The sequence below is a fragment of the Staurois parvus genome, unplaced genomic scaffold, assembly GCF_062004578.1.
Source record: "Staurois parvus isolate SC_StPar_1 unplaced genomic scaffold, SC_StPar_1.0 ptg000151l, whole genome shotgun sequence".
In the NCBI taxonomy this organism is placed as follows: domain Eukaryota; kingdom Metazoa; phylum Chordata; class Amphibia; order Anura; family Ranidae; genus Staurois; species Staurois parvus.
Genome location: NW_028317947.1, coordinates 17,554,514 through 17,801,104, shown reverse-complemented (window position 1 = coordinate 17,801,104; position 246,591 = coordinate 17,554,514). Strand labels below are relative to the sequence as shown.

The 246,591-nt window shown below is 43.8% G+C and overlaps 4 protein-coding genes and 1 pseudogene across 9 annotated transcripts; 3 read left to right on the top strand and 2 right to left on the bottom strand.

Annotated features, from left to right (window-relative positions):
* Positions 1-16,339: 16,339 nt before the first annotated feature.
* LOC149464558 (integrin alpha-IIb-like) lies at positions 16,340-71,580 on the top strand. Its single transcript, XM_089674557.1, has 30 exons — positions 16,340-16,579; positions 18,928-19,058; positions 20,418-20,512; positions 21,244-21,418; positions 25,766-25,815; positions 28,613-28,658; positions 30,527-30,643; positions 33,323-33,367; positions 34,760-34,800; positions 38,423-38,473; positions 41,460-41,512; positions 42,121-42,329; positions 44,045-44,227; positions 44,370-44,415; positions 45,973-46,077; positions 47,479-47,534; positions 50,165-50,316; positions 53,086-53,211; positions 53,329-53,396; positions 57,461-57,608; positions 57,911-57,997; positions 58,855-58,934; positions 59,221-59,301; positions 59,990-60,095; positions 60,258-60,404; positions 61,732-61,899; positions 64,166-64,279; positions 65,728-65,829; positions 71,165-71,287; positions 71,397-71,580. Exons 1-30 carry the CDS (start codon positions 16,440-16,442, stop codon positions 71,460-71,462), a joined length of 3,111 nt encoding a protein of 1,036 aa, XP_089530683.1. The 5' UTR covers positions 16,340-16,439; the 3' UTR covers positions 71,463-71,580.
* Positions 71,581-75,432: 3,852 nt separating this feature from the next.
* LOC149464557 (integrin alpha-IIb-like) lies at positions 75,433-133,265 on the top strand. Of its 2 annotated transcripts, XM_089674555.1 has the most exons (30): positions 75,433-75,578; positions 78,927-79,057; positions 83,226-83,320; positions 85,442-85,613; positions 86,879-86,928; positions 87,646-87,691; positions 90,140-90,253; positions 90,358-90,402; positions 92,407-92,447; positions 93,825-93,875; positions 96,301-96,353; positions 97,692-97,900; positions 98,717-98,899; positions 99,756-99,801; positions 100,132-100,233; positions 101,367-101,422; positions 101,766-101,917; positions 101,991-102,116; positions 110,912-110,979; positions 111,081-111,228; positions 111,487-111,573; positions 118,366-118,445; positions 119,364-119,444; positions 120,368-120,473; positions 122,719-122,868; positions 123,347-123,514; positions 125,306-125,419; positions 126,902-127,003; positions 132,885-133,007; positions 133,117-133,265. In XM_089674555.1, exons 1-30 carry the CDS (start codon positions 75,439-75,441, stop codon positions 133,180-133,182), a joined length of 3,105 nt encoding a protein of 1,034 aa, XP_089530681.1. In that variant the 5' UTR covers positions 75,433-75,438; the 3' UTR covers positions 133,183-133,265. The 2 variants fall into 2 exon arrangements, with proteins under 2 accessions (XP_089530681.1, XP_089530682.1); XM_089674556.1 differs by lacking the exon at positions 98,717-98,899.
* Positions 133,266-143,064: 9,799 nt separating this feature from the next.
* On the top strand, positions 143,065-197,365 carry FAM171A2 (family with sequence similarity 171 member A2). Of its 4 annotated transcripts, none has more exons than XM_089674551.1 (8): positions 143,065-143,282; positions 166,456-166,695; positions 173,258-173,350; positions 175,336-175,500; positions 186,695-186,871; positions 187,031-187,147; positions 187,907-188,030; positions 194,748-197,365. In XM_089674551.1, the coding sequence occupies exons 1-8, from the start codon at positions 143,159-143,161 to the stop codon at positions 196,204-196,206; spliced, it is 2,499 nt and encodes an 832-aa protein (XP_089530677.1). In that variant the 5' UTR covers positions 143,065-143,158; the 3' UTR covers positions 196,207-197,365. The 4 variants fall into 4 exon arrangements, with proteins under 4 accessions (XP_089530677.1, XP_089530680.1, XP_089530678.1 ...); XM_089674554.1 differs by having other exon boundaries at positions 143,066-143,282; positions 166,459-166,686; XM_089674552.1 differs by having other exon boundaries at positions 143,066-143,282; positions 166,459-166,695.
* Positions 197,366-200,251: 2,886 nt separating this feature from the next.
* On the bottom strand, positions 200,252-200,411 carry LOC149464555 (U2 spliceosomal RNA; annotated as a pseudogene).
* A 16,592-nt stretch (positions 200,412-217,003) lies between these two features.
* GRN (granulin precursor) lies at positions 217,004-244,936 on the bottom strand. 2 transcript variants are annotated; one of them, XM_089674549.1, is made up of 16 exons: positions 244,796-244,936; positions 235,990-236,083; positions 235,764-235,886; positions 232,748-232,826; positions 232,556-232,665; positions 231,241-231,379; positions 229,734-229,837; positions 229,511-229,640; positions 227,139-227,233; positions 226,931-227,054; positions 226,502-226,596; positions 226,290-226,413; positions 225,291-225,388; positions 224,980-225,192; positions 220,471-220,698; positions 217,004-217,258 (listed from the first exon to the last, which is right to left on the bottom strand). In XM_089674549.1, the coding sequence occupies exons 2-16, from the start codon at positions 236,080-236,082 to the stop codon at positions 217,124-217,126; spliced, it is 1,890 nt and encodes a 629-aa protein (XP_089530675.1). In that variant the 5' UTR covers position 236,083; positions 244,796-244,936; the 3' UTR covers positions 217,004-217,123. The 2 variants fall into 2 exon arrangements, with proteins under 2 accessions (XP_089530675.1, XP_089530676.1); XM_089674550.1 differs by lacking the exon at positions 224,980-225,192 and having other exon boundaries at positions 244,796-244,931.
* Between the last annotated feature and the right edge of the window lie 1,655 nt (positions 244,937-246,591).

The window sequence follows — 246,591 nt, the reverse complement described above, 5'->3', positions numbered from 1 at the left end:
TCATGCATATGGTCTCAAGGATTGATTTCCACCCTTTCCTGTCAATGCACACTCAACTAGGTCTATGTATTCTTTTTGAGATCAGGTATTGGTTTCTGAGATATGAAAGGGTGCCACTTGGTCTTCTCTTAATTTTCTAATTCATATTAGGTGGACATTTTATCCTCATCTGATGCTAGCAGAGGGGGCTTTCTTGAGCTGCTGGCAGTTTTTTTTTTTTGGGGGGGGGGGGGGGCGGCTGTTAGTGCTCGTTTGCTTTGTTTTCATCCCTCATTTGGACAGCTTTTGGATGTCCCGAAGCTTTAAAGCCAAGTTTACCTTTAACGTGTTGCTATGGACCAGTCTCTGTACTCCCTGATTTCCTTCTCCCTCTCCCATGACAGCGGGAAGGGGTGCCTCTCCCTGAGTCACAATTTAAAAACAGTGGGGCTGTGTGATTTATTCACTGGAATCTGAATGAATAAACTACAAGTTCTATCTGCCACCACAGCAGACATCTTGTAGTTATCTGTGAACTACCAGGGTGCTGATTAGCACTTTTGTAGTTTACTGACTAGTTTCTGTAGCTGAGTAACTGTCTGCCTGTATGGATATGTCTCAGGTGTGCAGGAGCCTGGCATTGCATCCGCAATCCACTGATCGCCGATGCAATGCTGTGCAGGATTAATTGTAAAGAAAAATAATTGCACTTTTTTTACCTGCAAAAATGCAGGTAAATGTATCCTTTACGGTGGTAGTAAACTCACTATTTTTATTTTTCCCTACAAGTGAGCTTATAATAAAGTTTACTTGTAGGTAAAATAAACCTCCTAAACGTGCACCCTTTAGGAGATATTCCTCTGAGCAGCAGCTGGTGACGTCAATGGTGAATCCGCTCTGAAGGAGTGGCATACCCTTGCTGTTCCATCAGGGCTTTGTGCGGAGGCCGCAAATCTGGCAAGAAGGCCGGGCAAAGGTGAAAATACTGTCTGCGTTTACAGCATTCCGCTGGAGGTCTTTGTTTTCAGAAAAGTCTTTAATGGTGTGCTAGTATGCGATAAATACTAGCACATTATATTACCTTGCAGGGGCAATTTAAAAAAAAAAAAAAAAACTTTACTACCCCTTTAGGATTGCCTGTGGCCCTTAGTAGATGAGAAAATATAGGATTCGTATACTTGCCATAAACGTATTGAAGTCCATTAAAGGACAGATTCCACCCACTCTTCTATATTTATGATCATGCTCTACAAAGCTGAGGCATGCTTGTAGTCAGAGTGGTTATCTTGGTCCAATCCCCGTTGTAGGTGACAGTATTTATTTCAGGTACTTATATAGCGCCATCAATTTATGCACTTTACATACATATATTGTACATTCACATCAGTCCCTAACCCTCAAGGGGCGTACAATCTAAGGTGATGGATTAAAGCTGACGTTTAGGTATGATTTTTATAGCATAGTTTCATTGTTCGGCTTGGACCAAGTAAGTATGCCTATCTCATACCTGCCCAATCCCTCTGTAGTTGTCGCTACTACGGTGATGGCAGCATTTTAGATGCTGTGCTAGCATTTAGACAAAGTCTTTAACTTTCTGAATGAATTCAGCACATTCTCTGATTTGGGAAAAGTGGAAATTGTGATGTCACCACCCCACCTCACTAGAGATCATCTTATATTCATTGAAAAAAAAAAAAATGCAGTTTCCGTACAGCAGTGCCCCTTGTGGCTACTATGCAGAACAGCAGCCACTCAGCCTGGAAGACTACTACAGTGCTTTGTAGCTTATACAGGGATTTATTATTTTTATTTATTTCAGGTACTTATATAGCGCCGTCAATTTACGTAGCACTTTACATATTGTACATTCACATCAGTCTCTAACCCTCAAGGGGTGTACAATCTAAGGTCCCTAACTTACATTCATACATACACAGGACACTTTAGACAGAATCCACTTAACCTACCAGCATGTCTTTGGAGTGTGGGAGGAAACAGGAGTACCCAGTGGAAACTCACGCAGGCACAGGGAGAACATGCAAACTCCAGGCAGGTGGTGCCATGGTTGGGATTTGAACCAATGACCCTAGAACTGCCAGGCAGAAGTGCTAACCATTTAGCCACTGTGCTGTCCACGATTGGTTGAGTATGAGATTTGCACACTTTGGTCACAGTTGAATTAATAGAACTATGCTCTTAAAAATCATACCTAAACTTCAGTTTTAAGACTTCCTTCTTAACATCTCTGTAATACATGCACATATCCCCATGTTTTATCTCCTAAAAGACCCTGTATGTACAGACAAGTACCTCTTACTGTGCCAAAAAAAAAATGCAATCTTCTAGGTCCTCTTGTGGGCTGACTACATATAAAATGTTTGTGAACCGGTTGTGTTAGGCTGGCTATAGAGGGTTCGAATTGTGGCCAATCCAGCAGAAATCAGCCGAGATTCAAACAATGTGTGGGCAGGCTCGTTGTACCCAAGTTGCTTGATCAATCAACTTGAGTACAACCAGCCTGCCAGATTTGATTATTGCTAGTGGTTGTTGCAACCGCTGGCCATAATCACTGTTCTCATTGCTGGAGAACACAATGGCTCCATGGGAGGGATTCCTCCATCAACACTGGTCAGTGGTTGCAGGAAAGAAATTTGCTCTGTGTATGGCCAGCCTTAGTCCTGCCCAGTTTGTCTTGCTAAACCACTCAGGCCTTCCACCTAATGTTTTCTCCACAACAATGACTCAAATTATTCTGTAGTCCAAGATGAGAACTAGGAGGCATAGCTAGACTCCATGAGATAAAACAAACCAGTGTCCAAAAAGACACAGGACAGCTCTGAAATTCTTTTGGTTAAAGCGGTTGTAAAGGCTCAAGGTTTTTTTTTTTTTTTTTTTTAAACCTTCATGAGTTCTATGCATGAAGGTAAATAATTAACCTTCTGTGTGCAATAGTGGCCTCAGCCCCCCCCCCATCCCCACTATACTTACCTGAGCCCCATTGTGATGTAAATGAGATCCTCAGCTCTCCAGGGCCTCTCCCTTCATTGGCTGAGACAGTAGTTGGAGCCATTGGCTTCCGCTGATGTCAATCACAGCATACACCGTACAGAGGGCAGAAGTATGTTACAGCCAAACATGAAGTGCAGCAGTCATAACTATGTAATATAGCACACAGCTTACAGAGTATGATTAATGTAATCATCTATACTATGGGTACATAGTGGAATCTTTAACACAGTTCACCGTTCATTAATTCCCAGCAACTATTCAGCCACCTCTAAGCAACGATTATTGCCTTTGGCGTGCTTCAAAGCAAAACTTCACCAGACCTAAGAAGAAAGAAGCGGAGCAATGCTCGGCTCCTAATTAAAGCAAGTCCTCTTAGGCTGTCCCTGGCCTTTGACCCAATCAGAGCTGAAGAGGAGCATGGGAGAGCTTGCCGCAGCTCTGCCGCTGGGGTCTATACAGGGCAGACATATTTCCCTTCGAGTAGATCTTTGAAACCTTGTCAAAGCCTTCATTGAATTTAAAAAATGTTACAGACATTGGACTGAAAAAGCATAATCTATGGATGTGTCCTAAAGTTTGTTGTGCTTCAATCTTGGAGAAAAACATCAGTGAGATGTGCCTGAAGGTGCTCATTTTCCAGGTCATGGTAAGTCTAGTTAGTCATATTCAACAGGACTTGTTCTGTAAAGTTGCAGGTATTTGGCAGCGTACCAAGCCACGTCTTAAGTGTCTGGAAGATACCCCAGTATTTATATTTGCACCTTAGGACACCTTAACCCCTACATGTTTATAAATGTCCTGGTAGTAGAGGTTTCACTGTGAACATCAGAGCGAGAGCCATAATTCATGGTTAATTGTTATGGGTAAAGTTCTGCTTTAATGCTCTTTAATAAAAGAACAGGAATTCTACATTAATATTTATTCTACCAAAATTAGTGTGTGCTGTATATTGCCTGTGGCATTGCTCCCATTTTTTTCTTGCTGGAGGCCACCACTTTGTTGAATCCCAGAGCAGTCACTTACTTATTGGAAACTTTCCCCCTCTCCTTGATCTCAAAATCTCTTTGTCACTTTCTTCAATTAAAATATGTACATTTCCAGCCTTGATTATATGCCTTGGCTCAGCTAGAGAGAGAGGCTGACAGAAGCTTTACAATGCTGATGTTCAAATGCTGCCTAGGAGGTAGAAATGAGAGAGAATCCAGGAGATAAGACCTTATCCTTGTAAGTTTCATACTATATCACCTTAAGATGTGTGAATGGTTATTATCAACGCACATCATGGGAGATGTGAACATTTTGCTATCCTGACCTAGTTACACAACCCCATTGTTGGTCTCAGGAGGCCTGTATAGCTGTTCCTCCATCAAAGTGGAACCACCTCACCCCTTCGTCACCATCTTTCTTCCACATCTCCTTATACATCTCTTCCCTGGCAATTAGACAATTCACACCTTTAGCCATGTAAATCAAGAAACCAACACCTATACATGCTTCCTGATACCAATAGTGGGTTTGTATAGCTGGGACAGGCTGCCACTATAACTTCCACACCTCCTACTAAACAATCAATATTTTCACATTCCATGGTGATTGGAATAAGGTATCCTAAGGTCTGAATGTAAATGGTGAGGTATCTTCCTGGCACTCTAGGAACTGAAGAAATGGCTCGCTAAGCTACAAAATTTCTTCAACATAGCAAGTCCAGATAAATGTGAATAAGTACTACTAGATGTGTGAATGATATGTAAAACAAAAGTATGGTGAGGTACTTGGTGCCATTGGTTACTGTACATCATGCCATCCCCTGTGCTCAGTGCTTGATTGGTGCAAATTTCATCATACACCAGGACAGCTATCTGAACCGCGCTTGTAAGCTACACCAACCGTGTTTCGTGAAGAACCAGTATTTGATATACTAGCCACAAATTTGTGCAGGAGGAATCTCTTCATAGTGTCTGAAAAAAATCTACAAGCCAGTTACACCATTGGGAAGAGCTACAGAAGGGATGTGTAGAGTTTTCACCAAATGCCTTAAACAAAATGACAGCTTTAGTGCCAAAGGTCTGCAATGCTGTAACTGTTAATAGTGGCTTCTTCCGTGAATGTACAATTTGCTGAATGGGACAGTTACATGCAGGGGCGGACTGACAACTCATGGGCCCCCCGGGCAATAAGGGATCATGGGGCCCCTGTGTCCTTGCCCAAACTCAAAAAAGCCTATGAAAAAGGTACCAGGGGCATCTCATGGGGCCCCCTACTGACCCCGGGCCCTCGGGCAGTGCCCGAGTTTCCAAATGGTCAGTCCGCCCCTGGTTACATGCATTAAAACTAATGTTATGACATTATCAATATATTGACTTCAGTTTCCTTTAAGTATAATGCTACATGGGTAAATACCCATATCAATTGACATTAAAAACAACAACATTTTAGGCAGAATATCATATATACTATATATTTTTTGTTCTTTTCTTCCTTTACTTTTTACACTTATCATTCTGTGTCCATTCATTTCCGTACATTAACCACAGACTATTATCTCCTTCAAAACAGGGCTCAGGAAAAGGATTTTTTTTTAATGTTATAAATAGCTGATTGGTGACTACTAAACAGGAATGAACTCAAAGATGATCAGGCAGTATATGAGCTATATTTATGAAAAAAAAATATTAAAGGCAAGGCCCATTGCATTTGCTTTCATTTCTTTAGCCCTGAGAACAAAAACTAAAGGTTCCTATGGGCTATATGCACTTTTAATAAAAGAAACATAGAGGGTACCACTGTTGACCCCCTGTATCTGAAAATGGAGGTGCCTGTCCGTCATATTTCCCCTTGCGTCAATATTTTAGGGTTGAATTACTAAAAGCAAATATACTGTGCTCTGCAAGTGCAGTTGTTCCAGAGCTTAGTAAATGAGGTAAAGCTTCACTTTGCAAAGAATACCCAATCACATGCAAGGAAAATAAAAAAATAAAAATTTTTGCTTGCACATGATTGGATGATAGAAATCAACTGAGCTTTCCCTCAGATCTAGAGTAACTGCATTTGAAGTGCACAGACTATTTGCCTTTAGTAAATCAACCCCTTTACATCTGCCCATGCAGAGAAGTGCTTTCCTGATCTACCTTCTTATTGTAGGTCAGTAACTCAACGTATTTAACCAGTTGGTCAGCGTAACAGCCAAGCAGCTAGCTAGTTTAAATGATTTATCAGTTGGAGACTTCAGGGCTCGTTCACATTTCTCCACTACACGGTGCTGCATTAATGTGTGCATTGCAGTGACATTCATTTTCATTTTAACCCCAACGGACGGAGGCAACATTGGTTTGAAGAATATGTGTTGTAGCGTACCACTGCACAAGGTACTGCACTACAATGTGTTGTGGTGTGCTGTGTCGGAAAATAATGCTGCATGTACTTTTTTTTTTGTCTGTTCGGGTGCATTGGCAGGCCATTCAAAAGGAATGAGCTGCCTTAACGGAACACATATTGACACATGACATAACATGCGGGTTTAAAGCAATGGACAAGAATGGAGCCATACAAGTAGATCCTAGAAGACTCTGAATGCTCACCTCCTCATTGAGCACTGCTTCCTTCAACTATGTCAGGCTAGTGAGCCAGCGAGAGGAACCATTGTAGGGTACCAGGCACACCCAGAAGTACGTCAGATGTGAAGATTGTGTCAGAGGCTTTCGTTCTTCAACTGTTCCAAAAATTATCTTCAAAAAAGATCGTGGGATGCAAGCAGGGCTACTGTTAGAAACCACGGGGCCCCATACATAGCCAACCTGACAGGGCCCCTCCCCCCCAAAAAAAAACACAGCTTACTATACTTAGGAACTATAGTTATGAATGAACACAGCGAATGATCGGTACTGATCGCTCATTGTGTTAATTCAGGAAAGGAAGGGGCTGGTAAATGTGACATATTTACTGGAACCTTCCCCCACTCTCCATCCTGAAGGATCCTATTATCTTAGTGCCTGCAGCTGCCGGTAGGAGGCAAAGGAGGTTAGTCGGCAGCACTGTGGAGATGGGGGCACACAGGGGGGCCTGGGCAGCAGGGAGAAACATATGGTGCACAAGGAGGGTGATGTGGGGCAATTACTGGAACCTATCCCCTGTATGGCTCTCTCTGCAGCAGCTGAAAGTGGACAGGAGGGAGAGTAGAAGAAGTCAGCCTTCAGCTGCTACAGAAAGAGCCATACAGGGGATCGGTTCCAGTTATCACCCCTCCGCTGTTCTGATCACCCTCCATGCCTACATCTTATTCACCCAGCTGCCTGGGACCCCTACAGGAGGACAGGTGCTACCCCCTTATCCACGGCTCTGGATGCAAGTGTGCTGTGTTCATTACATTTACTTCTGTGCTGTTCTTTTCAAGTTACAGCCCCCTGAAAACTCTATTAGGAGTGCAATGGTTCAGTTGACGTACTGCTCCCGCCGCCTGCTAATTCTGCTTCCAGTCCTTTTAATTGCAAAATTACAGTAGTTTCCACAATAGAAGTCCATAGGGCCACCGTTGTGGTGAATATTTTCACTGGAAGGACGAGCAAGGTGTTGAGTTAATGGTACCACTACACTCCCCATGATTTTTGGAAAAGCCAGCAGAATAAAACATTCCTGGGGTTTTCTTTTAACTCCAGTGTTTTTTGTACAGTAAGCCTATCGGTGTCTTCAGCATGGCCCAGGGATGTGTTTGTCACCTAATTTCAAACTTTCAATCTCATCTAAAGCAATTCTTTTTTAAACAGATACATTTCGCATTATAGTGTAAGTTCGATTATTTATGCTTATTGACAATCTGCAGAGCTTCACAAAACAAGCCACATTAATGAAATCCAAAAAAGGGAGGAGAGAGCAGAGAGATGAACTAATCAGTATTCTGCTTCTCCTTTCACTATCTAGTCACAGGCTGTGGGAAAGACAACACCTGTAAATGCAAATTCTACATTGCACTTGACTCAGAGGCTCTACCAGTACCAATAACAATTACAATTACAGCAAGACGTAAATGGCTACCTATATGACAATGAGACAGGGCTGGCTTTCAGGGGATGTGCTTTTTCCTTCTCTGGCTGCATCTGCTGATGATGGCAACCACCCCAATTTATAACTAGCCTTTGCAGTAAGGTGCATATGGAAGAGCGATGCACATCACAAGCAAAAATTTCCCAGCACACTAACCAACTAGCCTGCAAACAAACCAAATTGACCATCTAACAATTCACATTAAAAACAGAGGGTTTTGTTATTTATTTATTTCAGGTACTTATATAGCGCCATCAATTTACGCAGCGCTTTACATATATATTGTACATTCACATCAGTCCCTAACCCTCAAGGGGCGTACAATCTAAGGTCTCTAACTCACATTCATACATACACATACTAGGGACAATTTAGACAGGATCCAATTCACCTACCAGCATGTCTTGGGAGTGTGGGAGGAAACCGGAGTACCCGGAGGAAACCCATGCAGGCACAGGAAGAACATGCAAACTCCAGGCAGGTGGTACCGTGGTTGGGATTCGAACAAACGACCCGAGTACTGCCAGGCAGAAGTGCTAACCATTTAGTTTTGCTGCACACATTTGAAAATATATGTGGAAGCCACAGTGCCCACTCCAAGGCTTCTATGTTTACTGCGGTCCTAATTCTATATTCTTGAGAGTCTCCAGTTCACAGCATACAGAAGAGCCTCATGGAAGTTGTCCACTCTTTGTTTGCTCCAAGCTGGGAGCTGGGATTACGAGGAGGAGATCAGTGGATTTATAGTGATATCTGCCGTGTAGGAGGGAAAGGGACAAGTTGGCGAAGAAGGGGATATCTCTGCACACAGGACAGGAGGCCCTTGTCAATGGATGTCTGAATTTCAGGAATAGATTTTTGCTGTCTGGTTGACAAGCAGAGCAAAAAGTCAAGAAAGGGGCATGAATAAAATGCAAAAAAAAAAACCCTGCACTACCTGAATAAAGTGAAAAAGCAAAAATTGTGAGAATGAAAGCTGCTAGCATTAAACTTGTGTTTCCACAACCAAACCATAAATCGTGAATAAAAAACAAACGAAGAGCAAAAGCGGAATACTAAAGAGTGTCCCTTGAGTGACAGCTCTGAATCTGCTAAGGCTGGTGACCTCACATCCAAGATCACACTCAGGGCTTTTAGATGCCTATACAAGAGAGACTCTTACAGGATAGAAATCTGTGACCTCCAACCTCCTTAAAGGGACCGGTCCCTAGTTCTGGCTTGATGCTTTACTGAAGGTGTCTGACCACTCTCTTATGGTTGATGAGCGGGAAAGTGAAGAACCTTTTGCCTATTTGGTATTACAAAGCGCATTTCTATTGCTCTGAGGTGAGAGTTTTGAAAGCACTGAGGTGACACTGCATGTATGATCTATAGCACTTCATCTGATGGCGTTGGGATATCAGAACATGAAGAAGCTGTTAATCTGTGAAGAATTGCATTATTGAATCATTACTGATGATTTCACATTTATGGACTTGTTTTCATGGACACTTTATCTCAGATGTGCTTTATTTCTTTTCATTTCATTTTTGATTAATTTAAATTTCATTTAATGTGCAGCGCTTCATTGTTTTTAATTCTAGAAAGGGACGTGTTATTGGAATGTTGGTTTTGCAAGCTCAAGGAGAAACAGCAGGGAGCAAGAAACTATGTTTTATGCACCATCCTGAGGACATGGCCAGTGTAGTGCCGTGAAATGTGTTGATTGTATTTTTATACTATTCTGTGAGTATTAAATATCGAATTTATGAAGAATCCACTTCTCAGCTTCTCTTTCGCGTTCGGGCTTCTCTGCTGACACCACTTTCCATTTTTTGGGGTTCAAAGACCTCTTACAGAGAAGCCTTTGCATGGGCACTGCAGCTTCCACATATATCTGCAACTGTGTGCAATTAAACACACCAATTTAGGTTACCTGCTCAATTTTGTTTCCCTTTGAGAAGGCCACACAAATGTTGAGTCATATTCAGGCAGGGAGAAGTGACATTGGAGCCTTACTCTCTCTATGTGGCCCCATAGACAATGCATTGAAGATACAGTATTAAGGGGGCTCCAGGAGGAGAATGACTTGATGCTGTTCTATCACAGCCACCAGCTGTCCACCATTGGACAATGCAGGGGGAGGGCCAAGCCACAAAAAAATGGAGGAGGAGCAAGTTAAGCAAGTTACTGTTTTTTCCACTGGTTCTACTTCTGGGCAAATCAGTGGTAGGGGCTAAGGAGGAGGAATGTGTTTTGAGGACTTTTCCAACCATTGCAAGCCCCAGCAATTATACTTGGGTGGTGTGAGCAGACAGAAGACCTTGTTGGGTTTAGTGACACAGAGGACACTGGGTAACAGAAATATTGTCATATACTTTTCATAAAAGAGAGGTATCCCTAGGCCACTCTCTTGGATGAACATTTATTCCAGCTACAGTAAACAGTAGGTTTAGTTCATTGAGTCCTGTGCAGCATTTGTTAGTCTTCATGAGCATTTCCTCCATCACAAACAATAATTGAAGTTTTTTCAACTAGAAACAGCGCAAAACACATCAGAAAACAATTTATAAAATCCCCACCCTATAAGCAATATTAATGCACATTAATACAATTTATATATAAGTGTAAAAAAAAACAAAATATTTTGTGGCACATACAAAAAACAAAAAATAGTAAAGTCCAGTGATAAATCCAAAAAAACGTCCCGTGATAGAAACCAAGCTACAAATTCTTCAGTGCCATTAGTAATCCTTCCACCATCCACCAGTGCAAAACCAACATGAACCGCACTCACCAGATATTAGGTGAGTATAACACCTTTCAGGATTATTAAGGGCTCCTGGACCCCCTTTTTTATTAGCCTCCAGATATTGTCTCCTCTAGAAAATAGATAACCTCCTCCGATTCCTCCCCTCACCGACTCCACCAAAATTCAGGAAGAAAAAAAGCCAAATAGCGTGATACCGTTATGACTTTCAATCCCAATACCCTTAAACCAGACCACTCACATTTATAAGGATAATAACCAGCATTTTATTGTTAAGATAACGATTTTCCATAAATCTTCCAATAAGACCCCACAGTCAGGTAACCCAGCAGGATGACAGACCTCAGAATCAGCTTCCTCCACTTGGCAAGATGGCCCCTGGAACGCACCGCTTGGCGTGCGTTCCTCTTCACCGGAAATGACGTCGGACGCCGGGACGGCCAGCCGGAAATACGTCAACACGTTTCGCCCCACCCAAAGGGCGTTCTCAAGACCTCGACCTGTGGGGTCTTATTGGAAGATTTATGGAAAATCGTTATCTTAACAATAAAATGCTGGTTATTATCCTTATAAATGTGAGTGGTCTGGTTTAAGGGTATTGGGATTGAAAGTCATAACGGTATCACGCTATTTGGCTTTTTTTCTTCCTGAATTTTGGTGGAGTCGGTGAGGGGAGGAATCGGAGGAGGTTATCTATTTTCTAGAGGAGGCAATATCTGGAGGCTAATAAAAAAGGGGGTCCAGGAGCCCTTACTAATCCTGAAAGGTGTTATACTCACCTAATATCTGGTGAGTGCGGTTCATGTTGGTTTTGCACTGGTGGATGGTGGAAGGATTACTAATGGCACTGAAGAATTTGTAGCTTGGTTTCTATCACGGGACTTTTTTTGGATTTATCACTGGACTTTACTATTTTTTGTTTTTTGTATGTGCCACAAAATATTTTGTTTTTTTTGACACTTATATATAAATTGTATTAATGTGCATTAATATTGCTTATAGGGTGGGGATTTTATAAATTGATTTCTGATGTGTTTTGCGCTGTTTCTAGTTGAAAATATTTTTTGGTTTTATACTTATGCACAGCAGCATCTCACGTGGTTAAATGTGTGGGGAAGGAGGTCCTGGGCGCTGAGGTTTTTTTCTTTTTAATAATTGAAGTATCTCTAAAGCCCCAATAGAGTAGGGAATAGTCTGAATCCATATCAGGTTTTTTTATTGCTATTTGTGAGACATTTGACTCCCACGTCCTGTCCTGGAAGTAAGAGGAAATCTCTCCAAAGTTAGGGGTCATCCACTCTTAGACAGCTATCAAAGGAACATATGTCCCCACTGTCCCCCATCAATGGTCACCAGGACAAATAGAAATAGTGACTCTCCCAGTGGGGGGAGTTCCCAGCATTCTCCACTCAAAAACTAAGAAAAACATTTTGGCAATAGATATACTTTAATAATATACACTTTAATGGGCAGCACAGTGGCTAAATGGTTAGCACTTATGACTGGCAGTACTAGGGTTGTTGGTTCAAATCCCAGCCACAGCACCTACTGCCTGGAGTTTGCATGTTCTCCCTGTGCCACACTCCAAAGACATGCTGGTAGGTTATCTGGATCCTGTCTAAATTGGCCCTAGTATGTGTATGTATGAATGTGAGTTAGTAACTTTAGATTGTACGCCCCTTGAGGGTTAGGGACTGATGTGAATGTACAATATATGTATAAAGCTCTGTGTAAATTGACAGCACTATAGAAGTACCTGAAATATTAATATAATTAGTTGATATACTACTTACATTGTGACATCATTTCTGAAATATTGCATAGCGCTATTATTCACACAATGCACTCTTTATAAACAGTACAATGTCTCTGTTATTTTTATGAACTGTCCATAGAATATCTTCAGTTGGCAATCTAGCTGCTACTTTTTAAAAGTTGGAGAGGCAGAACTTGTTAGGTGACTCGAAAAAAAGTTTAGGGAACATTTCTTGAACAGTTCCTATATAATTTGAACATTGATTGCGTGACAAACAAATAGTTTGCTCCCTGAAAGTGGAATATTTGGGTTCCAAAGTCAAATAGGCTTTATTTGCTTACTGACTCCAAATCATAAGATACCATATTATCCACTCATCGCTGCTAATGGCTTGTTTCCAGCATATATAGATGCTGGCGTTGAGTGATAATAATGTGTACTTCCTGTGGTTTTGCATAGAGACGGGGAGGAAGTTTTTGTTGAAAAATAAAGGTTCCTAAACGAGGTCCAATGACTCCCTTCCCAATTTAGATTGAAGCCATTTAATTACATTGGTACACAGTCACTTGTGAAACTACCTTCCAAACCTGCTTCAAGATTATTATTATTATTATACAGTATTTATAAAGCGCCAATAGTTTGCTCAGCGCTGTACATTACAAAGGGGGACAGAACATGTGACAGAACAATAACAATACAATACAATGCAAAACATGAGGGGATCGAGGGCCCTGCTCTTTCGAGCTTACAATCTAGGAGGGAGGGGATAGTGGTACAGGAGGAGATAGCTGTGGGGGATGGAGTGGTAGGAAGAGTGGAGGAGGTTGACAAGTTAGCAGGGGGTGGGGTAGGCTTCCCTGAAGAGATGGGTTTTCAGGGTGCGCCTAAAGGAGAGGAGAGTAGGTGATAATCTGATGGGTTGGGGCAGGGAGTTCCAGAGGATGGGTGACACCCTGGAGAAGTCCTGGAGGTGGGCATGGGAGGAAGAGACCAGGGAACTAGAGAGAAGGAGGTCTTGTGAGGAGCGGAGTGTGCATGCTGGGCGGTACTTGGATATTAGGTCAGTGATGTAGTTCGGGGCAGTATGGTGGACAGCTTTGTACGTCAGTGTTAGGATTTTGAATTTGATCCGTTGCGCAATCGGAAGCCAGTGGAGGGATTGGCAGAGGGGGGTGGCGGAAATGGTGCGGTTGGAAAGGTGAATGAGTCTGGCAGCCGTATTAAGGATCGATTGAAGCGGGGATAGCCAGCGGCGAGGCAGGCCAATACGGAGGGAGTTGCAGTAGTCGAGTCGTGATATGATGAGGGAGTGGATGAGCTGTTTAGTGGTTTCTGGGGTTAGGAACGTGCGTATTTTGGCGATGTTGCGGAGTTGGAGTCTGCACGAGTTTGTTAAAGATTGGACTTGGGGCTGGAAGGATAGGTTGGAGTCCAGAATGACACCAAGTACTCTGGCCTGCGGGGCGGGTTTGATGGTGGCGTTGTTGGATGTGACGGAGTAGTCAACGGGGGGTGGTGTCTGGGATATAAGGTTGTTGGTGTATCCTTGCCAAGACAAACTCGGCAAAATAACTTTGATTCCCAAAAGTATGACAATGCGATCTCATATCTCCGTACAAAAGATTCTTGAGTTACTGTCAACTGAATAACTATTTTTAATTTAAAAAATTATTTAGAAAAAACACCAGTGAGAATGAAGTTACAATATACTGTATGTGAACCCAATCACTAAAATCTCATATTCTGTTAAAGATGTTAAGATCGTTTCTAAAGTCATATTCATATCGTAAATCTAAAGATTTAATTGAATTAATAAGTGGTGATCCTGCCATAGAAGTCCTTGTTTGGGCACTTCCTGTTTTAGGGTAACAATGCTCTGTCCCTGCCTCCCAGTTGTTCTCCAACATTAAGATGGAGATTAGAAGTGGACTTTTTATGCATTACTTATGGTTTGCAAGCCTTTTCCAGCACAAAGAGTGGTACAACTTAGTGCATGTTATCCAATGTACAGTGACTGTATATGAATAATGTACAAAATCATATCCTCTGGTCCAAGGTTAGGGCTTAAAGAATATTCAGGTACTTGGTGGTGCCTTTGGGTCACTTGATCATTTGCATGGTGTTTAATTGAGGTGGGGAGAGCACTGAGAGTAGGAAGAGAAACTACAAGATGACATGAAGCGTAGATGGGTAACACTACCTCCGTGCTCCCCTCCTTGTTGGGCACCAAATGTGGGTAATGTAGGAGGCATACCCCAGGGTGGGTTTTTCAGGGCTATTCTGGGCACCTGCAACAGGGTTACTCTTCTTGCACATGGGGTACTTTTACTTGTGCTGATTCTATCAATATCCAGGGACAAGGCTGAGACTGCCGCCAGGGAATACTCACCCTTAAGGCGGGCCTCTGACATTAGAGATGGCTCTGCACTATGAACACTTACACAATAACTGTCCTCCAGTAACTCTCGGGTTCCCGCGTCAAAGTACATTCTGACTGTAATTTGCAATTAGGAGGAATACCTTGAGATAGGCTAAGCTTATGTCCACATCCACCTGTTCAGTGTCCTCCACTACCTCTCTCATGGTAGCAGAACGGAACCCTGTCGTGCACCTAGCGCAGGCTCTGCATGTGCACTTGACTTAACTCTTAACCCCCCGTAGCTCTGCACAGGAGAGGGACCTCTGCAGTGCGAGTCTGCTCCCATTGCTATGGGAGATGGACCACTGGCAGAAGGAGTGCCGACAACATCTCCCTTGCTGCTAGAAGCTATCCTGCCTGACACAAGTATACACCTATACTATGTATAAAACATCTGGGTGTAGTTGTTGGTAATTGCTGAGAGAAGGCTGTAGATAGCTAGAAGTTGAAGAAGAGGTTGAGGGTAGCTAATAATGGTAGTTGTGGAGAAGGTTAGGTGTAGCTAATGACAGGAGCTGTGGAGAAGGCTGGGTATAACTTTTGGCAGCAGTTGTGGAGAAGACTGGCTGTAGCTAATGACAGGAGTTATGGAGAAGGTTGGGTGTAGCTAGTGCCAAGAGGTAGGGAGACGTTTGAGCATAACTAGTGATTGTGAAAAAGACTGGGTATCTAGTGACAGCAGTTGTGGAGAAGGCTGATGTATCTCTTGACAAGACTTGTGGAGAAGCATGGTTGTAGCTAGCGGCAGAAGTGGTGGAGAGGGCTGCTTGTAGCTAATGATGGGAGCTGTGGAGAAGGATGTATGTAGTTAATGACAGGAATTATGGAAATTCTTTGTAGCTAGTGACAGAAGTTGTGGAGAAGGCTGGTTGTAACTAGTGACATGAGTTTTGAGGTAAGCTGGCTGTAGCTAGTAACAGGAGTTGTGGAAATTCGTTGTAGTTAGTGACAGAATTTGTGGAGAAGGATGGTTGCAGCTAGTGACAGTAGTTGTAGAGAAGGCTGAGGTAGTTAGTGACAGTAGATGTGAAGAAGGATGGATGTAGCTAGTGAAAATAATTGTGTAAAAAGACGGGTGTAACTAGAGACAATAGCTAAGGGTATATTTGGGTGCTGCTAGTGACTGTATTGGTGTGGTAGTTGTGGGGAAGGTTAGGTGTTGCCAGTGATGGCAGAGGTGGAAAAGGCTTGGTCTTCATAGTGACAATGACTGTAGAAATGCTTAGGTATAGACAGGTGTTAATTGACAAGAGTCAGGGCAGGGAGTGAACATATTGGTACAGAGGGGGTATCTAGTTGTGAAGTGTGAATTTACATAGTAACACTAGTAGGGAAGATGCTGTAATTATTGCGGAAATTGTGGAGCTTGTATTCTAGGAGTAAGACACTGGCTGAGTCATATGTGAGGGAGGGTGTCACAGAGAAGGAATACACATAGCAAAAGAAGAGAAGTCAGTTGCTGCTTTATTTGTAGCTGGACTGATAGCATCATGCTGCTGTGCCTGCTGCCTCTCATTCTCCCCTATACTCACTCCTTGAATCTGGATAAGCTGAACCCCCAAAACTTTTCTGGACCCCAAGGCAGTTACTTTGGATTTTCCTTTGATTTCTATCAGCCAGCAGATAGCAGGTAAGTGCACAGGATGGGCTGGGTCTGTATAATGCGTACAAGACAGAAGAGACCTGATTGGGAATTAAACAAACCTGTCATAGCAGGTTATGCCCAACATTTTCTAGGCCAATAAAGTCTCATCTTCAGTCTGAAGGCTGCAGGTAAGAACACCTTGCACCCGTCTGTAGAAATGAACTAAATGTACAAAGTTACTGTTTAGTTATACATTATTAGTATAACAATGATTTCTATTTTCACTGTTTTATATGACTATGTTAGTGAGTACAGTGTCAGTCCACCCAAAGCTGATATTTTAACTTTGGGAGAGCATTGACTGAGGAACCCACTATCCACCTACTTTCTTGTAGACCAAGATGTAATATCTGTGCCTCCAATTTTCCAACATATTCCACCATTCACAACCTTTATAGGGATTTCTTGCCCTACTCTGGTTTTCCTTTTATGTACTCTTGCAGAGAATGCAGCAAGAAGAGTAAGGCTACCAAGGAGTCTGAGCTGGGAACTTTGACAAGAAGATTTTATCAGTATATTCCCTTAGAGACAACCACCAGCATTTATCTATAATGCCAATATCACCCTTTAAAAGTTTTCTTCCATGTAAGGAAGTTTTATCTGTGTTTGAAATGTTTTATTCGTAATAGCATGTTAGGCTGATTTCTGAGATCTGGTCACCTTCTTTGCTTTGATCTCTCTTACCTCTTAAAAGCTTTTGTTACGCATCCCTGAATTGAATGTACTATATACTAAAAGAAAGACTTGTCTAGTGCTATTATCAAATTAAAAATTCCCCGAGGTCGGTTTGTAACAAAAATAGCTGTACTGTATAAACAGACTAATTTTAGACAAAGGGCCGCCCTCTTTTTGAAAAAAAATCCAGTGACGGCTCAACATCTTGCAACTAAATGCCATGACTTTTACTACTTTATAGAATCAGGCAAAGTCTGAAAGATAATGGAAAATATTAAAAACATCAGGAACAGGAAGGCTTTATATAAGTGCAGCAAATAACAATTCTCCAGGATGCAGAAAATCAATCGCAATAGCACAATTACTTGAAATGTCAATTTGGTGAGGCCTCTCCATGGCACTGGCCTTTGTGGAGACTGCAAATCCCCGAAATGGATTTCCCACCCTATCTAAAACTAATTTTGGTTAAAAACATTTCGGATTCACTCCCATCTTCCTCTTTGGCAGCCAGTGACACTATCAAGCACTCCTGGGTATGGGAGGTCATGTGACCCACTCCCCTGTGACAGTACCTGGGCCGAGTTACTGTCACATGACTAAATTAAATCAACGCTCTTTCATGTCTCTGAATTTGGCACCAGGAGCAATAAAAAAGAAGTGGAGAGGGGTTCCAGCTAAGGTGAGTATCACTGGGTCAAGGGGTCCCTTTTCATTTTTCCTTGTGTGGGCTAGGTGACAGTATCACTTTAAGCTGAACCTGGGAAGCCCACGGAAGTGTCACTTGACTTCTTTTGATAGTTGCCTGGCTGCCAGCCATATGCATTTGCTGATTTTGAGTCATTAGTATAAAAGAAGGGAAATATGACATGTTGCCATTCAATTACTATTTTCTTTCCAGGGTTTGTAGAGGAAAAGTATTGAATTCAGACACAGCCTGACACTTAGCATTTTCAGAAGCAGGCCAACAATGGCAGCTTTTATATTTCATATTTCTGTCTTGACATAAAATATGGAAACGTGAAGAACTGATGTTTTGCCTAAAAAAAGCATAGCCACAATGCAATAGAAAATCTATTGTGACAGTACCTGGGCCTTCTATAGAAACTGACGAAATACAGGACAGGTGTCGGCATATAATTGACCCCGTGTCTAATGTTGGAGGAGAGATGCAGACAATAATAATAAATGCATTATAAGAAAAAGAGAGGAAGGCGCCTCTAAGTGCAGTATTGACAATTTATTTAGTAAACAATGGATAAATTGCACTTACAAAATAAACGGTTAAAAAGACTCATCGTGTAGTAATTAGATCCAGGTGGGACATCCAGCCGTCCAGCAGTAAACTATGTCTATAGGATCAGGAAGTAGAGTCCAGGATGTACCTATGCATCAAAAATGAAGCTTGGAGAGCAGAGTCAGATGTAGCAGGTGAAGGGGGCGGTAATGCATTTCGGAGCATGCTCAATAGGCTCCTTCTTCAGACCTCAATAAATGATACTTGCTGTATAACATACATTACACTCCAATATCTTCATTTGATTATGAACACATAACATTTCTGTGTATAATGCACATTGAAAGAACATTTGTAGTTAATTTTACCAAGTGCATGATACATGTCTGAGTGACACATAAAACTTCTTCCTTTTTTCTCATAGCATGCACATAGTTGTGGGGGCTCCCAAACTGAACACAATGGTTCAGAATGTCAGCAGTGGTGGAGGTGTGTTCTTATGTCCATGGGGTTCACAGACCAGCAGCTGCTCCGTTATACCCTTTGATCAATCAGGTAACGTTGAACATGGGTTGAATAAAGTGTATAATAATACTATATGGCACTAGTGTAATGTTTAGTTCTCTATAAGGATGAGGATCCATTGGCTGCAGAATGGGGCCCTAATGACAATTCTAACCCCTGGTTAACACCCCCACTGCTTGTGCAAGCAATAGGAAAGGATTAAAGCAGAATGGACATTTAGGCAAGGTAGCAACTTTGTCCTCTCCACCTCTTCGAATGACATTGATAAGGATTGCAATAAACATATAGAATCCATCCCATTTGCGCAGTCTATACTGGTGTGGTCTCACCAGACATCAACTGCCTACTACTGCATCCACCCTTGTGAAGTGACCAATAGCACTATCTCCCTGATTTACTGCAGGAGCAAAAACGTTGTAGGTGGACTCCCTGGACGTTCACCAGGCGCAAGGCTCCTGATTGGTTATCTTCATGGATGATCCGGTCCTTGCAAAAACAGAGACAATCTTGAAATTGTAACTGTTTAAACAACTAGGTCCCTGCCTATTTTGGATACCTGCTGTTTGTTTTAGGACTAGTGTACACTGCAGCTGAGAAACTGACGTTCAGGAGCAGCCCCTGAACTCTCCTTAATGTTTTCCTATGTCGTTTACAGTCCTTTACAGGCAGTTGAGTTTACAGTCGGTTTTTTGAACGCACCAAACTTGCGCTCAGGAGTAGATTTTTCCGCTGTTCCAAACGCTTGTAAACACAGTTAACTGCGTTTATAAGCGTTTGCGTTTAGAAGCGTTTTTTAACTGTTCCATGTCCAGATGCTGTCCAGAGCCTTTTTTCATCATCAGAAATGCATGCAAAGTGTTTTCCAGGTACTCAAATGGACCCGGTACACCAGCGCAGTCAGTTGCAGGTTTTGCGTGAAGGAAAAAATGGTAGAACGCACCACATTATGCTCATGATGGGATCCATAGTGAATACAACCAGAAAAGACAGGTCATCTCAACACATACTGCTCTCTCTCTGCTACTGCTCTCTCAATCTCTCTCAAAATGTCTGAAATAGTTGTTTTTCAGTGCATTCTGGGCATTTGGTAGGGTCTCCTGAGGCTAGCTTTTAAAAACGCTTCTAAATGCAAATGCTCATAAACGCGTTATGCAAACGCGGCTAAACAGACGTTTTTTAACCAACGTTTTCCAGCAGTCAGTTTCCATCGTTCAGAAGAGTTTTCCAAACGCTCCGTGTACATGAGCCCTTACCAGTTTATTGAGATTTTCCTTTTTGGGTGCTCTTGTCGGTCCTCCTTATGCTCTTAAGCCATTGGAGCACTCATACCATATTCTGTTGCATCTGGTGTTTGTTCCTTCTATTGTTCACAGTGTTGCCCTTCCGCAGGAGACACATTTCAAACCAATGAAGGGAGAATGACCATTTATAAGTCCAACCAGTGGCTTGGAGCAACTGTTAGAACTTGGAAGTCCAGCATTGTGGTATGATTACATTTTTTTCTCTGTGTTATGATACATATAGATCATTTAGACAAGTGTGGAAGTAACATTTCTGATCACAGGGAACCAAAGTTATAAACTGGATATGTTTAATTTGGGACTGTAGAGTGGTATTGTATGTATTTAATTTTTTTTATCATGGACTCAAAAATTAAAATGTTATACGTGTTTTTAGGTTAGGTAAATGTGGCGTATTGTGTAGTAACATTAGATAGTGTTCTATCCAGCTAACAGGTGGTGCTCTAGTCTTATTTCTCAAAGCAAGGCAATGTATCGCTCTCAGCAGTGTTTTGTCTTATGTGCTGCCTCTATAGTTAACCCATTGTGTTTTGTGCTCTGGGAATCCTTTGTCATGTAATGTACAGCGCTGAACGAACTGTTGGCGCTTTATAAATACTGTATAATAATAATAATAATATTATACATTTTTTGTTGCAAAAACTCTGTGTGTGTGTGCATTAATTATGCAGTACAATCTGCAGTCATAACATGTGAGCCCAGCATTGCACAGCATTAAAACCTAGTTAAAAAAACAAAACTTTTGAAAGTGTACAATGCCATTAAAGGAGAATTTCAGTGCATACTGTGTTGTTTTCAAACAATATAAAACTAAGGAATCTACCATTTTCTCACCTTTGTGCTATTTGAGGGGAATTAATGAATGTGGAGGTAGAGTTCAAAATCTATTTGACTTTGTTCTGCTGTCCTTCCAGGCCTGTGCTCCTCTTCAGCAATATAACTATGAGGACCTAACTGTTAGCAAGACTGGACATTCGGGGAAGACTCCAACGGGGGCCTGCTACTTCACCGAAGACCGGAAAAATTTCTACGAGTTTGCTCCTTGTCGACAACCCGTGACTGAGAGACTTCTCAAGTGGAGTCGTTATAGTGTGTAACATTCCGCAACTGGCCATAACTTAATAGATACAAAAATAAGTTTCCAGAATAATGGTCCTTGACTAGCACAACCTTAACCACTTGCCGTCCGCCTGCTGTTTATAAACGGCAGGACGGTGGCACTCCAGGGGCGGGTTGCCGTTCATAAACGGCACCCGCCATTTCTAGCTGTGCGCGCTCCCTGGGAGCGCGCAGCACCACGATCCGGTGCCCGCTGTGTCCTCCGGGCACAGTAAAACACCGATCATCGGACGGGAACTCTGTACGAGGTCCTGATCATGTGATCGCTGATTCGCCAATCAGTGATCACATGCAAAGTAGTAAGCAAGATGTCACTTGTGACATCATTGCTTACTACGTGTGAAATCTGTGAATGATCACAGAGGTCACATGGTACAAGACTATTCACAACAGCCTTGTACCATGTGACAAGCTGTGACCAATCACAGCTCACTCAGAAGTTCTCAATGGCTGCAAAAAGCAGACAGAGAGAAAGAGAGATGATTGCTTTTACATCCTATATGGGTGTAAAAGCAATTACTGTAAAAAAAAAATATCTTCATCACTCCTCACAAGTAGTACAGTGTCACCATGGTGACACTGTACTGCTAGGGTGACAGTATGTAAAAAAAACCCAAAAAAACATACATAATAATATAAAAAATAAAATAAAAATGTAAAAAAAAGTTTAAAAATTATAATTTTTAGTTATAAACTAATTTGGCTTATTTTTTTTTTTACTAAAAATATAACTGAATACATTGCTGCCAAGATTTATGATGAAAGATTATTTATTTGCAAAATTTTATAAGAAAAACACTTTTTTTCTAAATTTTTGGACGTTGTCATTTACATGGCAAAAAAAATAAAAATCCCAGCGGTGAATAAATACCACCAAAATAAAGCTTTATCTGTCTAAAAAAAATGGTAAAAAATTCATATTGGTACAGTGTTGCATGACCGCTCAGTTGTCATTCAAAATGTGATAGCACTGAAAGCTGAAAATTGGCCTGGACGGGAAGGGGGTAAAAGTGTCCGGACTGGAAGTGGTTAAAGAGGAAAAAACCTTGGTATCTTGCCAAATGCATTCCTGCAAGTTCTGCCTCTGTTTCCAGCCTCTACAATGGTGTCACTCACCCCTCTCCTACTATCCTTTACTGTTGATCTGTGCAGAGGAGTAGGCTGCAAGGCAGAATTGCAGACCTTTGCATGATCTTCCATGTCCTTGCATCTTCACATGGAAGAACATACATATCTAGTCCCTAGGATAAAACTCCCACCCAAATGCTTTCTTACCTAGTGCGTTGGAAACAGCTTCCCTCTTTGTTTATATCCCCTACAGCTAAATCTAGAGCATCACTGTCCACACCTGGATAATATCATCCCGTAGCTTTGAATGGGACATTGGCCCAACAGCACAAGCGCATCCCATTCAAGTCTATAGGACAGCTATTTTCAACAAGAGGATCCTAGGGTTTCTCCAGAGTTTGCTAGGGTTCCTTGACCTGTAACTGATATCTCTCCTATCTGATGTTACCTGGATAGCTCTGTGTCCAATACCTCTTGGCAGAGCCAACAGCATGACACTAATGATCTTTTCAGCTGTCAGTAAGAGTGGGATTGTGACCACCATTCCCACTTGGTGTGACAATTAATCCCACTATTCCCTGATTAACTGATTTAGCAGGGGTTCCCTGAGACCTAACAAAAATGTCAAAAGTCCCTCTGAGGTGTAAAGGTTGAGAAAGGCTGCTATAGGATGTTACTGACTGTGTGCCAAACAGGATATAGATAATGCAGGAGGCTGCTTTCCGTCAGCTTGTGGTTGGGGATGGGTGGTCAGCTTAGGATAGCTCTTATTACTTCTAACAAAACTTCTATAAAAATATTAAAATATACCTGCTGCCATTTCTATTGATTGTGTTAATGAACGGAAGGGTCAGAATATCTGTTAAGTCTGTCTGTGTCACCCTCTCTGGTGTGGTGACAAACTTTACAAGGACAGACAGTGATGGGAAATCTAAAATTCCATACTTGTCATCTGAGCAGAAAGTGGAATCCCCACAACTGGACACAGGCTGCAAAAAAGCCTCACGGGGTCAAATATTTCTCTACTCAATCCAAAAGTTTTTTTGAAAAGTTCTGGCTTTATTATCTATCAGTAGCTCGGCTTTAGATATATAGTATTTAAATAAATCTGAACTCCAGCATAGGCAAATATTGTCTAACTACAAAAGTCATGTGCATTGTAATGTGACTCTTGGTGTGCTTTGCATGTTCCTTCCATATGTGTGCAGCAATCCAGTGTGAAACCTGTGTGCAGAAGCCTCCTGTAATAAAGACCTGTCACCGTTGCTCTCTCTCCTTGTGCAGGGGGACTGGTCTTGTCTATGCCCCCTCTTGTAGTTTTCTGCAGGCTGCCTGTAGTGGGTGAAGCCTACAGGGCCCCTCCCACAGTTCTGCACAGTAGTGATATCATTTCTACTTTTACAAAATAATAGCTGGGTTTACAAAATGCATTTAATGCACACACATTGGATGTACTGTATGTCCTTTTGTGGCGGTTGAGGAATATATTTAAACATTTTGTGCCTGGAATTCAGGTTTAACATTAAAACGTAGTACAATTTCAGAAAGTTTTGATTGTTACCTTTTTGTAAGGTCATTTTTTTAAAGTAGAATTTCATATTTTGTAAGACTATACTTGCATACAGAGCTTCCACTAGGCAAACTAGGCAGCCACCTAGGGGCACCTGGGAGTAGCACAAGCCGGCAATCTCTCTGTGCTGGATGCTGCCAAGTAATGAATGATCCTTCAGCTAATGAGAGGGGCAGCAGAGGGGAGAAAGAAAGGAGAGAGGAATATGCTGGGTGTCTGGGGCCAGTGTAGTAGCTGTGCTGCGGGTCCTTCCAGTGTTCCTCTCAGACACAGTCCTTTACTGCAAGCTGGCTGGCGGCTGCAGATCACTGTGGAGTTTCAGCTCTTCTCTTCCCATTCATCAGCGGAGGCGGAGCCGCCCCTGCGGAGGAAGGTAATGTCTGACTCTGATGTCTTGTCTCTGTGTGAATGTGACCTGTCTGGCCGGCCGGCAATCCATCGCATGTGCAATATGTCAGTGATGACATTATCATGATCCCACTGCTTGCTCTTCTAGTGCCTGCTGGACCTGCTGCTCTGTGTCAGTGTGTTGTGTCAGATCTGTCACTGTGTGGAATCGCTCAGCTCAGGTGTTCTCTGTGTGTGTGTGGGCTGGGTTGTCTGCTGTCACAGCATTTTACCTCCCCCCATTGCCTGGGGAATTCCAGCCTGGGATCTGTGAAAGTGTGAATCTATAATCCTCCACTCACTGCAACTGTCACCCTGCCCCTGCCAGCAACAGATACAGTCCATCAGTGACACTGATTTTGTCTTTAATTTTGGTGCTAGTGGCATCTTATGGCGCTTATTTTTGCAAATTAAAAAAAAAATTGCAGTTTCATGTTTTGTTGATTTAATATTTTTTACTGTTTTTAAATGTATTTATTTATTTGGAGGGGATGTGCAAGTAGCTGGTCTTGCCTAGGGCGCAAAAAAAGCACCATCCCTGCTTGTATAGTGTCAATAGTATTGACTGTTCAATAGAAATAAACTCATTTGGCCTTAATCACATACTGTATATGAATACATAGAGTATATTTATAAATCATACACACCAGGGGCAGACTGACCATTTGGAAACTCGGGCACTGCCCGAGAGACCGGGGTCAGTAGGGGGCCCCATGAGATGCCCCTGGTACCTTTTTCATAGGCTTTTTTGAGTTTGGGCAAGGACACAGGGGCCCCATGATCCCCTATTGCCTGGGGGCCCCATGAGTTGTTAGTCCACCCCTGATACACACGCATAATACTGTATGTTTAAAGCCCAGCTCCGGGCTTCCCCCCTGGACACCCACCACGACTATATTATTGCTTTTTCTAAAAATACTTTTTTCAGGTCAATCACATATGGAGTGGGGACCTCTTTGTATTTTCTCTGCAGAGCTCTCTTCATCATGACACAGAATGGCACGTTAATGCCTTCTAAAAAGGTGGATCCATGATGCTCTGCTCTCAGTTTTTCCTCGGGTTAAATGACGCTAGGAGTTTTTTTTTACTTAAAGTTTTTCACAGAGTTTGACAAAACTATTTACACAAAACGAATTATGTTAGCACAAAAACTCTAGAAGAAGACTAAATCATCACCCCCCCCCCCACCCCCGTAATTATATTTTGGCCTACTGATGGCTGGCTGTTCTGTGTTACTGCCCTGTATATAAGAACTGAAATGTGGAAATGTCTTTGTGTCTCCTATTATGCAGCACAAGATAACCGTTACTGTGAGATTGGATTCAGCACAGAAATAAGCAAGGTAAGTCCACAGCCTCTAGTTATTAAAAAATAAAAAGAATAATGAATAGTATACTATATACCTGCTTCTTTCTTGCATATTTGAATATATGCAAAGTTAACCCCCGGGCAGGTATGAAAACACAAATTAATGCAGCTCTCTCTTCATTAATACTTAACTAAATACAGTATGTATTGTGTTAAATGTAAAAAGACATTTATTCTCGAAATCTATCAGTAATCCTACTGAAGAATGCTACAGGCAGTATAAGGTATCTTCTTAGCCTGCAATGTCTATAGTACAGGTGAATGAGTTTAAAGTGTACCTGTGGTCTTGTAGAACATAACACAATGCAAAGGGAAGTGGTCAGGGAAGAAATTACCAACCATGTTTCTTTTCACTATAAAGGTTTTGGTGAATGTTGGAAGAATGATGCCTTTTACCAGTAAGGCTCACCCTCTTAATATATTTATGCTATTGCTTTTAGAGACTAGGTTGGAATTAGGCACGTTGGATATTTTTAAGGGCAAGCTCCAGGGAGGAAACAAACTGAAGGTGAAAATGGGTTTTAGAACCAGATGGCAAATTACATGTCCTTCCCTAGTGCATTCTCCTGAATATGAGATGACCCTGACACACAAACATATTTCATAGCAGTACACAATTAATAACAATAGTACTTTCTGAATGATAGCTTATCCCAGTGCCAAATGGTAATTTTTTTGGTTGGTTTCAATGATGTTTGATGATTTAGAGGACTGTAGAGCACTGCATTGTTGTAGAGTACTTCCAGGTAGATTGGATCCATTTGGTTCTCTGAGAATGAACATTACCCTTTGGCTTTTCAGTATCATGCGGAATTGCTTAGCAATGGCCAAGGAGTTATAGATGGACTGTATAGGAGTGTCTATAAATTTAGTTCTGTATGGCTGTAGACAGCCAATTCTAATTTGTAGTCTGAGGTTTGTAGAGCTTTGCCCTACATTCAGCCTGGCTCTGAGTTCTCCCTTCTGTTAGTAGGTGGCACTGTCACTTATGGTATTAGTGTGAGATCTTAAAGTAAGCCTGGGTTATGAATATGTATATCTTTTCCCAGCCCGCCACTAGAAGTTTCCTTTGCATGTGGTGCATTATGGGAGAGGGTATAAATACATGGGTCTGGCTGATGCAAGCTTTCTTCCCCCAGGCTCTGGCCTAGGGAGAATGCATGTGATGAAGCTACTATTTTAGGCCTGCCCGCCTGATAGGGCCTGGGGTGTGATGAGGCCTTTAGCTCAGGCCTGGTGCTGCTGATCTTCATTGGAGGCAAGATGGAGCTCCATGGAGGCTGGTTGATTCTCTTGCAGAAGTTTAGGAACAGGTTGGAGTCCCATGGAGGCTGGTTGATTCTCTTGCAGAAGTTTAGGAACAGGTTGGAGTCCCATGGAGGCTGGTTCCATGGAGGCTGGTTGATTCTCCTGCAGAAGATTAGGAATAGGAACACAATGGAATTCCATGGAGGTTAGTTGACTCTCCTGGAGATAAATTGTTGCTGATCATCTTGTTCACAGAAGGATGCTAAAACGAAGGTGGTTCACATTTGACTTAAAGGCCCTTTTTTGTTTCATCTAAAAGTGACTGGTATCCTTCTGTCTATATGTCCCACTATGCCTACATGATCTACCCCTGAAGTGTAATGTCAGCCCACCATTTCTCTGAGGGTACTACCCACTCCTGGTGGTCAGGTGGCTGCTACAACGGTCCACCTCTGGTGGACATCTGCATTTGGCACCAGTGTTTGGATCTATGGCAGAAGATGCAATACTGACTACTTGTATTGGGTGTCATTTCGAAATCTACGATGGTATTTCTTCATCTAAGGACCCTTCTGCTGTGTTGCTATACTGAGCTTTTTCTTTACCTTCCTGATTGTATTAAATATTTATTTTAATCTAGATCTTTTGTACTACATCACTTATACCAGATTAGAACCATGAATGGCTTTCTTATCTTGGATTAGAACCAAGCTGTCCTTTTCAGTAGAGACAATGAGAAGCTTTGCATAAAGAACATGAGGCCCCACTTATAATTTTATCTCCAGGAAGAATTAGATTGTAATGCCCATAGCAACCAGTTTCTCTAGTACCTTCACATTTAAGGCACTGGCAGGGGGGGGGGGGCTATAGGAGTTGTAAACCCTATGTACATGGGTTTTTTTGGTGTCAGAATCACTTTTCTCCCAATTCCATGTCATTAGGAATGCAGAAGCAGCTTGATAAAGGTTAGGACAGGGTTTAGGTGCATCTATAAAGGATCCCAGATGAAATATTAGCTGGTCATGCATCATGCAAATTTTATCTGTGTACTGAGGAACAGGCCCAAATTCACTCAGGTGGTGACTCTGCTGGTCTTGCTCTGTTCAACAAAAGTTTATAGTTTGATCAACCTTTGTTAAAGGAGTCTGCTGGTAAATTTTCAGCAAGCCAGCAGCTGCATCTGATCAGATATCGCTGCTATTTCAGCATTTTGATGTTATCTGTCAAAGTACAATAGCCTCAGCAGGAGATTTGTCCATCAGCCCTGTATAGTGTGCATGGAGGAATCTGTTCATTTTTTTTAAATTTTTCCTTCAGCCTAGAGGCTGAAAAAAAAGATCATTGCATAGCAGGTTTTAGAGGCATTTGAAACTGAATGCCTTTGAAAGCATGCTACATTTACCTATCTACACAAGCCTCTACTGTATGTACAACCATATAAAAGATCATTTTCTTCAAGCATTTTTCAGCTACTGTTGATAATGCAACTGTACAAAGTTCTCTTTTTCTTCCTTTTTTTACAGAAAGGTGTTTTGCTAGCTGGAGGACCTGGCGGGTATTCTTTTGAAGGTAGATATTCCACTGTAGCTTTATAAAAAGCTCATTTTAAGTCTCTGTATTTCTTTTTGTGCCCACAGATATATATTCAGAATAAAAAGACCAATACGCAGAAGTCAGTCAGTTAGCCATTATAAATAATGCAACCAAAAGATATGTTTTTCCCTTGATAGTTGTATAGATATGCAAGCCTCTGTTCCATGAGAACCTTGAACTGTGGCTCTAGTGCTTTTTTATATACTTAAACTACATCTAAACCCAAAAATGTACTATATTGCAGCTTTACAGTCTGTATTAGTTTTCTCTTGTCAAGCCTTTTTCTTTATTTTCACTTTGAGATCCTGCCATTAACACACTTAATGTCGTATGTTAACAACACTCACTCACTGTATTGCATCAGGGTAACAGGCTCATAGGCTAGACTTACTTTACCAGGAAAAGCTTCATACTACTCCTTGTTTGTGAAGGTCTCGTGCAATAACTGTCTTATGTCTAGTTTTGGCTAAGATCAAGTGTAGTATCTGTTCTTATCAGTGTCCAGTAGGGGTGCTCCACGGTCATTCTAGCTTTGCGGGGATGACTGTTTGTATAGTACCCCTGCTGGTATGATGGGGGTCCTGATGGCTATTATGGGGGGAACAGAAACCGGGAGCCTACGAGTAGTAGCTGGGGCCTGGGAGTAAGTCCCCTTTGGAACGTCAGAGGGACCCAGTACCTTCTGATTTGGACAGATCTACCTGGTCTGGCCAGGGGTCGGGAAGGCAGAAAGTCCGCAAACCAGTGCCCCCTGAGTAGTCGCCTAGGGGTGCCCTTAGTAGCACCTGGGTGTGGGACCCCACAGTGTGAAAATGGCACATGGTCACTGTGTTTACCACTTTTCCTGCACAGCGCCCTTAGGACCAGGCCTTTTGGCTAGGACCAGGGCAATTTTTGCTACAGGCCTCTGCACTATTTGGCACGACCACTTTTTTATTTTCTATTTATTTAATTTATTACACCTCCCACGTTTTGTCACTTTTTCTTACTTATGTGTGTGTTTTTCTCACAGGATGGAGGGTGTGGGTCCTCGGGCCTGCCCTGAAGTCTAGGGGGAGGATGTGTGGCCTTTTGGTTCCTTCCTCCCCTGTCCCTAGGGGGTTTTCTCTTCGGGAGAGCCCCCTGACCAAGTACTGGGTGTCTGGCTTCGGCTGGACACAAGGAACGGTGGTCCACCAGGCCTTTTGGCCAGGAAGACTAAATGGGAACTTTGTCCCTGTCAGGAGCTTCGTGCCCCGGGGGATCAGGGTAGTGGTCCATCCCCTTCGGGGGAAGGACAAAGCACACCCCTAAGTGCACTTTTTCGTGTGGTGTTTTACACTTGCACTTTTTTTGTGATTCACTTACGGTTTTTTCGCTATCTGCATGTTTGCGGACTTAAAAAGAAAAAAAAAAAAAGACTGTCTTATGTCTAGTAAAAGGTTACAATCATCCTTCATCCAAAAAGTATGTTTTTTGTGTTTGATGGATATTGCCAGGCAAGTTCACTCTTTGGCTTATTGCATTTTTTGGGCCTCCAGCGAAAAACAAAGAGCAAAAGTAAAGTAGTGTGATTTTATCACCAGTCCAGAAAGTGAATAAACATTGATTGAACCAGTTGGCAACATTATTTTTGGATTTGCTGTTTCACGTAAATCTGCCTTTTCAGCAATGGCTATATTTGGTTTACATTCTAAAATATAAAGATTTTATAGCAATGCTCAGGTTGCATCCCTATAATTCAAGCTTTGTCATAGTGATATTCTAGTAGAAACCACTATTGGTGGGTTAGATGTTTACCCAACCAATAAGCATCTTTCATTTTATTTTGGTGTAAGTACCTCATTTTTTTTTCTGTCATCCAGGACTCTACGTTACAATCCCTCTTTCCAGTATCCCGGTAAATTCTGCAGCCATGATAACGGAATTTCCTGACCTCTACATGTCAGAGGAAAATTCTCGTGTGTCTAACGCCTATAAAGGTATAAAAATTTGATTGCATTCATAGGGTATAGAAAAAGTTTTATTCAGTATTTCTTGCAATATATCTGATATATATCTCAGCCAAGCTACAGTATTGATGAGACTAACCAAGTGTTTGATTGATCTGATCCATCCTGTAGGTATAAATTAACCACCTAACTTCCGGCCAATGTTTACATATATGGCCAGACAGGAGCATGCATCAGCGCGTTCTGTGACCACTGTGTCCACCAGACAGGGGAACACAGATCAGGGTAAAGGGTCGCTGTGACTGGCCCTGTACTATGTGATCATTGTGACCAAACACAGCATTCACAGTAAGAAGCAGTAATCAATGTCTGTCATTCGTGATGCCACTGTTTACTACTGTGATCCCTGTGACTGGTCATAGCAATCACATGGTGCAGGGTCAGGCACAGTGGCCCTATACCATGTGATAGCTGTGGCCAATCACAGTTATCATAGTAGTTCTCAATGGCTGCATGAATGCAGATGAACACTGTCAGAAATCATTGCTTATACAGCCAGAGTATCATGGGGCCACTTCAAGGACACAAGAGATATGGTAGGTAGTCTGGAAATTAGATGCATAATTTATGCCCCTAGAAAGGTGCTCCTTGGATTTTTGGCCCCGCTATGCATCTAGGCTGTGAAAAAGTATCACACTTGTGGTATCTCCATACTCAGGAGACAGCAGACTGTGGGGTGTAATTGTCAGTATGTCTATGCTGTGTGAGAAATAACTTATTAAAATGACAACTGTGTGAAAAAAAAAATAATAATTTCTTAATTTTACAATAAATTATGACAAAAAAATTACAACTTCAAAAAGTTCACCATGCCTCTTACAAAATATCCTGGACTGTCTACTTTCCAAAAAGTTGCCATTTGGGGGGTGTATTTGTTCTCTCCTAGCATTTTAGGGACTCAAGAAATTAGATAAGGCAGTCAGTACATCAAGACTCATCAACTTTCAAATATATATATATATATGTAGCCACGCTGTCTTAAACAGGGGCTGTTGGCTAAATTTAGCTTTTAACAACTGGGTGATAGTTAGCTCAGACTGACTGCGTAGTTTTCACTTGGTCTTTCCCTAAGCTCAAGGTGGGTTGTGATTTCTCATTGCTGCCAGTAGGTGTCAATGGTACCTCTGGCAATAGTATGAGATTTTATACCAAGACGGAGTTATGAATATTCATATTTCCTTCAGCTAACCCAGTAGGAGGGTTAAGGCATTGGTGCATGCTGGGGGAGGATATAAATACTTTGGAAAATCCTGGTGATCTCTCTCTACCCTCAGGCTGAGGCCTGGGGAGGTGGTGCCAGACTGGGTTCTGCTATTAGGCCCCATAGCCAATGTGGGACCTAACATGTGCTGAATATGGGCTGAGGCCTGAAGTGGTCCCGTAGCTGTCCTGCCTGGTGATGGAAGAAGCTGTGCCAAAGAGGAGACCCAGGAGAGGAGCCTTGCTGGAGAAAGTCAGGAAAAGGGCTGGTTTCTTTCAGGGCCTATTGACTTGCTTGGAAGAAACACTGAGCCTAAGAAACAGAGTGAGAATTCTGTGCACCAATTAGGATGCTATTTATAGTTGGCATAGAGGTTCTGGCACTTTGAACCTGGACATGGATCTGAAGAGTCTGTAAGTGATCTTCTATAGTAGTGGTGCTCTGCCTTAACCCTCACCTTCTTGATTGTTCTGCAATAAATCTTTAAAAAGGCTAAAGTGACTGGTGCCCATTGTATTTTCTGGTTCCCCATCTTAGCCATGGACTCAGCCCTGCGGTGAAATGTTGGTCCACCCCCTGCCTCTGGAGGTGCCACCACCACCATACCTCTGGGTTGTCAGGGAGGTGCTGCCTGGGCTGGGACAAGGGGTGGGCAGAAAAGGGCACATGTCCTGGGGGGCAGAGGCGCTATATGGAGAAGGGGCACTGAGAGCTGATGAGCACTCTGATCTCTAGCTACCTGAATGAAAGAAGTGATGCTGCCATGACACCCTCATTGTTATGGTACTTAGCGGTCTGCCCAGAGTATGAATGCACTGTAGGATCAAACATAATGGCACTCAAATCAGAAATGGTTACCGAATGAAACCCTTATAGAACATAAACCGTTAATCTATATAAATCTAAATTATACTACTCTGGTTACTCTTAGAGGAGCCCCTGTTTCTGTTTCTGTCTAATACTGCACAATTCAGTCTGGTAAATCCACCATGGAGACAGCCTTGGAAGACTCAGTGAGATACATGGAATACAATCTAATATGGAGGCATGCATTGTTCACCTTTATACACAGGGCTTTTTATATACTGTATATATTGACAAGTTTGTATTGTCATCTGTGTGCCTGCTGGTGAGATTCACCCTCTTTTGTTGACCATTTATCACCAAGACAAGAAAGTGATGAGGAAAACAATGTTTTACAGACAAGAAATGAGATCAGTTCTTCCAATGGGGCCACCTGTTTCAGTGACAGCTGCCTTAAAGCAAATTTCCTCTCACTTCCTGTTGCATCCCTGAGACAGGAAGTGAAATGAACTAAGCAGAAAGTAAACTGACAGGGACTTCAAAACTTCCCTGCTCAAAAAAACTGAAAACAAAATGGCTGTACATACATTTAAATGCCAATCATGTGATTAAAGATTTTAATTTGGATTATCTTACTTCTTTAGGTTTTGCAGTTGCGTATGGTGAATTTACAGGGGATGACTCTCCAGGTAGGATGAAGGAGATTGGTAATGAGTAGCGAGTTTTGTGATACAAGTTCATTTTCTACACTAGGGTATTGTTACCATGCACTACACCACATAGAAATAGAAATTTCAGTTTTGATGGAGTAGGTTGAGCAGTGCTTATTACCTGTCCATAGCTCTCCCACAGCCTAGAGTTGCCTTGGCAGTACCCGTGTGGTATGCCTGTGTGTGTGTGGGGAGATGCAGTGTGGTGCGGGCAGTAAATACAGAGTCCGGTTGCAGTAAAACTTGGAACTTGTATTAAACAAAATGCCAAGGTTACAAACACCCAGGAGAGCACTGCTAGGGGAATAACTCAAGTTCAATGTATTCAGATGTAGAGGAGAGTAGGTGCCGACAGCGTCTGTTTCATAGGGTGAAGCATGGCAGGGAAGGGAAACTTCTTTCCAGGATAGCGAGTCCCTAATCTTTCCCTCCTCATCAGAAACCTTTACCTACCACTAGTTACTTTCCTCAGCAAGTGGGGTCTCTCTCCCTACACTAGCCACACACCACAAGTGATTCAAAACCCAAGTACAGGGACTTAAATAGACTCTGCAGACCCAAGATGGCCACCAAGGGTCACATCGTAGCCAACCAAAACGCTTCTGCATTGAAACAGAGAGAAACGTTTCTCTTGAACTTCCTCTACCGGCTGAGATTTGAGCACCACCTGCAATGGAGAAAAACCACACTTGCCTACATGTGGATTCACTGATGTGAGTTAGAGACTTCATAAGGGAGGAGGGAATTACATCGCCCTTCCCAGTAGGTTAATATTTTCAAGACTTTAAATCTGAACTCTATGCAGATATAAAAGGCACAAATTAATGTAGTTTTGTAATCATTATTACATCATTAAATGTATTTTCTTTTAATGAACAAATTGTAGGTACCTGTATTTAACTACATCATAGTCTTGCAGATTAGTGTACAGCTGAGTTTGGGAGGGAAGGGCAACAAAAGAAGCCAATTAGGTATGCTGCAACAGAAGGAGAATGCTGATAGGAGGAGAGTTACAGAGATTTGCTCTTTGGTGTTCTGTTTCTTCTTTCACTGTCCAGTCACAGGCAAGGGTGGTACATCTGTTTGTGAAAGTGAAACTGCAGCTGGGAAAGATCAGTTGCTCTCCCCTATCAAACATAACTGTGCTGTATGGCAGAGCTGTGTAAATCTTGGGGCTGGATGAAAAGAAATGCACATTTTTGGGAGGTAAAAGTGTTCCCTTATATGTGTTTCATCTTTGTATTTAGCCATTTGCCTTGAGTTCAGCTTTAACCAAAACAGTGTTGTCTACCTTCCTTACCTATAGAACATATTATTTTCAGCAGAACAACAGTTGCACTTTAACATAGGTAACTATTTGCTTTATTTCAGAAATTGTTCTTGGCTCTCCAATCATCTTAAGCAAGGGAATGGTAAGTACTAAATGTGGAACATATCCGTTGGAAAGTCTTACATCTCGATGTGCAGCAATGCACTGACCTACTTTTAAAGGTGTGAAGATAGACAGTTTTCGTACAATTATGTTGACTACGCATGCCACCATTTTTCATATCATCAATCATTCAATCTGATTTTGTACTCATTTGGATATCTGTAGTTCACTTGTATCCAGTCCAGCCGCATTTAAGATAGCTTATTGGAAAAAAAAAAAAACACAAGTACTAATTTCCCAATGAATCAATAGCACCACATGATACACAATTTCTGTTAGTGCATTTGGAATTTACCAATACATCTCTTTCCTTTGAAATTTGGATAAAACTGATCAACATGGTAATGAAATAATAAACCGTAATTTATATTTTCAGTCGAAATATTGAAATGATTGTTTCATCAAAATATGGCTACTGGTATAGTTCTTAGTAAAACAAAAAGAGTATTGACATTCAACAAAATGACGCAAAGAAGCCAATTAGGTTTTCATTTTATGGACTTTTGATTCATTGCTATAGTCTACAGCAGTGGTTTCCAAATTGCAGCCCGGGAGCCTGTTGTGGCCCTTTGCTTGCCTTATCCAGCCCTACTATTCATCCTACTGATACGAGGCAATATTCCTCCCACTGACCCCAACAAAAGGGCTTTATTCTGACCACTGACACCAGTGATGAGGAACTATTTCTCCCACTGACACCAACGATGAGGAACTATTTCTCCCACTGACACCAACGATGAGGAACTATTTCTCCCACTGACACCAACGATGAGGAACTATTTCTCCCACTGACACCAATGATGAGGAACTATTTCTCCCACTGACACCAACGATGAGGAACTATTTCTCCCACTGACACCAGTGATGAGGAACTATTTCTCCCACTGACACCAACGATGAGGAACTATTTCTCCCACTGACACCAACGATGAGGAACTATTTCTCCCACTGACACCAACGATGAGGAACTATTTCTCCCACTGACACCAATGATGAGGAACTATTTCTCCCAGTGACACCAACGATGAGGAACTATTTCTCCCACTGACACCAACGATGAGGAACTATTTCTCCCACTGACACCAACGATGAGGAACTAACATAACCAATGAGGCAATATTCATTCTCCTAAAACAAAAGATGGGGCATTGCTAAAGAGTATGTAAACCCAACATTTCATATTCGCGATAGGTGTCTGCTGTACTATGTACTTGTATGAAAAAGTATCCTGTTCTCTTTGCTTCTTATGTGTAAAATGGTGATCCTGTCAGTCCCTCTGCTTTACTAATAAAACGCACCATAGTTCTCTAGCTATGCTAGGAACTCAGCCTGCTCTCCTCCAATGATCAGACATGTCCTGACACGGGTCCACCACACACAATCAGAGCCATTGACTGGGAAGTTCATTGTACTGCGGTTTCTCCTTCCCCAGCTCTTTTGCAGCTGAGAACAGAGGGGACGAGATCACTTATTAAAAAGGGAAACAAGTGTTTATCATTTTTTTTATACCTATACACAAATGTTTTGCCTTTCATTTCTATTACGGAATGGATTGTTTTCAGGGGCGGACTGACAACTCATGGGGCCCCCGGGCAATAGGGGATCATGGGGCCCCTGTGTCCTTACCCAAACTCAAAAAAGCCTATGAAAAAGGTACTAGGGGCATCTCATGGGGCCCCCTATATGACCCCGGGCCCTCGGGCAGTGCCCGAGTTTCCAGATGGTCAGTCCACCCCTGATTGTTTTACATGGGTTACATGGGTTTGCATATACTTCAATCCCACTGATGCAGGACATTTTTTTACTCACACTGGCCACAGTTCAGCTCTGCTAAAGTTTGAAGGACAGTAAACTGACCCTTTGTTTAGAAAGTTTGGAGACCACTGATCTACAGTATATTACAATCTTTTTTCTTTGATTTGATCATAAAGCAGATATATTATTTTATCCAATATAATTCTATAGGTACAGAATTTATGACAGCACTGCCAGTCATTTTCAAATGACTTGTTGGGGCTTAAGCTTTTGACTGATATGAAGTTATTGGCGAGAATTGATATACGCCCAGCTTAAAGTATAAAATCACTTTCAATCATGCTGAGAGATGCATATTCTGTAGGGTACACTATATTGCCAAAAGTATTGGGTCAGCCCTCCAAATCATTGGTCTCAGGTGTTCCAATCACCTTTATGGCCATAGGTGCATAAGACTGCTTCTACAAACATTTGTGAAAGAATGGGTCGCTCTCAGGAGCTCAGTGACTCCAAGCGTGGTCCTGTGATAGGTTGTCACCTGTGCAATAAGTCCATCCGTGACATTTCCTGGCTACTAAATATTCCACGCTCAGCTGTTAGTGGGATTATAACAAAGCGGAAGCAACTGGGAACAACAGCAACTCAGCCACCAAGTGGTAGGCCATAAAGAATGACAGGGAGGTCTGCGCATGCTGAAGCGCACAGTGCACAGAAATCACCAAATGTCTGCAGAGTCAATAGCTAAAGACCTCCAAACTTGGTGTGGCCTTCAGATTAACACAACAGTGTGTAGAGAGCTTCATGGAATGGGTTTCCATGGCTGAGCAGCTACATCCAAGCCTTACATCACAAAGTGCAATGCAAATCGTTGGATGCAGTGGTGTAAAGCACACCGCCACTGGACGCTAGAGCAGTGGAGACGTGTTCTCTGGAGTGACAAATCACGCCTCTCGGTATGGCAATCCGATGGTTGTATCTGGGTTTGGCAGTTGCCTGGAGAATGGTACTTGCCTGACTGCATTGTACCAAGTGTAAACTTTGATGGAGGGGGATTATGGTGTGGGGTTGTCTTTCAGGGGTTGGGCTTGGCCCCTTAGTTCCAGTGAAGGGAACTCTTAAGGCGTCAGCAAGACATTTTGGACAATTTCATGCTCCCAACTTTGTGGGAACAGTTTGGGGATGGTCCTTTCCTGTTCCAACATGACTGCGCTCCAGTTCACAAACCAAGGTCCATAAAGACATGGATGGGTGAGTTTGGGGTGGAGGAACTTGACTGGCCTGCACAGAGTCCTGACCTCAACCCGATAAAACATCTTTGGGATGAATTAGAGTGGAGACTGTAATCCAGGCCTCCTCCCCCGACATCAGTGCCTGACCTCACAAATGCGCTTCTGAAAGAATGGTCACACCAGTGCACAAAGCAAGATCCATAAAGACATGGATTAGCGAGTTTGGGGTGGAGGAACTTTACTGGCCTGCACAGAGTCCTGACCTCAACCTTTGGGATGAATCAGAGCGGAGACTGTGATCCAGGCCTTCTCGTCTGACATCAGTACCTGACCTCACAAATGTGCTTCTGTAAGAATGGTCCAACCTTCCCATAGACACCCTCCTAAACCTTGTGGACAGCCTTCTTAGAAGAGAAGCTGTTATAGCTGCAAAGGGCGGGGCCATCTCAATATTGAACCCTACGGACTAAGACTGGGAGGCCATTAAAGTTCATGTGCGTGTAAGCAGGCATCCCAATACTTTTGTCAATATAGTGTATATGTCAAGCCTCTTTACAGCCAGCATGAATTATTGAATAATCTGTGTGTAGACTAAAATCAATGTCTTATCTATCACAGGTTGAAATTTATTCAAACGGGAATAAAATAATTACCATCAAAGGAGAACAGGTGAGCATAACGACAAGTAGGTTTGTGGTTCCATTACAGATGTATCTAATCTGTAAACCATCAGCTGCTTTAGACAAAATTGCTTCAAGCAGAAAGATTACTTAAAATATTGCCAGATTTATTGGCATGAAAAAGTGGACCTTTAATGTATCAAGAAAGAAAAGAAGAGGTGTACTGGTGAACCAATATGTAACGAGAGAACCGCTATGTTAGAGCTATTAACATTTAAAACCAAATTAAAAAGACAAAAAAAATGAAACAATAACAAATTAAAAATCTCCATATACAGAACCCTATACCAGAGGAAGGCAAACAAATGCACAGGAAGGCAACAAAAACCTTAAAAATAGAGACCGATGATCCAGGGAATATCTGATTGCCTTTGGGTGTCAGACTCCATTTCATGGCAGGCCGTATCAGCATCATGGTTGCCCTCAAAGGGCTGGTTGTATCTGTAAGACTAAATGTCCAGAGCACCCCCCCCCCCCCACATCAGATGTCAAGAATCCCACACCCTCTCTAACATCACCGTGCACCCCCTTTGGGGGCAGAGCTAGAAAGCAGAAAGTGCAGAGTCTGGAGGAGGACCAAAGGAGGAGTGGAGTCAGTTACCAGAGTCTGCTGAGACCAGGGGAGGCAGAGATGGGGGGGTGCTGCAGCTGCACTGAGAGGTGCAAGATTTGGCAGAGGAGTTCTTTTCTCCTCTCTGCTGAGACAAGGGGGTACCTGCAGGAGAGGTGCAGGGCTACTTGAAATGGCCTGGAGGGCCGGATTTGGCCCGTGGGCCTTGTGTTTGACACCTGTGCCTTAGAGGATCAGGAAAGATTTATTTTTCCTATTGGAGCAAGTTGTGCCATGTTTTATTGGAATTATTTTTTGCCTTTCTCTGGATAAACTGTGGGTATAGGGTTCTGTGTGTGCTCTTTTACAATTTATTTATACAGTATTTATTCATTTTTTATTATGGCTCAACAAAATAGACTTGCGCCTTTTACCTAACTATGTAACTATGTAAGAAATTGGTAAGTAATAATGAAATTGGTTATGTTGGCTGGTTTGCCTTTTGGCTAGAGCAATGGTTTCAGTTGTTCTTTTTTAAATATTTTTAAGTGGTAAGTGGGAAGAAATGTTAATGACTCATTCTTTCATAAAATGTTTTGCTATTTATATATAATATATAATAATAGTTCTCTTACTCTTTTTTACTTATTGGGTTATAGCTATTTAGAAGGGGACTTTTTGTTTTCTGTTGGTCTTTACTTGGTTGCTGTGTAGTCCACCCATTCTGCTCTTTTTGCCTCTTTACTGACCCCTTCATACTCTAAGGCCAAGGGAAGAGAATTGTACCTATGGGGTCACAAATGAGCATATAACCTGACAGAGCTTCTCATCCACCATCTAAAAACTAATACACTAAGAGATTTGCTGCTGGTGTTGGGTTGCAAAAAAGCGTAATCCAAAGCTGAACCTCTTAAAACCATCTTATGAGGCTGGGGCATGACTAGATTTGGATAGCATAGAAAGGTCCAACATTGTTGAGACCCTCTAGAGCAGTGATATTGAATTCAAATTCATGGAGGTCTGGTCATTGAAACTTTCATGCGGCAGAGGTCTGAGTCTCATGCTTGTGCTATGACTTGGGTTCTTCATATCACAGCCCCACCCCCTTCTATTACAATTTCCCCTTTACATCACAGCCCTCTTCGCATCATAGTGCCCCCCTTTATACCACAGTACTACCATTAAAATTGCTGAACCCCCTCTTTACATCACAGCACCTCCCTTTACAATACAGCCCTTTCTTTACATTACAGTGCCTGCTTTTCATCACAGCCCCCCTTTGCATTCAAATCCCCCCATATTACATCACAGTGCCTCCTTTACTTAATTGTCCTTTGTCTCCCCTTCACATCACAACCCTCCCACCTTTACATCATTGTCCTCAGCCCCCACCTCACATCACAGTCCCCCTCCCTTTCACATCAGTGTCCTCTGTCACCCCTTTACATCACAGCCCCCTTACCTAAATCCCAGTCCCCTTCACAGCCCCCCCATCCTTGTATCCCAGTCCCCTTCACAGCCACCCTTTTTTGCACCCTAGTCCCCTTTACAGCCCCCCCCCTTACTTACATTTCCGTCCCCTTCACAGCCCCCCCTTCCTTGCACCCCAGTCCTCTTTACGACCTTACTTGCATCTCAGTCCCCTTCATAGCCCGCCCTTACTTGCATCCAAGTCCCTTTCACAGCCCCCCTTTCTTGCACCCCAGTCCCTTTTACAGCCCCCCCCCCTTACTTACATCTCAGCCACCTTCACACCCCCCCCTTCCTTGCACTTCAGTCCTCACAACCCCCCTTCCTTGCTCCCCAGTCCACTTCACAGCCCCACTCCGTTGCACCACAGTTCCCTTCACAGCCACCCTTCCTTTCCGCCCATTGACTGGACATGCTTTGCCTTCTGCCTTCTGCCTTCTATAAAGATGAATGCTGTGGCAGCAGCGGCAACCCGGCTGTGGGGGGGGGGGGGGGGGTGAGGGGGGTAGGAAGATATCAGCTGCAGAGGACATCCAGGCTGCTAAGGGTCGGAGCCACGGTCCATATAGGATTGTCATTTGGTCCATTTGCAAACCGTGGTCCGCCATTTAGTGATGCCTGCTCTAGAGAATTAATTTCAGGAATAGAAAATGAAAAACGCCTTTACCATTCAGAGAGACATGCGGCACTAACAAAGCCAAAAACGATAAAAAGTAGGAGGGATTTTACAGATAAGTAGTGGATTTTATGATACACCACAACTCCTGGGCCATAGTGTATAAGTGGACAGCTAGCCTACCTAGTGGCTGCAGTGATTTGATTAAAAGGAAGGTTACATAAGACATTAAAACTGCCTAAAAATAACATGTTCTCTTTATTTGAGTGGAACTACCTCTTTTAATGGCACATCCAACAAATGATACGGTGTCAAGTCTTTATGTTGTGTTTTCTGCAGACTGCCTCCTATTTTGGCCATTCAGTAGCAGTTACAGACATCAATGGAGATAGGTATGTCTTGAAACAAGAACTCATTTGTTGCAGAATATAATTTCACATGGATGTAGAGCCATCTAGTGTTATAATCTGATTTACCACAGATTCAGAATCAAGCAAACCTTTCTGTTCTATAATATATCATATATATAAAAACAGGCTATGAGTATTTGTGAGACGATAATGTGTTTTGAATTGTTTTATTGGATTATATAATTACTTAGTTAGACAGTCCTACTTAATTTCACATTTGTGAGAATAGGGATTTAGTCATGCCAATACTGAGCACCTTCTAACAGGGTGCCATGAGCAAACTCAAAGGCAATTGCTGATTACATCTGGGTAATGAACCATTGGTTGAGGATTAATTAGAGTATGACATTCAAATGGATGTCGAGCCAAGGTCTTGGCTTTGATATATCAATAATTGTTTTCATTTGGAATTGGTGTTGTTTTCAGCCAACAGGCAGGTGTAATGTTATTTGAATAGTAGGTGAGTAAGAGTTTGAACTTGAATGGTAGCGGAGTAAGAATATGTTGATATATCTGTCCAATCAGGATGATAGCTGTTCTACAAAAGCTCTTCGCTCTTGTTGACAACCATTCTATATGTTTACTTGCAGTATTGATGATCTGCTGGTGGGAGCTCCCCTTTTCATGGAGCGCCGGGCAGGTGGAAAGCTTCTGGAAGTTGGGCAAGTCTACGTATATCTGCAGAAGAGACCCAGGGCCCTGGACAGGAACCCTCAGATCCTCAGGGGGAATCATGTGTATGGACATTTTGGTGCATCTATTGCTCCTCTAGGAGACTTGGATCAAGATGGGTACAATGGTATCAGCCAACACTTATTTGTGTGTAATCTCAGAAAAAAATAACACACTTTCTTCCAAAAATAATTATAAAGCTAGGCCAGAAACAGACACACCCATTAAATCCAACCATAAGAAAATATAAATCTTTAGATAAAGATCAAAATCTTGTATCCTAACCCCTAACCTTTAGCTGATCAAGAAGAAGTTAAAAAAAACTAGAAAGTTAGTGTTTAATTGACTGTCCTTGGTTTTCTTATATCTAAATCAGAGATTATCTCTGCTTCATTCTCCATAATAGTTTATAGTCAAATGAATATACAGAAGCAGAGTGAAGCCCCTTGTGATGGCTACAGTGGGTTGTTTGAGTTTGAAATCTCCATTCCATAGCTGCCTAGTGATATAAGAAGCTGACAGTTCAGTTTGGACGAAAAGGAGGAATAGTGCAGGGAGCCTAGGGTTATCCTATTGCTAAAGAAGATAAAGTGGTAGTTGCACAAAGTATCTGGATTCTGGGCTGGTAGCTTCTTTACGACCAAGGAATTTTTACTTTTTCTTTAGTGTGTAATTTGAGTCAATCTAAGACTGAAGCACCACCCTGGACGTTAAATGTGTAGATATTGAATTATTAAAAACTCAGAAAATGCCCCCTGCATCAGGGCTACAAAAGATACAACAATGGAACAAAATACATCTAAAACTTCTACATTATAGATGCAAAACATTGAGACATAATTTTATAATCGTTTCAAATTTATATAAAAATTATAAAAAGCCTATTTATATAAAAAGTAGAAAAAAATCTCTGTGGGTGGGGATGTTTATCAGGGGTTGAGCTTGGCCCCCTAGTTCCAGTGAAAGGAACTCTTAAGGCATCAGCATACCAAGATTTTGGACAATTTCATGCTCCCAACTTTGTGGGAAGAGTTTGGGGATGGCCCCTTCCTGTTCCAACATGACTGCGCAACAGTGCACAAAGCAAAGTCCATAAAGACATGGATGAGCCAGTTTGGGGTGGAGGAACTTGACTGGCCTGACCCCAACCCGATCTTCGAAATTAATATAGAGCACAGACTGTGAGCCAGGCCTTCTCGTCCGACATCAGTGCCTGACCTCACAAATGCTCTTCTAGAAGAATGGTCAAACCTTCCCATAGACACCCTCCTAAACCTTGTAGACAGCCTTCCCAGAAGAGTTGAAGCTGTTACAGCTGCAAAGGGTGGGACAGCCAGGGGCAGACTGACCATTTGGAAACTCTGGCACTGCCCCGAGGGCCCGGGGTCAGTAGGGGGCCCCATGAGATGCCCCTGGTACCTTTTTCATAGGCTTTTTTGAGTTTGGGCAAGGACACAGGGGCCCCATGATCCCCTATTGCCCGGGGGCCCCATGAGTTGTCAGTCCGCCCAAGGCCAACTCAATATTTAACCCTACAGATTAAGACTGGGATACCATTAAAGTTCATGTGCTTGTAAAGGCAGGTGTCCCAACACTTTAGGCAATATAGTGTATGTATATATAATTTTTTCTTGTATCTTTTGTAGCTTTGATAAAGCAGGTGTTTTCTGAACCCCAAAATGCTTTTGCTGTATACTAGTCTATGATAAATCCATATCTGGAAACGTAACTTCTGTTATGGCAAATCCAATCTTAGAATACTCAGGTGGTTAAGTATGTCATTGTCATTTCCTGAAACCTGAACTATTACATTTGGGTCTGTCCTCTGCAATCTTTCTTTAGATGTGGCTGTAGGTTCTCCTTTTGGAGGTCAGTCTGGAGCTGGCTGTGTTTACATTTACAAGGGTGAGAAGTCTGGGCTGTCTACACATCCATCACAGATCTTAGAGAGTCCCCACGCGGCACCATCCAGATTTGGCTTTTCATTGAGAGGAGGGGAAGACATTGATCAGAATGGATATCCAGGTAATGAACAAAAAACAATTACAAAACTCCAAATGGAATTTTAGAGAGCCTACCAGCCTTTTTACCATTCAGTGTGATGCATCCAAGTGCTGTGCTTCCCCTTTCTCCATCACCGCTAAAAGCTGAACTCTTTGCCTTGCAGATCTGCTAGTCGGAGCTTTTGAAGCAGACAAAGTCTATATCTTCAGGTATGAGACTTTACATGGATCTCCTTGTAAAATATTACATAGGATTTTCATAGGATGTATTATGAACCATTTAGGGATTTTTTGCATACCTGGAAGTGGCACACACTCCCTTTCCATTTTTCAAGGTGAATATATCTTTTCCTAGCTATAGATAATCATGAGATCACAGAGATGGAAATAATTTCACCAATGCAAGTTTATTTCTTTAAAGCCTTGTTTGTATGCATAATTTTCGATTATATGTGTACATTGAGGTAGCCATATATTTTTTTTATTTTACTTTTATTTAAAATTTATAGTCAGATATGGGGGGGGGGGGGGGGGGAGCAGCCTTTTTTAAAGATCCTATATAGTGCTGTGCAAATGTACTTGTGAAAATGTTGTAAATGCGAGGATGCTTTAAAAAATATGCAAATATATATATATATACATATACACACTGTATATATTTTTAATCGATTAACCTGCAAAACAGGACAACCTAATTCAAAATAATATTTGATGTGTCTTCCTTTTGCCTTTACAACGTCATCAGTTCTACTATTTAGAGTTGCACACCGTTCTTTAAGGTATTTGACAGCAACAGAGACAGGCTACATCTACTGTTTTTGGACATAGCCTGTCTCTGTTGCTTCAGTCTCTTTATGTAATCTCAGGGAGACTCAATGGTATTGAGAATAGGGATGTGTGGGGACAGTACCATCTCTTTCACGGCTTCTTGCTCCTCTTTTCACTAAAGATAGTTCTCAATGCTTTTGGCTGTATGTTCTGAGTCATTGTCCTGCTGCAGAATAAATTTGGGACTGTTCAGACACCTCCCTTATAGTAGTATATGATGAATAAATATCTGCTGGTTCATTTCAGCATTGAGGAGACCATTAATGCTAGCCAAATCCCCAACTCCATGTGTAGAAATGCAACCTTAAACCTGCAAAAAACTTCCGCTGTGCTTCATGTTGCCTGCACACACCCATCCTTGTCCTACCTTACACAGGGCAAGATTTAGACTTTGGGGGGACCAGGGCACTTTAGATTCGGGGGGTCCTCATACACAGTATTTGTGTTTGTATTATTATATATTTTATTATAATTCATTTTTTATTATTTTATATAATTATTTTATATTATTTTTTTATAGGGGGCCCTTCTGTCAGGCGGCCCAGGGTAGCTGCCCCTTTTGCCCCCTTATAAATCTGGCACTGAACGTACAGGCCTTTGGAAAACTGCCTTCTGGTAGACAAACATTTCAATTAGGACTCATCAGTCCAGATTACCTGCTGCTATTTTGCTGCATATCCGTGTCAAAGCCTGTCTTCATCCTGCTCCTTGGACAGAGGCATATGTTGGTCCCCTCTATAAGTCATGAGGCTTATACATTTAGAGTACTCAAACCTGATGTAATCAGTTATATACACATACAGTATACGATATTCTATGTATACAGTATATTATATATATATATATATATATAGTTTTAAAGATAACTTTATAGAAAGGTATGATTTTGGTACTATACTCTCTAGCTTTTGTCCTAATTTTTTGTATTCTTTATTCCAGGGCCCAGCCAGTAGTTCTTCTCCATACTTCCTTGGTATTCACTCCAGATTCCTTGAACCCAGACCAGAAGAAGTGTAAACAGCCTGGTATTGGTGATGTCAGCTGGTGAGGCAGCTGTTATAGCAACTTAATTTTTCTAAAAAATGTTTTACTAGTTGGATTAGAAAAATATATAAATAAAATAAAATTGTGATCCACCAGTTCAGAAAAGGTGGCAAGATCATGTATTTGGAAACCCAGATTTGCTAATGCTGTGTATATAACAAAGCAGGACCTGGTTCTTGCTGAGACTGTGATCACTATAACCTCACTTTCAAACAATAAGTCAGTCACATGCTCTCCGGCAGAGAGGACTCACCTCATTTAATGAGTATGTTAGAATACATTATTGTAAGTCATATACCCACACGTTGGGAATATCTGAATCATCTTCTGGAGAAAATGATGGTTACAAGCAGGGGCGGACTGACCATTTGGAAACTCGGGCACTGCCCGAGGGCCCGGGGTCAGTAGGGGGCCCCATGAGATGCCCCTGGTACTTTTTTCATAGGCTTTTTTGAGTTTGGGCAAGGACATAGGGGCCCCATGATCCCCTATCGCCCAGGGGCCCCATGAGTTGTCAGTCCACCCCTGGTTACAAGAGAGGACATGATATATACAGTAAATGTGGAATTTAAAAAGATTGGATGTTTTTGGAAATTCTAAATGTCTGTGGCTATGTAACTATTAGATATAGGGGATCTTTCATCTTTAAAGTGGTAGTTTTTACCATATTAAATAAATGAAGCTGTAGGAGGTTATGAAATGAAATATACACATGGTAGTTTTGTTATTGCTATCAGCATCTGTAAAGCTGTCCCTGCTTGCTGCTTTCAAAATCTCCCCCATGTAACCTGTTATGGCATCATTACAGATTCTAAATCTATAACAAGGCCTTGATTGTGTTGAATGAGTTCTGTGATATATGGCATTACAGATGTGATATGTCTCAGTTCCATAGCATCCATGAAAGCCCTTAAGAAGCAGGGAGGGGTAGGCCTGAATGGCCATCATCTATGCTATACTGGGCTCAAGTTGTTTGCCCACCACTATACTTTGGGATGCAAGAAAAGTAATAACATGAAAGCCTGAACCCTGCAGGAACTAGCACCTTCACCTTTCCTTACTATGGGGTTCAAGAGGCATGGGTTGAATCCAGGGGCGGACTGACAACTCATGGGGCCCCTGGGCAATAGGGGATCATGGGGCCCCTGTGTCCTTGCCCAAACTCAAAAAAGCCTATGAAAAAGGAACTAGGGGCATTTCATGGGGCCCCCTACTGACCCCGGGCCCTCAGGCAGTGCCCGAGTTTCCAAATGGTCAGTCCGCCCCTGGTTGAATCTATAAGTAAAGTGGGAGGGCCAGTTACTTCCCAGACCAGGGATCACTACTACATTAGTAACAATTGTAGATAATAACATTTCTGTGTGTTCATTAAAATGATTGAGATGTCTGCGATTTCTCTAGTTTCACTGTGAGTGTCTGTGTCCGGACCTCGGGGAAAAGTCTACCCAAGACATTGAGTGAGAATATTTTCCTTACCCATCTTCTACTGTATTTATATTCACATACTGTGAGTTGGTGTAGCAGGTAAATCATCCCCTTGCTGGCTTATTATGTGTAAAGCTGCCTATATACTTTACAACCTGATTGTACAATATATTTAGATGTAGCAAAGCTATATAGCATGAGGGCCTGCCTTAAAGTGATATGAAAGGCTATTTTTTTAAATTAAAATAAAAAAGATGTTATACTTACCTGCTCTGTGCAAAGATATTGCATAGAGCAGTCCCTTACCTCCTCTTTTTCGTTCACCTGTGTCTTATGGGGTCACCTGTGTGGGCGTTTCCGCTCCAGGCTGTGTGTGTCCATAGACGCACACAACACCAGAAAGCCACACCCCTGCACCCTCCTGACAGGATTTTGACTGACAACAGTGGGAGCTTATGGCTTCCTCTGCTGCCTGTGTCTCCTGTTTAATCAGGAAGAGGAGGAGCAGTGCTGTAGCCAGGATGGTTTAGGTAGGCCCCTGCACTATATGTATGCATTATATGCATTTCTGGGCATCATGTCAGATACACTTTTCCAAAAAGTTTTTTTTATGAGGTAGGTCGCCACAGCCTAACGCTTTCCAGTTGCTCTGTCTTGGGACCAGCATGCAGAATGTGATAACACGTGGGCATAGTCAAACTGTAAACACTTGGGTTACACATTGTACATACTAGGGCCAATTTAGACAGAAGCCAGTCAACCTACTAGTATGTCTTTGGAGTGTGGGGGAAACCCATGCAAGTACAGCAGACTCCTGCTACAGAGCACTTGCACTATACATCTGTTGATAAATCTAAAAATTTACAGGGATTGTACAAAAAGATTGCAATGTATGGAAAGTAGAAACATAATTTGTGGGAAAGATTTTTTTGATGCTGGCCATAAACTATACAATGTGAGTTTGCAATTGTAACAATTTGGCGCAATAGAGACATGGAAGCTGTGTGCCACAGCCATCTTGTTAAGGTCTCAGCATTTTGTTTTTCATGAGCAATAATCTTCCTCCCCTCCTCCCTCCTCCTGAAAACTGGAATTTGTAGCTGTAAGTTGTAACGAACTTCAAAAGAGCCTCTTATCCTAATTAAAACACAAATAGATGCCAGCTCCAGGGCTGTAAAAAGCTAATTAGTCTTGGCAGGGTGTCTGTTTTCCACAAACCATGGAAAACACTTTCCTCTGCCCTATCGTAAAACAATAATAACTCAGTCAAGCAATCACACATGACCTGTGAGGCCATTAGAGCGCTAGGAATGTAGAGTGTGCCATAAAACGTCTATTCAACATGTAACAATTCCACATACAATTCATAGAATTTAACAAGAACAGGGCACATTAATATTAGGTATATATTAGAATAAGGAATATCATACCGAACAAATCAAGGTCATACATGACTATGTTAGCACATAGGAAAAGGGAGAACGCAGTCTCCTCCCTCCTGGGTGACCAAGGTACGCTGTGTTTGGTATCCCTGGGTTCGAAATACAAGTCTGAATATTAATCTACCAGTTATCAGAATACCACCTTTACGTATTGGAGGTTATTAATATTACTGTAAAACTGTAGTTGGGACTTGGTCATAAGTTTGGTGACCTCCCAACACCCATCCCTTAAATTGGATTATTGGTCAGTTGGTCTCTGTCCACACCCCCTTGATATCATAGAAAAGGACTGACAGGCCTAGTGAAGGAGAGCGCTAATTTAACATCAACCAAGGAACATCTTAACGGACTTGAGAGCCAAGGCAATGTTTTTGCTCGGACAATTGGACAATCAGGACTTGTATTATGCCTTCTTAGCTCCTTTCTTTTATTTCTCTGTTGCTTTATTGTTTTGATATCTTTGTAACATCCATTTCTGTAAATATTTAAATTGCACCATTTTGACCTTTTTATTGATAAAACCTAATTTGAAAAGTGTTCAAACTGTCTCTAAAGACAGTACTAAAGTAGTGCATACTAAAGAATCTCTGTCTCTTGAAGGCTACTGTATATAATAATTCTCTGACTATACCTGTCTGTGGTGACAGTGTGTGTTGCAGACGTCTATGCTAAAATCACAGTGTTATTACTAGGATTTGTGAGCTTCCTCCTTCTCTGTAAAAAGGCGGTGGTGGCAGTTTGAAGGGTTAATTGCGTAATTAACCTAACCCAGTGACAATCGCTCTCAGGGTGCTGGCACATAGATTGTGGTCCTACTAGCTGGAAAATCTTTATGCAGGGTGAAGCTGAGAGTGGCATTGTTACGCAAGTGACAGCGCGGTGTGAGATTGGCTGGTCCTTTGTCTTTGATGAGAAGGGCAGAGGTTGGGCACAGCGTTGCGTCACAGCAATCTGTAACATTAATCTGCCCTAAATTTTCACGTTCCCTTACTTTCTGCCCAGAGGCAATTCCACGTAGCAGCAAGTAAGCTTCAAGCAGGAGATTACAATTGACAAGGGTATAAATCTAATTCATGGCTAGGTTGATTGGGGACAATTGTGGGTAAACCTAGGTAAGTTTGTTAGTTTAATAAAGTTTGTTAGTTTAATACAGAGATGTACAGTAGGTGTCATTTTTACCGAGCTTAATACCCGTTACGGCTTTGTGTCTCTTTATGAAGGCCTGTCCGCTGACATCCAGCTGGACAGCCAGAAGAGCAAATTTCTCCGCAGAACTCTTTTCACTGACTCTTCACAGCCCAGCAAAAGAATCACTATGGACATCCAGAGCAACTCACAGAGGACCTGCAACGATGTTAGTGCCTATCTGCGGGTATGTACTCTGCCTCTATAGGTGGACCTGTTGTTGAATTTCACATGACATCTCAATCAGCTCAGCTCTTGTTATCATTACCAAATCATGTTTTTTTTTTTTAAAGTAAAGAAGTACCATTTTCTTGGTCCCATTGGCTCTGGTTTACCATTTAGCGTTATGGTCAGAGCTATGTGATTTTCTCAGTGGTTGTAAAATTGTTCTCTTTTGTTGGCAAACCATTAGGCTATATATATATACACATATACACAGTACATACATTGCTCCAAAAAATGTAAGGAACACTTTGAAAACTCATCAGATCTCAATGGGGAAAAATATCATGCTGGATATCTATACTGATATGGACTGGGTAATGTGTTAGGAATGATGCCCCATTATTTGATGGAAATTAAAATTATCAACCTACAGAGGACTGAATTCAAAGACACCCCGAAAATCAAAGTGAAAAAATGATGTAGCAGGCTAGTCCATTTTATTGAAATTTAATTACAGAAACTCAGAATGATATTCAGTAGTTTGTATGGCCCCCACGTGCTTGTATGCATGCCTGACAACATTGGGGCATGCTCTTAATGAGATGACGGATGGTGTCCTGGGGTATTTCCTCCCAGATCTGGACCAGGGCATTACTGAGCTCCTGGACAGTCTGAGGTGCAACCTGGCGGCATCGGATGGATCGAAACATGATATCCCAGAGGTGTTCTAATGGATTTAGGACAGGAGAGCACGGGGGCCATTCAATGGTATCAATTCCTTCATCCTCCAGGAACTGCCTGCATACTCTGCCACATGACGCCAGGCATTGTCGTGCACCAGGAGAAACCCAAGACCCACTGCACCAGCATAGAGTCTGACAATGGGTTCAAGGATTTCATCCCGATACCTAATGGCAGTCAGGGTGCCATTGTCTAACCTGTAGGTCTGTGTGTCTCTCCATGGGTATGCCTCCCCACGCCATCATTGACCCACCACCAAAACGGTGATGCTGAAAAATGTTAAAGGCAGCATAACATTCTCCACAGCTTCTCCAGACCCTTTCAAGTTAGTCACATGTGCTCAGGGGGAACCTGCTCTCATCTGTGAAAAGCACAGGGCACCAGCGGCGGACCTGCCAACTATGGTGTTCAGTGGCAAATGCCAATTGAGCTCGATGTGCTGGGCAGTGAACACAGGGCCCACTAGAGGACATCGGGCCCTCAGGCTACCCTCATGAGGTCTGTTTCTGATTTCTTGCTCAGAGACATTCGTACAGGTGGCCTGCTGGAGGTCATATTGTAGGGCTCTGGCAGTGCTCCTCCTGTTCCTCCTTGCACAAAGGAGCAGATACCGGTCCTGCTGATGGGTTAAGGACCTTCTACAGCCCTATCCAGCTCTCCTAGAGTAACTGTCTGTCTCTTGGAATCTCCTCCATGCTCTTGAGACTGTGCTGGGAGACACAGCAAACCTTCTGGCAATGGCACGTATAGATGTGTCATCCCGGAGGAGTTGGACTGCCTGTGCAACCTCTGTAGGGTCCAGGTATCGCCTCCTGCTACCAGTAGTGACACTGACCCTAGCCAGATGCAAAACCAGTGAAAAGATGAGTAAGGAAAAAAAGGTCAGTGACCTCCACCTGTAAAACCATTCCTATTTTTGGGGTTGTCTGAAACTGACTAACAGCCCCCTCTGCTACTTAACTGACCAGATCAATATCCCACAAGTTTAATTGACTTGATGCTATACTCTGATTAAAAAGTGTTCCTTTAATTTTTTTGAGTATATGCATACACACACACACATATATATATGAGGGGCATTCACACATATACAAGGGGCATTCAAGTCAAACCAGGACTTTTGAGTTTATAGAATAAAAGAATACATTTCAAGGAATGGAAACTGCATTTATATTTTGGCATACTCCCCATCTACATTTATACACTTATTCTAGCATTTAACTAATGAAAGATAAAAAAATTTGTCAGTACTCCATAACCATTCTAGGACAGCTGGCTTCACTTCATCATGATTGTGTTCACTGTTCCCACAGAAAGATTCATCTCTTGTGCAATCTCATAACAGGTTTAAACATCAATTTTCCAGGAACAGGCGTCCCATGAGCTGAATGTTCACAGGGATGACTGCTGTGGGCTGGGAACCACCACGGACGGGATCTTCACTGATGGACAGACAGTCATTTCTGAAACGCTTACACTATTCAAATGTCTTACTGCGGCTGAGCGTCTCATTACCGTACTGTGCCTGAAATGCCCCTTGTGTGTGTGTGTGTGTGTGTGTATATATATATATATATATATATATATATATACACACACACACAAGGGGCGTTCAAGTCAAACCCAGACTTTTAATTTTACAGGTATGAAAAGGGCTGCTAGCATGGCAGTACTACATGACATAGAAAGTGGCAAGTGTGTCCCATTACTGATAGGAGGCGCACTTATCGTGGGCCAGTCCAGAGACCATTAATCAAGATGGCAGACAACAGTGTTAGGGTGTGCATGGAACAGCGTGTGGTGATGAAGTTTCTTGTGAACCAAGGCGTAAAACCTGCGGATATATATATATATATATATATATATATATATATATATATATATATAAACACAAGTTAAATAACCCAACAACAAGGAGATGTATTGGTGCTTAATTTGTATATGGCTTCCAGTGGGATTTCTACTCCACCAATTGCCTCTGCACAATGTGCAGATCCTACGTTGTATAACTAACCTGAGCCTATTAATTCTATCCTGTAATTTATTTCAGAGTGAAAATGAGTTTAAGGATAAGCTAAGCCCAATAGTTGTCAGTGTAAACTTCAGTCTGAATACTGCACCATCTTCTAGTGCCTTGCCACCTATAATACATGGGAACACCTTCCTACAAGAGCAGGTGAGCTATGGATAATGTAGCCTCAGAGCCAGGTACACTTATAAGTATTTGTGTCAGCTCCCATACTGCAATTAAATCAATTTTGTGAAAATTGTATTTCCTGGCCTTGTGTTCTAGATACATATCTTACTGGATTGTGGAGAAGACAATATCTGCATTCCTGACCTGCAGCTGAGAGCCAGCTGGTGAGTTCCCCTCCGACATATCATCAATCCTCACAGCCTTGAGTCCCCCTGTCTTAAATGAGACTTTTCAGTAACTTTACAGTTCTGCATGAATACATTCTTTGAATGTCATAATATACAGAAACAAAAACAGTTTCCAAAAGGATCTACCTTTATCATTAAAAATATGTCTTTGAGTTTCAGTCTAGTGACTTTGTCTAGGTTAAAATGATGTCATCAGTCTGCTGCAGTCGGAAGGGTGTATCTGATGCTGGCGATGGTCCATGTTAAGTAATATTTTAAACAACGATCATATCATTATAAGACAGTGGTTCTCAACCTGGGGGTCGCGACCCCTTTGGGGGTCGAACGACCATTTCCCAGGGGTCGCCTAAGACCATCGGAAAACACATATTTCCGATGGTCTTAGGAACCGAGACACCGCTCCTCTGACTCAGTTGATGTGTGGGCGGGATGACACGCTGCCCTGTCACCTGGCCACACCTCCGGGATCCCTCAACAACTCCGCCTCCTCGCCGCTGATTGGCCACCGGAACTGTAGCTCAGGAGAGGCACACAGGCGGCCAATCACCGGCGAGGAGGTGGAGCTTGGAGAGGAGGAGCCGAGCGGCAGTGCGCGTAGATCTAAGAAGATCGAGGGAACTGCCGGAGTAAGTGAAGAGGAGAGCGGCCAAAGAAGGAAGACAGCTGACAGGTAAGTGAGAGAGCGAGCCCAGGCTGGAGCAGGGGTCAGCAAGGTAAGTATCATTGGTGTCAGTGGGAGGAATAGTGCCCCATCATTTGTGTGACTAATACCAACAATGGGGCACTATTTCTCCCACTGACACCAATGATGGGGCACTATTTCCTCCCCCCCCGCACTGACACCAATGATGGGGCACTATTCCTCCCCCCCACTGACACCAAGGATGGGGCACTATTCCTCCCCCCCACTGACACCAACGATGGGGCACTATTCCTCCCCCCCCACTGACACCAACGATGGGGCACTATTCCTCCCCCCACTGACACCAAGAATGGGGCACTATTCCTCCCCCCACCGACACCAACAATGGGGCACTATTCCCCCCCCGACCCCAAAGATGGGGCACTATTTCCCCCTCCACCACACTGACATCAATGATGGGGCACTATTCCTCCCACTGACACCAATGATGGGGCACTATTCCTCCCACTGACACCAATGATGGGGCACTATTCCCCCCACTGACACCAATGATGGGGCACTATTCCCCCCACTGACACCAATGATGGGGCACTATTCCCCCCACTGACACCAATGATGGGGCACTATTCCCCCCACTGACTCCAATGATGGGGCACTATTCCCCCCACTGACACCAATGATGGGGCACTATTCCCCCCACTGACACCAATGATGGGGCACTATTCCCCCCACTGACACCAATGATGGGGCACTATTCCCCCCACTGACACCAATGATGGGGCTCTATTCCCCCCACTGACACCAATGATGGGGCACTATTCCCCCCACTGACACCAATGATGGGGCACTATTCCCCCCACTGACACCAATGATGGGGCACTATTCCCCCCACTGACACCAATGATGGGGCACTATTCCCCCCACTGACACCAATGATGGGGCACTATTCCCCCCACTGACACCAATGATGGGGCACTATTCCTCCCACTGACACCAATGATGGGGCACTATTCCTCCCACTGACACCAATGATGGGGCACTATTCCTCCCACTGACACCAATGATGGGGCACTATTCCTCCCACTGACACCAATGATGGGGCACTATTCCTCCCACTGACACCAATGATGGGGCACTATTCCTCCCACTGACACCAATGATGGGGCACTATTCCTCCCACTGACACCAATGATGGGGCACTATTCCTCCCACTGACACCAATGATGGGGCACTATTCCCCCCACTGACACCAATGATGGGGCACTATTCCCCCACTGACACCAATGATGGGGCACTATTCCCCCACTGACACCAATGATGGGGCACTATTCCCCCCACTGACACCAATGTTGGGGCACTATTCCCCCCACTGACACCAATGTTGGGGCTCTATTCCTCCTACTGACACCAACGATGGGGCACTATTCCCCCCACTGACACCAACGATGGGGCACTATTCCCCCCACTGACACCAACGATGGGGCACTATTCCCCCCAATGACACCAACGATGGGGCACTATTCCCCCCACTGACACCAACGATGGGGCACTATTCCCCCCACTGACACCAACGATGGGGCACTATTCCCCCCACTGACACCAACGATGGGGCACTATTCCCCCCACTGACACCAACGATGGGGCACTATTCCCCCCACTGACACCAACGATGGGGCACTATTCCCCCCACTGACACCAGCGATGGGGCACTATTCCCCCCACTGACACCAACGATGGGGCACTATTCCCCCCACTGACACCAACGATGGGGCACTATTCCCCCCACTGACACCAACGATGGGGCACTATTCCCCCCACTGACACCAACGATGGGGCACTATTCCCCCCACTGACACCAACGATGGGGCACTATTCCCCCCACTGACACCAACGATGGGGCACTATTCCTCCCACTGACACCAACGATGGGGCACTATTCCTCCCACTGACACCAACGATGGGGCACTATTCCTCCCACTGACACCAACGATGGGGCACTATTCCTCCCACTGACACCAACGATGGGGCACTATTCATCCCACTGACATCAGTGATGGGGCACTACTCCTTCCACTGACACCAATGATGTGGCACTAGTCCTCCCACTGCAAAATTACAGTTATGAAGTAGCAACGAAAATAATTTTATGGTTGGGGGTCACCACAACATGAGGAACTGTATTAAGGGGTCGCGGCATTAGAAAGGTTGAGAACCACTGTTATAAGACATTACTGATTTATGTTTGGTACAGAATTTGGGGGGGAATATGTATTCTCACACAATGTATTATCAGAATATTATATCACCCAGTCAATTAACCGTTGAGGCATTGGATCTATTGCTGTTAGATTATACATGTAGCTGAGTGCTTAGCTGGAAGGGTAAAAGCCACTGCAGAACTACAGTTGCTACATGTGCTGGTCTTGCCAGTGCTGTTTTGCTTCCATCCAGTAGAGGAAGTCTGCAGGACACAACGCAACATAGAGACTTGGATCCATAACAGTGATGAATTATGGGAAACTGGGATCACTGGAGGGACTTGGCTATTGTAGCAGATGGGGGAAGGTTTTCAATTCCCAGGCAGAAACCAGAGTTAGTTTTTCCCAGGCAGAATAAAGAAGGAATAGCTCTTTCTGGGGGAGGACCAAGGCAGAATTTACCTCAGCTGAGCCGTGTTTAGTAAAGCAGAGGCCCATCAACCTTGGGCCTGAAACTGAAACCTAGTCTGTTGAGAGCCAATTACACAGACACACACTGATGATATTACCATAGGAGTCCCAGTTTGCTAAGCTTCTGGACTGGAGTTTGCTGTGCACACAGGACTGGTGAACGGCCGCAGTTTGGCTTTACATTACCTATGCCTTCAGAGTGAGACCAGCTGTCATATAGGAACACTGTACCACTGTATTCTGAATTCTTAATGAGGAAGTATTTTAAGTGCACCAACACAAAGTTTGGCCCCACCAAATAGCTGGCAGAAGGTTGAAAAAAAAGGAGTCTACTAACTACTGACTGTTGTCACGGTGATCACCCATAGGTATTTCCCTAGCTAAGGACACCCTTTACAGGTTAAATGCAAAAAGTGCACCTTTGGAACATTTACAGAGCCAAACAGGTCAACTGTTTAGCCATTGCTCTATCATCATTTGCTGCTGATATTTCTATTTGATGTATCCCTGTGCATAACTGCCAATTGTGAGTTACTATCACCTAATGCTGTCTAACATTTAATGAACTTAGAGCAATAATAGTATCCCACTGATTGATTCATTATTGCACAGTTTCTTACATCAAGTGGCCCCTTTGGGAGTAAGCGCTGCATATATGTGGAAATTCTCTAGATATTTGGTAATATTGCACCCAAACTACTCTTCTATTTGTTTGCCTTCTTTTTTAGGGGTGAAGATCCACTTGTTATTGGCGCTGACAATCTTGTAAAAATATACTTTGATGCAGAAAACCTCGGAGAAGGGGCTTACGAATCAGAATTACACGCCACACTTCCCACTGGGGCTCACTACATGCAGGTTTTGGGAGACACTGAAGTGAGTATACTTATGGGCCTTATCACTAAAGAAACCTGGGACAAATCCTTGATGGTGATATTGGTTTATCTCACAAAACGTCCAACTCCAGGAGAGTTGAACATGATGAAAATAACACCAGCGGACCTTACTCTGTAACTCAACAGTTCTTTCCCTGACCTCTCTCATTACTCCCTTACCTGTTGGCTATTTGGGTGGTGTTATGCCTTCTTCTTTAACATTACTTCCATATATGATGATAGGATGATGATGACAACAAATTTCTGTCTCCGTAAATATTTTATGTTGCTATGGATTTCTAGGAGAAGATTCTGTGCACTCCAAGAAAAGCAAATGACACAGAACTTGTGGTGTGTGAATTGGGTAACCCCATGAAGAACGGAGCAAAGGTGAGATATACATGGGTGAGGATGGAAAAAAGAAAAGTACACTGAGAAAATAAAATTAGGTAAGGTTACCGAGTCAAATTCAGTAAGAAATAAAGAAAATGGTTTGGATCTGACCCAAAAATGCTAATCTGCTTGGAACTACAGAGTAGAGCAGTGGTGGTTGTAGGGGGCCTTAACTGCAGCCCTTAGCACAACCAAATGGCCACACATAATATTCAGTATATGTAATGCTACAGAAGACTAATAGAGACTGAAGACATACTACAGGAAATGCTCAATGTCCGTAGACAGGGGAGGTTGAAGACAGGTAACACAAGACTGCCAGAGATCACTCCCACTACAACCTCTTTAAAATTCAATGCTCTCACTCCTACTAAGGACTGCTGAGCTCTAGGGGCCGCACAACAAGTACAATAGTGCCTCACATGGCCAAGGGGCTGCAGGCTGGGCCCTATAGGAGTAGAGGCTCTGAAGAACCAGAAGATGTGATACTTCAAGGAACCATTTTTGAGACTCCAAAAAATATTATTTGGAACTCGAAAATGTGTCCTTATGTTGAGTTTAACTTATGAGACTATGAATTTTGATTTGAGTTCCCAACTAGACAAGTAACCAAATAACCAAAGCAACCAAACGCTTTACTGTATAGAGGTGAGCACTGAAGTTCTTTGATATGTTGGCCTTCTATAGACCGAATTAGCTTTTGTTTTGCGTTATCCAACACATTCTTTCTCTGCCTCGGCCAAGTTAAAGCATTAAAGCAATTTGGACCTGTGTGGACATGGCATTACATTTTGGCTGCAGTTTGCGAGCTTCCTTAACCATATACTGCTTGTCCTCTTCTTTTCCATGTATAGATCCATGCAGGGCTTCTGCTGAGTATCAGTGACCTGGAAGACAGTGAAGGCAATTTCTCCTTCCCAATGCAGATCAAAAGGTGAGACCTCCAATCTGTCAGATGGCCTTTGATATTCATATTGTGATTTTTAATGATGTACTCTACATGATCAAAATTATTTGTCTGATGTAATGTAATGCACATCAACGTATGAAATAACACATGAATGAGTGTGCAGTAAAACACAATGAAAGGCTTTAAAGAGGCCCCTAAATTTAGGGCTGTAAATTAACAAGCATAGAACTGTTTTAACTTAGTACTGTACATGAGTTAGTGGTTGCATGGTTTTCATGTGATGGTTAAATGCTTTTCTTGTTTGTTTCAGCCGAAATAGTCAGAATTCAAGTAGTCTGGTTGTATGGGTGCATTTGAAAGTGACAGTTAAAATATCACTAGACCTTCTGGGGTAAGTGCAATAAGATGTTACTGCTGAACTACATTACTGTTGAGGTTGTATTATTGCAACAATACATGGCTAATGTACAGGTTGCCTTAGATCACAAGTGGGAAAGGACCACTTTGGCACTTTTACCTTCTTCACAGTTTCTTGATCTAAAATTGTATGCATTTATTGCATGCATTTAGAGGAATATTGATGAATAATTTTAAGTGGTTGTAAACTTCAGACAAGAAATATGAACAAAGCATATCCCTCTATAGTGTTTCAATTAAGAGCTCTAAGTGTCATTTCTGTCTGCTGCTTATTTCCTCTGTTAACAGAATGAATCCTTTCTGGCAAGTTTTCCTGACACCAAGAGAAAAATGTTCACAGGGGACAGAGTTCCAGCTGATTGACGGCCTCAGCTCTGCTCTTGTGCTCTGTGTGGAGGGTGGTGTGTCTCTTCCATCCAATCAGCTCTCAGAGCTCTCCTCACTGAGCTCTGCAGTGTGTAATTTCAGCTCCCTGTCCCATTTTTTTTTAACTGTCAGACAAGCATTATAAATTCAGCACTTTGAATAAATGTAGGGGACAGACAAACAGGTACAACTTATGTAGGAGGATTTGTGTCACATCTGTGTATGACCTGAGGCCAGTCACTTCACTGGATATATATAAGGGATTACAACCACTTTATTACTCCATCATTCCCCAGGAATTCGCACCCATCTGATGTTGTACTCCCCTTATCCAACTGGAAGCCTAAAGAAGAATCTAATAAGCCACTGGACAAAGGGGAAATAGCGACACATGTTTATGAGGTAATCATTTAAAGGGTTTTTTTGATATTTTACGACCCATACATTCCAATTGTCCCTCATTCAGAGGGACTGTTTTTCTGGGTATGACAGTGTCAAATCAAAGTGAAGCATCAAAATGACAAAGCAATCCCAATAATAACGCCATTTTATTTTTATCAATAGCTGCACAATGCTGGTCCAGGCACTGTCCACGTCAAGTTGGTCATTGAGAGTCCTGAACACTATGAAGGAGACATTTTCCTGTATCCACTGCGTCTGAAGCCTGATGAACAACTGAACTGTACCTTTGCTGATCTCAACATTCTACAGGTCAGGAAAGTAATGTTCACAATCCTAAGGCCCCTTTCACATGGGAGTTCCATTTATATTCATCAGTTCAGTTATAATTTGTTTTTAAGAAAAAACCTCAGTTTACATCCGTTTTTATCAGTTTACATCCATTTTTCATCAGTTCACATCAGTTTTTCTTCAGTTTACAGCAGTTTACATCCGTTTTTCATCTGTTTTTTTCATTCGTTTTTCATGCATTTTTCATCCATTTACATCTGCTTTTCATCCAGTTGCATCCATCTTTCGTCCATTTCTGTTTTTTTTTTATGGAATTAAAATAGGGGTTTCTTGTGTTCACAAAAAAATTTATGTTAACAGATGTTTGTTTACATCCACTAGTCCATAGAAATACATGGGTATCCATTTTTGATCTCTAAACGGACAGATGAAAAATGGACATACGGAACGCCTGTGTGAAAGGGGCCTAAGACTAAAGAGTGGTGTTATCAACTTTATAGCTTTGGTTAAAACGTGGATTTTAGGTGTTTAATCACCTAGAGAAAGAGATACAAAAATAAAAATAAGGTAGTAAAAGTCTTGCATGACTAGGACAGAATGTTGTCACCCACTAGCAGGAAGTGCTTGAACAAGGACCTTCATGGCTGGATCACCAGCGAATATTTTAAGGTGAGGTAAAGATTTTATGGGATTTTAACCACTTAAATAAGATAACATTGAGCTGCTTCTACAGACAAAGTGCAAAACTCCTGTAGAAGCAGCGATTTTTAAACCAGTGTGCATGGAACTCAGGGGCGGACTGACAACTCATGGGGCCCCCAGGCAATAGGGGATCATGGGGCCCCTGTGTCCTTGCCCAAACTCAAAAAAGCCTATGATAAAGGTACCAGGGGCATCTCATGGGGCCCCCTACTGACCCCGGGCCCTCGGGCAGTGCCCGAGCAGGGGCGGACTGACCATTTGAAACTCGGGCATTGCCTGAGGGCCCAGGGTCAGTAGGGGGCCCCATGAGATGCCCCTGGTACCTTTTTCATAAGCTTTTTTGAGTGTGGGCAAGGACACAGGGGCCCCATGATCCCCTATTGCCCGGGGGCCCCATGAGTTGTCAGTCCGCCCCTGTGCCCGAGTTTCCAAATGGTCAGTCCGCCCCTGATGGAACCTAAAAATAACGGCTATTTCTCTTTGCTCTAGACAGGTTGGAAGCAAACAAACAACTAAGTGAACCCCTTGGGCAAAGCACATTCTTAAATATTTAACATTTTGTGCTATAGTGATTGTTTTGATAATGTTACCATTCTGAAAGTAGTTCGCTGCCATTGGCTAAATCTTAATTTTTTTTGCTTCTCAGCTGGACGTTGTAGAACCAACTAAAACACCTTCAAACTTCAGCAAAGGAGGTGATCATAGCCTGAAGAAGAGAGAGGTGTCAGGCATGGATCAAGATGGTGGGAATACAGGGACCGACAACAGTACAAGCAATAAAGATGGACCCCAGCAAAAACAGCCTACTACACTGGTAACAATCACTACTATATCATCTCCACTGTGTGGTTTGGTAGGACAGCAAACCGTATGGAATCAGAAAGAAACAATATGTGTCAATGTAATTGTAACCTGCTAACTTTATGCATCGATCTGCTGCAGATGTAGTTGATGCTTACACGTCCTTCCAGTCATCAGTCAGACATGACTGGACAGGAGTGGACTTAGGAGTCTATGCATAAAAAAACTGCTGTGTGAATATGTCAATTATTCGGACAGATGCAAAGGATATTCACCATAATTTGTCAAATATGTTTATTTCCTAGAATTCTCAGCACCATCTGCTGGTAATAATGTGGTATTGTTCCTGAAATATCTAAATCAGGAAAAAAAAAACAGCATTATTGCTACTAGATGGCACTAATGGTCCTAGGAAATAAATGTATGAAGCAAATTATAGTAAAAATTAATTGTGCCCGTGTGAAAGACTGACACAAGTGTTTTTTTTTTTTTATACATAGACCCCAAAGTGAATTTCCACTTTTGCAGCCAAATTTGGATAACATCTGCTTTATATTTGTTACATGTTCCCATTCACATAGCATGACTTAAAAAAATGAATGAATGACAGCACTGAAACCGAAGTAACTAACTCCTCGTTACTTCCAGGACCGATCGTCACAGAGTAGATTAGTGAATGAATGTTCCTCCATCTTCCCTTTGGGCAGCTATCCTGACTGCTTACTGTGGGTGGGTGCTTACCTTCCAAGCACTGTAAAGCCGGCCTGATCACTCTCACAAGAAAGCTTTAAAAAGCTTTAAAATAAACTTTAGTGCCAGTGCACATATATGCGGATTGTGCGTTTTGAACTGCATCCAATCTACATGACATTGCTTCCTATGGTGCCTGTTCACATATGTCCAGAGCACTGGCACTGCAAAATCTGTGCAGATTGAAAAAGAGTCCTGTCCGTCCCATTTTTGCAACTTATTGTTTTCTCCCCTTTTTTTTTTTTCCTCTTTCTGTACTCGGCACTTAGGTATGCTGTTTATTTCTATGTCTCTCCATCAGTACGTATTTTGTAATATTCATCGAATACCTTGTATGTTTTATTCCTGTTGGTCAATGTATCTGTTTTTGACTGATTCGCTGCTCCTATCTATTCTATAATTAAATTCTTTGTAAAAGAAAAAGAGTCCTGTCCGATTTCTGAGCAGTGCGGTCCAGTTCAGGTATGGATTACAGGCTGTTGACTTCTATGGGAACCGTTTCTAAACCGCACATGTCATCAGTTGTGAACAGGATAACATCCTGATCCAAACCTGATCTAAACCTGTCCTGAACCTAAAGTAAACAAAAAACAACACCTCCTGCGCTCTGTTACCCAGAACAAGGGTGTATGGATGGACCTGGAACTTTAAGAAGTTCACCACTAAAGCATCAAAGGTTGTGCGGCTCTAAACAAGGCTGGGGATGCCCGGCCAATACTGTAAAGCGAAACAAAAAGAAAGCACACCAACCTTGAGCATTATCTCAGTAAAATGTGATTTTATTGAATTTGAAAATATACTCACAAACAGAAAAGTAAAACAAGTATGTAAAGTCCTTAGGGAGACTTAAACAGTCAGAGACCAGCTCGAGTCTAACCACGAGTTTTTAATGCCGTTGATGCGTTTAATGTTTTGAATGTTTTTAAATGTCTTTTACCATACCTCATGATGTTTCGTTCTATTGTTGCTTGTGCAAGCATGTTTTAATTACACCTTTGTCCTTCCTCCTTCCCCGGGACTGCCCAACCCAAGTGGGAGGGTCCAACCTCTGTCCCAGGGTTCTCATTGTCAAGTCAGCTCTAAGGAAGAAGGGACTCCCTTCGAAACGCGTCAGCCTGACTCTGAGAATCTTCCCTCGTGGTTAGACTTGCACTGGTCTCTGACTGTTTAAGTCTCGCTAAGAACTTTACACGCTTGTTTTACTTCTCTGTTTGTAACTATATTTTTAAATTCAATAAAATCACATTTTACTGAGGTAATGTGCAAGGCTGGTGCGCTTTCTTTTTGTTTTGCTGAACCTGAAGTGAACCTGACCTGAAGCACTGAACAACTACTGTATCAATTAGCTGTGAAAGCTGAGCTTCAATCCGTACTGCACATGTGGGAATCAGCTCTTACCAGGATCATGGTCCTGATATAACCACTTGCTGTCTAGGACGTTTATATATGTACACTAAACGGCAAGTGGTTACATTTTTCTTTTTTTTTTCATGTACTATACATACAGGATGAATATATTTTTGTTACAGAGCTGCAGTGACTCAGGTTGCTGGAAGGCCGAGTGTCTCATAGAGAATCTGGGTAAGGGAAAGAGGGTGACGGTAACACTTGAGTCCATCCTATGGATTTCCAGCTTCATGAAGGTAAGGTAATCATTTGGCATAGTGGTGATTGCCAACCAGGGGCTGCCTAAAGCAGACCTAATGTTTCTCCGATGCTTCTAAGTAAAATATATTTGTTACCTCCCTGGAGGTATTCCCTAGTGTAGCTCGGGGTAAAGTTTCAGTACCAAAAGCGGTAACCCCGAGCTACACTTGGGCTTACCATGTGGAGCTGCTTTGGGATCTGTTCTTTTCTTACCTTGTCCTGTGCTCCCGCGATGTCCCTCCTGCAGTGTCCCCGGCAATGTCCTCCGGTGGATGCAGGCATCTGTCTTCTGGGTTCCATCCCCTGAGAGCGCTGAGATGTACAGGGGATGGAACTGGCGGGAAATTTGAAAATGACAAAAAGTGACATTCACTAAATACACTAAAATCACATAGTAAAACATTGCTGTATCAAACCATTTCACATACATTTTGTCCCGAGTGCTTTGTCCGGCGCCCTGCCTGCATTTTTACTGTTCTTTCTGCCTGGAAACTGAGAAATGTCCATGGCGTCCAAAAAGCGTCCCTTTAGGTCAAAATCGGTTTTAGACCAGCTAGAGAACAGCGATAGTAAATTAGAACCACTTGCAGAATTGAGCGATAATGATCGTGGGGAAATTCGTCATCAAACACTGAAAATGATTTTGCGACTTTGCTCAGTGATGTGCGAACTTGGCGCTATATTTCAAATTTGTGTTTTTGGTTTTATTATATTATTGAATTAAATTTTTTATTATTATTATATTATTATTTTTTATGATTATTTATTAAATTATAATTTATGATTTCGTGTTTCCAATTTTATCCTACCCGGGATGTTTACTAGATTCTTGTTCGGACAGATTTCCATGCAAAAAAATGTACCGCTTTGAGCACAGAAATATGGACATAATCAGACCGCTAGGGAGGTTAAAGAAATTTGTACTAAGAAAAACACAGCATCTGCCACTGCTGATCTCTGCCAGTCGCCTGTTTGTCAAATTAATCCTCTCTGATATCTGCTGAGGCACTGCTGAGGAACAGCATGCAGGTCAAGAGATCAGGATCAGTGGCAAAGCTGGCATACTAGGTTCAGATTTATACTTAGTAAATTGTGACCCACTGAGGGAGCTGGGAACCATGTGGAAAGCCTTAAAATGAACCTGTGCTTTGTCCATGCGAGGTAGAAAAGCATTCTGGGCTCTGTTACTGCTGGACCCTGTAGCGACCATGTGAGCTCAGCCTTTGGTGTGTAAGAGGCTCCATTTGTTAAGTAGAGGTCTAAATAGATTGTAATATTTTGATTATTTACTGAATGTTAATTAATTGGATTTGGCTTCAGATTTTTTTTTAAATTAAATATTACTTTTGAAATGACACTAACATATTGAAGCTAATATGTGAATTTTGGTGATTACATTTACTTATAATTTAAGTTTTCTCCTAAATTTTTTTTTCTCCAACAGAGACCCCAGCAGACCTTCAAACTGACTTCCCGAGGTTACTTCCAGGTGACCGGTGTCCCCTACAGGATAAAACCAGTCGCTGTTAAGGACACAGAAAAGCAAGTACGTTCTCTGGGACCTCTAGCAGTGAGAACTTTTGGAGGTCCATTAAACACAATTGTCAATAAATTGTTTGCCAACTAAGGACCTGTCCACCTATACACCGAATGTGCAGCCCCTTGAGAAAAGACACTCTGAATTATATTGTAAAGCGTTGAGCAAACTGTTGGCGCTATATAAATCCTGTATAATAATAATAATAATTTACAAGTCATGAATGAATTCTCTTGTGCTGTAAAATTAAGCTACAAGAGCTCTCATGTTGAATGATGAGCAACAATGAAAGAACGTCTTATTGTCATAACTAACCCACTATTTAATATTTTACCAAACTTTATCAGTGTTTGCTTTTTGGTACATACTGTACCAGGGGCGGACTGATAACTCATGGGGCCCCTGGGCAATAGGGGATCATGGGGCCCCTCTGTCCTCGCCCACACTCAAACCACACCCAAAAAAGCCTATGAAAGGTACCAGGGGCATCTCATGGGGCCCCCTACTGACCTCGGGCCCTCGGGCAGTGCCTGAGTGCCCAAATGGTCAGTCCGCCCTTGTACTGTACTTGTTCTTGATGACCTACATAGTTTTTCTGTGTTAGAAAATACCTACAATCAATAATGAGCTGCTTGTTAACCCCTAATCTTGGTTATATCCTAGTCCATACATCCATTCAAACATTTATTATGACAATTCTGCAGTAGTAGCAGGTGTGGTGGGCAAATGCCAGTTAGTGCAAATTGAAATTTTAGGTTTATAATGCACACTTGCTCTGTATTTAAAGCTGAACTGAAGTTCCGCTGTAAGAAAAAGTGAGCAGGCAGGCTTTTATTGTAGGAGAGACAAGCACTGTCTCTTCTGCAATAAAATGCCCCTACCTGCCTGCTCGCTGTATTCTCCGGTGCTGTACACTGAGCTGCACATGCACAGCTCAGCTTACAGCACCAGGTCGGACTGTGAGTGCCAGGATGAGAACAGCCAATGAAGAGACACAAAGACCACCACTCAGAACAAGATGCCGTTGCTAGGACAGGACCAGGACAGAACCATAAGGTGAGTATTAATGTGGTTGTAAACCTCAGACATGAATTAATAATAAAGCATATCACTCTATAGTTTGTATTGAATCCCTTCTGATGAGGTTTCCTGATGCCAAGAGAAAAATAGTGACAGGGAGGGTACAACTTGTGATTGACAGCCTCAGCTCTGTTCCTGTGTGAAGCTCTCAGAGCTCTCCTCGCTGATGTAACTTCACTCCCTGCTTTTCAGAGCTGAGACATCCTGTGTAGATTCTGCACTTTGAATGGATGTAGGGGGAAACAGATACCTTTAGATACACAGGTACAACTTATGTAGGGTGAATTGTTTCATCTCTATGTATCACCTGAGATGGTCACTTTGCTGGGTATATGTAATGGTAGACAACCACTTGAAGCCTTTACGTCTGCTTTATTAAACAGTGAATAATTGTGATGAAGAACAAGAGGGAGTAAATAACATAAATTCACTTTTACAAAGAGTTTTTCTATTCTTTATATTTTGGCATATAGAAAAGGCATTTAGAAAGTACAGTAAATACAATAATTAAAGAATAATTCCAGGTATTGGTATGTTATACATAGTTACATTGGTGCAGCTTGGACCACTGTACCGATGTACAGTATATGAATTACCTGGCCAATGCCGCTGGAAGTTGGAAATAACTGAAGTAGACACCGCCACTCCAATAATCTCCACTTAATTCTGGGAATTATTTGCATTTTTTGAATGAATGCAAAGCATTCTCTGATTGGAAAATGTGGAGAGGCACGGCGGTGATGTCACAATCTCACCTCATCCAATCATGGAATACTTTGCATCCTTTCAGGAAATGCAAATCATTCTCTAAATGGTCGACTGACCACCTGTATTCACAATGCATCAGGCCAGCTGCTCAATACGGGACTTAGGGCTCGTTCACACTAGGCTGTTTTGCCAACGCTTGCCAAACGCCCCTATAGCGTTTGGCAAGCGTTGGTCCGGCGTTTGCGGAGCGTTTTTTAACGCTCGGCAAACGCTCCGCAAACGCCGCATGCGCGGTTTAGCGGCGGTTGCTAGGCATTTGCCGAGCGTTAATAACACCCCACAAACGCCTATAATGCAGTTTGAGTGGTGTTACCGCTCCGCAAACGCCCCGCAACCGCGTCGCAACCGCACCGCAAACGCCGGCCGGGCGTTTGCGGAGCGGCACCATAGACGAGAATAGGAGGCTTCAAAGCCTCCTGACTCGTCCAGAGGCGTCCGTTTTGCCGCGACGCGACGCGATGCAAACGCTCCTGTTAGAACAGCACCATGTGCTGTAATGTGCAGAATTGGCAGAGGCGTTTGGGAAGCGGTAAAAACGCTTCCCAAACGCCTCTCTGCCGCCTGCACACAAGGCTAGTGTGAACGTAGCCTTAGAAGCAAGTGGCATTTACTGGAGTAGCGATGTATGCTTCAGTGATTTCCAGCTTCCAGCAGCATCAGCCAGGTATGTCATATATATAATTACATTGGTCCATGATGGAACAATAACAATGCATAAAATGCAGATGCCTGCAATTATTATTAAAACATCACAGGGGTACAAAGAGACAGTACTGGGATTGTTGAGCATCAATTTAAAAGAAAAAAAGGGGAGGAGGATTAAATTTCACAGAAAATATGGGTTTGTGAAAGTATTGGCTGGTCAGTTAACCCTTTGAGGACCGTAAGATTTTGGAACGCCAAAAGAATCAATTTTTTTGTTTTTAAAGTTCGTACACTTCAGTTGCTGTAACTAAGCCATTTCATGAAATAATTGGCAAAAAGCTAGATCCATTTGTTGTTTGTTGATATGAACTAATATTTTGACTCAAACCAAAAAAAAAAAAAGAGTTTTAAGTTCTTAATCAGATGATACAGGCAATTAAAAACATGGGACAAATACGTCCCTTGGTCCTCAAAGGGTTTTTAAGAGGACAACTGGCAATGGTGGTTTAGGTTAAAGTGGTACAATATGCTGGGATCATATGTGTTGAAGGTCATAGTGATGGAGGATGATCACTATGTTGCAGGATTGTACATCATATGGCATTTATCCCTATTGTTAGAAGCAAGAGAAAGGAGAATAGGAAAACACATAGATCAAGAAGAATCCAGCCGAAGGATGGAGAAAAGGAGTAGTGGAAAAGAAGAGTAAATGAATAAGGGAGAGATAGAAAGGAAAATAATTATGTTAGATGAAGGAAAAGAATTATGAGTGGGGAGCAGGGAGATCACTGGGGTCCAGCAAGGCATATTGCAGCCTTTGTTTTGTGGGGGGTGGGACCGTTTCAGAGCAAGCGAAGGGAATGATCTAGGTTCATATGATTTTGAGAAATGTAGGATGGATATCATTAGGAATCGCAGTAAATTTCCCGTCTACCATAGTACCTGTTTCACCTCCAAAGTGAAGAATCAGTTGCTTCCAAGCTTCGGCCAGTGTTCACCTAGCAACAAAAACTACATACAGTCATGGCCGAAATTGTTGGCACCCTTGATATTTCTCCAGGAAATCATGTATTTCTCACGAAACGTATTGCATTAACACATGTTTTGCTATACACATGTTTATTCCCTTTGTGTGTATTGGGACAAAACAAAAAAAGGGAGGAAAGAAAGCAAATTCGACATAATGTCACACAAACCTCCAAAAATGGGCTGGACAAAAGTATTGGCACCCTTTCACAACTGCGGATAAATAAGAATGTTACAAGCATGTGATGCTCCTGTAAACTCACCTGGGGCAAGTAACAGGTGTGGGCAATATAGAAATCACACCTGAAAGCAGATAAAAAGGAGAGACGTTCACTTAACCTTTGCATTGTGTGTCTGTCTGTGCCACACTAAGCATGGACAACAGAAAGAGGAGACGAGAACTGTCTGAGGACCTGAGAACCAAAATTGTGGCAAAATATCAACAATCTCAAGGTTACAAGTCCATCTCCAGAGAACTAGATTTGCCTTTGTCCACAGTGCGCAACATTATCAAGAAGTTTGCAACCCATGGCACTGTAGCTAATCTCCCTGGTCGTGGACGGATGAGGAAAATTGATGAAAGATTGCAACGCAGAATAGTCCGGATGGTGGATAAGCAGCCCCAAACATGTTCCAAAGACATTCAAGCTGTCCTGCAGGCTCAGGGAGCATCAGTGTCAGCGCGAACTATCCGTCGACATTTAAATGAAATGAAACGCTATGGCAGGAGACCCAGGAGGACCCCACTGCTGACACAGAGACATAAAAAAGCAAGACTACAGTTTGCCAAAATGTACTTGAGTAAGCCAAAAGCCTTCTGGGAAAACGTCTTGTGGACAGATGAGACCAAGATAGAGCTTTTCGGTAAAGCACATCATTCTACTGTTTACCGAAAACGGAATGAGGCCTACAAAGAACAAAACACAGTACCTACGGTAAAATATGGTGGAGGTTCAATGATGTTTTGGGGTTGTTTTGCTGCCTCTGGCACTGGGTGCCTTGACTGTGTGCAAGGCATCATGAAATCTGAGGATTACCAAAGGATTTTGGGTCGCACTGTAGGGCCCAGTGTCAGAAAGCTGGGTTTGCGTCCAAGATCCTGGGTCTTCCAGCAGGACAATGACCCCAAACATACGTCAAAAAGCACTCAGAAATGGATGGCAAAGAAGCGCTGGAGAGTTCTGAAGTGGCCAGCAATGAGCCCAGATCTAAATCCCATTGAACACCTGTGGAGAGATCTTAAAATTGCTGTTGGGAAAAGGTGTCCTTCCAATAAGAGAGACCTGGAGCTGTTTGCAAAGGAAGAGTGGTCCAAAATTCCGGGTGAGAGGTGTCAGAAGCTTATTGATGGTTATAGGAAGCGACTGATTTCAGTTATGTTTTCCAAAGGGTGTGCAACCAAATATTAAGTTAAGGGTGCCAATACTTTTGTCCAGCCCATTTTTGGGGTTTTGTGTGACATTATGTCATATTTGCTTTTCTGCCTCTGTTTTATATTTGTTCCAATACATACAAAGGGAATAAACATGTGTATAGCAAAACATGTGTTAATGCAATACCTTTTTTGTGTGAAATACTTGATTTTCAGGAAAAATATCAAGGGTGCCAACAATTTCGGCCATGACTGTACATAGATAATTCAAGGAAGTAAATGCACAAAGTTTACCAACTTCAAGATTGTTCAGATTAACAGGGAGAGACTAGGAGTCATTGAAATACAATGTGGAAATTAATAGAATGATTTGAAAATGTGTCCCTATATACAACATAAGAAATGATTTCTTACTGTATTTTTCCTCTCTGATATCTCTTCCTCTTACCCCAGGCTGTCACAGTGGTTCAGTGGGTGACTCCGGATGGACAAAAAGAGATTCCTATGTGGTGGATAATCCTAGGAGTTCTTGGGGGGCTGCTTATCTTGGCATTGTTTGTATTTGTCATGTGGAAGGTGAGCTGCAAAATGTCCGCCATCATGTCAACTGGTTTCCCATAAAAGTCGATCTAAGAAAGATTTTATTTAATCTAAATAAATATTGTTTTATCAATTTATTTTTTAGCTGGGATTCTTCAGAAGGACACGACCCCCATCAGATGATCAAGAAGATTTAGCCGAAGACAGATAATAGACTACTCACATTTTGCCTACGCTTTTTTTTTTTATAAAAATTAAACACAAATGCGTTACAGTTTTGTACATTATTGTATACATTTGCCAACTTCCTATTAAAACACTGAGTATTAGCCTTTGTGGCGTTTTTTATGTACGTACTTGTAGATTTTCTATAGTTAAAGTGGAACTAAATTCCTTGATTTAACTGTTTCCCAAAACTTTTACTTTCAAAACATGATATCTGTCACAGTTGCTTGTGCTCCTAACCAAACTGTTTAGCCATCAAATGTCTGGTGTCATAACAGAATACATATGCAACACCATGGCAGCTGCAGATCAAACAGAGGCTAAGATGGCAGCTTCCTTGGCTGTAAAGGAGAGGATGGTTTACTTCTGATTGAACTAATTAAAATTAATGGGAAAGAAAAAGGATTTGTACTTCATAGCGGTCAATCAGGTGCCTCTTTATTTTTTAGACTGCACTAGATAAATGATAGGTAGGTTATGAGAGCTCTTCCTTCCTGCTGGCCACAGGGCTGAGTCTAACCAATAACAGATGAACAGTTTGGAGATTGGAATTAATGTAAACAATAATGGAAGTACACTTTGGAGTTGATTTACCAAAACTGGAGAGTGCAAAATCTTATGCAGCCATGCATGGTAGCCAATCAGCTTCTAGCTTGTTCAATTAAACTTTGACCAAAAAAAAAACTGAAAGTGGATTGCTTTCTATGCAGAGCTGCACTGGATTTTGCACTCTCTGGCTTTAGTAAATCAACCCCTTTGCTGGATATAGGAAAAAATAGCTCAACCATCCTACCTATACTCAGAATTATGGTGATTCTAAGAAAAGTGGAATAAATAATATAAAGATTTGATATTGCTGAGGTTTTTGTGTGAAAACGTTAAAGCTGAACTCCAGGCAAACCGCTAAGAGCACACATGAAATACATATAAGGGAAATGTTTACTAGCTATACTTTAGTGTAGAAAAACATGGACCGAAGGTGCCTCTAAGTGTTGTATTGGCAGTTTTATTCACATACAATGTTAAAATTTCACTTACAAGAAGTCAAAGCATGACAGGCTCATCATAGTATTGTCGACCGATGTTCCTGGTGGTGTGGGATAGGGGCTGTCCAGCCATTCAGCGACAGCGTGATGGCCCCTATCCCACACCATCAGGAACATCGGTTGACAATACTATGATGAGCCTGTCACGCTTGGCTTCTTGTAAGTGAAATTTTAACTTTGTATGTGAATAAAACTGCCAATACAACACTTAGAGGCACCTTCGGTCCATGCTTTTCTACACTAGAGCTTTGCTTCCAACTCTATGAAGAGCTGCCATAGTGTCTTTCTGGATTTCCAATCCCTGATGTCCATTCAGATACTACCTTAGTGGCAACAGAGGTCTGGTTCCAGCCAGTATGACCAGGGTTGTACTGGGTAAACAGGGGGGTGGGAGTTAGCTATGATAGGGGTAGTCCCAGAATATGATGAAGGGAGGCTTGGGATAACAAGGTTGTCCTGTGTTATAAGAGAAAGTATTGGTGATGATGAGGGTTGTCCCAGGAGGGGTGTTAGTGTTGACAAGCGTTGTCTTGGGTTATCAGTTTTCGTAATGATGAGGGTTGTACCTGGTTATGGGGGGAGCTTAGTAATGGTGGAGCTTGTCCCGGTTATAAGGGGTACAGTAGAAAAGCCCCAGTGCTAAGTCACTATCTTTAAACCAATTAAAATCAACTCACTCAAATGCTACCTATGCATTGATTAGCCAGTATAAATCTTTTTTGTACCAATAACTTGTATGGCGGTTATTTTTTTTCTACACTTGTTAACCGCTTCCCAACCGCGCTATAGCTGAAAGACAGCTACAGCGCAGTTCTGGGAGAGCGTCCATGGATGTCCTTCTAGGAAGCGCCCCCTGCGCAAACCCAGCGGCACGCACCCAGCGCTGTCGGTGATCGCTATGTCCTACAGACACAGCTGATCACGTGATGGGGTAAAAGGCCATTCATAGCGGCCTTTTACCACGTGATCACACAGCAGATCACAAAGTAAATACAGTTGCTGGTTATCGGCAGCACTTTCCTCACGCTGTCACAGTGTGAGGAAAGTACTGCTGATAACCGGCAAATGTGACAGGGGAGATCTGCACTGATAATCAGGGCACTGATTATCAGTGCTGCACAGCAGTGTCCCCCATCAGTGTCCAGCAGTGCCGCCAGTCAGTGCTGTCAGTGCTGCCCATCAGTGTCGCCCATCAGTACCTATCAGTGCCCATCAGTGTCACCTATCCGTGCCCATCATTGCTGCATATCAGTGCATCATCAGTGCAAAAACAGTGAAAAAAATAAAACACCCAGCGGTAATTAAATACCACCAAAAGAAAGCTCTATTTGTGTGAAAAAAAATGAAACAAATTTCATATGGGTACAGTGTAACCACACAATTGTCATTCAATGTGCGACAGCACCAGGGGCGGACTGACCATTTGGAAACTCGGGCACTGCCCGAGGGCCCGGGGTCAGTAGGGGGCCCCATGAGATGCCCCTGGTACCTTTTTCATAGGCTTTTTGGGCAAGGACACAGGGCCCCATGATCCCCTATTGCCCGGGGGCCCCTGGCCTCAGTCCGCCCCTGGACAGCACTAAAAGCTGCAAGTTGGCCTGGGCAGGACGGGGGTGAAAGTGCCCGGTAGGCAAGTTTAAAGAATTTTTCTTGTTGAATGACTATGAGTTCTGACTTTTCCCTCTTGCATTAAAGTAAACAATGTTTTTGTTTTTTTTTAAATCAGCCTCCCTGTACCAAGTAACAGATCTCCCTGTCTTCCTGCAGTATCTGTACGTTTCACTGGGTTCCCCCTGTGGAATTTCACTAAGGTATGGCAGGAATGCTAGTTTAAGGACCAGCACTTCTTTAGCTGGTATCTAGCACTAAATTCCAGTCTTATCCTAACACCTGCTAAATGCCAATAAATCTCCACAGTCCATTTGCATTAATAGTTCAGCAGGAATGGAGGTTTCTGTACAGTTTCAAGGTGTGTTCCTATTAGTCCAGTTTGGTTGTCCTCAGGCTTAATAAAAAACACAGTACAGTAAGACTGATGAGGTTTGTAATGCATTAATCCATATCAACCAAACAAATAAGTAATAAAACAGTGAAAGAGAGTTTGTTTCCTTCTGTTCTCTTTCCCTTTCTTCCTTCTTCCCCGTTCTTCCTTCAACCATCCCTTCCCATGCATCCTTTCTTTGACCCTTCCTTTCACTTCTGTTCTTCTCTTCCTAGTTCCCTTCCTTCCTTCACCCCTTCCCTTTCTTCCGCCATCCCTTCCTGCGCTTGCTTACTTTAACTCTTCCTTCATATTTAGTTCTTTTCTTCCTCTTTCCCTTCCCCTCCCTTCTCTTCATCCCCCAACACCCTTCCCGATGGGGAATAATATAGTGTCACTTCATTGACAGCTCTGAGTCAGCTTGGCCTGCTGACACCACATCCAAGATGGCGGCCCCCCAGCAGCAGTGTCAGGGCTTTTAAATACCTACGCTAGGCAGGTTTTTATCGAAAATAATACATAAAATATGCTAAATGCACAAATTATAGAAATGACGGCTGAAATGGATGGTCTGTCAGATGGGTCTCTTTGGGCAAAGCATGATTGAATTCAAACACAACTTGCAGTAATTCTTATAACTACAGACTTCAAGGGTGAAAGGTGATGGTCTCCAGAGAATTAAACTGGCACACAGCTGGGTAAAGAAAATGCCGATAGTAGAGGAAATAGTGTAAAAATACAAATGAGAACTTGCTGTGATAAGGATCAGTGATGGGAAGATGTGGCATGGTACAGTGGTGTTCTAGGAAGTTACCGAGAAGCAGCATAGACGTGGGAGCTGTAGAGAAGATATGTGCTGATATATGTGTTTAGATTATAGGAGGAGGTAGAGAGGTCGGAGTGTGGTTTACTCATATGTAACAGGACTGAACACCATGCAGCTGTGTCTGCTACCTCTGATGCTTTTCTATACTCATGCCCTAAATCTGGATATGCACAAGCCACAGATCTTTTATGGACCTAAAGGAAGCTACTTTGGATTTTCCTTTGACTTCTACCAAACTGCAGACAACCGGTATGTATCAAAAATAAGAATGGATCTACATGCTTTACAGTAGAGAATGATGGCTTCTTTTTAGGAGTCATTCCATCCAACATGAATACTTCTGATAAATTATAAGCTGTCATTGAGCGATATAAGTTCCCAGCTCCACCCAGCTACCTACGCCATTAAAATGAGTGTCACCTGACATGTTGGCTTTTTCGCTCATGTTTTGGTTACTTAGACTGCAGAAGAAGGACTACTCCCGTCATTGTTAACATCTCCCTTATAGCCATGAACAATCCCTGTTAATTCCCGTCATCACTAGTCACCCCCCTTGAATCCCATAATAATCCCTGCCATTACTAACCGCCACCTATAACCTGGCACAACCTCAATCACTAAGACCCCCTTGTAACTTGGGACTACTCCCACCATCACTAGCATTCTCCTTTAAAACCTTACTCATCCCTTGTCAATCCCCATCATCACTAACCCTCCCCCTTATTTCCAGGAGCAACCCCCATCATCACTAATATAACCCTCTTATAACCTGGCATAACCCTTGTCAACCCTTTTTATCACTAACACCTAATTCTTTACAACTTGGAGTAACCCCATCATCACTAATACTTCCACCACTTATAACCTGGTTGGGACAATCCTCCCCCACCCCCATAACACAGGACAACACCCATCACCACTAACTGCCCCATTCACACTTGTGTGGTCTGATGCAGCATGTTAACCATAGTTCAGTTGCATGACAACGTGCTCTGCACACAATGAGTAATAATACATTACTGTGTGTTGTCACCTGCATGCTGTTGGTTTAGTGCATTTGGGTGCCATTCAAAAAGGCTATGTTGTGCATCGCAGTAGTGTGTATAATGCAGCATATCAACAGGCTAATTTGATTTTTTGACCTAGTGATTTTGTCACCTAAGTCACTGCTTTTCTAAGCAATGCAGGCATATAATGGCTGACTGGAGGAGCCAGAAGGTTGCTTTACATAGCTTCCTAAAAAAAAATCAGAGCACCCTACCTCAGTACACCTCTCAAGAGTTCTCAGCCCTGATTCATACCTCCCAACTTTCTAAAATAGGAAAGAGGGACACTTTATATCAAAAGCTTTGTAAGTAAATGGTTTTCCTTCGCTTTCTTTCTCGGGGACAATGGTCACAGTACAAATAGAAAGCGTGAATCTCCCCAATTGGGACACAGACACCAAACAAATTGGACAGAAGGTCTAACCCTTCTCCACTCAAAAACTAAAAATAAAGGTTGTTTTCTAGGGATACACTAATGTTTTTTTATGTCCCTCAAAACACCAGTCCAAGACTGGAGCAAACTAGGTTCTTCCCACAAAGCAATGCCAAGACATCAGTGACTTGGTCCTGGGATTATGAAGGGGAGGGTTGGGAGTCCTGTGTCCCAATTGGGGAGATTCAAGCTTTCTATTTGTACTGTGACCATTGTCCCCGAGAAAGAAAGCGAAGGAAAACCATTTACTTACAGTGTAGCAAACAGAAAATACTTATTGGTACCTGTTGGTGCTTGCCAACCAAGGGTTAGATTTTAGCATTTTGTTAGATGACAAAGTTGCTTTTAAAGGATATGCAAACCCAAAATGCCATATTCTGATATGTGCCTGTTGTATCACGTCCTAGTATGAAAAAGTATCCAGTTTTCTGTGTATTGCTTCCTTTGTGTGAAATCCCTGGTGTTCCTGCCATTCCCTTTGCTATTAAAAACTGACCACACTAAGCAGAAGAGCGCAGCGTGGTCAGTTATCTAGCTTTGCTGGGCTCTCCGCCAATAATCAGACTTGTCCTGACACACCACCCAGGCACAGCCTTTCAATCAGAAGATCTGCCCTGGTTCACACTGATGTCATTTGGGCTGCATTCAAGAACGCATTGATTCGCATGACAAGTGAATTTGTTTTTCTATGGAAAGTGTCCACATATATGCAGTCAGAATGCTATGCAATTTAAAAGAGGGTCCTGTGCGTGTTTGATGTGATTTTTAGATGCATATAGATGAATGGAAACTGATTGGAAAACACATTGGTTTTGTAAGAGAGAGAAGGAAAGCGGGGGGGAGAGAGAGAGGGAGAGAGGCAAAGAGAGCAATAGAGGGAAAGAGAGAGAATGGCGGAAGAAGAGAGAGAGGAGGGAGGAGAGAGAGAGATTAAATTAAAATCGCAGATGAAAAAAATTGCACTTGCAAATGCAGTGGAACACAAGAGAAGTCACACTGGCTGTAATCCTTCTAATCGCACTACAGAATTTATTCAAAAGGAACCACATCAGTGTGAACCTAGCCTCAGTATGCTGCCATTTCTCCTCCCCAAGCTCCTATGCAGCTGAGAACAGAGGGAATGTGATCACTTATAAAAAAGGGGAAAAAAAGGTATTTATAATGTTTTTTATATGTATACATAAATGTTTTTCCTTTTCTGTTTTATGCTTGGTTCACATCTGTACGGGTGGTGTCGCTGCGGGAATGCCTGCAGCCGCACTACCCACACAGAGGAATGCGGGACCCGCAGGCGAGTGCCATTAACTTTACTGGCATGTCACCAACTCTGAAAATCGCAACCGTACTGGAAACCTCGGTTCCTGTGCAGGCTGCGATTTCCAAAGTAGTGCAGGGACGTCTTCCCTGCGTGTCCCGGGGCATGGGAGTCCGTTCAAATGAATGGGCTCTCGTGGCCATGCAAATCTCAGCCCGCACGGCCGCACATATGTGAACCAGGAGTTAAACTGAATGGGTTGTTTTACAAGGTGAGAGTTTACAATCCCTTTAATGATGCTTGTGTTCATCTTTTGTTTGATGACATTTTTTCTTATCTGTTCTTGCATTTTCATTAGGTCCTAAAAGTTTAAAGCGGGACTAAACCCATCAATTTCAATTTTTCCCAAAAAGTTACATTTAAGGGATGTCATGAATGAGAACAGCCACAGTTGCTTGAGGTCTTAACTGAACTGCCAAGCCATCACATGTCTGGTATCATACCAGGGGTGGACTGACCATTTGGAAACTCAAGCACTGCCCGAGGGCCCGGGGTCAGTAGGGGGCCCCATGAGATGCTCCTGGTACCTTTTTCATAGGCTTTTTTGAGTTTGGGCAAGGACACAGGGGCCCCATGATCCCCTATTGCCCGGGGGACCCATGAGTTGTCAGTCCGCTCCTGTGTCATACGGATCACATGTGCAGCACCATGGCCACTGCAGATCAAACAGAGGCCAAGATGTCAGCCTCCTTGGCTATAAACGATTGGAGGGTTTAGTTCAGCTTTAACTTGTTCCTACATAGCCTAAATAATTACACTGCACAGCATGGATTATACACCCTGATCCACCATTTTTATTTTAGGATGAACATTATTGTTGGGGCTCCCAGGCTGAACACATCAGAAGAGGATGTCAGTAATACTGGCGGCGTATTCCTGTGTCCATGGGGGTCAGAGGTCACAAATTGCTCCACGATACCCTTTGATCAAACAGGTGAAAGCCATTATTTCAGATATGTGTGTTTGCTGGCAAGCTGGATCACATGCTAACAAATTCTTTCTCTTGAATGCACCCCAGTGCTGGGATCCCACCACCACAATTTTCATCTACACCTACCTTCTGCAGCCATTACAAGGTCAAATGAGGGTGCCATGCATCCCTCATGGTTTCTGTAAACTGCCCTTGTATTAACCAGGACAAAGCAAAACTGCAGATTCCAGAATGTAAGAGTATTATTTAACCCGTTATGTGTCCATCCTTCTGTTTATTATATATGTCTAAATGGCACATCCTGATATTAAAATGGCCATTTTCATAGTTTGAATACAAATGTGCACATAGGTGTAGCCACTGAGTTTAATTTGGATCCATTTAATGATATCTCATGTTAAAACAGATAAAGGGCACATTGCTGTGGTTAACTCCCAAATCTGTTGAGGGACCTGAGAATAATCGTTAAACAGGAACTTAACCCATAGCAACGTAATAAAAAATTATGTTCTTTAGCAACCTACATACATTCCACATTAAAGGAAAAGTTCACCTTTTAACAAAAAAATTATAAATGCACATTTTTTTGCAGGTAAAAAAAAAATCAGATCAGTGGTGCCATGCTAATCTCCTGCAGACCTGTCAGAATATCTGTGTACATCTTAGATTTTAAGTTCCAAGGATCAGGCCCTCCTAACCCTCTTGTATTGAACTGTATTGTTGCTGTATTGTCTCTCGTTATATTGTAAAGTGCTGAGCAAACTGCTGGCGCTATATAAATCCTGTATAATAATAATAATAATCTTCCATCATAAAGGCAAGCAGATACTCACTGACAGGAAGACTCAGTGAAGTACACATGTCTCAAAAAAACTGGGTCATGGCGACAAAAAGTTAGTGAAGAACTGGAAGAACAATTTATCAATAACTAAGTTACTTGACAACAGGACAGTAACATGACTGGGTATAAAAAGAGCATCTTAGAGAGTCAGAGTATCTCAAAGTAAAGATGGGCAGAGGTTAACCAATCTGTGAAAAGCTGTATCTAAAAACTGTTGAACAATTTTAGAATAATGTTTCTCAACGTCAAATTGCCAAGACTTTAAATATATCATTATCTGTAATACATAATATCATCAAAAGATTCCAAGAATCTGGAGAAATCTCTGTGGGCAAGGGACAAGGTCAAAACACAATCTTGGATGCCAGTGATCTTCAGGCCCTCAGACTGCACTGCATTATAAACAGGCATGATTGCGTGATGGACATCACTGCATGGGCTCAGGAATACTTCCAGAAATCACTGTCTGTGAACACAGTTCGTTGTGCTATCCAAAAAAGTAAAGCTCTATCGCACAAAGAAGACATATCTGAACATGATCTAGAAACGCTGCTGTCCTCTCTGGGCCAAAGCCCATTTAAAATGGTCTGTTGCAAAGTGGAAAACTGTTCTGTAGGTAGATGAATTGAAATTGGACATACGTCCTCCACACTAAAGAAGAGAGGGACCTTCCGGCTTGTTATCAGCGCTGAGTTCAAAAGCTGGCATCTCTGATGGTATGGGGTACATTAGTGTGTAAGGAATGGGCAGCTCTCACATCTGGAAAGGCACCATCAATGCTGAAAGATATATCCAGGTTTTGGAGCAGCATACAGTTGTGCTCAAAAGTTTGCATACCCTGGCAGAAATTGTGAAATTTTGGCATTGATATTGAAAATATGACTGATCATGCCACAAAATGCTCTTTTATTAAAGGATGATGATCATATGAAGCCATTTATTATCAAATCATCCTCTAGATGTCTATGCAAGTCACACCTAAAGTAGAGCATGCACTGCTTTAGAAATTGGTGCGGCTCTGACCAAGTTGAAATCGCACCGATATGACCGCTTTAATTGTGTCAGTGGGAATAAAATAAGTCTCATCATTGGTGTCAGTGAGAATAATATAAATCCCATCATTGGTGTCAGTGAGAACAAAATTAGTTACATAATTGGTGTCAGTGAAAATAAAATACGTCCTATCATTGGTGTCATATGAAATTAAATTAATTCCATCATTGGTGTCAGTGGGATAAATCCCATTGTTGTGTCAGTGGGAATAAAATAAGTCCCATCATTAGCGTCGGTGATATTGAAATAAATTCATTCACTGATGTCAGTGGCAAAAAATAAATCCCATCACTAGTGTCAGTTGAAATAAACTTAATCCAATTGTTGTGTCAGTGGGAATAAAATAAGCTCCTTTGTTGGAGAGAGAGCAGAGGGGGAACAAGAGTGGAAAGGGATAAACAGAGGGAGGAGAGAACTGAAGAGATGGGGGTCACCCACAAGAAGACAAGCTATGACTGGGAGCTGGGATGTAAAGATGAGACCACACATACCCTCTGATGCAATGACTTCTGTGGTTGGGACCGCTGATCCAACTGGTAAAACACAGTGCGCTAGTCACAGTCGCACAGTCACATTCTTTTGCTGGTGTCAGGCTCACCTCCCCCTATGTGATATGGATATGGAGCAGTGGTGGGCATCGGGGCCCCTAGTTCTTCTATAGGGCTAGCTTTTTAATCCAATATGATAGTTAGGGAAGAGGGGGGGTTCCGGGGCAACTCACAGCACGTTATTGGCTGAGGAAGGAGGCGGAGCAGCTGCTTGAACACAGGTATAGGCTGCACTGCACTGTGAAGGTGTTTGGAAACTCAGGGAGATGCCCAATGGATGGGGTGCTCAACTAGTTCAGCTCTTTATACGTACTACCCACATCCAAGGAGTGTACCATTGATCACAGCTTGTGCCGGTTTTGTTCAACCAGCTCCTGGCCTGAAAATGAAAGTGATGCTGTGGCTGTATAGCCTCTGATCAGTTTCACAAAGCAGGCAGCGCAGTGCTACACCCCCCCCCCTACCACCACAGCTACCACCCCCCTCCTCCATCCACCCCTCGATCTCCCCTGTTGTGAAAAAATAATGAAAGTGATAATGATGTAGTCACTACTGATTTCAGATCATCCATTATCTGAGCAGTAAAGCCAAGGCGAACTTTAACCCCGCAGATTTCTGTTGGATTATGTAAACCCGGTCGCACCACACATGTGACATACAGAGGTGGACTTACCATTTGGAAACTCGGGCACAGCCTGAGGGCCCGGGGTCAGTAGGGGGCCCCATGAGATGCCCCTGGTACCTTTTTCATAGGCTTTTTTGAGTTTGGGCAAGGACACAGGGGCCCCATGATCCCCTATTGCCCGGGGGCCCCATGAGTTGTCAGTCCGCCCCTGCATGTGACATATCGCTGCAAATGTCAGAGTGAGAGCAATAATTCTAGCACATGAGCTCCTGGTTAACTCTACACTGATGAGCTGTAAAGACTTTTACAGCGCCACCTATGGAGATTTGTGGGTAACGTAGTTTTTTGCGATATCACGGGCGCACACAATTTTAACACTTGACATGCTTTGAATCTTTTTACTTGACGCAACCTCATCTTTTATATTATACCAAACAAATGGGTATAACATTGTGTGTGTTTGTACTCAAATTCATTTTATTATATTTTTCCTAAAAAGTTGCATTTGATAAACATCATACCAACGTTCAAACATGGTGGTGGTAGCGTGATGATCTGGGGCTGCTGTGCAGCTTCAGGACCTGGATGACTTGCCATAATTGATGGAACCGTGAATTCTGCGCTCTCCTAGAAAATCCTGAAGAAGAATGTCCAGCCATCAGTTTTTGACCTCACGCTCGAGAGCAATTGCGTTATGCAGCAGGGGGTTTAGGGGGCAATTATTTTTTCACATGGGGCCAGGTAGGCTTGGACAGCTTTTTCCCTTAATAAATTAAATCATCATTTAAAAACTACATTTTTGTATTTACTTGGGTTATCTTTCTGTAATATTAAAATGTGTTTGATGATCTGAATTGTTTAAGTGTGAGAAATAGGCAAAAAAAATAAAAAATCAGGAAGGGGGCAAATACTTTTTCACAGCACGGTAAAGGTGGAACGCTTAGAAAGTTAGATTTTAGCTGTCACGTCACTAATATGGATTAGCAATTACCACAAGTATCTCATTGGCTACTTGTCTCTAGTTTCTTTTAATTCAGTTTCGATATATAAAACCACGGGTCACAAGAAGTAAACAAATAATCTATCAAGTGTTTTCCTGAATAGGTGACCAGGAAGAAACAGAAGATGGGATAATGAGCATCGATAGGTCTGATCAATGGCTTGGAGCAACTGTTAGATCTTGGAACACCAGCATTGTGGTAGGCATTATTTTGGGTCTATTAATATATGTGGGCAGCACAGTGACCAAATGGTTAGCACTTCCGCCTGGCAGTGCTCGGGTCGTTGGTTCGAATCCCAACCACGGCACCACCTGCCTGGAGTTTGTATGTTCTCCCTGTGCCTGTGTGGGTTTCCTCTAAGTACTCTGGTTTACTCCCACCCTCCAAGGACATGCTGGTAGGTTAATTGGATCCTGTCTAAATTGTCCCTAGTATGTGTATGTATGAATGTGAGTTAGGGACCTTAGATTGTACACCCCTTGAGGGTTAGGGACTGATGTGAATGTACAATATATATGTAAAGCGCTGCATGAATTGATGGTGCTATATAAGTACCTGTAAGAATATTAAGCTAGCCATAGACTTTGGATGGCAAGTGGACATTTCATTTAAGAAGCAGTTGTTCCATTAACACAGATGCTGGGATTAATCTGTTCTATAGAATGTGTGAAGGAAAGAGACGAACATCCACATGCAGGTTTATTCTCATGGGAAGCAATAGCAATGGACCAAACACAAAAACACTGTTGCTGTTTAGGTCCCCCAAGGACTGGCTGGAGTATTACTACTAACAAGGCAAGACCATCAACACCCTAACCAGCCAGCTTTTTCATATTTAGATGGCAGCATTGTTTTTAGCAGCTTACCAACCAGTCATTTACCTGGTACGTCACTGGTCTTCAAATGGTTGTACCAGGATGTTGCTTGGTTTTTGTAGAACCAGCAGTCGGCTCTCTTGTAACAGCAATCAGAGCAGCTGACTAGCTGCTCGATTGCTATTGCAAGCAGCTGGATGGGAGCCCCCCCCCCTTTACCATCTGCGGCTTGCTCTGGATCCCTGTACACCAACCTGATCCACCAACCAGCGCATCTGCCAGCTGGTCAGGGAGACAAACAAAACCAGAATTGGCTCTCCGCTATGGTAACCCAAAAGTGATGACCAGTCATCACTTCTGGTTTACATGGATATCATTTTTAAAAACTCAAAAGCGTTCAAAAACACCCATCTTGGTGTTTTGATAGCTTTTAAGTGCAGAGGAGGGATTTTGAGTTTTACAGACCCCAGATCTCCCCATAAAGAGTACCTGTCACATGCCTATTGCTGTCACAGGGATATATACATTCCTTGTGACAGCAATAAAAGTGATTTAAAAAAAATAAAGCAACAGTGTAAAATAAAAATAATTAATTAATTAAATGTAATAAATTAAAAAAAGTTGATAATTTTCTTATATGAGATTACCACACAGGAAGCCCACTGTGTTTGCGGAAAACATGTCCCACTACACTGTACCTCCTGAGGATAGTTTTTCTTAGGGTTATGGATCAAAATATACTATCTTAAACATGTAGCATTTATCCTCCCAAAGGAGACACTGTTTTTTGAGGTTCCCTGTTCCCAGTGCCCATGCTCTGCAAGCTGCACCATGCTATCCTACACACCAATGCTGAAGGGTGGATAATCATTGCAACAATGTACAATAATTCAGCAATCAAACAATGGAAAATGGCAATGAACACTTCAACAACAGCAGCCTTTTACACATTGAGTCTTCCACCACATCCTCTCTGTGATTGTCCAAGTTCCAAAACAGTTCTAGTAATGCTGGGATATACTGTATAGTTTCAGAGCCAATCTTTAATACAGGATCCCTGGGGACTACATTCCACAGGGATCCTCGTCCTTGATCCTTGTCGTTGCTCCTAGCAAGTTCTGTCCTTCCCAAAATCCACAGCTCAGCATCTCTATGATCCCGGGTGATGGCAGGGCTTTCCTCCAAATTTAGTTTTTTCCCAAAATGGTCATTACAGCTCAGCATTGCATGTAATTCATCTAACCGCCCCCCCCTTATGTTCCAGGTAAAGCTGGCTACATATAAATCAGTTTATGAAATCAATAAATATGAAGCATACATTGTTTATTATAGTGGAAGGTATCTTACAATACAGCTAGAGTGTTTTTACATTTTCAGGTCCAGAAGATCAACCACAACCTGAACTGATTAGATATATACCAGGTTTTGGTGGAATTTCACTTTTTTGTTACTATATCCCGTGTTATTTTCTGTGACCACTCCTATCCTTTGGTACCACCCCCAGGCCTGTGCTCCATTCCAGCGGTATAACTTTGTGAACCGCAAGGATATTTCTGATGAATCGGGGAAAACACCCACTGGGGCCTGTTACTTCACTGGTGACCTGAAGAACTTCCATGAGTTTGCTCCTTGCCGTGACACTAAGACAGAAAGATATCACTTCTTTGAGGATTCAGGTCTGTATGTCACCCCATGTGGTTTCTTTAGATCGCTAATAACGCAGGAGGCAGGGTCGAAGGTACATTTCATGTGAAGTCATTAAATTATCAGCAGTCCAGGAAACGGGAATGGCAAACTCCATATGATGTCACTCAATCACTAGTACTCCAGGATGTGGTGCAAAAGTATACTCCATGGTTTTTCGTTAGATCTCTAGTAGTCGAGGAGGTGGAGCAATGGTATACTCCATGTGATGGTATGAGATCACTAGTAGTCCAGGAGGTGGGTCTTTGGTACACTTCATGTGATGTCATTAGATCACTAGCATTATAGGTTGCAGGTCAATGGTACCTTCCATATGATGTCATTAGACTTCTAGTATTCCAGGTGGCAGGGCAATGGTACCCTCTATGTGATGTCCTTAGACCTCTGGTGTTCCAGGTTGTAGAGCAATGGCACCTTCTATGTGATGTCATTAGACCACTAATATTCCAGATGGCAGGGCAATGGTACCTTCCATATGATGTCATTAGACTTCTAGTATTCCAGGTGGCAGGGCAATGGTACCCTCTATGTGATGTCATTAGACCTCTGATGTTCCAGGTTGTAAAGCAATGGCACCTTCTATGTGATGTCATTAGACCACTAATATTCCAGATGGCATGGCAATGGTACCGTCCATATGATGTCATTAGACTTCTAGTATTCCAGGTGGCAGGGCAATGGTACCCTCTATGTGATGTCATTAGACCTCTGGTGTTCCAGGTTGTAGAGCAATGGCACCTTCTATGTGATGTCATTAGACCACTAATATTCCAGATGGCATGGCAATGGTATCTACTGTGAAATGTGGATTACCAGTAATCAGGACACAGGGCAATAATACACACTTCAAAAATATGCCAAAAAGGCCAAAAAAACAAAAATGAATGTGAAGAGCAATAACCCGTAGCAAACGATCACAAACCATCTAACATCAGTTTGACTTGCAAACTCACAAAAAAACTAATTGCTGCTTACAGGTAATCTGTATCAGCAAACTCTCACTGTACACTAAAACAACATCATAAAAAAGGCAATGGCATCATCACTGTGCTAATACTACCCGTATTGTTCTGCAAACTGCTAGGACAATATGTCACTATTACACAACAATTGAGAGCAATGAAGCTCGGATTTTCCCGAAAACTTCCTTGTAGGTATATCATGGGAATGTTATTACTGAGTGAGTAACCAGGACCTGAATTAAACATTGTCTATTCGTTTCTCATTTAATTTTCAGCACAAGATAACCGGTTCTGTGAGATTGGATTCAGCACAGATATAAGCAAGGTGATTTTTTGACAAGGATCAGATTGGGATTGGGGCTGGTTGAGGGTTTTCAGGTCTTCAATCAAAGATCCCAAAGGAGGCCTGGCTTTACTGGTGAGGGGGGTCGGGGTAATTAATCTGAGTGTAGGAACATCAAATGTACACAATCTGGTCAGAGGCTGTTTATCATTTTTTCCCTTTCTTTGTCCTAAAATTCATAAAACATGCCAATGTGTATTGAGAGCAGTTTTTCGGATTGAATCCTCTATGTCCTACAATACCAACCGTAGGACTGCTCTGATAATTGCTGGATGAGATGTTCATAACAACACACTGATTCCACCAAGTAGTTCTTTGCATGTTTCCAGTCTTATAAACCCTGAGAAAGTGGGTATGCTAAGACCCCTAAAACACATATAGGTGTTTTATGGATTTTTGAGCAAACAAAAAGAACAACCTAAAAATCTGAACTTCAGTTTGTCTTTCCCTTTTTCTGGGAATGTTGGTGACTATGGATCAGGAGGCACTACTTCATGTTTCCCACATACAGTATAACTTTTATTCCACTTGTTTTTGGAGTTTTAGCTATTGGATCAATGGGTCTCACTGGCATTGGGAGCCACTCAGCTGTAAAAACATCCGCTTAAAGAAAACAAAATAATGAAGTGGACCATAAACCATTATAATTTCCCTTTAATATTTGAATTTTTTTTATATATATACATATTTCTTCTGCAGAAGGGTGTGCTACTAGCAGGAGCACCTGGAGGCTACTATTTTGAAGGTAGGTATTCTGAAAGAAAATGTAGCTGACTGAGTTTTATTATTCTTGTAGGTCTCTGGTAGTCTAGAGAAGTAAAAAGCCAGACCCTTTGTGTATGTAATATGTGTAGAGCTACCCTCTTGAAGGCCGCTGAGTTTTTGGGTCCCCCCTAAGCTCTACACAGCCAGGCAGCATGCATTTTCCATCACTCTCAACCAAAGTCAGTAAAACAGTCCTTGAGCTTGGTTTTGTTTTTTTTTTTAGGGTTTAACAATTTGGATGGGGTCTAGGGGTATATGGGATGACCAAGGAACTGTACAACTTTGAGGACGAACTTCTCCACAATAATATACAAAAATAATCAGAAACCAGTCTACTAAGGAGCACTAAGTCCCCTTTGATGAACCTTTTCAGACCCCAGATGAAAATCTCTTCAACCACCCAGGTGTTTTAAGAATGTCCCTGAGCATGGGATTCCATGATCTACAGTGAAGTAGTCCCAGTGAGAACTAGTTGGATATTGCACCTGACCGCGCCCTCTCCCTTCTTTGGTCCAGGGGGTGTAGAAGTACTCACACTGTCCTTTTCCTGTAGCTTAGTGGGTTGCAGCTGCTTTCAGGCCTTGCCCTGGGCTGGCTCATTCCCTGCTGACAGGCTGTCTTTCCCAGTAGACTGTGGGACAGTGGAGATTCTTCTGCCCCCTCCCAGGCTCCATACACCAGCACCTTCCTTCCACTTGACTCCCCCTACTGTTCAGGCTCTCTCACATTTAAAGGCTGACCTAGCCACCATGCCAGGCCTCCTGCTTGGGGATAGGCCAAGTTCCCTCCAGCATACAAATCCATGCCTCCTCCCCTCCTCCATCCCTCTTCTACAAAGTTCCAGCAGTTTCTAGAAGGGTGTGAGGGCTCCAGAAGACCTGTAGAGCCTCCCAGTGTGACCTGAGGTAACCTCACTGCCTCACTCCCATGCTGACTCATCCCAGGCTTCTAGCAAACCTCTGATTCACAGACAAAAATCTTATGTAGCTAGAGGGCGCTACATATGTATTTGATTTTTTATTTCCGTATGTGACTTTCCTGAATGTGCAGAATATATTGTCAGTATAGCAGCAAGTACCTAGCATCATTGTTCTGTTTCAAATGGTGCTTCATGCATTGACATACCTCCTTAGACCAAGTCTGTCACCCTAAAAATTAATTATAACTTATATTCTGCGCGCGGCCAAGAACTGTATATATGGACTGCTGCAACCTAGATATCCTGAATATTGGACACAATAACAACATACTATAAAAAGTGTGCTGCCCCTTTAAATCATAAATGTACACATAATTGAACAATCAGTGCAAAAAACCTGCAGAAAATATAATATAACTCATGCGCAATAGAAATCACCCCAATGAAAACATCCAATACAAAAAATTCTTATACATAAAAAGTCCAAAACATGACAAAAGTGCTCCATGCTTGTATACTTCACATAAAGTACTTCTGTGCGCCAAACTGCTCCATGGAGAAAAGAGGGGCCTCTTACCAAAGAGAAATGATCTCAAATTATAGAGATCAAAAGCGCATAATCCGAAATCCAGGCCGGCACTCACACTGTCAGACCTTCAAACGATTGTATGACCTCATCGATAGAGTGTCTGGACAAATAAATTATCAACCTTAGCTTCAAATGTCCCTCACCGTAATGATATATACAAATCATAAACAGGAGAAGCTTCATAGTGCAGTAAATTCAAACTTGCTTTTATTAAAAAGTATTGCACTTACATTTTAGGTGCATAAATTCAAGCAGTGAATAGTAAAAAGCGTTCAGCCGCAGTGTCAGGCAGCACGCCGGTACGCAATGACGTCACACTCAGACTCCCTCTGATGCCTTTCCCCAAAAATGGCATGCTCTTGGATTGGAGATCAGTGTGCGATGTCAGCAAGCTCCATTCAAAGGGAAAAAGACAACAGAAGGACTCGGCAACCGCTTGCAAGCACAAGGCAGGCAAATCAAAAATAAACAAAACCCCAACACCATCCCAACCAACAGATTATAAAGGATACATATATATATATATAAATATATATATATATATGCATACATACATACATACAAATTACTTATTATCCTTAAAAATCGAAATATTCCCAGACCAGTCTATCACCTGCTGACTTGGCACCATCTACAGGCAGCGTAACTCTTCAATAAGACACAGAAGTTGAATCCAACACAATTTTATTTCAGCTAATTACTAAACCAGATAATAAGAGTGTCACCCGCCTGGCAGGTGCCTGTCTACATAGTGCGTGAATCGCAAGACTTGCTGAATAGAGTTATGAATCCTTTCATAAGTAAACAGTAAACATACACGTGTTTCAACTATGTTTTTACCAGTTTGCCGTATGTTTAGGTTTAGTTTCTATTATCAGCATTTGCCTCTGGTTCTTAATTTCTTTTATCCCATCCTCTAGGACTATATGCAGCAATGCCTCTCTCCAACATCCCACAAGCATCAGACTCCATAATACAGAAATATCCCAGCTTGCGCATATCAAGAGAAATATTTGTGAATGACTCGTACAAAGGTACATAGAGATAACGTCTTCTATTATCAGAAATGTAGGAATCCTGTACTAAAATACAAAAGGAAGAAGCCTCAAGAGTGGTCTTGATTTTCTTTCTCTTTCAGGTTTTGCAGTCGCTTACGGTGAATTTACGGAGGATAATTTTCCAGGTGCAGTATGGAAATATGATTCTTGCATGCTGAATCAGCCTTTACATTGCACAATGGTCCTCGGACTCATAAGGCTTGCATTAGATTGGACTTCATTATTCTTTTCTAAAGAAACATAACTGGATATTTCATTTCTGAACAGGCATTAGTAGGTTGATTCGCCTGTTGGCTCGTCATACCTCTTGGAAAGTCCTATGGTAGATTCCTCCAATGCACACAAGGTTCTTCTGTGTTCCACAAGACACCATAGAAATGCAGTCCAGATACGTTCCAGATGCCCTTCTGCATGTGTATTTTTGGCATGTTTTACCGCGTTCCAGTACAGTTCTGTGCAGGAAAAATGGAGCCTGTTCTACTTTTTTTCTGCAATCAGAACATACTGGAACTGCAAGCACTAGGACATTGACAACCATATAACCTACTTTCTGTGCATTTTGGATGCAGAAAAAAGTACACTGAAACGCATGTGTGAACTGACCCTAGAAGCTGTTTTTTCCCACACTTCCTGTCCTTCCCCACCAATTCTCTATATTGGTATAGAGGAGTGTTAAAGGGCTCACCAGTGTCTGAGTTTTTAAGCCAGTTTCCAGGCAGGTAACCTCAGTACAGATTTACATGGGGGTCGAGCCAAGGCTCCAACTATACCCTGCTGGTTATTTACACACCAAGGCCTTGGGTTTGATCAGTAGTAAAAATTGCATTTTGTTCCCAAGGCCTCAAAATGCTCAGTGGTTCATAGAGGATGACATGCAAAACCTGAGACCTATAGGAGGCCCATTAGATGCATGCACCCATGGGGAATCTTCCCAGCTATGACCTCTGGTGGACCCTCCGTCACTAAACCATCACTAACTCCCAACCCAAACAGGCTGCTAAAGTTCATTCTCCCCATATATTGGCTGTGCACTGTGTTTCACAGAGTCTCATTTCATATGTTCATATGCTGTCTGTCTTCCCTAAACACATTAACGAGACATGGCTTGCTTTTTTTGTTTACTTACTGAACGCAAATAAATCAGTTTTCAATTAACCAGTACAACGAATGCCTGAGGTATAGTCCATAAACATGGTAGAAGCAAATCCAAAAGTTATGGCAAAGTTCCAAAAGTATGGCTACTAACCCACTTGTCCCATTATTTTGGAGTCTTAAGAGGGGTGTTACGGTGCTGTACAATAACAAATGCTGCTACCAACAAAGAGGAATGAATCCTGGGGACTCTACTACATGCCTTCACTGGTGAGATTCTTTATTCAGCTCTTTTTCTATCTTGAATATCATATGGGTGGTCTTTTCATAGAAGCTAGGAGCCTACTTACCCTCTGGGGTGGATGTAGCCAACGGGACAATAACCTACTGTTAATGACCAAACCCTTCATCAGGGTACCAAACCATATCATATGGGTGATCTTTTCATAGAAGCTAGGAGCCTACATACCCTCTGGGGTGGGTCTAGCCAATGGGACAATAACCTCCTGTTAATGACCCTTCATCGGGGTACCAAACCCTTCATCATATCATATGGGTGATCTTTTCATAGAAGCTAGGAGCCTACATACCCTCTGGGGTGGGTCTAGCCAATGGGACAATAACCTCCTGTTAATGACCCTTTATTGGGGTACCAAACCCTTCATCATATCATATGGGTGGTCTTTTCATAGAAGCTAGGAGCCTACATACCCTCTGGGGCGGATCCAGCTAACAGGACAGTAACCTCATGTTAATGACCAAACCCTTCATCAGGCAAACTGGTAGTGCCATGGAAGAGAGGGGTTGTGTTTGAACAAAAAGGGAGGTGTGTTTGGCTCGGCTGCTAGATTATAGAGTGAGCTGTGGTGTCTATTAGTGACTCTTAGGTTTACTCAAGGTAAGTGTTCAGCAGCAAGGTAGCATAATGCCCTACAGCTGGATGTACCGGAGAAGGTTGAGTCCAACGCTTTCCACCCTAAGCATTTCAGGACCTATACAGGAGGCTAAACTATAATAAAATGATTTTTGTTTTCCAGAAATCATCATCAGTGCTCCGAACTTTGAAAACAAAGGATTGGTTAGTACAGTAAATTATCATTATGAAGACATCTTACAGCGTAAAGCAATGTGGAAAACTTGAATGCTAAATGCAATAGTTAAATCATGTGTGAATTAAAGAGCACTGAGAGGGTAAGGGTTAGAATATCTTTCAGTTATTGCTGTTTGTGTCTCCATTGACTAAATGTAAGGTCAGATACCGATGTTAGATGAGAAGATCTGGCTTGCAATCATCATCCTAAAAGATGTCCAGTAGAGGTTGAGCAGGCCATTCACGTTTCTTCACGCCAATCTTTTTACACCATGGGCCAAATAAACTATATATTGTGCAGTGCCCCGTCCTGTGGCATGTATATTTGTGGAAACAGTGTCCCTATTAAACAGAGGTCCCTCAGTCCATGTTTATTAAGCACATATTGCACAGTGACAGCGCACACCCAGGATGCGGTCATTGAACAGGGATTAATACAGTGGACATAATGCTACTTCTCACTCTTCTGTGATCAGAAACGATCACCAGTCGGAGAAGAGAAGTGCAGACTCCTGAGTAGAACAGAGCTGTCCACTGCCTGCTCCCTCTGGTGATTGTCTATGGTTCAGTCTCCCTCTGGTAAGAGTCTATACCAGCTTTTTCTTTTCCAATATGTCTATTAAAGTTTTGACAATGCAAGAAAGATGCATCTCAGTATTTGGGAAGGCATCAACACATGATGCCATGTAAATCGTAGAGTGGTTCACAGAAATAAAACATCACATTCAAAGGAAAATCGTATAGGAGATGTGTTCCCTGATATCAGCTGTATTCATAACAAACACAGAACTGCTCATTTCTAACCCCAGGAGAGTTGTATCTTTGGATCTGTGCTATACCAGCTTTTTCAACAAATGTTTTTCCCAAGTGGAACCCCTAATATAATTTAGAGGTCCCAGGGAACCCTTAATGAAATAATATGGAGCAAATGGAAAAAATGCCTTATACATTGGTAGTCAGTAGGAAGAATACAACCCTTACAGTGGTGGTCACAATGCCACCCTTACAGATAACTAAAATGATGATTGGTAATGCTGCTGGCTCGGCCAAGTGATGATGGTCCTGGAATTATGGAGGCACGATCAGAAGGGAGGTCAATCAGCCACAAGGCAAGGAACTTCTAGCAATCTGCGTATGTCAAGTGCGCCAAAAAATGTGGGACACACAATAGTTTATTGGGCACCACGTCTTTATGGAGTAAATGAAGAAAAGCAGTAAAGGAAAAAATGTTTTGTATACACACCCTGTTCGTGCCCAATACTAGACTAATCCTCACTGCAAAAAAAGAGAGAAAAATAACAAACTGCCTCTTCTTGGCACCATTCCATTAACCCACAAAGTCAACTCAGTTCTGATCTTTTCCAGGTGGAAATATACAGTGGTCCCGTTAAACTGTTCAGAATCCTAGGAAATCAGGTGGGTTTATCTCTGTCATTATCAGGATAGCAAGTGATGGTAATGTTCTCCAATAGGGACAAGGAGGAAAACGAATGCCTGGTAAAGACGCTAAGTTTTTTGTTGTTCAACCCAGTGTACTGGACCAGAAAAACTGAGGAGGTCTCTGTATTAATTATGCAATGTTAGTACAGCGATCTCCCCGCTGAGCTATTGTGTTCTGACAAGGGAACCACCCCCCACCCACCAGAACTCACAGGTCAGCTCTCGCAGCCATTGGCTGAGAGCGCAGATCATATGACAATCGGCTGCTGGATTTCCAGCATGCTCATTTGACAGAAGCTGGTCATGAGATCAGCTTCTGTCGGACAAGGACTGTACACGTGGGCCGAATGTAGGCTAATATCTACTGTACCAGCTGATTTTGGCTGATATTTGGCCCGTATATATGGGGCTTAAAACATTTAATTATATACATTATAATTTCTGACAAAGTTTTAATTGCTGTTCATGTATTTAAAGCTGAACTCCGGGATTAGCAAATGTTGTCTAAATACAAGAGCCGTGTTTATTCTTCCTTGAACCTTGGTGTGCTTTGTGTATTTCTTCCAAATCTGTGCAGTAATCCAGTGTGAACCTTTGTCTTTCTGTAATAAAGACAAGTTGCTGATGCTCTCTCTCCTTGTGCAGGGTGACTGGTCTTGTCTCTGCCCCCTCCTGTAGTTTCCTGCTGCCAGCCTGTAGTGGGAGGAGCCTTCTGGGCCCCTCCCACAGTTCTGCTCTCTGCACAGGTTATGTAGAGCACAGTAATGATGTCACCACTACTTTTAAAAGGTAATAGCTGGGTTTTCAAAGGCATTTGGTGCACACAAAGCTAATTTATATCTCTTTATGGCAACTGAGGAATATATGGATAAGATATCGTATGGTTCAAAAAGAGATATTGTTTTTCTTAATTAAGGAAGTTCAGCTTCAAAGTGTTACTAAACTAACAATAGCAAAATCAGTCTGTATGTGCAGTAAAGCATGCTTGATATACTCACTGTAGAACCTAAAGGGGTGACTTCTCTGATCCTTCCGTTCTTCCAGTGCTCCCCTCTAGTCTGCTGATAGGACATATCGTGCTGAGACATTCCGCACATGCTCAGTTTGGCGTGTATTGCTGCAGAATGTTTTTTTTTTCTTGGGAGAGTGCATGTGATCAGCACAGGGCCAATCAGCACTGTCCAGAGGTCAGGGGTTCTGCATCCTCCTAAAGCAAACTCCCCCTACAAGCTTAACCAGTGCTAAGCTGGACACTAATAGAAGTCACAAGACTGCTGTAACTGCTGATGAGAAAAGGTATTTAGCAGTTTATATTTACTAAAATAATTGCACTTCCATGTTGTGTGTACTGTGGGAGACCAGATATAGTGAATGCAGGGTCTGGGGAGACCAGATATAATGAATGCAGGTTCCGGGGAGACCGGATATAATGAATGCAGGGTCCGGGGAGACCAGATATAATGAATGCGGGGTCCGGGAAGACCAGATATAGTGAATGCAGGGTTCTGGGGAGACCAGATATAGTGAATGCGGGGTCCGGGGAGACCAGATATAGTGAATGCAGGGTCCTGGGGAGACCAGATATAGTGAATGCAGTGTCCGAGGAGACCAGATATAGTGAATGCAGGGTCCAGGGAGACCAGATATAGTGAATGCAGGGTCCGGGGAGACCGGATATAATGAATGCGGGGTCCGGGAAGACCAGATATAGTGAATGCAGGGTTCTGGGGAGACCAGATATAGTGAATGCAGGGTCCGGGGAGACCAGATATAGTGAATGCAGGGTCCTGGGGAGACCAGATATAGTGAATGCAGTGTCCGAGGAGAACAGATATAGTGAATGCAGGGTCCAGGGAGACCAGATATAGTGAATGCAGGGTCCGGGGAGACCAGATATAGTGAATGCAGGGTCCTGGGGAGACCAGATATAGTGAATGCAGTGTCCGGGGAGACCAGATATAGTGAATGCAGAGTCCTGGGCAGACCAGATATAGTGAATGCAGTGTCCGGGGAGACCAGATTTAGTGAATGCAGGGTCCAGGGAGACCGGATATAGTGAATGTAGGGTCCGGGGTTTAGTAACATTTTAAGTCTCAGGGACAATTGCATCCTGCTCTTCATGAACAGATGTCACAATGATAGGAAGAGGGGAAATATCTCTCCAATGGGGGTCATAGATAGAAATAAAAAGCTGTCCGAATAGGTAATAATATGTAAAAATCAATAAGTAATAAATGTGCAGTAAATTCAGGTGAAGTAATACATTTAGGGAACTGGGAGAAAAAAAATACATTTTGGGTTGTATAACAAAATAGTAAATGGCACATTGTAATGAACATCCTCTATGCAATGTGCTTTTGTGAATAGCGTCTAATGCCTGTTTGCGTCTTTTCACCTTCAGATTGCTGCATATTTTGGTCACTCGGTGGCTGTCACAGATATCAATGGTGATAAGTGAGTGTTCCAATCAAGAATATGGTATTCTACTACTGTAGTTTCTTTAGGTTGAATCAAGAGTCCTCTAGTGTTTGTTTTGGGGTACTGCAGTCATAGTATAAAAATCTTTGTATTGTTACTATCAGTGTGTCAGTGGTCTTCAAACTGCTGCCTGGAGTCCAGATGTGGCCCTTTGTTTGCCTTTATCTGGCCCTTTGGACACTTCTCCTCCCACTTCTTTCCACTGACACCAACAATGGGACATAAATCCTGCCACTGAAATCCAACGATGGGGCAGCGTTTCCTTATTGGACACCAAAAATGGAGCACTATTCATTCCCCTGATACCCACAACAGGGAACTATTCCTCCTAATACCAATGATGGGGTATTGTTTACTCCCATTATTTCCAGGAATTTTTCTGCTCACACTGGCCCACAGTCTGCTCCTCACCCCCACTCCAAAGTCACGTGTACCAGAACACCCCCAACAAAAGGATAGGGGGTTCTGAGGGCATTACAAGAGTGTATGAAGCAATAAGGGTGTCACACTGGGTCGTAGAGTCCAGAATAGGTTTTAATTAAAAATTGATAATAAAAATAAGAAACCAATGCCTTTCAGGAATTCAACCCCCTCCCCCCTTTTCCTCAGGATTTATACATGTGACCTCAAAATGTACTGAAATCAACAGAATATTTATATTATTTGTAAATGTAGAACTGGTTAATTCTACCTGCAGGTTGTACAACACAGAGCTCTCTTTTTCTGTCAATTTTTGGTAAAAATTTATTCTGGACTCTCTGGCCATTGGTGTAGCTCTCTTGCTGCTTTTACAGATTTTTATTTGTGTCTGTGTCCCTGTTGCAGATTTTTCCCTCAATTCTTGTACATGGGTCACAGGCACAAAAGGTGAGAAAAACAAATCTTCCAATGGGGTCTGATAGAAGTTAAACACCTAGAACAAAATGTAGCTCTTCCTAACCCTAGCCAAAAAAATGTGTATAGCTAGCCTGTAACTAATATTATGATATTATTGTCATGTTTGGTGTACTTTGCTATTTGCATGTGATTGAGAACTAGAGACCAGGGGCGGACTGACAACTCATGGGGCCCCGGGCAATAGGGGATCATGGGGCCCCTGTGTCCTTGCCCAAACTCAAAAAAGCCTATGAAAAAGGTACCAGGGGCATCTCATGGGGTCCCCTACTGACCCCGGGCCCTCGGGCAGTGCCCGAGTTTCCAAATGGTCAGTCCGCCCCTGCTAGAGACTAGTTGGAGATCAGTGTATCAAGAGCTTCATAGTCTATAGTTGGCTAGTCACATCTGTATTACAGCTTTTCTGTATATTTCATTCAGCCTTGATGATTTGCTGGTGGGAGCTCCTCTTTTCATTGAGCGCAAGGCAGGAGGAAAGCTCCTGGAAGTTGGACAAGTCTACGTTTATAAACAGAACAGCCCTGAAATTCTTGACAAAGACCCTCAGATCCTCAGTGGGACATATGTTTATGGACAGTTCGGTGCATCCATTGCTTCCCTGGGAGACCTGGATCAAGATGGATACAATGGTATGAGAAGAGACATTTCTATGTGACTATCAAATCATCTTTCCCTATATATAAAGTTTAGTGGTTGTGTGGCAGCACCCAGATATTGCAGAGTTCCCCTTTAAACTTTAACATTTCTAACAGCCTCTGTTTGCAAGGTCATCAGCTCACTTCCCCCTTCCCTTATTTCCTGTGAAGGGATGTCAGTGATACCAAGTCAGTTCCCCCCCAGTGTCAGAATGTCCACTGCCGTCCCGCAGTCCTGCTATAAGTCGCTGATCACCGCCATTACTAGTAAAAATACAAAATCCCAGTATCTATACCGCCATTTGTAGACACTATAACGTTCACGTAAACCAATTAATGTATTGGGATTTTTTTTAGCAAAGACGTGTCGCAGAATACATTTTGGCGTAAATTTCTGGCAAAATTAGATTTTTTTATTTTTTTTACTGGACATGTTTAATGGCAAAAATTCAAAAATATTGTTTTGTTCTCAAAATTGTCGGCCTTTTTTTCATAGAGCAAAAAAAAAAAAAACAGGTGATCAAATAGCAATGAGAGAAAGCTCAATTTGTGGGAAAAAAGGACATAAATTTCATTTGGGTGAAATTTAGCGTTGCATGACCGCGCAATTGTCAGTTAAAGTAACGCAGCGCCGTAACGCAAAAAATGGCCTGCACAGGAAGGGGGGGGGGGGTAAATCCTCAGGAGAGCAAGTGGTTAACTTGTACATTCATTTGGCTGGTGGGCTACATGATACATCCTTTATAATTTCCCTTTTAGCGAATCATGATGTACTCAGAAATCACTCACTAGCCACTTGTCTTTCCCTAGATGTGGCTGTAGGCTCTCCTTTTGGAGGACAGTCTGGAGCAGGCTGTGTGTACATATACAAGGGTGAGAAGTCCGGTTTGTCCACACAGCCATCACAGATTCTGGAGGGCCAACCAGAGACCTCATCCAGGTTTGGCTTTTCTCTGAGAGGAGGGGAAGACATTGATCAGAATGGATATCCAGGTAATAAGCTGTAATTAAGCAGAAATACAACCCAATCCCATCTTCAAGCTTCTTTTATTCAAAAGGGTTTAGATTTGTTCCCCTTAACATTGAAAATGTAAAGTCATGTAGAGGCAATAGCTAAAGTTTACAGAGTGTGGGTTCATCTGTTGCTGTGTATGTCCCCTGATTTAAAACCTACCAAGTGGCACCTTCAATGAGATCAGAAAAGGCAGGGTGTATGGTGGATTGATTTTCATGGAATAATGTCAGTCCTGATATGGACTATATCTCCTTGCATACCTACTGCAGATTAGCTGAGGACACCACTAAGAAAAAGTGAAGTCATAGGAAACAAACAATGCCAACTAGACCCTACACATCTGCTGGCTTTAACCCAGTTTCTGCAAAAAAATTCTTCAGCCTAGGGGAGGACTGACTTGGGGGGGGGGGGGCATTTTCAGAGGGCCACAGCCATCTTGTTTGGCTTTGTCTTTTACAATGGATCCCTATCCCTTACAAGCCCTCTTTTTAGCATATGTACCGGTATGTTAAAAGGTGTTTTACAATAAACCATGTTCTCACAGACAGCTCCCAGCTTTCACCATGGCCACCTATCATTGTGACACCATGGAATTTTAAGTGTGATGTACTTTCTTTAGCTCACATGGAAGCCAGATCTGGAGGAATTAAATTAACAGAAAAGCTACATGACTAAGGGAGGAATATTCCCAGGAAAGGGTAAAACGTAACAAAAAGGTGCATTAAAATGGTGGTCAATGGTCAGAATGTGTAGGAACTGTTGATTGCTGGGAGGTCTTTGCAAAAAAACTGAAGTTGTCCTTATTTTATAAGCTCATTTTGTTATTATTTATAGATCTAATCGTTGGAGCATTTGAAGCTGATGCAGTCTATGTGTACAGGTATGAGGACATAAATATAACAGGAACGTACCAAAATGTATTTCAGTTTTTCATTTCAATCTGATCCCGTTTGAGAGAAAATGTCCCTTATTTCCTGTCCCGGTGGCACCCATATAAGAAATAGAGTGTGCCTGTCACAGAGACAGGAAGGTACAGACAACAATGAAAACTATGTCTCACGTTCTATCCCTTCTCATTTTACTAGAAATGCAACTTTGTTTTTGTCGACTTTCCCATTGGTGAGTTTTTCCACCAATAGCTTATTGTACATAGAATGTTTTATCCAATTGCTAATCAGTTTACTTTTCTTTTTTTGTATCCTTCTTTCAGGGCCCAGCCGGTACTCCTTCTCCATACCTCTATGTTTTTACCAGACTCCCTGAACCCAAGTCTGAAGAGCTGTAGACAGCCTGGTTGGGGTCATGTCACCTGGTGAGTATGTAGCTATATAAAGACCTAACAAAGTTATGAGGACATTAAAGTAAAAACTCTCAACACCCCCCACATTCTCCCTAACCTAATCTAATGCTGACCATACATATATCAATTTTCGATCTAAAATTTTTGTTTAAAAGAACATTTGTTCGATTTTCTAATCTTTAGTGGGGTTAAATCGACTTTCGCTTTCAACCACAGTAAAGAGAAAATTGAAAGGAGCAGGATGGAATATTTTTCTTAAACAAACAAATTTCAAACAGTGCACATAGTTTTTGTTCGGAAATTACATTCATTCTATAATCGAATGTTAAACGCAAGTGAAATTTTCAAACAACATTCATCCAGTCATCGAATATACAAAGAACTTTCATGCAAATGTTTGTACAAATATTCTTGTTAAAAAATCTATACGTGTACGAGCAGCATTAGCCTTAACCTCCTCACCCGGGTATCTGCTAACCTTTTTCCTATGGTGGTGGTCTCCTGCTGTGTTTATAGCCTCATTGCAGAAATCTTGACTGGCGCTGTCTGTGCCTTCAAAAGTAGCTCTCCATAGACTTCAATGGGGCCTTACTCCAGCGGTATGCACATTCAAGTCCATGGTGAGCTACTGAGGCATGGACAGTGCCAGGAAGAAAGAAGAGGGCTTTAAAAAAAACCGAAGTAGGTTATTATCTAAGTTGGGTCTTTTACTTTGGATTCAAGTCCATGTGTCCCTGAAACACACCTCCCAAAGAATAAAGCCCCCTTAGACGCCAGGGCCCATGGTCAGTAGGCAAGAGGCTAGCCTACATTCCCCTCCAAAAACCTCTGTCCCGGTTGGGTCTGTCACAGTCACTGTCATAAAGAACAAAGTAGGGTCCTAATTGTGGGTTAAATCGAGAATATGTTGGGGGTCAGGGAGGGGGGTGGAGAGTTTTTATTTTAAAAACTGTTCGTATAAGAACTACTAATACCACTCATTATCCTCTATGTGAAAAATCTGTGGCTCCATAATTGTATTTCAAGGCCACCAAAAGGAGCCATCAGACTTCCGGAAAGATATAACGTAATGTCAGTTGATTTTATTCTCTACCTTTGGGTGGACTGTCCATTTAACCAATTTTTGCTCTTTCTGTTCTTTCTAGTTTCACAGTGAGAGTCTGTATCCAGGCCTTGGGGAAAAGTCTTCCTGAGACACTAAGTGAGAATGATTCAGTTGTACGCCTGTTGGGTAGAATCACCCTCTGGATTCTTTTTTTTTCTCAAGGAATCAGCAAAATATCTGGGCTTCAGCTCCCTGCTCCACCCACTATCTGGGCAGGTCTCTATCACTATTTCTTTTACATTATGAGTGAAGGGACAGGAAATCTAAGAGTCTGTAAGGCTCAAGGCTGAAAGGATTTTCCAGATCTTCAGAGATGTGAAATCAATGGGTGATTCCTCCCATCAACATCTACTTGTACTCATAATGTTTTGGATGGGCTAAAGCCACTTTCTATTTTGCTCTTCTATTATTTCTTCCTCTATTTCTTTTTTTTTTTTAGCTTTTTCTATGGAAATCCAGCTGGACAGTCAGAAAAGCAGATTTCTACGCAGATCCCTCTTCTTGGACCCACCCCAACCAAACAATACAATAACTGCAGATGTTCAAAGCAACTCACAACTGACCTGCACTGACAATATAGCATATCTAAAGGTGTGTACCCAGCCTCTATTGCAGATTCTGCTGTACCTCTGGCAGACTGAACCCATTTTGTTATTTCCAATAGGATGACACTGAGTTTAAAGATAAGCTGAGCCCCATAGCTGTAAGTGTGAATGTCAGCATGGAGAATGGACAATCATCTAGCGTTTTACCACCTCTAATACAAGGGAACACCTTCTTGCAGCAACAGGTGAGATCTGATCAGGAGTGAAGCCAAGTTTGGTTAGATGTGGACATCTCCAGGAGGTCAAAATTCTTTAAAAGTATACCCTAAAACTGAAAGTAAGACCTTAAACTTTAAACAAGAAACACAACCTATATATAAAGGGGTTTTGTTGTTTCTTTTTCTTCTTTCAAGCCTGCCATATGCAAAAACAAAACACCAAAAGGAAACCAAAAAAGTGTATTTGAACACACAAAAAAGATGTTCTTAAGGTGACCTCCTAAAGTGGAAGGAGCCTTTCTTGTGCAAGGCTCCTGAGAGGGGCAAGGCACACTTAGGTACATCTTGCCAAAAGGCCTGAGGGACCCAGCTCCTCATGGTAAGCTTAAGCCAACCAACAAGTACTAGGTAAGGGGTTTGCCTCGAAGACAGACCTCCCCTAGGCAGGAAAGGGCATAAGGACAACACATCTTCCCCCTAGACTTCAGGGTAGGCCCAAATACCCACACCCTAGATTTTCAGATCAGAGGGCCCCACACAAGGGAAATACTCCTGACTCCCACCTTACCCAGTGGGCACTTAATTTGCTTTCTTTCTCACCAGGAAGATCCCTTAGAACCCCCATCATACCACCAGGAATACTATACACCAAGTCATCCCAGCCAAAGGCCAAAATGATGGCTGAGCACCCCTAATGGACATTTATAAGAACAGATACTACACTTGATCTTAGCCAAAAGGCAGTGTATCCAAAGCAGTTAGGACATCCTTCAAGGCATGGCTGCAGTGCACCAGTCAACTACCGTCCCTTTTGTCTATAATTTGCTGATCCTGGAGCATACCTGCTGGTGATGTTGGAATACACTCCTTATTGTCTTTTACATACAGAAAACCTATTACAAAAAGAAGCCAGAAGTAAGGATGTTTCTCAGCCACCTAAAGAGGGACAGGCTCAACTATAGTCAATGGTAAACCTTGCACAAGACAGGACTAGTTAAAGCTGATTTGTCCTGCACTTTTATTCAGCAAGGCAACAATCAACAGTTCAGGACAGCTTTGTAAGGCAAGCTCAAAGCATAGCATAACTGAAACAAAACAAGTTTATTGTTTACATCAGACATATAGCCTGGAGCCCCTGTCCATGAGTATGCGAGAAACCTAGGGGACACATATACACCCTCAACCATTTGCCAATTCTTTGTTTTAGGGCTTAGTTGAACACTTTAATGTAAACAAAATAGATTTTCAACATCTCCACAGCAAATACTTCATAGCAGCCTCCTGACTTTCTCTGGCCTCATAGATTACAAGCCCTTGTTTGTCTCTCTTGTAGACAATTCTCAAATACGCACTGGTGCACACATGGATCCTTTTTAGTTGCCCTGGCTCCCACCCTCTCCTCAGTGGTGCCATCCTGCCTCCCGGGTTGGAGCCTTCCCAAAACTAACTCCCAAAGTAAAAGGGATTGTGTACAGCTCAATCAGTGGGAGCTAGTTGCTCAGAAAACATGGACCCAGGATAAAATACTTCGTCCCTCCCAAGTCTTTACGAAGCCTCTGGGCTCCAGAACCCATACTAGAACTTTTTATTCCACGGACAACCTCCACACAAACACACACCCTGGAGTCCCTCAACCTGTACGGATTAGCACACTGAGTACTGCAAAGCGAAACAAAACAGAAAGCGCACCAACCTTGCGCATTACCTCAGTAAACCAAAATTTTATTGAATACAAAATGATACTCACAAACAGCGAAGTAAATCAAGCATGTAAGTCCTCAAAGGAACTTAAAAATTAGGAAGCCTGCGCGAGTCCATCATAGGGGTAGACACTCAGAGTACAGCTGATGCGTTTCAAAGGGCACCCCTTCTTCATTAGAGCTTACGTTGGGACACTGAGTGCCATTTAACCTTTCACACAGTGACAGGCAGTTGTAATTTTACATATTTCACCCCTCTGTTTTGACCTGGAAGGTGGAACACACAGGCCTTAACCCCTCGCCTTGGCACCTCTGCACCAGCTATGCCTATATAGACATATTCCTTCCTATCATCACTTTTCTTCTTCCTAAAGGGGACTCATCTCCATGGCTCAATTGGTGACTCTCTTTGTACTCCACTGTCATTCTGCTATGGGCTCTGCCAAGACATTCCCATATTTTTTTCCAGGTGCACTTCCATAGACACCCTTACTTGTATGGATGCTCTCTTACTCTCAATCTTATCAATGGAATCTTGTGAACTGCTGAACAAAGTGTCAAATCTTCCTTTGTTTCCCAGTGTCTGGTGAACATTTCATTCTGTCGGTCTCATCACTAAAATTCCCACATCACTGAAGGAACAGATGTATTTGAGTCATATGACACTTTTAAATATTCTAACTCTTTATTCAAGACTTCTTTTTGGGCAAATAAGGTATTTAGTAATGTTTCTCTTCTCTGGCCCTTCCTAATTTGTGCAAAAAATATTTTCCCAAACCACCCTCCTGAACCTGTAGGGAACCTAGTCTCACTACACAGTCTGTCTTTGCGTCCACCTTAAATTACTTGAGATCTTTATCCCAGACCACCCTCCTGAACCTGTAGGGGGCCTACTTCCACTGCTGTGTCTATCTCTGCTGTGACTGTTAGGCAATCACCCATCTCATTACATGTTTCAGCCCCAGACATCACATCAAATTGACCAGTTCTGCAGTCCCTGGATCTGGCACAACAGAAATACTCTCCCCCCTACTTTTGCTTACAGAGACCCCTTTTAAAAATGGTATCGAAGTTTTTGTCAGGTTATTCGAATCTAATTTTCCTATGTTTCAATTAAAAAGGTACTTCGCATCACTGACCTATCTATATAAGACACAAAAGAACAGAGTCACTGAACAATAGACATATTACACATTTCATCAACCGTATTCAATTGTAATTTGGTATTGTTAAATGCAGCGGGTTGCAATAACAAAATCACTGTGAGCATGTCACTCTTCATCAAATATAAAAGCATTTTTAAAGATGTCAGTCTGCATTAACACATTTCTCATTTTCTATTTTGGCACACAACACAGTCTAATAACACCCTGAAGACATACTCTTGCCCACCAGGGCAGCACCATAGTTGTTCTAAGTAACCTCTGGCTCAGGCACACCAAGCTTCTTGGAGTTTTCTGGGGAAATCTCTGCTGCCTTAGCCCTGCTTCACACTTTGAAATCAGCTGAAGTATTGCGATTTCAAAGCTTCCAGTCAGTGCGGCTTGCTAACATCTGTGCGACTTCTTGCACAGATGTCAATGCAAGTCACACATGAAATCGCCAAAAATAGCGCAGGATTCTCAAAAATCGGTGCAAGTCAGAGTCACACCGATTTGAACGGTTCCATAGGCACAAATAGGGTGCGATTTTCATGTGATTTTCAACTGTCAAATCACATGAAAAATCTCATTGGTGTGAATGAGGGCTTAGGCTACAGCCAGATACAAACTGGCTGATTAAAGTGTTACTAAACCCACAACAGTAAAATCAGTCTGTATATGCAGTAAAGCATGCTTGTTATACTCACTGTGGAACCTAAGGAGTTAATCCTCTGCATTGTGTAAAAACGCTTTTTGATCCTGTCTTCTCTGACCCTCCCCTTCTTCCAGCACTCCTCTCTTATCGCCTAATAAAACATATCATGTGAAGACACTCTGCACATGCTCAGTTTGGTGTGTATTGCTAGAGAGGGTTTTTTTTTTTCTTGAGAAGTCGGAATCGCACCGATATGACCGCTTCCATTGCGGACAATGGGGTGAGACTTGTCCTGTGACTTATCACATGGCAAGTAGCACTGATATGATCTGGGACTAAAACCCGGAAGCTGATTGGTTTCTATGCACAGCGGCACCTGATTTTGCACTGTCCAGTTTTAGTAAATCAGCCCCACTGTCTGAGTCAAAGGTCAATCAGAGGCTCCATTCACCTGTAACTGCCTTGATGAGTAGTAATGGCGCCAGACATTTTTTTTTCAAATACAACTGAGTTACATTGCCGGCATGGTCCATGTGTGCCAGGATGACCCATTCCTGTACATACATAGGAGTTGCGTCATCCAGTGCCGACCAATGGACAAACCCAAAGACCAGCATTTCAGGAGAGGGTGTCAGTACCAGCGAGGGATTGGATCCAGACCATTGGACTTGGTTCACACCCACGGGTGCGTTTTCGTCACATTTAGGGCAACCTATTCATTTCTATGGGTTGCCCTATGCTCAAGAAATGCAGAAAAGAAGTCCCTAACTCATCAAAAAACATGCCAAACTTCATGGTGCTTGACATATGTGTTTGCAGATGCGTGGGGATACCATTGATGGCACTGCCACACGTCTGCACACACAGATGTGAACCTAGCCTTAGAGAACAGGTAATTTTAGTTCCACTTTACCTGTCAACCATCTTAATGTCAATATAAGCAATTCCAACATTCATTTTATTAAAGATAACCTTGCCCACCTTTTCAGTAGACATCGCCATCTGCAATTGAGTGCGCTGGGACTGGAACAGCTCAGGTGCTTCCCTTGTTTCACTGTAACCTGCGATTTCACCCGTGTAAACAAACAGTAGGCTTCACATGCTTTTTTTCACCTCCTGCAGGCCCAGACGAAATTTTCCCGCCGTTTCCAGGGGCGACTGTGGATCCTTTTGCACCAGAAACTGGGTTTGTAGGTAATAACTCATACCCAGCAGCATTATCATATCCCATAAGATAGGGCAGGTCACCACACCATGTAATCACCGGCCACATGCCAAGCAAAGTACTGGCCGACTATTCATCAAGGAACGTCCCTCATGGAGCCTCCAGGCAGGCAGAAACTCACACACATCTTGTTGGGATCACTTAGTCGAATCTCTGCTGCAGCTTTTGTCTCCCAATGATATGCTATATCCGTTTGCTATGGGAGAAGGCACATTCCTTTGCCGGAATCTTTGATAGGCAACCTATTTGTTTCATGGACAGCAGGCCTGATTTCCAGCAGGCAACCGTACTTGTCCTGAGATTCTGGTCAGCCCTTTGCTCCCTCACAGCAGGCAGTAGTTTGGGGTCACTGCTGCCAACACACACTTGCACACGTCCCTGGCATTCTCCCAAACAGCGGTATTTATTTGGATGCTAGTGGAGCTTCCACAGGTGGTGACCACCCCTCCAAACACCAGACTTTTTCGGCCATCTTTGTAAAACCATACATGTAGTCCCTCTGCTGTCTCTTTAAGGCCTTGTTTTTCCCATGTAGGTTCTCCTCACTTTCTACACTGTCTGTCTCATGTACAGAATACATAGAGTACAGTTCACATATTTCTCCAATTCTATCCAATGCACCTCCATTATATGTATGAAAGTTACCTATAGGTAGAAAGTCCAAGGACTCGACTATTCGCTGGTTCTTCTTATTAGTGTTGTCTTGGCCACTTTTACTTAAAAGAAAGTTCCAAAATGTAAAGGTTTTCACACACAGGGGTTCAGCAGCAGCACATTGACACCGAACATAAATTAATCTGGCCTCCTGGCTACCTCAGTCTACTCAGACGCTTCATCTGTTTCCACAGAAACGGTCCCTCACAGGCTTCGACCTAGTCAGTACACAGGCTCACAGGCTTCAGCATAGACAGTACACAGGCTTCGGCCTAGATAGTACACAGGCTTCCGCCTTGTCAGTACGCAGGCTCACAGACTTTTGCCTAGTCAGCACACAGACACACAGGCTTTGGCCTAGTCAGCACACAGACACACAGGCTTTGGCCTAGTCAGCACACAGACTCACAGACTTTTCCCAAGTCAGTACGCAGACTCACAGACTTTTGCCTAGTCAGCACACAGACTCACAGACTTTTGCCTAGTCAGTACACAAACTTTTGCCTAGTCAGTACACAGACTCACAGACTTTTGCCTAGTAAGTACACAGACTTTTGCCTAGTTAGTACACAGACTCAGACTTTTGCCTAGTCAGTACGCAGACTCACAGCTTTTGCCTAGTTAGTATACAGGCCCACAGGCTTCGGCCTAGTCAGCACACAGACTCACAGGCTTCGGCCTACTCAGCACACAGACTCACAGGCTTCGGCCTACTCAGCACACAGACTCACAGGCTTCAGCCTAGTCAGCACACAGACTCACAGGCTTCGGCCTACTCAGCACACAGACTCACAGGCTTGGGCCTACTCTGCGCACAGACTCACAGCTTTTGCCTAGTCAGTACACAAAGTCAAAGGCTTTGGCCTAGTACACAGGCTTTGGCCCAGTCAGCAAACAATCACACACCTCTTATGTGCAGTTCCCTGTATTTTTTCCTCACAAGATGAATACAGGTAACTGCAATGACACATAGAAAACAATAGTTTTCTATATGACATAGGCACATTAGCATGCTGAGTTTACATGTGTTCCATAAATGAGCATTAAAATGCCACACGTTTGCTTTTTATCACACAGGAACACACATAAACGCAAGTAAACACATATAAACATGCTGCAACACACCTCTCAGGTACAACAATTTAGGTCAGAAGAAAGATGCCTTTGAAAAAGTAAAGTACCATACAGAAAAATGCACATGGTATGTGTAAAGGGGCACGTGAAGTGCTTTGACAAGTAGAGAAGAGTTTTTATAGATTGCCTTATGTGCTTTATGCTGTGAATGGTCCCTTAGGTGTGTGGCCCTGTGTACTGACTAGGCCAAAGCCTGTGAGTGATTGTCTGCGTGGAAACAGATGACATAGACTGAGATAGCCAGGAGGCCAAAATTGCCAACATCAGTGTGCTGCTGATGAACCTCTGTTTGGGAAAATATTAATGTTTGAATTTTCTTTTATATAAAAGTGGGCGAGAGAACCTAAAAAGAAGAATTAGCAAGTGTCTGAGTCTTTAACCACCTCCCGTCCAGCCGTTGTATTTAAACGGCCGGACGGTGGCACTGCAGGGTCGGGTGGCCATCTATAAACGGCCTCCCCGCACCCTGCTTGTGCGCGCTCCCTGGGAGCGCGCAGCACCGCGATCCGGTGTCCGCTGTGTCCTCCGGACACAGTGAAACACCGATCGTCGAACGGGACCTCTGTACGAGGTCCCGATCATGTGATCACTGATTGGCCAATCAGTGATCACATGCAAAGTAGTAAGCAAGATGTCACTTCTGACATCATTGCTTACTATGTGTGAAATCTGTGAATGATCACAGAGGTCACATGGTACAAGGCTATTCACAAAAGCCTTGTACCATGTGACAAGCTGTGACCAATCACAGCTCACTCAGTACTTCTCAATGAGTGCAAGAATGCACACAGAGAGAAAGAGAAATGATTGCTTTTACATCCTATATGGGTGTAAAAGCAATCAGTGTAAAAAAAAAAAAAAAAAATCTTCATCACCCCCCACAAGTAGTACAGTGTCACCATGGTGACACTGTACTGCTAGGGTGACAGTATGTAAAAAAAAAATAAATAAATAAAAAATAATAATATAAAAAAATAAAATAAAAATGTAAAAAAAATGTTTAAAAATTATAATTTTTGCTTATAAACTAATTTGGATTTTTTTTTTTACTAAAAAGATAACGGAATAAATTTTGGCTAAGATTTATGATGAAATATTATTTATTTGTAAAATTTTATAAAAAAAACACTTTTTTTCAAAATTTTTGGACATTTCATTTACATAGCAAAAAAAATACAAATCCCAGTGGTGAATAAATACCACCAAAATAAAGCTTTATCTGTCTCAAAAAAATGGTAAAAAATTCATTTGGGTACAGTGTTGCATGACCGCGCAATTGTCATTCAAAGTGTGATAGCGCTAAAAGCTGAAAATTGCCCTGGTCAGGAAGGGGGTAAAAGTGTCCGGTCTGGAAGTGGTTAATTGGTTTTCAATGCGTTTACTAATTTTTTTTTAATCATGTCCCTGTACAGTACTATGCCTTTTTGAAAAGTGCACTTTTTAAAGAGTTTTGAACAGAAAAATACTTTTTTTTTACTTTTTTCTGACCTCCGGAACAGATTAATTGGTTTTCAATGCATTCCTAACCGTTTCGGTTTACGAATTGTTCGCAATATGAAAAGTCCCACAGAACAAATTAAATTTGTAAACCGAGGTATGCCTGGAATTAATCTTTATATACACAGTAAAATAAGTATATATATATATATATATATATATATACTGTATATAACTCTATTACTTGTGTTGTCAGAATTATAAAGAATAAAGCCTTGCTCACATGGGTATGCTAGAGCCATGTTTGCCCGTATGGGGATGTATGGGGATGTACAAGTGTTCCGTGCATCCTCGTGCAGGCAGCCCCATTCATTCAGACCCGATCCACATATGTGCGGCGAGTGAAACGCAAAGAATCCTGAGTGTTTCCCACACCGCATTGAAATCGCACTCTGTTCATGCGATCTGCCGCCGGTGTCAATGTTAAATTAATGACACACCAAAACAGATCGCAAAACACAGTGGAATTTGAATAAGATCCCATTCCGATGCAGCAAAAAAAAGGTTCCTGAACCTTTTCCGTGCAGATGCGGTACGATTTGAGCCCATACAAATTGAATGGGTTGAAATCGCACTGCAAAGAATTGCATATGATTTGAACAGGAATGCGGTGAGATTCCTGTCGGAATCACAAGCGATTTCCCGCACTGCTATAGTGTGAATCCACACTCAAGTAGGATGCGGCGGCTGCATGGCCACAGCTGCTGCTCCCAAGTTGGCAGCCATGTGGGCCCTGAATGCTCATTATTAATATAGCCCTGTGTCACCACATCATTAGTATATTGTATGACACCGTCTCCTTTTCTGAGTTTTAGGTTCATATTTCGTTGGGTTGTGGAGAAGACAATGTCTGTGTTCCTGACCTGCAGCTGAGTGCCAGCTGGTGAGTCTACCTCTATTACCCCAGGTTGTGGGTTATTAATTCTTTGAGAAGACATCTTTATCTTGAGCTAGCTGGCTAACATTCTGTTTCTTTCGTACAAGGAGTGAAGAACCGCTCATCATTGGTATTGATAATTTTGTACAAATTAACTTCAGTGTTATGAACCTTGGAGAACGGGCCTATGAAGCTGAGCTGCATGCCTGGCTCCCCTCTGGGGCTCATTACATGCATGTCTTGGGAGAAAGTAAGGTATGTAGAAGAAGAGAAACTACATCAACAGCAGGCCTTCAGCCACCTTTGGGCAAGTTGAGGCCCTAAGCTGGGTCCTTTCCTTCCCGTCACAGTTCTAATTTTTTTACTGTGCTTTGGAGGAAGAGTTTATAATATTGGATGTATCAGCACACTTCCCGTCATACAAAACCCAGTGTGTTGTGAGAACACTTGGTCCTTAGAGCCACCACAATGATCAGGTCTTACCATCTTCGCTAACATGGTCTTCTCCACCAGGAAAAAGTTCTGTGCAGTCCAAGAAAAGAAAATGACAATGAGCATGTGGTGTGTGAGCTGGGGAATCCTATGAAAAACGGAACACAGGTGAGTCTTTAGGTCAACTCCATCAACTATACTTTGGTTCAGCTAGATTGAATCTTCCACCAACTTCGTATATCTCTCAGAGACTCTAATGATTGTTTTTTTACCTTACAAGCCACTATTGGCTAACACATACCGAGTTGGCACTGGAGTTGGAGAAAAGCACATTGCTGTAATTAAACACCAAAGTTAAAGTGAAATGCAGCCTTAATGATTTTTTTTTGTTTTGGACAGAACAGGGAAGGATTAGAACCCCTGTTGGGTTTTTCTGATAAACACATGTAAATATGAGGCACTGGATAGAGATTGTCAATGGGTCAATCAAAATATCAACCAGCTCCAGTTTAGGAGTACTCCACAAAATGAGGGCACCCCTTAAAAATGGGAAGAAAACTATTGAGCATCTACCTATATACAGTACAATGAGAGTACCAAACCAGACTTATTTATAGCAGAAGAAATCCAATGCATTTCAGTGGCCAAACAGACTCTTCCTTCATCAGGGCTCAGGAAATTTGACTGTGCCTAATTAGACTCAGATAAGCAGATACCAGGCAAATCTGTACTGTGGTTTTCTGCTTGAGACAGTTTTAGAAGGCAGGTTATGCCAGTTTTAACAAGTGCAGCTAAGAAGTACATGATTCCTGATGAAGAGGAAGTCTGGCTCCCAAAATGTGTTGTCTTTTTTCAGCTATGAACCAATTTTATAATTAAAACTCTGGACATTTGTTTGAAACTCTCATTGGACTGTGTAAAAATGGGTTTTTAGTGCTCTCTGGGACCCCGTTAGAGAGATTTCTTCTCAATTACTATCCTTGTCGCAACAGTTTTACCAAACAGGAAGTGGGGGAAAGTCTCCAACAGAGACACAGACAGCAATAAAAAGCCACTCCCTGCTCTACTAATAAAACCTTACTTATTTATTCTGGCGTTGCAGTTGGAAATATTTCCTTGCAGAGGTGACATAGTTACATAGTTAGCCTGGCTGAAAAAAGACAAAAGTCCATCCAGTTCAACCATTAAAAAAAAAAAGTTATAATCTTATACCCACAGTTGATCCAGAGGAAGGCAAAAAAAAACAGAAAAGCACGATACAATTTGCTCCTGCAGGGAAAAAAATTCCTTCCTGATCCCCCGAGAGGCAATCGGATATACCCTGGTTCAACTTTACCTATAAAATGTTAGTATGCAGGTATATTCTGTGTATCTAGGAAATAATCCAGGCCTTTTTTTTAAAGCAATCCACTGAGCTGGCCAGAACCAACTCTTGAGGGAGTCTATTCCACATTTTCACAGCTCTCACTGTGAAGAAACCTTTTCGTGTTTGGAGATTACATTTCTTTTCCTCTAGGAAAGAGTGCCCCTTGTCCTCTGTGATGACCTCAGGGTGAATAGCTCTACACCGAGTTCACTATATGAACCACTGATGTATTTATACATGTTGATCATATCCCCCTGTCAGGGCTCCCAGGTATGACCAGAGGTGTGTGACTGAAGCAGGGAAACGCAGACCTCAGATATGTTATAAACAATATAATTTATTAACACTAACAGTACAAACATAAACGCAGTGCAATACTAAACATAATACAGTGCAAACAAACCAAACCACCCACAGATAACAGTATATACAAGCAAGCGTTGTCAGGCAGGCCGGGTCAATATCAATTGGGCAGGTAGGTACAGGGGGAGCAAGCGGAGAATGGTCGGGGTCACAGGCCAGGTTCAGCAGGTAGCAAGCAGCATAGTACAGAGGGTCAGGCAGAGGGATGGTCCGGGTCACAAGCCAGGGATCAGAACAGGTAGCAAGCAGCGTAGTACAGAGGGTCAGACAGAGGGATGGTCAGGGTCACAAGCCAGGATCAGAGCAGGAGAAGTCAGCAAAGGAACAGAAACAGGATGCAGGACAGATACAGGGCCCAGGACAAACACAACACCAAGGCAGAGTCTGCAAGTCTGGCCATCCCTTAAATACACCAGTATCATCAGTTCCAGGTGTTAGCTGGCTGAAAGGTTGAGTCTCTGATTGCTGGGAGCACCCGCTGGCCAGCCCTGGTACTGCAGATCAAAAGGCAGGTGAGTCCCACCATTGCTGGCCAGTCCATTCCTAACAGTACCCCCCCCTCAAGGAGCGGCCTCAGGACGCTCCAAACAGTCCTAGCTGGGCAAAATGTTCCACCGCCCGGGTCTGGCAACTGGCGGGATATCAAAGACCGGCACACCGGGCAGGACTCCGGGCAGCGGCACACCGGGCTGGACTCCGGGCAGAGGCACATCGAGCAGAGGCACACCGGGCAGAGGCACATCGGGCAGAGGCACATCGGGCAGAGGCACATCGGGCAGGACTCCGGGCAGAGGCACATCGGGCAGAGGCACATCGGGCAGGACTCCGGGCAGAGGCACATCGGGCAGGACTCCGGGCAGAGGCACACCGGGCAGAGGCACATCGGGCAGGACTCCGGGCAGAGGCACATCGGGCAGGACTCCGGGCAGAGGCACATCGGGCAGGACTCCGGGCAGAGGCACATCGGGCAGGACTCCGGGCAGAGGCACATCGGGCAGGACTCCGGGCAGAGGCACATCGGGCAGGACTCCGGGCAGAGGCACATCGGGCAGGACTCCGGGCAGAGGCACATCGGATTACCAGGCGAAGCAGCAGGCAGCGGGCCACCAGGCGGAGCGGCAGGCACCGGGCCCCCGGGCGGAGCGGCAGGCACCGGGCCCCCGGGCGGAGCGGCAGGCACCGGGCCCCCGGGCGGAGCGGCAGGCACCGGGCCCCCGGGCGGAGCGGCAGGCACCGGGCCCCCGGGCGGAGCGGCAGGCACCGGGCCCCCGGGCGGAGCGGCGGGCGCCGGACCTCCAGATGGAGCGACAGGTCTCGGGCCCTCAGGCGGAGCGGCGGGCGCCGGACCCCCAGGTGGAGCGACAGGTCTCGGGCCCTCAGGCGGAGCGGCAGGTCTCGGGCCCTCAGGCGGAGTGGCGGGCGCCGGACCCCCAGGAGGAGCGACAGGTCTCGGGCCCTCAGGCGGAGCGGCGGGCGCCGGACCCCCAGGTGGAGCGACAGGTCTCGGGCCCTCAGGCGGAGCGGCGGGCGCCGGACCCCCAGGCGGAGCGACAGGTCTCGGGCCCTCAGGCGGAGCGGCGGGCGCCGGACCCCCAGGAGGAGCGACAGGTCTCGGGCCCTCAGGCGGAGCGGCGGGCGCCGGACCCCCAGATGGAGCGACAGGTCTCGGGCCCTCAGGCGGAGCGGCGGGCGCCGGACCCCCAGATGGAGCGACAGGTCTCGGGCCCTCAGGCGGAGCGGCGGGCGCCGGACCCCCAGGCGGAGCGACAGGTCTCGGGCCCTCAGGCGGAGCGGCGGGCGCCGGACCCCCAGGAGGAGCGACAGGTCTCGGGCCCTCAGGCGGAGCGGCGGGCGCCGGACCCCCAGGAGGAGCGACAGGTCTCGGGCCCTCAGGCGGAGCGGCGGGCGCCGGACCCCCAGATGGAGCGACAGGTCTCGGGCCCTCAGGCGGAGCGGCGGGCGCCGGACCCCCAGGTGGAGCGACAGGTCTCGGGCCCTCAGGCGGAGCGGCGGGCGCCGGACCCCCAGGTGGAGCGACAGGTCTCGGGCCCTCAGGCGGAGCGGCGGGCGCCGGACCCCCAGGAGGAGCGACAGGTCTCGGGCCCTCAAGCGGAGTGGCAGGTGCCGGACCCCCAGGCGGAGCGACAGGCGCTGGACCCCCAAGCGGAGCAACAGGTCTCGGGCCCCCAGGCGGAGCGGCGGGCACCGAGACACCAGGCACGACAGTGGGCTCCGAGTCAACTGGTATGACCGCAGGCACTGGGTCAGACATTGGATGGTCTGGCTGGACAGCGGGCATCGGGTCACCAGGCATCAGGTCATTTGGCTCGACAGCGGGCACCACGTCATCTGGCAAGGCAGTGGGCTCCGAGTCAACTGGTATGACCGCGGGCACTGGGTCAGACATTGGATCGTCTGACCGGACAGCGGGCATCGGGTCACCAGGCATCAAGTCATTTGGCTCGACAGCGAGCACCGCGTCATCTGGCAAGGCAGTGGGCTCCGAGTCAACTGGCATGACCGCGGGCACCGGGGCAGACATTGAATCGTCTGGCTGGACAGCGGGCATCGGGTCACCAGGCATCAGGTCATTTGGCTCGACCGCGGGCACCGCGTCATCTGGCAAGGCAGTGGGCTCCGAGTCAACAGGCACGACAGTGGGCACCGGGTCATCAGGTACCGGATTGTCTGGCTCGACAGCGGGCATCGGGTCATCAGGTATGACAGCGGACACTAGGTCACCAGGCATCAGGTCATTTGGCTTGCCAGCGGGCACCGCGTCATCTGGCAAGGCAGTGGGCACCGAGTCACCAGGTACGACAGCGGGCTCTGAGTCAATTGGCACGACAGCGGGCACCGGATCAGGTACCGGATCATCTGGATCAACAGCGGGCATCGAGTCAACTGGCCTAATAGGATCGTCAGGCTGGATCAGTTCATCATGCTGGGTAGAGGCATTAGGCCGAGTAGAGGCTTCAGGCCGAGTAGAGGCATCAGGCCGAGTAGAGGCTTCAGGCTGAAGAGAGGCATCAGGCCGAGTAGAGGCTTCAGGCCGAGTACAGGCATCAGGCCGAGTACAGGCATCAGGCCGAGGAGAGGCTTCAGGCCGAGGAGAGGCTTCAGGCCGAGGAGAGGCTTCAGGCCGAGGAGAGGCTTCAGGCCGAGGAGAGGCATCAGTCTGCGTAGAGGCATCAGTCTGAACCACGGAAGGCAGGCTCACCGGTTTGGATACTGGCAGGATGGTATTGGTTGGAAAGAATTTTCGCTTTTTTCTGGTTTTAACTACTGGAGCACTGCAAGTAAACGCAGGTCTGCAAACGAATGGAGCAGCTGGAGACAGAGAAGAACTGGAGGATGGAACAGGAGAGGGAGCAGTTGCTACAGAGGGCTTTTTTACAGGGTTAAAGGCAGGATAGGTGCAGCGAGTGGGAACAGGGTACTGACATGCGGTAGATAGCCAAGTATACTGGGCTGTAACTGGAGGAGCTGGTGGGAATACAGGAGTAGAGTTAGAAGCAGGACTGGGTCTTTGTAAGCTGACTGAGGCTGGGTGCAACAAATCTGTCCATGTCTGCAGTAGGGGTTGAACAAAGCTGAGCTTACACAAAGTCTGTCTGGTCAATGACTGCACTGCGTTTATACAATCTCTTAGTGTCTGTGGTGAACATGTGGAATAACGCTCCAGAAAGTAACCCACATCATCCTCTAATAACCACACCAGGGACTCTACCTGGTCTGCACTAAATGGTGGCAAAAATTCATCCCTGCATTCGGGGGAACCAGATGAAACCAACTCTGCACAAACCTCAATCAATGGCTGCACCTCAGAGAACACTGTGCCCTGATCTACTAGAACATGAGCGAGCCGTATACATTCTAGCAATTCATCCCGGGTATACTCCTTCAGAGTTTGATAAGCATACTCCCTGTCATCAAACACTAGCAGATATAAATACTCAACCTCATCCAGATCCATCCTTCCCAGCAACAAGCCAAGATGGCTTCCCTGTGCAGCCACTTCTGGTCAGGATTGGCCTTGGTGTAATGTCAGGGCTCCCAGGTATGACCAGAGGTGTGTGACTGAAGCAGGGAAACGCAGACCTCAGATATGTTATAAACAATATAATTTATTAACACTAACAGTACAAACATAAACGCAGTGCAATACTAAAACATAATACGGTGCAAACAAACCAAACCACCCACAGATAACAGTATATACAAGCAAGCGTTGTCAGGCAGGCCGGGTCAATATCAATTGGGCAGGTAGGTACAGGGGGAGCAAGCGGAGAATGGTCGGGGTCACAGGCCAGGTTCAGCAGGTAGCAAGCAGCATAGTACAGAGGGTCAGGCAGAGGGATGGTCCGGGTCACAAGCCAGGGATCAGAACAGGTAGCAAGCAGCGTAGTACAGAGGGTCAGACAGAGGGATGGTCAGGGTCACAAGCCAGGATCAGAGCAGGAGAAGTCAGCAAAGGAACAGAAACAGGATGCAGGACAGATACAGGGCCCAGGACAAACACAACACCAAGGCAGAGTCTGTGGGTCTGGCCATCCCTTAAATACCCCAGCATCATCAGTTCCAGGTGTTAGCTGGCTGAAAGGTTGAGTCTCTGATTGCTGGGAGCACCCGCTGGCCAGCCCTGGTACTGCAGATCAAAAGGCAGGTGAGTCCCACCATTGCTGGCCAGTCCATTCCTAACACCCCCCTTATGTATTATACATGGAGATCATATCCCCCCTTATGTATTATACATGGAGATCATATCCTCCCTTATGTATTATACATGGAGATCATATCCTCCCTTATGTATTATACATGTTGATTATATCCCCCCTTAATCTCCTCTTCTCAAGAGAGAATAAATTCAGTTCCTCTAATCTTTCCTCATAGCTGATCTCCTCCATGCCTCTTATCAGTTTAGTTGCCCTTCTCTGTACTTTCTCGTGTTCCCCAGTGTTATTTCTGTGAATTGGTGCCCAAAACTGAACTGCATATTCCAGATGAGGTATTACTAATGATTTGTACCGGGGGAAATTATATCTCTCTCTCTGGAGTCTATACCTCTTTTAATACAAGAAAGGATTTTGCTCGCTTTAGAACTTCACTTGGAACTTTCATACATGAAGGTCATTATGCCAACTTAGGGATAAAGCAGTATTGAAACACAAAGAAATATATTTTGTTTGCTGACTCCCATTGCTGCATATTGTTCCAACCCTTTCATCTAGATCCATGCAGGGATACAGCTGAGCATCAGCAACCTGGAGGACAGTGAGGGCATCTTCTCCTTCCTCATGCAGGTCAACAGGTGAGACTAATCCATTCAGAGGCTCTGATAGTTAAATTTTGTAGTGGCAGAATAGTTCATTTAAAATAGAATTGATGGCAAAACTTGTTTTCCCTTCACTTCCTGTCCCATAGTCACCACAGGAAGTGAAAGGAAATCCCCCCAAAGGGCGAAAAAAATCACTAATAACTACCAAACTCACCAGAACTGGTGTCCCCATTGGATGATTTCCCCATTGTTCTTGTTCTGGTAACCACTAAAAATTTGGGATTTTATTTCACTCTCACGATAATACTGATCACCAGGGCAAATAGGGTGAATCTTCCTAACAGGGGCGCAGACAGCAACGCCTCTTCACTCTACCTAAACGAAAAATAAATTTTGCCTAATGGGTCTATTTATAAAAAATTGCATCACAAATAATCCCAGTAATGTGCTCAATATGTGTATTTTCTATGATTGTCAGCTCCATCTAGTAGCCATAATACAGAATACAGATCCCCGGCAACAATAGATACCCCCCAGCAAAAATAGATCCTCCAGCAACAACAGACCCCAGGCAGCAACATCAAATCTCTAAATCCTCCAGTCCCCAGCAATAATAGACCCCCTCCTTCAGCAGTAGATCCCTCCCAGCAACAAATTACCCCCCAGAAAGATAAGACCTCCCCTAGCAACAACAGATACCCCACCAGCAACAATAGACAACCCACTCAAAATTAGATCCCCTCCAGCAACAATAGATCCCCTAGCAGCAAGTATTAATGGAACCTCCAGCACACCCCAGCACCCCTTGCCATTATATACATCCAGTGCTGGATGTGCCAGAACTCCGTTCCCCCACATTCCCACTGAAATAAAGCCCTGCTTTTAATAATGTTATTTTGGGGTAAACTGATCATGGTAAAAGCACATGTTATTTTTTTTTGTTTGTTGAAGCCATACCAGTCGTATGTCCAGCAGTCCAATGGTCTGGGTGCATTTGAATGTGTCCGTACAAGTGTCAGCAGAGCTCCATGGGTGAGTATATTTATTAGACCTATGTCTTGTTATACACTCTACCCCACTTAACAGGTTCATCAGAGAAGGATTTGTCTATCCTTAACCCCGGGCCCATGAAGATTTTCATTTGTCATCATGCAGTTAGAGGTTCACTCCTTTTTTTAAAGTCATGTGTTTGCTATAGAGATGGTCAATAACATAGACATGGGCACAGGGACGGACTGATAACTCATGGGGCCCCCGGGCAATAGGGGATCATGGGACCCCTGTGTCCTTGCCCAAACTCAAAAAAGCCTATGAAAAAGGTACCAGGGGCATCTCATGGGGCCCCCTACTGACCCCGGGCCCTTGGGCAGTGCCTGAGATTCCAAATGGTCAGTCTGACCCTGCATGGGCATGAATAAAAATGAGGCATATTTATGGAAAAAAATTAAATTGAAGGTATATCAAGATGTACAGGTTTAATTGATAACACAGGGCAAACAGCAATGGTGGGCATTAAATCCTGGCAGCCAATCAGATCTCATATATCAGAGGCATAAACAGACATACAAAAACTGAATTTTTATTGGCTGCCATAGTTTATTTTTTTGCACTACTGTTTTATACTATGGCCTACATGAGTCTGATGTTGTAGAGAACAGAAACGTGGAAGCTGACATTTATGGCTTCCCCTTGTGAAATTTCTAAGTGCATGGCTGTCATTGTGTTCCACTAGCTTCAATACTTCAAGGTTTTTGACCATTAGATAAGGAGTTTTGCTTTCTCCCACTGCATGTTTTTTTGTTGTGTGTCAGTGGCTCAGAAAGTATTGAAATCAGTGGGTCACCAAAACAGCCAGTGAGACTGCATTTTCAGAAGGTGATCAGCAATGGCAGCCCTATATTTCTCTCATGACAGCTATACTTTAAAATGTTACTGTTCTTCTTGACGTTCTCCAGGAGTGCCCAACCAGCTGAGGTCTTTCTTCCATTACCTAAGTGGAAACCACGAGTGGAATCCAGTAAACCGGAGGACAAAGGGAAGATAGTGACTCATGTGTATGAGGTAATCCTGGTAATCTGCCTTTATCACAATTTCCAGACTATCATATTGATTATATAGAATACAGACACAAGAAAGTTATGACAAAATAGATTTAACCACTTAAGGACTGCCTATATACTGCTATAGAGCGGCACCTGTGTGCAGAATCACGTATATATACGTGATTTCGCATTTCCTAGATTGTAAGCTCCAAGGAGCAGGGCCCTCAAACCCCTCGCGTATTGTTACTGTACTGTCTCATGTACTGTCTCCCACCATAATGTAAAGGGCTGAGCAAACTGTCGGCGCTATATAAATCCTGTATAATAATAAAATAATAATAATTTCCGGGTAGGGGGGGCGCACGTGCACACCCTACCTGCACCTCCATTCGCGGCCGTGGATGTCAATCACCGGGTCCCGGACGGTAATTACCCGCCGACGCCTGGTGATTACCGAGCATCTCCAAACGGGGAGGAAGATTGTTTGTTAAAAAAAACAATCTTCCTCCCTGTCAGCTCGAGCACACTGCTTGGGATGGCTGTGCACAGTACAGCCATTCCGATCAGTGTGCTTACAGTGAAGAACACACCCCCCCCCCCCCCCCAATTTGATACATATATTTTTATTTTTGTTATTGGATATGTTTTATAGCAGAAAAGAAAAAATGTTCAGTCTTTTGTCATTTATATAATGAAAACTAAAAAAAAACTGTGGTAATCAAATACCACCAAAGAAAGCTCTATTTTCTAAATTTATAAAGAAATTTGATATTTTTTTATTATGTTTGTTATTGGATATGTTTTGTAGCAGAAAAGAAAAAATATTGTTTTGTTTTTCAAAATTTTTAGTCTTTTTTCCTTTATATAATAAAAACTAAAAAAACAGTGTTGATCAAATACCACCAAAAGAAAGCTCTATTTGTCTAAATGTATAAAGAAATTTGATATTTTTTTTATTTTTGTTATTGGATATGTTTTATAGCAAAAAAGAAAAAACATTGTTTTGTTTTTCAAAATTTTCAGTCTTATTTCCTTTATATAATAAAAAATAAAAAAAACAGTGGTGATCAAATACCACCAAAAGAAAGCTCTATTTGTCTAAATTTATAAAGAAATTTGATATTTTTTTTTATTTTTGTTATTGGATATGTTTTATAGCAGAAAAGAAAAAATATTGTTTTGTTTTTCAAAATTTTCAGTCTTTCTTTATATAATAAAAACTAAAAAAAACAGTGGTGATCAAATACCACCAAAAGAAAGCTCTATTTGTCTAAATGTATAAAGAAATTTTATATTTTTTTTATTTTTGTTATTGGATATGTTTTATAGCAAAAAAGAAAAAAACATTGTTTTGTTTTTCAAAATGTTCAGTCTTTTTTCCTTTATATACCGTAATAAAAACTAAAAAAACTGTGGTGATCAAATACCACCAAAAGAAAGCTCTATTTGTGTGAAAAAAAAAACGGTAAAGTAGCTAAAATGGCCTGGCCATAAAGGGGGAAAAACCTTCTAGAGCTCAAGTGGTCAATGGTATAACTTGAATAGTACAAACTATAAAGCAGAACACTACAATTTCTGAATTTTTCTACAATTGTTCCGCATTAAGTACCCTTTCAAATTTAAAGGTTTTATATTCACAGAAAGGGTTGTTTTTTTTTTCCGAAATGGCTTGAAGTCTGTTTTATGTTCCAAATTAGATGTAAATAATGCTTACCAGTCAGTATCCATCCAATCGTGTTACACTAAAGCCTGGTACACACGAGAATACACAATGAGAATATCAGACGAATGATCGTCCGCTTTTTTTTCGCATGCTATCGAAATGAAGGGAATACTAAAGATACAAAAATTCTCATACGACAGAATACAGCTTCGGAAGTGATGTATTGTGTTGTATTGTAATGTATTCTTTTGTTTCTGAGCATGAGTGGCCTTGTTCTTCCCTTTTTTCTTTCGGGCGAATACTGCACTGATTAAACGAAAATCCTACGATCTGATATAGTATGAAAAACATTTTCTTGTTTGTCCCTTCGAATAATTTGGGACGAAAGCTGTGTACACTAACAATCATATTATCATATGAACTATTCAAAATCTGTATTTTTCTTCTGATTATCTGATCATGTGTACTAGGCTTAAGGTGGACTAAATGAAAAAATGATGTTTGTAGTTTAATTTGGTATCAATTCCTCCAGTTATGTTTAGTACATTTATCTTATGATTGCTGTTTGTGTTGAATCTCTTTCTGTTTCTTTTTTTTTTAGATATACAATGTTGGATCAGGCACACTCAATGCCAATTTAGTTGTTCAAAGCCCGGAAAATTATGAGGGAGATATCTTCCTATACCCATTACGAGTGAGGACTGACAGCTTTGTGCAATGTACTGTAGTCTCCGATCTCAATTATTTACAGGTCAGAAGGATGCCCAGTCTTTTTCTAGTTTATGTCTTGGCTTATTTCTGCAATTTGTGAAATGGAGAAAAAGTGATTGGCAGCAAGCATCGCATTGGTTGCTATAGATCAGGACTCCCCAAACTTTCTAAACAAAGGGCAAGTTTATTATCCTTCAGACTGACTGTGGCCAGTAGGAGTAGAAAATGTTCTGGTGTATGTAACAATGCCCCATCATTGGTGTCAGTGAGAGGAATAGTACCCCACTGATAATAGCACCTTACAATCTGATAATAGCACTTAAGCTACAGTGCATATACACATTCATTTGATTGTATATCGTCTATCTTATGCTAATGCTGCCTGGAGAAAACCAGCACACCATCAGGCTGTATATGGCCTCATGAGCTTCTAGACCTCATAACAACCACCTGATTTACTGTGGCTATAAACAAAGCCTTCAAAATAGCATTTGTTCTTCTATTCTGTGTTTCCTTAGCTAGACATAATGGAGGCAACTAAACCACCTGTAAGCTTCAGCAAGTCAGATGGTCGTAGACTAAATAAACGGGAAGAACCAAATAAGGACCAGGATGTTGGTAACACTGGAAGTTGCAACAGTACCAGCTCAGGAGATGGATCTCAATACAACCAATCTATTACACTGGTAACACCATGATTCTTTAATCTGACCTTTGAAAATAAAATATGTTTATTCAACAGTAAGGAGAGACATTACCCTTCCAATATAAGTTATATTTTAGCACCATGACAGCACTACCACAAATATCAGCAATTACAAGCTTGGCATTACTTTTATCAAGGTGCACAATAGGATGACATCTTGCAACTGAGGACAGACTCCATAACAACTATGTACAAGTCTCCATACAGCAGATCTCTTCTTGGAGAGCTCTCCAGCCTCTCCTGGTGTACCACCCTAGACCCCAGATGAATCCCCTTCTCATCCAGCTGCACTGAGGGAATCTTTGACCAAGGGGTGCCAGAATCTGTCACTTTAAATGCACAGTCCCAGATAGGGGCTAGTCAGGTTTCCCACCAGAATGCCCTCTCCCCTTATCTGGCCCAAGGAGTGTAGGATTACTCACTGTTCTTTGCCTGCAAGTTTGTTGGGTTGGTGGCTGCCTTCAGGCCTTCTGCTGGGCTGGCTCCTTCCCTGGCTCTACAGGTGGTCCTCTCTCTGGGGACTGGTGAGGTCAATTGATCCTTCTTTCCAACTCCAACCTGGAAGTAGGCCCCTGCTTAGCAGGCTCAGTCATATTTAAGGGCTGTCCTGCTTGGGAATTGCTCAGGATCCCTTAAGTATGCAGATCAGCCCATAATCGCCCCCACCCACTGCCTTCTAGAAACTTCTCAAGCTTCTAGAATGGGGGGAGGGTGGTATCAGGGAAATGACCTGCAGAGCTCTCATCCCTGACCCAGAGTAACCTGGCAGACTCGTCCCAGACTACTATTCAGCCTCTGTCTAAAAAAACTATCTAGCTCCCCCTAGCTAACTAGAGGGGTGCTACACTTCTGTCAAGAGTTTTCCCTTTCTTCTTTGCTGCAAGTGAATTCTTTCCAATATCTATATTTTGTTCTTACTCTCCTATCCTCTTGAATCACACTTTCTGACCACAGTATGGGAATTCCTTTTGAAAATATTCCTCAAGGCTCAGACAATACAGTTTTTGCCAGTGCTGTTTTCATGCAGTTAGCCTGTCAAGGCCTGACCACCTAAGCCTACATAGAGGATAAGATTAAACAATGTAATCCGAAGTATCTCCTCTTACTGAGACCATTCTGACTATTGACCCTTGTACTAACCTAATATCAATGGGCAACCTTGTTCAGAAGCTTCAGCCTACCTTGTGCCATAAAAGGTCCTCTTCTTAGTGGGCAGGTCCTCTTCTTGTGGGATCATGTGGTTCTGTGCATGCATGGATCTTCTCCATAGGCCTTATCAGTGAAGCTTCTACTTGCAAGCAAGCGAGTAAATGATTTTCCATAAGCCTCTACTGGGAATAGACCATGTATTTGGAGTATTGTGTGGCTCTGTCAACTGCGAACAGGAAGGTTGCTATTCCTAGATTTTTTTTTTTTTTTTTAATGTGACACTGCTGTTTCTTAGTTATTTTATACAGTGTTTTTTAAATGTGAAGTACCCTCCAAAAATGTGCCCCCATAAGGCATTGTACTCAGGGGCGAACTGACAACTCATGGGGCCCCCGGGCAATAGGGGATCATGGGGCCCCTGTGTCCTTGCCCAAACTCAAAAAAGCCTATGAAAAAGGTATCAGGGGCATCTCATGGGGCCCCCTACTGACCCCGGACCCTCGGGCAGTGCCCCAGTTTCCAAATGGTCAGTCTGCCCCTGATTGTACTACAATTATACAATAAGTAGGCTGTGTCACTACTCATCAAATTGTATTAATATACTGTACATAATTCATTGCAGAACTGTGACAATGCTAACTGCTGGGAAATGGAATGCTTTATTCACGGCATTGCTAAGGGACAAAGCGCAGTGGTGAAACTTGACTCCATACTATGGGTGTCCAGCTTCATGAAAGTAAGAACATACTTAATACTCCCATAACATATTTTTGCACCCTCTACATTAGACAGAAAATGTCAGGAGGAAATAGGCACAGTTTGGTCAGATGTGGGCATGGTGTGGACTGAAGGATAGAAACATAGAAACGTGACGGCAGAAAAAGGGCAAGTGGTCCATCGAGTCTGCATTTTTTTGTGTGTGTATGTGGTTTTTTTTTTGTGGGGGGGTTGTTTTTTTTTGTTGTTTTTTTTTTTGGGGGGGTGGTTGTTAACTTTTTTGTCTGAGTATAGATCTATGCTGTAGCTATTTACTGTTGACTGGCTGGTTGACCTTTAGCGTAACCTATACTGTCCAAAATTTGGTTAACTGCTGGTATCTATCATGGCTTTTCATTTGCTTCGTAGGACACCTCCAGGCCTTAAGGTCAGGCAATAGTCCATTGGAAGGTAGAAAAAAAGATACAACAATTACTATTTTCTGGTTTTCCAACTTCCAGTCTCCCATAAAAAGTCTTACCCCTTGCCCTTTGTTTTTTAATAAAGAGATCACATGACATTCTTAACTGGTAAATCTCTGGTCCCTTTACCAACAGGAGGTCTGTCAATGACTGGGCAGTGGAGGCTGGGTGAGATGAAAAGTACCACCATTACACTGCAGAACTATATGTAGAAACAAAGAGAAATCACCATACCTTCCTCCATCTTAACATATTCTGACTTTAAGGTCGACACTGTTGTCTCCAAAGTGTCCTGGAGTTTCAGATGCCTTTGTTCCTTGCCCGATGTGAAGTAGGGGCTGAAGGATGAACTCACAGCATGTAGATGGGGGCACAAGCATGAAAGTATTGAATGTTGAAAATTCTGATGGTAGTTCTAGTGCTTTATGTGAACAAAGATAAGTGACTTGGACCGTCGGAGATGTAAGTATAATAACTTTTGCATGCAGTTGCTTGTGGGATTTTTTTAATATATATTTTAATAACAGTGTTCTTTAGGTGAGGTTTCAGGAATGAAAACAAGGATGAATTAGAAATTCATCTACATGTGCGTTCTGCTGTCTACAGATGGCTTTTTGGAATCACATGGGACAGGGGGTATAGGTTGTACTTAGTTAAACCTCTCTTCTAGCAAGTTATGGTCCGTTTCCTTTGTGACTACATAGATGCAGTGCAGTATAGAAATAATCATTTATGGCTCCCCGCATAAATTATTATTTCTGTACTGCATTGCGTAAAGAAGATTGAATAAAACTGGTTTAAAGAGGAAATGCCTTCCTTGTTGTTCTGGTCCACAGTTTAGACTACAAACAGGTTGAATGTAAAAAAAGCAATATTTACAACTGACTGGACTTGTGATAACAGCTCTCAAAGCTCATAGAATGTAAATGTAGATGTAGGAGTCTGTACTTGTAAAGTTAGTGTCCCTTTAAATGTGTCAAAAGCTACGTTTTTAAAGTATTTCGTTATGTCCTTTCCTGACTCTTTTGTTTTTCCACCAGAGACCCCAGAAGCCGTTCATTCTGCGCTCCCGGGGTTACTTCCGTATGACTGACTCTCCGTATAGAATTCAACCTGTCATATTGTTGGCTGCAGAAACATGTGTAAGTTTCCTAGTACCTGTTTATGTAAAGCAAGCATATCAATGGACTATTACATTAGAAGTAACATAGAAATAGCATCACACAATGTAAATGCTAAAATGTGGACATTTAAAATTCCAGCCTGCCTGGAACTTTTTTATATGTAAAAAAAAAAATCTGAAGAATATATTTAAAAAAAATATATTTTTAAAAATATTTTTAATATATTTTGTAATATATAAAAAATGTACTTCAACATGCAGTATATATATATATATATATATATATAATTTTATTTTATTTTTAAATATATTGAATATGGCCAAAATTGTAGTATTTCAAATATATGTCAATGTATTTGGGAAGAATATTTTAAAATATATTTTTCTTCCACGTGGGTTGCTCCCAATGATCATCATGATAGTGTTCTGTGAGCTGTAGATACAGTAATTACTAGCAAGGGGTCCCTAAGACCAGAACATTATTTCAAGGGTTCCATCATGGTAAAAGGGTTGAGGAAGGTTGCACTAAGTGGAAGGTAGCATAGAAATACTGAAACATGCTATGGATGGACACAGATGGATGGAATGACCTGCTGCCGTGTTATAGCTGTGCAGACTGTCTCCCTGCTGGGGTTTCTGAATAAGAAGCTCCCGAAGGGTGGAGTTGGGAATTTTGGTGGGTGTGTGTAGCGCTATGAACATCAGTATATGTTGTCACTGGGCTCCCTAAGGTACAAAAGAAAGCAGTAGGCAATTTACCAGTCATCATCTACCCATCATCTTTTATCATTGGCACATACTGTAAGTATTAATCCAAAATGTACAGGAAAAAAAGAGGTGGACCAGACTAAATCTTGAGAGACCACTGAAAGTTTATTACATTATTAAACCTGCATTTTAAAATGCATTTTGGGGAACGAAGGGGGGATCAGGGTTTGGAATCAGGATGGTTCCAAGCTAGAAAAGCAGGGTCATTTGACTGGTGGAGAAACCCTCCAGCCTGGAGGGGCTTTTTGGCTATTTATTTATTTCAGGTACTTATATAGCACTGTCAATTTATACAGCACTTTACATATATAGTATACATTTATATCAGTCCCTAACCCTCAAGCTGTGTACAATCTACAGTCCCTAACTCACATCCATACATAAACATACTAGGGCCAATTTAGACAGGAGCCAATTAACTGACCAGCATGTCTTTGGAGTGTGGGAGGAAACCAGAGTATCCAGAGGAAACCCACACAGGTACAAGGAGAACATGCAAACTCTAGGCAGGTGATGCCATGGTTGGGATTCAAACCAATGACCCTAGTACTGCCAGGTGGATGTGCTAACCATTTAGCCACTGTGCTATTGCCTTCCTGGGCTATCCAGTGAGGCTTTACAAGTGGTTCAATGCTCCGGGAGAGTTGGGGGGACATTTGCTGAAGCTACAGGAACAGTTTGAAGTAAAAGTCCCTTTTTTTGCAAGAGACTGTTCCAGAGTTTGCTAGCTGAGGGCCATTTCTAGTGTGGGATGCCCCTGAAACTTTATGTCCACTTCCTCTTCTACTAATGGTCTTATTTTAGGAAGTTAGTTCTACTAGAAAGTGTCCTCAGTTCAAGTTGCAATAATTCTGGAGTATGCCAAGTCTCACCCTCTTCCCCATCCCAGTTCAACCAATAAACCCCCCAAAAAAAGAAACTTCTGTCTGGTTATTGAGTGGAGAGGCTGCTATGCACTCAATAGGGAATAGAACTCGGGCCGAAACAGCAGGACCAGTCAAGGGTCTGCACTACATGTTCATGAGCTGCCAGCCAAAGCCTTTGTATACTTCAATACAGCCTATATCTTGACTGTAAAATGAATTTACATCAGGATCCAGCGCTTCTTATCTCCATTTCCAACTTGATAACCATATTGTGGGAGGCAATGATGTGCCGGGTAGTAAGACACAGTAAGCCCTTTTAGCTGCCGTGCCTGCAGTAAACTGGAATTTGATTTCTAGGGAATATTTTGTACTGCATGACCTAGTCAGACTAGTACAATGAATTATTATTAGTTGCTACCAGTTACTGCTCTTGGTATGCTGTTTGCATCTTACAGAATGAGCTTGTATTCCTGGCTTCTGCTTTCTGCAGCTGTCTGGCCCTGTGTATATTCTGTCCACTTGTATAAAACAGTTGTCCTTTTCTTCCTTGTACATCTGTTCCTCTTCCTGACCCGACTTTCCCTTTAGATAGCATTCCACTCTCCCCAGCTGCTCAAGTTCCTTATTTGGGTGTCTACTATTTTCTTTATCTGTCGTCTGCCTCATTTGGAAAATGTGTGAAAATTCCGACACTGGGGATCACCTATAATATACATTCTTTTGCAGCTTTTCTCAGCCTTTTTAACATGGAGGAATCCTTGAAGTAACCTTCGGGTCCTAGGGGACCCCAGATAATAATTATTAGATCTACAGCTCACAATACACACTATATTGCCAAAAAGTATTGGGACAACCCTTCAAATTATTCTATAGCGCTGTCAATTTATGCAGTGCTTCATATATATTGTACATTCCCATCAGTCCCTAACCCTCAAGGGGCATACAATCTAAAGTCCCTAACTTACATTTACACACATACTAGGGCCAATTTAGAGAGGATCCAATTAACCTACTGACATGTCCTTGGAGTGTGGGAGGAAACTGGAGTAAATCCACATAGGCACAGGGAGAATATGCAAACTCCAGGCAGCTGGTGCCATGGACTCAAACCAACGACCTTGGCACTGCCAGGTGGATGTGCTAACCATTTAGCCACTGTGCTGCTCCAAATCATTGGATTCTGGTTTTCCAATCACCTCCATAGCCACGGGTGTATAAAATCATCACCTAGGCATGCAGACTGCTTCTACAAACATTTGTGAAAGAATGGGTCGCTCTCAGGAGCTCATGGAATTCAAGATTTATACTGTGATAGTTGTCACCTATGCAATAAGTCCATCCGTGACATTTCCTGGCTACTAAATATTCCACGCTCAACTGTTAGTGGTATTATAACAAAGTGGAAGCAACTGGGAACAACAGCAACTCAGCCACCAAGTGGTAGGCCACGTAACATGACAGAGCGGGGTCAGTGCATGCTGAAGCGCACAGTGCGCAGAAGTCACCAACTGTCTGCAGAGTCAATAGCTAAACACTTCCAAACTTCGTGTGGCCTTCAGATTGGCACAACAGTATGTAGAGAGCTTCATGGAATGGGTTTCCATGGCCGAGCAGCTGCATCCAAGCCTTACATCACCAAGTGCAATGCAAAGCGTTGGATGCAGTGGTGTAAAGAACGCTGCCACTGGACTCTAGAGCAGTGGAGACGTGTTCTCTGGAGTGACCAATCGCGCTTCTCTCTCTGGCAATCCGATGGACATGTCTGGGTTTGGTGCTTGCCAGGAGAATGGTACTTGCCTGACTGCATTGTGCCAAGAGTAAAGTTTGGTGGAGGGGGGATTATGGTGTGGGGTTGTTTTTCAGGGGTTGGTCTTGGCCCCCTAGTTCCAATGAAGGGAAGTCTTAAGGCGTCAGCATACCAAGACATTTTGGACAATTTCATGCTGCCGACTTTGTGAGTTTGGGGATGGCCCCTTCCTGTTCCAACATGACTGCGCACCAGTGCACAAAGCAAGGTCCATAAAGACATGGAGGAGCCAGTTTGGGGTGGAGGAACTTGACTGGCCTGCACAGAGTCCTGACCTAAACCCCATAGAACACCTTTCGGATGAATTAGAGTGGAGACTGTGAGCCAGGCCTCCTCCCCCGACATCAGAGCCTGACCTCACAAATGCACTTCTGGAAGAATGGTCAAACCTTCCCATAGACACCCTCCTAAACCTTGTGGACGGCCTTCCCAGAAGAGTTGAAGCTGTTATAGCTGCAAAGGGCGGGGCCAACTCAATATTGAACCCTACGGACTAAGACTGGGGGGCCATTAAAGTTTATGTGCGTGTAAAGGCAGGCCGACCAATACTTTTGGCAATATAGTGTATGTGGAGCCCTCTGAAGAGCGATCCACATTGGATCATTCTTCAGAGGGCGCTGACAGGCGGTCAGATGGCATTTTATTGCCTCCTCCACGTATGTTTTAACCCTAACACAAGCGCGCTGCAACTGCATGCATTGTAGACGATGTAGATGATCCAATTCAGTTGACTGCAGGGGATAATTTTTGCCTTGCCATGATGCAAAGCAGTCATGGCATATGTACACCCCTGCCCACTGCCTTTGCAGCTGGGGGAGTGGTTGAGCTGTGTTTTTACCGTCCTCCTCCAGATCACAAGTATGAACTAGGCCCTAGTGGTTGGTTGGAAGAATGACCCCCTTACAGATAAATGAAAAGACTATTGGTATCAGTGGTTGCTTATTCCAGAGACAGTTATGTGGAGAAAAACTTGGGAGAAACCCTAGTGGTCCACAGAACCCTGGTTGAGGAATACTTTGTTTTTTTAATTGTATTACCCTTTTTCTTTTAGAGTCCTATCACATACAGGAAAGTTTAGTCTTGAATAAATGCAGTAACATAAAATTGGGTGCAGCGCTACAGTAAACATAACCACATGTATATATATATATATATATATATATATAAAAATATCAATAAGAAAATCTGTTAAAGTGACCAGTGACAAGGTGTTAGCAAATTAAATGAATAAAGTGACTCAGTGGTGTCATCTAACTCTGTCACTATATAGTGACCAACAGTGCATACGATATAGTGCTGGAAATGATAATCAGCAAATTGTCCAAAATAAGTGCATGGAAGATCATGGAGATTTCCAATCACTGGTGGTGATTTGACCAAAAGTATAAAGACTGCGCACTCACCAGATGCGCAATCAATATGCGGATTTAGAGATAACACTCTCAGTGGTAAACTGGAGTCCTCTTTAAGGTGAGTATGGTCTGGTCTGATGTCCCTCACTGCTCACTCCGCTGTCAGCAATGGCTCTGCCCCTCCTCTCATGTAGCTCTGTGGGTGGTTAGAAGCTCACAGGGAGCCCCAGAAAGAGGCGGCCAATCGCGTGATATTGTTTTAAATGATGTGCGTTTATTCTAGCATCAAAAAGCAGGTAAAAGGGAAAAAACAGCATTCACCGACCAGATGACAGAATCCAAGATGGCCACTGGGACCCACGTGGTGCCAGCGGCGTGACGTCACGACACTGTAGCTCCTCCCTCAAATAAAAGCAGTACTCAGTTTAGCAGAAAAAAAAATACCATTTTATAAATTGCACCCCCCCCCAAAAGAAAAGAAAAAAAAACATTTATGTGAAATTGGTTCTGGCCAGGGGCGGACTGACCATTTGGAAACTCGGGCACTGCCCGAGGGCCCAGGGTCAGTAGGGCGCCCCATGAGATGCCCCTGGTACCTTTTTCATAGGCTTTTTTAAGTTTAGGCAAGGACACAGGGGCCCCATGATCCCCTATTGCCCGGGGCCCCATGAGTTGTCAGTCCGCCCCTGGTTCTGAACTGAAGACAAATTCCCAAATGACAATGATTCAGAGGGCAAAGATGGTATTTGAGGTTACAGAGCATTAGAAGAGAAATCAGAACTTTATATTGAAGAAAATGATATTCAATTATTCTGCACTTAGTGAAAATTTGAGGCAATACACAAAAAGAACCGAACAACTGTTTTTCAGCTTATCGCCATAAATAATTCAGTGCGGTTCGTAAAGTCAGAGCAAGTTTCGTGTTTGAGCCACAAATAGGGCCGTTTGTCATCGGTCGTGAAATTTCACAAATAACTTCAAAGAACCTCCTGACAGGCGCTCTTGTTTTGACCGCACATGACAACCCGCGTTTAGTATAATGGGAGATTTTTCTAGACTCTCACATGCTTCTCCCTTGTCTTTCATCTCGCTCTCCCCCCCCCTCAGGCTGAAACGGTGGTTCAGTGGGTGACTCCGGACCGCCAGAACGACATTCCTGTGTGGTGGATAATCCTGGGAGTCTTCGGGGGGCTGCTAATCTTGGCTTTGTTTGTACTTGTCATGTGGAAGGTGAGATGCAAAATGGCCGCCGTCACATCAATTAGGTTCCCATAGCAACCATTTAAGAAAAGAATGATTTATTCTCTTAAACCTAACATATAATTTTCTGATTTTGTAGCTGGGATTCTTCAGGAGAAGGCGACCACCGACAGACGAGGGGGAAGAGCTGGCTTCAGACAAATAATGGATGACTACTCGCTTCTAATTAACGTCTTTATTTTTTTTTAACTGCTTGCCATTAAAACAATAAATAAGTAGGGCATTGAAGAGTGGTTCTCATGTTTATTCATTTAAAAGGTAGTTGAGAACATTGCATTCTTCAAACAAGGCCTCAGATTTTGGTTGCCCAAAGCAACCTGTAATGTTCCATCTGTCTGTCAGGGACACCAGTGTTGGCCGCGATCGCACATGAGTCTGCGCATGCGCGGTGGGCCCGGCCGCACTAGCGTGTGAGCATTGGGACCAGGGCACCCGCGATTGCAGGGACGCTCGCGCATGCGCACTTGTGGACGCGAGCCCGGCACCAATCAGGGCGCAGGGCGCCCTATTTAAAACAGGTCAGGTCTGACTCTCATTGCCGTATGGTCTTACCTGTGTCCTGAGTTCCTGTATTGAAGATTGTCTTGTTGCCGACCCTGCCTGACCCTAATTTGCTGTCTGTCTCCTGTCCTGATCCCTGGCTTGTCTGACCATTCTCCTGCTTAACCCTGCACATTCTGATCTCCTGGTACCGACCCCGGCTTGTGACCTGTTTATCCTTCTGCCTACTGATTTTTTACTACGCTGCCTCCACCATTACCGACCCGGCCTGCCCGACGCTGCTCTTGTTACCTCCTCACATCAGACTCTCACCTGCTATACACCTCCAGTGGTGCTTCTACCGCAGCTGGGTGAACCCAGGGGCCGCGACCTGGTCTCGGCCTGCTCCAAGTCCATCCCCACCATCAGGGGCCCTGGTGAACAAGCAGGTTGGGACTTAGATTCCGCGCCTTGGGGGACTCCGGTCTGTGGAACACTAGAGGCTACCACCGGTAGGAACCTAACACTGTCATTTTCCACCGTGGATTAAGAACTGAGGCAGATGTTCCTGTAGGGTTTCTTGCCCCCAGGTAGTAGACCAAGGTTTTTCTCAACCAGGGTTCTGGGGAACCCTAGGATTCTTCCGGATCAGTCTTTCTCAACCTTTTTAACATAGACCAAGCTTTTTCTCAACCAGGGTTTTGGGGAACCCTAGAATTCTTCCGGATCAGTCTTTCTCAACCTTTTTAACATAGACCAAGATTTTTCTCAACCAGGGTTCTGGGGAACCCTAGAATTCTTCCGGATCAGTCTTTCTCAACCTTTTTATCATAGACCAAGCTTTTTCTCAACCTGGGTTCTGGGGAACCCTAGGATTCTTCCGGATCAGTCTTTCTCAACCTTTTTAACATAGACCAAGGTTTTTCTCAACCAGGGTTCTGGGGAGCCCTAGAATTCTTCCGGATCAGTCTTTCTCAACCTTTTTAACATAGACCAAGGTTTTTCTCAACCAGGGTTCTGGGGAACCCTAGGATTCTTTCAGATCAGTCTTTCTCAATCTTTTTAACATAGAGGAACCCTTGAAATAACTTTCTGGCATTGGGAAGAATCCCCACCAAGTTCATCAGTGTCAGTGGTTACTCATCTGAGAAGCAGAAGTCATCTAATGCCCAACGAACCCCAAGCAACCTCTGAAGGAACCCTAGTTGAGAAACCCTGCTCCACAGCATGTTAATGGTCATTGGAAAGAATTCCGCCCTTACCGAAAGCTACATTGGTGTCAGTGGTTACTCATCTGAAAATCAGAAGTCGTTTAATGCCCAACGAACCCCAAGCAACCTCTGAAGGAACCCTAGTTGAGAAACCCTGCTCCACAGCATGTTAGGGATCATTGGAAAGAATTCCGCCCTTACCGAAAGCTACATTGGTGTCAGTGGTTACTCATCTGAGAAGCAGAAGTCATTTAATGCCCAACGAACTCCAAGCAACCTCTGAAGGAACCTTAGTTGAGAAACCCTGCTCCACAGCATGTTAGGGGTCATTGGAAAGAATTCCGCCCTTACAGAAAGCTAAATTGGTGTCAGTGGTTACTCATCTGAAAATCAGAAGTCGTTTAATGCTCAACGAACCCCAAGCAATCTCTGAAGGAACCCTAGTTGAGAAATCCTGCTCCACAGCATGTTAGGAGTCATTGGAAAAAATTCCGCCCTTACCGAAAGCTAAATTGGTGTCAGTGATTACTCATCTAAAAAGCAGAAGTCGCTTATTGGCCAAGGGACCCCAAGCAACCTCTGGAGGAACCCTAGTTGAGAAACCCTGCTTCAGAGGTTTCTAGGTGTCATTAAGAAGAATACCCCCTTACTGATATCTAAAAAGTTAATTGGTGTTTGTGGTTACTCATCTGAGAAGCAGAAATCGCTTATTGCCCAAGGAACCCCTAGCAACCTCTGTAGGAATGCTAGAGTTCCATAGAACCCTAGTTGATAAACCCTGCTTCAGAGGTTTCTAGGTGTCATTGGGAAGAATTCCCCCCTTACTGATAGTTAAAATGTGTTTTGTGTCTGTGGTTACTCTTCTGAGAAACAGAAATCACTTATTTCCCAAGAAACACCTAAAAACCTCTGAAGGAACCCCAGGGTTCCACAGAACTCTGGTTTAGAAACCCTGCTTCAGAGGTTTCTAGGGGTCACTAGGAGGAATACCCCCCTTGCTGATAGCTAAAAAGTTAATTGGTGTCTGTGGTTGCTCATCTGAGAAGCAGAAATCGCTTATTGCCCAAGGAACCCCTAGCAACCTCTGTAGGAATGCTAGAGTTCCATAGAACCCTAGTTGATAAACCCTGCTTTAGAGGTTTTTAGGGGTCATTGGGAAGAACCCCCCCCCTCTTAAAGATACCAAAAAAGTTCATTGGTGTCAGCGGCTACTCATCTGAGAAGCAGAAATATCTTATTGCCCAAGCAACTCCTAGCAACCTCTGGAGGAACCCTAGGGTTCCATGGAAGCCTGACTGCTCCAGAGATTGCTAGGGGTTCCCACTGACACCAATGAACTGTTTAGCTATCAGTAAGAAGGGAATTCTTCCTAATGACCACAACTGTAAGGAGCATTCTTCACACTGATCATCACACTAATGTACTGTGAACTGTAAATATAATAATTATCAGGGATTCCCTGAAGCCAAAAAAGTTATTTCAAGGGTTCCTCCATGTTAAAAAAAAGTTGAGAAAGGCTGTAATAGAGGAAATCCTTAAAGTGAACATGTGGCCAGGCTATGGGCATGCAAGTATATACAAATTATTAATAACCATTGCATGAGTTTTAAAACAATCCCACAGTGGCCTCTGTGGCTGACAGCACTCTGGAGCAATTCATTCTCAAATTCTACAGCAGATGCACTGAAGCCCTTCAAAATGTTCCCTCGGCAGCTCAGGGAATCCCTGTTTTTGTCACCAAAACTAGTATTCTTGTTGGAAGATTTCCCCTGTATTACTTTTCTGGGGTCAACCCAAAATTCTTTTTTTCACTTTCGCTGATGACAGAACAAATAAAGAGGTTGAATCTCCCTAACGGGGACACAGACAGCAGGAAAAACCTGACAGATCTTCTAATCCCTCTATCCAAAACTAAAAAAAAAATTGCCTTTAGTTATGCTTTCAAATAGGAATGTAAGTCATATTAATGCTAATTCAGAGTATGTATGTTACATTTTATCCCTGATGAAGGGGGCCCTTCAGGATTCCCAAAAATGTGTTGGCTTTTTAATTATATTATTATTATACAGGACTTATATAGCGCCGACAGTTTGCTCAGCGCTTTACATTATTTTAATAGATACTGTATAAAAATAAGGGGACCTGGGGATATCACCCTCCTATACTCTCTCAAAAAGTTTTTGCTAGAGATACCCTTTACCCTTTTTACGGGCCGAAATCTCTCTAAAATGACTTTTTGTGTTTGCCAGATCCAGTTAATTGCTACACGTGGTTCCGGGAATATGTAAATTGCTTTCTAACATACTTTTCATACATTATTTTAAATTGATGAGCACTAATGGATGTGATATTGCTGCAAATGGCATTGTGGAGAGCCCACTGGACTGCTTGCATGTCATCTGAAATTGGATGAATTTCCAAGCAGTTTAGCCTGGGCTCCTGAGGAGTCTATTAAAGGTGATCTGGGGCCAAAATCTGCCACCCTCCATAACCGCTTTCAGAAGAGACATGCTTGCAGTCACACATTGTAAAATGAATTCCAGTCCTAGGTGTGCAGCACCTTTTTTTCAGATAAGTAACAATCAGGGGCGGACTGACCATTCAAGCACTCGGGCACTGCCCGAGGGCCCGGGGTCAGTCGGGGGCCCCATGAAATGCCTTTGTTACCTTTTTTATAGGCTTTTTTGAGTGTGGGCAAGGACACAGGGGCCCCATGATCCCTATTGCCTGGGGGCCCCATGAGTTGTCAGTCCGCCCCTGGTGACAATTGATGGGTCACATAACATGTCACAATACTCATTAACATATCTTTTCACAAAATCTTTACATTTTTATCCTGCTGCTCCAGTTCATTGACTTTGATGTCATCAGTCTGATGCCAGCAGGAGGAATCATTTCCTCATTCTTCTTTCCCCAAATGATAACCAAGTCATAAGCAGGGGCTGAGCTGTGTCAGACATTTGTGAACACAGCCAAGAACTACACAGGCAGCAGAATCTATATGATCGTGTCATCTGTTGGCCCTGGATGATGCCTGAACAAAGATGGCACCATGCTTCTGGACAGAAAAGCAAAATAAGGCATTGCATGGGAGAGTGCTGTGGTCCCTGTAGGCAATACATTTGTGCAGCGCAGGGGCTTTTTTGTGTTTTATTTTGTGTTTGTTATGTGTGTTACATTTATACATAACATAACATACTTGCACTTGAAGTATTTCTAAAGGTAGGTTACTTACCTTAATGCATTCTATGTATTAAGGTAAAAAACCTTCTGCATGCAGCATCCCCCCCCCTCCTTATATTTACCTGAGCCTGATCTGAATCCAGCAATGTGCACCAGAGCAGAGGCTCTCTCAGCTCTCCCTCTCCTCATTGGCTAAGATACAGCAGTGGGAGTCATTGGCTCCTGTCGCTGTCAATCACAGCTAGTGAGGGGGTAGCAGGTGCCTAACTTACATTCATACATACACATACTAGGGACAATTTAGACAGGAGCTGATTAGCCTACCAGCATGTCTTTGGAGTGTAGGAGGAAACCGGAGTACCCAGAGGAAACCCACGCAGGCACAGGGAGGGCATGCAAACTCCAGGCAGGTGGTATACATTAGTCCCTGCAATTAGGAAGCTTACAGTCTAAAGTCCCTAACTTACATTCATTCATACACATATTAGGGCCAATTTAGACAGGAGCCAATTAACCTCCCAGCATGTCTTTGGAGTGTGGGAGGAAACTGGAGTATCCAGAGGAAACCCACGCAGGTACAGGGAGAACATGCAAACTCCAGGCAGGTGGTACACATTAGTCCCTGCAATTAGGAAGCTTACAAGGTCCCTACCCCATATACACATACTAGGGCCAGTTTTTTTAGGAGCCAGTTAACCTAGCAGCATGTCTTTGAAGTATAAGAGCAAATCCACACAAGCACAGAGAGAGCATGCAAACTCCATGCAGATAGTGTCCTGGCTGGAATTTGAACCAAGGGCCCCTTTTTTTACCCATATAAGGTATAAAATAGCAATCCCACAAAGTTATTCAATCTGTCTCTTCACTAATACCCCCAATTAGCATCAGCCCCAGGGGGGGGAGGGGGGGCACACTGCCTTTTGTTCCCCTTTAGGTGTTATGCAGGCCATAGACAGGGAGAAAACCGGCCAATTTTTTGCCCGAAAAAAAAAATCAGCCGATTTTCGGGTCATTAGTGGGGTAATCGGTCGGCCGTTTTTCGTGATTTTGACACTTTTTTTGGTCATGTTGGGAAAAAAATCGGCCAATTTTGTTGTTCGGCCGATTTTCGCGGCAATGATGGACAAATCAGCCGATCTTATAACCGATTTTAAAAAATGCGCATGAGCAGAGACCAGCAAGAAGAAAAAGAAGAAAAAGAAGAAATAGAATATGAATAAGAAGAAGACAAGAAGGAAAAGAATATGAATAATAAGAAGAAAAAGAAGAAATAGAATATGAATAAGAAGAAGAAAAATAGAATATGAATAATAATAAGAAAAATAGAATATGAATAAGAAGAAGAAATAGAATATGAATAAGATGAAGAAAAAGAAGAAATAGAATATGAAGAAGAAGAAATAGAATATGAATAAGGAGAAGAAAAAGAAGAAATAGAATATGAATAATAAGAAGAAATAGAATATGAATAAGAAGAAGAAAAGAAGAAATAGAATATGAAGAAGAAATAGAATATGAATAATAAGAAGAAATAGAATATGAGTAAGAAGAAGAAAAAGAAGAAATAGAATATGAATAAGAAGTAGAAAAGAAGAAATAGAATATGAATAATAAGAAGAAATAGAATATGAGTAAGAAGAAGAAAAAGAAGAAATAGAATACGAATAAGGAGAAGAAAAGAAGAAATAGAATATGAATAATAAGAAGAAATATAATATGAATAAGAAGAAGAAAAAGAAGAAATAGAATATGAAGAAGAAGAAATAGAATATGAATAATAAGAAGAAATAGAATATGAATAAGAAGCAGAAAAAGAAGAAATAGAATATGAAGAGGAAGAAATAGAATATGAATAAGAAGCAGCAAAAAAAAGAGTTTCAGTCCGATATTATATTTGACATTTAAAAGTATAGCAACATTGTATCTATTTGTATCTGAATAGAAACATCTGTATCCGAAATGGATACAAATAGATACAATGTTGCAACTTTTTCTTCTTCTTCATATTCTATTTCTTCTGTGAAATATAATAGCGGATCTCTCTGCAGGGACACCGCTATAATATTTGCCGGCCGTAGATGGGGCTAAAATCAGCCGACTTTTCTTTACCAATGGTGGTAATGTCGGCCGACTGAACGACCGATTTTTCTAAAAAAGAAACGTCCAGTTTTCACCCCGTCTATGGCCTGCATTAGAGGACTTGTTCTAGCACTGCTTATGGAGTGTTTCTTTTGAAGGCCCTGGGCTATTTATAAATTGCATTTTCTCAGCTATCACCAACAGCTCAACAAATAACTGCTTTGATGGTGTTAAAGTGACACTTTTAACACCTTCTGAAGTCAGTTCTGAAGATAGCAAAACTGAATGGGCGATGTTCCAGGCTGCTGATAAATCAATGTACTGTACCTTACCAACCGATCAGTGACTGCTGCTCCTCTCTGCCAATCCCTTCCTTGGGTTCCACTAACCCAAAGTATAAAATTCAAAATAGTAACTGCAGTATAAAAAGCCATCCACAACCATGGCTGCTGTAAGAAACCACGGGGCCCCATACAGTCAACCTAAAAGGACCCCCCCCCCCCCAAAAAAAAAACACAGTTTACTATGGTTCAGTTCTGAATGAACACAGTGAGTGATCAGTACTGATCACTCATTGTGTTCATTCAGGAAAGAAAGGGGCTGGTAAATGTGACATTTTCTGAACCTATCTCGATCATGAAGCACCCTATTGTGTGCTTGCAGTGAGAAGGAGAGAAGGGAAGTCGGAAGCACTGCAGGGATGGGGGCAAAACAGGGGGGCCTGGGCAGCAGGGGGAATGTATGGTGCACAGGGAGGGTGATGGGTGCGGCAGGGGGGCAATTACTGGAACTGATCCCCTGTATGGCTCTCTCTGCAGCAGCTAAAAGCCAGTGGGAGGGAGAGGAGAAGAAGCCGGCTTTTAGCTGCTGCAGAGTGAGACAGACAGGGGATTGGTTCCAGTAATTGCTGCCCTGCCGCACCCATCACCCTCCCTGCCCAAATCTGATTCACTCAGCTGTTTGGGCCCCTCTGCTGGCCTGGGCCCTGTACAGGAAGACCGGTGACACACCCTTATCCATGGCCCTGGACACAACATTGCCCCTAGCTACATCACCAACTTCATCCACAGATATTGCCCAAATCACCCACTCCACTCCTCCCAAGACATCTTGCCCTCTAGCTCCCTCGTCACCTCCTCCCATGCTCACCTCCAGGACTTCTCCAGAGCCCCTCCCATCCTCAATATTAAAAAACACATAGAAAAAGCACTGGAATGCACCGAAACGCATCAAAACGCATCAAAAACGCACTGGAATGCACCAAAAACACATTAAAAATGCACCAAAACACATCAAACATGTACTGGAACGCACACATCCCTATTTAAATCGAAGAATAAGAGAGGGGGAAAAAATTAACTGGAACACATAAAAAACGCACTGGAACGCATCATTAAAAAACGCATAAAAATGCACTGGTATGCACCAAACGCATCGAAAACACAGTGGAACGCACCAAAAATGCATTAAAATGCACTGGAATGCACACGTCCCTATTTAAAATCAAAGAAAGAGAGGGGCGAAAAATGAACTGGAACACATTAAAAATGCATAAAAAATGCACTGGAATTCACCAAAACACATTGAAAACACACTGGAACGCACCAAAAACGAATTAAAAATGCACTGGAATGCACACACATCCATATTTAAATTGAAGAAAAAGAGAGGGGGGAAGAATGAACTAGAACACATAAAAAAGGCACTGGAACACGTCATTAAAAAACGCATAGAAAAAGCACTGGAACGCACTAAAACGCATCAAAAATGCATTAGAATGCACTGGAATGCACCAAAACGCATAAAAAATGCACTGGAATGCACACATCCCTATTTAAATAGAAGAAAAAGAGAGGGGGGGAAACAATTAACTGGAACACATAAAAAACGCACTGGAACGCGTCATCAAAAAAACGCATAAAAAATGCACTGGAATGCAGCAAAATGCTTTAAAAACGTACTGGAATGCACCAAAACGCATCAAAAACGCACTGGAATGCACCAAAACGCACTGGAATGCACCAAAATGCATTAAAAAATGCACCGGGACACACACATCCCTATTTGAATCGACGAAAAGGAGAGAGGGGAAATGAACTGGAACCAGGGGCGGACTGACCATTCGAGCACCCGGGCACTGCCTGAGGGCCCGGGGTCAGTAGGGGGCCCCATGAGATGCTCCTGGTACCTTTCATTGGCTTTTCATAGGCTTTTTTGGGTGTGGGCAATGACACAGGGGCCCCATGATCCCCTATTGTCCCAGGGGCCCCATGAGTTGTCAGTCCGCTCCTGACTGGAACACATAAAAAACGCACTGGAATGCGTCATTAAAAAATGCTAAAAAAATGTACTGGAATGCACCAGAATGCATAAAAAATGTACTGGAACGCACATGTCCCTATTTAAATCGAAGAAATGACGAGGGGGGGGGGGGGGGAATTAACTGGAACACATAAAAAATGGACACGAAAACGCATAATTAAAAAACGCATAAAAAATGCACTGGAATGCACCAAAAACGCATTAAAATGCACTGGAACGTTCCAAAGATCATCAAAAACACACTGGAACGCACCAAAACTCATAAAAAACGCACTGGAACGCACAGGTCCCTATTTAAATCGAAGAAAGAGAGGGGAAAAAATGAACTGGAACGCATCAAAAACGCATTAAAAACCGTGCATGCAGAAACGCATCCATAACGCACCTGCACTGCATTTCTATAGTGTTTAGCGGCCCTGAATGGACTGTCACACGCTTCTGCAAAGCGCAGTAAAATCGCATTGGTGTGCGGCACCTGAAGAGCCTGCTTGCTCGCTTTTCTTTTCTTTGAGTTGGTCTTCCAGGACCTGCAGCCTATAGGACAAGGGGCGGAGTCACGAGGGAGGGGGCAGGGCCACCATTGGCAGGGCCACACATCCTCTTGTATCTAGGACGCTGGCATTCCATGCTGCTGTTGGCTCACCTGAGTCTCCCCTGCACTACCCTACTGTGTCCAGCAGGTGTCGCTGGCCGTCTATGGGATTGAACAGGGGGGGAGGTGTGGCAGGCCAGAAAGACACAGGGAGGGGGGAGAGGAGAGAAGAGAAGAGGGGAGAGGAGATCCAGGAGCCTTGTCTGTGGCTGGAGAGGAGCTGGAAGAATGGAGGGGTGACCATTGGGGGAAGCATGGGCCGAGCTGTGCAGGCAGGGATGCCCGGTGGGGGGCTGCGCTGGCCCGGCCTGGTCCTGATGGGGATGTTCTGCATCTGTTGCCATGGCAAATCCCTGGGAGAGCCCCCAATGCCTCAGGGTAAGTCTATGGGATGTGAAGACAATGGGAAGGGTGGCACTGGGGGGGTCAGAGGATGAGCCGGGAGACACCACCCATGCCTGGCACCCTAGGGGGGGCATATTACAGCAGGGGGGGCTCTATTGTTTTCATTTTTTGGGGGGGGAGGGGGGCCTTCAAGTCATTCAGGGATTGGCGGGCTGATAGGAGATGGGGGAGGGGGGCACCTGATTTTTAATTGGTGGAGACAGATTTATTGTGGGATCAGATCCCCCCCCCAATTCATTTTTTGGGAAGGGGGGGGTGCCCGTACGTCCGTGTTGGCGGATCACCGTAGTAGACGGGAGGCGGAGGGGATCGGTCTCTGGGGTAAATCTGGCCTGTGATGTAATGGGTGGGGATGGATTTGGGGGTGTAAGATGCCAGGATGACTCCATCTGCCATTATTTATTATTATTATTTAAAAAAAAAAAAAATGTAAATTATTATTATTTTTTGCAATTTTTATTTTTTATTATTATTGTATTATTATTTTTTCTAAATTGTTTTTTTTTTTCAATTTATATTATTATTTTTAATTATTATTTTATTATTATTTTTTCTAAATTATTATTTTTTCAATTTATATTATTATTTTTAATTATTATTTTATTATTATTTTTTCTAAATTATTTTTTTTTTTCGATTTCAATACTTTTTAATTAGTATTTTATTTTTTTATTTTTTTTTGTAAATTAATATTATTTATTTTTTTTGGATTATTATTATATATTTTTTAATTACTATTATTATTATTTTTAATTATTATTCATTTTTCTCCTATTTTTCATTCTTTTTTTTTTCCACCTGGTGACAGTAAAGTGAGATCTGATTGGTCCCGGCGGGGCCCTGGCGTCTGCTATTTGTTGACAATTACAGCTGCTTAGCGTTTTTGTTGTTGTTTTTTTGGGGGGGTGGAGGGTGGCGGCAGGCGAAGAGTTAAGTGTTGTGACCTCATTGGGGGGGAGGTTAGAAAAAAAAAAAGGTGGTGGGGGTTCCCTAAACGGGAATGTTGCTGTGTGTGAGGTCACCCCGGGGAATACGGATAATGAGTGTCCCCGCCTCAGCTGTCCTCGGTCCCAGCTGTCCTCCCCAGCCAACGTCTGCCTGTCGGAGGAAACGCGGGTCGCTGTATCCAATCAGACGGCGGGCTGTTGCCCATAGGAACAAAGCTGGTTTCTTGTTTGCGTGTAGAGATGAAATTTGATTGGCTGCTTTTTTTGTTCCAGTTTACTTTCATTCCAGCAGTCTTCAGAAGTATCGTATTGCGGCTGGTTGGTGATCCTCGATTTGGCTGGGGTTAAGGTGACCAGAAAATATACAATCTGATTGTACAGTCACTGTAAAAGCTGGCCATACACTATGCAATCTGATTGTACAATCTCCCTGAAGTTGACCATACACCATACAATCTGATTGTACAATCTCCCTAAAGTTGACTGTACAATCTGATTGTACAATCTCCCTAAAATTGGCCATACACTACACAATCTGTACAGTCTCACTGGAGCTAGCCATACACCGTACAATTTGATTGTACAGTACAATCTCTGTACAGCTGGCCCTATACTCTACAACCTGATTGTACAATCTCCTTTGGACTGACCAGAGACGTATCAAAATCTGGCCAGTTTAGCAGGAGGCAGACTAATTTCGATTCATATATGGGCCGGCTGGTTGTATTGTACCATCGATTGGCTACAGTACAGCCAGCCTGTCGGGTTTTTTCTACCCGTAGATCTCCCAGCAATTATATATGTTAAGGGCTTGCTTGATTTCATGCAGATTGGATGAATAGTTTGGTTTATTCTCAGGTTACACGTTACCGAGTTGTGGTAAAGCTAAAGCCGATTACACAGTGAGTGTACAATCAGATTGTATAGTGTATGGCCGGCTAGAAGACAATTGTACAATCAGATTGTATAGTGTATGGCCGGCTAAAAAGACAATTGTACAATCAGATTGTATAGTATATGGCCGGCTAGAAGACAATTGTACAATCAGATTGTATAGTATATGGCCGGCTAGAAGACAATTGTACAATCAGATTGTATAGTGTACGGGCGGCTAGAAGACAATTGTACAATCAGATTGTATAGTGTATGGCCGGCTAGAAGACAATTGTACAATCAGATTGTATAGTGAAGGATCAGATAGAAGACAATTGTACAATCAGATTGTATAGTGTATGGCCGGCTAGAAGACAATTGTACAATCAGATTGTATAGTGAAGGATCGGCTTAAATGCGATTGTCCAGTGTTTAAGCCCTTTAAGGGGTTTCTGATGGTGGTGGGCGGGGTTTAGGGTCATGTGACCCCAGTGGTCACATGAACGGAAAGCTCCAGATCACAAGTAGCGGTCGGACGTTTTCCGCGAGGCGCCGGTAGCTGTCCTGGGAGTGTGCAGGGCGCGCGCTCTCGGCAGGTGCACAAATATGTGGCCCCTCGGTATCAAGGCCCAGCCGCCAAGAGGCCGCCTATTCACGTACCGTCACCGCCAAGGACTTCGGTCCTAAAGTCGATCCATGAGAGATGTGTGTATGTTTGATCCCTTTTTGCATTGCATTTATATTTTCACACATGCGTTTTTGATGCATTTTTTCTTGTTGCTAGGCAGATTTAAAACGCAAAACACGTACAAAACACGGCAAAAATGCAGCAGAACCGCACTACATGCTTTTCTGCAGCGTTTCCATTGAAGTCTGTAGAACCAAAAACACAACTTTTTACATTCAAAAAAGTCCCTGATCCTTTCCAAAAAATGCACCGGGTGAAAACGCGTTTTGCGTTGCGTTTTTGCATCTTCATTTTTTACGTGTTTTGTGTTGCTAGGCAGATTTAAAATGCAAAAACGCAGAAAAAATGCACTACATGCTTTTCTGCAGCGTTTCCATTGAAGTCTATAGAACCAAAAACAGAATTTTTTGTGTTCAAAAAAGTTCCTGACCTTTTCCAAAAAAACGCACCGGGTGAAAACGCGGAGATGTGAACGTGTCCCATCGGAAATTATGTTAAATGGACTGGACTGCGTTTCTGGAAAACGCAGCGGAAAATGCTTAGGTGTGAACCTGGGCTTAGACTGGCTCCTGCCGCCTCTTCTCCTTGATGCTGCGTCGGTCACAGCCATTGTGATGTCATCAAGTACAAGGCAGGGACAAGAGTGACCGCCCACTGACCGGGGGGTAAGATAAAGTCCTTGTTCCAGGTACCCATGGCCTAAATGATCATTTAACCCTTTCAGGGCGGGGGGGCCCCCCTGCAAGGGGACTTTTATTCCTTTTTTTTCTCCTGGAGTTCGGCTTTAATTGGATTCTCAGTTTTGGGAAGCCCCTTCTTTATGATTGGTCCGTATTCCCATTCACACAGCGTACTGAGAGATCATTTCTGCTGGGCGATCATAGAGGAGAACGCAGACCGGAACGCCTCCGATCACCTCTATGGTATAGGAAACTGGAAGCGATGAGCATACATCACTTCCGCTGGGCGATCACAGAGGAGAACGCAGACCGGAACGCCTCCGATCACCTCTGTGGTATAGGAAACTGGAAGCGATGAGCATACATCACTTCCGCTGGGCGATCACAGAGGAGAACGCAGACCGGAACGCCTCCGATCACCTCTGTGGTATAGGAAACTGGAAGCGATGAGCATACATCACTTCCGCTGGGCGATCACAGAGGAGAACGCAGACCGGAACGCCTCCGATCACCTCTGTGGTATAGGAAACTGGAAGCGATTTGCATACATCACTTCCGCTGGCCGATCACAGAGGAGAGCGCAGACCGGAACGCCTCTGATCACCTCTATGGTATAGGAAACTGGAAGCGATTTGCATACATCACTTCAGCTGGCCGATCATAGAGGAGAGCGCAGACCGGAACGCCTCTGATCACCTCTATGGTATAGGAAACTGGAAGCGATGAGCATACATCACTTCCGCTGGGCGATCACAGAGGAGAACGCAGACCGGAACGCCTCCGATCACCTCTGTGGTATAGGAAACTGGAAGCGATGAGCATACATCACTTCCGCTGGGCGATCACAGAGGAGAACGCAGACCAGAACGCCTCTGATCACCTCTATGGTATAGGAAACTGGAAGCGATGAGCATACATCACTTCCGCTGGTTGATGATAGAGGAGAACGCAGACCGGAACGCCTCTGATCACCTCTATGGTAGAGGAAACTGGAAGCGATGAGCATACATCACTTCCACTGGGCGATCATAGAGGAGAACGCAGACCGGAATGCCTCTGATTACCTCTATGGTATAGGAAACTGGAAGCGATGAGCATACATCACTTCCGCTGGGCGATCACAGAGGAGAACGCAGACCGGAACGCCTCCGATCACCTCTGTGGTATAGGAAACTGGAAGCGATGAGCATACATCACTTCCGCTGGGCGATCACAGAGGAGAACGCAGACCGGAACGCCTCCGATCACCTCTGTGGTATAGGAAACTGGAAGCGATGAGCATACATCACTTCCGCTGGGCGATCACAGAGGAGAACGCAGACCGGAACGCCTCCGATCACCTCTGTGGTATAGGAAACTGGAAGCGATTTGCATACATCACTTCCGCTGGCCGATCACAGAGGAGAGCGCAGACCGGAACGCCTCTGATCACCTCTATGGTATAGGAAACTGGAAGCGATTTGCATACATCACTTCAGCTGGCCGATCATAGAGGAGAGCGCAGACCGGAACGCCTCTGATCACCTCTATGGTATAGGAAACTGGAAGCGATGAGCATACATCACTTCCGCTGGGCGATCACAGAGGAGAACGCAGACCGGAACGCCTCCGATCACCTCTGTGGTATAGGAAACTGGAAGCGATGAGCATACATCACTTCCGCTGGGCGATCACAGAGGAGAACGCAGACCAGAACGCCTCTGATCACCTCTATGGTATAGGAAACTGGAAGCGATGAGCATACATCACTTCCGCTGGTTGATGATAGAGGAGAACGCAGACCGGAACGCCTCTGATCACCTCTATGGTAGAGGAAACTGGAAGCGATGAGCATACATCACTTCCACTGGGCGATCATAGAGGAGAACGCAGACCGGAATGCCTCTGATTACCTCTATGGTATAGGAAACTGGAAGCGATGAGCATACATCACTTCCGCTGGGCGATCACAGAGGAGAACGCAGACCGGAATGCCTCTGATTACCTCTATGGTATAGGAAACTGGAAGCGATGAGCATACATCACTTCCGCTGGGCGATCACAGAGGAGAACGCAGACCGGAACGCCTCCGATCACCTCTGTGGTATAGGAAACTGGAAGCGATGAGCATACATCACTTCCGCTGGGCGATCACAGAGGAGAACGCAGACCGGAACGCCTCTGATCACCTCTATGGTATAGGAAACTGGAAGCGATGAGCATACATCACTTCCGCTGGGCGATCACAGAGGAGAACGCAGACCGGAACGCCTCCGATCACCTCTGTGGTATAGGAAACTGGAAGCGATGAGCATACATCACTTCCGCTGCCGATCATAGAGGAGAACGCAGACCGGAACGCCTCTGATCACCTCTATGATATAGGAAACTGGAAGCGATGAGCATACATCACTTCCGCTGGCCAATCATAGAGGAGAGCGCAGACCGGAACATATACGTGATACCCCTGCCTCCCTGTAGCAGTATTTCTGTTATAGGTCAGCGGGAAAGCTGTTAAAGCGTGACATGTTTGGTGTCTATTTACTCGACGTAACATCATCTTTTATATTTTGCTGAAAAATTGGGTTGTGTTTTGTTGCATTAAAATTTTAAAAAAGTGTTTTTTTTTTTTTTTAAAGGAAATTGGATTTGAAAAACTGCTGCGCAAATACCGTGTGATATATAAAAAAAGCAACACCCACCAGCTTATTCTCTAGGGCATCTGCTTTGAAAAACATATATAATATGTGGGGGTTCTCAGACAAAATAATGATTGTTGGATGTAAACAAAAAGTGCCAGAAAAGGGTCTTCAAGTGGTTCATTAAAGCTGGACTCCAGGGAAGGCCCTACTTTTCCATGGGGTTACCTTCCCCGCAGCGCAAGGGTTAAATGCTCGTTTCTGCCTAGAAGAGATATTGAATCGCCCGATCCCTCGCTCTCACAGGTTCCCCCTCAGCCTCGTCTGTAAGACCCCGTTCACATTAACGTATGACGCGTGTTTGGGCGCCATTATTCTTAACCCCAAACGCAATGCGATTCTGCCGTGATTGTCGCATGACCGAACCACGTGAAGAAAATACGCATTTTAAAAATTGCGCTGTGCTTGTCGCTGAGGTTGTCACCCAAAAAGGGGCAAAAGCTTCTTTTGAGGTGACAATTGCGCACATGAAAATGCGCATATAAAAATTGCACTGAGCTTGTCGCCCGAAAAAGGGGCAGGAGCCTCTTTTGGGGCGACAATCGCACACACAAAAATGTGCATTTAAAAATTGTGCTGAGCTTGTTGCCCGAAAAAGAGGCAGGAGCTACTTTTGGGGTGACAATCGCGCACATAATTATGTGCATATAAAAATTGTGCTGAGCTTGTCGTCCAAAAAAGGGTCAGAAGCTTCTTTTGGGGTGACAACTGCGCACACAAAAATGTGCATTTAAAAATTGCGCTGAGCTTGTCGTCCGAAAAAGGGGCAGGAGCACCTTTTGGGGCGACGATCGCGCACACGAAAATGCGCATTTAAAAATTGCGCTGAGCTTGTCGCCCGAAAAAGGGGCAGGAGCTCCTTTTGGGGCGACGATCACGCACACGAAAATGCGCATTTAAAAATTGCGCTGAGCTTGTCCGAAAAAGGGGCAGGAGCCTCTTTTGGGGCGACAATTGCGCACACGAAAATGTGCAATTAAAAATTGCACTGAGCTTGTCGCCCGAAAAAGAGGCAGGAGCTACTTTTGGGGCGACAATCGTGCACATGAAAATGCGCATTTAAAAATTGCACTGAGCTTGTCGCCCAAAAAGGGTCAGGAGCACCTTTTGGGGCGACACAAAAATGCGCATTTAAAAATTGCGCTGAGCTTGTCCGAAAAAGAGGCAGGAGCTACTTTTGCGGAGACAATTGCGCACACGAAAATGTGCAATTAAAAATTGCACTGAGCTTGTCGCCCGAAAAAGAGGCAGGAGCTACTTTTGGGGCGACAATCGTGCACATGAAAATGCGCATTTAAAAATTGCACTGAGCTTGACGTCCGAAAAAGGGGCAGAATCTTCTTTTGGGGTGACAATCGCGATTGAAGTGAATGGGCTGTTCTATGTGCGACACGTTTCCTCATGTTAATCGTGCTTTAAAAATGTCGATCGGGAACATTTGTTTCCACTATGCGAGGTCTGTATGGGGCCTCAGGCGTTCTATTGGTCCTAGGCACTCTGATGTCATCCAGTGCAATGCAGGGCCAATAGCCTTCCATTGTACACGAGGACGCCGAGGGACCGCCGTGAGTCAGGGATAGCGGTTGAGCGTCAGTGAGGGAAAGTCCTTGTTCCCTAAAGACCGGTTCACATTATAGAAACGCAGTCCAGATGCGTTTCGGATGGGTTTTTGCATGCGCGTTTTTGATGCGTTCCAGTGCGTTTTTGACACATTCCAGTGCGTTTTTGATGCGTTCCAGTGTGTTTGTGACGCGTTCCAGTGCGTTTTTGACACATTCCAGTGTGTTTTTGATGCGTTCCATTTAATTTTTTCCCTCTCTTTTTCTTCAATATGAATAGAGACATGTGCGTTCCAGTGTGTTTTTGGTGCGTTCCGGTGCATTTTTGATGCGTTTTTCACGTTCCAGTACAGTTCTGTGCAGAAAAAATACTGTTCTACTTTTTTTTCTGCACCCGGAACGCACTGGAACTGCAAGCACTGCTGTGAAGTATGACATTGACCACCATATCACCTACTTTCTGTGCATTTTGGATGCAGGAAAAACGCAACTGAACGCATGTCGTGTGTAAATCAAATGTTAAAAGCAAATTAAATTTTCAAGTACATACATCAGGTCCTCAAATGTACTGATGAGTACTTTCATACAAAAGTTTGTGGAAGCGTTCGAAAATCTACCAATGTATGATTGGCTTTATGGTACATGCCGACCTACCTCCTACCCCTCCTACGGCCTTTGCTCGATTGGATAAACAAATACGTCTTAAGCCACGTTTTGCATGTGCGTTTAGGCGCGATCATGCACATTTATGCGCATTTGTGCGTTTGACATCAATGCATTCTGTTGGCCAGAATATTAATTTATTCTGTCCAATAGAATGCGTTGACATGCAAATGCGCAATCAAACCTAAATACATCTAGCGTTAATGTGCGTTTGGCTTCTTTTTCTGGCCAAACGCTCCTCTTCTGAACGCGCCAGCGATAGTTTTTTTATTCCGCCTCTAAACGCCTGTAATTGTGTGCATGGACACCTAGGCTAATATAGAGGGGCGTTTAGAGGCTGAGAAAAAAAAATCAAACGCCCATAAAAGTGGCGTTTTTTGACATCCTATGTGCGTTAGGCCTTAAAGAGGAACTTCAATTTGTTTTTGAAGTCAGCAGCTGCAAATACTGTACATACTGAATTTTAAAAATCAGGTACTTACCAGTGCCTGGGGTCCAGTGCTGTCTTCCCAAAATTGGTTCTTCTTACTACTGTGTGTCCCCGGCCCCACCATCTTGGATATGGGAGCTGGCTGAGGCTTCTTGGGGACCACAGGGACCACACCTGGCTCCCCCTCTGTGTATGCATGAGGTTATGCAGCACTTTGGGAATGACCCTGCTGCCTCCTGGGATAAGTGCCATGCCCCAGGAGGCTGCGAGAGGGGAGGCTCGCAGGGGCGGACTGACCATTCGAGCCCTCGGGCACTGCATGAGGGCCCAGGGTCAGTAGGGGGCCCCGTGAAATGCCCCTGATACCTTTTATAGGCTATTTTGGGTGTGCTTTAAGTGTGAGCAAGGACACAGGGGCCCCATGATCCCTTATTGCCCGGGGACCCCATGAGTTGTCAGTCCGCCCCTTGGAGGCTGTATATATATATATACTGTATATATGATTTAACACATATTCTGTTGCATGAAAAAATGCTTCTGCAAGAGAGGAAAGACTTCCCCTCTTATCCCCGCAGTAAGTCCATAGTTAGTAAGTCCATTGTTGCCTCCGGCAGAATCCACGGCATTCCAAAACTTCTACATGAGTCAGACACCTGTGCCCCCCTGCCACCAGCTGTGGTTTCATCCATTGGTCTCTGCATCACTACAGGACACAGGGCGTGGTGGGAGGAACCACAGCGTGCTACAGGGGGAGCAGACATCTGACACTCCTGGAAGTGTTGAATTCTGAACATTCTTCAGTGTCTGTAGCTCTTGAAGACTGTAGAGCTTAGACTTACCACCTGCCAGGGAATAATTAGTTTATATATAATTCATTTTAATTGCGTTTTCTTCAAGAAGGACTTTTTGAGAAATTGATTGTGTTTATAAAATGCACGATGAGATAGCAACCAGTTTTCTGAATGCAACCATTCCCACTTTCATTTTTTTTGTGCGATGTGGCATGGGGTCTGATTTACAAAAGAAGAGAGATTGTTCACTTAAGAAAGGGAATGTTCCCTGTGACAAACGGTTCCCTGGTGGATGTTACTTGTTGAAAGGAGTTCTCATCAGGCCGGTGCGATTTACCATCCGCTATGTCATATCCGGAGCTGCCTGATTCGTTGTCATTCAGTGGATTGTATTGGTACATCAGTGATCTGACAGGTCCACTTTGGAGTCTCAGCTTCTTATATGTCATAAACAGGGGTGGACTGACAACTCATGGGGCCCCCAGGCTATAGGGGATCATGGGGCCCCTGTGTCCTTGCCCAAACTCAAAAAACCCTATGAAAAAGGTACCAGGGGCATCTCATGGGGCCCCCTACTGGCCCCATATCCTCGGGCAGTGCCCGAGTTTCCAAATGGTCAGTCCGCCCCTGCTCATAAAGGATACCTGAGAAGTGGACAGGCTGTCATTGCTAAAAATGCTACAATTCAGAAAGATATTTTCCTACCCTTCTCACTTTATATAGGAGTTTGCAGGCTTGGGTTGGGGTGGTGGTGAGTATGAGAGGCTCATGGGGGACAGAAGAAAGGGTTTATGTGCTGGCGTGGTGGTGAGAGCTTGGTGGTGCAGGGTCAGTTGAAGTAGTAAGAGGTGTCAAGCTGGGAGGGCATTCAGACGTGGTGGAAGAGAATGTGGGGAAGGGGGGATGCTGGTTCAGTTGGCAAAATGGGGAGAGTGGGATAAGAGGGGACGTTTGGCAAAATGGTGAGAAAAGGTGGGGCCTTGGCCGAGTGGTGAGAGCAGGAGAAGGGGCGTTTGGCAGAGAGGTGAGAGCAGGTGGGGGTCCTCGTAGTGTGGTGAGAGTACGTAGGGCCCTGGCACAGTGGTGAGAGCAGGATAAGGGGGCATTTGGCAGAATGGCGAGAGCAGGTGGGGCCCTGGCAGAGTGATGACAGCAGAATAACAAGGCATTTGGCATAGTGGTGAGAGTAGATAGGGCCCTGGTAGTGTGGTGAGAGTAGGTGGGGGTCCTGGTAGTGTGGTGAGAGTAAGTGGGGGCCCTGGCAGTGTGGTGAGAGTAGGTGGGGACCCTGGTAGTGTGGTGAGAGTAGATGGAGGCCCTGGCAGTGTGGTGAGAGTAGGTAGGGTACCTGGCAGTGTGGTGAGAGTAAGTGTGGGCCCTGGCAGTGTGGTGAGACTAGGTGGGGGCCCTGGCAGTGTGGTGAGAGTAGGTGGAGGCCCTGGCAGTGTGGTGAGAGTAAGTGGGGGCCCTGGCAGTGCGGTGAGAGTAGGGGGCCCTGGCAGTGCAGTGAGAGTAGGTGGAGGCCCTGGCAGTGTGGTGAGAGTAGGTGGGGTACCTGGCAGTGTGGTGAGAGTAGGTGGGGGCCCTGGCAGTGTGGTAAGAGTAGCTGGGGGCCCTGGCAGTTTGGTGAGAGTAGGTGGGGTACCTGGCAGTGTGGTGAGAGAGTAGGTGGGGGCCCTGGCAGTGCAGTGAGAGTAGGTGGAGGCCCTGGCAGTATAGTAAGAGTAGGTGGAGGCCCTGGCAGTATAGTAAGAGTAGGTGGGGAACCTGGCAGTGTGGTGAGAGTAGGTGGGGGCCCTGGCAGTGCAGTGAGAGTAGGTGGAGGCCCTGGCAGTATAGTAAGAGTAGGTGGGGGCCCTGGCAGTTTGGTGAGAGTAGGTGGGGAACCTGGCAGTGTGGTGAGAGTAGGTGGGGGCCCTGGCAGTGGGGTGAGAGTATGTGGGGGCCCTGGCAGTGTGGTGAGAGTAGGTGGGGGCCCTGGCAGTATGGTGAGAGTAGGTGGGGGCCTTGGCAGTGTGGTGAGAGTAGGTGGGGGCCCTGGCAGTTTGGTGAGAGTAGGTGGGAGCCCTGGCAGTTTGGTGAGAGTAGGTGGGGGCCCTGGCAGAGTGTGGGTGTGTGTGTGTGGGGGGAGGGGGTTGTTGGATTGGGTTATGTGGTTAGGAATTACTTTGACTTGGAGAGTTATAGATGGAGCCTGGTGGCTGAGTCAACCCCGTATTCTTTTATGTCATGTTTTGGGTGTCCTCACCCACCTTTGTGTGTTCCAGCTCCTCCATATATAACATATAGCAAAGAAAAGGTGGGAGCCCTTCATGAGGACCACATCAGGCGCGCAGATCCATAAACGCACAAAGATGAGTCACACACTTTAATGCTGCAGCACCCATCAACAAATGAAATACCAGTTTTGGGTGGACTGATCCTTTAAATGTTCCCTAAGTGCAGAATACAGTGCCAGCGTATGATGTGCTGAAAGCTTGTTCTAGCGATTTCCCAAATGACATAGTGCTGAGTTCATCGATCTGAGTCAGTGATGGAGGAGGTGAACACTTTCTCGCAGTTTTGGAGTAACAGTCTGAGAAAAGCTGTTGTTCCAACAACAGGAAATACGATTGTTCGCAACGCTTTATTCAGAGGATGGACAAATCCCGGGAAGCCAGTGGGGAACATTTATAAAGCACACAAAGGTCAAGCATAGGGGAGATTTTTGGCATTGTATATTGATTTGTATATTGTTTCCTTTTCATTATAGATATGTGGTGCACATTTTTTACTGTTTTGTTATATTCACATAATATAGTACCTACCAGGGAGGACTGACAACTCATGGGGCCCCCGGGCAATAGGGGATCATGGGGCCCCTGTGTCCTTGCCCAAACTCAAAAAAGCCTATGAAAAAGGTACCAGGGGCATCTCATGGGGCCCCCTAATAACAGCGGGCCCTCGGGCAGTGCCCGAGTTTCCAAATGGTCAGTCCGCCCCTGGTACCTACATATACAGTAGATTCCTCCACAGCATGGGTGGCCGAATCTCCCGCAGCTATTGTATTATTGGGCTGCCGTAATGCAGCACGTTTTATTATGTGAAAACATGTGAATGGTCAAAAATGGATCAACATTTGGGCAGTTGAGCAGGGACCAGCTGAATTTCGATCCATGTGTAAGCTCCAAGGATCAGGGCCCTCCTAACCCTCTTGTATTGAACTGTATTGTTCAGGAGCGGACTGACCATTTGGAAACTCGGGCACTGCCCGAGGGCCCGGGGTCAGTAGGGGGCCCTATGAGATACCCCCGGTACCTTTTTCATAGGCTTTTTTGAGTTTGGGCAAGGACACAGGGGCCCCATGATCTCCTATTGCCCAGGGGCCCCATGAGTTGTCAGTCCGCCCCTGGTATTGTTGCTGTATTGTCTCCCGTTATATTGTAAAGCGCTGAGCAAACTGTTGGCGCTATATAAATCCTGTATAATAATAATAATAATGTGTGGCTGTCCCCGCTCAACAGAAATTGAATGGAATTGTCGAGAAATTTTTCTCAAATCTCATAGAGTCCCCGCTGTCAGAATGCAATGTCTCAGCGAGGAGCGTTCTGCCCATCTACCTCGCTTGTGTGTATGGAGGAATCCAATCCTCTTTTCTTTTTTTTTCTTTTTTTTTAAATTCAGCCCACTGGATTCCTCCCATGATTCATCACCCAGCCCATAATGTACAAGCATGCCTGCTCTAAAAGCATCAGGTGACCTTCTACATCATTCAGGGCTACATATCCCATGAATCTTCATGACCAGTTTCTAATGCCCCTGTAAGAGAGAGAGCTTCAGTTGGTCCCTCCTCCCAAACCTTCATAGTTCTGGCTGGGAGCGTACACATCATGGTGGCTACAACGAGGCTCCAGGGAGATCCTGCATGGCAGCGTAGCCACCCTATAGGAGGAAATAGCAGGGCCCAGGGGCGGACTGACAACTCATGGGGCAATAGTGGATCATGGGGCCCCTGTGTCCTTGCCCAAACTCAAAAAAGCCTATGAAAAAGGTACCAGGGGCATCTCATGGGGCCCCCTACTAACCCCGGGCCCTCAGGCAGTGCCCAAGTTTCCAAATGGTCAGTCCACCCCTGGCAGGGCCATCAATTTTTTTTTTGCAAGATTGTGCTGCAAAGACTAAGAGGACAGCAACCATAGATACATGAGTCATGGTGCTACATGTACAATTTTTTATCGAGGGTTTAATAACACTTTGTAAAAGATGGGTAAGTGGGCCTTAGATGGTCCTCAAGTGAACCCAGTATAGCTTTTACACTGCACAGCCTAGTGGAAAGGCACTGAGCACACTCCTAATATCGAAAGCAATGTTGAAGACTTCTGTACCAGCCATGAAACCATCATGGATATGGCACGGTGGTGGGGAGGGTGCCATTGGCTAAGTTTGGAAATATGAGTTAATTACGTTGCTGACCCATCGCTGTGATATTATGACTTGAACCTAACATTGGTTAAGTGAATGAAGCTGGATGGGAGTCTTAGGCCACTGGTTCCCTTCGTCAAAAGGTTCAAGGTGATATTGGATATAGGAAACCCCTTTAATCTTGAGCTTTGACTCTAGCCATCATTGAACTGGATAAGACGTAATATGTGACACCTTGTAGTCATTATGAGCTGTCTGCCATAGTGACATTCTCTTGGGGATGAACTGGTAGTTGGGGACACCGTTGTGTTCCCATGGAGGTGTTTTGTATGTCTGACAAGTCTTAATTTAGCTCGGCTGTGTTATTTTTGTAGTGTTTCCAACTCCCTCCTATGTTTAAACCTGACTTAAGCAGGTCAGACGGTGTGCCTTGTGTCTCTTCTTCCACCAGTGTGCTATCCTCAGACTAATTGTTCATGTCATTTATCTTCTGCTGTCTTCTTCCACCTTACTAATTCCTTCTCAGTCTCTCCGTCTCCTGCATTGTGTCTTCCTCTTGTGTATACACCAAGCAACGTATTAAAAAAAAGTCTCATTATACTAAAGAACAGTAGAAGCGGCTTGATTCGGGCAACTCAATCTTGTACAGTAGGATTTATTGTTTTTTTTATTTTACGTACCTTCATTTATATTTTTCTCCACGTTTACATGCGGGCCAAGATGTCCAGAAATGACCAAATTTTGGACACACTGTAAAGGCCCCTTTGCAGATATACTGTCACGTTGCTCTGCATGGGCAAGCGGAGTGTTTCTTTAAGGATGAGTTTAAATGGGTCTGTAAAAAACATACGGTCAGTCCATGTTTTTTTCAACCCCTGAGCTCCCACTAACAAAATGACATGGCGGCCACTCAAGTTCATTGTCATTGCCACAGCCATAATGCTTCACTCAACAGTGTGGCAAACTGAACTCACATTGGACCGCCTGCCAAATGTGGCCTTTGAAATCAATGGGACCACACCGCAACCGGTTGGCACATGCTTACAGCATGGTCCTATTAACTTCAAGTGGTTTATTTGGCTAGTGGCGAGTTAAAATTGCCACATCGTGAAGCGAAGCACCTTCCACCGCCTTGCCATACAAAATCCCCCATCGGATTGGAGAAGAAGCAAGCATTTTGGAGGTGGTAGTATTGCCTCCTGAACACCTGTAAAACCACCGCTCAACAGCCGCCGTGGATTGCTTTTCAAAGGGGCGGTAAAATTGTTACGCTACCGTGAAGGAGGCCTAGAACTGTTTTTTGTCACCTTCTTGCTATGGAAAACAGTTTTGTGCTGTCATGAATAAAACTGTTTATGGAAGTCTAAAGCACAGTGCTGAATCTCATTGAGGTCCATCAGAAATGATCTCCCGTTACTTTGACTGCTTTAATTTGATACAAGGTGAAATCTGATTGGTTAGAAGGGGATGCTGCTGCCATAATCATTGCTCTTTGCCCTGCCTAATTGATTTGCCTTCTGTAGCCTTGAATTGGTTATAAGATGTCCTCTCTTTTTTAGTATTCTTACCTAGTATCTCCTCTCCTACATGTACCCCTCTCCTCCTCTGCCTCCCTCTGCCTCGGGTTTAAATGATTTGAATGAGGCCGTTACCGGGGCAACAGGGACACTCCGCTGTACCATTCACATCCAGTGAATGCCTGGGAGATTGTCCCAAATTCTGTCACCTTATCGCGGTTTACACGGCCATCGAAGACAAGGCGCTAGTGTGGAAACAAGGAGAGAGTAGGACATGGTGGGACTGGACAAACAGGCATCATGGACTATGCAGGCGTGCTAAATATACAACCATTCACGTAAACCTGTCACCTGGTGCATTTAGGGCACAAGAACAGGGTCACCCGATTGTCTGTAGATGCAGTACCTACCTACCGCAATAACGTGTGTTGCAGTTCTTTGCATTTATGTCCAAGGACATCCCATTGTGCATACCTGGAGTAACAAACGCACTGCAATACATAATTACAATAATAAAGAATACATGCATTGTGCTATAAAAAGAGAGGAATCGGGTACGTTTGTTGGTCTGTGGAAGGGAAGGTATATATATTAAATAAAAAACTCCCCCCATAGCCGGGTTATGCCCATAAACATACTTAGACACCCATCGATTCAGCGATTTTTGTCTGCCATAGCTAAACCCGACCCTGCGCTGCCATCTTTTTCTGATGACTTCAGAGGGGGCCATCTGTCTCTTCTAGCCCCAGGAAGATGCACATGTGCCTAGGTGTGTCATTGAGGGGGGGTCTACAAAACCATGAAGGAACAACCAGCCCACCTGATGGTACAACACATGCATCAAAGAGCACCCAGCAACCTCCTGAGTGTATCCCTGGAGGCTGTGGGCAACTATAAACATTCTTGTCTAGATGAAAAACCAGGAGGGGCAAGCAATGGTCGCCGATAAAGGAATTTTCCCCAAAAAATCCAATTGTCTGAGTAGAAGGGGGTAGGAGGAGGAATGGGAAAACTGGAAGGGGAGGAGGGTGAAGGTCTGCTTTAACGTCTAGTGGAAGTCAGGTGAACCTAGGGTTCGTATAGTGAACTCGGTGTAGAGTTATTCACCTTGAGGTCATCACAGAGGACAAGGGGGCCCTCTTTACGTCTGGAGGAAAAAAATGCAATCTCTAAATATGGAAAGGTTTCTTCACAGTGAGAGCTGTGAAAATGTGGAATAGACTCCCTCAAAAGTTGGCTCTGGCCAGCTCAGTGGATTTCTTTAAAAAAGTCCTGGATTGTTTCTTAGATACACAGAATATAACTGGATACTAACATTTATAGGTAAAGTTGATCCAGGGAATATCCGATTGCCTCTCGGGGGATCAGAAAGGAATTTTTTTCCCCCTGCAGGAGCAAAATTGATCGTGCTTTGCTGGGGGTTTTTTTGCCTTCCTCTGGATCAACTGTGGGTGTAGGATTATAACTCTTTTTTTTTTTATGGTTGAACTGGATGGACTTTTGTCTTTTTTTCAGCTAGACTAACTATGTGACTATGGTTCCTTCTCTTAAAGGAACATAACCTTCTCGATTTAGGCTGTAGTGAAAAGAAACCATCAGCTGAAGAACCTTTAGAATCCCTAATTTCCTGGGATTGTCAGTTTCCTGGTTCCCCCCACCAGGCCCTAGCTCACTACAGGGCACAGTAATGATCTAGGGCGGGGGTCAGTAACCAGATCGCAGTGGATGGTAGGTCAAGGTGAATGTTAGATGACTGGTAGATCATGGTCTGGGCTTGCTGACCCACCATCTCAGAGCATCAAACAGAGTGCAGTGCAGAGGGACTACTTGTAAAGTTGAGCTGTAGTAGGGAGCAAGAGCTGCAATAGCCGATGCCTCCTCTGTAGTGCCGGCTCCTGGCCCAACTGCACTCCACTTCTTATCCCGGCTAGTGGTCTTCAGAGTGGTGCCAGAAGCAGGAAAGAAGAGATCTTTAGGTCAGTGTGAAGCAATACACTGGGCATAGTAGTATAGGGCTGCTTTCACACTGATGTGCTGCAGGCTACCCACCCTGCGGGTGCAGTATAGTGTACCTGCAGCTTTCCTGCGGGTTTGCTGTGCTAAGTCATAAACTTCTATTATATCCTGTGGGTTTGGTGCATTTTCTGAAATCGGATTAAAATTCATGAATGTAGGAATTTTGGTGCACTCTCAGAAAGTGCACTATACCTGCAGGATAAAATAGAATTATATGGCAAAGTGCAGCTACTCAGGAAAGTTGCAGATGCAGTGCGCTGCACCTGCTGTGCAGGTAACCCGCAGCACATCAGTGTGAAAGCAGCCCTATAGGGGACTCAGAACAGTAAGGGTTCATTTACATTTGCAGTTTGGGGGGATGTTAAACCCTCATAGTTAAAGCGGAGTTCCACCCAAAAGGGGAAGTTCCACTTTAAGTCTTTGTCCCCCGCTCCCCATTAAGGATTGGCACCTTTGGGGAGCGGGTACCAGAATTTGACAGGTACCCGCTCCCACTTCCGCTGCAATCGCCTAAGGCGATCGGAAGCGGAAGTGTTCCTCCCCCCCTCCCCGTAGTCTTCTGGGACACATGACAGGTCCCAGAAGACTAAGGAGCCATTCACAAAGCGCAAAGCTTCTTTCGCATGCGCAGTGGGCACCCAGCTGTGAAGTCGCAAGCTGTCACAGCCGGGTGCCCAAACTGAAGATGCCGGTCCCGGGGAGAGAAGACGGCCAGTGAAACCAGCCATGATGAGGACACCACTGGACCGAGGGACAGGTAAGTGTCTGTATTTTAAAAGTCAGCAGCTACAGTTTTTGTAGCTGCTGACTTTTTTTTTCAGCTGGAACTCTGCTTTAAGATGTGTTTTTACCACCCCTGCCCAAACTGCAGCTGCTTTAGTTGTATACATGTCACAGCCGCAGCAGGAGTTATATGTCCTCTGTCATGGTTTGTGGGTTTATCACCTGCCAAGCATGACTCCTTCAACTGAATGAGGTTGTTCTGCAACCTTGGCCAGTACGGCAAACAAGGGGTTAAAGCGAGCAGCATTGTGACACTTTCTCACCACCTGCTTTAACCCCTTGGACCCCGCAGAAGCATGCTGTTGGGGGGGGCGCTTTCAGAGTGGCCCCATTTACTTGAATGTGTCGTGATTGGCAAAAGCAATATGAAAATGTGGTTTAATTCCTGCTGCGGGACACATACACATTTTGCTGATGCCTCAGCAGCTACAGGGGGTAGGGATTAGGGGCAGTAAATCCCCTGACTCAACAGCAGGGTTTTACTACCCCCCCCAACTTTATGTGTGAACACGCCATAAGGGTGCCGCTGCCGAATGCAACTAAGGGCTCATTCACAAGTTCAGCAGGCACTGCTGCTCCTCTGAAAAGTGATCCAAGGGTGTTTGACAGATGGTGAGGAGGCGATATGTTTTCTCCACACTACCTGATTTAAACCATGATTGCCATGCAAGGTACACGATTGCGACACAGAAGTACAGCAATTAGAGGTTTAAATCACGTGTGAGGAGGTGACACTGGGCCCGGTGATCTTTGAATTTTTCCCATGTTCAGGTAGATCTTCACCTCTTTAAGGTTGCCTGCCCCTTCTCTAAAGTGAACTTGAGCTTTGTTTGTGCCTTCTAGTGTCTCCAACTTCACATACTTATCCTCCCTACACTCCGCCGCCACTCCATTAAGCCAGAAACCCTTTGTAAGCTCCAAGTCATAACTTGGACCTTGCCCAGGACTGAGGACTCTCTTCTCACCCCTTCGTAACAGTGTTGGGCCGAACATCAACTACCAGGGCTGTCATAAGGTAGGAAGCGGAGGAAGTCTACCCTGTACCCTACATCCAGCCATACTTGGTATTTTCTTCCAGGACATCTGGGGGCCAAATGGAGTGGTGGGGGAGTGAACAGAAGGTGAGTTATGTGCTATTGGGGAGGAGGGAAGTCAGGTGAACCTAAGGTTGCCACCTCATCATTTTGAAACCTTATCTACATTAAATTAGCCTCAGAACCTGTGTAATTAATATGTGTTTGGTTTAAAGGGATGAGTCGACAACCCTAAGTGAACCTATAACTGCCCCAAATGCGCACAATTGTTAGATCCTAGGACTTTAGATGTAAAGGAGGAGGGACTATTAGGAGATGATTTGCGGAGCAGTTGTTGTAGGTAGGCCTCGATTGCTGGGTCCATCACATAGACCCTGGTTTAGGGTGGCACCTTCTGGTTTCACCTTCTGGTGGTTGCCCAAGCTGTAATAGCGCAACCCGTCCTTTATATCCTATACACTCAATTACTTGTTCAAGAAGCAAGAGCTCCTTGGAGATTGTATCAAGAGCACTCAGCAAAGCATTTGTTTTCCTGTATCCCACCAGCTTGTGGAAATGAAAATTGGTTGTGGTGGCTGACTGTATTGAGGTTGGGGCCTGAGGCCTCCTGAATTGTTCTCCACACAGGCCACACTGTTTGGAAGAGGACAGATATGTCTGCTTCAAACACAAGTGCCGAAGGCCCTGTGACAGCTGGGGCTCCCATGCCCTTCGTTTAATATGTTCTGGTGATTAGAGGTCAAAGGGTGTAAGGACGAATGGTGGAATAAGGATGAATGGTGGGATATACAATATGCAGAGCTGGAGGAGGGGTAGGGATAGGCTTCAAGTAGATCTAAACCCAATCACTAAAACCTCACACAAGCTTTAAATTATAATGTTGCTTCAAAATTTGGTTTCAGTTTTTTTAAATTTGTAGCTTTTATTTAACTCCTTAAAGTTCAGCATAAGCATAAATGTGGCAGCACGGCATGGGCTTTACCACTGAGCTGCCACATGTACGCCGGCATCCCTTGTTTGTGATGGGAGAACAGTTCCCGGTCAACTGTTTAGGAAACATAGTCATTTAGCAAGCTAAAAGGCATCCATTACATCTACTTTATTCATCAGCCAGGTGGGAGTGTGTTTTGGATAAGCTGTGTTGTTGACCTGGCTGTGCAGTCTGGCAGGGTATGTCTGAATCACATGACATATCTTTTAGGGAAAACGCATTTCATAGTTACATAGTTAGTCTGGCTGAAAAAAGACAAAAGTCCATCCAGTTCAAGCATAGAAAAAAAAAAGTTATAATCTTGCACCCACAGTTGATCCAGAGGAAGGCAAAAAAACACAGCAAAACACGATCCAATTTGCTCCTGCTGGGAAAAAAATTCCTTCCTGATCCCCCCGAGAGGCAATCAGATATTCCCTGGATCAACTTTACCTATAAACGTCAGTATCCAGCTATACTCCGTGTATCTAAGAAAGAATCCAGGCCTCTTTTGAAGCAATCCACTGAGCTGGCCAGAACCAACTCTTGAGGGAGTCTATTCCACATTTTCACAGCTCTCACTGTGAAGAAACCTTTCCATGTTTGGAGATTAAATTTCTTTTCCTCCAGACGTAAAGAGTACCCCCTTGTCCTCTGTGATGACCTCAGGGTGAATAACTACACCGAGTTCACTACATGAACCACTGATGTATTTATACATGGAGATCATATCCCCCCTTATGTATTATACATGGAGATCATATCCCCCCTTATGTATTATACATGGAGATCTATCCCTCATTATGTATTATACATGGAGATCATATCCCCCCTTATGTATTATACATGGAGATCTATCCCTCATTATGTATTATACATGGAGATCATATCCCCCCTTATGTATTATACATGGTGATCATATCCCCCCTTATGTATTATACATGGAGATCATATCCCCCTTATGTATTATACATGGAGATCATATCCCCCCTTATGTATTATACATGGTGATCATATCCCCCCTTATGTATTATACATGGTGATCATATCCCCCCTTATGTATTATACATGGAGATCATATCCCCCTTATGTATTATACATGGAGATCATATCCCCCCTTATGTATTATACATGGTGATCATATCCCCCTTATGTATTATACATGGAGATCATATCCCCCCTTATATATTATACATGGAGATCATATCCCCCCTTATGTATTATACATAGAGATCATATCCCCCCTTATGTATTATACATGGTGATCATATCCCCCCCTTATGTATTATACATGGTGATCATATCCCCCTTATGTATTATACATGGAGATCATATCCCCCCTTATGTATTATACATGGAGATCATATCCCCCCTTATGTATTATACATGGTGATCATATCCCCCCCCTTATGTATTATACATGGAGATCATATCCCCCCTTATGTATTATACATGGAGATCATATCCCCCCTTATGTATTATACATGGAGACCATATCCCCCCCTTATGTATTATACATGGAGATCTTATCCCTCATTATGTATTATACATGGAGATCATATCCCCCCTTATATATTATACATGGAGATCATATCCCCCCTTATGTATTATACATAGAGATCATATCCCCCCTTATGTATTATACATGGTGATCATATCCCCCCTTATGTATTATACATGGTGATCATATCTCCCCCTTATGTATTATACATGGTGATCATATCCCCCTTATGTATTATACATGGTGATCATATCCCCCCTTATGTATTATACATGGTGATCATATCTCCCCCTTATGTATTATACATGGTGATCATATCCCCCCTTATGTATTATACATGGTGATCATATCCCCCTTATGTATTATACATGGTGATCATATCCCCCTTATGTATTATACATGGAGATCATATCCCTCCTTATGTATTATACATGGTGATCATATCCCCCCTTATGTATTATACATGGAGATCATATCCCCCCCTTATGTATTATACATGGTGATCATATCCCCCCTTATGTATTATACATGGAGATCATATCCCCCCTTATGTATTATACATGGTGATCATATCCCCCCTTATGTATTATACATGGTGATCATATCCCCCCTTATGTATTATACATGGAGATCATATCCCCCCCTTATGTATTATACATGGAGATCATATCCCCCCCTTATGTATTATACATGGTGATCATACCCCCCCCTTATGTATTATACATGGAGATCATATCCCCCCTTAATCTCCTCTTCTCAAGAGAGAATAAATTCAGTTCCTCTAATCTTTCCTCATAGCTGACCTCCTCCATGCCTCTTATCAGTTTGGTTGCCCTTCTCTGTACTTTCTCCTGTTCCCCAATGTTCTTTTTGTGAATTGGTGCCCAAAACTGAACTGCATACTCCAGATGAGGTCTTACTAATGATTTGTACCGGGAGGATTTATATCGTCCTTCCTGGAGTCTATACCTCTTTTTATACAACAGAGGATTTTGCTCGCTTTAGAACCCGCAGCTTGGCATTGCATGTTTTTATTAAGCTTGTGATCTACCAGAACCTCCAGATCCTTCTCCACCATTGATTCCCCCAGTTGTACTCCCCCAGAGAAGGAAAGATAAAAAGTTAATCTCCATTAACAGCCATGTCATTGACATAGGAAGTAGAGGGATATCTCCGCCATGGGGACAGCAGTAAAAAGACACTTCTCCACTCAATGAAAAAAAAAAACGTTTCCACTTTAAAATGTCCTACTTCTTAAATTCACTGTTTTTTTAGATCATTCTTCCCAAAACTTTCAGAATTAATAAAGCAGATGGTGGCTAAGCCTGAGGCAGGAGAAGGTTTGTTTCAGGTCCTCTCAAGAGAACGGTAGAACTGTGAGCTGTGGTGGTGATGGGTACAAGATAATGAGGAAATGTTGACACCAGGAAATAATTGGAGGTACAAATGATGGGTGGAAGGTACAGAAAGGTGGGACTTACAGTCAAATTTCACACTTTTCTTTTTCGTGTCTATAGGGTGATATAAACAAACCTCTAATGAAGGAATGCTGCAATTTTTGCATTGTTTTCTGTACTTCTTTTTTTTGTTTCCCAACCAACCTTTCTACCCCCAGCAGAAGTCCAAATCAAAGTTCAAGTGTTTGAGAATGGCGACCTTTCCCCTTTGGCCTCAGCGGTGGTGGAGATTTTCGGCAATCAGAGCAGCTTGGCGTCTGGCGTCACCGACCAGGATGGCATAGCAGTGCTGGGCATCAACTACAGACTAGGTACCTGGATCCTCGTCACCGCCAGCAAGAGAGGCTACGTCACCAACTCTGTGCCCTGGAGAGTGGATAGACTGCCACGTAAGGATTGTGAGACATAGCGTATGTATGTATGTCTGTGCAAGTGTGTACGTCATTGTGTCTGTGACACCAAAAGGTTTTTATGGATAGATTGGATACCAAGTGGTCTCATACACATTATGAGCTCTATACAGTTGCCCTTTGATCTACATAAAGCTGTGCAGTGCAAAGGCCGGCTTGAATAGTCAGTCTGATTTGCCAGCTTTAAACTTCTGTGTAATTCCATCCCAAGGTGGAAGATTTCTTTAAATGCGTGGCCAACCTTAGACCTTTCCTTTGCTGATCTTTATCATTTTCAATGCAACCAATCGAAAGTCAAGCGTAATTCGGTAAAGGACTTTTCCAGTAAGCCATGAGTTTTTTTCTGCAGCCTGTTTTTAGAGAAGTTCATTTTCCCACCTGTCTTTTGTGGTCAGATGGATATTCTTGTTAACAAAATGACAGCTGTGTGTATGTATATGGAAGTGGTCTATTACAGATTTCTAGAATGCTCTTTGCCTTTTGCAGGGGTGGGCAACTGTGGCCCTCCAGCTGTTAATGAACTACAAGTCCCATCATGCCTCTGCCTTTGGGAGTCATGCTTGTAACTGTCAGTTTTGCAATGCCTAATGGGACTTGTAGTTCTTCAACAGCTAGAGGGCCACAGTTGCCCACCCTTGGCCTATTGTATGCTCTAATTCTAGAGACTTGGGAACGTGGAAAGATGTCACTGGATCCCAGGGTTGTCATATTGGTATTGCCATCCAGTAATTATATGATGGCGTTGGTAGAGGGTGTCTGGTTACCAGGGTGGCATCTTCTACACCAGGGGTCTCTAAACTTTCTAAAAAAAGGGCCAGTTTACTGTCCTTAAGACTTCTGGGAGGCCAGTCTGTGGTCATTAGGAGTAGAAATTGACCGGGCATCAGTGGGAATAAACAATGCAAACAATAGCACCCCATCGTTGGTGTCAGTGGGAGAAAATGTGCCCCAACAGTGGTGTCAATGGGAGGAAATATGCCCCATCATTGGTGTAAGTAGGAGGAAATGTGCCCCATCATTGGTGTTAGTGGGGGAAATCTGCCCCATCATTGGTGTCAGTAGGAGGAAATGTGCCCCATCATTGGTGTTAGTGGGGGAAATCTGCCCCATCATTGGTGTCAGTAGGAGGAAATGTGCCCCATCATTGGTGTTAGTGGGGGAAATGTGCCCCATCATTGGTGTTAGTGGGGGAAATGTGCCCCATCATTGGTGTCAGTAGGAGGAAATGTGCCCCATCATTGGTGTCAGTAGGAGGAAATGTGCCCCATCATTGGTGTTAGTGGGGGAAATGTGCCCCATCTTTGGTATCAATGGGGAAATGGTTTCCCATTCTTGATGTCAGTGGGGAGGAATAGTGTCTTGTATCAGGCTAGTGACACCCATTCAACAGCATGCACAGATGTGAATGCACTGCTTTGCCTAAAGTGCATTACATTGTACGTTGAAGCTCGTTAAGGGCCCTTTCAAGGTTCTCTTGTGCACAGGCGTCAATTAACCCTTAGTTATTTATCACTAGCGATTTATGTAGCACAACTGAGCCACTATACATTGAGGGAACTTTATGAATCCTGGAGCAGCTGTGCATGGCAACCAATCAGCTTCTATCTTTCATTTTCAAAGCTTAACTGAACAATCTGAAGATAGAAGCTGATTGGTTGTTATGCAAAATTGCTCCAGATTCTATCTGCTCCAGTTTTGTTCAGTTCCCCTCGTTATCCTTTTAGCTCTAGCCTAAGGGCTAATGCACACAGCTGATTAGAGCTGTTCGCCACCCAAATCAGCATATTTCTGCAGCAGGTAAAGCCTAGTACACATGATCAGAAAATCGTACGAAAAATCCCGCTTTCAAAGCGATCACATGATAATCTGATTGTTGGTATTCTCATCCTGTGTAACGGGGCATAAGGCTAGGTGTTTCCAATTGGCTGTACAGATCAATGATGCTGTCTGCAGTTGTTTGCGTGTAATCGCACATGAAACGATTACCTGTGGTTAAGGGCGGATGTTCACCCCTGAACACATCCAGGGGAGCGCACCCATCCCTAAATGCAGATAATCGCTCCATGCTCCATTACGGCTGATCATAAAGACATGGCCCTACCACCGCAGGCATACCTTGATCTAGGCCAGGGGTCTCCAAAGATTTTAAACACAGGGCCAGTTAACAGTTCTTGAGAATTCAGGGGGCCCAGCCTATGGCCAGTGGGAGTAGAAACTGGCCTGGCGAATAGTTAGAGTATACAATGCCCTATCTTTGGTGTCAGTGGGAGTAATAGTGCCCCATCGGTGGTATTCGTGGAAGGAATAGTGTCCCATCATTGGTGTCAGTGGGAGGAATAGTGTTCCATCACTGGTATCAGTGGAAGGAATAGTGCCCCATCATTGGTGTCAGTGGGAGGAATAGTGCCCCATCATTGTTGTCCGTGGGAGGAATAGTGCCCCATCATTGGTATCAGTGGGAGGAATAGTGCCCCATCATTGGTATCAGTGGGAGGAATAGTGCCCCATCATTGGTGTCAGTGGGAGGAATAGTGCCCCATCATTGGTGTCCATGGGAGGAATAGTGCCCCATCATTGGTATCAGTGGGAGGAATAGTGCCCCATCATTGGTTTCAGTGGGAGGAATAGTGCCCCATCATTGGTGTCAGTGGGAGGAATAGTGCCCCATCATTGGTGTCAGTGAGAGGAATAGTGCCCCATCATTGGTGTCAGTGGGAGGAATAGTGCCCCATCATTGGTATCAGTGGGAGGAATAGTGCCCCATCATTGGTGTCAGTGGGAGGAATAGTGCCCCATCATTGGTATCAGTGGGAGGTATAGTGTCCCATCATTGTTATCAGTGAAAGGAATAGTGCCCCATCATTGGTGTCAGTGGGAGGAATAGTGCCCCATCATTGGTATCGGTGGTAGGAATATAGCCGCATCATTGGTGTCCGTGAGAGGAATAGCAAGGGAGAATGTCACCAGCACACCGAGGATCACCAATATGGCTCCAAGCGTTTTAATAAATGATGACATAGTTACAGCAAGGCAACATTTAATTTAGGAGTCTCGCAGGACCTCTTCATCAGCGATGTGATGGTGTCAGTTGAAGAAATAGGTGTCACTGTCATTGGTTTCACTGGGAGCAATAGTGCCTCTACCTTGATATCAGTGGGAGGAATAGTGCCCCATCATTGCTATCGATGGGAGGAATAGTGCCCCATCATTGGTGTCAGTGGGAGGAATAGTGCCCCATCATTGGTATCGGTGGAAGGAATAGTGCCCCATCATTGGTGTCAATGGGAGGAATAGTGCCCCATCATTGGTATCAGTGGGAGGAATAGTGCCCCATCCTTGATGTCAGTGGGAGGAATAGTGCCTCATCCTTGATATCAGTGGGAGGAATAGTGCCCCATCATTGGTATCGGTGGAAGGAATAGTGCCCCATCCTTGATATCAGTGGGAGGAATAGTGCCCCATCATTGGTATCGGTGGAAGGAATAGTGCCCCATCATTGGTATCAGTGGGAGGAATAGTGCCCCATTATTGGTATCGGTGGAAGGAATAGTGCCCCATCCTTGATATCAGTGGGAGGAATAGTGCCCCATCATTGGTGTCCATGGGAGGAATAGTGCCCCATCCTTGATGTCAGTGGGAGGAATAGTGCCTCATCCTTGATATCAGTGGGAGGAATAGTGCCCCATCATTGGTATCAATGGAAGGAATAGAGCCCAATCCTTGCTGGCAGTTGAAGAAATAGTGCCCCATCAATGGTATCATTGAAAGGAATAATGCCTCATCATTGGTGTCAGTAGAAGGAATTGCACCCTTTCGTTGGTGTCAGTGAGAAGAATAGTGCCCCATTGCTGGTGTCAGTGAAAGGGATAGTGGCCCATTGTTGGTATCAATGGAAAGAATTCTGCCCAATTGTTGTCAATGGAAGGAACTGTGCCCCATCATTGGTGTCAGTGGAAGGAATTATGCCCTTTCGTGGGTGTCTGCGGGAGGAATAGTGACTGGATTTATGCCCAATTGTTGGTGTCAGTGGAATATGTAATAGTGCCCAAGGGCCAGATAAAGAGAGGCAAAGAACCGCATCTCTCCCCCTGGCCGCAGTGTGGAGACCACTGATCTAGGCGGTGTACAGCCCTAATTGGCCATGTTGTAGTTGGGTAAACCTAGTATGATCGTATTGAATCCAGAGGGGGGAAGAGCTACAAACCCCAGCTGGAAAATCTCCCCAAGGATAAGTGTTATTCACGGTTGATGACAGAAATGTACCATATCTCTTCATATCTGGATAAAGTCATTGTTGAGTGATTTACGGCTCCATCTGGAATTGAAATGCTGATTTTGGGTGGACACGGGCTGTAAAAATTGGCCCAGCTTCTAAAGTGTTGTAAATGCATTCTGCACGCCTTCCTGCCTCTTCCCACTATGGATTGTTCCACAGGCGATGTGTATAGTGTCATATTTACAGCTTCCTTACATTTTGTCTGGCAGGATGTATGCAGCTTCCTGTCTTCTTATCCAAGGTCACAAGACGGCATTCATTGGCATTGCTGTCACAGTAATCTTTTCTGGCAGTGCCTCCGCTGTATGTCCACCTCCCCCATATATGATATCATTGTGTCTTCTATACTCCCCTCGCTTATCACATTGACACATCTCAGAAAGCCTTGAATGTCCCCAACAGTGATCAGCCATTGAAGAGGTCACGGGGACGTGCTTCTCAGAGCTGCTTATTACATGAATGAATCCGATTGGCAGGATGCAAAATGTCAGACCCCCACCGGTCATAATTACACAGCGGGTGGTAGGGTTTTCCATTCTATAGCTGAATGCAGAAATTCTTCTTGATCACATTGGAGTTGATTTACTAAAACTGAAGAGTGCAAAATCTGGTGCAGGTCTGCATAGAAATCAGTCAGCTTCAAGTTTTTTTTTTTTTTTGTCAAAACGTAAAATGATACTAAACACACACTATTTTAATTTACATGATCCCTTCTCTTTCTCTATGTGTGCTTTTTTTCATTAGAATAATTACAGTGCCATCAAAGTCCCTTTTTCCTAATCAATATACAGTTGTCACATGACCCAGCTCTTTCCCAGCCTGTCTGCAAGGAAAGATTGGCAGGAGGAGCTTCTTGTCCTCTGCTGATAGTCCCATGCTCAAAAATAAAAAAACAGCCTTTGGCAGTAAAAAATAAATAGTGTCAATAAACTGTTTTAAATCATCATACAAATATATATTTTTATATATATTATTTTATATATATTATTTTGCGAAAATAATATGGTGTGTCACGCCCCTCCAGCCTATGTCTTAGAATAAGAGGGAAGTGATTCCTCCATTAATTTACCTGTGATATCCTGCCCCCATTGTGTTTAGCTGGTTAGTGGGCGAGGAGGAGGAGGAGGGAGGGAGTTGGCTGTCATTTATCACTGTTATATCCCCATATGTGTGAATCTATAGTCACATGGGCTGCTCAGATGTGACAGGGACAGCACAGCAACTCGCTGAAAACTGAGCATGTGCAGAGTTGCCTCTACAGCTGCAAAATCCCTAGCTGAAATGGGGGCATGTTCAGTAGGTGGAGAGAGAGAGCAGCAGGATCAACCAGGTTCAAAAATAAAAAACAGCCTTTGAGATACAGAGTAAAAAATAAATAATATCATTAAACTGTTTTAAATCATCATATAAATATATATTTGAAATCAATTATTTAGCGGAAATAATATGGTGTGTCACGCCCCTCCAGCCTGCATCTTAGAATAAGAGGGAGGTGATTCCTCCATTAATTTACCTGTGATATCCCATGCCCCCATTGTGTTTAGCCAGTCAGTGGGCATGGAGGAGGAGGAGGGAGGGAGTGGGCTGTCATTTACCACTGTGTATATGCCCATATGTGTGAATCTATAGTCACATGGGCTGCCCAGATGTGACAGAGAAGACATGCTCAGCACAGCAACTCGCTGAAAACTGAGCATGTGCAGAGTTGCCTCTACAGTTGCAAAATCCCTAGCTGAAATGGGGCATGCACAGTAGGTGGAGATAGAGAGCAGCAGGATCAACCAGGTTTTTTGCAGACTACAGAAAATGAATCTGATAGTGACTGAGTGAGTATGAACAGCATGCAATACAGCATTTGTTGATAGTTTTTTTTATAAAGTGAGTTTAGTGACTCTTTAATTAAACAAGCTGAAGTTAGAAATTGATTGGCTAGCATGCACAGCTGCACCAGATTTTGCACTCTCCAATTTGAGTAAATCTTCCCTGTTATTTCTGATTTGGAACTGTAGTGCGTATCCTTCGGTCTTAGATGTTAGGTCATGGAGAGAGCCAGTTACAACTGGACAACTGGCCTTCTACAAGAATCTGAATATTTACACTTAAAGGACCTATCCATGCCAAACTGACAATTAAGTTTTTGGTAGCTGCCAAAGAGTTTAAGTGAATCTCTAGCATTTTTTTTTTTAGGTACTGTTTTTCTCCCTTTCTTTGTGTGTTCCAGAATCTTACAACCTAGCAGAGATTTGAGTCTTTTTTTTCTCTCTTTCAATGCAGTGTATGCCTCTGTAAGTTTGTACCTCCTTCCTGAAAGACCCGCCACACTAATCCTCTATGAGGATATTGTGCAGATTCTACTGGGCTCTCCAGGTAAGCTTTATTTAGTTTGGGTTTTTAATGGCCCTTTTCTGTTTTATATCTTGATGTCGTTGTATGTTATATTTGGTGATATCACAGGTTTATATTGTATTACAATGCATGCTCTTGTACAAGCAACATTTACACTCATTGGTCTCTTTTATAGGTACACTTATGGTGGTCATACATGGTTAGAAAATAGTTAGAAAACGCATTCGATGCGCTCAATTATTCGACATTCAATATGTTAGTGGGCTTATTTCGATTCTAGAAATGTGAAGTTTTATGACAAAAAAAGAACCGCCATTTGGGATTTTTGTAGCATAAACGATCAATTTTCTAAACGTTTGTAGTGGATTCGATTGGAAACAGTTCAAAAAAACCTACAGCGCCCGTGCGTGTTATTTATTTCAGGTACTTATATAGCGCTGTCAATTTACGCAGCACTTTACATATATATTGTACATTCACATCAGTCCCTAACCCTCAAGGAGCGTACAATATAAGGTCCCTAACTCACATTCATACATACTAGGTCCAATTTATACAGGAGCAAATTAAGCTACCAGCATGTCTTCGGAGTGTAGGAGGAAACCGGAGTACTCGGAGGAAACCCATGCAGGCACAGGAAGAACATGCAAACTCCAGGCAGGTGGTGCTGTGGTTGGGATTCGAACCAACGACCATAGTACTGCCAGGTGGAAGTGATAACCATTTAGCATCCTCCCTTTGGAACCTTTTGCACAGCTGGTAGCTCCTACATCGGGTTGTCACTGACAGCTTATGTCCCCACTTGGGAACCAATCGTACTGATTCTAGATCATGTGAAATTAGCCGTAACATAGTGATTACCTGCAAGTGGTGGCTTGATTGACAAAATAAACCGAAAGCCTGATTATGTCACTGCTACCTCAAGGTGGCAGTGTTTATTTGTTTCATACTGTACTTGTAAGATACAATTATAGTAGTAAAATGTATTTTTTTTACAATACACAAATCATAATACATTTTACTACGTATTAAAACAAATAGCAAATAAGCTCCTAATGGCCTTTTTTTTAAAAATATAGTGCATGCAAATTAGTCATAGAAATGTTGTCAAGTTAACCTACACCAATGCTGACATTGTGACCTAAGTATCTAGGCATTAGTTCCCTTTGGTCATGAAAAGGGTTAAAGTGGAAGACGTGAATAGGGCCTCTGGCAGTGATTCATATGATAGACTCTGCTACAGTTAGGTAGACTGACAAGTGTTCAGCTGATAGCTTTCTTTTGCTAATATGACTGCCTGGTGAATCAGAGTAGACCAGATATAGAAGCAGCAGATGGTGTGAATCACCTAAAGGCTTATGTAATATAACAGTTCAAAGAACAATATGTGCTGTGACCATATCAGTAAGTCATAAAATCAGTCTATGCAAAAACTGCAACAAGCTGATTTATAATTGGTTAATGCAAACAGCAGATTGTAGTTAGAGGTACTAGACCAGAATAGAGTAATATGCCTATATTAATACATGCATGACAGTCAAACAATGAAAACCAAGAAATATTGGCTGAATCCTTTCTTCTTTACTTGGCAGGCTTATGTAGGTTTAGGTTAAATGGTGCAATTAAAGGAAGAACATTTAAAAAAAAAATGGTATATACAACTCTACAATTTACTTAGAGCTGGTTAAACTAGGTGTTGAATATCAAGAGACGTTTCCTTTCCCCTTGATGTTTAGTTTTTATGGGCTACAGCATTATTGCTCTGAGCTATTTTATTGTTTCCCTCCATCTTGTCTTCATTGGGAAGTCCAGAAAATATTATTTCGTTACGCACCTTTCCAAATTACCTGTAAAAGCAACATGTACACTGTTGCACCTAGGTTATATTTACAGACAGGTTTGACAGACATTATGACTTACGTATGCATTTTAATTTAGAGTAGAGTTCTACATTAACAAATAGAATGTATGGTTCTGTTGTTTATACCCTATATCCTTGTCTACAGGTGTCCGCAGCCAACCCGTAGTTCAGTTTCAGAGGAAGTCTATCCGTTTACCCCGATCCTCCACCTATACCCAGCTGTCATCCTCTCTTACTACCACTAGCAATCTCCACCAGATGAAAGGATTCCCCGCATTCATTGGGGCCGATCCAGATTCAAGCAACGGTGGTAAGACCTGGCAAATAAGATACTAGCTTTTCCTTTGAGGGCTAGCGTACATGGCCATCAAAAGCTAAGGGATCCAAGCAATACAACATAATGTAGAAAAAAAAAGAATGGTCAAACTTTTAAGATGTGTTTGAAGTAAGTCATGTAGTGTTTAGGGCTAGGGGGAAGAGTCATGTAGTTTGTAAGTCTAAAAGGAGGAGCCATGTAGTGTCTAGGTCTAGAGGGAGCAGCCATATAGTGTGTCTTGGTCTAGGTCTAGAAGGAAGAACCATGTTGTGTCTAGGACTAGAGGGAAGAACCATGTTGTGTCTAGGACTAGAGGGAAGAATCATGTTGTGTCTAGGTCTAGAAAGAAGGGACAAATATGTAGCATGTTTAGGTATAAAAGGAAGAGCCATGTAGTGTATCTAAGCCTGTGGGGAAGAATCATGTCTAGTTCTAGAGTGAAGAGCCATGTAATGTTTAGGTCTAGAGGGAAGAGTCATGTCAAATCTAGGTCTTGAGTGTAGAGCCATGTAATGTTTAGGTCTAGAGGGAAGAGTCATGTCAAATCTAGGTATAGAGGGAAGAGTCCTGTCAAATCTAGGTCTACAGGGAAGAGCCATGTAATGTTTAGGTCTACAGGGAAGAGTCATGTCAAATCTAGGTAGAGAGGGAAGAGTCATGTCAAATCTAGGTCTACAGGGAAGAGCCATGTAATGTTTAGGTCTACAGGGAAGAGTCATGTCAAATCTAGGTATAGAGGGAAGAGTCATGTCAAATCTAGGTCTACAGGGAAGAGCCATGTAATGTTTAGGTCTACAGGGAAGAGTCATGTCAAATCTAGGTATAGAGGGAAGAGTCATATCAAATCTAGGTCTACAGGGAAGAGCCATGTAATGTTTAGGTCTAGAGGGAAGAGTCATGTCAAATCTAGGTATAGAGGGAAGAGCCATGTAATGTTTAGGTCTAGAGGGAAGAGTCATGTCAAATCTAGGTCTAGAGGGAAGAGCCAAAGAGTTTCCAGGTCTAGAGGGAAGAACCTTGTAGAATCCAGCTCTAGAGGAAAGAGCCATGTATTGTTTAGCTCTGGAGGGAACAGTCATATAGTGTGTCTAGGTCTAGAGTGAAGAGTTATGTTGCGTGTCTAGGTCTAGAGGAAACAGCTATGTAGTGTGTCTAGGTCTAAAGGGAAGAGCCAAGTATTGTCTAAGCCTGGAGAAAACAGCCATGTTGTGTGTCTAGGTCTAGAGTGAAGAGGTATGTAGTGTGTAGGTCTAGAGGGAAGAGCCATGTTGTGTCTAGGTCTAGAGGGAAGAGCCATGCATTGTCTAGGCCTGGATGGAACAATCATGTAACATGTCTAGGTCTAGAGTGAAGAGGTTTGTATTGTGTCTAGGTCTAGAGCAGGGGTGTCAAACTCAATTTCATCGTGGGCTGTATCAGCATTATGGTTGCCCTAAAAGGGCTGGTTGTATCTGTAAGACTAGATGTCCAGAGCACCCCACCACCCATTACATCAGATGTCAAGAATCCTGCACCCTTCCTAACATCACTGTGCACCCCCTTTGGGGGCATAGCTGGAAAGCAGAAAGTGCAGGGTCTTGAGGAGGACCAGAGGAGGAGTGGAGTCAGTTACCAGAGTCTGCTGATTTCTGAGACCAGGGGAGGCAGAGATGAGAGTGTCCTTCAGCTGCACTGAGAGGTGCAGGATTTGGCAAAGGAGTTGTATTCCTTCTGCTGCTGACTACTGAGACAAGGTGGGGGCAGAGACAAGGGGGTACCTGCAGGAGAGGTGCCCCACAAAATGGCCTGGAGGGCTGGATTCAGCCCACAGGCCTTGTGTTTGATACCTGTTGTCTAGAGGAAGAGCCATGCATTGTCTAGGCCTTGAGGGAACAGACATGTAACATGTCTAGGTCTAGAGTGAAGAGGTATGTAGTGTGTAGGTCTAGAGGGAAGAGTCATGTAGTATCTAGGTCTAGAGGGAAGAGCCATGTATTTTCTAGGCCTGGAGGGAACAGTCATGTAATGTGTCAAGGTCTAGAGGGAAGAGTCATGTAGTATCTAAGTCTAGAGGGAAGAACCATGCATTGTCCAGGTCTTGAGGGAACAGTCATGTAACATGTCTAGGTCTAGAGGGAAGAGTCATGTAGTATCTAAGTCTAGAGCAGTGGTTCTCAACCTGTGGGTCACGACCCCTTTGGGGGTCGAACGATCTTTTCACAGGGGTCGCCTAAGACCATCGGAAAACACATATTTCCGATGTGTAAAGAGAAGCTACTGTGTAGAAAGCAGCTGCTGTGTTGAAAGCTGCTACTCTGTTAAAAGCAGCTATGTTGAAAGAAGCAGTATTGGAGGTAAAAACGACACTTCATGAATTATAATTACTGGGTAAATAATTTTACGGTTGGGGGTCACCACAACATAAAGAACTGTATTAAAGGGTCGCAGCATTAGGAAGGTTGAGAACCACTGGCCTAGAGGGAAGAGCCATGCATTGTCTAGACCTGGAGGGAACAGTCATGTAACATGTCTAGATCTAGAGTGAAGAGTTTTGTAGTGTGTCAAGGTCTAGAGCAGCGGTTCTAAACCTGGGGGTCGCGACCCCTTTGGGAGTCGAACGACCATTTCACAGGGGTCGCCTAAGACCATCGGAAAACACATATTTCCGATGGTCTTAGGAACCCAGACACCGCTCCTGTCTCAGGCGATCTGTGGGCGGGATGATATGCTGCCCCTGTAACCTGGCCACACCTCCGGGATCACTCAACAGCTCCGCCTCCTCGCCGCTGATTGGCCACCGGAACTGTAGCTCAGGAGAGGCACACAGGCGGCCAATCACCGGCGAGGAGGTGGAGCTTGGAGAGGAGGAGCCGAGCGGCAGCGCGCGGAGATCAAAGAAGATCGAGGGAGCTGCAGGAGCGAGTGAAGAGAGAGGCCAGAGAAGGAAGACAGCTGACAGGTAAGTGCAAATTTTGCTGCTGCAGCCAGGTATGCTGACTGTAGATGGGAGAGGGAGAGAGCGAGCCCAGGCTGGAGCAGGAGTCAGCAAGGTAAGTATCATTGGTGTCAGTGGAAGGGATAGTGCCCCATCATTTGTGTCACTAATACCAACGATGGGGCACTATTCCTCCCCCCACTGACACCAACGATGGGGCACTATTCCTCCCCCCACTGACACCAACGATGGGGCACTATTCCTCCCCCCACTGACACCAACGATGGGGCACTATTCCTCCCCCCACTGACACCAAGAATGGGGCACTATTCCTCCCCCCACCGACACCAACGATGGGACACTATTCCTCCCGCTGACACCAATGATGGGACACTATTTCCCCCCCCCCCCACTGACACCAATGATGGGTCACTATCCCCCCCCCCACTGACACCAATGATGGGTCACTATTCCCCCCCCTGACCCCAATGATGGGGCACTATTCCCCCCTCCACCACACTGACATCAATGATGGGGCACTATTCCTCCCACTGACACCAATGATGGGGCACTATTCCTCCCACTGACACCAATGATGGGGCACTATTCCTCCCACTGACACCACTGATGGGTCACTATTCCCCCCCCCCCCTGACCCCAATGATGGGGCACTATTCCCCCCTCCACCACACTGACATCAATGATGGGGCACTATTCCTCCCACTGACACCAATGATGGGGCACTATTTCTCCCACTGATACCAATGATGGGGCACTATTCCTCTCACTGACACCAATAATGGGGCACTATTCCTCCCACTGACACCAATGATGGGGCACTATTCCTCCCACTGACACCAATGATGGGGCACTATTCCTCCCACTGACACCAATGATGGGGCACTATTCCTCCCACTGAGACCCACAATGGGGCACTATTCCTCCCACTGACACCAATGATGGGGCACTATTCCTCCCACTGACACCAATGATGGGGCACTATTCCTCCCACTGATACCAATGATGGGGCACTATTCCTCCCACTGACACCAATGATGGGGCACTATTCCTCCCACTGACACCAATGATGAGGCACTATTCCTCCCAATGACACCCACAATGGGGCACTATTCCTCCCATTGACACCCACAATGGGGCACTATTCCTCCCACTGACACCAATGATGGGGCACTATTCCTCCCACTGACACCAATGATGGGGCACTATTCCTCCCACTGATACCAATGATGGGGCACTATTCCTCCCACTGACACCAATGATGGGGCACTATTCCTCCCACTGACACCAATGATGAGGCACTATTCCTACCAATGACACCCACCATGGGGCACTATTCCTCCCACTGACACCCACAATGGGGCACTATCCCTCCCACTGACACCAATGATGGGGCACTATTCCTCCCACTGACACTAATGATGGGGCACTATTCCTCCCACTGATACCAATGATGGGGCACTATTCCTCCCACTGACACCAATGATGGGGCACTATTCCTCCCACTGACACCAATGATGAGGCACTATTCCTCCCAATGACACCCACCATGGGGCACTATTCCTCCCACTGACACCCACAATGGGGCACTATCCCTCCCACTGACCCCAATGATGGGGCACTATTCCTCCCACTGACACTAATGATGGGGCACTATTCCTCCCACTGACACCAATGATGGGGCACTATTCCTCCCACTGACACCAATGATGAGGCACTATTCCTCCCAATGACACCCACAATGGGGCACTATTCCTCCCACTGACACCCACAATGGGGCACTATTCCTCCCACTGACACCCACGATGGGGCACTATTCCTCCCACTGACACCCACGATGGGGCACTATTCCTCCCACTGACACCCACGATGGGGCACTATTCCTCTCACTGACACCCACGATGGGGCACTATTCCTCCCACTGACGCCAATGATTGGGCACTGTTCCTCTCACTGACGCCAATGATTGGGCACTATTCCTCCCACTGATGCCAATGATTGTACACTATTCCTCCCACTGATGCCAATGATGGGGCACTATTCCTCCCACTGACACCAATGATGGGGCACTATTCCTCCCACTGACACCAATGATGGGGCACTATTCCTCCCACTGACACCAATGATGGGGCACTATTCCTCCCACTGACACCAATGATGGGGCACTATTCCCCCCACTGACACCAATGATGGGGCACTATTCCTCCCACTGACACCAATGATGGAGCACTATTCCTCCCACTGACACCAATGATGGGGCACTATTCCTCCCACTGACACCAATGATGGGGCACTATTCCTTCCACTGACACCAATGATGGGGCACTATTCCTCCCACTGATACCAATGATGGGGCACTATTCCTCCCACTGATACCAATGATGGGGCACTATTCCTCCCACTGACACCAATGATGGGACACTATTCCTCCCACTAATGCCAATTATGGGGCACTATTCCTCCCACTGACACCAATGATGAGGCACTATTCCTCCCACTGACACCAATGATGGGACACTATTCCTCCCACTGATACCAATGATGGGGCACTATTCCTCCCACTGATACCAACGATGGGACACTATTCCTCCCACTGACACCAACGATGGGGCACTATTCATCCCACTGACATCAGTGATGGGGCGCTAGTCCTCCCACTGCAAAATTACAGTTATGAAGTAGCAACGAAAATAGTTTTATGGTTGGGGGTCACCACAACACGAGGAACTGTATTAAGGGGTCGCGGCATTAGAAAAGTTGAGAACCACTGGTCTAGACGAAGAGTCATGTAGTATCTAAGTCTAGGGAAGAGCCATGCATTGTCTAGGCCTGGAGGGAACAGTCATGTAATGTATCAAGGTCTACAGGGAAGAGCCATGCATTGTCTAGGGCTAGAAGGAACAGTCATGTGATGTGTCAAGGTCTAGAGGAAGAGTCATATAGTATCTAAGTCTAGAGGGAAGAGCCATGCATTGTCTAGGGCTAGAAGGAACAGTCATGTAATGTGTCTAGGTCTAGAGGGAAGAAGTATGTAGTGTGTAGGTCTAGAGGGAAGAGTCATGTAGTATCTAAGTCTAGAGGGAAGAGCCATGTATTGTCTAGACCTGGAGGGAACAGTCATGTAACATGTCTAGATCTAGAGTGAAGAGTTTTGTAGTGTGTCAAGGTCTAGAGGAAGAGTCATGTAGTATCTAAGTCTAGAGGGAAGAGCCATGCATTGTCTAGGCCTTGAGGGAACAGTCATGTAACATGTCTAGGTCTAGAGTGAAGAGTGTTGTAGTGGACAAGGTCTAGAGGAAGAGTCATGTAGTATCTAAGTCTAGAGGGAAAGCAATGCATTGTCTAGGCCTGGAGGGAACAGTCATGTAATGTGTCAAGGTCTAGCATCCATGCATTGTCTAGGGCTAGAAGGAACAGCCATGTAGTGTGTCTAAGTCTAGAGCGAAGAGCCATTTCGTGCCTAGGTTAAGAGGAAAGGGCGATATCATGTCTAGATGTAGAGGGAAGATCAGGTAATCTGATATCCAGGAATGTTAGTGGTAATTGTGCTGCTGCGCCCAGACAGAACAATTGAGACTAATGTACTGTGAACTCCAGGCTGTCCTTGCAGTTCCCCCTCTAGTGGTCATACAAAGCACTGCATTCATGTTAACTACTCCCCGTCCAGCTTTTTTAGTAGGGACACAGCTGATCTTCCTATGTGGATTTTCATGCGTCTATTATTATTATTATTATTATTATTATTATTATACAGTATTTATAAAGCGCCAATGGTTCACTCAGCGCTGTACATTACAAAGGGGGACAGAACATGTGACAGAACAATAACAATACAATTGCAAAACATGAGGGGATCGAGGGCCCTGCTCTTTCGAGCTTACAATCTAGGATACATTGTAATACATCTAAAACTGACACATGTGTGATTGCAGTTAATATGAATTTAAGGAAACACATTATTTTTATATAAATATATATATTTATTTATTTATTTTTACAAATGTTAAATTACATTCAGGGAACCATTCTGCATTTCTAACTTCCAGTATAACAGACTAAATAGGAAATAAACTGAGCACTAGAATATGGATGTTTTCTACAACAGCATGAATGTTGTATCTTAAGTTTTCACTTATATGGTAAGGATACCATTGGTTTTAAAGCTGAGCCACAGAGAGAAATAAAAAAAGCACCATTTCATGTAATTATATCAAATAAATAAATGATATATATATATATATATATATATATATAATAAGCTCCAAGGAGCAGGGCCCGCCTAACCCTCTTGTATTGAACTGTATTGTTGCTGTATTGTCTCCCTTTATATTGTAAAGTGCTGAGCAAACTGTTGGTGCTATATAAATCCTGTATAATAGTAATAATAATAATAATATTATTATATAGGATTTATATTGCGCCAACAGTTTACACAGCGCTACATAGAGTGCACTGTATTTTACATACAGCTGGCATAAGAACCTTGTCTTTTCTTTTTTTTCTTTATATCAATTTCCTGTTCATCAGCCGGGAGGGGGGGGCAGTTTGTAGCTTTAGGAGCCAATCAGGCACAATTACCAAATACTGCACATGTGCAAACAAGAAACATGCTGACAGGATAATATAGCAGAGCATCAGAGTCAGAAACTCGGGCACTGCCCTAGGGCCCGGGGTCAGTAGGGGGCCCCATGAGATGCCCTTGGTACCTTTTTCATAGGCTTTTTTGAGTTTGGGCAAGGACACAGGGGCCCCATGACCCCCTATTGCCCGGGGGCCCCATGAGTTGTCAGTCCGCCCCTGATTAGAGTTGACTTTGGCTTATCAGTGTTCGGCTGCTCCTTAACCCCCGGTTCCCATCTGTGCGGGTGGTGCCGCTGCGGATCCGCACGAAAATCCGTGCAGCCGCACTTCCCGCACAGAGAATTGCGGACCCGCAGACGGGTGCCATTAGTTCTAATGGCACTCCTCCCGCACTGGGAAACGCAGCTGTACTGGGAACCGAGGTTCCTGTCTGGGCTGCGTTTTCCAAAGAAGTGCAGGGACTTCTTCCCTGCGTGTCACGGGCACGTGAGTCCATTCACTCCCGGTTCACATCTGTGCGGGTGGTGCCGCTTCGGATCCACACGAAAATCCATGCAGCCGCACCACCCGCACAGAGAATTGCGGACCCGCAGACGGTTGCCATTAGTTCTAATGGCACGCCGCCCACACTGGGAAACGCAACCGTACTGGGAACTGAGGTTCCCGTGCGGGCTGTGTTTTCCGAGGAAGTGCAGGGACTTCTTCCCTGCGTGTCACGGGCATAGAAGTCCATTCCAAATGCCGTGCAATTTGCGGCCCGCATGACCATACATATGTGAACCTAGGGTTAAATATATGGGCTCTCGTGCCCGTGCAAAACGCGGCCCGCACAGCCGCATAGGTGTGAACCTAGGGTTACTGTCCAGTCAGCAGGCTGTGGGGCAGGAAGGTGACACCAGTGCATTCTTTAACTCTGACAAGTTATCCTTCTGTCTGTACTGTCTGTCAGGGGTGTCTGGATTACAAGGCTGGCTGAACAGACTTACAAAAATGTTTTGCCAGACGCGGTCTCATGTTCCAGAAGCAGAGGTTCCCCGGTACCAGGGAATGCTCAACTCCCAGAGCCGTGATGTCACCCATCAGCTTTCTTCCCTCCCCTGCAGCAGCTGTTCAATGACACAGGGGAGCCACTGCTTCTGAATCACGTGCCTGCACTGATTTAAAAAAAGCGTTTACACTGCTCTCTTTTATAAATGGTATGCAGCATATCTAGGAGGGGAAGGCAATGCTTTTAACAAGACTAACATGTCGCCTATACTTCTACTTTCTGTCCTTGAGAGAATGGTAAGCAACCAAAATGGAGACAGGGTGGATCTCTCCCATGGGGACACGCCAATAAAATCTAGCAGGGGCTTAAACTTTTTCCTACTCTGTACAAAAAAAAAAATTCTGGCTACACAGTAGATGCACTTTAACCCCTACATGGCTCATTCTCAGAAATGCTCAAACTTGCCCCATTGTTTGGTTTTATCAGGCCAATGCATGGCTAGATCTTCTCGTTGTCTGAGATCAGGATGTCCAGCATCATCCAGCTCTGAATGTCATTGTGCCGATTTCATTGCTTTGTCTTGTGTAACACCTTGAGGGTTCTCTCTGTCATCCTCCTCCTCCTCCTCTCATGTATGCCTGCAGCTGATTTCATGACTGCTCCGGAGCCTGGGGGGGGAATGCATTAATGTTGTCATTATTAATTATTTACAGTGTATCTTCATATTTGCAGCACTTTGCAGTTTAGAAGTAATAATTGCAGAGTTATCTCTCTGAAAGCCTGATACAGATGGATCCTGCCCCTGCTGGGTACTTGTGCTGTCTACAGGGAGTCTATGAGACAAAAAGGCATCCAGAATAATTGGAGGCTGCTGGCTTCATATGCTATCTGCTGGCTGTTGAAAGCTAAAGATTCAGAATTGCTTTATGACATTCTGTCTATTAAATCCAATCGCAGTCACAGGGCCCATTCTGTCTTATGCTTAGTTAAAATGTGTCAAAAAGCCCCTTTTCTTTCCAGTTTAATTCAGCCAAATAGGTGCAAAAAACAAAAAAAAATGTGCATTTTCTTTAGAAAGTAGCCACAGCCTGAGTAGAAAGGCCTGTGCACAGCCAGCATGCTTTGGAGGGCCTTTGCTCTCTGTGTGGAAGCAGTGATCTCTATGCAGAGATGCCCCCTGATGAGTCAGAGCTGGAGCTCTCCAATCAGCAGAGAACATAAACTTTACTGATTGCAAAACTATCGGGCTTGGATCAGTAGGTGGTGTTTTGGACCTTTGCAAAGAGACGAATGCTTCCACACTGAGAACAAGGGTCTTTTCTCTGCAACATGCTCGCAGGGCACAGGCTTTTATACTTAGGATGTGGCTGCTTTTTAAATAAAATGAATTGTAAGATTTTACATGCATTTTGTACACAGCAGATGCTCAGGAACAGGGCTGCTGTTAGGAACCATACAGCCAGACTGACAGGGCCCCCCTCAAAAAAACAAAACAAAAAAAACCCCCAGTTTATTATGCTTCAGGTATGAATGAACACAGTGAGTGATTGACACTGATCACTCATTGTGTTCATTGAGGAAACAAAGGGGCTGGTACATGTGACATATTTACAGGCCCTTCCCCCACTCTCCATTCTGAAGCCGGCAGCACTGCGGGGGTGGGGGCACACAGGGGGGCCTGGGCAGCAGGGGGGAAATGTATAATGCACAGGGAGGGTGATGGGTACACCAGGGGGGGCAATTACTTGAACTGATCCCCTGTATGGCTCCCGCTGCAGCAGATGAAAGCCAGCGGGAGGGAGAGGAGAAGAAGCCAGCTTTCAGTTGCTGCAGAGAGAGCCATACAGGGGACTGGATCTAGTAATTTCCCCCCCACCCTTCCTGCACACATCTGATTCAGCCAGCTGGCAGGTATCCCCCTGCTGGCCTGGGCCCCATACAGGAGGACTGGTGGTACCCCCTTATCCACGGCCCTGCTCAGGACTTCTGCTTTGCCTGGTTTCCAAACATGTTTTGGGCCATTGACACAGAAAGTAAGCCATAGGGTCAGCATAGCAGCCAGGCGGTTAGCACTTTCAGGAGAAGGTCAGCAATTAAAGCCCCTATATTTCTCCCATGACAGGTTATCTTTAAAGTGGTTGTAAACCCTTACATATACCCAGTGAAGTGACTGTCCTTAGGTGATAAACAGAGATGACACAAATCCTCCTACATAAGTTCAACTTGGCTAGCTGCAGTCTTCTCTTCTCACCATCCATTTAAATTGCTGAATTTATAAAGCTTGTCTCAGAGTTCAGAAAACAGGAGGCAGAGAACTGAAGTTGTACTCTGCAGAGCTCAGTGAGGAGAGCTCTGAGAGCTGATTAGAGAGAAGAGACAAGCTCCTCCCCCCTCCACACAGCTCACAGGAACAGAGCTGCGGCTGTCAATTTGCTGGAGGTCCCTCCCCTGTCACCATTTTTCTCTTGGTGTCAGGAAAACTTGTCAGAAGTGATTAATGCTGATAGCAATGGAGAAACAAAGCAGACAGAAATGACACTTAGTGCTCTTAATAGAAATAACTACACACTATAGAGGGATATGCTTTGTTCATATTTCTTGTCTGAGGTATAGGAGAACAATTTTAAGTTGCTTAGTCAACTTGATTGGCTATTTCTGTGACCTGAACAATGTTTGCCTTGTGCTAGGTAACGCCAGCTGGGTGGAGCTGCTTCCTGTGGCTGCTGTCAGCGTTCACCTCTTCACCGGGAACGGTTCCGAAGTCAATCTGGTTGGTCCTGCTCAGCTGTCTCTCCCCCTTCCCTCTGACAGCGGGATCACACCCGCCAGCAGCATACCCGCTTGGAAGTTTGACCCCAAGAACGGTACGTCGGCACTCATATTATGGATACTGGACAGCCGTGTGACTAATGCATACTGTTTTAAATCTGATATTATTTGCTCTGTTGTGCCCTCTACACCCATTTCTTCTTCTCCCCCACCCCACCCTGACATGGGTTCCCCTTGTTGTTTCTTCCTCTTAGGTTTGTGGACCCGTTCCGGCATGGGTGTGGTGCGAAGAGATGGGCAGCAGTTATACTGGTCATTTTCATCCCAGAAACTGGGATACTGGGCAGCCGCCATCCCCTCCAGCGGTCGAGGTGAGGCTCCTTTCTTTGATGAGTTCTGGTTTCTTTCTCTTTCTTTTCTTGCCAGGTCTGACTTTTCCATTTGGAAATGTTAATTGCCTGGTTTTCATGCTAATCCCTTAATTGCATACATGCACTACCAATACATTTTATTGTGCAACATCATTTCTTACAGCAATACTTAGTTAAATTAATTTAGATTAGTTAATCTAAATTAGTACACAAAAATCTAATATGTAAATAAAGAACCCTAACACACCATAAACCCTTATAATAAACCCAAATATTCCAAACATTATATCCAATCCCAAAACGTGGAGGGGCTCAGCAAGGATTCGATAAGTTGGATTGTGGACACTAAATTTTGTTGAAGTGACTTTACTTCCACGATTTTTTGATTTAAGTGACCTATATATACTTTTTGGGATTGGATATAATGTTTGGAATTTTTTACACTTTGAAATATTTGGGTTTATTATAAGGGTTTATGGTGTGTAGAATTATTTATTTACATATTAGATTTTTGTGTGTTGATTTGCACTTTCAAGGGTGAAAGTTTTTTCTATTATGTGAAAGGATATTAAGGTTAGTTTAGTGTTAGTTGATACCGTACTTATAGTCTTATTAATCTAAATTAGTGCCTTTATACAAATGCAGATCTGGAGTTATGACTTTATTGGCTTTTGATTGTTTTTATGAAATTGTTAGCTCATTGTTGCCGTATTGTATTCAGACATGGGGTATCTGCCTTACATTCTGTTTTTCCCTTAGGTATGCTGTCACTTATGAGTGGTGTGGACATAGCTGGCTACCATACTATCTTCCTGCTCTCTATTCTGGGTGCTCTTACACTGCTGGTCCTCATCCTGCTCTGCCTCCTAATCTATTACTGCAGGTAAAGGTCTCCCCTGCCTAATGCTTTGCCATTCCCAACACTGCATCAAATTCTGCCCTTCTTTGTCCATTCAATAAGAGCTCTATCTAAAGTTGGCAGAGACAGTAGGGGAAGCCTTGCTTACCACACTGACTCTCCTACTGCACTGCCTCTTTAAATACACCTGTCAAAGTAATGACTATGCCAATGTGAATAAGAAGCAAGCGGTGTGAGATGCCTGCACACACCTTGTAATATCTTCAGGAGAAGCCCGGTAACCCCCAAACATGGGGCTGATTAATTCTGACACTTTTTGCTCAAGCCCAAGGTGACTTACATCTCCTGCAACATCTATTTCCCAGCAAAGACGCCTGTCGGGGCAAATAAAAAGCAAGAGATATGTCACCAGCATCCCAGGCAACTCCATAGGCGTGTCCAATGCTTTATTGTATGATCACAGCAAAAGGAAGCAACATTTCAGAGTCACACAGGACCCCTTCATCACATGCCCGATGAAGGGGTCCTGCTTGGCTCAGAAATGTCACTATCGCATCAGTCGATCCTGAATACGGCAGCCAGACTCATCCATCTTACCAACCGCTCCGTTTCCGCCACCCCCCTCTGCCAATCCCTCCACTGGCTTCCGATTGCCCAATGGATCAAATACAAACTGCTAACACTGACGTACAAAGCTGTCCATCATACTGCCCCAAACTACATCACTGACCTAATATCCAAGTACCACCCAACACTCACTCTCCGCTCCTCACAAGACCTCCTTCTCTCTAGTTCCCTGGTCTCCTCCTCCCATGCCCGCCTCCAGGACTTTTCCAGGGAGTCACCCATCCTCTGGAACTCCCTACCCCAATCCATCAGACTATCACCTACTCTCCTCTCCTTTAGGCGCACCCTGAAAACCCACCTCTTCAAGGAAGCCTACCCCACCCCCTGCTAATTGCTCCTCACAAGACCTCCTTCTCTCTAGTTCCCTGGTCCCCTCTTCCCATGCCCGCCTCCAGGACTTCTCCAGGGCGTCACCCATCCTCTGGAACTCCCTACCCCAATCCATCAGACCTATCACCTACTCTCCTCTCCTTTAGGCGCACCCTGAAAACCCACCTCTTCAAGGAAGCCTACCCCACCCCCTGCTAATTGCCGACCTCCTCCACTCTTCCTACCACTCCATCCCCCACAGCCATTTCCTCTTGTACCAATATCCCCTCCCTCCTAGATTGTAAGTTCGAAAGAGCAGGGCCCTCGAACCCCTCGTGTATCACATTGTATTGTTTTGTACTGTTGCATGTACTGTCTCCCATTATAATGTACAGCGCTGAGCGAACTGTTGGTGCTTTATAAATACTGTATAATAATAATAATAATCTTCTGCTGTGGTGTGATCATACAATAAAGCATTGGACCATCTTATAGAGCTCCCTGGTGTGCTGGTGACATATTCCTTGCTTTGAAGACTTTCAGGTCTCCATCCAGTGGTCGCTACATCAGCTACTCTTCAGCCATATTCAGAAACTTGTGCAATGGGAATATTGCTCTGAGCAAATAGAAAGGTGTTGAAGGTAGGAGGGTGTGGGCTATCTATAAACTTGACCAAAAAGTGTTACAAATAGGGCACTTGTGTGCCTAGGGTTTCTGGAAACTCCTGCAGAGATAAAGGTATGTGGAGGCACCTTCGAGTGCCTGTTTCTTTTTTTTTTGTTCATGTTGACACTTTAGCATGTTTAGAACGCTGACAAAATGTATTTTTACATTCCTTTGATGGGATTTTTTTCCAGCTGTGTTTAATGAAGGGTCTTACAAAGATTCCTGTTGATGTATTTGTAAACATTTGCACACAACCATACAATATATTGAGGCAGAAGCCCTCACAAAAACAGAAATGGTCACAAAAGCATAATACATTTTTAAACATGTATTATTGGCTCATTTTTAGGGTTTTAAGCGGCAAGAGCTTTTTACTATATGCTTAATTTGATTCAGCTAGATATGTATCTCAAACAGGACAAAGAACTAGTCATGAGTACTGCTGACTATTTCCCCGTTTACCGACTTACCATGCCTGGTTCTGCAGGATGTCTCTTTGTGGAGACAACCGTCTTGGTGGAGGATCAGGGCTTTGTTTACTTAGGTCAAAGCTGTCCTCCTGATGATTAGTGATCTGAGGGCTGGAGGGGGAATGATCAAGCAGCAGCAGAAAAGGTGCAGAAAGCACATATCCACAGAATGACTAAAACAGAAGCATGGAGATTCTTGCATTACAGTTCCTCAGGTACAGCTTCCTCTCCAGCAAGGAGAACAGTGAGCAGCATAGTAGTGACATCTCCAAGTATCACTTTGAATTGGGTGAGACTAACAGTCAGAGGAAGCAGTGACTTTGATCTCATCCTGCTGATATACAGCTATGAGGCTCATTGCACATGACATTCATTGCTATATTCCAGGGAGAATTAAAGTGTATGCATAGTCAAAACGTTTTGTGTCATGAAGTCAAAGATGTCTTGCCGCCAATTCATCATCCAAAAAAGCAAATAAATTTATCGATGCAGATAGAGTACAGATATGGAGTGGCTTCCATGTTTCAGCTACAAAAGCCTTAGTTATTGCTATGACTAAGGCTTTGTAGTGGAATCGCGTAAAGCTACTCCATATCAGTACACTATTCATTTGCTTCTTGGATGACAGGTTGCTGGCTATACTTCTTTGACTTCATGCTGTACCAGGGTGATAAGTAGACACCATCAGCTAGAGCACCTTCACTCACCTTCTCAGGGAATCTGGATTGGCGTTGTTTTTCCTTTTTTTTTGTTTCTTATGGGTGAAGTAGATAAGGGTTAATAGCCCTTTCAAATTATACTGCTATCCAGGGCCCTATTGGACGGATCCTCTCTCACTCCCTGTGCTGGGGCCAGTGTTTCACCAGATAGGAAAAGAGTAAGAATCTCAAAAAACAGGGAAACGAACAAGAAAAAGCTGACAGAGGTTCTACAATTCCCTTACCTAAGCAAGTGCTAAAATCAGAAGACAAATGTGTAGGCTTATGTGTTTATTCCCGGCTCTAAATTGGTGCTGACTCTTTAAAACCCAACTCCGGGAAACCTGAGAATTCTCCTTTGCACTGGGGCTGTGCCCGCACTGCAAGGATTAACTGACTGTTTAGGTCTAAGGGGCATAAAAAAATAAGATTTACCTACCCGATTCTCCACCCTGCTAGACCAGTTCCTTGCAGCATCTTCTCCACCTTGCTCCAGTGGTCAAAGGTCCTGACCTCATCAAGACCAATGGAGAGTCTATAGCCCTGCATTAAAAGTGATGATATTGAGGGATAGTCTGCTGCTGGAGCATAGGAGTGCACAGTCTGCTGGGGGATCAGAGGATCAGGTAAGCAAAAGCACTTTTACTCTCCCCTATAATAAATGAGCAGTTAACCCTTGCAGTGTGGATGCAGTCTACGCTCGTGCAAGGGCCATGGTTACCTGCATGGGGATGCACAGGTGTTCATGTCAATTTGACATGAATGAGACTGCCTGCATGAGTAAACACGGCCCTTGTATGGATGTATGCTATAGTACGCTCCATGTGAACAAGGCCATAGCAGAAAAATTATCAGTGGGATGCTTGAAAAGTTGCACTATCAAATAATTCCATGGGTTCAGATCAGGGGCGGACTGACAACTCATGGGGCCCCCGGGCAATAGGGGATCATGGGGCCCCTGTGTCCTTGCCCAAACTCAAAAAAGCCTATGAAAACGGTACCAGGGGCATCTCATGGGGCCCCCTACTGACCCTGGGCCCTTGGGCAGGGCCCGAGTTTCCAAATGGTCAGTCCGCCCCTGGTTCAGATGCTTTACATAGTTACATAGCAAATTCTAGGAATTGAAAATAGATGAGGGAGATAGTTCAACTCTCCACAAAAAAAACTGTCATAATGTCCCTTTCAGATGACCGTTCTGGATGTCTTGTCTTTTAATATGAATTTAGAAGGAATGCAATGTATCTCTACGGGGCGGTAGATGTAAACAGATGTGCGTTCGTTCGCATCCACCCACGTCCACAAACAGAAAAGATTTGCATCCTTTTTCTTTTTTTTTCCCGGACCTTGAACTGGACAGATCGGATGAGCACTCATGTGAACAGATGCATGTCCGCCCAATAATAGTAATTGCACGGGTCCGTTTTTCCTCCATCATGTGATGGAATAAAAACAGAACGGATTAAAAACTTACATCATCCCCCTTCTGATCCAGCATAACTATTGATCTGTTGACACGGAATGGAGGATGGCCATGTGAAAGGGACCTAACTCTCTGTCCTTGTAACTGTAACAATCAAACAGGCGCTCAGTCCAGCAAGGGACAACAGATACATAGAATTGGCTGTCATTTGAGTTTAGGGCTATCCACGATGGACAGCTGTTGTGGCACGTTATCTTTGAAGCATTTAGCTGGCTGGAGAAATGTAGCAATCCTGTAGATATTCAATTCAGCAAAAAAAAAAACAAAAAGGAAAAAAAAAAAAGAAGAGCAGCTTCTGTGTTAGTTTATTTAGGGCCATGTATTACATTTTTATAGCAGTGTCTTCCATATACAAGTGCTATTGCACCTATTAACCCTTGTCTGTTGTTACCAGAGCCGGGACAAAGGATGGGCAGGAAGGACAGTTGCCCCGGGCGCAGACTAGCAAGGGAGCGAAAAACAGACGCAAGGTGGTACACTCATTTTAGGGCATGTTCTGTATTAACAGTGGGGGAGGGAGGTGCAATTCTGGATCACTGCTCTGGTTGATGGACGACCCTGTCCCAGTATTGGTTATTACTACTTGATACTATGTGGTTCATAAAGATCAGTCTCTTCAGGTAGCTTGTTCATTGATCATAAGGAGTGATCTGATTCAGATCTTCAAAACCCCAGGTATCTGCCATCCATTAGCTGCTAACTGAAGGCAGACTATAATTATTACTGTGGACACTCAGCCACAGTTTTAAAGCAGAGTTCCACCTAAAAAACAATTAAATAAATAAAAGCAGCTACAAAAACTGTAGCTGTTGACTTTTAAAATACAGACACTTACCTGTCCCTCAGTCAAGCGGTGTCCTCACCACCGCTGGTTTCACTGGCCGTCTTCTCTCCCTGGCACCGGCATCTTCAGTTTGGGCACCTGGCTGTGGCAACTTGCGGCTTCACAGCCGAGTGCCCACTGCGCATGCGTGAGAAGCGCTGCGCTTTGTGAATTGCCCTGTAGTCTTCTGGGATCTGTCACATGTCCCAGAAGACTATGGGGAGGGAGGGGAGGACAACTTCCGCTTCTGATTGCAGCAGAAGTGGGAGCGGGTACCTATCAAATTCGGGTACCCACTCCCCAAAGGTGCCAATCCTTAATGGGGAGCGGGGGACAGAGGCTTAAAGCGGAACTTCCCCTTTTGCGTGGAGCTCCGCTTTAAGAAGCCATGTTAACTACTGCTAATATTGGCAAAGTCTGATCTGCTAGAGAAGTTGCTGAAGGCTGTAAGTGAAATACCTTTAGCACAGGCTTACCACCTCCCTGGGATCTGATCCATAATATTTGAGCAAATGTGTCCACAGTCCCTTCAGCACTGGTACACCTAATCACAATCCTGCCTATCCCATAGAGAAGCCAATTCAGCAGTTTCTGGTTGTGATACAAGCCACATAATTCTGGTATATTGGTCCTGCATGGAGGTGGGACATTGGGTGCAAAGGTGCTACCAGGTCTTGTCCACGTTTGGCATGGCCTAATTGAAGTCCAGCCTTTTCTAAAAGAAAATTTTCCTAGGTAATCACTGGCCAATTTGCTGACTGCTTAGGCTGCATTTGGATGACTGAATAGCAGCGGATAGTTGTCTATGTTCAGAGGCAGCGTGACACCACCTCTGGACGCAGCAACACTCTGTGCTATGGCCATATAGAACCTGGCCTATTAGCTGCACCCAGTTTGTGTGTGGCCAAAACTTTGCTGAAATTCTGACCCTGAATGCACACAGGCTACATCCAAGGTTAGTTGGAGTCTCTTTGCAAACAGTAGTGGCACTGGCCATAGGTTTGTACAGTAAAATCTGACAACCATCGCTGGCGGCTGCAGCTATGTGTACACAGGTTTTGCTGGCAGCGTTTGCAACCACCAACAGGAATCTACTGATTTTTGCTGGTGACCACCGATGGCCACTTCTGTTTGACCATCTGAATGTAGCCTTAAAGGAGCATGCACAAGCATATATTATGTCAGCAGTTTAATTAATTCCAAACATGATGTGAAACAAATAGGTGCATGCTATCTAATATATAGGTCCAAACTGTCTCACCGGACATAGCAGCCCCCTGTGAGTGAGGGGGAATATCTCTAATGGAGCCCTGGACATCAGTAAAACGTGATGGGAGTTCTAATCCTTCACTGCAGTATTCAAAACTACAGATGTTTGGTTACAGATGCACTTCATAGGCAAAAATAATATTTTTTAGGGTGTTGCTTAGACACAGTTAACATTTCTAGATTTATAATGGCAAATCTTCACTTTTTTTTAGTTCATGTCCACTGTAGGCATGGAAGGAAACTGCCAAACATAAAGCAAGCAATGAATATATTTATTTAGCTCTGTTTACTCCCATTCCTCTCCCAGTACTTAAGTTTTATGAATCAAACTCATCATGGTCCTGCTAATAACTAATTGCTGTTTTGTTCCTTAGCTCACTACTTGTTGTTTGTTTGCAGGAGACGATGTCTGAAGCCAAGACAACAGCATCACAAACTGCAGCTTTCGGGGCTCTCTGAGCCAAAGCGAGACCAGGCTACCTCGACCTCCCACCTTAACCTCATCAGCACCAGCCACCTGGACTCTACATCCACAGCTGACAGTGATCTTCGAACTCCAGTTCTACGCTCTGCTTATTCCTCCCGTGAAGACTTTTGTAAATCTGGCGGGCGTTCCTCCATCCAGCATTCCACAGATACTCTTCCTCTAAGGCCAGGACCTCGAGAAGATTACCCACTAAAGTCAGCTCGCTCTGGTGACCTGCTGGAGTCAGAAGACCTGAAAAGGAACTATGGAGGTGGAGGAAAGGGGCAACAAAGAAGGAGAGGGGGTAGAGGAGGAGTTAGAGATCCACCTCCATCACCTCCTCCACTTCCACCCCCCTTCAAACATGTGATCGGTGACTCTAAACCTCCAGATTATTTGATGACCCAATCAGCAGATCCACTGTCACGTCCCACCTCTTTGACTCAACCTGGACAGCTGATATTTTGTGGATCCATTGACCACATGAAGGAAGGAGGGTACAGACATGCCATGCCCACTTTGGTGATTCCAGCTCATTATGTCAGGTTGTCATCAGAAGACAATCCAGCGGGGCTAAGTGAAGATCAATCTGAGAGTGAATCTTTGTCATCACAAGCTTCGCATGCCCACCATTTTGCCCCTCAAGATCATGTTCAACGTCAACAGCTGCTTCAGCAAGGTCACGGCTACCCACAAGGATTATCCACTGGCTCAGGACAAGATCAGGAGGGAAAAGGCTGGGGCAACCACTCTTCTCAGATGAGTGGATCAGTCACCATCCCTGTGGTTTTTAATGAATCCACCATGGCTCAACTGAATGGAGAACTCCAAGCACTCACCGAGAAGAAGCTTTTGGAACTTGGCGTGAAGCCCCACCCAAGAGCCTGGTTTGTGTCTTTAGATGGACGTTCCAATGCCCAAGTGCGTCACTCTTACATAGACCTGCAGGCTGGTGACAAGACACGCAGTAATGATGCTAGTCTGGACTCAGGTGTGGATGTTAATGAGATTAAAATAAAACCTGGACCAGAGGAAGGGAGAGGTGGGAGGTCTCAACATCAACCTTCTTCTTTGACCTACTCTAAGCTGGTCTTTGCTGAAGAAGGGGAACAGAGCCTAAGTGAGAGTCGGACTGGCGGGGGCTGCTCGCCCGAAGACAGCTCACTCACCCCACTTCTAGATGAGGGTTCCGAGACATGCCCAGTTATGAACAGGAGAGGGCGCAGCCGGGGGGACAGTTCCCGCAGCAGCACTAGCGAACTTCGAAGGGATTCAATGACCAGCCCTGATGAGGATCTTAATGACCAATCTGAAGGTGGGGATGACCAAGATAAGAAGAGCCCCTGGCAAAAGAGAGAAGAGAGACCCCTGATGGTGTTTAATGTAAAATAATGAGGGATTTCTCAATTCTCGTTCTGTGTATAGGACATACCCCTCAAAGGACTGCAGGGAGAAAACGCAGGGATGGCCCCTGAATCCGAAGGCCGGGCCGGAGAATGAAAAAGACCCTGCCCCCATCTCTCCCCTAACCTCGAGGCACGGCCCCAGCATTGGAGAGTTCCTGTGTGGAAGACCAGAGGCACCGCGATCTATATACATCCAGAAACATACCCACATGTCTACACACACACAGTCAACACAATTACTAACACGCACCCATGTATATAATACACACTTGCAATATTCCTTACAAACATACACAGGTGCTTTATGGTCCTCTGGTAACTGGGAGTCTATGACACTTCATGGTGAGACCCTCAGTATGACCAGCCCCCTCTTTACAGAGGTACAGCAGATCATTGATAACAATGGACTTTTAACCTTGACGTTGTCTTCTATTTCCCTTTAAATAGTAATACAAGGACAAGAGAAGCAGGCCAAGCTCGCTGGAACATGGAGAATCTTTTGGTTTCATCATCATGTCCTCTGTGGAGGTTCTGATGTAGCAGGGCATCTTAATGGCCCATGGCATCTCCCAGTAACTCATGCTTTGTGGTCCTAGTGTTTTGTTTGTGTAAGGTGTGTGGAAGATCATAGCTTGCAATGCATTCTGGTCCATAGTCCTCATTTAAAGGAGCCATGTAACTACAGTTTTACTGGCTGCACTACATTGTGGTACCATCTACCCCCTAATCATGGAAACCGCATCTACTTATCACAATGCATTAATGTACCCCTTGCAATGCATTGTAACCATTGTGTACCCCCCTCCATCTTAATATTAGCCAATAACTTGCAATGCGTTCTGGTCAACATGCAGTAGTATTAAGGTACTTGAGGGATTTAATGATCCTCCTTTTTTTGCAACACATTATGGTCTTTGAAATTTGACGTTTATAAAAATATTCCAACTTCTTTTATGAAGCATTCCAGATAATGTTGTTCAGATGATCCTTAGAGGGAAGCTGTTTGTATTGCAAGAAGCTAGCCCCGCAGCAATTTCCCGAGGAAAACAGCACAAGAAATCAAGCGTGTTTGTCATGTTTAAATAGTACTGCCGTTTGCTACAAACCTTAATAATAAAAGGTGAAAAAAAAGTTTCTACTGCAAACTAGTATGGATGCCTCAAAGTACACCGCATTCACAGTTCAGCACAGGGGCGGACTGACCATTTGGAAACTCGGTCACTGCCCGAGGGCCTGGGGTCGGTAGGGGGCCCCATGAGATGCCCCTGGTACCTTTTTCATAAGCTTTTTTGAGTTTGGGCAAGGACACAGGGGCCCCATGATCCCCTATTGCCTGGGGGCCCCATGTTGTCAGTCCGCCCCTGGTTCAGCGTGGAGTAGCATACAGTATAAAGTGTAAGGCCTAGAGGTCCAGGTATATTGTTTTTCAGCCCATGTAAAACTCTTTGGTCACTGGTAGGTGGTATTCTCAGAATGCCTGATCACAGGCCAGGGATTCCCAGTTACACCCTACCATGTTTCTCTGCAATCTAGTTGTGCATACCTCTGATCGTACAAAATTAAATGGTTTACACACTTGAACAGTAGAAAAGCCAGCAGCTCGGCATAATCTTCCATAATATATGCTTTTATTGAGTCACGTGGTAAAACCAAGACTGTACAATAGATGTGTGTTTCAGCTTTCAGGCCTTAATTATAGCACTATGAAACGCGTAAACCCATTGTATAGTCTGGATTGTACCATCTGAGTCTGTAAAAACATGTATTATGGAAGATTACAGTTGTAGGCTTTTCTACTGTTGGAGAGTTGACATTTCATGGGTTAAGAGAAGCCCTAGCTTGAGCATCAGTGTCTCTCATCATAGAGCTTGCAGGATAAGCGTAGCCCTTTGCTCTGGATGTTCACACACTGGACCCTCTGCTTCCATTGCATTATCAAAGCAGTTTGTAGGCTGCACAGCACACAATGACTAGTGAGAGTCAATAGTTCCCACCAGAGGCAAATATCAAATTTAAATGAAGGTGTATTGGGTAGAGTTTCATATTGTAAAGTGTATATCTGGGCAAAATAAAAACAATACTCAGTATATCTCGCCAATGTATGCACATTTTCCCAGGTTTTACCCCTTTAACCACTTGCCTACTGGGCACTTATACCCCCTTCTTTACCAGGCCAATTTTCAGCTTTCAGCGCTGTCGCACTTTGATTGACAATTGCGCGGTCATGCAAGATTGTACCCATATGAAATTTTTATAATTTTTTTCTCACAAATAGAGCTTTATTTTAGTGGTATTTAATCGCCGCTGGGCGCTTTACTTTTTGCGCTATAAACAAAAAAAGTGGAAAAAATTAGAAAAGAAAAATTTTTTTCTTTGTTTCTATTATAAATTTTTTCAAACAGGTAATTTTTCTCCTTCACTGATGTGCGTTGATGAGGCAGAACTGATAGGCAGCACTGATAGGCGGCACCGATAGGCAGCACTAATGAGGTGGCACGGATAGGCGGCACTGATAGGTGGCACTGATGATGGGTACTGATAGACAGCACTGATAGGTGGCACTGACTGGCATCACTACTGGGCACTGACTGGCGACACTGCTAGGCATTGACTGGCACAACTGCTGGGCACTGACTGGCACAACCGCTGGGCACTGACTGGTGGCACTGACTGGCAGCACTGCATTGATGGGCACAAGTGGGTGGCACTAGTGGGCACAGGTGGGTGGCACTGGTGGGCACAGGTAGATGGCTCTTCTGGGCACAGGTAAGTGGCACTGCTGGGTGGCACTGCGGGGCACAGGTGGGTGCACTGCTGGGCACAGGTTGGCGGAACTGGTGGATGGCACTGCTGGGCACCGATCATCAGGGCACTGATCATCAGTGCCCTGATGATCGGTGCCAATCCCTGCTCTGACAAGTGCCGGTTCTTGGCAGTACTTTCCTCACGCTATGACAACGTGAGAAAAGTGCAGCCGAGAACCGGCAATTGCATTTCCCAGTGATCAGCTGTGTCATTGGACACGGCTGATCACTTGGTAAGAGGCCGCTATGATTGGCCTTTTACCACATCACGTGATCAGCTGTGTCCATAGGACACAGCGATCACGGAGATCGCCGAGGGCGCGAAGGAGAGCGCGTTCTGAGAGGACGTCATATGACGCCCTCCCAGAACTGGCCGGCCGCAGTGTAGCCGTCATTCGGCTATCTGCGGTTGCAAGTAGTTAAAATGCGATAGAAAAGTCCGCAAACGTGCAACTATAAACGTAAAAACCCGTAAGTGTTCACAAAAAATGTGTAAGTGCAAAACACCACACGAAAAAGTGCACTTAGGGGTGTGCTGTGTCCTACCCCTAAAGGGGCTTGGACCGCTTACCCTGATCCCCCGGGGCACGAAGCTCCTGACGGGGACAAGGTTCCCAATTGGTCCTCCTGGCCAAAAGGCCTGGTGGACCACCGTTCCTTGTGTCCAGCCGAAGCCAGACACACAGTACTTGGTCAGGGGGCTCTCCCGAAGAAAAGCCCCCTAGGGATCAGGGGACGAAGGAACCAAAAGGCCACACATCCTCCCCCTAGACTTCAGGGTAGGCCCGAGGACCCACACCCTCCATCCGTGAAAACACACACATAAGCGAAAGAAAAAAGTGACAAACGTGGGAGGTGAAATAAATTAAATAAATAGAAAATAAAAAAGTGGTACCGTGCCAAATTGTGCACAGACCAGGCCCTGAGGCCCTTAGCAAAAATTGCCCTGGTCCTAGCCAAAAGGCCTGGTCCTTAGGGCGCTGTGCAAAAAGAATGTAAAAACAGTGACCATGTGCCATGTTCACACAGTGGGGTCCCACACCCAGGTGTTACTAGTGGCACCCCTGAGAGCGTCTACTCAGGGGGCACCGAGTTTGCAGACTTTCTGCCTCCTCAGCCCCTGGCCAGACCAAGGTAGATCCGTCCAAATCAGGAGGTACTGGGTCTTTCCAGTGTTCCCGGAGGAATTACTCGCAGGGCCCCAGAACGAATCATGGCGCTCCCCGGTTTTTGTCCCTCCGGTACTAGCCTTCCGGACCCCATCATACCAGTGAGGGTACTATACAACAGCCATCCCCGCAAAGCTAGAATGGCCGGGAGCACCCCCACTGGACACTGATAAGAACAGATACTACACTTGATCTTAGCCAAAAGGCCGAGAAGCAGAAAAAAGACCTATTGATCTACCAGAAATTCACTGAGCTTCACACTTTCTGTAGTGCGCTGGCAAAACATGCTCCAGTTCTCGCTTGCTAGATTACTGAACACCTCTCAACTTATGGAGATGAGAAAAGAGACAAAACATGGAGAAAATGTGCATATATGGCAGATTTGTACATAACAGTAATATTTTTGTACTTGCTGTGAAATCCATTTCTTGGACTCCAAGAAATGGATTTTAAGGTAAGTATATAAATCCCATTTTCTTTCTTGTTCATTGAGATACACAAGAATTCAAATACAGTCAAGATATCCAAATACTGAGGGGTGAGCAACACATCAAAAAAAACAAAAAAAACATTAAGATGTCTCACTATGAGAACCAGCTGAAACCCAGTAGCCACCTGAAGAACCAACGCCTGAATCTGAATGGATGATATGGGACCCACTACCAAATAGGGAGACCTGCAAACACAACAAAAGGGAGAACATTGAGGATCAACATGATGCTTCAGACTAGGATGGATGCCAGATGAGAATGACTCCATATAGAAAGGGTAAGCGAACCCGAGCAAGCAAGAAGCTGATCAACCAGATTCCACTAAAAACAGGCGGAACAATAACAAATTCCTAAAGTTGATGCGGTCAGAAGAAATCACTGGGGACAACCTCAGAAGGAACAGGTCCATGCAGCTAAGACAGGTCAACCTACGTTAGAAAGGTCTGACATCCTTAACTGTAGCCAGACAACCAATGGGGTACATCAGAAAATATACAGTATTAGTATTTCCAGTTGCCCACAAGTGCATGAAGTGACTCATGAGACCACTAGAGAACTCAAGGGTTTGGTCACACAAAGTCAACATGACCTAAAGTAGAGGGTGCAAGGAAGACTGTGCCACAAGGGTAGAGAGGAATGAGGCTAGACCTTGTGAGCATGATTTAGCCTTGAGACGCTGGTACCTGTGGGAGCAGAAAAGGCTTTGCCTGGCACTACCTTGGGCAACAATGCTTTCTCTATGATATCTTTAGTATGGGTAGCTGTGTGCACTATATAGAGATGTGTTCAAAATGTTCATGCCCTGGCAAAAATTGGGAAAGTTTGGCATTTATATTGAAATTATGACTGATCATGTCAAAAACTGTCTTTTATTTGAGGATAGTGATCATATGAAGCCATTTATTATCACATAATGGTTTGGCTCCTTTTTAAAGCATAATAACAGAAATCACCCAAATGGCCCTGATCAGAATTTTACATACCCTGGAAAGTTTGGCCTTGGTACAGATACACAAGGCAACCCACACGGGTTATAACGGTAATTAACCACTTCATGTCTGGACACTTTCACCCCCTTCCTGTCCAGGCCAATTTTCAGCTTTCAGAGCTATCACACTTTGAATGACAATTGCGCAGTCAGGCAATACTGTACCCATATGATTTTTTTAGCATTTTTTTGAGACAGATAAAGCTTTATTTTGGTGACATTTATTCACCACTGGAATTTTTATTTTTTTTGCTATGTAAATGAAAAAGTCCAAAAATTTTGAAAAAAAAGTGTTTTTCTTATAAAATTTTGCAAATAAATAATATTTCATCATACATCTTGGCCACAATTTATTCTGTTAGCTTTTTAGTAAAAAAAAAAATAAAATAACCCAAATTAGTTTATAACCAAAAATTATAATTTTTAGACATTTTTTGTTACATTTTTATTTTATTTTTTTATATTATTATTTATGGTTTTTTTTTTTTACATACTGTCACCGTAGCAGTACAGTGTCACCATGGTGACACTGTACTACTTGTGGGGGGTGATGAAGATTTTTTTTCTTTTTTTTTTTACACTGATTGCTTTTAAACCCATAAAGGCTGTAAAAGCAATCATTTCTCCTTCCCTCTGGCTGCATTCTTGCAGCTATTGAGAACTACTGTGGGAGCTGTGATTGGTCACAGCTTGTCACATGGAACAAGGCTGTTGTGAATAGCCTTGTACCATGTGACCTCTGTGATCATTCACAGTTTTCACACGTAGTAAGCAATGATGTCAGAAGGGACATCATTCCTTACTACTCTGCATGTGATCACTGATTGGTCAATCAGTGATCACATGATCGGGACCTCGCAGAGAGGTCCCGTCTGATGATCGGTGTTCCACTGTGTCCGGAGGACACAGAGGGCACCGGAGCGCGGTGCTGTGCGCTCCCATGGAGCATGTACAAGCAGGTGCGGGGAGGTTGTTTATAAACGGCCACCTGACCCTGCACTGCCACCGTCCGGCCGTTTATATACAACGGCTGGATGAGAGGTAGTTAAAGGTTAATTTCCCACAGCTGTGGCTTATGTTGCAATGAATGTGTGTATAAATAGTCAATGAGTCTGTTAGCTCTCAGATGGATGCATGGGGCAGGCTAGATACTGAGCCATGGGGAGCAAAAAAGACCTGCATAAACAAGGTCATGGAACTTTATACAGATGGAGAAGGATATAAAAAGGTTTCCAAAGCCTTGAATGTGCCAGTCAGTACTGTTTATTCACCTATTAAGAAGTAGAAAATTCTGGAATCTCCTGATAACAAGCCAAGGTCAGGTAGAATCAGAAAGATTGCAGCCTCAACTGCCAGAAGTATTGTTCGGGATACAAAGCAAAACCCACAGGTAACCTCAAGAGAAATGCAGGCTGCTCTGGATAAAGATGGCGTGGTTTACAACACGATGATACTGCGCCAATGCCACAAAAAAAAGCCCAATTACAATATACCCAACAACACCTTGCCACACCTCATCGGGCTTTTTGTGGCATTAGCACCGTAAAGGCTTCTTTCTGGAAACTCGACCGTCAAGCTCATTTTTGTTCAAGTATCGTCATATTGTGGGAAATTACCCTTTAAATTTCCATTTTAACCCATGTGTGTCACCTTGTGTGTCTGTAGCAAGGCCAAACATTCCAGGGGAGGGAAAGTTTTGATTCGGGACATTTGGGTGATTTTTGTTTTTATGATTTAAAAAGGAGCCAGACCATTTTGTGATAATACATAGATCCCTGGGATCACTATCCTTAAACAAAAGACAGTTTTTTGGCATGATCAGTCATATTTTCAATATCGATGCTAAAATCTCATGATTTCTGCCAGGGTATGGAAACTTTTGAGCACAGCTGTATATGGTGAAGCCCATATATACTGTGCATATAGATCCCATATCCTGGTACCCTCTTGAAGAAGTCAGTCTTGTCTTTTGTAGAGTTGGGGAAGGTTAGAACCCATGAGATGGGAAGAGATTTTCCCTCATCCCTGTCTGGTGAAACCATTGTCAACGGGACAGGAAGTGAGGAAAAATCTAACAGTGCCCCAGATAGCAGTAGAAGCCCAACAGGAGCTCTAAATCTTCCAACTTTATTCAAAACTAGAAAAAAAACTTTTGGTTTGACGTACACCCTAATGATGCAGTGTGAATGACCACTCTGAGGCTTGTTTGACCTGCTTTACTTTGCATTTCATTGGACACAACAGAGCTTATTGAGCGCTCTTTACATTGCAGGCCCTGTGTCCATGCATTTATTTTTGTATTTTAGAGCAACATTTCTAAACACCATAAGCCTGTAAACGTGTGCAATTACACTCCAAAATGAGCAGCTCTTGGCAGAACGATTCAGTGGAGATAAAAAGTATTTTAATACACTCCTGTGCATGAAACCCGTTATCGCTGAGAGTGAAAGTGAAAGAAAATCCTAAACTTTCGGTTGTCACCAGAACACGAATAGAGGGAAAGTCTTTCAATGCCCATATGGAAGAAAAATGTATTTGAAATATATTTTTAAAATATTCTTCCCAAATATATTGACATATTTGAAATGCTAAAATTTTGGTCATATTTAATATGTTTCAATATATATATATATATATATATATATATATACATACATATACATACACATACTCCATGTTGAAATGTGTTTTTATTACAATATATATGAAAAATATTTTTAAAAATACATTTCAAATATACTGTATATGTCTTTAAAAATACAAATCTACATTTTTGAAATGCATTTACAAATATATGTAAAAATATATGTTAAAATTACTTTATATATATATATATATATATATATATATATGTAAAAAAAAAAAGCTGAAGAATATATTTAAAAAAAGAGATTTTTCTAAATATTTTTCATATATAATATATAAAAACACATTTAAACATGTATATATATATATATATATATATATATTTATTTATTGAAATATATTGAATACGGCCAAGATTGTAGTATTTCAAATACATGTCAAAATATTTGGGAAGAATAATATTTTTCTTCCATGTGGGTGGGTACCAGGGGCGGACTGACAACTCATGGGGCCCCCCCCGGGCAATAGGGGATCATGGGGCCCCGTGTCCTTGCCCAAACTCAAAAAAGCCTATGAAAAGGGTACCAGGGGTATCTCATAGGGCCCCCTACTGACCCCGGGCCCTCAGGCAGTGCCCGAGTTTCCAAATGGTCAGTCCGCCCATGGTGGGGACCCTAGATGCGATTCCCTCTCACTTCCAGTTTTGACTATGGGACAGAAAGTGAATAGAAATCTCCCCAATTGGCTACAGATGGTAAAAAAAAAAAAAAAAAGACGGGTTATGACCCTCCCTTACTCTATCCAAAATGGAAAAAAAAGTTTTGTTCTACTTTAATACATCAAGTGTATTTTTTAAATGCAAGCAGCTTAAGCACTAGATTGTGACCTGGTATTAGTCTCTTGCAGTCCCCGTAGAGCAGGGCTGGGGTGTGAAAAGAAGCAGCAGCACAAGATGTCAGTCAGTTCATGTGCTGACATGTATCATGCCAATAAGAGGAGAAAGCATAGATGAGCTCATCAGTCTGCTGCTTCTTCTTTCACTGTTCATTCACAGGTTGGGGTGGGTCCATGAAAACCTGAGCTCAGAGGAAGTGGTTGAATCATACTAATCATTAGATTGAGGACATCTAGCAGCAGAAAGAAGTGCTGTGGAGGAAATTTCTGAAAATGAATAGTAAGGCAAGAACTAGTTATTTTAGGCAGCTGAACCTCCCTCACTGCTGGCCCTGTTTACAATGAAGCAACTCTATAGACACAAGTGAATGATCTCTTAGCGATTGTGCCGCTGCTAGGTGGCCCCCAGGTCAGGATGGCTCGTGTGACATAGCCACTAGGGTAGAAAGATAGCATTGCATAAGGAAGTGTAATAAAGTATTCCTGCTGCCAATTTAAAGCTGTAGCTCCGCAGACCACTTTTACCCACCTGCAGCCCTCAAGTCCTCCATGGAACAGTTTGAGGACCACTTGTTAAGAAAGGAACCATTGTAGAATGTATTTATTTTCTAGTTTTGAACAAATTATATAAATGCTCAATGGATAAACTCACAAGGTTATGGCTTGGGCAACTATGTGGCACATGAGGTGTAATGTTGATAAATGTAAGGTTCTGCACTTGGGGGGCTAAGAATATGCATACATCATACATACTGGGGGGGTATAACTGGGGGAATCAATGGTGGAGAAGGATCTGGGGGTTCTGGTAGATCACAAGCTTAATAATAGCATGCAATTCCAAGCTGCGGGTTCTAAAGCGAGCAAAATCCACTCTTGTATTAAAAGAGGTATAGACTCCAGAGAGAGAGATATCATTTTCCCCTATACAAATCATTAGTAATACCTCATCTGGAATATGCAATTCAGTTTTTGGCACCAATTCACAAAAAGAACATTGGGGAACTGGAGGAAGTACTGATAAGAGGCATGGAGGAGCTCAGCTATGAGGAAAGATTAGAGGAACTGAATTTATTCTCTCTTGAGAAGAGGAAATTAAGGGGGGATATGATCTCCATGTATAATACATAAGGGGGATATGATCTCCATGTATAATACATAAGGGGGGATATGATCTCCATGTATAAATACATAAGGGAGGGATATGATCTCCATGTATAATACATAAGGGGGGATATGATCTCCATGTATAATACATAAGGGGGATATGATCACCATGTATAATACATAAGGAGGGGTTATGATCTCCATGTATAATGCATAAGGGGGATATGATCACCATGTATAATACATAAGGGGGATATGATCACCATGTATAATACATAAGGGGGGATATGATCTCCATGTATAATACATAAGGGGGATATGATCAACATGTATAATACATCAGTGGTTCATATAGTGAACTCGGTGTAGAGGTACTCACCCTGAGGTTATCACAGAGGACAAGGGGGCACGCTTTAGGTCTGGAGGAAAAGAAATGTAATCTCCAAACACTGAAAGGTTTCTTCACAGTGAGAGCTGTGAAAATGTGGAATAGACTCCCTCAAGAGTTGGTTTTGGCCAGCTCAGTGGATTGTTCAAAAAAGTCCTGGATTCTTTCTTAGATACACAGAATATAACTGGATACTAACATTTATAGGTAAAGTTGATCCAGGGAATATCCGATTGCCTCTTGGGGGATCAGGAAGGAATTTTTTTCCCTGCAGGAGCAAATTGGATCATGCTTTGCTGGGGGTTTTTTTTGCCTTCCTCTGGATCAACTGTGGGTATAGGATTATAACTTTTTTTTTCTATGGTTGAACTGGATGGACTTTTGTCTTTTTTCAGCCACACTAACTATGTGACTATGGCTTTGAAGCTGAATATCTTTACTTAGCAATAAGCAGAACAGAGTTTAAATTATTTAAAGTGTGTGCTAAAATCACAGCAACACCCAGTTGAGGATTCACTGCTCTAGAGACAGAGAAAGGTGACGAAAACCCCTGGAGACATTTGTAGCCAGTTGTGTCTCAAAGGGGGGAAAAAAAATCTCTCTCTGACCCCAAATATGACAAGTATTTCTTGGATCCCACCATCCAGAATTTATCTGTATTGTGCTGTATGGTCTAGACCAGGGGTCTCCAAAGTTTCCAAATAAAGGGTCAGTTTACTGTCCCTCAGACCTTAGGAGGGCCAGACTGCGGCCATTGGGAGTAGAAAAGGTCCTGATGTCAGTGGCAATACACCTTGACCCTTCTTTGGTGTCAGTGAGAGGAATGGCGCCCCGTTGTTGGTGTCATTGGGAGGAATTGTGCACCATCATTGATCCCCATTATTGGTGTCATTGTGAGGAATTGTGCCCCATAATTGGCATCATTAGGGAGAATTGTGCCACTTCATTGGTATCAGTGGTGGGAATAATGCCCTATTATTAGTATCAGTGGATGAAATCGTACCCCAAGGGCTGGGTAAAAGCAAACAAAGGGCTGTATCCAGTCCCCGCACCACAGTTTGGAGACCCCTGGTGTAGACCAAAGCAACCAATTTGACTTTCTTTTACAGTATCATAAATATCATATTATAATGGGAGCAGCTTGTTGTAGGTGAAGGCCAAATTTTCCAACTATGTTATCAATTCTTTCCTTCCACTTTTTCTTTATGTCTTAGTGCACTTACCTTTTTTGTTTATTCATCAAAGCTTGCAAACAGAAAGGATACATATATATATATGTAAATATATAAATGATTGTTGGGACTAATTTCAGATGTGGGGGTGCCCTTATTGGCTATTGGGTTTTTAGCCTTTTTTGGGTGGAGATGCCCTTTTTGATGGTTGGGTCTCTAGATAGTTTAGGCCCTTTTTTGGCCATTGAGTCTTTTGGGATAGTGTCAGCTTTTATAAGGGGGGGTACCCTATCTAGTCACTGGGCTTTTGGGTATAGTTTAGGCCTTTGTTGTCCCCCTAGGCCAGGAGGTGTGGTACTAGAAAGAGCACCAGGAAAAAAAAGCCTGAAAGAGGAGACTAATGTAGCCGCCACATCTAAGGACTGGTAAACAGCAAAGTATTATAGTCTAGTTTTTGTGGTAAGGTACACTTTAAAGCGGAAAGAAACTGAAAAATATAACTGTGATCAGGCAGGCTCTTTATTTCATACAAGACTTAGTATTTCTCTTCTGCAATAAAATATCCAGAACCGGTTCTGGATTGCAACTGTGTACATTGTGCAGCGGGAGCTGCCTGTTACTCTGAGGATGCAGTGGATGTATGAACACCGCCGCAGGTCCTAATTTAACAGGTGTGGATGAGTGGCCCCAAATGCACAGTGTTGGGGGGGCCCATACACCTGCATCCACATGCCTGTCAAATTAGGACCTGTGGCTGTGTTTCTACAGCTACTTCAATTACATAGCATAACATAGGCTGCCTGGACACAGCTCCAGCCACAAAAAAAAAATGCATTATTAACTCAATACTGTTCTTTTAGATTTAGCAGGAATTTTGTTAGTTATATTGTGTTTGTGTCCACTGATGAATGATTTTAGTGCATTTTTAGTGAAAATATCGTTTTGATATTTTCCGGAAGGGAGGGCCTTGTCAGGTAGACTGTATGGGGCCCCGTGATTTCTAACAGCAGCCCTGCACCTTGACGCCGATATGAATGAACTCCTATGGGCAGGAGTTACGTCTTCAGCCACAGGCCAAACAAAAACCTAAAAACCCCACACCTGTAAAAAGCCACAGAGAAGATGTGGGCGACAGTGGGGGAATTCATGGACATCATAACGCTGTAGCAGAGGTATGTGTTTTTGTTGTTTTTTTTTTTTAAAGTTACAACCAGGTCTTGTATTTCCACCATCCTGTGACTGGACAGTGAAAGAAGAAGTAGCAACTGTTGAGCTCATCTCTGTCGCACTCTACCTTTGTTTTCTATCAGCGTGTTCCTTGCTACAAAAAAAAACAAAAAAACAAAAAAACAAAAAAAAAACAAAACAACTTCTTAATGATTCCTTGCACCATTGCTGCCTCTTCCTGTGGCTTCAGTACTAAATCACTGATCTGGAACAGGCATGCAAACGAGAGAGTCAGCACTGCACACTTGTTCCAGGGTAGTGCCTCACAAAGTATTGAAGCCAATGGATTAGTATGACAATCAGGCAGCTAGGATTTTCAGGAGAGGTCTGCTATGTCATGTTTTATATTTTCTTAGTATGTTTTCTTCAAAGGTACCTGGAAGATATGAATAAAAAGACAGGTACTGTGATTTTGCATCAATATGTATGGGGATCAAGGAAGTGGTTATCCGATTGATTAGCTGTATATATGGAATGGGAAGCTTTGAATTATTAGATTTATTTATTTCAGGTACTTATATATCGCCATCAATTTACGCAGCGCTTTACATATATATTGTACATTCACATCAGTCCCTAACCCTCAAGGGGCATACAAATCGAAGGTCCCTAACTCACATTCATACATACACGGGACAATTTAGACAGGATCCAATTAACTTATCAGCATGTCTTTCGAGTGTGGAAGGAAATCGGAGTACCCGGAGGAAACCCACGCAGGCACAGGGAGAACATGCAAACTCCAGGCAGGTGGTGCCGTGGCTGGGATTTGAACCAACAACCCTAGTACTGCTAGGCGGAAGTGCTAACCATTTAGCCACTGTGCTGCCCATTAGATAGGCAAACCTTACATTAGGACTAAACTAGAGCTATTAAAAGACTTTTGGTAGCTCAATCTTTCTACTAGAATAGTTACAGAGATAGAACAAATGGCTCCCTACAGAATAGGCTACACACCATTATTATACAGGATTTATATAGCGCCAACAGTTTGCTCAGCGCTTTACAATAGAACAGGAGACAATACAGCAACAATACAGTTCAATACAAGAGGGATAGGAGGGCCTGATCCTTGGAGCTTACAATCTAAATTATTAGCAGCCAGTCTTGCATAACTAGACAGTGCATCAATGGAACTGATCAAATTGAATGTAATTTATGCTAATAACACTGCTTTGAGCAAACAAATTGTTAATTAGGGATTAGACACTTAGAGGGGGATGTACTAAAACTGGTGCACTAGGGATCTGTGCATGGTAGCCAATCAGCTTCTAACCTCAGTTTGTTCAATTAAACTTTGGAAATATAACCTGGAAGCCGGTTAGTTTCTGTGCAAAGTTGCACCAGATTTTGCACTCTTCGGTTTTAGTAAATAACCCCATTAGGCTTCATTCATACGGCCATCACAAAAAAAAAATTTACCAATGTTATTACACGTGTTTTCTAGGAGAAAAGCGCCTCCGTAACGATCAGTAAGGCCTCTTCACACGGGTGCTCCGTATGTTCGTTTTTTCATCTGTAAACAGACCGATGAAAAATGGACACCCATGTATTCCTATGGACTGGCAGATGCAAACAGATGATCATCCGTTTAAATCTGTTAACCTCCCTAGCGGTCTGATTATGTCCATATTTCTGTGCTCAAATCGGTACATTTTTTGCATGGAAATATGTATTTTTTTATAGTAGGCCTGTAATTTTTAGGAATAACTCACTGAAATCTGTCCGAACAAGAGTCTAGTAAACATCCCGGGTATGATAAAATTTGAAACACGAAATCATAAATTATAACTTAATCATAAAAAAAATAATATAATACATTTAATTCAATAATATCATCAAACCAAAAACACTGAAATTTGAAATATAGCGCCAAGTTCGCACATCGCAAGGCAAAGTCGCAGAATCGTTTTCAGTGTCCGATGACGAATTTCCCCCACAAATCATTATCAGTCAATTCTGCAAGTGGTTCTGATTTACTATCGCTGTTCTCTAGCTGGTCCAAAACCGATTTTGACCTAAAGGGACGCTTTTTGGACGCCATGGACGTTTCTCGGTTTCCAGGCAGAAAGAACAGTCAAAATGCAGGCAGGGCGCCGGACAAAGCACTCGGGACAAAATGTATGTGAAATGGTTTGATACAGTAATGTTTTACTATGTGATTTTAGTGAATGTCACTTTTTGTCATTTTCAAATTTCCCACCAGCTCCATCCCCATATGTCCCAGGGTACGGAACCCAGAACACATTCCTTTCTAGGTCATCAATGTACATTGTAAGGATGTTGGCAAACTGCAGATTCCTACCTTTTGTTATTCTGAAGAAATAGAGGTTTGTTCGTCTGCATCCATGTGCAGAGTGAATGTGTATGGGAATGTTCTCAATTATCAAGCAGATGCTGCACCTGCAGAGCACGAATGAGGAAAGTGGCAGAGTCTGCATCCCTTTAGATATGATTTCCTTTTGGAAGTGTTTCACCAAAAATAAAATTTTGTTGCAGGGGATGCCAAAAATCTGACTTGTATCGTAGTGGGAAAATCAGTAAGCCAATCACAAGCAGGAAACATTTTCAGGAGGCGTTCTGTACACCATCTATGTAGAGCACCTCCAGGTAGCCATATTGAACTGCATTGTACAGAAAATGACTGCGCTGCAGATTGAAAAGGAAAGGTAATTTGTAACATTAAATTCAAATATGACTCGTGTTGCAATTGTATATAATATTTTATTTTCTATTTTGGAGTTACCCTTTAATTTACATGCGTAAAATGCATATACATACGTCAGCGCATAAATCGCATATTGTTAGAAGCAGATTTTTGGATTCTGTGTTACGGATCTGAGCTCATGTTCATGCACTTGCAGGATTAGCTCCTTTGAAAACAACGTAGCTTGTAGCTGTGCTCAGATCCAAAATTAAAAACCATGTATATGCGTACTTTTACAACCATGTGAATGAGGCCTAATAATCTTAAAAGGGACTTCAGCAAGTGCTTAGAACCCAGAAACAGGAAAGAAAAAAAATTCACTATTGCAGTAGGCACGAAAGTGGCAAAGATTTTATGTGCCGGGTATACCCTAAAAACACACATAGATATCACTTAAAGTACGTATCCTGTTTAAATATACATACACTTTTTTTTATAATAGAGGTACAAATGTTTTCCTAAAAGGAGTAGGCCTTTAAAAGGTAAAGAGATGCTAGAGTGCAAAGTATCGTACAACACTGGACTGATCATTATTGTAGATGCAACTGGGAAGTGGGGGGGTTCTGCCAAGGAAGCATTTGTCAGTCGCGAGTGAGTAGAAATCTGCCAAAAGGCATCCTAGTTATTGATGTATTGGAGAACAAGCTGGAGATGGAGTTTTATTTTAGAACAAAAGCAATAGCTTGACATAAATTCCCAGTGAAAATTTTATATATGTTTATATTACACACAGTATATGTTATATACATACACACACACTTTCCTTCTCTCCATTCCGCTGTGCTGAGGAACGCACACCTAAGTATCCTCCAACTTGCTCTTGTAGCTTACCCAGTCCTCCTGTATGGGGCCCAGGCAGCTGGGTGAATCAGATATTGTCAGGGAGGGTGATCAGCACAGCAGGGGGGCAATTACTGGAACCGATCCCCTGTATGGCTCTCTGCAGCAGCTAAAAGCTGACTTCGCTTGCTCTCAGCTGCTGCAGAGAACCACACAGGGGATCATCTCCAGTAATTGCCCCATGCCATGCCAGGCACTCTCCCTGTGCACCATATGTTCTCCCTGCTGCCCAGACTCCTCTGTGCCCCCCCCACCCACAATGCTTCCGGCTTCCCTCTCCTTCCCACCTGCAGCTACAAGAAAATAGGATCCCAAAGGAACAAATCCTGCATGATGGAGTGGGGGGGGGGGGGGGGGGGAAGGGTCTTGTAAATATGTCATTTACCAGCCCCTTCCTTTCCTGAACACAATGAGTGATCAGTACTGATAATTTTCATAAAGCATCGTAAAAAGGCCTCTTTTTTGGGAAGGCCCTGTCAAGTTGGCTGTATGGAGCCCCACAGTTTCTAACAGCAGCCCTGTATGTGAGCAAGAAGAGCAACCCACATGCTCCTCTACACCTAGAAGTACCCATATTTATTTTCCTTCCTGCATATGAATGCTGACATGAGTAAAGAATTTGAGAGATAAATGAGTACTGCTGAGAATGGAGGCAGGGGAGGAAGAAAAAAAAAAAAAAAAAGTATACATTTGCTACACAAGCCATATTGTAATTTGTGGCAATTCAAAAAAAATGACCTTTCCGGTTTGTGTGATTGGCTGAAATTGCTGGAAATCTGCACTAAATCAACCTGCATTGCTGGAAAATCTGCACTAAATCAACCTGCAGTTTTGGTGAAATACTCCAAGGGTTAAATACAGACACTGAATATCATTAGAACACAAAGTGCATCAGGTGATTATAATTAACCACATCCTCCCATTCAGAATCAGTGTGCAAGGACATGGTGAGAGACGCCATCCCATCTGAGCTTCAAAAAAGGTAGGAATCTGATAGTTTAAAATTCTTGCAATATACATAGATTACCCAGAGGAAAAAAAAAAAAATGGATGTGTTTACTCTCTAAAGCAAACATGTACCCTGGTTGGACCAATCATACATTTGCTTTCCCCACTTCAGCTCCAGCAATGTACCTGTAAGTCATTGGAGTTTATGCAGTTATATAGGCATCATCCTTGTAGCTTTAATTTTATTTTTTTTATTTTAATAGAGCTGACTGGCGGCTCTTGTAATAGCAAAAAGAGCTGCAAACTAGCTGTTTTATCACCATTACAAGCAGGAGGTGACAACTAGATCCTCTCCACCTGTGGCTTTAATGGGCGCTACCATCCCACTGGAACTAAAACGGCGCCATTTAAAAAATGAAAAAAAAAATTATTCAATCACACCGATCTTTGTTTGCTTGAATGCTTTTAAAAAAAGGGCAGAGGGATCTGGGGTCTCATTGACCCCAGATCCCTCCATAAAGAGTACCCATCACAGGCCTATTGCTGTCACAATGGATGTTAACATCTCTTGTGACAGCAAAAAAAAATTCAACCTGACAATGAAAACAAAAAAATAAAAAAAAATCCCACACGCACGCAAACAATGATCATCCCACATGTGAAGTAACACGAGCATCAGATCATGAGCAGTAATGCTAGCACCAGAACTCCTGAGTACATCTAAAGTGGTACCCTGTGAAGGCTTTTAATGTGTCGTCTATGGATAGTAAAATTTACATGGCTTGTTGCAGTAGCACGGGCGGGCACAATATTAAAGTGTCCCATGTTTGGCATATCTTACAAAATTGGGTTATGGATTGTGTTTCTGGCATTAAAATTAAAAAAAAAAAAAAAGTGTTGCTCCGCCCCCCAAAAAAAAAAGTTTGAAAAAAAAACTGCTGTGCAAATACCACGTGTCAAAAAATTGCAAAACCCACCAATTTATTCTCTAAGGCCTTTGCTTAAAGAAGAAAGAAAAAAAAAAAAGTGCCAGAAAAGGCCTGCTTAAAGAAAAGAAAGAAAAAGTGCCAGAAAAGGCCTGGTCCAGAAGTGGTTTTTAATAGGAAACATGGGTGTTGCCATTGAAGACTTTCCCTTCTGAAAAAATGCAAGTTGCAATTACAGGCACCGGGGTCAGTTTTCTGGCAGGAGTGACTGCAGAGCTCAATCTCAGTCCCGTGAAGACAGATTGAGCTCTGCAGTTGCTTTTCCAATAGTTCTCATTCCTGGTCACAATCCTGCGCAATGTTTTTGGGCAAATGACCATGTCTACTGTTGCTTATGCGACGACCTTTCCCGGAAATGGTTTGCAGTCCTAACCTTCAATACAGGACAGCAAATAAATTGGCAACTTGCGAGGCCAAGTGGCACAAACATTCGGCCATCTTTGAAGCTCTGGAAACTGACATGAGTCCAGATTTCTAGCACCGCAGTGAATGACAAAAAGTGAGACTTCCCACCTGTTAGCTAGGTGTCCAATCACACAGCGGAAGCAAAAGAATGTTACATGACTTCCACGTTGAATGTGCAACAGTCACTGTCACACCTGAAAGTCATGTAGTATGGTCTTTATCTAACCCCTGTACAGATTTCCTAATCCATTCTGTTTTATGACCATTAGATGGCAGTATCACACCCCCAAATCTGCCAGGCAATATCAAGCTACAGCAGCCACCAGATTAGGCCCATCTCCTATCAGTGCTACTTTGTGGGGAGGTTATCTCCCTTATCTCCCTCAGCTTGTGAAAAAAAGCAAAAAAAAAAAAAAACTGCATACAGCTCCTAAATGTGCATAACTGCACAAATATTTCAGGCTACGGGGCTCTTATGACCTACTGAGGTGTAGTAAAAGTGAGGTCCAACCTCTGGTGACATTTATCCACTCTTTAGAAGACGAGACAAGAGGGGGCAAATAAGTAATCCTTCAAAGTTCTAAATTTAAAGCAGAACCTTGGAGAAAAAAAAAAAAAAAGCCAGGCAAATGCATGCCTGGAGGGATACCATGCAAACAGTGGATGGGTGTAAGGTGTATGCCAATGAGGTCAGCTGGTGGGACTGCTTCCCATGTTCCTGGTATGTAGATTTGGGATGATGCAACCGGGAAGTAGGGATGTTTTGCATAAACAGCAGAGGCCAAGGTAGGGCCTAAAAAAAATCAAAAAAAATCAAAGAGCTTCTTTTAATGCAACAGAGGTACATTAACCATTTCCTATCCGGACACTTACCCCCTTCCTGTCCAGGCCAATTTCCAGCTTTCATTGCTGTCACGCTTTGAATGACAATTGTGCGGTCATGCAACACTGTACCCATATGAATTTAGCATTTTTTGAGACAACTTTATTTTGGTGGTATGTTTTTACCACTGGATTTTTATTTTTTGCTATATAAATGAAAAGTCCAAAAATGTTGAAAAAAAAAGTACTGGCAAAATGTTAAGAAAAACATTCATAAATCTTGGCCAAAATTTCAGTTATTTTTGTAGGAGAGAAAAAAAATTAACCCAAATTAGTTTAGCCAAGAATTATTTTCAATTTCCTTTACATTATTTTTTTTAACATACTGGCACCCTAGCAGTAAAGTGTCACCATAGTGACTACTTGTGGGGGGGGGGGGGGGGGATTTTTTTTTCTTACAGATTGCTTTTACAGCCTTTATGGGTGTAAAAGCAATTTCTCCTCTGTCTGCATTCTTGCATCAAGGAATTGAGAGCGGTGATTGGTCGTAGCTTGTCACATGGTACAAGGCTGTTGTGAATAGCCTTGTACCATGTGATCTCTGATCATTCACAGATTTCACACGTAGTAAGCAATGTCAGAAGTGACATCTTGCTTACACCTATCCATGTAATCACTGATTGGCCAATCAGTGATCACATGATTGGGACCACACAGAGGTCCCATATAGCAATCTGTGTGCTCCCAGGGAGTGCACACAATCCAAAATGGCGGGTGCTGTTTATGAACGGCAACCCGCCCCTGCGCTGCAACAGTCAGGCCATTTATATACAGCGGCCGGACAGGAAGTGGTTATTGGTACATGGGGGAGATGGAATTTAGAAACGTGAACTTGGCCTTTGAGGCAGTGTCTTTGGAAACCAGGATTAACAGGAGTGAAAGGATCTCAACTGAGCAATGTCATGGTGACAGAAAATAGTTTTCAGATAGGGATTAATGTTCATATGGCAACTCTAAATTCTATTTGGAGAGTTTTTTCTGTTGGGGTGATTTCCTTCACACAGAGGGGAATTTTTTTTATTTTTGTGGGAAATGGTTAAAACTCCTGTTTCAGACCCAATTTGCTAGGACATGCTGAGAATTGGACATTTATAGACATCCCAGATCCTCGTTTAGACAAACTGGATGCCCGATTTATGTTCTCCATTTTCAATGCACAAGACAATTCTAGTAACAAGTCACAACGCAGGTATAGGTTTTAATATAAAAATTTTATTCCAGTGATTTTGAATTCCACCTTGTGATTGGTAAAATGTTGGCAACAGCTGTAAAGGGGGGTTGGGGAGAAATCAGTGCAAGTCCATGGTGGTGCTTACAGAGTGGGTTGCTTCTTCTTTAACCATCCCAAGTCCCATAGTGGACTCCCAGATCGGCTGCACTGAGCCCCGTAGTTCAGACAAACATGGCCGTAAGGACAACAGTGGATTCTGTCCGGGCAGCACACACCCTGCCAAGAAAAAGCAAGAGGTCAGTCTAGCCAACTTAGTGAGATCACTGTACCAGAAAGCCTCAAGTGTTAAGAACCAGCCATGAGAAATGCCCGTTCTGCCATTCCCAACCCCTTTCTTGTTCCCAAGCAGATAAGGCAACCATCCATCTTCACTGTATCAATATGTCATTAGAGGTAGGGAGCTTGTTTCCATGTTCCAGGTCAGTAACACCAACCAGTGAACCTGCAGAGCAAACAGTCGCTTGATAGAAAGTGCTTAATAGTGGTTAGTCAGATTCAGCTGGACATGTTCTGTAATCAAAGCTTTTGCAGCTTATCCAAGCTACTTTAGTTTTAAATCAGTGTCTGAACGGACCCCTTGTGGTACTACCTTGTTGTGGATCCCCAATAGCTGAAGGTGTATGTTGTCAAATTACCAGGGCAGAGATGTTACAACTGCCTTAAGTTTTGGACACGTGTCAAAGGCCTCCACTCCTGTTCAAGGATTGTTCCAGTTGGTTTTCAAGAGGTGAAAGGTAATCTACATCAGTTGGCCTGTCCTTGAAAGAACGTCCCTTTTCCTTACCATCCAAGGACACGTGAGAATTTGCCCTCTTACATTGGCCATTCCTTTGTAGCTCGTTTCGCAAATGTACGTCTTTGCATTCCTCACTACATTGCATGTGTTTGGGTGTTAAGCTTCCATCTCCATGCATTGCTAGGCTTGCTAGAGCTTGATGCTCTAGCTGCACATCTCACAGCTCCACACCTCCCATCCTACCGACAAACTTTTGCAGAGACTTAATGTCATGAGGATTTGACCAAGGTGACCGTTACACGTCACTCCAAATGCAGGGGTATGTTCTGAAATTCAGAACGGAAGAGGCTTGGATATATTGTGAATCATTCAGGACAGATGAACTAATCACTACCAGCCACACCATGGCCAGGAAGGACTAATCATTACCAGCCACACCATGGCCAGGAAGGACTAATCATTACCAGCCACACCATGGCCAGGAAGGACTAATCATTACCAGCCACACCATGGCCAGGAAGGACTAATCATTACCAGCCACACCACGGCCAGGAAGGACTAATCATTACCAGCCACACCACGGCCAAGAAGGACTAAGCACTACCAGCCACACCACGGCCAGGAAGGACTAATCATTACCAGCCACACCACGGCCAGGAAGGACTAATCACTACCAGCCACACCATGGCCAGGAAGGACTAATCATTACCAGCCACACCATGGCCAAGAAGGACTAAGCACTACCAGCCACACCATGGCCAAGAAGGACTAATCACTACCAGCCACACCATGGCCAGGAAAGACTAATCACTACCAGCCACACCACGGCCAGGAAAGACTAATCACTACCAGCCACACCACGGCCAAGAAGAACTAATCACTACCAGCCACACCATGGCCAAGGACTAATCACTACCAGCCACACCATGGCCAGGAAGAGAAAGAAGAAAAAAAAAAAAAAAAAAAAAGAAAGCAGAGGTCCCTGCTAGTTGGTCAACTGCACTGTTAAAGGACAAGCTCCACACTCCTGGCAGCCCATGTGAACAGTTTCCTTTTTCCTGGCCACAGCAGGTATTTGACAGCTTGGATGGGGCTGAATTACTTTCTGATGCTGCCTAAAAGCAGGGAACAGACATTCATCCCACTTAAAGCAGTTTATGTCTGAGCCCATTGGAGACAGAAGGGGACAGTTGTCACCAAGACAGGGAGGCTCAGACAGCAACTAACAAGTTCCCCATCTACTAAAATGTAGGAAAAAACAAAAAAAAACAAAAAAAAACAAAAAAAAACACACAAAACCCCACACGACATGATTTTCAGGTGTGAAATTGACATGTCTGGCATTTAAAAGTGGAAATGTAACATTGATTCCACTAACACCTAGCTAACAGGCAGGACTCACATTTATCATTCACTGCGTGCGCAGCTAGTAACTGTTGTGTCAGCTTACTGAGGGGAAATGGTGCCTGCTTGGCTGGTGCCTTGGAAGATGGCAATCTGCTGTGTACTGTATCAAAAAAAGGTTGACTGAAGAAAAAAAAAAAAAAAAAAAAAAAAAGGAGGTCATTTGCACAGCATTGTGACCCATAAGAAAGTTTCTGCAACAGACTGCAGAGCTCAATCTCAGTCTTGTGAGGACCAACATTGAGCTCAGCAGTCACTTTTACAGCAGTTTTCTTATTCTGGGTCACAATCCTGCACAATGACCTTTGCCAGTTGATCATGTCAACCATGCTTATCTGACCACTTTCCCAGACACTGTATAGGCTGTCATAATCTTTGATATGGTTCCTTGCAACAGCAGATTTGCAAATTCAGAGGCACCAAACAGGCTCCAACAATTTGCCCTCTATGAATATGGAGTCATGTCAGAGCTTAGTGAGCGTCATAGCAGCACACAGTGAATGAAAATGAGGCTTTCCATCTGTTAGGCATCTCATCACAATGGAAGCAAAACCATGTTACATCACTTCCGCTTTCAAATCCCAAACACTTTAACACCTGCAAATCATGTAGGGTTCCCATTCTGTCTAACCCCTGTATTTGTATCCTTGCAAGAAGGGGAAAAAAAAAAAAGCGCCCCCATTCTCAGGCTAACCTAAAACCCATTACAATGATCCAAGCGGCTGGGCATTGAGATCAGTGAAGGAAAGATGGCCTACACTCATCTCTATGCCCTTGGAGGACTAGAGTGATGTCAGTATGTCACTTCTGGATCCCGGCTTCATGTGAACAAGGCTTTGTTTTTTGTTTTCTTTTTTCTTAAAACTGTCCCATTTTGGTTTTCAGCCATGTGCACCCTGAATTTTTGGCACCAGAATTTTCATTTTGGTGCACTAGTGGATACAGACCACATCTTGAGCGTCACATTTTTAGAACCTCTGTAAGGACTATGTTAAGTAGCACCATTAAAGAGATCTCACTTCCTGCGAAGGCAAATCTAAGACCACCTGCATTAAAACCTACCTTAAGGTGTTCTGGCCTGACATGTGGCTTGAAGGCCTTGTATTGAGATGAAGGTCAGTGTGACCCAGGAATACCATCTGGTCATACAATGAATGTAAACCTACTGGATGTTAAGAGCACTGTACACCCTGGTCACAGTCAAGTGCTCACCCTGGGTATAGGGGCAGCACAGCCAGATGTCACCAAACCACCTTTTATTATTTACCCTGTTCAGCCAAGAACTCACCTGTGGAAAGGGGCAGCATGTCCAGACACTACCAGGCCCTACGCAGCAAGTCTGCCCATCATAACATGCTTGTGTGGCATTACACCAGACATAGTCCAGAGGAGTCACTGGAGTAACTGGCTCAGCTGGGGTAACTGGCTCATCAAGTGGTTTGTTGCAGGTTCCAGCCGTCACATCGCAAGTGTACCCACTAGGGCAGCAGTGCAAGTGGTCTGAGCAGCACACAGCCTGGGAATGGATGGGAAAAAAAAAAAAAGTAAAAAAAAAAATCACTCCACCAGCAGCAATTTGCATAGCAGATTAAAAATAAGCCACCAACTTAAGCTTTTTAAAGAAAATCATGGCAAACCTGGGCACCCCATTACTGAGCTCCTAAAAAGGCAGCCGTGCCTGGCTTTAAAACCAAGTCCCTGACCAAAAAAAAAAAGAATTTAGATTTTCCTTTTCTGCACATGCATCTAGGCAAATAGTAAAGCCAGGCAAGTGGCATTTTCAGAACTCAATGGATGTTCCTCTACACCAGTGGTTCTCAAGCTTCCTAATGCCGTGACCCTTTAATACAGTTCCTCATGTTGTGGTGACCCCCAACCATAAAATTATTTACCCAGTAATTATAATTCATGAGGCAGCCGCTCTCTACACAGCAGCCGCTCTCTACACAGCAGCCGCTCTCTACACAGCAGCCGCTCTCTACACAGCAGCCGCTCTCTACACAGCAGCCGCTCTCTACACAGCAGCCGCTCTCTACACAGCAGCCGCTCTCTACACAGCAGCCGCTCTCTACACAGCAGCCGCTCTCTACACAGCAGCCGCTCTCTACACAGCAGCCGCTCTCTACACAGCAGCCGCTCTCTACACAGCAGCCGCTCTCTACACAGCAGCCGCTCTCTACACAGCAGCCGCTCTCTACACAGCAGCCGCTCTCTACACAGCAGAAATGTGTTTTCCAATGGTCTTGGGCAACCCCTGTGAAAGGGTTGTTCGACCCCCAAAGGGGTCACGACCCACAGGTTGAGAACCACTGCTCTACACAATTGGAAGACAACTGCAGGATCAGAAAAAAAAAAATATCTATATAGATCTATATATCAATCAGTCACCATCACCTGCTTTGTAGTTGCCCTTTGTTTTAAAATACAGTGACATATCTAGGTTCATGGGGCCTCCTGCCACAGCACACAAAGCGTATTCTATGTGCCATCACTGTAGCACAAGCTACCCAGGACTGGGGAAAAAAAAAAATAAAATTGCTTGCTATAGACCAGAAGCAGTTGCACAGATTTCTATTACTGACTGTAGGACAAGTTAGAGAATGAAAGTTTTTTTTTCTCTTTAAATTTGAAGAGTAGAAATTGGGCATAGCGGCTCAGTGAGCAATATTCATATGACGACCTGGGTCAATGTAGTCTGTCCTGAGGGGCAAATTTAAAAAAAAAAGTGAATGGTTTCCTTGTAATGTGTGCCCTTAGTCTCCATCCTCTTCCATAGCCAGAACAAGCATTATTTGTTTCCCTTTAAAAGAGAACCCATTGTGGATTCGGCTATGCTACAAAACTATTTGCATCTCACTAAGGTAGCATAGGCCAGCATCAGACAACAGTACCATGGTCACTGAAATAGCAAATCCGTTCTCAGATCTGGACACTTTAGTCCAAGCAGCCATTTCATGCACTTCAAGATACACCAGTTCCATCAAAGCCATAAAATAGATGGTGCCAATTTGAGGGTTAGAACCTGTCAGGTTTTAAACCAACCCCTGCAGGGAGCATCAACCTATATATTTTTCCTTGTTACCAGTCAGCAGAAAGGTATTTGGCTAAAGCTAAACTACACCGCATCTGATTACAAACTAAAAAAAACTCCCTTCAATTCATTTTCAATATTCAAGACTCTCCCCCCATCCATGTCTCCATGTTTTATTTTGCTGGGGACACTTTGAAAAATACCCCTAGCATTTCTGGCTATAGCCATCTGGAGTAAGGACAGGTGATTCATGTAGCAATTACTTCCTGGAATCCATCTGCCCTTAGCTGGCAGAAGGGTGTGGCAGGCAGAAGGGTGTGCATAACTGAGAACACTGAGATTTATGACATTTGCCTGGGCCTGGAAACCAGGAATTCACTGAAATGTAAATGCAATATACTTTCCTATTTACTAAGGCTAGCAGCATAAGTGTTCAAAATCTTAGTATGAAGTTCCATTTTAACTAGATCTATATAGGTGAAGTCTCCCAAATTTGTTTCTTTAAACCCTATAGTGTCTTCAGACCACAAGAAATTAAAGCACTTGGCAAAAAAAACAATCTGACCCCTTTATGATAAAAGGCCAAGATTTGTCTCATCTTCAGCCACTTACAGTACTTTTCCTGTGGGCAGGCAGCTTCCCCAGGCTCAGCAACAAATATATGTGGTCTAGCATATGCCCACTGGCACACCCCTAGGGCACACAATGCACTGCTCCAGTGACTGCAGTGTCCACCAGATACAGGAGGATTTCAGTTCTTGGTACCCAGCCACTGAGTGGCTGGGGCATCATGTGATCACATTGTCACCAACTTATCCATAACAGCTGTGCTTACTATAGTGATTCTTCCATTGGCCCACAGCCATCACATGGTACTTACTCTAATCACAGCACCGTGTACCATGTGATAGCGGTGGGCTAATCACAGCATAACAGTAAGCATATGGTCATGAATGGAAAGTCATTCACGACAATCTTGCTTATAAGAGTGATCACTCATAAGCAATCACAGTAAAAAAAAAAAAAAAGAAAAATCCCCAATTACACCTCTTCCCAGTACTGTGCCATTGAACAGCGACAGAAAGGGGAAAAAAAAAAATAAAAAAAAAAAAACCACAGGCTGTCACCAGTCAGTATTCCTGGTCACTGCCACACCAGTGATAATGACACTGTACTGTGCTGGGACAGCAAGTGAAAATTTTAATTTCATAATTTTTCCCCGAAAAACCCACACACTTGCCATGCCTTTTAATACCTCAAACTGTCTACTTTTGTAAAGGGTCATGTGGGGCACTAGTACCGAGATTGTGGACCCTAGAATTCAGACTAGACTTGGGTTAAAAAATGTAGCAGAATAAATTTGATTCTATTGGATGTTCTAATATTGTTTATATGGCAAATAAACCCAGTGCTGACCATACCACCAAAAGATAAAAATTTCATTTGGGTACAGCATTGCATGACTGAGCAATTGCCAGTTACAGCAGCACAGTGCAAAAATAGCAAAGATTGCCCTGAAGGGGTAAAACCTTCCGGAGGTCAAGTGGTTAAGCACCAGGGGCTCAGGAAAAACCCACCACCAAAAAAAAAAAAAAAAAAAAAAAAAGTGCTGAGGCTAATAGAAGCATAGAAGAAAAAGTCAAAAGAGTAAAGCCTGAAGGAGATAATCGTGCAGAACCATGTTCTCCTGTATGTTGCAATGGGAGTTTCTCTACTCTGATGCATATTCATGTAGTCTAGTCATACAAAAAATGACCCAAAACATGCTGTTTAAAATGGCCAACCCAAGTGATCTTACTGGTCCTCTATCTGGTACCCAATTATACTCCCATAATCTAAGGCTTGTGTAGAGTCCTATTGCATCTCTACCCACTCCTTTGAGGGCTTGTAATATTAAACCCAGCAAAAAAGGTTTACAGAAGCCATTCTAGAACAGAACCAGGACAGCTGTAACAATGCTAGTTAAAGCTGAACTCTAGGCAAGCTGCTAAATTTGGATTTTTGTGAACCAGTTCCTGAGATCAGTCCTACCCAACAAACCCAGTTCACACAACAAACCCAGTTACTACATCCCAGTCTGCTGAACGACCTGAAAGAGCAGCCATAGACTGATGGTCTGATGAAGAAGCCGATTCTTCGAAACGAGTTACTGCCCCCTCTTGCGGCGTTACACTCATGTGGTGACGTCACATCCGCCCGGCCGCCATTTGCGTTCCAGCCTGGTTTCCATCACAGCCGCTCGACGCAACCAGCGTGGAACCAGGAGACCAGGCCCTCGTAGCAGCCCTGGCTCCTAGATATTCCACCCTTTCCACCAGCCTCTGGGACCTCTGAAGGACAACGTCCATCCTGAGATACATGCCTTTTCTCTATTGTAATCTAGTGAGTTACCTCAGTTACCATGCTCAATAAAATAACCTTTTAATACTCCACTTAGTTTGGCGCCCCTCTCTTCTCCGCACAGAGTCCAGCTTTACTCTAAGGGTACTGCCTCCTGATGTTGTGGATTACACTATACTCATTGAAAGACTGCATAATACAGACTACTCCCTTACAATTTTGGAATTCCAAAAAATTGGTTCTTCCTTCTCTCCAGCGCCAATTTGTTTTAGGTTTTGTTACATATTTTCTGTCAAATACCCATCTGGAGTTCAGCTTGATTACTACTAGTAGAGCAACCCGTCTTAGCATTCATTGCTAGCCAAAGAGACTAGATTCTGCACTACCCTACAGTATGAAACCAATGACATCAAGGAAGTGTCTCACCTCTTCCAGGGGGCAGCAGGCCCAACCTCCACCCTCTGTATGGCAGCATGTGGTACCCTGAGGACAGCTGTGAGACTTGTCACACTTGACCTGTGCACTGGAAAGAGTCTTGCTGGGCCATGGAAAAGAAAGTGGACCTACAGAACAGGTAGCCTGCTCACCACACCTCCAACCACTGGGGCAGCAGTGGGACTGATCAGAGCAGCAGATGGCCTATGTGCAGGAGAGAACTGAATTACAGAGAAGGAAGAGACGCAGAAAAGCAGAGATCCTGCATAGGGGGTGGGGGTTGCAGGTACACAAGGTTATACCTTTTCAATAGGGCAGCAACCCCAATCTCCAGTAGGAAGGCGGCAGCAGGTAGTCTTGTCAGGGCAGGATGTGGTTGGATCACAAGGAATGTCAGCACCTGTTAAATTAGGTTGAAAGATTAGGCCTAGGAAGAAAATTTTGTATTAGCAAATACACTGTAGAGGCGTCAATACTTGGCGAGGAGCAAGCAATAGATTTAAAGTGGAACTTTAGTCAGAAGCTAGTCTTGCTAGATCACTTCAGGCTGGTCCCTTTTTAAGTGCCTACATCTAAAACCCAGTATACACTCTTCCTGCTCTGCACATGCTCACACACACTGCCATGTATGTAGAGGTGGATCTGCTGACAGCCCAAAGATTTACTGCTGCTCAGGGGCTCTGGGCTTCAGAAAATGGCATCCTCAAGCAAGAAAGAGCAATGCTGGAGGCAGTTTATAGCATGCCAATTTTTGAAGCTTAATTGTGGAATATTTATTGCTAAACATTTGTTATCAAGTGGTTATGGGTCAAGTTCCACTTTAAGAAACCTGGTTTGATCATCCCACCCCTTTCTGAGAGTGGGCAGTGCCTATACGAACCCTGGTTTGATCATCCCACCCCTTTCTGAGAGTGGACAGTGATGGGTGCCTATACGAACCCTGGTTTGATCATCCCGCCCCTTTCTGAGAGTGGGCAGTGAGGGGTGCCTATAAGAAACCTGGTTTGATCATCCCACCCCTGAGAGTGGGCAGTGAGGGGTGCCTATAGGAAAACTGGTTTGATCATCCCACCCGAGAGTGGGCAGTGCCTATATGAATGCTTCCTTTTCCAAAGGGCAACTTACACCACTAGCTACCCTATGGCTGATGACAAACCAGTCCATATTCTAAAATGGATGGATACCATCAGGGCAACCGCCTAGACATTTACTGCTCCTTCATCTCCCTACTAGATCACCCCTTCCTATCCAAGCTACAGCATCAGGAACCTAAACAGGGGATGGCATCCCTTTGGGCTTACTTCTTTCCTTCAGAGCTGGTATCTTCTTTAACCAAGAGGTGGAGTTCTGGCCTTGTTGACAGCTATCTACCAAGCATGTATATCCATTGGGACAGCAGTGGACCTGGTCAGAGCAGCACACAGCCTACAAAGAGTGGAGAAACAGTAGCTGAGTAATACAGCCAAGTACATTTCTATCTCCAGTCTTGTTCAGCTTTTTTGTCTACTCATACCTTTTCAAATTGACAGCATCCCCATTCTCCGGAGGACAAACGGCAGCAGGTAGTTGTGCCAGGGCAGGTAGCGGTTTCGTCACATTTTACTGTGGCTAAAAAGATCACAATAGTTATTTAGCAATCACCACTACCAAGACTGCAGAGATATGTCTAGGCCATGAGCTGTGCTTAAGTGCTTTTAGCACAGGAGTCCAAACTGCAGAATCAGAACTTCTAACTGCATTGTTCCACCTTATTTCTAGCAAAGATACATTTTGACCAGAGCACGTAGCACCAGCCAGGTTATTTGCCATCCATGTCCATTTGGAAGGTCATCGTGTTCCCAACACCCCCCACCCATCTCCATTTACAATGCGATGGGTAGCCTGTCCAAGCTCCAGCATCAGGCACTTACAACAGGGCAATGGTACCCCTTTATGTGCTTACCCTGTTGCTTCAGAGCTGGTAACTTCTTCATCCAAGGGATGGAGTTCTGGCCTTGCTCACAGCTGCCTCCTGAACATGTATATCCATTGGGACAGCAATGAATCTTATCAGGGCAGCACACAGCCTACAAAGAACATAGGAGTTGAAATCTGAAGGCAAGTTTTCAACATCTCCAGCACTGTTCAGCTTTTTTACTCTACTCACAAACCTGCTCAAGTGGACAGCATCCCCATTCTCCAGAGGCCAAACGGCAGCAAGTACTTGAGCCAGGGCAGGTGGTTGTATCATCACATTTCACTGTGGCTAAGAGATTAGAACAAGTTTATTTAGCAATTATTTACCATCTAAGAATGCAGAGATATGCATAGGCCATGAGCTGTGATAAGTACTTCTATCACTGATAGCCCAGACCTCAGAACCTACAACTGCATGGTCCCATCTTAATATTTGCAAAGAGCAGAGACCATTTTGGATAGAACATGGAATGTTAATAACCAGCCAGGTTATTTGCGGTCCAGAATCCCCCCTTGCTGGAAAGATGTCCCCATTGGAAGATGTCCAGTTTGTTCTGGCAACATTGATTTACCAGGGATAAAAGCAGCCTGCGTGAGTCCCATCAGAGGAGTGGACACTCAGAGAACAGCTGACACATTTCGAAGGACGAACCTTCTTCATCAAAGCTTTGATGAAGGTTCCTCCTACGAAACACGCAAGCTGTTCCCTGAGTGTCCACTCCTGATGGGACTCGCGCAGGCTGCTTTTATCCTTCGTCCCTTGGACATGCATGATATACTTCAGTGTTTGAGTATCCTGTAATACATTTTTGGCTTACCGAGGTAATTCACAAGGTTGGTGCGCTCCGTTTGCGCTCCACAGTATTGGTCGGGCTTCCCCAGCCTTGTTTGGAGCTGCACAACCCCATATGCACTGGTGGTAGAAACTTCCAAGTCCTGACTCCATCAACCTACCCGTGTTGGGTCAGAGCGCAAGAGTTTGTTTTCCTAACATTGATTTACCATCACTGCCTCCATCTCACAAGGACAGCTCACTTGCCTCAGCATGAACAGACCTCAATCTTGACAGTGGTCCGAATCCTTCTGCACTATCCAATAGGATGTGTACTTTAGTAGTTTGTATTTAATATGTTAAGCTGGAAAACCAGACTAAACTAGCTACACTTAAAATTCGTACGGCATAGTCTTGTAATCCATGGACACCAGCCAGAATGCTTGCCATGTTCCGCTGTATCAAGCACTACATGATAGTCCCCCATCTATGCTCTGCTGCTTCTCAGAATTTTGGAGATGCAGATACTGACTTATGAAGGTAAACGCCAAGCTGTCATGCCTCACCTCCCTTGTTCCTAGTCATCCTTCGTCCATATACATACCTTGCATATCAGTGACTGTTCAGATGCTGCACAGGATACATTACTGAGGTCAATGGCTTACCAAGCAGAAAAATGTCATCCTCGTACAGTAGCTGCCATTGTTACCCCATCAGGCTGCATTATTCCCCTGCCATTTTCATTTTTGCTATATTAAAATGCACATTTTAGGACTGAATGTTACCCCAAACCCCCAACAGATACCTTGTAGAATACACTGGTGACGGTGGTTTGAGCCAAGTTTATACATTCAGTAAAATACTTTTAGTGCACACAGAACAAATTTTTTTAAAATCTAACGATGTTGCTTTGAGCAAATACTAAATATGTGCAGGCTTAAAACTGCGTGGACTCAGGAAACCACAAACTAAAGTACCTGAAGGCAGAAGAGAAGGGGAAGGGGTGGCAAATTTGCAAAGCGCATGTGAATATGGCAGCAGATGTAAACTGTAGCCTCTAATATACTGCAGCAGTATTGGGACCACTGATCTTCCAGTCTGACAGGACAATGCAAGGACAGCAACACTGATTAAATTGGTTGTAAAGGCTCAAGGTTTTTACCTTCAAGCATTCTATGCATGAAGGTTAAAAAAAAAAAAAAAAAAAAAAAAAAAAAAAAAAAAAGCGCAGCATCCCCTCCAGCCCCCCTAATACTCACCACCCAAGCACCCCTCTTGATCTGGCCATGTGCACTGGAGTCTTGGCTATCCCGGGACCCCTTCTCATTAGCCGAGAGAAGCAGGAGCCATCGGCTCCCACTGCTGTCAGAGCCAGTGAGCCAATGAGAAGAGGGGGCTGGGCTGAAGCTCCATGTGTTAAAGGGCACAGATGCAGGTGCCACCATAGCAAGCAGTTTGCTATGGGTGCACCCAACAGGAGGACCCGAGAAGAGGAAGATCTGGGCTGCTCTGCAAAGCCACTGCATAGCAGGTAAGTATAGCTTTTTTTTTTTTTAAAAACGCCTTTAGAATCACTAAGTCACTCTGCTTGTCTGGTTCCCAGGGTATAGCACTGAAATTTAGTGAGGCTGGATTTGTACAGCGACTTCACCCATACAAGGCTAATTTTCCTGTGTAAAGGATGGCAAAAACCAGATATGCATACAGATTCACTTATGCTAGATGCATTTAAAATGCCAAAGACTTCCCTAACATTTAGAAAGTAGTGAATAGAGGCCAACAGGCCATGGCTACCTTCCTCCCGAAGAGCTGGGATCTTTGTAACCATTGGGGTCTCAAAGTTTGCGGAAACGCACTTCTTATGAGCGATGTCACAGGTGGTCCCTGATGGACAGCAGTGAATGTGGTCTCCACAGCAGATGGCCTACAAGAAATGACCATAGTATCAGAGATGCATATCTGAGGTTCTTAGCTCTGCATCATTTACCAGTCTAGATCAGCGGGGGCAGGTACTTACAGCTATTAATGGGCAGCATCCAAATGAATGTTTTCCCAGCTCACAGCATGTACTGCCATCAGGACAAGAGGAACCATCTTTGCACGCCGTCCGAACGACCTTCACTGTAGTAAAAATAAAAAATTGTTTTACAGTGAACTTATATAAGCAAGGCAGAGTCACCCAGCAAACAATTGTTTAGGACAATTGTTTTGAGTCTACGGGGCATTTGGTAGGCCATGCGAACAGCTTACTTTGCATTCTTCATCTTCTAACTGCTGACAAGCTACAAGTCTCACTCCTGATACAAAATGAGTGAATCTTCTCCCTTTTGTGACAAAATGAGAAACCCCATCAGGACAATGGTGTTGCCCTGTAATGGCCACAGTAGCAGCTTGGATGGAGGATCTAAGACAACCATGTGGCTTAAAATCGTTCCAGCCAAACCTAGCTTTGACAGATTGGGATGTGTTCTAAGTGGTCAGGACTATTTTCCCTTTAAGGGAGGCTTTCCCTTCAATTGTCTGCAGGACAGAGAGCAGTTAAGGTGTTAAACCCTTGACTTTGGTATTGCCGCTATGTCCAGAGATTTCTTCTAGTTCTGGTGACAGGTGTCCAGCAACCCCGTGTGAGGAGGATATCGCCATCTGGGACACAGCAGTAGAGCCAGACCCATCTCACTCCATACAAAACCAAAGCTCTGCAAGGCCTTTATCACTTAAACTTTTTGGTGGACTCACAAGTTGAGGGGGTCATAGCTAAATGTCAACATGAAGTATCCACACATTGTCATCTGTTAAAGATGTGCAATAGGCTCCCAGATTTTTCTCCAGCTCTCCAAGAACCAGATTGTGCCCCTCATCCTTCTGCATTCCCCAGCTGCTGCCGTTTCATGCTTCCCAAAACTAGAAATCTTCCTGGATAGTCCAATGGTTAGAACCACAGATTGTTACTGCTTTTTGTAAACTGGTACACCCAGTATGAACCAGATCAATGTTAAATGCCAGGTAAAGTAGATTCACATGGAAGATGCATGCAACCAGTGAAGCTTTAAGTCTCAACTAAAGATGCATCTATAATGCAGTGGTCTCCAAACCACATCCTGGGGGCTGAATGCAGCCCTTGGGCACTTTTCTGCCCACTGGCACCAATAGGACATAATTCCTATTACTGACAACAGGGCACTATTTTTTCCACCAATGGGACACTATTTCCCCCACTGATACAAATGATGGGATATTATTCCTTTCCCTAATGGTAAAGATGCATGGTTTACACCCACTAACTCAGGACAATTCCTACTCCGTATGGCCATTCTGGTCCCCCAAGTCTGACAGACAGTAAACTGGCCCGTTTAGAAAGTCTGGAGACCTACTGAAAGAGGATAGCTAGTGAATCTATACCATTAACATTGGAAGCATAGGAACTGACAATCTAATAACAGATGTGCTTTAAAGCTGCCTCTGTCACAAACGTACAATTGCTCAGAGCATGCTACCAACACAAAAAGGTCAAATCTTCAACTCACCAGAAGTCTGCAGCTTCATCCTAGCAGGAACCTTCTTGAACATGGGAACCACCTTGTCCCCAGAGATACAGGTGTCATGCACCAGGTCACACTGGGTGTTGTGTGGGCAGCAGTGAGCATGATCACTGCAGCATGTAGCCTACAAACACCAATACAGCAGTTAATTTATATTAAAAAAAAATAGCAAGCAAAGATACAGTATACAGTGGCAAAATTGTTAGCACTTCCACCTGGCAGTACTAGGGTCAATAGCTCAAATCCCAACCATGGCACCACCTGCCTGGAGTTTTCATGTTCTCCCTGTGCTTGCGTGGGTTTCCTCCGGGTACTCAGTTTTCCTCCCACACTCCAAAGACATGCTGGTAGGTTAATTGGATCCTGTCTAAATTGGCCCTAGTATGTGTATGTATGAATGTGAGTTAGGGACCTTTAATTGTAGGCCCCTTGAGGGTTAGGGACTGATGTGAATGTACAATGTGTAAAAAAAAGTGCTACATAAATTGAAGCTATACAAGTACCTGTAATAAAATAAGTATACTATATAGTCAACATAGTAGCCACTAGAGCCAGCTTGGTGACCTCCCTCTAATGCAGTTATATAGGCAATGCAAAATATCTACCTTCCTGCCCTCACTCCCCTAGCCTGAATGCAGAAGCAAGCAGTCATTGCTCTCCTCCTATCAAGTAGGCTGCGACGCAGGTGTACCAACTTGCCCCTAGTGCTTCCCCTGCTTCCATTCAAAGTGTCCTGTAAGGGGTTTACATCAAGTAACTAATGTACTAGCAATAGCTCCATTTAAAGATACTTTATCGGTTACATTTATGGGAATACATACGACTGAACCCTAAGTAAGTGTTTATGATTAAGTGGTGCCCTAGTCTACTTTTCAGCCTGTCCTTTGCAGAAATGGGCTTGTTTACAACACTCAGTAGCTCAAACAAGTCTAGTGTTTCTGTACAGCCATGTTATATTGTAGGTACCTAGCAACTTTTTCCACTTGCTTTGAATTACACACTTCTGCAGAGCAAAAACTACCACAAATGACCTTAGTTTTAAAAAAAAAAAAAATGAACCCTAAATCTCATTCTGTATATGAAAGCAATTTATAGCGCCTCAAAGCATTTCAACTCCAAGGAATGGGGGAAGTGGGCCATCATGAGCACAACCCATCTTTCATACCCCCCCCTCCCATCAGCATATTGAAAAAGGCAAAACAAAAAAGGTAGGATGTGGTACACTGAATTGCAGGGAGTGGGCCATGTAAAATGAACATTCGCTCTTCCACTGCAGAAATGTGCTTTGCCTCCAGCTCACCTGGTCCAGTGGGCAGCATCCCCAGCTCTGGTCAGCCATCTGGCAGCATGTGGATCCACTTGGGCATTCTGAGACTCCATCAGGACAGATTACTGCAGACTGATTGCTAGCTGTAAATCAAAGCAGTGTTGATCCAGAAGATGCAGTCCAGCCATGTTAACACAAGAATTAAAACATGTAAATACACCTTACCTGGCAAGCAGGAATGTCCATCTTCAGAACAATGAGTGCCTGAAGGGCAGCAGTGACGTCCATCCTGACAGGAGGTTCCCTGAAGAAATGAAGGCTTACAATCAATATGAATAGAATTTACTATTTGATTAAAAAGGAGAAGTACATCCAACACCATTTTGGCTGTACTTCTGTGGATCACAGGAGTGCACTTCATTCTGCACTGGATCAGTTTTCTGCTGAAAGCAGGCTGAAGCCCGCCATCAGCTGGCATCACCCATCCAGTCCAAACTGGGGAAAGATCCCGACTTGGAAGTTGGGATCCACCCCAGAGTCTGGAGCAGCACCTGACCACTGAGCCAGCCGCTCCCTTCACAACCCAGTGGTCCAGTGAGCAGGGCAGACTGACCAGCAGTGACCGACAGTCACCACTCTTACAGCAGCAGTGAACTCAGTGATGTGATTGCAGAGTTCTCACCCTTAAAGCTGTTGGGGGACAGATGCAGTATCAGACTGATACTGCATCCACCTAGGCAAGCATGATTTTATTTTTAAATGAAATACTACACTCGTAAAGTTGTCCCAAAAACAAAGTTAGAAAAATCCAGTGAGTGAGGTTACCAGTTGATCTCAAGCCTTTAGAGTCAAACCACAAAGTATTTGAAAATGAGGACCTGCACATGTTAAAGCTTAGCTGAGAGTGGGGGAAAGAAAAGAAAAGAAAAAAAAGAAAAAACTAATTAAATACTGATAATACCCATGTTAAAGTCAGCTTTATGCAAATTGTCACCTTGATCATTTAAAAGCCTTTGTTCCATGTATGTATGGACAGATTGTCTTCTGATCTGAAGAGCTATACAGTGGTTGTACCTCACAGTGCAAAGTCTGAATCAACAATGCACTCCCTATGCTGTCATTTTGTTTCCCAGCAAGGCGAGGCAACCTCAGCAATTTCAGTCAAACTCCACAGCTACAAACTGCTCCTCAGTCATGCCTGTGGATTTCAGTCTTGCAATAGCTCATGTGATTTAACAGCTGAAGTGCAGAGGTCACCTACCCCTGCTCTAGTGGTTAAACTAGATTTTTTAAAAAGGGGAAGGGGGAAGGAAAAAAAAAAAAAAGACTACACATAGCAATGTGAAAGTCCCTTTAAGAAAAGATTCTAGTCTTCCCCAATGGACTCCATGACATACTTTACTAACCCTTTGTAGTAGGGTGTGGACAGAAATCATTGGTTAAAGAAGATCAGCAAATTTGAATGGCAACCCTCCCAGCTTCAGAAACTGGGACAGAAGCCTATCTACCCTCTACATAGAACAGCCCTGCCATTAGAAACTAGAAGTATACAGAATTTAGGTCAGTTCTTTAAATTGGACATACACAGAAGTCATTTCCCGTTAAACCACTGCACACGAGCCAACATTACCAAACATTAGGTAATACCGATGAGCCTCTTCAAACCAGACTATGAAAGGCAAGACATTGAGGCAAATTTACTAAGATTGGAGAGTGCAAAATCTGGTGCAGCTGTGCATGGAAGCCAGCTTTTAACTTTAGCTTGTTCACTTACCCTTTGGTGCCAGCACCTCCAGGCCCTTTAAGGAGTTTAAGATGCAGGGAGATGGGGCAGGATTTGTGATCATGTGACTGACTGGCTGTCACATGATTGGAAAGCACCCAATCGCAAGTAGAGTTTGGGAGCCGTTCACTGCCAGGAGCACAGTCTTGGCACAGTTCTGCTTAAGGTACACATAGGCAGCTTCTCGGTCCACTTGCCGAGAGGCCGCATATGACCGTCAGGAAGGAGTTAAGCTTTGACAAAAACCTGGAAGCAAACAGGTTTCTAGTCAGCGATGCACAAGATTTTGTACTCTGCAGTTTTAGTAAATCAACCCCTTTTCTGCTACCAGGTACACAGCAAAGGAGTGTAGTCTGTATGTAATTTTTGAATATGGCTGCTACTGTGAATTACAAACTATACAACAAAAAAACAAAAAACTAGCTGACCATTTTTACATGTATTCATCTATACACTTATATGAACTAAGATGCTCATTCCTTTTCAAAAAGGCACCAAAGTGGACAACAGCCTAGTATAAAATACTATACAAGATGGTTCTGCCTCCTGTGCAGAACTGAAAGTGCCAGAGCAATCCTCCAGAGACGGTTGGCAAACTTAACAAGCCAATAAAAAGATTCTATACAGGAATAAGGAAGGGTGAAGGGGGGGGGTTCTAAAGTCTCAACTCCTGAGCCCCCTCCACATTCTGTGGTTTCAACTGCCAAACACTACTGTATCCTGTAGTGTGATAGGTTGGCAGGAGGCACTAGCAAGTGCAGAGATGGACATCAGAAGCACTTGAAGGGTTGACTTCTAAAGACAACTTCATGGGGAGATTTTTCTGCAGTGGGAGGTGCATGAGGCAGGAGAGATTTGCTTTCCCTTTTACAGGACATTGGCCTGTAATTCTGCTAGAAAGCACAGATCAGCTGTAAGGGGGGACAGCACTGGTAAATATTACAAATGTACAGTGGGTCATGACAGGTCCTCTAACAAAAATCAGCTATGTAATCCAAAGAGCAATGTTACAGCATATGATCTTATACAAAGTAGTCCTTAAGGAGTTGAAGAGGGAAGCTTACATGGAAAGTGGCAGGACAATACAGTTCAGGCACCAACTAAAATTCAGAGAGATTAGGACAGAATGGGGACCTTGGCAAGGTAGCAGCTTTGACCAACCTATGTCTTCAAAAATACAGACTTCTGTAGGGACAAAGAAGCAGGCCCACTTGCACTGTGAACTGGTATGATCCCATTAGATAATGGCTACCTACATGTGCATCCTCCATTGTGGAGGTGTAGGCTGGTGCAAGCTTTGGCCACTGCTCTAGTCCCCTTTACTGGGAAAGCATGACAGTTGTAGTTGGGCCCCTAGACATCAGATGCTTTGGCTCCCCTGTAGATCTAGCTCTGGTAACCACATTCAATAGCTTCCTGTGATGTGCCCAGTCCCATAGTGTAGGGCAAGTGCAGTACCTGAGGAAGTGGGCAGCAGGCCGATCCAGCCCTAGGAGTCTTCACGCAGGAATATTCTTCAGGACAGCCTGCCTGCTCTGTGCAGAAGATGTTAGTGATCATGGGAAGGGCATGAGTTGAACCCTGAATAAAAATGAAGTGACATGACTCATGAAGAAATACATCAGAGGAAAGGGGAAAAAAAAAAAACAAACAAAAAAACACAAAAACACTAACTTATTCTTACCTCATTCTGCAAATCACTACCCATGGACCCATGCGGACACTGGAGAAAACCAACTAAGGCCACCAAGAGCAGGAGATACCAAGGAGGTGCCATTCTGCAAAGAAAGAAGACACTTAGTACCACAATTACTCCCCAATACATTGCACGCAGTCCTATCATTGTGTACAGTCACCCCTTTGGGGACAAGTGGGCAAGCAAAACAACCTCATGGCCCAGAGGACACAACAGGTCTATTCCTCAATAGATTACCCAAATCCATAAAGGCCAAATGTTTTTATATCCTAACCCCAGTGAAAACCTGTTTCCTCTCACTAGTGAAGGGTTACAGACATGTCTATAGCAGGTTTTCTAAACTATGGCCCAGCAGGTGTTGAAGAACCAAGTTCCATGAGGCATTGAAAGATTGACAGCCACAGGCAAGACTTCCTGAGGCATGATGGGACATGTAGTTCAACAGCTGGAGGGCTAATGTTTGGAGATCCCTGCTTTATAGTTTGGACACCAGGAGAAGAAAGGAGAAGTCTTTAATGGCAACAAAATGATTAGACTTTGAGTAGATGGGAAGGGTTAGAACTTCTGTTGGCTTTCCATTTCACAGACAAGAAAATGATTATTTCCTTTGAACAGAAACTGAGGGAATCTTCCCAGTAACCACAATAAACCCTTACACATCTTCACTCTGCACAAAAAGTTTGCTTTAACCTCACCTGACTGATAGGAATGTACTAATAAGTATCTGAAATAAACAAACCTCACCATACGCATTACAGTCTAAAAACTTTAGATTTACCAGGCCTAAGAGCACCCACCTGCACATAATCTGTATCCAATTGGGCAGGCCTTTGCAGTACATAGTTGGTAAATCTAAAGGATCTTGTACTATGTTTGGAAAGCTTTAAATATGTGTCTGATACATTTGTCAAAAGTAGAACAAGAATGGAGGAACCATTATGGACAAACTCAGCAAGAGAAGGCAAGAGACTAGCCAATGGTTTGATGGCATACGCCAGATGACAGCAGACTAAGTAAGATCTTGCTGTAGGCAAGAATACCACCTCAAACCACCAAAATGAAGGTTTTTGATCTTTAACTACATGGCTATCCTCATGCATCTAGATCTTGTGACCTCTGGTCACCAGTCACCCTCCCAACATGCAAACCTGTGGTCACCAGTCAACCCTCCTAGACTGAGCCAAGTTGAAGGCTTAAACTAAAACTGGTTCTCTTAGCATCCTGCAAGACAACCCTGCAGTTGGGCTACTGTGGTATCCAATATAATAGCCAAAGAATAAATCCATGCCAAGAAATAAAATTAATGTAAATAAGCAGCCACTATAACTGATACTAGTTAAACAAAAAAGCAGTGCTAAAAATCAAATCTAAGCAACTTAATATGACTTTATAGAGTCAAATTATTAAACATTAAAATAAGTGCCACATAAAAGTGTCCATATAGGAGGTAAGTGCTGCAATACGTGATATAATTTAATAAAATGCCACAAAGGGTCCATAAAAGGATCAATGTGTCGAATGGAGCTCTCTTGGAGAAGAGTCTTCAACAGGTGAAAGTAATCAATGCAGCTTTACCACTTTAATGCCAGACAATGTGCCACCAAAGAGGAAAAATCCACCACCACGGCACAGAAGGGTCTTACCAGACCAGTTGGACCATAATATTATAAATGGTCATTCTGTGCTGACCATGTAATGTGCAGATCCAACTCCAGTTTTTGCTGACCATGTAATGCATATGTGACAATGGTAATTTTTAATGCCCATATGCCCATGTGCGGCGACTGCCGACAAACCTGGCGACTGCACACTTCCACCAGTCAAATATACTGGCTGTCTGTAGCAGACAGTTTGCTTTGGCAGAAGCAAACATGACTTGCTACATAGGTTACAAGGAACCACTATGGCAGCAAATATCACTAGATGCAATTACTAGGTCTCCCAAAGCCTGTTCTACAGTACAGTTTGAGGACCACAATCTGCTGTAGCAGCCACCATATTCCAAACAGACCAAAGTGGGCAGGTATCAGTCTATATAAAGACTGCCTAGGGTTCAGCAACCTTCACAAAACATCTGCTATACCATAGATCACACACAGAAGTGGTGTCTGTATTTTAGCTACTTCCACTTTCACCATCTCAGCTCAACCAGTTCAGAAACCACAGACCGCAATCTGCTGATCAAAGGCCATAATCTCACATTTATCAGCTTCTCATACTTGAAATCTCATCCTCAAGTCTATAAAGAAACAAAAAAAAAATGCACAGATCTGGTGCAATGTTGAAAATATTTCACTCGTTAAGCAGGCTTGAAGGTTAGTTGACCTTGGACAGTGAACATTGCTGCGGAGATTAAAACTACTATGAAAGCCATTAACTTGTACAATGTTATTCCTGAAAACAATACTTGCCCCCTTTGTTCGGACACTCCCGCAGTTTTTCTAGCCGTCGACACGTGATCAGGTACTACAGTTCAGTCTCTGAAGCAAAACTACAAAAGAGCAGAGTAGGCAAATTCTGCTTCCTGTCATACAATAGATACTGCTCCACCCTTTGTACGAATCATGGGTGCACAGCTAGTTTATTACTGGGATACAGTTTACAGGAGTATAATGAATGACCAGTAGAACCTATTTGCATAAATACATTAGCTCAAAGGTCTCATGTCTTCTTGTTGTGCCTAGTCTTGATCTCCTTAATGTTCCACCATAGAATTGCCTCAGCCAAGGTTGGCCTAAAAGTAAAAGAAAATATTTTTTCTTCCTTTAAAAATCTACTGGGATCCCCTGGATGCACTAGAAAGCTGACCAAGGTAAACGAAGTTTAGAGCAGCTTTGTACAAAGCCCCACTAAGAGCAGAAACCAGGGCCACTGGTTCTTCAGCAGATAATCAAAGCCTCCAGATCAGTGGTAGATTGGAAGAGGTTGTACACACACTCCTGCATCTCAACGTGATCCACAATGGAGCTTGGCAAAGTGGTAACCACGCCTGAAATGTGTTACTGTAGTAGCCACCTGATACAGAAGTCGATGATTGTACATTGCCTACGGCTAGACCGGATCTCCAGCATGGAACACACCCAGAGATGTGGCCATGTACAAAGATGTTTGTCGATCATTCCAGAAAAGAACCTATGCAGTCAAAGGGTTCCAGGAGATATTTTACAAGGATTATTTTTAATCTGTCACACCCCCAAGCCTTTTGGGCAGCTATCAGAAGCCTGGCTGAAAAACTCCCACTTGCCAATCTCAAGGTCTTACCTTGTTGCCAAGATTGGAAACTGGTGGACCACCAATCCCAGCATTACAGGGGCCAAACCCAACAAAACATGGAAATTTGTCAGCCAGGAGGGGTTATGACAAACCAACATTTTACAAAGCTGCAGGTTAATATCTCAGGGCCCTTTGACTGCAAAAGATGAACATATGTTCATCCAGGGAATATCCGATTGCCTCTCGGGGGATCAGGAAGGAATTTTTTCCCAGCAGGAGCAAAGTGGATCATGCTTTACTGGGTTTGCCTTCCTTTGCATCAACTGTGGGTGTAGGATTATAACTTTTTAATTGTTGAACTGGATGGACTTTTTTTTTAGCCAGACTAACTATGTAACTTCCCTTTCACATGTCATCTGTACTTGGAATTTCCCTTCATAAACCCTAATCTAAACAACACGCCACAACATTCCGCAAAGGGAGTTTACATTTACACTGAGATACAAGGTTTGTTGTAGGAAGAGAAATTAAACCCCCCCCCCCCCCCAAATAACGGACATTCCTGCATGCATAGTCTGCTGGCTGGTGCAATCGAGCCCTGGTCTTGTAAGGCTGACCATAGACAGCTCAAGCACCGGCCAGCTCAGATCTGAACCATGTACACAACCTGTGGTTGCAGACAGCCGATTGCTCCACTTTAGGCACGCATGCTTGCAGACCACCACACTTTATTAGACTTCACTATCCTATGCACTGCAGCACATTGCAACAATGAAACATGGTGAGCAAACCTGTAGACACGCCCTTGTGCCACCTACACAGATCTATGGACAAGCCCTTAAAGGACAAGTCCAAGAGGGAAGAGAAAAAAAAAGAAAAAAAAAAAAAAAGGATTGTTGCAATCATGTGATGCCCGTCAGCCAGAAGGAGTTCTGGAACTTCTGGGTGACACCCATTGGTTTGTGCAACTGCAACGTGATTTGTTGGCACCACAGGTAAAATGAATGGCACCTGAACACACTGATGTGCGATTTGACATTTTATTGAACGGCACCTAACACACCGATATGCGATGACATTTTATCAAAGCAAATGGCACCTAAACACATATGCGATATGACATTTTATTGATGTAAATGGCACCTAAACACGCTGATGTGCGATTTGACATTTTATTGAAGTAAATGGCACCTAAACACACATATGCGATTTGACATTTTGATTTAAATGGCATCTAAACATGCTGATGTGCGACTTTACATTTTATTGAATGGCACCTAACATGCGGATATGCGATGACATTTTATTGAAGTAAATGGCACCTAAACACACTGCTAAGCGATTTGACATTTTATGGATTTAAATGGCACCTAAACATGCTGAAGTACAACTTGACATTTTATTGAAGTGAATGGCACCTAAACACGATGTGCGATTTGACACCTAAACACGCCAATATACGATTGAATGACACCTAAACACGCCAATATACGATTGAATGACACCTAAACACGCCAATATACGATTGAATGACACCTAAACACGCCAATATACGATTTGACATTTTATTGAATGGCACCTAACACGCCAATATGCGATGACATTTTATTGATTTAAATGGCACCTACACATGTGTGATTCGGCATTTTTATTGACGTGAATGGCACCTAAACATGCCGATTTGCCATTTAAACAGCAAGTTTCGAATCAACAATTCTGTCTGCGATTTTAAAAGGCCTATATGTGAATGGAGCCTCAGTGTTGCAGGGCAGCAGTGGGGCTGGATGGTGCACCTGTTGCCTTCTGTCCAATGCATGCGAGGCCTTCCATGCGTTGTCACAAATCTCCTAGATGCCCCTCAAAGAAAGGCCGCTGGTTTTGCAGGCAGAAGCGCTGTGCTGACTGCTCAGATCTGGAATCTACACTGGTTTCCCTGCATTGTTTTCAGACATTTGCAGTGTAGCATCCCTTGTTTACACAACACATCTACATTGTACACAGTGCAGAATTCCCCCTCATCGCCTCTTCCAGTTTCTTTAGATTTCCCCCCATACACATTTCTAGACCAAGCTGGCTAAACCGTTTCTCATTCAACCAGCAGGCTGAAAAAGTCCAAACCACTAAAGCTGGCCATAGATGGAAAAGTTTCAGGCCCATCACAATTGTATTACTACACCAAGACCACAGCACAAAAAAATAAACGTAATATGTGAAAAATATAAAAAAATAAATTCTCATAATAGAAGTGCATGTGAATCGCACAGGAACTCTGCAGTTTTGTGCAGTGCGGTTTCAGCCCATTCATTTTGTATCGGCTGAAATCGCACCACACCAAAAGTAGTGCATGTGCTACAACCAGATCCCATGGTACTGTTATCCACGCAGGCTGGTGCAGCCAATCGTTGTGCTCAACGACACCCCAAATGACCTGCATTTGGGGTGTCATTAATTTTGTATTGACACCTGCTGCAGATCGCAAGGGCAGTGCAATTGGAATGCAGTGCGGGCCGTTTCCTGTACGGTGTTCTAGTGTGAGCGGGCCCACCGGGTCCGTTCTGTGCGCAGTTTCCCCCGCTGTGTTCAAGTTGCACTGGGCGTGCAATCTGCTGTAACGGGTCGATTGCCAACAGCACCCCAAATGCAGTGCATCTTGCAGCACCAGACCGCATGGTAGCCACAGTACAATCCGGTGGGTGGGGGTGATATTGTGCCTTCAACATTTTAACAGATCTTTCCCTTTTACGGTCACTTGCCTGGGGTGGGGGGTGGGGGGTGTTGGGGAGTCACAAGACTCACCTCACTACTGGCATATGTACATATAAGGCCTGGATGGAGACATGGGGCCCACAGAGGGGAGACCTGGGGCCTAGTAGACCCCAGATCTCTCCATAAAGAGGGGGGATGTTGGGGAGTCCCAAGACTCACTAAAGTTCACCTCACTACTGGCCTATGTACATATAAGGCCTTGAGACCTGGGGCCCACAGAGGGGAGACCCCAGATCTCACCATAAAGAGGGGAGGATGTTGAGGAGTCCCAAGACTCCCTAAAGTTCACCTCACTACTGGCCTATGTACATATAAGGCCTTGAGACCTGGGGCCCACAGAGGGCAGACCTGGGGCCCACAGAGGGCAGACCTGGGGCCCACAGAGGGCAGACCTGGGGCCCACAGAGGGCAGACCTGGGGCCCACAGAGGGCAGACCTGGGGCCCACAGAGGGCAGACCTGGGGCCCACAGAGGGCAGACCTGGGGCCCACAGAGGGCAGACCTGGGGCCCACAGAGGGCAGACCTGGGGCCCACAGAGGGCAGACCTGGGGCCCACAGAGGGCAGACCTGGGGCCCACAGAGGGCAGACCTGGGGCCCAGTAGACCCCAGATCTCTTCATAAAGAGGGGGGATGTTGGGGAGTCCCAAGACTCACTAAAGTTCACCTCACTACTGGCATATGTACATATAAGGCCTGGATGGAGACATGGGGCCCACAGAGGGGAGACCTGGGGGCCAGTAGACCCCAGATCTCTCCATAAAGAGGGGGGATATTGGGGAGTCCCAAGACTCACTAAAGTTCCTCACTACTGACCTATGTACATATAAGGCCTTGTATTTAGGCATTTATATCAGGATCGTGGGTGGAGCTTCAAACACTATCATGGTATCAAACCTTCCAGTAGGAGATCCCATTTTATATAAAAGTGATTACAGAGGGGAGACTTGGGGCCCCCCCCCCCAGATCTCTCCATAAAGAGGACCTGTCACAGCCCATGTTCATCACTTATGATAGCAATAAAGTGAATTTTAAAAAAATAAAAGTGACAAAAAAAAAAAAGGAATTACTCCCAACCTCTCGTGCTCATGTGCAATTGCAAACATTGGTGCCGTATGCATATGTACTCGGCAATCACCCCCGACACACACAAGGTATCACCGCAAACATCTGTGGGAGAGCAATAATTCCATCACCAATCCTCCCGTGTCACTCCAAAGGCTTTCAACGCAATGCCTATGGAGATTGTTTTTTTTTTTTTACTGTACGGTAGTTGGCTGCCATTGTATTGCATGTACAGTTTTAAAGCGAGATGTTTGGTACCCAGTTACTCGGTGACACAGCTTTACGATTTTTAACAAAGTTCGGGTATTCTACGTAAGATTAGTGTTTTTAAAAAAAAAAATTGGATGTAAAGACTACGCGGCAAATATCGTGTGATCTAAAATGACAACAGCCATCATTTCATTCTCTGGGGGTCCAAGAACACGTGGTTAACGTGAAAGTAACTTTCCTTGTTGCTGGTCTGCACATGTATACAGACAGCCCTGCCTCCCGTTGTATACAATCGCTGGGCCGTGTACTAGAAGTCACATGACTCGAGGTGTGTACACAGGGATGGGCATCGGGTTTAACCCCTTAACATCTGCCATACACATCCAAATTCCCTCACATTACATGGCTGTCAGATCTAAGAAGAAGATTGTACAGATTGCGGCGGATCTAAAAGATCAGATTGTAATGTGTGTAGCACACTTTAAGCGCACTAGACACAATACAAATCCAATTTAGACTTGCCTTTACTAATAGGAGGACCTCTAGACTATCCATTCAAATTGGATCCTGAACTACATAGTTACTGGCTGATCGAACACTGCCCATACACTGTACAATCCTATCTAGATCATCCAAATATAGTGCCAAGTGCCTCCCTGATTGGACGCAGACTGCACAAATTGCTGACAGTACATGGCTGTTAGGAAATCTAGAGGAGGACAACATATTCCAATTGTACAATCAAATTGCATAGTGTATGGCCAGCTTTAGATCGATGAATAGCTATGTAACAAGGGCCTGCCTGATATGTCAGGATAACGTTGGTGGCCTAGGTGTGTCCTCATATTACATAGCCGATGGCAGATCTAATCCTGGGTGTATGGTCTACTAAAACAGATTGTATAGTGCATGGGCTACTAATGAAAATTGTATAGCCTAATAAAGCAGATCATACAATCAGATTGCATGCTGCATGGCCTACTAAATCATTGTATAGCGTATGCCCTATTAAAGCAGATTGTACAAGAAGATTGCGTGCTGTGCAGCCTACAGAATCAAGTTGTATAGTACACGGCCTACTAAGGCAGATCATACAATCAGACTGCATGCTGTATGGCCTACTAAATCAAGTTGTATAGTACATGGACTACTAAAGCAGATCATACAATCAGACTACACATTGTATGGCCTACTAACACAGATTGTATAGTGTATGGTCTGCTAAAGCAGATCACACAACCAGATTGCATGGTATATGGCCTTCTAAATCAAGTTATATAGTGCATGGCCTACTAAGTCAGATCGTACAACCAGATCGTATGCAGCCTGCACAGCTAGCTCTGGTTGGACACACAAGGTCACCCACCCAGCACAGAGTCTCCATACCCAGCAGTGTGGATGAGCCCTGTGTGAGCGGAGCCCATGTACGACCAGCAGCACCTGTAGCAACCATTGGTGAACACCGCACTGTAACAAACAACGTACCGCACACAGCCGGCCGTACAATGGCGCTCACCTACACCGCCGCGCCGTACACTCACCTATCAGCCGCCCTGCCTGCCTGTCACCCCAGCGAACGCACCCAGATTTATTATTAAGTCCCCGCCCACCGGAGACTTTGATTGGTCGCTCGGGTTCCCGTCTGGTCACGCTCTAATCAGACAAGGAGGCCGTCACGTGACGTTCTGTGTGTCACATGATCCCCCTGTAAGACAGTGACGTGTAAACAGAAGTGTCGGTGATCCCAGGCCGGGCAGGCTGAGTGCGATCACCGTGATGGAGTCTGATACACACAGTGTGGGCTCTGCTGTCCGCCTGGGGAGACCTGAGAACAACTCAACTCTTAACCTGGAAGTGACGTTTAATTAAAGGACTGTGCTAGATGTAATGGAAGTCTTTCCCCAAACCAATATGGAGGGGGTATGGCTGGAATGGTTGTAGATCACCAATATGGAGGGGGGTATGGCTGGAATGGTTGTAGATCACCAATATGGAGGGGGCATGGCTGGAATGGTTGTAGAAAGTAGATCACAAATATGGAGGGGGGTATGGCTGGAATGGTTGTAGAAAGTAGATCACCAATATGGAGGGGGTATGGCTGGAATGGTTGTAGAAAGTAGATCACCAATATGGAGGGGGGTATGGCTGGAATGGTTGCAGAAAGTAGATCACCAATATGGAGGGGGCTATGGCTGGAATTTTTGTAGAAAGTAGATCACCAATGTGGAGGGTGATATGACTTTGGAATGGTTGTAGAAAGTAGATCACCAATGTGGAGGGGGATATGGCTGGAATGGTTGTAGAAAGTAGATCCTGCAAAATGAAGCACTGTCCAATTATGTGTATATCCTTCAAAATGCACCACACACGGTACAATCTGATTGGACACTCTCCTTGAGATCTACCCACAACTATATATTATTATTATTATTATTACTACGAGTTTATATAGCGCCAAAGGGTTTGCTCAGCGCTGTACAATAGGGGGGGACAATACATGGCACAGTACAACAAAGACAGACAGCGTACATATATAGTGCAAGGTCCTGCCTGAGCGGATGGCATTGGTTTGTCCTGTCCTCATATGACAGATTTGGTGGGTAGACATTGATTGTAGATAGAGTAGATGGTATGGTCAGATTGTCACTTGTATGGTGAATCCAAAGGTGACCGCACACACATCCTCTTTTAATCTGATCGATGCACGGTTCAGTCAAAACGGTTGGATCCGCAAACAACCAACATAGCCATGACTTCCCTTCCAATTGACTGAGCTGATCAACCTGGGTGGACTATTATCCATTGTTTTGCAGCAATTGGCCGCCCCAAGATACTTTGTTCAGGTCCTTTCACACGGGCGTTCCGTTTTCTTCATCAGTTCAGTCACATTTTTTTCCAAGAAAAAACAGATCAGTTCACATCAGTTTTTCATCTGTTTTCATTTGTTTTTGACATCCTTTACCAATGGAAAACAGACCATATGTCAGTTTACATCCGTTTTTCCGTTTACATCCATTTTCCCATTTACATCCATTTGCATCTGTATTTCATCAGTTTACATACATTTTTTTACATCCTTTACCAATGCAAAAACAGACCATATGTCAGTTTACATCTGTTTTTCCATTTACATCTGTTTACATCCATTTATATCTGGTTTACATCTGTTTACATCCATTTATATCTGGTTTACATCTGTTTACATCCATTTACATCTGGTTTACATTTGTTTATCAGTTTACATCCATTTTTTGACATCCTTTACCAATACAAAAACAGTACATATGTCAGATTACATCTGTTTTTCCATTTACATCCGTTTTTCATCCATTTACAT

Bases quoted from the DNA above. Each gene is read 5' to 3' on its own strand.
- GRN (XM_089674549.1), bottom strand. From the start codon at position 236,082: ATGGCACCTCCTTGGTATCTCCTGCTCTTGGTGGCCTTAGTTGGTTTT. The intron at 226,414-226,501 runs GTATGAGTAGAC...CACTCTTTGTAG, and splicing joins GATGCTGTCAATTTGAAAAG to GCTGTGTGCTGCTCTGACCA. The intron at 225,193-225,290 runs GTATAACCTTGT...TCCTGCACATAG, and splicing joins GTTGCTGCCCTATTGAAAAG to GCCATCTGCTGCTCTGATCA.
- LOC149464557 (XM_089674555.1), top strand. From the start codon at position 75,439: ATGCAGCTGTGTCTGCTACCTCTGATGCTTTTCTATACTCATGCCCTA. The intron at 83,321-85,441 runs GTAGGCATTATT...TACCACCCCCAG, and splicing joins CTTGGAACACCAGCATTGTG to GCCTGTGCTCCATTCCAGCG. The intron at 92,448-93,824 runs GTTAGTACAGTA...GATCTTTTCCAG, and splicing joins ACTTTGAAAACAAAGGATTG to GTGGAAATATACAGTGGTCC.
- FAM171A2 (XM_089674551.1), top strand. From the start codon at position 143,159: ATGGGCCGAGCTGTGCAGGCAGGGATGCCCGGTGGGGGGCTGCGCTGG. The intron at 173,351-175,335 runs GTAAGCTTTATT...CCTTGTCTACAG, and splicing joins GATTCTACTGGGCTCTCCAG to GTGTCCGCAGCCAACCCGTA. The intron at 175,501-186,694 runs GTAAGACCTGGC...GCCTTGTGCTAG, and splicing joins TCCAGATTCAAGCAACGGTG to GTAACGCCAGCTGGGTGGAG.
- LOC149464558 (XM_089674557.1), top strand. From the start codon at position 16,440: ATGCTGCTGTGCCTGCTGCCTCTCATTCTCCCCTATACTCACTCCTTG. The intron at 21,419-25,765 runs GTGTGTAACATT...CCTATTATGCAG, and splicing joins TCTCAAGTGGAGTCGTTATA to CACAAGATAACCGTTACTGT. The intron at 34,801-38,422 runs GTAAGTACTAAA...TATCTATCACAG, and splicing joins TCATCTTAAGCAAGGGAATG to GTTGAAATTTATTCAAACGG.